Source organism: Sus scrofa, chromosome 4 (assembly GCF_000003025.6).
Source record: "Sus scrofa isolate TJ Tabasco breed Duroc chromosome 4, Sscrofa11.1, whole genome shotgun sequence".
Classification (NCBI taxonomy): Eukaryota; Metazoa; Chordata; class Mammalia; order Artiodactyla; family Suidae; genus Sus; species Sus scrofa.
The window spans coordinates 63678780-63967137 of record NC_010446.5 but is presented as its reverse complement, the minus strand read 5'-3'; the positions used below and the strand labels follow the sequence as shown (position 1 = coordinate 63967137).

Here is a 288358-nt window from a genome sequence, read left to right as displayed (position 1 = left end):
TCTAGAACTTTTATATTATAAAAAGTATGTGTGTTTTTTTTTAGTCTACTAGAATATCCTGCAATCGTAAATTTAATATTTATGCCTATTGCTCCCCTAAAAAACGTATGAGTAAACCAGGAAGCTGTCTACTCACTACACAGGAATTATTACATGAGCCATAAGTTTTTTATTTTTCCATCAAATTTCTTGTAACATTAGGACTGGTTTTCTAAACCATTTGTTATTGACTAAGGTTAGGAAATACATTTTTGCCTATCAAGACTCCTAAAGGAACAATCTCAAATTCTTTAAGCATGCCAGGGATTCTGGAGGTAAGAGGATGTGGGATGAAGGGAATTACTTTTAGCTTTATGCACTTAAAGCTTAGGAGATCAAGTAAGGAGTGTAACACTAGGATTCTGGACCAGATTTCTACCAAAGAAAAGACAGATAATTTTCAGGTCATGTTTTACCCCTATCCTGTGTCTCATAAATAGTTACTATGGTAAACTTAATTGTCTGTTTGATTAATTTTTTTAAAAAGACCTGCTCTGTTGATCTTTTCCTTTTAGGTGACTCTTCCAAAGTGATTCAGATGTATCCTGAATATTTACTTGAATTTGCTTGGGTTTTCTTTTCTTTTTTTATCATCTTTCTCTCTTGGCATATATACTCTTTTTGTGGTCAACTACCATTTTAGGAGGAGCTTTCCTGAGCTTCTGGTTTGCTTTGATCCAGATCATTCTACTTATTAACATATCCATTTATGAGCTGCCTTTACCTTAGAAAGAGAGGATGTGTCAAGAGCCCTTGGTTTGGCAGGAATATGATTCCTCAATGTGGAAGTCACTTGTTTCTCCATGCACCACCCCAAAGGCAATGGCTTGATTGCTCTTTTTAAGTTTCTATAATATCAAGTGACAAACAAGCGTCAGATTTATTCCTCTTTCTCAATAGGAAATTTTAAAACTAGGAATTTTTTTTTTTTAAAAAAAGCACTTTCCCTACAAGAATAAAATTCAGGTGCTTTTTAAAAAATATCCAACATACTTGCTCTTCCAGTACAGTTCCGAACAGAACTGCATGCTTCATAAGCAGTGATCGGTGGAATGGAAATATTTGGGACTTTGACTCATGAAGAGTGTGGCGTTGGACCTCACATTTGTGACTTCTAGATCATATTTCCCTAGACATGCTACATGTACTTATCTAGGTTAAATGTCATTTGCTGTTTCCTGACCATGTTCTTGGCAGATAGCTGATAGGACTTTTACTGACTTTAGGTTTATTGTTGTAAATTACTATTGAACTGATTTTAAATCTATTCCATCTTGTGAGTTCTGTCATCATGCAAAAATAAAACTAAACAGGTATACCCTGATTTCAGAAAGCCCAGGATAAGAAAGCTTTGAGTCATTGAAAAGATGTAACAGAAAGGATTATTCTATAAAAGCCTAGATTGTGGACTGAGGCCCATTTAGATGAAACAATCAGCTCTCTATTGGCCAACAACACACCTGAAGAATAGCATCAGAGATAGCTATAATTTTCAAACTGCCTTGCCTGGCATGCCAAACCACGCACCATCTAAGTGCCAAATTTAGTGCCAAAGGAGAAGTGACAGGGAGAAAGCAAACAATCCATTGTTTGTTTGATAAGCATAAAATATTTAGTGAGTCAAATTATGTCTAAAACATTGTAATTGTCTTTATTTCTTAACATGTAGCAAGAGGCATTGAAGAGATGTTCTTAGGAATGAAAACCTAATGTATCCTTGAATATTAGTCAGATATTCAGACAACTGAATGCTCGTTGAGGTGGTCTTCTTTTGTTCCTGTTTTTGTTTATGTCATATTTTTTCTTTGTTTTGTTTTATTCTCTGCCTCCATGTAGTTTCTCTCCTAACATCAGACATTTTGGTTGCTTACTTTGTTTTGGAAGGGTATTCTGTTTTATCAAACAAATGTTTGATAACTTAAGCTATCCTTTAGGGAACAACACTTTACATTGCTTTATGCATCATTTAAGCCACGGCTTTTACGTGATATTAAATCTATATATTAACTGAACTATTTATTGCCCAAACCCATTATGTTTATAGTGAGTATGAAAGGAGGGAATCCAACAGGTAAATTTTATCTTTCTTTCTTCAAAATGCACAGCAGGCTGACAGCTAATGGCCATTTTACTGGAAAATCTTTGTCCCAGGATTTCATGTTTTAATTTGCTGTGGATCCTGAAGTAAATATTGAGCCCAATGATGTGCCTAAATCTAACACGATACAGATATTTCCCTTCAATTCATAAAATGTATTTATATAGGCAAGAGGAAAAATCAAACCACTTCATAAACAGCTAAGGAAACCACTGGTGATCAGCTGGGGCAAAATGTTTGTTGGAGTGAAAAAGGAGTTATTCCTCTATACATAAGAAAACAAGATCCCTGTGGTCACTGCAGTATGACTATGACCGCTCATAGCAATTTTAAGTCTTTGTTCTTATGTAAAGACTTAAGCAGTCTTAAGCCACTCAATAAACTTGGATGTTGTTCCAGCAACGCAGGCAATCCTGAAGTGCAATCAGAAGCAATGATATCGAAAGAGGCAAAAGGCAAGCAGGGAGCGTTTACCTGTACCCTGTGAGGTTGAAAGAGGATTTCCAGCAAGGCCAGGCACGGGGGTGGGGGGGCGAGGGTGACTCTCGAAAACTAAAGATGAGCTGCAAAAACCGATTAGACCCTTTGCTTCCTACAGAGGTGTTTACTGTTCAAAACATACTGCGAACCAGGCTGCAAGGATCAAACGTGGATGACTCGCTTGATGTGAACACTGAACTAGGAAGCTTGAGAGAGACAGACCGAGAGTCTGGGGTGGCGCGCGGGGCTGTGGCGACGTGGGAGGAATTGTGTGACCAAAGACCATGAAACAAACGACTTGAGCGGTTCAGATAGTTAGGTGAAATTCACCTCAGGTAGGATTGTCTTTGTCGATTTCGCCTTTACACTATAGAAGTCTAGCTTCTTCCCTAAAACTGGTCTTTTTCCTCCAGCCTAGGACGCTGGCACGTTTGGATTTGATGCAGTCTCGGAAAAGCCCCGAGAGAGCCCGGGTTGCTGGTACTGTGTGCAGGCGTGTCTGGTCGCTCTGTCTGGTGGCTCTGCAATTCGATTTCAGCTACCCCCCGCCCCCCACGCCTTGGCATTATTTTCTGACTACTTGAGAGGAAAAAAAAACTATATAAGAAACTCGAGAAGAGACTGTGGGATGTAGAACCGCACACGTGGTCCTGCAAATTGGATAGGAGGATGGGGGAGGTGGGGAGGAGAGAAGTGAAACTAGAAATTATGGTACAGCTTTAGAATTCGAGAATCTCGCTTCTTCTTTTCCAATACATGTTGTTTTTGGTTCTTCACAGCTGCGCTTATCCAGTAAAAGTAGAAGAGAGACAGCGACGCGTCTACGGACAGAAACGTACCAGCGGCTCCGCGGTGGGGATTTTTCGGGGAAACCTCAGAGAGAGATGCTGTTCCCCAGGCTGTTTCCAAGTAGGAGGAGATTATTTGCCCAAAGACTCTGAACCGTTCCTTTGTCCAAATCCAAGATATAGCAATACCTAATCTCCCTCAAACAGAACTTTCGAATTTCATTTATTTAGAGAGATCTGAAACCCTCAACTATGAGAGAAGTAAAGCTGAAAAGACCGCTCTTTATGATACATTTTGAGTAGCTAAACAGGTAGGCAGATGCATGAAAGAAAGTGGTTTTCTTTTGGAAGCTGTTTTGCTTCAGAAGGTACCTTCTACTTGCTGAAAGCATATACAATTGTAAATAGAATCCGAAGACAAACGTTTGTCAGTGTAGATGCACCATTTGATAAATAAAATCGAAATATTCTTTGGAAAGGAAAAAGTCAGTCAAGATTTAAGAAAAATTATTCCCTCCATGAGAACGTTGTCTTGTTTTCTTTTTTTTTTAACATGTCTTGAATTAAACAAAACATGTTAACAAGATTGTAAGGAAAACCCTGCATGATGTAAACATCCAAAGAAAGAAATTCTAGATTGATTATATTCTGGGGCCGCAAAGATTTTATTACTAGATATCTCTGAAGTAGTGGAACCAGAGGCCATGAAAGCAGGACTCTAAGGGGGAGGGGGGAGGGAGGAGGACTTTGGAGAACTTTCCCCAAATTAAAAAAAAAAAACTCTATAAATGCAATAAATTGAGCTGAATTTTATTGTAAATGCAATAAATTGAGCTGAATTTTATTTTTCCAGGATTAAAATATGTATCTGGTAGGTTTGGAAGGCCAATTGCCAACTCATGAGTGTATCAGAATAAAAACTCAAAAGCAAATGCCAAATGCCTGTGGTTTATGTAAACTACATAAAATCACGGGGTTTTTATATTTAGTTGGATCATGGACGGATATAAAATGATAGATAAAAATCAGTTGTTATGGCTTGTCGTGGATTTTTCAAGTGCTTATTAATTTTCCCAAGTTTCCAAATGTTTTCATTTACAAACACTTGTCTAATATTTTAAGCTTCTGAAACTGCAACAGGCATCGTTTCCTTATTTCCCTTCTCTGAAGTACATGGGAAAAGATAGCCAAAGAAATACTTCTAAGTGAAGCGCGTCCTTGCTGCCTGACCTCAGAACAATGGGAAGTGTTTGGCCATCTCTGCAAGGACGGGGGTGGGGTGGGGAGGAGGCTAGAGGACATCAATTGTCAGTCACTGAACCCCCTCCTCACGAGGCTGTGAATAACGCCTATCTTGGGGTGCTTGGAGGGAAAAGGAGAGTGCTCATTCGGGTGGAAAAAGTGGGAACTAGGGTGCGAGGGGCTATTTTATCACGTCTTGATGAGGAGAGTGAATCAGGAGAGCCCTCTGGGACTGATGGGTCCGGCAGGTTAAGTGGATCTGCACTGAGGCCTGCCGGTGGAGCAGGCACCTCCGCTGCGGGTCGCTCCTGCGGGCGTTGGCCCTGGTCGCCCGCACGCCCGCTGCAGCCGCCAGAGACCGGGGCTGGGAAACCCGCTCCCTCCCCAGCAGCGCCTATTACCAACAGCTGCTTCTGCTTAGCCCTCCGAGGATCAGTTTGCCCCAACCCACGGCCTCTCCCCGGGCTCCATCTCCTCTGCCCCTCCCTTCCCTTCCCCGCCTCCTCCCCAGCTCCGCAACGGCCAGGCGTGTGGACGCTGCAGTGCAGTCACGCGCGCTGGTTGCGAGCCCCGGGATGCGGGACCTGGGGGAGGGAGCGCTAGGCTTGAGCCGGAAGGACCACAAGGCTTTAAGCCCGCCGAGGGAGATTAGAGGAAGGCGCAGCAGCCGTGACGTGAGGAGGCCCAAGGCAGGAAGGGTGACAGGCTAGGCTCGCGGCAGATCGCTGTCTCTCCACCGGCCGGGGTGCGCCCGCCACCTGTAGCTTCGAGGAGATCAACAGGCGGAGAGGATGCAGGGGCGCGGCTGCTCTGCCCTGGGATCTCGGGGGCTCGGGAACACCTTGCCCCTGCCGCCGCTGGGGTGGGGGGATGTGCGCGGTGATCCCCCCCAGGGGCACGGTTTGCCGGGACAGCCTCCCTCGTCCTCCACCTCCACTCTCAGCTTGGGACTGGAAACACACCCGCGAGGCGGGAGCAGGCGCTCACAGAAGTTCGACGGAAACTGGGACAGGAAAACAAACGCTGCTGCGTGGGCGCCGCAATTGGCGCGGGGACCCAGGGCCCCGCTCTGCAGCTCCCGGCGGCGGAAGCCGCGGGCCAGGCCACTGAGGTAGTCCTGCTCCCGCGGACTGGAGTCGGTTGTCCTCCGAGCGTCGAGCGGGAGAGGAACCGCCGGCCGCGGCAGGAGTCTCCCGGTGAGGACAGGCCAGGCCCCCGGCCCCGTGCTCTATAGGGGTCTAATGCCGGCCTGCTTGCTGCAACGGCCTGTTGTGACACAGAGGATGGTCAGCGTAAGAATACGCTTCTAGAGAGGTTTCATCGAAGTGTGCGATAGTATTTTGGGAAACAAGCCTGCAGTGGCTGCGATGGGTTAGATCCCCGGCCCCGCACCATCGCGCGGTTCTGTTTTCCCGGCTTAGCACAAGGAATGCCTAGAAGTGACCGAAGCAAAGGGCCTATCGGGTCCTTCTCCCCGCCCACCACCGAGAGTGGGGGGCTCATCCGTCAGAGGAGGGCACACCCATTCGCGCCTGTGTCAGATCTGACAGCTGGAAGAGATCTCAGAGGACTTGTCCAACACTGCAGCTATGCGGATGAAGAAATGACTTTCGGCGGGGTCAAGTGACCTGCACAAGATGACACGGCTGTATGCCCAACGCGTAGAATAATGTCTAGCGCAGGACGAGCCATTAGTCAATCTGTGTTCAGAAAATGAATACCCAGCCAGGTGGTCGTAAGGCTTGAGGTCGGAATCCCTGTGCACCCTTTTCAGCCTAAGGGTAACCACGTGCCAGGCTGTTTCCGCCCAAAGCTGCGCGCTTCAAGGCCAGGCCACAGCATCCGCGGACTCGGATGCCCCTTTGCACACAGATTCCCGCAAACCAACCCTTCGCCAGTCTTTACTGATCTCTAAGAATCTGCGATCTCCAGCCCCACCTTGGTTTTCATCCCGCAGTCGTGCGGACTGTCCTGTGGTCAGTATCGTTTCCTTAGCGTCAGAAATTGCCACAGCAGAAAATTACCAGGAGTAAAGCCTCTCCCCTTGGTCTCCGCTCCTTTAAAAACCCCACCCACCACCTCGGTTTCTCCGCGACCTTAACCGCGGCCAAGGTCTGCTCGGGTTGGAGTTTATAAAGGTCATTTGGGGCGGCTTTAACATCTCTCTCCCCAGCACACACACTCCTCCCCCGCCCCCAAGAACATATAATCCAAGTGGGGGAGGAAAAAAAAGCCTGCGAGCAGAGCCTCACAGCTTGAGGACCCTCCGCCCTCCACTCCCATCCACACTCCAACCCAATTGTTGCCCTGAGCTAAAGTCTCCTAGAATTTCTGGGGCCACCGCTACTAGGTGGAACCACGGGACAGAGTCCTGGGAGGCAACGAGGCCAGGCGGGAAAGTGCGCAGGAGCCCGGACTGTCCGCGGGGTGGGATCTCGGCTGCAAAGGCAGTGAGCTGGTGAAGCTGGCGGCAAACAAAGCCCGGTGACCGCTGACTGGCAAAATACCTTAGCTATTTGCGTCTGGGAGATTGTGAATCCTGGGCCAGGTGGCACCTGAAGATCAATAGGGCTTTCTCCAGGTAAAGATGCCCTTGCCGGAGGGCTGATTCACCAGTCTTCCGGAGGTGGAGAGGGATTTGGGGCATTTTCGAAATTTAGATCAGCAGCTTGAAAACTACTCTCTGGCAAAAAATAAAAATTAAAAAAAAATGTGTAAAACTCAACACTCTTTGTGGGGGCACCTGCAGGAAAGGCTAATCCTCACCCCTAACACAGGACTTACTTGGCACATAAAAGTAGAATGATCATTGAATGAATAAGTGTGACCATTACCAGTCATGGCCATGTTCTTTCCTCTAGTGAGTCCCCAGCAGTGACCATCTTCCCTGTTTCTAAGACTGCTGTGGAACCCAAGCAAATAATTTCAATTTCATGATTATCAACTTATTTAATACAAGTGAGATACACATAGATACACTGTTGTCAATATTTTCTGAGATTAACCCTATTCATTGTGATGAGAGAAATAGGAATCCGTTTTGTAATCACAATTAAATGAGATACAGTAAGGCACAGTTAGTTTTGATAATGGAAAGAAACAGGGTTCTTTGGAAGAAAAAAAAAATGGCTGGGAAAGATGCTCCCAGATCTCTTCATTGATAATGAATTTGGGCAGTACAAAATGTCTAGGGAATTCATCACTATAGCAGAGCAATTGTAGCAGTAAACCTATTTTCATGATGCAACTATCTTTAAAATAGATCTCCAATCTACTGGTGTATCTATGTGTGCCTACAGGAACACCACGTCTCTCCACTTTCTAATATTACCAAAAGTTTCAGAAAATATTACCATTCAAAAAAAATGACATTTTCAAAGTCTAGCTGTAGACAAGTGCAAAGTACTCCTTTTCCCGAGGCTAAACCTTTGTTTTCCCTTTCTGTTGCAATTTAAACTTGAAAGACTATCCACAGGTAATTTTAAATTCTTAGTCCCACATCTCTCAACAAAGAGATGTTGCTTTGCCTCTAGCCTATAAAACTAGAGGCAAGATGTTTTGCAAAATGGGGCTTTTTTTTTTTTTTACTTCTACATTTTAATACCACACACTTTGTCTTCCTAGTATATTTCCAAGTAGACTTCAAGCAAGCATTACCAATATGAGAGCTGATGCAATATAAAGGCAAATCTCCCCTTTGCCAGCCATTCTGTGGAGTCTGTAGGGATGCACAGCACTGTTAATTCCTCTGAGCTCCATCTGTGGGAATGATGAAAGTCAGCCATTATGGAAGCTTATGAGGCTAAATTAATTAGGTTCTTCCATTATACTGCAGTCTTTTGGAGATGGTTGCCATTTTCCCTTTCAATGTCATTATTTCTAGATCTAGTTAGCAGCTGATGCAATTAAAGAGGGGATAATGTAAATTTAACAATACAAATAACACTTTCTTTCATGTCTGTTGAAAAAAAAAAAAACGCATAAAGAGAGGGCTCGCTACATTGTACCTGCCTGCCACAAACAACTGATGTAACTTGCACTTTAAAAGAATAAAATAAAACCAAGCAGTCTGCACTTGGATTCTTCAGTGAATTCTTGAATCAATACTTTTGTTTCATGTTTTCATGTTCTCAGTAATGTTAACGTATCCAGTTACAAACTCTTGCCAGTAAGAAAGAAAATCCGCCCTGCTGTGCACCCTTCTAAACACTTTTAAAGAATCATGCTTTCTTTTCATTTGGAATGATGATTCTGATTGTCTGCTATATCTCTGCAATCTTCAATGGATAATAAGTAGACACACTTAATTCCCTACACTAATCACCTGAGTCGAAAACCAGGGTCACATGAGCAGTCCCAAAACAACCCTGATCTTGTGCAAAAAGGGCACATATAGACACAGAAATAGCATTAATTATGATATTTATTCTGCCACTGCAGAAACTGATCAGAAAGACCGGTAGGCTAATGATCTATACAGTAAGTATTAAAAACAGATGTATTCCTGTTGCATAACAGAGTAAGAATGTATTATTAATTGGTGATAAACTGCACGTTCCTAATAAAAATAAATGCAATCTAATATTTTTTTATTCTTTTCAGCCTTTCAAGAATTATTTTATTAGTTGGAGAGTTAATAAAAACATTGGTAATTCAATAGCCAATATTTCCAGGGCCAATATTTAAACAGATCACAGATAATAAAAGCCTTTTTTGTCTGCAAAAACCAGTTTTGTTTTCTTTGCTCGAGGAATTTTCAGCTTTTCTCTGTTTCCTACGAAGTGGCTAAACGTGAGGGGCACTCCGAGATACGACTCAGATTCCGATTATTGAAGTCACAGTCCGTTGACTTCAATAAGCCGTTGGCCTTCTAATGCATTTGTGGATTTTCCTTGCAGGGTTCCGGGTTATGCACCGCAGCGTCCTCAATTCAGAGATTTAAGCCAAAGATGTGACGTTGCCACCCCTTCCTCCTCCACCCTGGGGTGCCTGTTTGGGCGGGGATTAGGCTGGCGCATTTACTGTGGGTTGTGCAGCCTCGACGGATTCCAGGTGAGGACCGCCGGCGGTCAGGAATGCTGAGGTGCGCAGAGAACACGCGCGCCACGGTACCAATAGACTCAGGCTTCCGCCGACAGTGGCAGCGCTGAAAGCTGCCTCTCGATTGAAGATCTTTAAACCCTTGTTCCAAGTGCGCGTGCCAGCCTTTAGGGAATCTCAAAGTACACATGATATTTCGAACTGGGACCGTCTCTAGTTTATGGGAATGTACAGTTTAGGACTTGGTGACTGGGTTGAAAATAGGAAAGAGAACCACGATGTCTAAAGATTTGAGCTAACTAAACTATTTTATAAATACTGCACTAATAGCCTAAAGGATGCCTCCAGCAATCAGAAAGCCATGCCTTCCGCCCTAGACTTTTTTCCACCTTCTCTCTCTTGCCAATATTCCCAAATCAACAAAGTTCTTTACTTTCAAAAGGGAGGATCTAGATTTTTTGAAAACTATGTTTTCAGAACTACTAGATCTATAAACATTTACTAAGACTTGAGTAGTCAGATATGGGGTGGGGGTGGAAGGAAGAGAGAAAGGAGGGACAAACTCTTTTTAAATACAAGTCTCCTTCTCTCTCCCCCTCTCTCTCTCCTTCCCTATCCCTCTCTCTTCCAATTTTGGTCTCAGGAAGGGGGAACCATAAAAGTCTCCGCAGCACACACTATAAATTGCGTTTTGCTGAAAGTTTTAATATTTAATTTAAAGTCAAAGGATATTTTTTTTGACCATTTTAGCTCTTGCTGTTCATCTGGGAGAAAATCCAGGTGGCAAAATCCAATGTAATTCTGTAAAAATTTCCAGAGAAGCCTTGTGTAAGGCAAATGTCTTAAACAAGGGACAGGTACTATTAGATGCAAATCAAAATCTGTTTTTGTTGACAGAAGTGGCACTTAGCATTCATTAAAATATTCAGAACTTTGAAAGTGGGCTCAGTGGATATTTAGAGGAGGAACTGAAATGGATGGAGAAGAGCAGGATCACTGTTAGTAAAGTTCTTCAGAATACCTTTGGACAATCTGGTCTCTCAAGCAATAGTCAAAGTTTTCTGGGCCATCAGTTCTTCATACTCTTGTATTGTAAAATAGAGTTAAAGATCTAATACAGCTCTTCTGGAAAGGCAAGAGGCAAAAAAAAAAAAAAAAAAAAAAAAAAAATGGATTCTGACACCTAAAGGAATTAACCTACTTTGAATTAGCCTAAAAGGAAAAATATCAAGACTCATTCAAGGAACGTTCTTACTCTTTTCTTATTTGTAACGTGATAGGAAATACTTCTAATAATTGCATTAACTGCTTGCTGACATAGACCTATTTTTCAAGCATTATCACAATAATCTTTTATTATCTGAACATATTCTTTAAAAAATTCTACAGAATACCCAAGGAATTCACCTTGTTTTTAAAAACAGAAACAAAAATGATCCCAGTGTAGGTAGTACATTTTTTTTTTTTTCCGCAAGAGCTGTGATGAAACCAAGCCTCAGAACATTTTTTAATGTTGATAGAGCAGGCTTGAAAAAACTTGTTCTATAAATCAAACTGTTCTGGGGGCAAACTCATGTTGTTTTTAAACCACAGAGTGGGTCAGTGGGTGTGGTAATGCGCATGGTTGAACGGTGAATGTATAGATTAAAATACATTTTGCCACACTAGTTTCCAGAGGATTGTTTTGGCCTGGTGTTCCAAACCATGAGCCAAAACTTTGGTCAGTATTTTGACAACAGAGCCAGGAAAAACAAAAAAGGCTTAGCCTGTGAAAAAGAAATGAAGATGTAGTGAAGGAAAACAGTAGTCCCTCTGCCACTGCCTTACTCAATCCATATGTGGGCTTAAACACAGGAAATACCCACCATTCACCGCAATCAAGCCAGAGGCTTGTGCATCAGAAAGTGCCTTGTGGAACTAATTGGACTCTATTAAGATTGTCATTGACATGGGAAAGCATTTTGAAATTTTAAATCAGAACATGCAATGTACATAGAAAAAGATAACAGTCACATTGTTGATTCAGGGCTACAAATACAGGCATACTGCACAGAGGGACATGAAAGATGTGGATGCTTTTTTCAGTGATGCCCTGTATTCATTATCAGCCGGGAGCATGTTTGCCTTTCTTCACTTTGCATGTTTGCTTTTAATCTGCAATCTTTCCAGGATGGGAAGATTTCACTGACTGTGTTCTGGCACCAGCTCATAGCAGAGAAAATCTAAGCATTGCCAGTTTAAACTAATAATCAACAAAATCCACAGTACTTGCCACGACGGCAGTTTATAGAAAAACAAAAATAAAAACAAAAAAAAAAACCTTCAAAACATAGGAACAATGAAACTTCCAGGGAATTTTTTTCACTTGTAAGGTTGAGCAAAACCACATATACTATCAGTATTGATACATACACACACAAAACTAACTGCCAACAAGCCTTTGGGAAGGAGTGTACTTTAGCCTTTCCATTACAGATGTCTTTAAAAATTACCCAAATAAGGTACATACTGCAAGCTTATCCTCCTTTTATTCCTGATACAGTCCATTGTATTGTTACTTTGAGGGCGACCTACAGTGGCGTGTATATGCTTAGTTCTAACAACTATCAATGTTGTGGTTGTCACTCACATTTGTTTTATAGATAAGGCGCACTTGTTGCTAATATTCTTGGGCTTGAAATCTGTATTTGGTTTGCCTTTTTAAAAATATGATTTCCTCCTGTTATGGGGGGAAATGCTATAAATTTCATCTACCTAAAATTTCTGGAAGGCATTACATTGTGTAGTCACTTGAATCAAGATTTCTTGTCTATGAAGGGTGACCATAACCAAAGCCACCATCTATTTCAGAAGATTATTGATGATAAACATAGACAAGATGATCTCTTACCAAAATTTTCAGTCTGATGTTTAACTGCCATTTTTTAGTAGGATGCTTCTTTATGTCGTTAGTTTCAAAAGGTCTTCTTTGTCATGGGTCACTTCTAGTGTAGTTTAGCATTCCTCCAATTTCAAAAACAAAATGATTGCAACTAGGGAGGGCATGTAATTTGTGTTCACGAAACTTAGATTTACCATGAAGATATTGCCAAAGGAAAGAGAAAGCTGGGCAAACAGCAAATCATTGGAAGGCTTTGGGTGTGTGTGTGTGTGTGTGTGTGTGTGTGTGTGTGTGTGTGTGGTGTGTTTAAATACCTTCATAATCTTAGCATCATGAAAATTGAAATCTGATCATCCGATTGCCAGGTTTGTTATATGAATTCTGAGATCTAATCCAGATCTTTATATGAATTGGCTCAATCTATCCTCACAACAAGCCTCTGGAGTAGATGCACTTATTATTCTCATTTTTTGAGGAAACAGAGTCATAGAGAAGTAACTTGTCTGAAGTGACACAGCTAAAAAGCAGAACGTAAGGTAATTTCTTGGTAAATGATAAACACTGGTTCCACTCCTACACTAAGCTAGAAAGTGTGCAGGAAATATTAAAAACACCTTTTTAAAGTGATTAAAATGTCTACAAATCCCCATTCTCATTCAAAGATTTCCCAGCCTTGGAAGTGGTATGTGAAAATATCAGGTGAAAAGTAAGCAAATACAGATAAAAAGATGACTACTATGGAAATATATGATTATAGTAGCTGGAGATGGTGTCATGTCCTCTCATCATGACATTGTCTTTCATGCATACATGTCATTGATACACACATCATTCCAGTGGGCAACCATAAAAGGGTCTCACTGAGATAGGGGGAGGTAAGCCACCTATAACTGCATGAGTATAAACACTTTTGTTTTTCGGTCACGAGAAGAAATTCTCTTCCATGGGAGAGAAAAGTACCAGCCTAAACAAAGGGAGAATGGAAGGACATTGATTTTACACTTTTTTAGAGTAAAATAATTTTAAGTGGGGAGATGGGATTAAGGAAGCAGCCTGGTATACGAGAAAGAGCTTTGCTGTGATGTCCAGCAAGGCTGTGATCTTACACAGCGCCAGGACCTTGGTTTCTCCATCTGTAAAATAGAGGCAGTATAATCTCATTGGTTTTTGAACATTCTGGGTGACAGTGGCTCAGTAACCAATTTAGCAGCCTGGTTTAAGGCAGATGGGCTGGAATTAGAGAGCTGGGTCTGAATCCTGACTCTGAGATGAAGGAAAATAAATGAATCTTTTCAGCTTGCATTTCCTCTTCTGTAAAGTCGTTGTGAAGACAACCGCTTCACCACATGGTATTGAGAATCAAATCAGACACTGTAGACGAAGCACGTAGTAAAATTCTTGGCATACAGGAGGTGCTCAGTGACTGCCAATGTAATTATTGACATTACTTGAGAAAGAGTGAAACAAGATAAATAGGATTTGAATCTCCATGCCCTTTATAATAATCCATTTAAAAATCCAAATAATAAATTTGTTTTCCATATAGTGGAAGCCTAGATTTACAATTCTTTTGTTCTTTTGTGATTTTTACATTTGAACTTCAGTTTTTCTCCCCAGTGAAATGGGTCTATATCCCCTCCAACTCTATTCTGGTTAAGTTTTTAAGATATCATTAGGACCTCTTTACACAGAATTGAATTTCTCAAAATTGCATTTCAGTGGTCCTGAACATAAAAATTATTAATGAACTGACAGCGAGTGAGACAAGATCTATGATTTTGTTAGGCCAAATTCTTAACCTCAGAAACCTAGGGGGGTAATTTTGCTTCATTGCATTGAATAGGATGATAATTTATCCAAACAGCTAGAATTAAAAAAAAAAAAAAAAAGTAATGTCAGGCCAAATCTTTCTTTTCAAACCATTGTGTGCATACATAATTTTCAGGCAACAATTTACAAAGGCCAGCAGAAAAAAAATAAGTGAGCGAAAGTTATAAAATAATATTTCCAGACTTCAAGGAAAGACCGTCAGTTGAAAATGTCATGGGTGACTGTTACACTGTAAGTCACCAATAAAAGATCAAGGCCCTTTGGACAGAACCTCTGTGTTCTTTATATCCTGATCTTTGTTATAGCAGACTTGGAGTGATCTTGACTAAAAATCACCCCTGAGGGTACAATGAAATTTGCTCATTAAACTATTTTAGTGTTTTTTCTGGATATCATGCATAACATGCTGCTGTCTTTCTGTGGTAGAACCTGGGAGCTAATAGCTTTTACTGATTCTACAGATAAGTATCCTATGTCACCACTCTTTAAAAATCTGTTCTAAAACCCAAGTTTCCATTAATCAATGTTGTCTTTGTTTTCAAATAATTAAGGCACGAAATAACACACACACAAAAAAAACCTTATGGAGAATCTATACTTAGTTATGGATAGAAAGACTTAACTTGAATATTTTGAAGTAATTTGATGAATTTGGCCTCTACATCTTTTCTTTATTTCTTTTTAAATATAATCCTAAATGCGGTCCTATAGCTCATGTGTCTATGAGCTAAAGTTATAGATTTTATTTTTTGAGCTAGCATGTTTTAAGAGTATTACCCAGAACAACAGGGATGGTTCTGAGCAAAAAGGAGGGAAAGTCAGCTTGTTTATAAGCATAGATTTAATCAACTTAAAGACGTAATTCTGTAGATTATGGAATAAGCTGGCGGCTTCATGAAAAAAAATCTACCATTTTAATCAATTAATACCCATACTGATACCAGAGCATATTGAAAACAAATGTGCAAGGATCTTTGAAACCTAGTAATTTTTCAAATTAGGTAGTGAGTTGTCAGAAGTCCATGTTATTCTAGATTATTTGCTGCTCTTTGAATTGGATTACATAAACATTTTTGAAAATATCAAGCACTGAAAAATCTAACATTTTCTTTTACGTTTTATCTCTGGCTTTTAAAAAAGATGTTGCACTTACAAAGTAGTCAGTAAATATCTATTACTGAAAAAAGTGAACCATGATATTTCTGGTCAATCTGGGACTCTCTGGAAAACGCAGAGCTAATAAAAAAAAATGAAAAAATTTCCCCTTTCCAAATTTCAATGTAAAAAGAAAATTACATTCTACCTTTTTTCAGAAGGTACACATATGTGAATATGACAACATTATTTACTAAAAAATCAAGCCGTTATGAACACATTACTGAGAGAAATCACACAAATCATTTCATAGAAAAATGCCACTTTATCAACAAAATGAGCAACTCTGCTGTTTTGCCTTAAGGGAGCCATTTTTTTGGTTTGGTTTTGTTTTGTTTTTTGAGGGCCGCACCCGCAGCATATGGAGGTTCCCAGGCTAGGGGTCTAATCGGAGCTGTAGCCACCGGCCTACACCAGAGCCACAGCAACGCCGGATCCTCAACCCACTGAGCAAGGCCAGGGATGGAACAGGCAACCTCATGGTTCCTTGTCGAATTCGTTAACCACTGAGCCGTGACGGGAACTCCCAATGGAGACATTTTTTTGACTAGGGTGTTCCTTCAAATTCTTGAGAACTAAGTGTTAATATCCCCTTTCCCTTCACCATGAGACAATGTTTTCTTTGTTTTTTTTTTTTTTTAGGGCCACAACTGTGGCACATGGAGGTTCCCAGGCTAGGGGTCGAATCAGAGCTGTAGCTAATGGCCTACACCACAGCCACAGCAACACTAGATCTGAGCTGTGTCTGTGACCTACACCACAGCTCAGGGCAACACTGGATCCCCATCTCTTTAAGTGAGGAAGGGATCCAACCCACATCCTCGTGGATACTAGTCAGACTTGTTTCCACTGAGCCATGACGGGAACTCCACCATGAGACAATTATTTAGCAATAGTTCTTTTTTTCATATTTAGATACTACTTAATACCACAATCTAATTTCATCCTCCAGACAATAAGAATTTTTGGTATGTCTCATTTGAGAAGCATCATGTTCATACGGTACAAATACTTTATGACATCTTATTATCCTAGGTTCTCAAGGCTGGACAGCAACTTCAACTTGGAAGTTATGTGTTCTAAACACTTGACCTTCCATCTTCACTTTTCAGCCATTCCTGAAATGTCCTTTTTTTTTTTTTTTTTTTCCTTGTCCTTGACCTAGCTCTGAGATTTGCGAGGCAAAGAAAATCACTTACATGAACCACTAGCAAGTACTTGTCTAGTTTCTCACACCCCTCCAGATCTAGGAGTGGTCCTTCTCCCCACTGCTGCTTTCAGATTATTAGTCATCTCCTGTTTGAAGCTCATCCTATTTGAATATGCCATTCTTCTAACTTCCCAGCCAATGGAAAACACCTTGCGTTTGGCTATGGTTCTTTTCTTCAACTCAAGCCCTGCCATCATCTTGAGTTACCTCAGGGCCCACAGGTTCCACTGCCATCATCAACACCTCTTGACCTCGTTCCCCACCCCCCTTCAGTCACTCATGTCATAACCTCACCTAAGACATTGTCATCTTCTGCAATTCCTTTACATCCAATTTTGGAGTCCGTATCTGATAAAGACCCTCCTGTTTTTCACTTAGTCTGTTCAACTACATTCCCCCCCCCCACACTGTAATGCTTCTTTTACCTTATTTGGAACTTCTGGGTCACTGACCATTTAACTTTACACAAATATACTAGCCTTTGCTTTTTTTTATTTTTTTTTTGCTTTTCTTATTACTTAATGAATTTTATTACATTTATAGGTGTACAACAATCATCACAACCAAATTTTACAGCATTTCCATCCCAAACCCTCAGTTCATCCCCCTTACCCCCCCAACCTGTCTTATTTAGAAACCATAAGTTTTTCAAAGTCTGTGAGTCAGTATCTGTTCTGCAAAGAAGTTCATTGTGTACTAGCTTTTGCTTTTTGAAAATTTCGTTGCTATCCAAATTAGAGCTTGCAAGCCATCATTCTAGTAATAAAACAATCTTTTCAATAACCTAAAGTTCCTCCACTTCTTGTCTTTTGACTGTATTTGCTTACGAATCATTAAGTTTGGTGAATCCAACTATTTATTTCCTCTGTGACATCCAACATGGCAGCTTGGGTCTATAGCCTTCATGGCTAACCTAAATGATCCTCAGTGTGGCTGCACTATTTTGATCAAATCACTTTCTCACTCTCCTTAAACCTCTGCCCCTTCCCTAGCAGATGGCCTTACCTCCTGAGTTACAAAGAAAATAGAAGGAATCAGAGGGGAAACTGCTCGTGTTTTTTAGTTAACACCAGACTTACAAAAGTATCTTTATCCATATCCATTTTGTATTCCTTTTGTATTTCAAAATAATCTCTAACTTTTCATCTAAAACTAACTCTTCTGCCATTTAGGAGGTTACTATAGTTGACTAAGTGGGTTATGATGACAGCTTAGAATGGAAAAGTGATCATTGGTTACATTCAAGATATATTTGGAAAATAGAATCCATTGGATTTCTGATGGCTTAAACATGGATATGATATAGGAGAAATTTTTTTTTAAAGTGTCAAGATTGACTTCTATGAGTTCTTCTCTGGCTGTGGTGAATTAGAATTTATCAGACTATGCACTAAGAACTGGAGAAACTGGGTAAAAAGGCATCATGGAACCACCAAGATAGCCAAAATGTGAAGTTCCAAGAGCTACTCACCTCCCTAAAAAAGAGTAATTAAAATAAATTAATATTCAGTGCTGCTTTTCACCTTGAGACATTTACAGGTCCATATATGTTAGTACATGAGGCTGAAAAACTGAGCAGAACTCTTAACAGTCTCATGGGGCCAGGAAGACAAAAACTGGAGTTTAGGATTCATCAGGATAAAGGAGCCCTGGAAAAGACTTCAGTTACTCTATTGGGGCTACTGAAAGGCTGTAACCTATGAGTAAAAGTGAACTATAATGGACCAGTCTTCCTAAATACTGAAAATCAAATCAGAATCAGCTTAAACCCTGACCTCTTTCAGATTTTCTGCCTCTTCTTGTTGAATGCAAAAGTAAATTCTCTAGAGGAAAATATTATTCAGAACCTCCAAGGCCTGACAGTCAAGCCAAAATAAACAAACATATCAGGAAACATAACTAAATAACTGAAAACCAAGAGAATGATAGACTATAAACAATCAATTGGAGATTCAGTTATTTGAGAATCAGACATGAACTTAAAAGAAAACAATGGTATATTTTTAAAAAATAGACTTCAGGACAATGAAGCCCAGAAGATAACCAGATATAAAAAAGTATTAAATAGAAGATATAAGGATGAAAAATAAAATAATTAAAATTAAGTTCTTAATAGTCATGTTTAAAAGTACATTAGACACAGCCAAAAAGAGGATTAATGAAGTGGAAGATAAGTCAACATGAATGACGCACAAAGAGACTAAAGTATGGAGAATGTGTAAGAGACAGGTGAAACATGATGGAAAGATTTAGCAAATTGGTTTTTGAATTCCAGAAGGAAGGCAAGAAGAGCAGTGCCAAAGATTTATGGAAGTCAAAAAATTCCAAAATTGGTAAAAGCCATAGAGCTATAAGTTTTGTAATATCCTATAGGTTTTTGCTCAAAATATGGGTGAATAATAGTATTTACCAAAGACATGTAACATTGAGGAGGAGAGGCTTGAGCTAGGGTAGGATTAGAGGAATGAAGAATTCAGTTTTAGGTATCTTAATGTCAAGATGTTTATTAGATCCTGATGTTAATGTGAAAATGTTGCATAGGCAATTTTATATAGAACAGATGGGTGAATAAAATCAGAGCCCATAGGTTTTTATTCTATCAGTACCTACCAGGAAGCTTTGTGAGAGTAGGTACATTACTCTCAATTCCTTTCTCTAAGAATGACGTCTCATTTTTTACCAGAGATTAAAAACTTTATTAAAAGACAAGACTATTTGAATACTTAATATTATTTTGAATGTGTATTCAAAGAAAATTGTGGGAAGTGAAAATCTGGCTTTTGAAGAAATTTAGCTGCTGCTGATGAGCCATGAGGAATTCTGTTAGGACTGTTCATTTTCTCATTAGGGCTCTAGTGGACTGATTCATTCCTCTTGTCTTCCAGTCAATATTCTCTGCCCCACACTTTTCTTTTTGTGGAAACTTAAGGGACAAATTTGTTAGATCCTAAGTACTCTGTAGTTGGTTATGATTGAGTGGTTTCCATTGGTATACTGATGAACAATTGAGTTTTATAATCAATGACATGTATCAACCTTTTTTTTTTTTTTTGCCTGAAAATTAAATTTAGAGTAAATGCAGGAATAGAGGTGAGGAAGGGTGGCTGTATCACAAGGGGAAAAAGGCCTTGCGAAGGAACCCTGAATTCAAATATTAAATTTGAATTAAATTTAAAGCTTATTTTAAAATTATACTAGTCAAAATATTAAACCAGTCAAAATATAATGTATAGAGAACTGTAAAAAAAAAGAGATGAATGGTAAATGTCTCTGATACTTATATTTAATATTTGATTAATAATTTTTGATGGAGTTCCCGTCATGGTGCAGCAGAAATGAATCCAACTAGGAACCGTGAGGTTGTGGGTTCAATCCCTGGCCTTGTTCACTGGGTTAATGATCTGGCATTGCTGTGAGCTGTGGCATAGGTTGCAGACACGGCTTGAATCCTGCATTGCTGTGGCTGTGGCGTAGGTCAGCAGCTGTAGCTCTGATTCAACTCCTAGCCTGGGAACCTCCATATGTCACATGTGTGGCCCTAAAAAATGGGGAAAAAAAATAACAACCAATATTTGACAGTCAAGGTGGTTGTATAGGTTATTTAAAATAGATCACCTTATAGTAAGCAGATATAGAAAAGTGAAATTTTGCAAAGATTTAGCTCCAGCCACACTGATACTTAAAATCTAATTCAAGGAAGGGATTCCAGCAAAGGATATTGGAGAATCTTCAGCAAGTTGAGATGGGAGAAAATTCAGGAGAATTGGATGTCCCAGAAAGCAAGTGAATAAAGCAAAGTTTGATCATAATTCTAGAGGCTACTGAGATGTCAAGATGGAAAGTGAGAATCCACCATTTGGAATAGTAAATTTTGGAGTTACTGGTGACCTTGAGGGGAACTCTTTCAATGGAGTGATAGGGGTAAAATTATGATTTGAATGGGTTCACGAGAGAATGGGAGATTTATGCCCTCGTCTTGGTAGTCTGGGTCATTCACTGCTTTCCACTAAGACTCAAAAATATGGATGAAATATTTATAAAAACTTCCTAAAGCACTAAAGAATTAGCAAAATATCGAGTAACTACAAGGATACTACAAAGGAGGAGATACAAAGCCAGAGAATGGAAATCTGCAATATGGGGCTGTTTTTGTCTGTGACTACGAAAGATGTGCTTCAGAGTAAGCAGTACATCTAGTAGTTTCAAAGAATTAAGCAGCCAGAGTTTTAGTCTAGAGTCTTCTAAGGGAGAAAGTCTTGTTAAATTGTCACTAACTTTGGGTTAGTGCTCTGAAGGGATGCATGCTAACAAGGAAAAAGGAAAGAGAAGTAAAACAGCGTTTACATTGACTGCACCCTTTAACTCATTTTACTAGTCTAGAAAAATCTCAAGCCTGGAACTTAGATTGAAATGATCCATGGAGTTCCCGTTGTGGCGAAGTGGTTAATGAATCCGACTAAGAACCATGAGGTTGTGGGTTCGATCCCTGGCCTCACTCAATGGGTTAAGGATCCAGCGTTGCTGTGAGCTGTGGTGTAGGTTGCAGACGTGGCTCGGATCCCGTGTTACTTTGACTCTGGCGTAGGCCAGTGGCTACAGCTCCGATTAGACCCCTAGCCTGGGAATCTCCATATGCTGTGGGAGGGACCCTAGAAAAGACAAAAAGACAAAAAATTAAAAATAAATTTAAAAAAAATAATGAGAAAATAAAATAAAATAAAAGATGTTATGGTGTCCAGGAAAAAAAAAAAAAAAAAAAAAAAGGAAATGATCCTGGGTTGTTGTTTTTCTCCTAACAAACAGTGTGTTCGGCAGAGAGAAAAACAAAAAAAACAAAACTCTCTTATATGGATAGATACGTGATAGACTGTAGTAAAACATTAAAAAATGTTAACAGTAGAGTCTAGGTGGTGAATATACCACTGTTCACTGTAAAATTCTTTAAATTTTTCAAGATTTTTGTTTCTGGAGGAAAGCAATATCATCTTAGGTCTCAAACCATGTTCAAAATTTTCTTTGGCTACAATGCCCAACAATCAAATATAACTAGGCATATGAGTGGGCAAGAATAAGCACAAACAACAGACAGAGGATAGAGACCTACAGCTATTGTACATAGAGGAGGCACAAAACATAGACTAATAAACAATTACGATTGCTATATTTAGAGAAATAAAAGCTCACATTCAGTAAAAAGCTTTAACATATGAAATTGTATAGATGAAATGCACCAAATAAAAGTTTAGAACTAAAAATGATAATAACTAAAACTGAGAATGCAGTGGTTGAGTTTAAGAACAAAATAAACTCAGCAAAAGAGACAAACAGGAAACTTGATGGTAGTTAAGAATAAGCTCTCCAGGATAAAGCATGGGGTGACAAAAAGATAAGGAATACATGAAAGATGGTGAAAACTATCCATCCACTAACTCAGTGAGTTAGTTTAGCGTATGTTCAACTGGGGAACCTGGAAGTAGAGGAGGTGGAGTGTAGAAGATACAATATTTAAATTGATCGTGACTGAGTTCCCGTCATGGCGCAGGGGAAAGGAATCCCACTAGGAACCATGAGGTTGCAGCTTCGATCCCTGGCCTCGCTCAGTGGGTTAAAGATGAGCTGTGGTTTTAGGTGGCAGATGCGGCTTGGATCCAGCATTGCTGTGGCTCTGGCGTAGGCAACAACAGCTCCGATCGGACCCCTAACCTGGGAACCTTCATTTGCCACACCTCCGGCCCTAAAAAGACAAAAGACAAAACAAAACAAAACAAAAAACAATATTTAAAGTGACTGCAGATTAAAATTTTCTAAGGGTGATGAAAACTATCCATCCACAGATTTCTAAAAGTTTAATATATCTAATGCCACAGAAAATAAAAAGAAATCCATGCCTTGATACATCATAAAGAAACTGCCAAAAAACACAGACAGAGAGAAAATCATAAAATCAGTAAGGATGGTGGTAATAGGGAACAGATTACTTTCAAGAGCAACATTACATTGACAGCTGCTTCTTAATAACAACAAAGCTAGAAGACAGAGGAATGATAGCAATAATTTATGAAAAAATTCCCTGCCAACCTAGAATTCTCTATCCAGTGGAAAATCTTTCAGAAATAAAGGTGATACAGAATATATGCAAATAAAAATGAGAGCAATTGCCACTAGGAGACCTGAATTAAAATAAATATTTAAGGATTTTTTTTCCAGACAGAATAAAAATTATTCCAGTTGAAAAATAAGAGATGCAAGAAAAGATGGAGAGAGAAAAATAATAAAATTTAGGTAAATATAAATAAGTACTGACTGTATAAAATAAAAATAATAATTTACTGTGAGGATAAAACTACATAGAGAAAACAGAGAATTAAAACAGATAACAGTAACCTAAAATGGGGAGAGGGATAAAGTAGGCTCCTGCCTTTTCCAGGATAAAGAGAAATGTACCAATTAGCAGGATATATATATATATACTTATTTATTTTGGCCATGCCCATGGCATGTGGAAGTTCCTGGGCCAGGGATCAAACCAGCACCACAGCTGTAATCAGAGCCACAGTAAAGACAAAGCTGGACCCTTAACCTGCTGAGCCATGAGGGAACTCCCAGGATATGTATTTTAAATGTAAAGTTTTCTTTCTTTCTTTCTTATACACGTAATATCTTTGTGGACTCCTTTTAAAAAAACTGATTTATTGAAGTATAATTAACATGAAGTAAGCTGACAAATTTTATAATATTTGACATGAAAACACCCATGAAACAATCACCACAGTTAAGATAATGAACATAAATACCCCAACAGTTTCCTTGTGCCTCTCTGTAATCTCATCCCCTCCCGCAACACACCATGCCCAGCCAACTATTGAATGGCTTTCTAGCACTACAAATGAGTTTGCATTTTCTGGACATTTATTTACCTATTATTATTATTTTTTTTTGTCTTTTGTCTTTCGAGGTCCACGCCCATGACATATGGAGGTTCCCAGGCTAGGGTCCAGTCAGAGCTACAACTGCTGGCCTATATCACAGTGACAGCAACACCATATCCGAGTTGCTCTGCGACCTATGCCACAGCTCACATCAATGCTGGATCCTTAACCCACTGAGCGAGGCCAGGGATCGAACCCAAAACCTCATGGTTCCTAGTTGGATTCATTTCCACTGTGCCATGATGGGAACTCCGCATTTGCTGGACATTTAGATAAATGGAACTGTGCAATATATCCCTCCTTCTCTGGCTTTTTTCACTTAGCATAATTAAGATTATCCATGTTAAATCAACCATACTTCAATAAAACTTTAAAAAATGAAAAAAATTTTTATCCATGTTTGTTGTATATAACAGTGGTTCATTCTTTTGATTGATGAATTGTATTCCATTATATGGATATAGTATAAGTTGTTTATTTGGTTATCTGTTGATTATGGTTACTTTCCAGTTTTTGGCCATTTCATATAAAGCTATGAACATCTGTGTATTATTAGTCTTGGTGTTGATACATGCTTTAATTTATCTTCAGTAAATGCCTAGAGGTGGAATGGCTGGGTTTTTTGGTAGGTATATATCTAACTGAAAAACGAAAATCTACCAAGAGTGCTTCTAGTGTTGTTGTATCATTTTAAGTTCCCATTAGTAGGGTGTTAGAATTACAATTGTTCCACACACTCACTAACACATAGTATGGTTAGTCTCCAATTGTAGTCACTCTAACAAGTATGTAGTGATAGCTCATTGCTATTTTAATTTGCTTTTCCCTACTGACTAAACATGTTGATCATCTTTTCATGTGCTTATTTAATACCTGCCTATTTTCTTTGGTAAAGGGTCGGTTCAAATCTTTTGTTTCAATTTTGTATTTAATAGTTTCTTTTCTTTTCTTTTCTTTTTTTTTTCCGGCTGCACCCATGGCATGTGGAATTTCCCAGGCCAAGGATCAGAGGCAAGCTACTGCAGTGACAATGCCAGATCCTTAACCCGCTGCACCACAAGGGAACTCCTAGTTTGCTTTCTTATTGCGTTTGGGAGTTCTCTATATTTTCTGGAAGCAAGGCTTTTTAAAATTAGACAAATTTTGTAAATACTTTCTTTCAGTCTGTATCTTCCTTTCACTCTCTAAACAGTCTTTCAAATAGCATAGTTATTTAAGTCCAATTTATCAATTTATTCTCTTATGGATAATGCTTCAGCATCATATTTAAGAAATCTTATATAGAGTTTGTTTCTTATAGGAAGTATACACTTGAGTGTTGTTTTTCAATCCAATCTGATAATGTGCAACTTTAAATTGGAATATTTAGAACATTTACATTTAATGTGATTATTGATTTTGTTGGGTTTAAATCTACAATCTTCTTGTTTTCAATTTGTCTCATGCAGGACTGACTACATAATTTCAGGGGCCTAGAGCAACATGAAAATATGGGGTTCTTGTTCATAAATTATTAATCATTTCAAAATGACAACAGCAGAGCCCTAATCCAGACACAGGACTCTCGTTACATGCAAGGCCTCATATGACTACACGGGTCAGAAGACTATGAACCTGGGTTTGGTCGCATCTCTTCTCTTCTCTCTTTGTTCTCTTTTACTCATCTTTTGGATTGAGTGACTTTTAAATGATTAAATTTCAGTTCCTTTACTGACCTATTTGCTATAACTCTTTGTTCTGTTATTCTAGTGATTGCTTCAATGCATATATGCATTATGTATTATAATATTTAATATATATTTGTATTACAGCAATATATGCATTTAAGTGACATACTACATCTCATGTATTGTAAAAACCTTACAACAGTATACTTTCATTCTCCTGTTCCAGCCCTTCTGTTATTATTGCCACATATTTTACTTTTGTATATGTCATAAACCCATACTACATTGTTGTTGTTATGCTTTAAACACTTGAGTTTCTTTTGTATGTTTAACTATCAAGAAAAAGTGTTTATGTTTATCCACATTGTTACCATTTCTGATTCTTTTCATTCCTTTGTGTAGATACAGATTTTCATCTGGTACCATTTTCTTTCTGCTTTAAGGACTGTTGTTTAGAATTTCTGTGGTGTAGGTCTGCAGTCATGTTTAACTTTGTTCCTCTCTTTTTGCTCTCTCCCTGCTTTTAATATTTTCTCTTTATCACTCAAATCACATTTAAATTATAATGAGCTTTGATGTCCTTTTATTTGTGTTTCTTGTATTTGGTGTTATCGAGCTTCAAGATTCTGTAGATTAACAGTTTTCATCAAATTTGAAAAAAAATTGGTTATTATTTTGGCAGTATTTTTCCTCTCACCTTCTTTCTTTCCTTCCTTCAGAGATTCCAACATCATGTATATTTGGCTGCACAAAACTGTCCTAAAGTTTAATGATTAAGGATCTTCTGCATTTTTTTTTCCAGTCCTTTTTCTCTCTTTGTTTCATTTTGGAGTTTCTGTTATGTCTTCAGATTTAAATGTTTTCTTCTGCAATGTCCAATCTGCCATTCATCTGATCTAGTATAGTTTTAATCTCAATCATTGCGATTTTCACTTCAAGAAGTTTCATTTCTGTCTGTTTTAGACCCTTCCTGTCTTAAAATGTTCAACTGTTTCTCTAACATAATAACTGTTTTAAAATACTTTTCCATTTATTTTATCATTTGTGTCATATCAGAATCATGTTCAATTGGTTGATTTTTCTCCTCATTATGGGTTATATTTTTCTGTTTTTTATCATGCCTGGTGACTTTCTTTATCATTTATTTATATATATTTTTTTCTACTGTACAGCATGATGACCCAATTACACATACATGTATACATTCTTTTTTCTCACATTAAGTGTTCCATCATAAGTGACTAGACAGAGTTCCCAGTGCTACACAGCAGGATCCCATTGCTAATTCATCCTGAAGGCAACATTCTGCATCTATTTAGCCCAAGCTCCCAGTTCCTCCCACTCCTTCCCCTTCCCCCTTGGCAACCACAAGTCTATTCTCCAAGTCCGTGATTTTCTTTTCTGTGGAAAGGTTCCTTTGTGCCATATATTAGATTCCAGATATAAGTGATATCATATGGTATTTGTCTTTCTCTTTCTGACTTACTTCACTCAGGATGAGAGTCTCTAGTTCCATCCATGTTGCTGCAAATGGCATTATTTTGGGCTTTTTATGGCTGAGTAGTATTCCATTGTGTATATATACCACATCTTCCTGATCCAATCATCTATGAGTGGACATTTGGGTTGATTCCATGTCTTGGCTATTGTGAATAGGGCTACATGAACATGTGGGTGCATGAGTCTTTTTTTAAGGAGAGTTTTGTCCAGATACATGCCCAAGAGTGGGATTGCTGGGTCATATGGTAGTTCTATGTATAATTTTCTAAGGTATCTCCATACTGATCTCCACAGTGGTTGTACCAGCTTACATTCCCACCATTAGTGCAGGAGGGTTCCCCTTTCTCCACATCCCCTCCAGCATTTGTTATTTGTGGACTTATTCATGATGGCCATTCTGACTGGTGTGAGGTGATATCTCATGGTAGTTTTGATTTACATTTCTCTAATAATCAGGGATGTTGAGCATTGTTTCATGTGCTTGTTGGCAATTTGTATATCTTCCTTGGAGAAATGTCTATTCAGGTCCTTTGCCCATTTTTCCATTGGGTTGTTGGCTTTTTTGCTGTTGAGTTGTATAAGTTGTTTGTATATTTTAGAGATTAGGCCCTTATCAGTTGCATCATTTGAAATTATTTTCTCCCATTCTGTAAGTTGTTGTTTTCTTTTTGTTTTCTTTTTGGTTTCCTTTGCTGTGCAAAAGCTTTTCAGTTTGATTAGGTCCCATTGGTTTATTTTTGCTTTTATTTCTATTGCTTTGGGAGACTGACCTGAGAAAACATTTGTAAGGTTGATGTCAGAGAATGCTTTGTGTATGTTCTCTTCCAGGAGTTTGATGGTGTCTGGTCTTATATTTAAGTCTTTCAGCCATTTTGAGTTTATTTTGGTGCATGGTGTGAGGGTGTGTTCTAGTTTCATTGATTTGCATGCAGCTGTCCAGGTTTCCCAGCAATACTAGCTGAAAAGACTATCTTTTTCTCATTTTATATTCTTGCCTCCTTTGTCAAAGATTAATTGACCAAAGATGTCTGAGTTTATTTCTAGGTTTTCTATTCTGTTCCATTGGTCTGTCTGTTTTGGTACCAGTACCACACTGTCTCGATGACTGTGGCTTTGTAATATTGCCTGCAGTCTGGGAGAGAGGTGCTTCCTGCTTGGTTTTTGTTCTTCAGAATTGCTTTGGCAATTCTGGGTCTTTTGTGGTTCCATATAAATTTTTGGATTGTTCTAGTTCTGTGAAAAATGTCATGGGTAATTTGATAGGGATTGCATTGAATCTGTAGATTGCTTTGGGTAGTATGGCTATTTTTACAATGTTAATTTTTCCAACCCAGGAACATGGAATATCTTTCCATTTCTTTACATCTTCTTTAATTTCCTTGATTAATGTTTTATAGTTCTTGGCATATAAGTCCTTTACCTCCTTGATCTGGTGTATTCCCAGGTATTTGATTTTTTGGAGTGCAATTTTAAAAGGTATTGTATTTTTGTACTCCTTTTCTAATATTTCATTGTTCATATACAGAAATGTGATTGATTTCTGAATGCTAATCTTATATCCTGCTACTTTGCTGAATTTATTAATCAGTTCAAGTAGTTTTTGGGTTGAGTCCTTAGGGTTTTCTATATATAGTATCATGTCATCTCCATACAGTGACAGTTTTACCTCTTCTCTTCCAATTTGGATGCCTTTTATTTCTTTTGTCTGATTGCTGTGGCTAGGACTTCCAGTACTCTTTTGAATAAAAGTGGTGAGATTGGGCATCCTTGTCTTATTCCAGATTTTAGTGGAAAGGCTTTCAGCTTTTCTCCATTGATTATTATATTTGCGGTGGGTTTGTCATAAATAGCTTTGATTATGTTAAGGAATGTTCCCTCTATACCCCTTTGGTAAGAGTTTTTACCATGAAGGGATGTTGGGCTTTGTCAAATGTTTTTCTGCATCTATTGAGATGATCATTTAGTTTTTGACTTTTCTTTTGTTAATGTGGTGTATGATGTTGATTGATTTATGTATGTTGAACCATCCTTGTGAACCTGGGATTAATCCCACCTGGTCATGGGGTACAATCTTTTTCCTATGTTGTTGGATTCGGTTGGCTAAAATTTTGTTGAGAATTTTTGTGTCTAAATTCATCAATGATATTGGTCAATAGTTCTCTTTTTTGGTGGTATCTTTGTCTGGTTTTGGAATTAGGGTGATAGTGGCATCCTAGAATGTCTTTGGGAGTGTTCCTTCTTCTTCAACCTTTTGAAAAAGTTTAAGGAGGATGGGTATAAGTTCCTCTTTGTATGTTTGGTAAAATTCTCCTGTGAAGCCATCTGGTCCTGGACTTTTATTTGTAGGGAGTGTTTTTATGACATATTCAATTTCATTTCTAGTGATGGGTCTGTTCAGTTGATCTGTTTCTTCTTGATACAGTTTTGGCAGGCTGTAGGTCTCTATAAAGATGTCCATTTCTTCAAGGTTGTCAAATTTGTTGGCATATAATTGTTGATAGTATTCTCTTTGTTTGTTTGTTTTTTTTTTTGTATTTCTGTAGTATCCATTGTGACTTCTCCTTTTTCATTTCTGATTTTGTTTATTTGCGTTTTTTTCTCTCCTCTTCTTGGTGAGTCTAGCCAGAAGTTTGTCTATTTTGTTTACCTTTTCAAAGAACCAGCTCTTGGTTTGATTGATTTTGTCTAATTTTTTTAATCTTTATTTTATTGATTTCCTCTTTGATCTTTATGATTTCCTTCCTTCTGCCGACTTTAGGTTTTGTTTGTTCTTCTTTTTCTAATTCATTTAGGTGTTGGGTTAAGTTGTCAATTTGAGATTTTTCTTCTTTTTGTGGAAGGCCTGTATTGCTATGAACTTCCCTCAGAGCACTGCTTTTGCAGCATCCCATAGATTTTGAGTGGTTGTGTCTTCATTATCATTTGTCTCCAGGTATTTTTTAATTTCTTTCTTGATTTCCTCATTGACCCATTGATTTTTTTAGTAGCATGTTGTTTAGTCTCCATGTAGTAGGTTTTTTCTGACTTCTTTTCCTGTGGTTGATTTCTAGTTTCATGCCATTGTGATTAGAGAAGGTACTTGAAATAATTTCTATACTCTCAAATTTGTTGAGGTTAGCTTTGTGCCCCAATATATGATCAATTCTTGAGAATGTTCCATATGCACTTGAGAAGAAGGCATATTCTGATTTTTTTGGATGTAATGTCCTGAAAATATCAATTAAGTCTAATTTTCTATTGTTTCCTTTAAAATCTCTGTTGCTTTATTGATTTTCTGTCTAGAGGATCTGTCTGTTGATGTGGATGAAGTGTTAAAGTCTCCTACTATGACTGTATTCCCATCAATTTCTCCTTTTATGTCAGTTAATATTTGTTGTAGGTATCTGGGTGCTCCTATATTAGAGGCATATATATTGACAACTGTAATATCCTCTTCTTGTATGGATCCTTTAACCATTAAATACTGTCCTTCTTTGTCTTTCTTTATGGGCTTCATTTTAAAGTCTATTTTGTCTGATATGAGTATTACAACTCCTGCTTTCCTGTCTGGTCCATTGGCATGAAACATCTTTTCCCATCCCCTCACTTTCAATCTATAAGTGTCCTTTGCCCTAAGGTGAGTCTCTTATAGGCAGCAGATTGAACTTTTAATTGATTCTGATCATTTTTTCAGGTGTTAGATATTTTATATTGGGATAAATTTTCTTGACCTTTACTCTGGGATGTTGTTAAATTATTTGGAATCAGTTGTATCTTTTGGGTTCTTGTTTTGTCCTTTGTTACATGGGATAAGAGCATCATCTAACCTATGGTCAATTTCTTCCCACTCCTGAATTAAGATTCTTTTTTATTATCAGTGATTTCTGAATTGTACAGTTTTCCACTCTAACTGTTAGGATTCGTTTTAATCAGCTAGGGTAAGACATGCAGACATGAAAATGACTGTCACAAAGGAAGATGTTTTTCCTCATAGTTTCCTAGAAATAAGAAGCATGCCCTGTCATGTAGGGCTGCATTAGGGAAGCAACAGGCTCAGCCAGAAATCTGAAGGGGTATGAGGAAACCATGGGCCAAAGTCTTTATTGTGATTTCCATGGGAAGGAATAGGTGAAGCAAGGTAAGCAGTTGACCAAGTTTAGGACTGGATAGTTTGAATAATTGCAGTTGATTCTGGGATACAGAGGTAATCCCCAGTCGTCTGGGAGAGAAGGAAAGAGGCATATTGCCTCCCGGAATATGAGGATTCAGTAAAGAAGGTAGTTGTACTGTGGACTCTGGGTTAAGTCAGTTTACATATGAGAGCAGCAGAGTCATTTGCTTTTCTAGGAAATAGCTGGCCCTGGAAGGGGTGAAGCCCCAGAAGCCAGAGCATCAAGAATATAAAAAATAAGAAAATAGAATTAATATAAAAATGGGCACTAGTCCTGTCCCTGGTGATTTGGGGGCACCCCTTTAACATTTGGGGTGGTTCTTTCCCTGGCCTTGGGTAGCTTTCCTCATATGCATGTATTGATTGGTACACAACTAAATACTTGAGACAAACCTTTTACAGATTTCCAGAGCTCCTCCTCCATGCAGCTCTTTTGTCTTCAGTACCCTGCCTTATAGACCCTAGCAACTTTGCTCTCTTTGGCTTCTAGATCCATCTCCATAACTCACTGATACCACCAGATTTCCTTGGCATCTTCCTGTTCCTCCACAGCCTGCAAAGTCTTACTGACTTGCTCTAGGAAGTAAAGAGAGGTCACCGCCAGACCTTATTCTGATTTCTCACCTGTTAGGGAATACAGTCCTCAGTTTCCTTATGTTCAATGTCTTTACAGATATTTTGTCATATTTTTCATCTAGTTTTTCAGTTGATTCAGGTGGGAAGATAAATCTAGTCCCTGTTGCTGAAAGTAGAAACCTAACAACAGATTTTGATGAGTTAAGGCACATATAATAATTTATGGGTTAAGAACAATAAAATATCTGCCCCTAAATATAATTTCCAAGCCAATAAAGAAAGAAATGGAAAAGATAGTTAACCTAAAATAAGGCAAGAATGGAGTGAAAAAGTAATGGAGAAAAAGCAAACAAATAGAAAGTCATAGTAACATGATAGATTTGAGCCAAAATATGTACTACATTAAAAGTTGAAGGTACTAAATGAAGCAGAGTTCCTGTCATGGCTCTGTGGAAATGAGTGTGACTAGTATCCATGAGGTTGCAGGTTTGATCTCTGGCCTTGTTCAGTGGGTTAAGGATCCAGTGTTGCTGTGAGCTGTAGTATAGGTCACAGATGTGTTTCAGGTCCCGTGTTGCTGTGGCTGAGGTGTAGGTCAGCAGCTGCAGCTTCAATTTGACCCCTGGCCTGGGAACTTCCATGTGCTGTGGGTATAGCCCTAAAAAAAAAAAAACCCCAAAAAACTACTAAATCATGCCATCAAAGGGCAAAAATAATACTGCATTAAATAAAAACCACATACAGTTTTCATATATACAGCAAGAACAAAAGTTGAAAATAAATGAGCTAAGCATTTATCTCAGGTAGTTAGAAAAAGACCTACAGCTCAGTCCAAAAAGAAGAGGGAAATATTAAAATAAGACCAGACATTAATGAAACAGCTATCATGGAAAAAAATCCAAAAGGCCCAGGGCTATTGAAGAAGTTAATTCTGTAATTTTGAAACTTCAACAATAACCAAAACAAACAAAACAAAACAACCCTTTGGAACTAGCTAGATCATTGGCAAACTCTACCAAACATTTATGGGAGAATTAGCACACAAATTTTTCCAAAGAATTGAAAAAAAAGGGAACATTTCCTACCTCATCTTTATGAGGCAAGCCTAACCTTACTCTTCAAAACTGTTAAAAATTCTATATTTAGGCTGCTATTACTCAGGAAGATACGTATAAACATTCTAAACCAAACATATGCTGGTAGAATCCAGCAATACATATATTGGACAATATGTTATGACCAAATTGAACTGATTCTAGAAATACGATGTCAGTTCCGCATTTATAAAATGCATCTGCAAGGTTCGTCTCAGTCCTTTAATGGAATAAAGAAAAACATTATATGGCTATCTCAATAGATGCAAAAAATAAAATAAACTAAAATTCACATTCATTTATGATAAATAGCCTTTGCCAACTAGGCACAGAAGGAACCTCTTTATCTACAAAATGCCCCCAGTCAACATCACACTGTGAATCACATGATCCATATGAGCTGGCAGTGTGATGTAGCTGCAGAAGAACTTGACCCAGTCTTCTAAGGAAACACAGTGCTCTGCTCAAGGAGGCAATGTCCTGCTCTACTCTGCTTGGGTCAGACAATACCAGGACTATTGTGCTGGTTTCTTGGGGCCCCAGTCTAACAGGGATGTGGACAAACTGGAGGGACAGAGAAAAGATGGCGAAGAACACAAATCATGGTAAGCAAATCATGGTAAGCAACGATGAAAACAGCCTTGGAGAAGAGAGGGCTTACCAAGTGGCCAGTGTTTTCTGGGGGAGGAGGTTTCCACGTACTCTGAATGTCTTAGGGAAATGTAACCAGTACTAGAGACGGGTAGTTAAAGAAAGATGCACTTAGGGACTCTACAAAGAAGAACATTTTAACAAATAAAACTCTGAAAATAAGAACCATCTGCTAAGTTCTCTGATGCTCTTAGTGTTTATGAAGAAGCTGGATGAGGCTTCAGCAGGGATATTGCAGAAAGGGTTGGGATGAATTAGCAACATCTAAGATGATTTCTAACCCTAAGATTCTCTAATTCCATAACCAGAGATCGGAACTTTGGTGCTTTTTACAAAAAGGTCATTGCAAGTTTACTCCGCGATGCCTACTGGTTACAAATGCAAGAGCCATACCAGAGGAGTTCCAAGTATTCATCGCTCTGTAGCTCTTCTCTGAATTTTGTTAGAAACTGCTGCTAAAACTTACTCCCCAAGAGGGTATTTTGCATATATCATCATTGATAAACTCTGAGTCGGTCACCATAATGCTGCATCGGTGTTTAGAAGTTCATCGCTTAGCTGCTTCTTTTAGAATCAAGATATTTATTGAATTAAAAACTCAAGGAAGTGGAATTGGTTTCTCAACATCCCTAAATCTGCTCTTGACTTCTTGAACTTTTCTATTATACTCAGTTTACATATTATGTTTCTTTTCTGGAGACTGGCTTTATTTTCGAATTTTATATTTCTCCCCACCTTAACAGTTTTTAAATTAAATGATAGCAAAAAAAGCAGCATTTAAACATTTCTTATCTAAATTTCTTGAGGATCGTAACTTCTTAATATGCATGTCTAAGTTATTTGACTAAATATCTGCTACCTCTTACTTGACCTGTGTTCTTTTAAATTTGTATCTCATTTCTGTGGTTTCATGGGTATACAAAAGCATCATATTGCTATTAAATTGTTCTATATAAAGGTCCATAAGACCATCTAGGTGGCTTTACCGTCTTGATAGAAAATTAGGGAATTCCTCTACTTCCCGATAGGTAACAGTGGTTCTTTACAAGCAAAGGCTTTGCTAGCTCAGGAGGGAGAGAGGGCAAATCACAAAGGAAAGCCTCAAACCATCTCTAGTCAAAGACCTTCATGGCTCTGAGTCCAATATCTGAAAGCCACTCCTGGATTTATGGTTTATTTCTTCAGAAACATCTAAGCATTGAGATAACAGTTAATGTCAAGGCTAGCTCTCTAGCACCTAAATCCTAGTGATGTATCAAAAGGTTTTATACACATGGGTATCATTTTTTCCCATCTTTTGTGATTTATGGTTTGTTCAGATTGTCATGTTTAATATCATCTGTTTCCCTAGTTACAATTCTTACTGTATTTCAGCTATGGTTGAAGGAAGCTTAAGAAAATATTAGAGTTCCCTTGTGGCACAGCCAGTTAAGGATCTGGCATTGTCACAGCAGCGGCTCAGGTTGCTGCTGTAGCATGGGGTCAACCCCTGGCCTGAGAACTTCCACATGCCAAGGGCATGGCCAAAAATAAAAATGAAAATATTTCCCCTCTTCTTTTAAACACATAATTTTATTTTAGTAAATAAACATTAATCACTTTCTTATTTATTACTTTAGCAAACATGTTTTTTTAATAGGGCTAGCATAGTATAATTATATATTGTTAATACTGAGATTTTTTCAAATGCACTTAAAGATACTTTTAAGGATTACTCCTTTTCAGATCAGTATTTGTTTTTACCTATACATACATTTTAATATTACCACAGGTATGTGTGTAGTCTTAAGGAATCTTTCCAAATTTATTTTTAAATTTGTCTAAAAATTTTAATATTTACCTAAATATTTTTAAATTTACCTAAAGCTATCTATTAGAAAGTATGCTATTAAAGTGGTTAATACAAATCTTAAATGGTGTACAGTATTTTAAACAACACACTAGTAACCCATCAAATGATATTTATAGGGAATATTAACACTTAAAATATCATACTATAAATTTTTACATGATTGAGTCCTATATAATTTTCACAAATTGAAACATATGAATGACTAAAACAGGTATTTTGGTAAGACACATGCCTAATTATCTTCAAATTCATTTATTTATGATTTCATAAATTAGGTCATAAACACCTTTAATACAAGTTTGCTAAAGCTGTACTCTATATAATAAGTTACAATGTAGTCAGAAAAAAAATTACAGAATGCATGGGTACTTTATTGTAACCCAAGTTTGGGTAGAATTTGGTATGACACTAATACCTTTTGAATTTCTTCCAAGAGAGCTTAGTTAGAAATCTAGAAATACTGGAAGGAATTCAGCATTCATGGTCCTACTGCATGGACCATGAAGGCATTGTTGGAGCAACAAAGAACAATTAAAAATCAAAAAGTGATTAGCAAGCCAATACAAGTCAAATTTGACCTTATGCTAATTTTATGTTAAAAAGAACAAAACCATATTTAGAAGCAGGGTTTCCTAGACCATTGATCAAATTAGGCTTTTCCCAATCTTCTTAATAAACTGTGTTTTCTAAATAAATGAAAGGTGAATGAACTTTCAGCAATAGGCTAAGTTTTTAGGAAGGACGATAAGGAACATTTTCTCCAGGGCATATGTAAAAAGAAGGTAATTCAAATTTTTTGTGTTTTGTCACATTTGCAATCAGATTTGAAAATGACATGAGGAAATGTGCATATCTATTAGTCTAATGAGAACAATAAAAATTGACTAAAAAATTAAACAACTCAAGACTCACAAACTGGGAATTCCCATTGTGGTGCAATAAAAACGAATCCAACTAGTATCCATGAGGATGCAGGTTTGATCCATGGCCTCGCTCAGGGGGTTAAGGATCTGGTGTTGCCATGAGCTGTGGTGTAGGTCACAGCTGTAGCTCATATTCAACCCCTAGCCTGATAACTTCCCTATGCTGTGGGGGTAGCCCACAATGGCACTATCCAAAACAATATCAGGTAGGGCTACTGAAATTTAAATTTATTAATTAAAGTTAAAATTCACTTCCTCAGTTATATCAGCCACATTTCAAATGCTCAGTAACCAAATGTGGCTAGTGGATGATGTATTGGACAGTGCAGACGTAAAATATTTCCATCACCACGGAAAGTTCTATTGAGCAGTACTATTCTAGAATAAAAAAGAGGAAAGGCATGTGTATATTAAAGAGAAAAGAACCTAAATCCTACTCATAAACAGTATCCACAGCCCAGCTGGTCCTTCTTTCTTCCTTTTTCTTACCTTCAGTTTTTATTTAAGAAGAAAATCTATACTGTCCAAAAAGTCATTCTCTGGTCCTTTTGAAGAAATAATACTAATACACACACACACACACACACACACACACATTTTATTTTTAGGGCCACACCCAAGGCATATGGAAGTTTCCAGGCTGGAGGTCAAATCAGAGGTGCAGCTGCCAGCTTACACCACAGCAAGCCAGGATCCAAGCCATGTCTGTGATCTATACCACAGCTCACAGCAACACTGGATCCCTGACCCACTGAGCAAGGCCAGGGATCAAACCCACATCCTCATGGATACTTGTAGGATTCGTTTCCCACTTTACCACAAGGGGAACTCCCAGAAATAGTGTATTTTTGCTGAGAACCAGCATTGATGGCAAAAACTGATCAGTTCTTTAAAACCACAGCCCAAACTTCAGTCATTGACAAGGCACTGAAAAGGCATACCACTATTGGAGCAATAGAATTGATTGACACTGAACCTTTTATAGTTGCAAGAGGGACAAAAAATTCACTAGTGCAAAATTGATGTGGGCACTGAGATAGGTGGCTTTGTTACTGAGAATGGATTGGCTCTCCATCATCTGGATTGCCTTGGATCTCATGGCCGTCTTCAGGAAGAGTCCTACCTGGTCAACCAGGAAGAGATGCAGCCACAGAAACCCTGCAGGTCGTTCATGGAACGATGTTTCAGGCTCGTGACTCAGGAGAGCAAGTGAACCAGAGAATGGGTAGGAGTAGAGGGTCAAAAAGGCTCTTTTAGACAGAAAAAAAAAAAAAAAAAAGCTAAACCATATAAATTCCAACCTTCAGAAACCAGTTCCAGGAAAACCACAGTGACTCAGCAGGAAGAGTGCTTATTTGAAGAAGTATCTCTAAATTGGAGACTCCCAAACTCTGCATTTGATTAAACCCACTTAAGAAGAAAACACCCTCATTTTGTGTTGGTCTATTAGCTTGAAATGATTAAAATGATATCCTTACCACTTATAAATTTTATATCTCCCTTAAAGATTACATTTAAAAAAACACTTAAATGATACCATGCTGCCATGAAAGGCAGTTTCTCCTCACAATGAAATAATATTCCCTGAGGGTCAGATTTACATCTCATGCAACGCCATGGGAGAATTCGACTCTGAGAAAGCAAAAGAGAATCCTCATAGAGTTACATAGGATGAAAATTTGGCTTCGACATTATTTTTTTGATAGAAGCTGATAAACAGAATAAAAGTTAAAATATACAGAAATGGGAATCCTAGGTAACAATGCCAAAAGAAAGAGGCCTTTTGTTGTTTGTTGTTCCCAGGATTTATTTCCCCTCCTTCTCTGTGCTATTTTGACCAGATTCTCTCCTGGTCTCTTTTATGCTTGTTCTATCAGGACTTGCTAATATGAAAAACTAGGAATTCAAATGAAAAATAAATGGTTCCTTGTCCTATTTACCCTTCATAATGATAAGCTTTGAGCTGGATACTCTCATGTGTCTCAAACTGGGGACCTGAAAGTCCAGCCTCCAGGCTGAAATTATTCCACGGGCACACTAACCACAGGCTAGCAAGTATACAGAATGCCTCTTCTACTATCTTCAAGGGTGTACATCTTCACCCTGTACTGTGGCATCTTCCTGTTTAGAAAACCAATGAGGCCTCATACTTATTAAAATTGCAAATGTGAACCTCGAGATGTGTTATGTTGAAAGCATAGGAGTGATGTGTTTCATTTCTTTTTCTTACAAGTCACGTTCTTGCTGATATTTTCTTTGCATTATCTTTGCTTTATTGCTATCCTAAAATAATCCAGTGTATTTTCGAGGTGATTCTAAGAACAGATGAACTGTACTCTGTTTTACTTATTACTATTCAAACAGCCTCTAATGGTTCTTTCTAATTTAAAAAATCCAGAGTCTGGGGTTCTCTCTCCCTCTTGTGAAAAAAATCATTTACTTTTCTAGTTGCATGTAATATTTCTATGTTACATAGTTTGGGCTGCTCCTAAATTACTTTTCTGATCAGTGTTGTTTGGCTGAAATTCAATTCTACGACCATAAACCAACACAGAGAAGGTGGGAAATGCTGCTTTATACCTGCATTAGGGCATATTTCAGATATTCCTAAAATGCTAATTGCTGATTTGAGAGACATAAAGCTAAAGCTAATTAATCCCATGAAGTTTGTAAAAGAATTATATGTTGCTCAAATCCTTGCCTTCTTTCTGTGGCTGCGGTATCTCTCTGTGGTTGCTAGTCTGTGCATTGTGGTTGGTACATTTCAAACTTCCAGGTGTTTTTCTGATAAAGAAGCCAATTCTACTCTAGCTTGCAACTTGAAACACCAGACCTCTGTATTCAGAGAGTATCCACCATGTGCAGGACTTTGCCCTCAGCCCTTAAAATGTTTTAATGTCTTCTTTATCATAGCAACTCCTCTCATTGTTTCCACTTTGCAGACAAGGAAACTGAGCCCTGGAGATGTTAAATGATTTGACCAGGGACTTATGGCTGGAAAGTGGGGCCATCACTTGGCCCCCAGAAAATCTGAATTCAGAGAATTCATCACAATGGGGAGAAAGTACATCTGGATGTTTAAGGCATCATGAGGAATAGTAAGGAAGCGTTTGTCTTTAGTTGCTGATTACTATGTAATTCTCATTGACATCTACAACATGATAATGGCTTGCTTATTTGAGGGGGTTGAAAGGAACAATGCTGAACTTATTGGACACCTGTCAGGTGCTCACCCCTCTGCCAGGTACTTTGTCTTTTCATATGATTAGCAAGAAAGTGTTAAAATGCTGTTTGATTTTTGATTGCACCAAAATAAAGCCACTTCTCTTTTAATACTCAAGTTTCTTAAATTAAATTGTGTTGAAATATATCTGAAAGAAGAGATTACTGTAAAAGTGTCACTAAGATTAGAAACAAAGGAACAACTGAATTGAAAGAGTAATCGCCCATTTTCAATGTTTGTCACAATATGGAGACATTTGAGATATATAAGAATGTTATATTATGGTAATATATAATACATTAAAAATGATCCCCAATTTTTTTTGAAAGGAGGAAGATATAAATCTACTGATCTTCTATCTATCTACTCATATATCTGTTCATCCTTTCATCTATCCATTTTATTTTCTTACAAGAATCTTTGTAGAGAATTATGGGTTTTGTCACCTTGTGCCTTGATTGTGTGATAGTTACAAATTTCTTTTTGTTGATAGACTTAAATCCATTATAGTTATGTGGCTTCATTAAACTTTTCTTTCTCTGCTTGATGGATGCCCCAAGGAAAAGATGACAGAGAAAAAGTTCTCTGTTAGAAGTATATGGTTCAGTTTTTCTCTTTAACTTCCCAGAGTCCCTCTTACCATTGGTACTAACCCCTCAGGGTTCACATTTATTCATCCCAATGCAGTCTCTGGATAATTCTAGAACCACCACCATCTTGCTTCAGTTAGAGTTATTATTCCATGTAAGCAGCCTGGCTGACCAGCTAGTAAATATGCAAACCTATCCGGGGGATAGTATGGAGGAGTCTAAGGGTGAGGCTTCAACCAAAGATTTGTTTGGGTGAATGAAGGCCCTGAGGGAAATCCAACAGATGTTGGTGGCATGTTATTCACAAGTGTGTGTAGCAAGAAGAGAGGAGGAAACGGTTCTGTCGCCAAAGCAGTTAGCCGTCACTCCCACTCTCTCACTGTGGGGAACTCTCAGAGGCATTTTCAATCTTTGTTGGAAAGCTAGCCAGGACGAGAGTTGGTTATCCCCTCTAAAATGTAACTGCAAAAGCGCAGATGCTGAAATATCCATATTTGCAACTACAAGGCTCCCATACTGTCCAGCACATTGTTGTTGCTTTATGCATGATTTTTATTGAATGGCAGAGTGAATAGATGAACTTGTATGTTGCAGGGATGCTGGATCCCAGGTAACATGTGTTAAGAGAGTGCAGGAAGTGTATTGCAGGAGGGGCTGTGCATGCATACCCTGGGGAGAGCCTGAAGCAGAGGTGATGCTGATGCGGTGTGTAAACGACCTGGGGAACCTGCCTGCCTTCACTCTAAGCCCCATTCTCTTGCCCCGCTCAGTTTTAAAGGATGGCAGATGATCATCAAGGGATCACTTGGGTGTGGGTGGAACTATCATGGAAAGAGAGTAGAGATTTAGAGGTATCCTAATGTATTCACCCATTCTATACTTCGCTCATCCATTCATCAATCCATGAAACACTTGTTGAAGACCTACTGTGTGTTCCAATAACTGTTCTAGGGACTAGGGATTCAAAGATGAATAAGATATTGTCATTGTCCAAGAAATTTGCAGTCTAGAAGAAGAAATAATTACAACAGTCTATGGTAAGTGCCAGGACTAAGCAATGGACTTAACAAAGGGTATTAAGGGAAAACAAAGTGGAACCAACCTACCTTAGCCTTGAGTATCAGAGAAGACTGCCTGGAGAAAGCAATACTTAAGTGCTGAAGGTTGAGTCTGCCTTAGTCAACTATGTGTGTATATAAAAGGAATGGAGAGGTAGGAGGGGAAAAGAGACGAGTACCCCACCCAGAAATTAAACACATGCCAATCGTGACAGTGATTGAGTGGAAGTATAATCACTACATACTGAGAAAAGTGCATACATTTCAGTCTCGTGAGAACACTGTGTTTAAGGTAGGAAATGACAGAAGATGAGGCCAGAAAAAGGGGGAGGGGGGCAGAAGTCCTCTAGTCGGAGAAACTTGGCATTTATTTTCTAGGACATTAGGAATGCATTTGAAATAAGATAATCAAATTTCCACAGAGGGGGTTCTCTGGGTCTCTGGGAGGGTGGTTAGTGAGGCACACAGTGGCCCTGTGAGAGAGGATGAAGGCCTACCCTGGGCAGGGCCAGCAGGCATCAGGTAAAGGCCAGGAAGGCAGAGCAGTCAAGATGTCTCTGCTTTCTGGTTTGAATGACTCAGTGGATGATGGTGCCTCAATCTGGGCTAGAGGATCTAGAAGAAATAGGTTCTGGAGAAGGTGATGAACTCAGTTTGAGCTATACTGAGTCTGAGGAGCTTGAGACTAATCCAGGTGATATGTATGAGTTAGCTAGACAAAAGCATCTGGAGTAGGGAGGAGTCTAGGTTGTAAATAGCTAGAATGTTCTGCCAGATGGTGGTCACTGAAACTGACCGGATCATGCAATCCAGGGACAGTGGCTATGGTCAGAGACTTAAGGCACATTGGAGAAGGAAAGGGACCTCTCCAAAAGGAGAAAGAATAGTCTGAGAAGAAAAAGAAACAGAATGACAGTATGGTGACAGAAAAGTCTTCTCAACATCCCCCTTTTAGAAGATTTTTAAAAATTGAAAAATTTCTTTTATTAAAGTGTAGTTGATTTACAATGTTGTGCCAATTTCTGCTGTAGAGCAAAGTTGCGCAGTCATACATATATATGCATTCCCTTTATTATAGTATCTTCCATCATGGTCTGTCCCAAGAGACTGGATAGAGCTCCCTGTGCTGTACAGTAGGACCTCATTGTTTATCCATTCTAAATGTAATAATTTGCATCTACTAACTTCAAACTCCCAGTCCATCTCCCTCCCTCCCCCCACCCCTGCCTTGACAATAGATGCTTTTATTCTGTGTTCCAGTAACATCATAAGCATGTCTTTTGTTATAATATCTACTATATAGTCTTGATGATAATCTTTCTTTTGCATCTGGCTTTTCCCACCAGAGCAGAGGATCCTACTGAACTCACACTGTGGTAGGGGAGAAAAAATTCATTCATTTGGCCAAGATTTGTTGAGCAGCTACTATGTAGTAGACACAGTTCTAGACTCTGGAATAGAGCAATGAGACAAAAATCACTGCCTTCACACATTTTGCATTCTAGTATGAGAGGACACCACAATAAATAGGTTAGTAAAATACATAAATAATTTTACATAATGATTAATGTCCTAAAGGCAATAACATACATCAATGACACATAGCATGGGATGGTGTGGGGATGACCATTTTAGCTCACAAGGCCAGGGGGAAAAAAAAAACTTAGGGAGTGATGTTTGACCTGAGATAAAAGTGGTAAAGGGAGACAGCTTTGCAAAGACCTGAAGGAAGAATCATCCTGGTAGAAGAAATAGCATTGCCAAGGGCTAGGATGGGAATGCATGTGGGTTTGAGGCACATAAAGAAGGCCACTCCTGTGAGAGGCAGGTGGGGCTTAGGGGTGGAAAGTAAGAGGTGTTAAGTGATGATTAACTAAATTATTAGGAACTTGGGAGCATGGTGAACAGTTGGGAATTTTTCTTGTTATCAGGGACCATTTGGGGATTTTATGGAGGGTAGTGATAACATCTGATTTATACTTTGAGAAGATCACTGGCTGTTAACTGGAGAATGGAGGTCAGGCAGCAAGGAAACCAATAAGATGGTACAAAAGATGATGGTGGCTCAGACTTGGGTTTTGGGTGCCAAGAAGTGGTCAGATTAAGAATATATATATTGGAGGCAGTATTGATAAGAGTGGAATTCAGGGTGAGTTTTAAGAATGGACGTAAATAATTAGGGGAATGTTGGGATGAGGAAGTGAGGGAGAGTGCTTGCATAGAGGAAAAGGAGTTCTGTCTTAGGCATGTTAAATATAAGCCAATATGGAGCAGCTACCCGCTGTCTATCTCCTAAGGATATTATAGGGGGAGAATGAAGTGGTTTGCAAATGACGTAAGAATTTGAATTTAAATTGAGTTAAATTTAAAATGCAATTGGATTGGAATATAAAACTTGGCTTTCTTGGCCTATCGAATCTATTTTCTGCAAAAAAAAAAGCACAGGAGATTCTTATAAGATTTTATATTGAGCAGATTTAAGTTCGTAGAGCTCATAGGTAGCAAGGCATCAGGCAGCAAGTTGATCCACAAATCCTACAAATCCTAGTATCTGTAGCCCCATCTCCTCAATCTGAATTCACTGCAGCCTGACAGCTGGGACAATGTCAGGGAAGGCCTAGTTTGAAAACTGAGCCACCTGGGGCTCACCTTGCCAAGGCCACCATGACCAGGGGGCTCTCAATCCTTCCCCTCTTGGTCTTCAGTCTCTGGGACAAAGGGTGGATTTTTCCCAGAGTAAGTTTGTAAAGGGCCGGTGATTGGTGAGGTAGATTGGTGTCTTTTTGTACTTTCCTAAGGGTGGGAAGATCTGCCAGTTACTGCTTCTTAGTCTAATTTCATGACATGGGAAACTGGCCAGGCTGCTTTTGTAGGTGGTCCTCTCCCTGCTTCCACATCTCCCATTAGCAATTTCCATCTTGGAATCTTGCCTTCATGAAGGTGTAATGATCGCTTTGGTACCAAAGATACCAGGACAGGCTCGACCTGTAGAACCATCGGGAGAATCTGGCCCAGATCTTTCTTTTAAGTATCTAGGAATGACCATGGTGTGACTTTTGTCCAGGTACTCAATCTGAGAGTGACTTGGGTCAGTGGTTTTCTGTGAAATCTGAGCAAGAGCAGAAGCCAAGCATAAGCAACTTGGGGCCTCCCACCTCCATTTCAGCCAGAGCACCTCCCTAGATCTCTGTTTTATATTTTGGAGTTCTGAACAGGGTTACATGTGGAACTGACCACTGGAGGAAAAACAAAAATATTTGAAAAACACTGTTTGGACGAACAGGTCTAGGATTTTTACAAACCAAGCCAACAGATTAGATTTGTGCCTTTCCTCTAACCTCAGAAACATCATGCAGAGAAGTAAAAACAGATCTGGGAGCTGAGGTGCAGAAATATTGCATGCCCCCTCATCTAACATGCCGTTTATCTCCATAAGTAGGGAGGGAGGAATGACATATCTTTCTCCATGTGGCTCTGAGGGTTGGCCTGGATTTTAAAATGTCTCTCTCTTGGCTCTGATTTAGCCTAGAAGCCTTGTCAAGCTCCAATGCTGTCGCAGAATAAAGATTTAGTGATGGCTGCTGCTTCGTTTATAAGTTTTCTAACCACTGGTGTTGACCTCTCTGCACACAGTAAGACTAGGTGGAAGAGCTGAAGATTTTTCCTTTCTTTCTCTCTTCAAAGTACTGTTGAATTCTTGGGGTCATGGCTCAGACTCAGCAAAATTAAAAAAAAAAAATTCCCCTGGTTATCTATATTAGGTCAAGAAGATGTGAATCAGCTTGTGGGTTTACCAGGCTGATTTATGTTTTCCATGGAAAACTAGAGAGTTCTATTAGGCTTCCTTCAGCCTCTCCTCTCCTCACACACTTTAGCCCCAGCCATTGTGCATTTGGGTTTACAAAAAGAAAAAGGAAAAGAAAAAAAAAGAACATGGAAAAGTTTCTCAATTGCACTAACATACAGGGGACTTGTACTGCATCCAGAAATCCAGCAAGTCCTTTGGGAATGTGGCAGACAGATTCTGGCGTCAACGGGGCACCAAACTCCAGCTCCAGCTAAAGATCTACAAACAATGGATTGGTCCAGCGAGCTGGGCAGCTCTGATACCTGGGCCTGCTAACAGATACCACTTTCAACATCTGGGCTGGGTCCCATCAGTGATATCTATAAGCTGTGTTTCACGAGGCCACCGTTAATGAGCTTCTGCTGCATGCTCCAGGAAGCACCCCCACTTTATTTTTTCCCAGTTTAGTTTCACTGGGCTGTGCATCTCAAGATCATTATGCTCCTTCCAAGTTGCTAATGAACTGAACTAAAGTAACCCTGAAGAAACAATATAAGTATAGCTGGACCTGATGCTAATTGCTTGTACTTTAAGGAAAAAGGTTTCAAGTAAGTTTCCTTTGAATGCCTCTCCCTGCTGTGCCTCCACCCAAATAACCACTTGATGCTCCTTCCCAGGACTCCACCCCCACCCCAGTCCACGTGGTTACTACAGAGGTTTGCCATATCCTTACATGACCCCACATCACTGCTTAGATCGCGTGGGGTCCTTTGGGGTAGCCCCATCCACTAGCCATAGTTGACTGGTTAATTGGGGAAGTAATACCAGATCTAAGTCTATTCACTGGGCTAAGTGACTAAACCTGAGATAGAGATGCAGAGAGGTCCTGCCTCTGTAGCTGAAAGATAAAATACTGGGAAACCATGGGCAGCTGTGTTTTGTGTCATTTTAAGAAGCTATTTCATATCAAGGGCAAAAGAAATGGACATTCAGGGAGCAGCAGAGATTGGGGAAGAGTGAGGAGAATGGCTTCAGTTGTCCTGGGACCAGCTCCATCTCTAGCCTTCCCTGACCTCCAGTGTTCAATTTCTTGGGCTTTTTGTTATTGTTTGTGTGTGTGTGTGATTAAATACATTTCTTTCAGCTAATTGGAGTTCTGCTTCCATAACTTGCATCTGAAAAAGTCCTACTGAATAAGCTCTCTAGTACATCTTTGGGGGAACTTCTTTTAGAGGCTATATGACAGTTGTCTGTCAGGCAATTACAACTTTCCTACCAAAGAAGACAAATTTGATGTGAAGCGAGAAAAAGACAGCATTATGAGTTTGATGAAGTTTATCATTAAATTCCACAATCCTTGTCTTTAAGAAGTTCACTCTCTAAGCATTTGACCTGGGCTTACATTACCAGAATGGATTGAAATCTATTTTCCAGCATCTTTTTTTTCTCAGACTTTATGTTATCCAACATGTCTGATTCAATAAAAGAAACCTAAATCAAACAGACTTAAGTGAACAGTGGAATTTGTTGTTGCATATCACTAGAAGGTCTAGGGTGTACCTAGTCAGAAACAATTCAAGAAGGCTCAACCCAGGCCATCAGGATTTGTTCCTATTTCCTTTATTGGTTTAATTTTCAAGCAGCCTCTCTCATCTTGGTGCCAAGAGGGACACAGTATCTCTGGGCCAGAAGTTCTCAACTGATGGTGAATTTGTCCTCCATGGCTTTGACAATGTGCGGAGGCAGTTTCTGATGGTCACAACTGGGGATGGGGGTGGGGCACGCCATCGACATCCAGTAGGTGAAAGCCAGGGATACTGTGAAACATCCTACAATGCACGGCCTTTTGCCCCCACAAAGAATTATCTGGCCCCAAATGTCAACAATGTTAAAGTTAAGGAACCCTGCTTGGGGCATTAAATCACCAATGAAAGAGAGCTTCTTTTTCTGGAGAGATTTGGTGAAAGCTCAGGGCTTGTTGGGACTGGTTGTCTCGGCCTAAGTTATATGCACATTGCTGCAGAAATCCCTGGGGCCATAGGGTTGTTGTAGCCTCATAGGTAGGTTGGATCCAATATCACTCAAGTTACTAGGCAGGGGATTATTTCTACCCAAATCCCATAGTGGGGGGGAGATTTGATTCCCCAAATGAGAATAATGATATTCTTGCCAGAAGAAGGGTGATGGCAGTCAAGAATAATAGCATCTCTGAAAGTATCCTGGTTGGTAAGGAGTGAGTCTATTATATCAATGCACAGGAATGTGGGAGATGCTGAGGAGAGGGAAGATGCTGGCTGTTTTCTTCCTTTTCCTCTTGGTCAACATGGCCTCTAGAGGCAAAGTTTCTTTGTTTTTTGGTGAACCTAGAAGAGTAACATCAGTGGAAAAACTTCAGCGTTAGGAATGGTAGGTCAGTGGGGTAGAGTTTAGGAGGTAGGTGGTAGTTCAGAGGGGCTTTTTCATTGTTATTGTCTTCTTTCTCTAAGCTAAATCACAGCCATTTGTAGTGGCTCATCACGATGGGCAGGATTCTAAGATTCCCAAGATTTCCCACCCTGCTGTACATGCCCTATATCATCCCTATGAATAGGGTAGGTTTTATTCCCCTATTCAGGTTGTGTTTTATGCACAATAGATCTTAAAATGGGGAGATTATTTGGTTGGGCCTAACCTAATGGACCCTCTAAAAGCAGGAGAGAAGGGGTTTTTTGTTGTTGCTGTTCTTTTGTTTTTTGTTTTTTACCATACCTAGGGAATGTGGAAGTTCCCAGGCCAGGGATCAAGCCCCAGCAGCAGCAGTGACAACACTGGATCTTTAACCCACCGAACCACCAGGGAATTCTAAGCAGAGAGTATTTTCAATTGATAGAAAAGAAGTCAGAGATTCAAAGTGTGAGAAGGATTTGAAGCACTGTTGCTGGCTTGAAGATAGAGAGGGCCAGGAGGCAAGGGGTGTGTGTGTGTGTGTGTGTGTGTGTGTGTGTGTGTGTGTGTGTGTGTGTGTGTTTTCTCTACAAACTGAGAGTGCCTCCTGCCTAAGAGCCAGAAAAGAAATAGGGATGTCAGTTCTACTGATTTGAGGTGAGTTCTGCCAGTAATCATGAACTTGGAAGAGAACTCTGAGGCCCGAATGAGAACAGCAGCACTGGCTGACGCCATGATTTCATGCCAGTTGAGCCCCTGAACAGAGAATCCAGCCATGCCATGTCTGGACTTCTGACTTAGAGAAATGATGATATAATAAATTTTTGTTAGATTAAACAGCTAAGTTTTGGGTAATTTGTCATGTAGCAATATAAAACTAAAATAGTAATGGGTTAGCTCAAGATTATCCATTGCCATTGCCACATAATGGTGAAATATCGTGTGGCAGAATGGCGAAGTTATAAGTCTACAAGGAGCAATAAAGTTTTCAGGAGGACAGATTAGGTTTTGTAAAATGTTACTTGGTTTGAAAAGACCACATGGACTCAATGTAGGAAGGACCACAGCTATTTTTCCCATCCATGAATCCACTAATGGATAACTAGCTTCATTGTTCTATCTCCTTTCTTTGCCCTTTCCTCTCCTTGAACTTCAGCCATTGATAAATGAGCCTTGGCTCTCTGGATCTGCCTTGTAGTACCATATCTTCCTGCTCTGGGTCAAGCTCTTTCTTCTGCCTGAGATGCTCTTCATTCCTCGCTTCACCTGGGGAAACTACTTTTCCTTTAAGGTTTGGCTCAAGTGTAATTTGCTCTGTGAAGAATTTCTTCCATTCTCCTGTCCATGGTGCAATACATGTCTTTCATCTCTCCATGCTTCAGATCTCCTTGGTTGATGATAAGGATTTTGAGTTCAGGAAGTCTGGCTTCATCGCTGTTGGTAATTGTCATGGCTCCTGACACAGGGCCTGAATCATCATGGGATTGTTGAGTACAAGTCTTCACTGAGTCTTGATGGATTGTCACTACAGCAAGTCATTGGTTAGAATAGCTGGGAATAACATTTCTTGATTGGGCTTCACTTTATCATGTCTCTTGGCAGCTTTGGGTGAAGAATCTCAGGTCCTCCTGTGGTTTCAAGGTCTCACCGTCCCTGCTGGTGATGCTGCTTGGATGAGCTGTTGGAGTGAGGATTTCTTTCCCTTGTCCTCACTGAAATTGTCAATAAGATTAACTTTTTTTCCTGATAAAGTTCACGATTCCTGAACATCGGCTTCATCAAGAGGCACACAGTGTGCACAGGACCAATTTCTTGAATAAATCAAAGTAACAGAACATGATTTCATAAAGAATTTCCTATGCTTGTTCACCTGTTTACACAATTTGAGTGTTTACATACCTGCAAATTGTACTGTATATGCCCCCAGGGATCTGCAGGCTGGAAGCAATAGGATGCATCCCTGAGAAGGACTGAGAAATCTGCCTGACTCAAATATTATTGGTGGGAATACCAAGTTCTAGGCTGACATACAAGAGGGATATTTACTCTATTTTGCTTCACCATATCTGTTGACTATGCCTCAGATAGGACTATTTGTGAGAAAAGACTGATTCTCTTATTCATAGTCCTGAAAAAAGTTGTCAGCTCTGGTCATTTAGTGCACTTGGGACACTTCAAATACGTTAGCAAAATCTAGCATTGTATTTTTTATTTATAATTGATTTATAATGTTACTTTCAGCAGAGTGATTCAATATTTTATAGGTTATACTCCATTTAAAGTCACTGCAAAATAATGGCTACATTTCCCTGTGCTGTACAATATATCTTTGTTGCATATATATATATTTGCTTTTTAGGGCAACATCCATGGCAAATATATATATATTTGCTTTTTAGGGCCACATCCATGGCATATGGAGGTTCCTAGTCTAGGGGTCAAAACAGCTGTATCTGCTGGCTTATGCCACAGCTCATGGTAACACCAGATCCCCAACCCACCAAGTGAGGCCAAGGATTGAACCCACATCCTCATGGATCTGAGTCGGGTTCATTAACTGCTGAGCCACGAAGGGAACTCCCTATATTTTATATATAGTAGTGTGTATATCTTTTTTTTTTTTAGTAGTTTGTATCTCTTAATACAATACCCCATCTTAGCCCTCCCCTCTCCTGTTTCCCCACCGGTACTCACTAGTTTCTTTTTTTCTGTCTGTGAGTCTGTTTCTTTCTTTATTATATTCACTAGTTTGTTGTATTTTTTATATTTCACATATAAATGATAACATAGTTAATTGTCTTTCTCTGACAGTTCGTTAAGAATAATACTCTCTGGGTCCATCCATGTTGTAGCAAATGACAAAATTTCATTCTTTTTTATGATGAGTAGTATTTCCTTATGTTTATATATCATATCATACCGTATTGTATCTTCTTTATTCATTCATCTGTTAATGGATACGTGTGTTGCGTTCGTGTCTTGGCTATTGTAAAAAGTGCTGCAATGAACACTGGGGTGCATGTATCTTTTTGAATTAGTGTTTTCATTTTTTTTCATATATAGACCCAGGAGTGAGATGGTTGGATCATATAGTAGTTCTAGTCTTAGTTTTTGAAGAACCTCCATATTGTTTTCCATAGTGGCTGCACCAATTTACATTCTTACCAACAGTGTACATGAGTTCCTTTTTCTCCACATCCTCGCCAACATTTGTTATTTGTATTCTTTTTGATGATAACCATTCTGACAGGTGTGAGGGGATATCTTACTATGGTTTTGATTTGCATTTCCCTGATGATGAGCAATGTTAAGCACATTTTCATGTGTCTGTTGGCTATATGCATATCTTCTTTGGAAAAATTTTCTATTCAGGTCTTCTGTCCACTTTTTGACTGAGCCACTTGATTCTGAGTAGTTTAAGCTATTTATATATTCTGGATATTAACCCCTTGTCAGTCATACATTTGCCAATATTTTCTCTCATTCAGTAGGTTGTCTTTTTGTTTTTTCAATAGTTTCCTTTGCTGTGCAAAAGTTTTTAAGCTTAATAAGGTCCCATTTGTTTATTTTTGCATTTATTTATTTTGCCTTAGGAGACCTATCCAAAAATAACATTGCTACGATTTATGTCAAAGGGTGTTCTGCCTAAGTTCTCTTTGAGGATTTTCATGGTTTCAGGTCTTACATCTAATCCATTTTGAATTTATTCTTGTATATGCTGTGAGGAAATGTTTTACTCTCATTCTTTTACATGCACCTCTCCAGTTTTCCCAGCATCACTTGTTGAAGAGACAGTCTTTTCTCAGTTGTATATTCTTTTCTCCTTTGTCATCTATTAATTGACCACAGGTCATCTCTGGGCTCTCTGGTCAGTCCATTGGTCTATGTGTCTGTTCTTGAGCCAGTACCATAGCATTTCACCTTTTTTTTTTTGGCTGCACCCATGGCATGTGAAAGTCCCCAGGACGGGGACTGAACACAAGTCACAGCAGTGACCCAAGCTGCTGCAGTGAAAATGCTGGATTCTTAACCTGTTAAACCACCAGGGAACTCCACATTTAACTTTTTAATTCATTAGCTCATCACTCAACAAATATTTGGGAGTTCCTATTGTAGCTCAGCAAGTAGTGAGTTATGAATCCAACTAGTATTCATGAGGATATGGGTTCCATCCCTGGCCTCGATGAGTGTGTTAAGGATCTGGTGTTGCCATGAGCTGTGGTATAGGTCACAGTTGCTGCTCAGATCCCGTGTTGCTGTGGCATAGGCTGTCAGCTGTAGCTCTGATTCAACCCCTAGCCTGGGAACTTCCATATGCTGCAGGTGCTCCCTCTGCCCCCAAAAATACTCATTGAGTGCCCACTATATAAATAACAGAGAGGACATGGTTTCGTGATAGTATCTTGGAGTCTACCTCCAGTAGGGAAGAGGACACATAAATTAACATAAAGGTGCTACTGAAATAGATGCTACACAAGAGAGGTTTCCAGGGTTATGAGAGATCATAAGAAAATTTGACCAAGTCAGAGATGTGAAGGAAGCTTCCCTAGGAAAGTAATAAGAAGAAGGAAGAGCATTCCAGGGTGACAAGAGAATGTGTGCCAAATCTGTGCAGCAGAACCTAACACAGGGATCTCAAGGTGCTGAAAGAAGGCTGGGGTCCCTGGAGTGCAGGGAAGGAGCAGGAGGGTAGCAGGAGAAGGGGGGGAGGGGCTGTGCCATGTTATGGACGTTTGGCTTGATCCTGGGAGCAACTGGAAGCCTTCAAAGCTGTGAAACAAAGCCACAAGATCAGATTTGCACTTTTAGAACACTTCCTCTGGTTGCAAGGCAGAGAATGGACTGGGGAGGCCAGAGTAGATACACAAAGTAGGCAGGGGACTCCTGAGGCTCCGATGAAAAATGATGGTGGATTGAACAAGGGTAATAGTGAAAGAGATATATTCAAGAGGAGGGACTTGAGAATTATTTAGCATGTAGATGTGCATTTTCCCGGAAAAAACTGTAGCAAACGTTTGCTTCTGATCCTTAAGTTGAGAATTGAACGTATATTAATACTGAGGAGAGAAAGCATATATTTATGCAAAAAACAGAGTTTAAAAAAAAATAATTTTAGGGAGTTCCCATCATGGCACAGCAGAAACGAATCCAACTAGGAACCGTGAGGTTGTGGGTTCGATCCCTGGCCTTGCTCAGTGAGTTAAGGATCCAGCATTGCCGTGAGCTGTGGTGTAGTTCGCAGACTTGGCTCAGATCTGGCGTTGCTGTGGCTCTGGCGAAGGCCAGTGGCTACCGCTTCGATTAGACTCCTAGCCTGGGAACCTCCATATGCCGCAGGTGTCCCCCTAAAAAGACAAAAGACAAAAAAAATTGGTTATAAAACAACAATAATTAATAATAAAAAGACATTTCATGAGAGAGAACTACTGAAACTTTAAGGCACCCAAACAATCATATCTCATGTGCAGACTTTAATGGGATCAAAGCTTTCTATAAATGCACAGCCAGAATCATGTTCACGTTTGTTTGTTTGTTTGTTTTGTTTTGTTTTTTTTCATATGGGACTCTTCATGGCTAAGGTATTTTGGAGGGTCCATGATCATTTCTATTCCTGAAAAATAAAATTATTTACAGTCTCAAGTAAATAATTATAGTCAAGAAAAAATAACTTATTTGAAGTAGTCAGCTTCTAGTGAAAACATTCCAAATCCAACAAGCAATTTTGTCGCTGTGTTTATCCTGGGACTCCACTGCTATCCCACAGAGACGTGGGTCTGTATGTCTCTCTGCGGAGATTTAATTAACCATGAAGGTGCTTGCTGGTGAGGAATCCTGCTTATTCACGGTGTTTTCACATCTATGAAAAGGAAATACCAGGGTTTTCAGGTCTGGTCATGCAGCCATACGTTTCCATTCAGAAACAACTGAGAGGAGGCGTATTCTGTAAATAAATAAACTGATTGAAAATATGTACGGCTGTGCATGAGATAAAATGACCGACAGTTACTGTTCTTAGATTGACCAAAATGACCCAAATTAGAATTTTTCAAGTATATATATATATGTATATATAAGATTTCTCTTTTATATATACACACATATATTTTACATTTTTTATATATACATAACATATATGTATGTATATTTTACATTATATATAAAATGTGTGTATATATACATATATACATATATTTTACATTATATATACACATAAAATATATGTGTGTATATACATATACACACATATTTTACATTGCATATACATTAAACATGCATATATAAATATACATATAATTAGCATATACAATTATATATATATAATGAAAGCAAATACTGAATAAATGAGACTATATAATAATCCTACCCTGAAGCAAATATTTTAAACAGGAAACTTCTTAGACAACTTGAAACATTTGAAAGTACAGGCTCAAGTTAGACCACTTGACTGTAACTTCAAAATATGTGATATAGATTTATCTATCCCCCTCATGAAAGGTTATTTTTCAACAAAAAATAGCCCCATTTTGGATTAAGTACAGGACGGGAAAAGAAAGACAAAAAGCCACATGTGCCTCAACCAACCATAAAATATGAAACAAAAACTATAATGTAAAGACTAGATTTCCAGTGGTTCAACTCCTAAACTCTGTTTGCAGAAGGCACAATGCCATTTTCATATGGTGCCATGTGTTACCTCATGGTTATTTTTCCCCACTCCTGGATCCATTTTTTAGCTGCGTGAACCAGCCACTTTTGTTTGTAGCTGTCAGCTGGTCCAGACAATTCTTTTGAGATTCATTCTCCTTTGATAGGCTTATCAGATTCCCACCCCTCAATTTTCTTTTATAATTTTCTAGATCTTCCTGTCTCTCCTGCTTTTGCACGTGTGATGTAATGACACTGGCAAAGATGACTCAAGGGCCTTAAGTCTCTCAGGGCAGCAGAAAGCCCAGGAGAGAAGAGCAGGGTGTAGTTGATTCTGCCTGCCTCCCAAACTTTTCATTTCTTCCTCACCTACCGTGAGAATAACCATCCCCTGCCTGATTCTGTTTCCTTCCATATTGAATCCCAAAGGAAGGTCAGGTCACCTAAGGAGCCATGCAATGGAGGAATCAGGAGCACGCACTCAGCATAATCTAGGGCTCGGGTCCAAGTCCTAGTTTCGTCACTGCTAGATTTGCAACCCTAGGCGATTACTACCCTTCTCATATTTGTTTTCCCACCTGTAAAAGGGTGAGTAATTATTGCGAGGATTATGTGGGGGGAAAAAAGCCTAAAAAGGTCCTTGCACAATGCCTGGCATATTATAATCGGCCAATACCTATTAGCTCTTCTTACTAAAGGTCAGAGATGCAATCATTTGAACCCCGGCAGGGAGTCCCTGAGAGCATAGCATATAAAATTCTGTATTTCTCCTAAATTGTACAGATATTTATTTGCTCTGGCAAGCTTTATTTTGTATGAGCACACACACACACACACACACACACACACACACAAAAGAGTTCTGTTGATAGAGAGGATTACTTTAAAAAAAAAAATGTGGCGAGAGCTTTAATCGAGTTGTGCTCAGCCATGGGGATATTTTTTGTTTATTTTCAGAGCAAGACCACTGTGCTTTGGTAGTTCTGTCCGGCCGGATGTGTGAGATATTTAAAAATCAATTCCAGAGACCAAAGCGGTACTGTTCGAGATGCTGCAAGGGCCAGGTTGGAGCTATGCGGTCAATGTAAATAATGTAAAGGCCGAAGTCACACTTGATGGTAAGCTGAACAAAACAGAAGGAGCAAGACAAGCCAATGAAAGAATTAAAAGTTGTGGCAAAGAAGCAACGGACAGCAAGAAGTTCCTTTCTGTAGACAAACCACTTAGCTCAAAATACATAACACACACATTCATATATGATGGTTCCAAATGAGCTTGCGATTTTCCTCTGAAAGTATTTGAGCAGGAAATAAAACCTTTTCCCAGTGGATGAAATAACAGACGTTTCTGCCAATCTAAGCAAGGCAGATTTAAATTTTATATGTGTCCAACTGCTCGTTCCCCCTCAGCTAATAACCTGCACGGTGGAAACATTTCGAATGAAAGGAAGTTCACAGCCCCACAGCCCAGCTCTGAATATATCTGCCACGCATGTAAACAAGTAAACCATTATGTTTCTTATTGAGATAAAGAATACAATGATAAGTGGGGACTTTCCCAAAACAAAGAGCTTCCTATTGGGAGTGTGGATAATCTTCCAGAAAACCCTGTGTTTTGGCAAATCGCACCAGATTAATCTATGAGGCATCTCCTTTCATTATCAAATTTCCGCTGCCTATCACAGCGACTGCCTTATCGAGCACCCCTTTTTCAAAAGCAGCCCCATTCCTAAGATTTCAGATGCTGGCCTTCCCCTGCTCAGAAAACAGGTGTTCCTACTGTTTGCAGGCAGCAAAGGTCCCTGCACAGAAGCCTGGGAAAGGGCAGGGCTATCAGACTCTGTTCTACCTGAACGAACAGGTAACAGAAAACTGTTGATGCTATGAATAGAACTTAATTGGCACACATGAGCCAGAAGTGAGTGGGTTTCAGAATTAAAATTCCTTCCCCATTTCCCACTGACAAGAAAAGTTTGAAAAAGAAAAATACGGCAGGTTGTTTTGGGATAATCAAACGTATGGCTCCAAACAATGCAATTATTCTTTCCGGAATTCTTTTGCAAACATCACGTTCGCCCAAATTCATTCTTCACGTTAGGTATCGAGGTTTACGACCACTTCCCAGAGTTACCTGTGGGGCTTAAACTTTGGGGCACATTGTCTATATTCAGGAGGAAACGAATTCCATGGCTCTACAGAAGGCTAATATTGCAAGTCAATTAGTATGATGGATCAGGTTTTCTGGTTCTCAGTGTCTCCATTTGCCAATCTGTCTTCTTTTCTTACTTAATAAAACCGAGCATGTGATTTTCTGACCAGACAGTTTTTTGTGCTAGGCCAAGGGCACCCACCAACATGGGCCAATGAAATACCCTGCTAACCAAAAACTCAGCTTTCCCTGGGAAAGTGCCAGGAAATACGCATGGATAAACACCTGGTTGTTTCTATTAGAGATGATATTTGTAGTCTAGATGTATGTCATACTTAGTTATTTGCAGATGGTCATTCATTTTTTTTACCGAGTAAGCAATAGGTGTATTTATTATAAATATGTTGTATTGATCAATTTACTCAAAAAAAGAATTACGATTCTAAATGTTGTCATTCTAACCCAAATCATAAACCCAAATGAATGCCTAAAGTCTATTTCTTTTTTTTTAAATTTATTTTTATTATTATTATTTTTTTAGTTGTACAATGATCATAATAATCTGATTTCACAGGATTTCCATCCCACAGCCCAGGCCAAAGGAACTGAAAGCAAAGCCTTGGAATTTTTTTTTTTTTTCCCCTTGGTGAGAAGGGAGTTTCAAAATACATACAAGACACTTTATTGATGGAAATTTTCTACTTGTTCAAAAGGCTGATTTACAATCACTTATGTTGGTGAAGAACCCAATTATGAGGAAGACTATCATTCTGTTTTGGTTAGTCAATGCCAGGATCTCTTCAACTTCTTGTCACAGCAACTGTCCCCAGCAAGCTCTGGTCTTGCTGGTATTCTCTGGGCCCATCTGCATTCCCCAGCAAGTAGAAAGGCTGCATTCTCTGCTCTGAACTGAGCTCTTAAAAACTTGGCCCGTGTGTGTGCTCTACTGTAATAAAATAAAGGCATTCAGGAAGGCCACCGGACTGACAACCGGAAGATCCAGTCTGCCTGCAGCCCCACCCCCCTCCCCCCTGCCAGCAGGCCGGCTCAGAGATGGGTGCTGGCTCTCCAGGGTGGTAGGAAGCAATTGATAAGCGCCTGCCTCTGCTTCCGGCCTCTACAGCACCAGCTTTGTTTCATCTCCAGATGATTAAATGGTCTACAGGGCAATTATGAACTGGAGGAAGGAACGGCCAACTCTCTCCAGGTTTCCTCAATCAGCGTGATTGAATTTCTCAAAGGCAGAGAGAGCAGTAGCGGGAGCAGTTTCGGGGGACTTTTCCTGGAAAATGTTTCACCAGCTCAGAGCTGAGCCTTCTGCATTTAACTACTTGCTGTTTCATTTTATTATGTGCAAATTGTGGCTTAATAGATTTACAGTCCCTATAAACTCTCCACCCTCAGGGTAGCCCAAGTGGCTAGTGCTTAGTAAAATGACTGATGGCAACTCAAGAAAAGTGATAGTTGCAAATTCTAACCAGAGGTGGAATAAACTCCATTTTAATCAAGGGCATGCCAGCATCCTACATTATTCCATTTCAGGGGCAGTGTTTTCGTTGCCCCTTATAAGCAATCGAAGAATATAACATGTTCATTTTGGAAGAAGGGGCATAATGGACAAGTGCTTGAGAAAAGCTGAAATCATTATTTATCATGTCACAATTGATAGGTAAAGAGCTATTCCTTAAACTGGTTTGGAAGTTTATACAGGAGGTAAATGTGTGTATAAATATGAGGTTTAGTTTTTGAAAAAATCTGGTAGATGCTGGAATGAATTCCTTTCCTCTCTGCATATAAAATAGCAATAAAGCAAAAAGTCATCATCCTATCGTCCAATATGCTACTTACTATTTTCTGTGGCAGCATCTCCATCATGGGTGACTGTCAACAATGATCATAGATCAGCATCCCAATGGTTGAGTCTCTTACCTAATATGAATGATGTTTGTAGATATGGTGAGATAATCTGTTACCCAAATGGGGCTTTTGAAAATAGCTCCTTTAGAACTGTGCAACTCATTTGGGAATTAAAAAGGATCCCTGAACTGGTGTCATAATACCTGCCTGTGGCTCTTGAAGCACAGTAGCTTGCTGCTTGACCTTGAACTCAGTGACTTAGGCTTTGTTTTGCACCTTTGGGTCTCAAGCATCTTATGTGTTAAATAGGCTTTTATCTTCCCTGATTGGCCCATGTCATTTCCAAAATTAAAAAAAAAAAGAAAGAAATAGCTTTACAAAATGGTACATAAACAAAGGGCATGTTAATGTAACAAAAACACTGTCAAAAAGACATCATTGGATGGGTTGGAATGGTTGTTTAAATGGTTTGCCAACTGTCACAAGGATCTACAAGGATTTGGGTCATGGCACTGAAAATGTGGCCTACTAGAGAAAGAACGCAAATAATTTAGGGGGATAAAATCTCTCACAGTATAGCTTAAGTTTCTAAGAAAATCACATCAGCAATGGTACACACTGGGGATTCTGCAAAGGCATGTAGCCTTTTTAAAATGTGAGCAACCAGTGGTTTAAAGACTACTGTTTGCTCAAATCCAGGGCAGGTTAAGTCTGGACTATTTCATGACTAAACAGAACAAAGTGAATCCTAATTTTACATGACTTGTTGGAAACACACAAATATCAGTAAACACTGAACAATAAGAAGGTCATATGAAGCCTTATATATATAATTATAATTTCTTTTGATATCATTTAGACTAAAGGAATTTTTTTTTCACCCTAAATTGTGTAATAAAATCTATAGTCAAATGCTAATCTTAGGAATCTGAGTTCAAGCCACTTATTTAAATGAAATAATCTTTAGATATTTAAATAATATATTTTACTGCAGCATAATTTCATTGACTAATTTATTTTTCCTATGCTGTGTTTTCCAAAGGAAATCAACTTAATCTATTAGAGATTGGATTAAGTAATTAGGAAATTATTCAGGCTGCCAGTTATCTATTTCAACTTTTAGCAAAATTGGCACAAGGAGGAAAAGGATGTGAAATTCAAGTCAATCAGAGTCCTACCTTTTGGAAATTGGTACAAGATTTGAAGTAGTAAGGGGGGAGAAAAGGGAAAAGCTACTTTTTAAATTTTATGTCGGGCAGAGGGTGTGAAGCTGATTGTAACAAATTTAAATTCATCAGTAGGCTTATCTGAAGAAGACTGGCATTCCATAATTCACTTGGAAATTATCAGTAATATAGACACATGACATATTCCAAATGGGGCAATGAAATAATTTTAAATGTTTGAATAAAGATGTGTTAAAGCAAAACTGACTGAATGGAATGAGAAATCAAAAATGGTCACCGAGGAATTTATTGGATCCACAGCTCTTTGAACTGTACTCAAAATCCCCCAGATGTTTTGAAAAATGTATGCTTAAAACATTTAAATATTACAGTTAATGTTTACATCAATTCTTCTTTTGTTTACAAATTTCCCATCTTCCTAAAACCAAAGGGATATATAACTATTCACTGAGTAATGTGATTTGAGGGGAAAAAAAAATCTCTCTTTATGATACGCCCTTGAAATAACATCTGTTTAGTATAATGTAGATAAGAGAACAGTCTTTAATTCATCCATCCACACAGCCACTTAAAGTATAAGAATATGTGAAGTATAATGTGATTCGCTGCATTTTTGTTGTGAAACATAATATTAAAATGGTTCAGAAGCTCCCAAATGTAATTTTAAAAGTGCACAGACTTCTACACTTCATTAACAACCTGCAGATGTATAGATAATAAGGCTCTTGATTGGAGAACATGCTATTGCACAGCTGTTATCACAACGCAGCAAAGGAGGCCAGTTGCAAATCTCATCAATAGTTCTACCATTTTCCACCACTCGAATGAAAAGTGATAATGTATAGATCTCACAGTCATTAAGAACTTTCCGTTACTCCTTTAGGATTAATTTGCGTTGACCCAGAATTTTGTATTTGCTTAACACAAGCCGTGGGTTACTTTGATGTTATCTGCTTCTATAAACAGTAATATACAGTCCTCTCCTGGGCTAAAACAGCTCTTATTCCAGTGAGAATTGACGGTATTAATCATTCTGAAGTCCAAGAGCACTGATCATAAATTGTATGCAGGGCCCTGACTTAGTACCTCCCAGGACTCCCATTTATCAGTCATTCCTCTTTTCCACCTGGATATAAATATATAAAGGAGTAATTTATCTCCGAACGTGGGCTCTGGGATCTTCTTGATGTCTGGGTGACGGGAAAACCATTTTGTTAACAAGTCAATATTTATTCTCCTATCTTTTGAAATAAAAATCTAAATGATCTGCTATTTCTAAAGCCTGATTCCCTCAAGTGGCCAGAATTGAAAATGCATGTCTTGCCTTTAAGCTTCGCATATAGGAAACAAACAGGGAGGACGGCAGATAAAAGGAGCCACTTTTCCACAGTTAAAAATAAAAGATATAGCTTTAAATCATGTCCAAGATATCAGCACAGACTTATTTTTACCATACATTAAGGCTAAAAATGCTAGCCTACAATTTATGAACTCTCGGGTCTGGAAAAATGTCTGGAGAGCATTATTTTTTAAAAATGCAAACCTACAAAGATCTGAAGAAATATTTATCTTAAACAAAAGTTGAACAAATAACTCAGCTCAGGATCGATACAAATCAAAAGCACAGAAGTCAACTCTGTTACACAGATATTATCTACAAAATCTCCCTTCTATACCATCCAAATTAGCTGCCAAATCTGAGAGGGGGTTGAATCTGGTGTATATATTTTTAAGGGAAAATATCCTCATAAAGGCAACGGGAACAATAATTAGAAAGGATATTTAGAGACTAGATGGAAACCGTTCATTTCAGGGGGTCTGCATTTCCTCCTATGACCTCATTTTGTAGATTTGGGGATTTTCCATCACCTAAAGTGAAAGGAAGAAAACCAATAAATACACATAGACTCAAATTCTTGCCCAGAGAGAAATTTCTGCAACATTTCTGGTTTCATCCCAAGCTTAGTTTAGATTTGTGAATTTCAATGCTCTCCCTGTTTCAATGTGGCCATGTGGTTTAGCATTTTTGCGGGGCTCCAGACTTATCAGTGTGTGAGTTTATGTTAAGCGCCTTAAAAACCCAATCTTTAAAATGGCAACGGGAACAACAGAAAGAGAAATAAATCCTTGCGGCGAGCCCAAAAGATCCGATTTAAGAAGGCACACCTAAAAAAGTTTGACAGAATGTAAATGGAAAGTATTAAAACCTTTGCAGGAGTTCCCAACATGGCTCAGTGGAAATGAATCTGACTAGCTAGCATCCATGAGGACGCAGGTTCGATCCCTGGCCTTGCTCAGTGGGTTAAGGACCTGGCGTTGCCGTGAGCTGTGGTGTAGGTCACGGACACGGCTCAGATCTGGCGTTGCTGTGGATGTGGTGTAGGCCAGTGGCTACAGCTCCAGTTTGACCCTTAGCCTGGGAATTCTGTATGCTGTGAGTGCGGCCCTAAAAAGACAAAAACAAACAAAACTTTACAAACTTTAATCTTTTAACTAAAACTATAAACTCCACAACCTTTAAAAAAATGTGGTTAAAAAAAGCAGAGAGGGGAAATGTGTGATTACTAAAATTATTCCACAAACTGCCATTTGACAGGCTCTTTGGGGAGATTAATTTAGTTGGTGCAGAGTTCTGCTCTCGGAACCCAACTTTCTGGGTATCACTGTAGTTTCTCATCAGAAGGGCTGTTATAATGTGTCTGAGTTTACCATTTGTAAATTTCATTGTCTGCAGAGCTGAATTTGTAGAGTCAAGAATAAGATGAGTATTCTTGCTCCTATCCAGGGATGCAACCTGTCCCCTACAGGTTGTAATCTGAATGATACCAGAACCTTACTAACCCGACTCTCTCCCCTCCACAGGGGTGATGGCGTCTGACATTCCATCAACAGCTGCCTTTTGGATTCTTCTCTTTGACACCGCTTTTATAAAGCATAACTTCTGGGAGGTATGGCACATTCCATTAGTGTACCCAAGATGCTGGGGTGAGGGAGAGACGTGAGGAGCTCTAGAATATTGCATAACCTCATGGATCTCTGTGTATCTGGTAAACCTCTGTGTATATACAGGCTCCTCCCACTCCAGCCGCATCTCCCCTGCTTCCCAGACTAGGGCCAGTCACATGCATCAAAACATCTCATTCCATCTGTTATTTTCCGCCATTCCCAGCCCAGATGCTTAGGGCTTCACTCTCTCTCTCTCTCACATACACATACACACAGACACACGTGTGTGCGTGCGAATGTGTGTTATGTCTTAATGAAACTCTCACCCTGCCAAGCCCTTTCATCATTCTCTCCCATTTCCTCACTCCTTTGTCCATGCTTATTTTTTCTGCCTGCAGTTCCCTGTCCTGCCTTCTCTGCTTGGTAAACACCTTCCTCATCCTTCAGGATCCAGATCAAAGGAAACTTTCCCAGTGCAGCCTTTCTAAGACATTTTTATTATTTGCTCATTTATTCAACAAAGATGTATTGAACCCCTCCTATGTGCCAAGAAGAGTGTTAGGTGCAGGTGATATCATGGTGAGCAAAAATAGACCGATCAAGTTTTTGAGAAGCTGAAAGTCCAGTGGGAGAGACAATGTTCATCCAATAACCATCCAAACAAAGGAAAACCTGTACCTGTGTCAGCACCGCAGAAGAGAGTTTCTCGTTGCCACGATCATGGTGATGTGCTCTGACCTATTAAAGAGGTCAGGAAAAACTCTTCTGAAGAGGTAATGTTTGGCCCAAGAGTTGAAGGGTGGATTCAAGTTAACAGGTATGGAGGAGGAGGAAAAAAAGAGTGTTCTAGGCTGAGGGAATGGCATGTGCAAAGGTTGGGGTGGGAGAGGTTGATGAGCAAAAACAAGACCGTTAAAATAAGCCTAGGTGGGGTTAGGCAATGATTCCTTGGATAAAACATTAAAAGTGCACAGAATAAAAGAAAAAAATAGAGAAACTGAACTTAGAATAGTTAAAGCTTTTGCGCTTTAAAAGGAGCTGTCAAGAAAGTGAAAAGATGACCCATAGAATGGGAGAAAAGATTTGCAAATTATCTCTCTGATAAATGACTTATATTCAGAGTGTATAAGGAGCTTTCATAGCTCGATAACGGAAAGACAACACAGTAAAAATGGCCAAACGACTTGAGTAGATATTTCTCCAAAGAAGATATGCAAATATTCAACCAACACATGAAAAGATGTTAAACCTCACTAGTTATTAGGGAAATGCAAATTGAAACCAGGATGAGATGCCAATTTACACTTACAAAGATGGCTATGATAGGTAGACAGCAACGAGGGTGGACAAGAATATGGAAAAATCGCAACATTTATACATTGCTGGTGAGAACGTATGAAATTATGGAAACTGTGGCGTTACTTTGGAAAACAGTTTTTCCTAAAAAGTTAGACATAGTCATCATCTTCCCCAGCCATTCCACCCAAGTATCTACTCCGGAGCAGGGGAAATACACGTCCACACAACGACGTGTGCATGAATGTTCAGAGTAGCATTATTCATAATACCTGTGAAGCAGAAACATCCCAAATGGCCATCAACTGAGGAGTGGAGAAACAAAATGTGGCTTATCCATACACTAGAATACTATTCTATGATAAAAAGAAATGAAGTACTGGTAGATGCTCGCAACATGGATAACCTTCAAAAACGTAATGCTAGGGCAGGGTCCCCACTGAGGTTCAGTGGGTTAAGAACCTGCCATAGTGTCCGTGAGGATGGGGTTTTGATCCCTGGCCTTGCTCAGTGGGTTAAGGATCTGGTATTGCCGTGAGCTGTGGTGTAGGTCATAGATGCGGCTTCGATCCAGCGTTGCCATGGCTGTGGTGTAGGCTGTCAGCTGCAGCTCTGATTCAACTCCTAGCCCAGGAACTTCCATATGCCGCGGGTACAGCCGTCAAAAATAGAAAACAAACCATAATGTTAGGGAAAGATGCCATTTACATAAAATATCCAGTAAAGGCAAATGTGTAAGAATAGAACGTGTATAAGTGGTTTCCTGGCGTTGGTGTTTGGGGACCGAGGAAATATCTGTAAGTGAAGGTACGATTTCCTTATAGGATGATGGAAATGTTCCAAACTTAGATTGTGATGGTGTTTGGATAACTCTGTAAATACACTAACATTTTTTGAATTGCACACTTAAAACAGGTGACAAGTGACTTTTATGGTATGTTGATTTTATCTCAATCAAGTCCTTCAGAAAAATCATAAGTGTGCATGGATAGAACCCAGATTGTTAAGATCATGTACAGGGACACCAGAGCAGGGTAATGTGGGGTCTTGCAGGCTGCTCTATTAAGGAGCTTTGCTTTTATTCTCAAAGGAGTAGAAAACCATAGAAGGATTTTAACTAGGGGTGAGTGATGATGATGTGATCAGATTTGCATTTTGAAGAACACTGTGGCTAAAGCGTCCAAAAACTTAGAATTAGGGTTAAATTAGGTAGATTGTGTGTATGTGAGAGAGAGAGAGAGAGAGAGAGAGAGAGAGAGTGTGAGTGTGTGAGTGTGTGTGTGTGTGTGTGTGTGTGTGCTGATTACATCATCACCACTCACCCCTAGTTCAAATCCTTTTATGGTTTTATACTTCTCTGAGAATAAAAACAAAGCTCCTTCTAGGGAAGCCTGCAAGAACCCACATTACCTTGCTCTGGTGTCCCCGTGTATGCTCTTAACTCTCTGGGTTCTACCCATGCAGGCCTATGATTTTTCTGAAGGACTTTATTGAGATAAAATCAACATACCATAAAAGTCACTTGTGCATGCATGTGTGCTCACCAAGTCAATGTCCCTAACTTCTGAGCTGGCATATTCAGTAGTGACTTATCCATTTATCTGCCTCTATTTACCCATTTACCCTTTCTTCCTGCAACTCTGGAAAGTGGGAATGATGTATTCCCAGTACCTAGCACATGTCCAACATTCAGCAGGCTCTCAATGATTACACGATGAATGATGTTGAAAGGAGCACAGATATGCAGGGAAATTCAACCTCAGCTCTCCCACTCTGCTAACCTGATAGGCTGTTTGTCTTCTGCCCCATTCAGCAGTTTTGCAAATGGAATAGTAGCTTATCTCTAATCAGAAGACTCTGCATCATTACCATACTTCCCCCTCTGCCTGAACTTTTTGGGAATCAATATTTTACGCACAAAGAAGTAAATAAATTGTGAAAACAACATATTCTCTGTGTGCCTGCTGCAGCTGTTCAAATATTGGCAACAAAATTCTAATTTAGGTATTTTCCAAATTTTGTGTGCTCTCAGCTTGAAATCATGATAGCCTGCTTCCATAGGTTGAATATGATTTGTTAAGCTGGATAAAATTTTGGTAAAATTGAATATCTACCTATAAAATTGATGTGTGTGTGTATACTAATAATAGTACAGGACAGGAAAGCATTTTTTTTGAGAGGCTCATATAATTAAAGGTACACTCTAATTCATTTTTAAAGGAAAGAAGGGAATGTGATGGGAAGAAATGTACCGTGGAATATGTAAAAACAAAACAACTCCCACCCTATACCCTGGAGACAGTCCATGCTCAGCCCTACCACCTACATTTCACACATACATACAGTGTTTTGAAAGAGAACTCAAGTCCAGGATTAGGAGCATGAGAACTTAATGATCTAACACAAGAAAGAAAGATCCCATTCTGTTATATAAAGAGTTATGAACAAAGGCAAAAACAAAAACAACAAAATCTTTCTGAAAATTAGTTGGCCGGAACCATCTCCTATCATTTTATTTATTTAAAAGTCAATTAGCACAGGGAACCATATCTAAGCTCTTGGAATAGAACATGATGGAAGATAATATGAGAAAAAGAAAGCAAGTATGTATGATGGGGTCACTTTGCTGCACAGCAGAAATTGGCACATTATAAATCAACTATACTAATTTTTTAAAAAAAAGTCAATTTCATATGAATTTGACAAAATTAGAGTAAGTTATACAAAAGAAAATAACTGGCATCGAATGAGTCCCATAGCACATTTCTCTGTATTCTCTTCACTACTCTTCTGGTAACTTTACTGAGTCTATACCCCTGAAACTGAAGACTTGGGGTTCAGTGCGGCATGTATTACCTAGGTAAGTGACTGATTGCCATGCAGTTTTTCTCTATACAAGATTCATGACCTTTTGGGCACAGGGAGCCATGTAGACATTGAAAAGAATTTGTCCAACAACCATGTTAATCAAATGTTCTTTTTAATTTTTTTTTTATCTCCAAATTGACCAGTTATCTAAATTGACTGTTTCTGCATTTGTGTCCAGGGAGTAACCACTGGCGAACTTTTTGATTTGCTGTAATGAACTGGGCCAAACTCTTTACCCTTTTAACCAATACAGTCTTCTATTTCATATAAGTAGTCTGGCATTTTCAAATCACTTCATTAAATTTTGGAGAACTTTTTTTCCAATTTGCTTTTCTTATTGAGCTCAATCTACTAAGGACTGCCTGGTATTCTAAGGTTTAGATGTTATTGAAAAATTTGAAATATAACAACAGGCAAAGGAAGTAAAAATATCTTTCTTTCATGTTGATATCACTCAAAAATAAGAGCAGATTTCTCTCAGACTAGACCCTTAGCCACAAATCAACTTTGGGGAGCATTAAACAGTAATGTAGTTTCAAAAGAAAATTTCTTAGAAAATAACATAAACCATTAGGATTGTATTGCTAAACAATTTGGGATCTATCTACAGCATAGAGTTTTTATAAAGTCCAGGTGCTGTTTTAAACATTTTAACTTTAATAATTTAGATTATAGGAATGATATAAACCATCTGAATCTTTCTGGTTGTGAGTGGTAAATTTCCTTCTCACAGCTGGCCTGCACTTAAATTCTATAAGCCAAGGGGACCAGCCTACTTCCCCATGGATGTTAGCCATCTTTTGTAATAGAATCTGAAATGAGAATATGTTATGCAAAGTTATGGAACGTGGTCCTAAACTTAAATAAATCTGTTTTGAATGCTGTTTAAACATAACTGTGTATTTGTTGGTTTTAAAAATTAGGAAGATTTTACGAGGACCCTATATTTTGGACTACAAAAACTCAATTTTTCAATGGTCATAAAAGTTCACATTTTAGCCATCCAGAGTAAAAAATGTATATATACCCATTAACAGGTATTGAGAGTAGTCCACCGACAGTTGGCACTGTCTCAGGCTATTGGGTAAGGCACAGTTAAATACATCCTTAATGAATGTTTAAAGGTGCCGTTAGAATTCATTGTTGGGCAGAGGTGACAAAATGGGTCATGAAACCTCCTGGCTTGTGTATTAAAGCTGGCAACTGACAGAGCTAGTGCATTTAGACAGCGCATGAGTATCCAAGGAGAGAGTTGGTTAAAGGCAAGCCAAAATGGTACTCACCTCTGCAGCTCGAGACCACCATCAGCAAGTAGGAGTCAAGTCGTATGGAGCAGGATAAATGCTTATCAGGATGATGCAGTCAAGTATCGTGGAGAGTAGTTTAAAAGAGAAATAACCAGTGTCAGCAAAGAGAGCCAGGGTGCTGATTTCGCATGCGGAATCCGTAGTGAGGCAAGAGTTACCAAGAATGAGGAGATATCACAGGAGAGGTGGGGAGAGCACTCAACGCCATGCTCTGAGGTCTCAGCAACATCCAACCCACCAATCTCCTTGGAGTGCTTGGCCAGCAGGTTCTATTCCTAGGAGCTGCTTAGGGACTCGTCCTTGGGGTCAGATGGGAGCATGGGCCAAGCAGTCATTCTGCAATGCTGAGATTTGCATGCTTCTGTCGCTCTGCAGTCATGTGGCTTGCACTTCTAGATGCCAGACACTGCAATTTCAAGCAGGTAAAACAAGACTGTTAAGTCTAAGGAAATGTCTATTCGAAAGAACAATTCAGCAACTTTATGCAATGATGTGTTCTAGGTTAATTTTAACATGTCAGGGGAAAAAATGAGCTAGCCATGCATGATAAAATAAGCTCGACAGCTCAATGGAAGTTTAGTGTGTAGTAGCTGGCGGCAACTCGAACATGGTCAGCTGCATGGAAAGGGAGCCAGTCGCTCATCTACTTCACGAGAGGCATGGATCCCAGATACCCCAGCAGAATGGAAGACCATGACCATGACCAAGACCTGTAGTGAAGGCACATTGGTCAATACAAAAACTATCAAGCCATTTAAGAGCCATGTCTTATCATCATTATATATGTATGTGCACATACATATATGTATACATACTCATATCTATACATGTATAGGTATATACACACACTTCCACTCTAATGATTTTGCAATTAGAAAATACATGATAAGCATAGGGAGCTATATTTAATATAATAATCTATAATGGAAAAGAATCTTAAAAAGAATATGTATATATAACAGAACCACTTTGTTGTACACCTGAAATGAACACAGCATTGAACATCAACTGTACTTCAACAAGAAATAAAGAAAATACCTGATAGAAATAAAATTAAATATCATTAATATCTGTTATATCTGAGATTACTGCAGAGTACTTTTCAAAGGAAATATATTTATCCTTTGAAAGAGAAATACTTAAACTTTAATATAGGGGGAAAAACTCAATTCAATAAACATTTATTGAGCATCTACTACGTACAGGGTAGGTGTTACAAAGAAGATGCATAAAACACCTTGCCAGAATCTTATGAGAGAAATACTTGTATAAATAACTAAGTATAATATATGAAAGAGGGTGAGAGTGCTTTCAGAAGAGGTGCTTGCAAAATGTGAATAAGGCACTGTGGAGGGTGCATTTATTCTATAGTATCTTTTTTTGTAAAATATCAATGATTACCATCTGTGTGTGCTGCTACTGTGTCTAATGCCTAATGCCATAGGGGAAATAATTGATAAAGGGATTAAGGTTCAAAGAAACTAATCAAGGTGCTCTAAGTTAGACAAGTAGTAACTGATAGAAGCAAAATTTGGGGAGTTCCCATTGTGGCTCAAGCAGTAACGAACACAACTAATATCCATGAGGATGTGGGTTCAATCCCTGCCTTCTCTCAGTGGGTTAAGAATATGGTGTTGCCTCAAACTGTAGTGTAGGTCACAGATAGGGCTTGGATCTGGTGGCATTGCTATGGCTGTGGCGTAGGCCAGCAGCGGCAGCTTGATTTTACCCTAGCCTGAGAACTTCCATATGCCATAGGTGCGGCCCGCAAGAAAAAAAAAAAGAAGCAAAATTTGAACTTATATATTTGACCCCAAATCCAAGCTTCTAAATGTTTTACTGCTCCATGATCAACACATAAAGAAATCTGGGAAATATCTTAAAGGTTCCCAGCCAGGTATTCTAGAAATAATAATTTCAAAACTTCACACAATTAATTTTATTATATTTGTCAACACCAGTTTTGTGCCTCTATTGTGAGAGAATCTAAGTCTTTTGTATCACAATTTTAAGGCAAAAATCTGTGACACTCACTGTCAGATGTATAATTTTTTATATAGCATCCCCATTCCCCAGATTAAATGACTGTCAGGAAAACAAAAAAACAAACAACAACAACAAAACCATGGCATTTCTGGAGATACACTATGGAGTTTCTTTTGTCTTTTTAGGGACACACCCTTGGCATAGAGAGGTTCTCAGGCTAGGGGTCTAATTGGAATGGCAGCTGCTGGCCACAGCCACAGCCACAGCCACACTGGATCTGAGCCTCTTCCTCAACCTACGTTACAGCCCACGGCAACACTGGACCATTAACCCACTGAGTGAGGCCAGGGATCGAACCCACATCCTCATGGACACTAGTCAGGTTCAGTACCACTAAGCCACAATGGGAACTTCCGGAAAGTACATTTTGATGTACGAAGTACTAGGCTTTGTGGGGAAAAAAATAACTAACTACTGAGTCATACCTAGGAAGACTCACCACCAATTTTTATGCCATATAATTAAATGTTCTATAAGGAGATGTAGGAAAATAAAATGTAACATGAAGATAACTTAAAAGTTGTCTCTGAAGAGAATTTGGTTAATATCATCTCTAATTTTCTTTTGAGTAAAAATTCCTAAACATCCTAAAAACCTCCCTAAAAACATCATCGAGGTCCAAATATAGAACAAATACTCCTTTGAGAAATATTTCAGCTATGTCATTTGTCAGCGTTTCACAGTGCAACAAATGTCCCGTTTATTCAACCATTTTTCAGACAGATCCCCTTTTCTTAAAAAAATGCACAGCATATGTTTCAAAAAATGTGAACTTTGCTAAACAAGCCTAACCACATGTGTCAATTTATATTTTTTAATGAATTTTTAGAAATTCAAAAGAAAGATAACTGAATACCTCCCCCCTGCCCGCCCCCCCCCCCAATAAGATCAGTCAGTCCCAGAGAAGTTTTCCTGCAAGGAATTCTGGAATATTTATTTCAGGGATTCTTTGGGGGAAAAAAGTTCGAGTCAATACTCCTGATTTTGGATAAAGGATTGAGCAACTTTAGAAGCATCAGCTGTGTCCTATTCCACCTTTTTTCCCCCCAGTCTATGAGAGAGGGAGGATGTATTGTGGCAGATAATGATGATTGTGGTTGCTTGATTAATCATTTTTCCTACCTAAAGGGACTCCAGATTTTATTCAGGTAATGAGTGGAGTGCCTTGATCTCAGTGAAAGTACACCCCTCCTTAGTCCCAGGAAATAAAAGTCACAACTCATTAATCCAAAACTGTAGAATGAGTTGTGTCCATCTATGCCCTTAGCCAGTCTTGGTGCAAACATGACCTTCAGTTTCATCAAGAGATATAAAGGAGATTCTGTTGGGACTAAAATGTCAGACCTTGGTAAGAATAACATGTTGCTCTTGTCCCTTTTTTTTTTTTTCCTCCCCTTGCTTGGGATGCTAGAACAAGGTCATGATGACTGGAGCAACAGCAGCCATTTTATGACCATAAAACAAAAAGCCAACATGCTGAGGATGGTAAGGTGGAAAGGACAGAAGGAGAGTAGTACCCTGATGATAATTACAAAGCTTCTACATCAGACCTGGAATTACCCACTCACCTCCAGACCTTTTATGTGAGCAGATTCAATGTTTTTATTGCTTAAGTTACTCTTAGTCAGGTTTTCTATTACTGCTGTTGAAAGCATTCCTAAGTTCTAGTTTTAATTTCCTAATGCAGGTCTGCTTTTAATTTTCATGGAAAATTTTTCAATAGAACAAGTATATTGGATCTTTGGTATCACTGTTCATATCCTGATGAGAAACCATTCTGTCCTGTGAATAGAAATAGAAACACTAAGGGAATGGTACCAAACATTGCCACTTGCTTGCTATTCAAGGCCAGGACCAAGGTGAACTTTACACCTAATGATCTGTAGGCCCTCTTTTTCCCATCTGGCTGCTCTCCTAGGTAGGTTTCAGTGCTGCCATATTTTTAGGGTTCCCATCGAAGCTGCCCACTCTTAACAAGGTCACATAGCATATTTTTTATTTTCCTACTATTTATTTTCAAAAATTGATTAATACTATCCTATCTTTTCTTTTCAAAAAAGTGATCAATACAGTCTAGTTTATAGACCTAAACATCCAATGAGCAATAAACACTATTTCCTTTCTTTCAAACATTTTCCCCTTCTTGTCAAATGTGCAGAAGCAGATTTATCTTTATAATTTGAGTTTATGACCATTCTTTTGTTCTCTGACATTCTTACTTAATGTAGTTTATAATGCTATATCAAGTAGTTTATCTTTTTTTATTTTTATTTTTACTGCAGCATATGGAAATTCCCAGGCTAAGAGCTGAACTGGAGCTACACCTGCTGGCCTATGCCACAGCCACAGAAACTCGGGTTCCAAGTTGCATCTGTGACCTACACTGTAGCCCACAGCAATGCAGGATCCTTAACCCACTGAGCGAGGACAGGTATTGAGTCTGCATACTCATGGATACTGGTTGGGTTCTTAACCCATTGAGCCACAATGGAAACTCCCTTAAGGTGGTTATCTTTGATGCTTGAAAACACCTCAGCTTATCGTTGTGATACTTCTATTTACTTTTAGTGACATAACCATTTTCCACATTAGGGACATTTATTTCTGTGTCAGTTTTCACTCTTCTCACCATTAATATGTTTCTAAACACTAACTTTTACTAGAACTTGATCTCTTAAAATAAAAAAGCCAAACAAATGAATTTTCTAGAATGGTGGTTGGAGCCCAGGACAGCCAATGAATAAATGAATGAGGTATGTTCTTAGGGCTGAAGTGGAGGTGTGTGCCATGTTAGACACAAACAACATTTAGAGTGGGTTTCTCTTTTCTGATTATAGTAAAATATACATTATAGAAAATTTGTTAAATAGGATGAAAATGCATATTACCCATGGTACCTCTATATATTTTAATATTTAATGTGGATTTATAGGCACAATGCCTGTATATTCAAGGGAAGAAGCCCACTGGTAGGAAGCTCTGGACCATGGGGGCTGTAGGGACATTTATGTTCAGTCAGGTCTGGGAGTGTCCTTGGGATTGCATTTAATGCTGTCTGTGTTTGGGCTGCTCTTCCAAGGGCAGATCGTTTGTTAACTGTGATTACTTGAAGCTAAGCATGCATTCCCAGAATGTCTTGTTAAATGGCTGTGTTTCCTAGCCACCTTCCCTTTGAAGGCTGAAGGGAGAATAGAGAGCAGAAGAGGAAAATCCAACTTAATTTTGGTAGTTTGGTCCCCTCTGTTTTATGAGCACGGTAAGACTATGTCAAGATGGCAGCCTACGTTAAAGAGATTTGACCACTGGTCCTCTTTTTAAGTACAATGGTTTAGGTAAAGAAAAGAATGGAGTGAAGGAAAAGTCATCAAGGCACAGAAAGGAACAGAAAGTCTCTTCTGGCTGGTCAGAGGAAGTCTCAGCACCTGGGACCACAATCACTTCCACAGCTGGTATTTTGGTTTCACTGGGGAGGGAGGGGTTTGTGTTGTTTCCAGTCCCAACAAGGCCACACTGCTTAGCAGAGGTGAAGACTTCATGCCAGAAACACCAACAGAGGAAGGAGAGCTTTCGTACAGCAATCCACTCAGAACACATTTTTAGTTTTTCCCTTTCTGTTTTGGACGAAAGAGCCAAATTTGTGACCACCAGAATCAACCCAAATCCTCAAAACTGTTCAACTGCTGAGTCGCCCCTTGGTTCAACTACCTCTCAATAATGGATTAATTCACTTTGCCTGAATTTGCATGATCACAACATAACTTTTGGAAGTGCTAAGTTGAAGGTTGAGCCCCTTTCCACTGGAGGCAAACATGGAAAATAAGAATCCATTGTGTATCTATGTCTCGACTTTCCCATCACATATTGAGGAATTCCACATGACTTGAGTAGGGATATGACATATTGCTTTCTTCACTCTCCTGCTCAGGTATTTTTTTCTATTGTGAAACAATACTGTAATTTTATGAAGCTCCTCAGGAGAAAAGCAAAGTCATTTTAAGAAATAGGGAAAAACAATCTCCAGGGAAGAGAAAGCAGTGGAAGATGATGAGGAAATGTGATATTTCCAGGAATTTGGAAACGTAACTTTTGCATGTGATGTATCGCTGAGATTAGAGGCCCATCTTCAGTTTCAAACCTGCTGGGTAACTCTTTCTATCATTAGCCAATAAAAGTCTCCTTAGTTACATTTTTGTGGTCCATTCCCAGGGTTATAGAGTTTCTCTTTGAGCTTTTTCCCAAGGCTCTACTGCCTAAGGAAGGAAGGAGTTAATGCCCCTGGCCATCAGCAAAAAAGTTACAAGCAGAGGAGGAATACATGATTGAAGAACTGAACGGTTAATTACATATGGAGGTATTAAGAGAAAGATCCATTGAGCTAGCAGACCTTAGGACAATGGATCAGCAGTTTTAGCATCTATTTCTGACTGTCACTGACTCAGGAGACTGGGCAAGTCCTATATATCTGTTTTTCAAAACTGTATTGCACCGCCATGGCAATCTTCATTTATTTGGTATAAAATGATGCTTACTGAGCACCCAGAATCTAGAGACTTGTCATCAGAGCAGAAAGTAAAATTATTTGCATCTTCAAACAAATGGGAAGCATATAATATGAATTCAATAGTCATCAGAAAAACACCAGCAAAGATGTATACAGGAATGAAGGAATGGGCTACGTGGTTGGAAATCTTCATTGCAGGGCTTCTGTAATGGCTTTATTTTGCCTGTGAGTTTGTGCATATAAAAGGGGACTAAGGTTTATGGGACATCATTTCCATGTGCCCAGAACTTAACACATTTTCTTTGCTTTAAAGCCCATGGTAGATAATGTCTTCATTTTACAAACGGGAAAGCTGAGCATGGGTTTGCTTCGAAAGCTTGCTAAAGCTCTCAGTGTGGGTAGCTCTCAAGCCTATACTTAATGTGTTTTACTTCGGGAACCTAAAAGTTATTTCCCATTGGCAAATGTTAATGCCAACCAGTTAACGTTGCTTTCCGGTTCTCCCCTCCCTAATTCAACTTTCTCTCTTAAATTCCAGAATTAGATCTGGAAATGTGGGGATTCCAAGAACTCCCTAAGATTTAACAATGCATGGCTTACATGATCAGTTAGTTTAAAGAATATGAAAAGCCTCCTAAGGGGAGGGAGGTCCTCTGGCAGAGGTTGATTCAGACTGGGGACAGCTCAGGGACCAGGGTTTTCTTGCCCTTTCAGCTGTCTCTGCCAGAATGCTTTTTTGAAGCACATGGTCTCTGAGTGAGATGCCTTTCTTCTTCTGTCTCTGCTCCCTTTTCATATTCCCAAATTTCATTTGGGATCAGTAGGACCTTCTAGGAAAGCATTGTAAAATCATTTGCTCTTCATCACCATACTCTCTCTTGATTATGAGGCTTCCCTGTAACTTTCAGACACAAATCCTAGCTCTGCTCCAGAAACAAATACAATCCAGGGCAAAATTTGGAACACTCTACCAGTTAGTGGCCAAACAGAGAAGCAGAACCAGTAGGAGACAATATATAAGACATTTATCACAAGGCACTGGTTTAGATGATGGTGAAGGCTGGCTCAATGGATCTGGAATCCACAGGCCAGGCTGTTGGGAAGGGCAGGCTGGAACTCTCCACACAGGCTGAAGCTGCTGTCCAAAGGTGGAATTTCTTCTTCATCAGATCTGCTCTTAAGGCCTTTCAGCTGCTGAATCTGGCCCACCTGGATTATTTCAGATAATCTCCCTTAAAGTCAACTGACTGTGGGCTTGACTGTGGGCTTTAGTCATGTCTACACAAAACCCCACTTCAACCCCAGACTACTCTGGGGCCCAGCTGAGTTGCCCCATCAAAAGGCCAATGGTAAACATGGAGTATTGGGTTGTATCAAGCTTTTGAAAGCCAAAGATGGCAGGAAAGTCCTGCACGCATGAAAGGGCTGCAGCAATAGAGGGAAGGGGGAGAGGAGGGGCAAAGTAAGGGAAATAAGTACCATGTCAGAACTGTCCAAAGTAGGTCCATACTCCACCCACCTCCCAGAGCCAAGTGGGTGGTGGGACTCTTATTTAGCCCCCAACACTGCATTTACATATCACATTGACATTTGATGTTAGTAAGAGATTTATAGTTATAAACAAATCTGGTTCTGTGGTGACATGAGAATAAATTAGGAGAGTCTGCTTGAAGCTAAATATGAGGCAACAAGGAGGCCCCATTGTGGCTCAGCAGATTAAGGATCTGCTGCTGATGTCTCTGTGAGGATGCGGGTTCGATCCCTGGCTTTGCTCAGTGGGTTAAGGATCCAGGTCACAGATGCACTCTGATCCATGTTTCCATGGCTGTGGCTTAGGCCAGCAGGTGCAGCTCTGATTCATCCCCTAGCCTGGGAACTTCCATATATTGCAGGTGTGGCCATAAAAAGAAAAAAAATGAGGCAAAGAGCAGCAGAGAATGTATTTGTTCCACAAAGTAGACACTGAATCTAAAAATGATGACTATGGACAAAACAAATATACAAAAATACTAATGGAGAAATCCAGGAGAAAAATATTAGATCTAATTGACCCTAAAATATATTTTTAAATTTTTATTTTATTTTTATTAGTGTATAGGTGATTTACAGTGTTGAGTCAATTTATGCTATATAGCATAGTGACTCAGTCATACATATATGTATATATACATTATTTTTCTCATACTATCTTCCATCATGTTCTATCCCTAGAGACTGGATCTAGTTCCCTGTGCTGTGCAGTAGGACTCATTGCTTATTTATTCTAAATGTAATAGCTTGCATCTACCAAGCTCAAATTCCCCATCCATCCCACTTCTTCTCTCCTCCCCCTTGGCAACCACAAGTCTGTGTCCATGAATCTATTTCTGTTTTGTAGACAGGTTCATTTGTGCCATATTTTAGATTCCACATATGAGTTATATCCCATAGTATTTGTCTTCCTCTTTCTGACTTACTTCACCTAGTATGAGAATCTCTAGTTCCATCCATGTTGCTGCAAATGGCATTATTTTGTTCTTTTTTGTGGCTGGGTAGTATTCCATTGTATTTATGTACCACATCTTCTTAATCAATTCATCTGTCGATGGACATTTAGGTTGTTTCCATGTCTTGGCTACTATGAATAGTGCTGCAATGAACATAGGGGTGCATGTATCTTTTTGAATGACAGTTTTGTCCAGATATATGCCCAGGAGTGGGATTGCTGGATCATATGGTAGTTCTATATTTAGTTTTCTGAGGAACCTCCATATTGTTTTCCTTAGTGGTTGTACCAGTTTACATTCCCATCAATAGTGAAGGCAGGTTCCCTTTTCTCCACACATTTTCTAGCATTTGTTATGTGTAGACTTCTTAATGATGACCCTTCTAACTGATGTGAGGTGGTATCTCATTGGAGCTTTGATTTGCATTTCTCTAATAATACTTTGCACATATTTGAAATTTTTCAAAGTAAAAAGTTACAGTAATTTGGAAAATGAACAGATTGGAAGGATGGACAGATTGGAAGGTAGAGTTGGAAAGAAGTTCAGCTTCTACAATGGGGGTTCAAAGAATGCTATTGAAGATTCATGTATCAAGAGCTTTAACTTTAGGTCTACTACTTAAAATGGAATGATAAACAGGTGCCAAGTTAAGGTCAAAATATAAGTAACAAAATTTGTGGAAGGATGGGGAAGGGAAAGTGATTACTCTAAACTAAATTCCTCACCTGACATAGGGAAGATTTACTAGTTTCTATTAAAACTTGATAAATTGAAATCCAGATGTACTCATGAATTGTTTAGAGTTAGAGAGACAATGACCTTGCTCTAAATACATTATAGGATATAGTCTTAGAGATATGGGTAGAATTGTCTTTATGTTGAAGCATCTATGAACTCTTCTCAGAATATCTCTACCTTTTCCTGGATGCCCAGTCACACCATCTGTACTGGGGCCAAATGCCTTATTTTCTTCCCTCTTGAGCCATTCGGGAATTCTGTTGATGCTAAAAAAACTTTTTGCATGCTTAACCTAAATGAGCCGTTGTTAAGGACTTTGTCCTGCCTTCATTCTATTTATTAATTTTCTAGCAATCCATTCAAACTGAAATTGAATTCACAAGCCTAAGGGTTGGGACTTTGTCACCTCTTGGTTCCCATGAGTTTTCTTGCTGAATGACAGAGAAGTTGTGGCAGGGGTTATATAAGCACTGGGGGGAGGGATTTTTCCCTCTCTCTCTCTCCATCTCTCTTGTATCCAAAGATAAGACTTAATGAATTAATTCATGCAGAATTAAATCACAAATGGTGAAATGCTAGGCCACCCTAAGCAAGGGAAGGAAGGAAAGAAACATAGAGGTCTTTGGAAGACCGAGGCCCCTTTTCATATCCATCTTGGAAGCTGCCAACTTTCTTTTTGGATAAAATCTACTAGTATACCTCCTCCTATTTACTCAGATCCCTCAAAGCTCAGCTGAAGATATCACCTGTTTAGACGCTTGCTTGACCACCGAGAGGGATCTTTCTCTTTTGGGAATTATAACTGTGGTCTGAAAACAGTGCAGCTCTTGATTTTATGTCAGCTTGTACAGCTCACTAGCAATTCTCTATGCTCTTTGAGATCATGTCTCTTCATTATTTTGCTCCTCTGGACACAGCTGGCCTTGAAGACAGTATAAAGTTGACCAAGTCTGCCCACCTTTTATCCCATTCCTTTTTAATACCCCACCTGTATCCACTATTCTGGCAACCTTCCATCCTGTACCTTTTGTTTCTAACTCCTCTTTCTGTCAATATATAACTTTTCTGGGTCTCTTTCCTGTAGAGTCCTATCATCAGCTCCCTAAGAAGGTGGTTAATATCTAATTAGTTAATTCTGTGACGTACAGTTTCACCCACGTAAAATCACCCTTTTTTGACCTACCAAAGCAACAATTTTACATGGCTTAACCTAGTAAATGAAGTATTATTACCTTTCACACATGACGTCTGGTGACACAAAATTATATTTTGGAGGAATAAATTCCTAACAATGTAAAGACTAAAGTCTTAGCAGTCTAGCAGGGGAAATATTTGGGGCATTAAATCCCTCAACAGTGTTTCTCAATAATATCTGCTAGACAATTAGCTAATCTGCAGTACAGAAAGTCAGGCCCTTGTCCTAGAAATATATAACCAGAATAGTTAGTATCTGTTATCTTTATTCTTTTTCCAATGCACTTCATGTTAACAGCATAGACTAGAAATTGCCTACTTGGTGCCAAGCTGAATGGAAAGGGCCACGAATAGATGAAAACTTACTTTTCATTGTAGTAGCTTACTTGGTACTAAGTCTCTCTCATATTCATAAAGTTCAAATTAATAGACTAAACACGATTATAGGAAATGCAGAGAATATTGGAGAACAAGGCACTTTTAAGAAATTTCCAAGTTCATCAAATAAGCATTTACATAATTTTCTGCGTCATTTAAAATGACTCCTCTCTTTGCAGCCTTGAATAACCAATTTTACGAGTTTTCCCATCTGTTCACTGAGAAGGTTGGACCAGACATAGATGGGGCTTTCAAGTTTTATATTTTACAAAAGCCATCTTGTCAAGATTTCTAGGCACTCTTTCTGTATACACCTGAAAGTAAAACTAGAAGTCATTAAAATCACAAAATGCCCATATCCTAAGTAGACTTTGCATTAAATCTCAATTCTTACTTTCCTTCGTCTGAATACATGAGGATTTATTCAGTTTTATTTGAGTGAATTCCTTTAGTGTTTGCAACAAAGCAGACTCCTATATTTACTAACTTGTTGCAGTTTGGGTTTTTTGAAAAGGATTTTTTCATATTTTAGAGAGCTAGATGGCCAAAAAATTGAAAATGACCAAAGGAGACAGTCCAGGAGATCCACTTGAGAACTCTTGTTGAAGCGATCCTAACTCTGTCCAACTTTTAGGGCAACCTATTTATTCTGCACTTTTATTTTGTCTTAATTATCTCTATGTCTGGATCTCCTATCAAACCACCAGCTTCCTGATTAGAGAGACTGCATATTACTTTGTATCTACTGAAGAATCTAGCATAACACTAGCTGCTCCATTAATACTCATTGAATTCCCTTACATTATAACACCATAGACTTTCAAAGCCAGAGAAGAACCTCTGAGATCATCACAAACATTTTGAGACCGGGAAAGCTGAGGCCCAAAGCAGTTAAATCATTGGCTCAGGGTCATGCAGATGTTATTAACACAAAGAACTATAGCTTTGTCAGAACCACGGGGACTGAGCTCTGTTGCTGGTTTTTAGAAATAAGGAAAACCCAACCATTTCCCTGTTCTTGGTGGCCCAAACCATGATGTGGTCACATTTGCAAGTAAAAGAAAACAATTTTGTATGTGTGTATTTGCTTTGGTGGCTTGATTCATGATGTAGCATTAACCCGCTTTCCTGTTGTTATAGTTACTCTTTCCTTCCCCCAGTAAAGACCCTGTATTGTGTTGCATCCACATGTGCCTCAGAGAAAATTGTGTTTCCATAAGAGATGGATGGTCCCTGAAAATAAAGTTTGTTGATAAGCATAGGATGTTGCAATAGACCAAATCCAACAGAACTTTAAGTGAGTGTTGGTATAACCTCTCCAGACCCCAGCCCCACATTTCATGCCACGTCCATGCATCACCAAGCTCTACCACCCTAGCAGGTCGAAGCAGAAGTGACTCTTTAAAACTAGCCCCCTATGGTTTTAAAATTATATTGCTTGCAGTTTCCTGCTATAAAATACTGTGAGAGCCAAAATATGTTCAGCTGTGAGTTTTCATAATAACTTCCCTTCATCTTATTGCAAGAGTTAAGTGTGTTTATTACGGAAAAAAAGAAAATACAGATAAGGGGAAAAAACAAAATAAAAATCAACTGGAATCCTACCACACTGAGACAATGAGATTTTGGTATATATGTGAATACACAGAGTTATATATATTACATATTTTTACAGAACATTAAATATCTTTCCTTGATAATACATGTAATTATAAATCTTTGTTAATGTCCACATTATAGTCTAGTAAACTGATGTTCATTAGTTTATCAAAAATTTTCCTGTTGCATGTATAGAAAATTTCTGATCTTTCCATATTTAATGATAATGTACACATGTTTAGTAAGCATTATATTCATTGGTTTTTTTCTGCCTTTAGTTGTTCTCATTTTAGTGTCTTAAAACACAAGATCATTTTTTAAATTTGTGCTGTAGCATCATTTTTATAAGGTAGTCTACAGCCAGAGATTCTGCTGAAATGATCTTTTCAGGAACTCTCACATATAAATAGGTACAATCTGTTTTACTGTCACGTGTCTTTCAGGAATCCAAGCTAGCCTATGCTGACTGGGAAATAAAAGAATACTGTAGATAGACTGAGAATTTTCATATGAAATTTTCCTATGGGCTTATGAATAATATATGAAATGTTCCAATCCTTAGCATGATAATGTTTTACGACATCACATGATAGCAGTTAAGCACAAACTACATTGAGTGCCACTGATGGCAAGTTTCAGAGATATTCAGTATGATGCGGGTGCCCTTGTTCCCCAAACCTCCCTCTAAGCTCTGTTTTAGCTACATGCTCTGCCCTTGAAGTTCTGGCTATGATATCTTCCCAACGGGTAGCCTCCATAACTTTGTAGCCTCAACCTTTCCTCATTTCTTTTCGCATCAAGCTATAGTCACCATTAGAAAAAAAATTCAATGTCTTTTAGCTGTGCCAGTAATTTTATTAGACTATTATTTTCTTCATTGATGCTCTGATTACAAAGTGCATGGGCTTTGAGAAATCTACACCTAATTTTCTTTTTGTCTATTGGCCTTGTAATTTTTAGCATGATTTTGCAGAATGTGGAGTTATGATGCAGAAATGCATATATATATCATAGCCAAAACCTTGATCTCGTGCTCAGGCTTCTGAGTAAAGGTAGCAGAATAAAACCAGACCACTAATAATTCCTCCTCAATACCTCACAAAGTGAACCTCCTTTATACCCCACTGAAAGGAGAAACACTCAAAATAAAAATACCAATGGCAAGCGGATACAGAAACTGATAAAATTCTATGACATAAAATTAGAAACAGACAGGAGATTTTTGTGTGCTTCCAAGTATATCATCCCTGTGCTTCCAACAACACAGTGTTGGAGGAAGAAGTTAAGACGAGGAAATTCAAAGGATTCTTCTTTACATGCCCCGTGTAAAAGGAAGTCTTCTAAAAGAATGAGTATGCAGTTCCAGAAAATTAGAGGAAAAATTCTTAAAGAGTAGGAGCCCCTAGCTACAACCATCAGCAACTTATTAGAGATATGAAAAAATTCTATTATTCAGTCACGTTTTAGGAACTCATGCTCTAAACTTAAATATCCAAAGTAGGAGTATGCCCCAGGGGATAAAATATGCCTCAGCTGGGGCTGAGGTTGGGTGGTGCTGAACTTGGTCCAGGACAGTTTACAAAATCTGGGGGGAGAACAGAGCTTAAGTTGGCTGACAAAAGTTGCTCAGTCTAAAAAAAAAAAAAAAAAAAAAAAAAAAAAGAGGTAACACCATAATTTTCCAGTTCACATATGATCACTTGCAGTGTGAGATAAACAGAGATCAGGTGAAAGAGAGGGGTGTGCATAAGAATTTTTCACCTGTATAAATCTTGTTGGAAGTCCTGAATTGAGGTGTCAACTTTAAATACGAAGATAATTAGAAATGATATGGTAATCATGCAAATATTTTGTCTCTCTTCCCCCAAACAGAAGAAAAATATGTCACAAGATCTCTAACCTACTTATATACAACTGAGCTGTGTAGGGAAACTTTATTTATTTTCTCTACAACTGCTCTGATGTATATATATATATATATATACACACACACACACACACATATATATATATATATATTTTAATGGCCGCACTTGCTGCCTATGGAAATTCCAGTGCCAGGGACTGAATTTGAGCCACAGCTGCAACATACACCATAGCTGCAGCAATGCCAGGTCCTTTAACCCACTGAGCTGAGCCAGGGATTGAACCTGTGCCTCCACAGTGACTCAACCCTCTACAGTTGGATTCTTAATTCACTGTGCTACAGCAGGAACTCCCTGATCTTCTATCCACCCCAGTGGGTAAAAGGAAAAAAGTCCTGATATAGTAATTGACTTAGAGCCTTAGGTAAATAGTCTTTTTGTGTTGTAGTTGCCCCATGTCTTACATGCACTGAAAACTCCAACTGGGCAATGTTATGATTTTTATTTCTAAAATAATAAATATTTTAAAAATATTTTAGGGATAAACTAGTCTGTCATTTTTTGCTCAGATATTTACCATTTCTTCTTTTCTGAGGTGCCATGTTTCCTTCTTTTGCCCCCAGAATTTCCTTTAGCATTTATTTAAGGTCAGATCTGCTGATAATACATTCACTTTTCAATCATCCTAGAATGTTTACCTTGTCTTCATTCCTGAAAGATATTTTTGGTAGAATATAGAAGGACACTTTTACCACTTTAAATACATTGTCCCACTGTCTTCTGGGTTCCATGGCCTCTGTTACAAAGTCAATAGTCATTCAATACTTGTTCTGCTCCATGTAATATATGTCTCTGTTTTCAAGATATGTCTTTATCATTGGTTTTAGCAGTTTGATTATGATATGACTGGGTGTAGTTTTCTCTGAGTTTGTTTTGGGAGGAATGGGGTTTCTGAGCATCTTTAATCTGTAAATTTTCCTCATAAAATTTAGGGACTTTTTGGCTGATGTTTCTTCAATATATTTTCCATCCCCACCTTTATCATCTGCTCTTGAGAGTCCAATGACATAAATGTTAGACTTTTTGTTATTGTAGCACAAGTCCTCAGGGTCTGTTCATAGTTTTCAATATTTCCCTTCCGTTTTTTTGACAGACTAGATTATTTCTCTTCACCCAGCTTCAAGTTTGTGCTTTCCTCTGTTATCTCTATTTTGTTATTGAGCCATCAAGTGAGTTTTCATATTCCAACTATTGTATTTTTCAATTCTAAAAGTTTCATTTAATTCTTTTTCATAGTTTCTATTTCTTTACTGAGAACTTCTATCTTTCCAGTCCTTTCAAGAGTGTTTAACTCTATCTCACTTTTAAATACTTTTTCTAATACAACATCTAGGTCTTCTTGGCACTGGAAGTTGTTCATTGTCTTTTTTTCTTGGGCATTTGTCATCTCTTTGAGGGATTTTGGATTGTATGCTGGGATATAATCTCGTAAGATTTAGGGATCTATTCAAATCCTCTGGAGGATGTTGATTAGCTTATTTGTTTCAGGAGACCAGCTGTATTCAGCTCACATATTCTGCCTTGCTTTCTCTCAGCAGTGGTTCCAGTTAGGTTTTCAAGCCCTTGCTATGCTGTTTGCATCTGCTCTGCATATGTGTTATGTAGTGATTAGTCTGAGATTTGGGTGATAGTTTTTTTCCTAGCACAGACCCTAAAGACTTTGCTGTACTTTATTGCCAAAGCCACTCAGGGATGCACCTGTAACTTGGGTTGGTTGATACATAGATAGAGGAACACTATCTCTGCTCTCTTCTCTCTGAAATTTCTCCCATTCTCTCTGGTTTTCAGAAATCTCTTTTCCTTCTTCTCAACCAGAAAGCAGGAATGTTTCTCAGATACTTAGCCCCCAGCACTGGTTTCACTCTAAGCACTAATAGTAAGATAAAAGAAAAACAAATAGCAAAGATAAGATTCTCCCACACTCTTCAGACTGCAGTGTTCCCCTTATGCCAGTTCTAGCCAGAGAGATGTATTTTCTTTTAGAGATGACAGGTGCCTTTACTGCCACCATCACTTGGCAGTGCAATTCCATGACTGGTGCTGCCTTTAGAAAAGAACCAGAGGAGATGGGAGATCTCTGCTCCTACACACACTCCCTAGCTCACAGGGACCCCATTTCCCTGTCCTCTTCTGGGAAACAGGGAGGTTTCTCTTAGAGGTCTTTCTGTCCACGCCTGCTACTCTGTTCCGGGATATCACTTGCCCTCAGGTCAAAGTCAAAAGACAAAGGAGGGAAAAGAGACCAGTAAACCCAGTAACATCCTGGTCATCCTTCAGCTTTTGACTTCCTTTCCTAATCTGCGCTACTGTTTACTTTTCAGACTGCTCACTTAGTTTCTTTTTCATTCTGTCTGGAGCTGCTAGCTGGAATCGGTAGAAGACATGGGCTATAGTGGGCTTACTCCATCTTGGCTGGCACAAGAAGTTCCTCATCCTCTTTACGAAGTATGCCCAGCCTCAGGATTTTTCATCTCTGTCTCCTGCCCCCAGTTCTGAGATTAATCTGGGTGACTGGAGAAATGTGTATTTGTGCAGATGTGTATGTACCTGTGGTGTGTGCTTATCTGTGCATGTGTGTGCATGCATGTGCATGTGTGTATGTGTGTATTCTGCATAATCTAATGTTAGCAGTGCAGGTCCTTATATTCCCTTCTGTGTCCTCTGGATACCTGTAGATTGGTTGATCTAATTCTATGAACCAGTGGCTTTGGGGGCTACTGGTCCCATCTAGCATCTGGCAATGTTTTGGTTTATCTCCTGGAGTTCATAATTCCAGTTATTTTCCACCAGTGTCAAAGTCCACTGATATTTCATCCTCTACTTTGTGATCATGAGCCTTCCCTGTAGTCTCTCTGGGCTCTGGGAGAACCATGAACTTGCTTTAGGCTCACACATTTACCTGTTTGCCTTCTGACGTCTCCTCATCTTGGCTCCCGTGTCATGTCAGAAATGGCCATATGGGGCATCTTCTAGGGGCCTATGACCTCCACTGTGTGTCCAAGGAACCAAGTCACTGGCCCAGCTTTCTCAAGGGATTCTTAGAAGAGCATATTGTAAAGGAGATTCATGCCTCACAGGCTGCCTCTAACTTCAGACCTGTCCCCACTCTGAGATCCCGTGATTCTGTAAACTTGAGAAGGCAGGTGAGCATCCACATTTCAAGCCTTTTCATACTGAATTGGTAATTTTGCTCTTGCTCACTGCTTTACTTCCCAATCAAAAAAAAATGAGAAGACTTGGGTAATTGCTATTATATTTTCAGTTCTAAGATCCTCTGAGCCTATAATCTGCTGTAGGTGATAATTTTTATATAATTGAATTTCAAATCAGTTGCATGAATATCCACTCCTTGCCAATGGCAGACCAGGCCCCATGCAAGGTAGTGAGACTGCGGTTTCACTCAATCTCCTCAGCTTTCCTCAGCCTGGTTTCAACACCGTGTAAAACCCAAGCTGGTACATTCCAAAATGCACAGTTTCTATGACTGCAAGAGTTCTGATCTTCTCTTCATGCTGATTGATGTCACCAAATAGTTACTTGTTAGCCTGATGTGCATTTCCTCCTATAGAAGGCATTGCTAGTGGAGCCTGAAAACTTCAAACCCAACTGCATGATGGCGTGGACATGAAGCCATGTTACTGAATCTAAATAACCATTCCCAGGTAGCCTCAAAAACAAAACCTTGAGGAATAAATGGAAAGATGTTTCTATTTTTTAGGGCCACACCTGCAGCATATGGAAGTTCCCAGGGTAGGGGTCAAATTGGAGTTATAGCTTCGGCCTACAACTCAGCCACAGCAACGCAGGATCCAAGCTGAGTCTGACCTACAGCACATCTCATGGCAATACTGGATCCTTAACCCACTGAGCAGGTCCAGAGATCAAACCCATATCCTCATGGACACTGGTCGGATTCATTTCTGCTGCACCACAATGGGAACTCCCAGAAAGATATCTCTTTTTAAATTTTTGGTCTTTTTAGGGCCGCATCCATAGCACATGGAGGTTCCCAGGCTATGGGTTGACTCGGAGCTGTAGCCACCAGCCTACACCACAACCACAGCAGCGCTAGATCTGAGCCGTGTCTGCGACCTACACCACAGCTCATGGCAACACTGGATCCTTAACCCACTGAGCAAGGCCAGGGATTGAACCTGCAACCTCATGGTTCCTAGTTAGATTCGTTTCCACTGTACCATGACAGGAACTCCAAGGTGTCTTTTTAAGAGGTTCTGGAGAAATGACACGATGACAGATTTCAGCCTCCTACTGAAATGAGTAAAGCATGGTATTCTTTTATTTTTAAAAAAATAAAACTAGTAGTGATTATATGCAAAAAGTATCACAGAGAAGCAATCTTTCAGATGCATTTATTTTGTTTTGAAGTGATCTAAAAAAGAACTTTGTTATAAAGTCACATGTTGTAAAGTTTATATGCAAAACATGAGATTTTAACTAACTACCCTAAAATCAAGATAATGAAAATTTGTATTTAGTCGGATTAAGTTTTAAGAATAAAGTATGGATTTTCTATCACTGGTTTTCTCCACCATCCCATCTCTGTTGCTATTCACTCTGAGTACTGTTTATTGACTGCAGTCATGGGGTGGAAAGTAAACAAACCGAGAAGATGCAGGTGTGTGATGTGATGAAATCTGATAGAGCCCACAGTCCCAAAGGAAAATAAACAGGAGCCATTGATTTAAATGAACTTAAATGTTGTCTGTAACCCGAAGGTCGTTATCCTTCCTTTACCCCTTTCTTTATCTTCCACATACATGCATTCAAGTGACATATAAACATTTGGGCTTGTTGGTGAATTGGGAGTGATTCCTCAGAAACTTAATAGACCCTGCTCATCACAGAAAATTCCCAATTAATAATGCCAAGGGTACCGGTACATTAAACAATATCACCGAGCAACATTTGTCAAAACTTGCCACCCTGAGATAGAATGTTGAGCCACTGGAGCTGTTTTGTGTTACTACTAATTTTTAAAAGGTGCCCGAGAGAAAGCATTGCCCCTGTATGAAATGAAACAAACCCAATCACTGCATATACAATTACTCTGAGAATCACAAATAATTTAATATATTTTTCTTTCAGTTGAAAGCAAACTTGCCTCAATGTATAGTAATTCTGTACTGTTTCCTACTTTTCAATGCAATAATTATGTTGAAATTTCTCAAAGTCATTTTTACTTGGTTGGCCGTGACAACTTTCATTTGAGTCAACAACCTCTGGCCATAGTGTTTTGAAAAAATTTATTACCCCTACATTAAAAAAAAAAAAAACTCTCTCCCAATTTTATTTTTTTATTTTTTTCATTATAGTTTGTTTGCAGTGTTCTGTCAATTTTCTACTATACAGCAAAGTGACCCAGTCACACACACACACACACACACACATATATATATCCATTCTTTTTTTCACATTATCCTCTATCATGTTCCATCACAAGTGACTAGATATAGTTCCCAGTGCTATACAGCAGAATCTCATTGCTTATCCACTCCAACTGCAATAGTTTGCATCTATTAACCCCAGACTCCCAGTCCATCTCACTCCCTCCCCCTCTCCCTCCCCTTCCCCCTTGGCAACCACAAGTCTCTTCTCCAAGTCCATGCATTTCTTTTCTGTGGCAAGTTTCATCTGTGCTATATATTAGATTCCAGATGTAAGTGATGTCATATGGTATTTGTCTTTCTCTTTCTGACTGACTTCACTTAGTATGAGAGTCTCTAGTTCCATCCATGTTGCTACAAATGGCATTATTTTGTTTTTTTTATGGCTGAGTAGTACTGTCTCCTAATTTTAGATGGTGTCAGACAGTAGCCCCTAATGGAAGCACTTTTAATTTCTATTAATATGTCTATTACATTTCCCAAATCAGTATCCTATGCAATGCTGTGGGATGGTAACAAGCGTTATAAGAGTTTTCTCTTGGACACCCTTGTACATTTACTATGCTAAAGGAAATAGGGGAATTTATAGGGTGATATTTCTATACTTATTTAACTACAACTTTTCTTTGTGGTCATCTACTTATGCTTCTAGAAACAAGTCTTTTAAGTAACAATATTTAGAAAAGATAGAACAGCAACGACACAGGACAAGCTAATATCCCACCAAAAACTAACATATAAATGTTTCTTGGTCTTCTTTCTCCTCCCTTAAGACTTATCTCAGCATGGTGTAACATTCGTAAGAAATAAGCCTAATTCTCAAATGCCTTTCAAAGTAATGCATATTTTTTTTCTGAAGGTCTTTAAGGAAACTGATGAGAGGCTTGCATAGCAAAAATACAGTAAAAGTTCCTAAAAATCCAATTTATATCCCCCACATTTTTCCCAATTTCTGTGCCTCATTGCATCACCAAAAATCTCTCTCTAAGCTGCTCCCATTGTCCCTCTCAGATATTTTTCCCCTCTTAAGTATTTGCAAGTATTTGCAAGTAGTGCTGAGTGATCTTCCTCATTTACATCCTCATCTATTTCACCCTTCAACCAAGCAAAGGGAAATTTCTTTGGACTCATCCTATTTTAAAGACCAAAAGGAGGGGAACTGCAAATATTAACTCAACAAGAGGATTTCTTGGGGGAGGGGGAATGAACTGGGTCCTATTCTTTTTTTCTTGTTCTATACTGACCAAGGAAAAATGAAAAACGAAGTACGTGTTTGCTCTACAAGTTATTCCTATCCCTTTCTCCCCTGGAAGAAGGAGCCAGATTTTCACATAAAAGGGATAGTTGTATTTCAAGGCCAGGTGGATGTAGAGTTTCTTGGAGGATAATACCATCTCTTGAGGACTAGGCTAGTTCGAGGCTAGAAAATTAGTGTGCTTAGTCTAAATAGGGTGGTTATATCTGGACCAGAACTGTGGGATGCTTTGGAATGCTCAGAGGAAGCCTGAGAAGCCTGAATACTGTTGACATTTGCTAGGGCAATCAGTAGCCCACATAATGCCCTCTTAAAAATGAGGAAGGGTCACTCTCTCTTTCCTCAAGACATCATCTCTACCTGTTAGAAAAATTTAATAGTATAAATTTTGTTAGAACAATAGACTTCACTGCCATCTGATGAAAACTGTGTTGTAATAAACATACGGTGCCCCTTGGGTCACACAGTACCCAACCTGCACAACTCTACACGGCAGCCTTGGAAGCTGTAGTGGTGGGGTCTCTGTGCTGTGTCTTTATCATTGGATGGCAACTTGATGGCAGAATTGGGAGCCTAATTTGTGTTTGGGAGGACATTGTTCAGCCGAAAAAGTGATGTTGAAAATGGTGTCTACCAAAAACCAAAGAAGAAGCCCTTCCAGAACATCTAAGTAGACATTTTTCCAAAGAAGACAGATGGCTAAAAGGCACAAGGAAAAAAACAAACAAACAAAAAAAACCCTCAACATCGCTAATTACTAGAAAAATGCAAATCAAAACTACAATGAGGCGTCACCTCACATAGGTCAAAACGGCCATCATCAGAAAGTCTATAAACAATAAATCCTGGAGAGGGTGTGGAGAAAAGAGAATCCTGCTATGGTGCCCATGGGAATGTAAATTGGTACAACCACTATGGGGAATAGTATGCAATTTCCTTAAAAAACTGAAATTAGAGTTTCCAGATGATCCTGCAATCCCATTCTCGGGCACATATTTGTAGAAAATCACAATTCAAAAAGATACATGCATCCCCAGTGTTCATTACAGCACTATTTACAATAGTCAAGGCATGGAAGCAACATAAATGGCCATCAACAGATGAATGGGTAAAGAAGATGTGGTATATTTATACAATGGAATATTATTCATCCATAGAAAAGAATGAAATAATGCCATTTGCAGCAACATGGTGGACTTAGAGATTATCCGACTAAGTGAAATAAACCCACAGATATGGAAAACATATTTATAATAACCAAAGGGGGAAAGGGGGGCTAAATTAGGGGTTTGAGATTAACATGTATACACTACTACATATAAAATAGATAACCAACAAGAACCTACCCTATAGCACAGGGAAATTTACTCAATATTTTGTAATAACCAATGAGGGAGAAAGTCACAGAATCCAAACCAAAAAAAAAGTGTGCAGGAAGCCTAGGAGAAATTTCTTCTGATAGTGAGACAGAAAGGGTTCCACTAAGAAAAGTAATAAAAGAGGTCTGCCTATGCTTTGCCTCTTCTAAAAGCATAGGGGAGGTGCCACCTGCCCCCTGACTCTGTATAGGGTCTGCACCCTGTAGCCCAGGGACATACAGTACAACTGGCCACCATTGTTCTGCCACCCAGGTACTGGAACACTCTCTGTAGATAGTGTAGGGTTGAGAGAGTGGCCCTTAGAACCAGACTTCCCAGGTTCAAGTACTGGTTCCTCTACTCACCCCAAAGTGCCTGACTCTCAGTGCCTGAGTTTCTTCATCTATAAAACGAGGATAATAGATTTACCTTATAGGGTTGCTATGAGGATTAAATGAGGTTTTCAGGGAGTATATAAAATATATAGAACATGACATGGTACATAGTATTACTGGTTCTTACTCTTGTTATCCCTGGCCAACTTAATCCCATATTCACTGGAAAACTGAAACTCTCAGAAAATGGAATAAAGGAGTAAAGGAATAAAGGTAAGTGTATGGTCTGGTGAGATGGGAAAAAGGGAGATGGGGGCCACTGTCTCCCAAGGGCAGTCCCCACGGTACAGTACAGAAGGTGAAGGCAGAGAGAGAAAGATAGTATTGCACATGCTATGGATTGAAATATTTCAAACACTTCATTCAGTGCTTTAGGAACTGGGAATGATGGAGTCAAAGATCCCCCCTAGAAGGGCATGACATCCTTGGTAAATGCCCAACAGCCAATAAGCACTGGTCTGGAAGCTAGACATTTTATCCTGCCCTCTGCTATAAAGCTGGAAGGTTATTTGCCCAGGACCTAAATTAACAATGGGAAAAAACAAGGAAAAGTCTGTATCTAGTCTTTTAACAAAGATGAGATCTCACTGTAGCATCAAAGATTGGAATAGCAATGGCTTATCCAAGAGCTTATGCAATGGCAGACACTATGCAAGCCCTTCAGTAGATCCGCTCACTAGATCTTCACAACAGCTTTTGAGGTTGATACTCTTATTGCACAAGGTTGTGTATAGGTGGAGAAGCTAGTTTTATATTTACCAGCAGAACGTGAAAAGGCATATTCTTTTTTATTTCCATTATCAGTCAAATCTTTTTAGTTTTTACCTATTTCTTATGAATGAGGCTTACACTTTTCATTACCAGTATAGTTCTTACAAAATACATCTAAAAACATTTATATTTAACCAAACTTTATCTACTGAAAAACTTCCCAATCCCTGACTTATTTTTGCTTTTGCCAGATTTTTTTCTACTTCTTATGAAGCTTGAAGTACAATTCTGGGGGCTATGGGCCAAAGAAAATATGTGCAACCTCTTTCTTTTCCTTCTTTAAACATCTCTGGAAACTGGTGAAGTTTAGTGTAAGAATTTGCTTAACTGATTATGTTCAAATTTTTGTATTTTTGCTCTTTTTCCTACAGCCTCATTAGCAAAGGGGAATTGAAAATGCATATAGTCTAAATCAGTTTTTTTTCTTACATAACTAAGTTATCCCCACATATTAAGGATAAAAAAGAAAAAATTATTATGCACTTATCATTATGATATGTTGTTTTATTAATAAATCTTTCCATTCCATAGGTTGGGCTTTAAATTCCAAAGCATTCATTTCCTATAAACATATTTTTTAAAAATGAGCTTTCTGACATCTACCCAATTGCTCCCATACAGCATCTCCTGTTCAAATATCAATTTTAGCACAGAAGAACCAGAATTGTTTGGATCCCTAAACTTGCCATCCTATTTTATTTCTTCTCTTACTACATTCATTAATTATAAAATCTTGCTATTTCTTCATCCATATCTCTCTGTTTTATATTTGATGGGCATTGCTGTAGCTATTACTGTTGCCTAAGCTTCCATCACTGCTGGATCCCTCACCTCTGTTACACTGACAATCTCTTAGCCCATCCTCTTTCTATTCTCCTGATCCATCTCAGTGTATTGTTGATACAGCTCCAGGCTTGGTCACCCAAAAACATCAAGAGTAGGCATTTTGTAAATGAGTTAAAATTCAGGAGTTCCCTTTGTGGCACAGTGGTTAACGAATCCAACTAGGAACCATGAGGTTGCGGGTTCGGTCCCTGCCCTTGCTCAGTGGGTTGACCATCCGGCATTGCCATGAGCTGTGGTGTAGGTTGCAGACTCGGCTCGGATCCTGCGTTGCCATGGCTCTGGCGTAGGCCAAAGGCTATAGCTCCAATTTGACCCCTAGCCTGGGAACCTCCATATGCTAAGGGAGCGGCCCAAGAAATAGCAAAAAGACAAAAAAATAAAATAATATTAAAATAAAATAAAATTCATCTGGAGGTGGGAACTATTCTTTTTTTTTTTCCTTTTTGTCTTCTTAGGGCCACACCCATGGCATATGGAGGTTCCCAGCCTTGGGGTCCAGTTGGAGCCGTAACCGCTGGCCTATGTCACAGCCACAGCAACGCCAGATCTAAGCCATGTCTGTGACCTACACCACAGTTCACAGCAACGCCGGATCCTTAACCCCTGAGCAAGGCCAGGGATTGAACCTGCATCTTCATGGATGCTAGTCAGATTCATTTCCATCGAGCCACAATGGGAATTCCAATTTTTTTTTAAAGTTGAAGTAGACAACTTAAGTAAATGTGAATATATTAGTAATCAGTGGAGCTGAAGCTCTGGGTGGCCTAAATGAGTTTTATACATAGTTCAAGTTTCATACATGATTAATAGTAGAGGAATCACTGAAAGGGGGTGAGAGGCTCTGGGTGATCAGGCTGGGATGGCCAGGGAGGAAGGAGCAGTCAGGCCAGGATCATGTGCCTCTGTTGACCTTTCCAGCTCTCCCTTTCTTCTCTAGCTTTTCCTTCCTCCTCCTCCTCCTCTTCACTCAATTTCTGCTCCCCTCTTAAGTCTCTTTTTCTGCTTCTTTCATCATTGTATTCCTTGTTCCCTCTTCCTTTTCACCTTTCGTCCTTCTCTTTTCCTCCCCTCTGCAAGGACATGAATTCACTCCTCCAAGGGATGTGCGCAAGTTGTGAGACTTCCAGCTCCAGAGGGTGAATCTCCATGGTGAATGTGACCCACTGAAGCTGAGCAGTGACCAACCTGAACATCCATATGTGGAGGTCTAGGGATACAGTTGATTTTAACTGGTTTGATGGCACATAACTCTGACACATCACAGATAATGCCCACATAGATGGAACTGAAGACTGGGAAAATGAACAAATTTTTCACTCTGCACACTGCTATCTATTTGTCTGTATTTAGTGAATACCAACAGGGTACAAGGCATAATTTTGTGGGGCTGGGAATACCATAGTGAAACAAACAACATTCCTGAAATGTAACAAAGAATGAATAAATGAATGAATACATATATAGCATATTGGATTGTAACAAGTGTCATGAAAAAAATACGGTATAGAAGGGCAGTAGGGAGTGTGTGCATTCCTATGTGGGTATTGAGGGATTGCAGTTTCAATGGATGGTCAGAGAAGTGATACTGTCCTTGAGAAAGGGACACCTGAGTATTATCTGAGGGAACTGAAAAATGGACAGGTATCTGGGAAAAAAGCACCCCAGGCAGAGTGAACAAGTTCAAGGTCCCAGGTAAGAGAAGCCAGACACCATGTTTGGTGGTGAGCTGTTCCCTACCTGTGACTACAAAAGTGGCTGCAAGTGATGTGTGACCTGATCATTTTAAAAATATTTATCCATAAATACATATTTATCAATAATGATCTTAAATGTCAATGGACTGAATGCTCAATCAAAAGACACACTGGCAGACTGGATAAAAAATAATAATAAAAACAAGAGCCTACAATATGCTGCCTATAAGAGACTCCCCTTAGGGCAAAGGACACATACAAACTGCAAGTGAGGGAATGAAAAAAGATATTTCATGCAAACAGAAAAGACAAGAAAGCAGGATTTGCAATATTCAGATCAGACAAAACAGACTTTAAAACAAAGGCCATAAAAACAGACAAAGAAGGACACTATTTAATGATAAAAGGATCAATGCAAGAAGAGGATATCACACTCCTCAATACATATGATCCTAATACAGGAGCACCCAAATACATACGACAAGAACTGTCAGACATAAAAGGAGAAATTGATGGGTATACAACAATAGTAGGAGATTTTAACACCCCACTCACATCAATGGACAGATCCTCTAGACAGAAAATCAATAAGGCAACAGAGACCCTAAATAACACAATAAAACCCTTAGACTTAACTAATATTTTCAGGACATTACATTAAAAAAATATACACATTCTTTTCAACTGCACATGGAACATTTTCAGGGATTGACCACTTCCTAGTGCACAAATCTAACCTCAACAAATATGAGTATATAAATTATTTCAAGCATTACTCTGGCCACAATGGAATGAAACTAGAAATCAACCATAGGAAAAGAAATGAGTAAAAACTGACTACATGAAGACGAAATAACATGCTAATAAAAAACCAATGTGTCATTGAGGAAATAAAAAGGGAAATTAAAAAATACCTTGAGACAAATGATAATGAAAATATAACCATCCAAAACCTATGGGATGCCACAAAAGCAGCCAAAAAAGCAGTTCTTAGAGGGAGGTTCATGGCAATACAGGCCTTTCTCATATCAACAACTTAACCTACCACCTAAAAGAATTATAAAAAGAAGAACAAACAAAAAAATCAGCAGAGGGAAAAAAAATCATAAAGATCAGAGAGGAAATCAATAAAATAGATATTCAAAAAACATTTTTAAAAATATCAACAAAATCAAGAGCTGGTTCTTTGAAAGGGTAAGAAAAATTGACAAACCTCTGGCCAGACTCACCAAGAAGAAGAAAGAACCCAAATAAACAAAGTAAGAAATGAAATACAAAAATCCATAAGAGAATACTATGAACAATTGTATGCCAACGAATTTGACAACGTAGAAGAAATGGACAACTTTCTAGAAACATACAGCCCACCAAAACGGGATCAAAAAGAAATAGACCAATTGAACAGATGGATCACTAGAAATAAAATTGAAGATGTAATAAAAAACACTGCCTACAAACAAAAGTCCAGGACCAGATGGCTTCACAGGCAAATTCTACCAAACACACCAACAAAAACTTGTACCAATCTTTCTTAAACTTTTCCAGGAGTTCCCGTTGTGGCGCAGTGGTTAACAAGTCCGACTAGGAACCATGAGGTTTCAGGTTCGGTCCCTGCCCTTGCTCAGTGGGTTAACGATCCGGCGTTGCCGTGAGCTGTGGTGTTGGTTGCAGACTTGGCTCGGATCCCACATTGTTGTGGCTCTGGTGTAGGCCAGTGGCTACAGCTCCGATTTGACCCCTAGCCTGGGAACCTCCATATGCTAAGGGAGCAGCCCAAGAAACAGCAAAAAAAAAGACAAAAAAAAAAAAAAAAAAACTTTTCCAAAAGATTGAAGAAGGACTTATCCCAAAGACATTCTATGAAGCCATTATCACGCTAATATCAAAACCAGACAAAGATATTACCAAAAAAGAAAATCATAGGCCAATATCTTTGATGAATATAGACGCAAAAATTCTCAAAAAAATTTTAGCCAACCAAATCCAACAACACATAAAAAAGATCATACACCATGACCAAGTAGGATTCATCACAAGTTCACAAGAATGGTTCAACATACACAAATCGACCAACGTCATACACATCAACAAAAGAAAAGTAAAAAACCACATGATCATCTCAACAGATGCAGAAAAAGCATTTGACAAAATCCAACATCCATTCATGATTAAAAAAAAAAAAAAAAAACTTTTACCAAAGTGGGTATAGAGGGAATATACCTTAACATAATAAAAGCCATTTATGACAAACCCACAGCCAATATAATAGTGGAGAAAAGCTGAAAGCCTTCCCACTAAAATCTGGAACAAGACAAGGCTGCCCACTCCCACCACTTTTATTCAACATAGTATTTGTCCGTCGCACCTGCCTCCCAGGCCCAGGCTGCCAGAAAGAGGGGGCTGCACCAGAGAGCACAGGAAAGAAGTGGGACCAGGACCAGGCATGCAAAAGTGTGAGGGCAGGAATGGAGAGATGCTTTCTGTTTTTGTTTTTGTTTTTGTTTTTCTTCTTTTTATGGCTGCACCCACAGCACATAGAAATTCCCAAGCCAGGGAATGAATCCGAGATGCAGCTGCTACCTACACCTCAGGTCAGGCAATGCTTGTTCCTTTAATCCACTGCACTGGGCAGGGATCAGACTTATGCCTCCACAGTGACCTGAGCTGCTGCAGTTGGATTCTTGACCCACTGTACCACAGCAGGAACTCCTGCTTTCTAGCAGTGGAAAATGGAGCAGCCAAATAGGCTTGAATGTAGTTGCATTTTTCAGTCACGGAAATAACAGCAGTAGATGGGCTAGTGAAACTGCAAAATGCTTCTAAATTCAAGGGGCAGTTGTCCACCATGGCAGGCAGCCTCCACCCCCCTCCCCCCAGGGGAGTGACCATGGAAGTGATTTGGATCCACTTTGTCTGGAATAGGACTTGGCACCTAGTAATTTCTCATCAGGAGAGTGTGGAAGCAAAGAGAGACATTTATGAAAAGGATGCAGGAAATCAAAAGGAAAGAAGAGTAAGACAAAACATGAATCTAACATGCTGGGCTAAGAAACTAAAACAAATAAACCAGCAGCAGAGGTTAGGGGCTGTGCTTAAATTCAGAGGCTCTATCAGAATGCTTTGGGCTGCCTGTTTCAGAAATTCCAACTCAAAAAGACTTGAAGATCAACACAAGGGAAATAGTAATCTCACTTCTCATAAAGGGAGTCCTGAACAGGCAGCCTTGTGAGCCAGTAAATTCTGGGCCTGAGTCATGAGGACCTGTCCTTTCTCCCTTGCAGCTCTGCTATCCTCAGGCTGGGAGGGAGCCCACTGTCATTCCATGTCCTAGGAATCACAAACAGGAAACAATATCTGGAGAAATAAGAGGAAATAGCCCTCCTTATGGCCTATTTCCTAGTATAGAAATTTGCCCTGGAAATTACACCCAAGCCAACTTTCCTTTGCATCTCATTGTCCTCCCCTGGGTCAAGCACCACGGAGATGCAAAAACCCTTAGCCTTACCAGCCACCTCAGATGGGCACAATGCCATCTTCCTGGGAAGCAGCAACTCACAGAAGAGGATTAGGCACCAAAATGGAATCCAGCCCTTTTAGGAAGGAAGGATAGGAAGATGGGGACCACGTGGAAATGCTATGGACTCCAGCATAGAGATACAGCACCCCCTAGGGATGTTTATAAACAGAGATACCAAAGCTAAGTGTGCATAAAATTATTATTGAATAATTAAACACCCAATTTAATAAGTATGGGAGAGGAATCCTTGTCTTACTTTGCTTCTGTCCATAGTTCCCCCAAATTGGATACTTTTCCAGTTGCGAATGGGTTTCTGAAATTTACAAATAAATGATTTTCATAGAGAGGAACATGTCTTGGCCCAAATGGACTGACATTTTCCAGGCAGGAAACAGTGATGGGGGAGATGGAGAGGGTGGCCATTCCTCTGCTCTGAGCAGACCCTGGATGACCAGACCTGAGTCTCCTCATGAATGACTTTGAAGGATAAATGATGGGAAACACAGCTGCATTGACACAACTGGTATGAAGAGACCAATAAAAAATGGAACCAACAGATTCCACTTGATATGAATATCTTATAATTCTCATCTTTACAGGCACCAGGAAATGAAAACATTATTAAATACTGAAATTTGGGAGAAGCATTCATCAATAGAAATAAACCCAATTTTCCCGAGCAAAGGCATAGCTAAGTGTGAAAAGATAGAAAAAGGGAATTTCTGCTCTTTACACTTCTCTGTCATCCATGGAATTTATCTTGTTCTTCTCCCGTTGTTTCCCATTTTTATTTCTAGGAATCACGGACAATCACCTGAATGTAATGCAGCTGTCCCACAAACCAGCCCTATGACTGAAACTGTGTGGTTTTGGAGATGATGCTTGAATTGAGATGTAATACCACAGTATGAAACTTACTGCTAAAATGAAGAGGGTACCGTGGAGGGCAATATATCACACACAACAGAAAACACTGGGTTTATAAGCAAAAATTTAGATGTGTTTTTAAAAGCAGAATTGTATGTAATTTATTTTGTCTTTGCTTCCTACATTATTGCCTCAAGAATTTCAATGGTATTGAGATGTTTGATCTCAGGAGAATTTTCTGATAAAATAATAAAAAGGCCCAAATGATTCATACACACACACACACACACACACACACACAATGAATAAGTATACATATTCAAGTATGTATATATACACACACATACACACACACATACACACGTGTATATATCCATATGCATAGACTATAAATAATATAAATACATAAATACATCAGTCAGGGATTAAGTAGATAGATCCTTAAAAAGCTGAGGGGGAAAGCTGATTAAGTTGGGATCTCACAGATGTGAAAAGAGACCAGACTTGCAAACTCCCTGTGTAGGCAAAACCATTTAAGCTACATAAGCAAAGCTAAATCTAGCTTTTTCATCAACATAAGCAAAACTTAACAGGTTATTTCAAGAACATAAGCAAAACTTATGTAAATGCCTCAGATAATCATAAAAGAAATGTAAGTTCTCTTCCTAATTTTAAGTTCTAAACTTGATAGAAGATAATCCTTTTAACCAAACCCCTACTTTCTGAAAACCCCCATTCTAATAACCAATCATTATGCAGATTAAACAACTTTCTCATTTTCACTTCGTAAGCCACTCTGTAATTTCTTGTCCCAGAGTCTCATATTAGGTTTAAATTTGAAAGCTCCCAGTTGAGAACTGTTCTTATATGCACAATAAACTATTACTAAACAGTATTTACTGATACAGTGGTTTTAACTTTGTGATTTCTGTATTTTTGAAAAGAGGATACATACAGATTGCTGGAAGAATGAGAAAGGGACTAATTGAATCTCATAAACTGTTTGATGAAGCACTTAATTTAAAGACCAGAGACTTGTGACTGAAGAAAGGAAAGGAAATGGAGCCAAACACTGATGCCACCAAAGGAAAATGAATTGTAGTTTCAGGATTCCCAGGAAGAGAGGTACAACTTTGTGATAATATTAATGGCTTTTGACTGTTTAAGTACCTTCAAATGATTGCTTGGAGCCGGCAGTCCATTTGTTTTGGGGCAGTGATGTTTTCCTTTATCTTTAAGAGTGCAATAGAGGCTTTGATGTAACAAGGTCAAATTCAACCACTTTTGCCCAGACTCTGAGCAAAAATACCAGCTTTCAGTATCCAGAGAAATGAAGAAGTCATTTCAGCCAAGCTTTTACCACCCAGAAGTCCTTTTAAAAGACTTTCAGAAGCATCCCGAATTTGCACATTACCTCCTTGACCTTTTGAGCGTGAGGTCGGAGCTGAAGCACATGGTTTCAATTGTCTGATAAGATACATTGCTTCAGTCTTGGCCTGGTTGAAGGTTAAACCAGCTGGTTTCTATCTCTTCTTCTCTAATCATTAGGCATTAGGCAAGCCATGAAAATGTTATCACAGCATTTTATTAAAGTCGCTACCAGGTCGCATGATGAATGGGAAAAAAATAGAAACAAAGCAGACAAAATGAGACTTCAACAAAAGCCCACATTCCCAAATTCATTAAAAAAAAAAAAAATCCATGATTCTTGGTTTTCTGAGAAAAGCCTAACAAAATTTTTTGCTGAGAAGTTTGCCTCTTCTAAATAACTGACAAGCTTCCTTTTAACAAAACAGTGGAAATTATGAAACCCCTTCTAGTTTTCTTTCACTCTTGGTTGCTAGAAAGCTTACACTGGAATGTATTGTTTAATGACAGTGTCATAATTTTGTACTCCATTTTCTATACAATGATCTCTTCTTTCTCTATGTGATTTCTTATTTAAATTTTTGAATTCACTATTACCTAGTCATTTTTATTGAAGTGTTATCCATTAAGGTCATTGGGCTGAGTGTAACTTAATTATAGCAACAAAAAACAGAAAAATAAGAGCATCAGTTGTACTGTAACCCCAAAATATATAATTATTGACATTGAAATATAACTCACCTTAGTAGGCCCATTGTATATACATAACTTTTTTATTTTTTATTTTTTTGCTTTTATTGATTTATTTAAGGCCACATTTGTGGCATATGGAGGCTCCCAGGCTAGGGGTCAAAAGGAAGCTGCAGCCATCGGCCTACACCACAGCCACAGCAATGTGGGATGTGAGCGGCGTCTGGGACCTACACCACAGCTCACGGTAATGCCAGATCCTTAACTCACTGAGTGAGGCCATGGATCGAACCCACATCCTCATAAATACTAGTCAGGTTTATAACTTGCTGAGCCACAATGGGAACTCCAAATATTTTATCACTTTTAAATCAGCCTTTGGGGCTATGTGGAAAATAACCTTAAATACTTGGAAAATATATTTGCTGCTAACAAAGACTCAAATACTTGGGAACAAAATGGAACCTGATGCTTACATAAGGTAGTAAGGTATTAGGACTCTTACAATTATATGTGGTAGAGAATTCGACTCAAACCAACTTAAAGTAAAAAGAAAATACTTTGTCTCATGTTATTGAAAACATTCCAAGGTGAACTTGAAATACAGCTGGATCCAAGGGCTATACAATGTTATCAAGTCTGCCTCCCTCCTTACCTGCCTCTCTCCCCACGTCTCTCTCTCCCTCCTGGTTCGTGCTCCCCTCCCATGTTGGTACCATAGTCCCCGAAGTCAGTTTCCTTATGATGGCTGTCTTCTAGTCTGTCTACTCATCAACCCCCTCAGAGAGAGAGATTCTATATTTTTAACAGGCCAACAAAAGCCCTGCCCTTGAGTCCAGTTGGTTCCAACCGGTTCAGTGTTTTATTTGAACTTGTCTAAGTCACATGCACACTCACAGCCACAGTTCCACTCAGATGGGTATTTTTAAGGGGAAATCAGGGAGCTACTATCAGAAGTCATAAGCAAAACATCATGGATGTCTGCTACGATATTTCACTCAACCAGACCATTTTTTTGGACCTTGTTTTTCCAGGATATCTGATTGCTACTAAACAGTTAAGATTGATCAGTGAACTAGCCAGGAAAGAAAATCCTCATCTTGATTATTCACATGAGACTCCCATTAACCCTTGATGAATTTATTAATGAAAACTGTGTGGGAATGTTAATGAGTGACATAGGCCAAATTTTGTTCCCTATCCCTGAAGTTGTGTTAGCTTATTCAAATATTTAACTGCACATTGGGCTGCAACCTTGCTAAACTAGTTCATATTTCATGTGCTGTTTTTAAAAATCTCCAGTTTGCTTTTAGCACACCTAATGTTTTCACCTTATTTTCAGCCATGATTTTTTGGGAGATGTGAATTAATACCTACCTGATGAACCCCTTCAATCTCTTATCTTAATTATTACAAATAAAGTATATTAAAAATAAATAATAGATTTTTTCTAATAACACTTGCTGATTAAAAACAAAAAAAAAGAGTTGAAATATTTAAAAAAAAAGCATATCAATTTAGTTATTTTATGTACTTGAAATTCTTCAGGGAGACAGAAAACAATGTTCCAGAAATGTTTGCACCTCACTTAACTTTACTTAGTGGTTTTATTGGGGGGGGGGATATGATGTCAGTGAAAAATGTGCAGCCTTTGAACAATTAAAACAAAAAGAAAAAAAAATCAGATCATGAGTAGAATATGGCAAGGCAGAAACAAGCTAGGTCTCTATAAGCAAAGGAAGCCACTAGCTCTTCGTTCTTCTAGGCAGCAAACATTTATTGAGTGCCTATTCCATGCTGACGATTGTGCTGGGTCTTAGTTATAAAAAGAGCTCAAAACACATACGGTCTACATAGTTAATTCAGGGGCAACAGATGAATAATGCTAACAACCACAAAAACTGATTTATATCATACAGGTGACTTTTGGGTGCAAACAGAGCCAGGTTTGGATTCTGATCCTACCATGTCCTATCTGGGTGATCGGAGGCAATTATTTGATCTTTTAAAGAATCCATTTTCTGATTTGCAGAATGGAGACAAGAACACCTTCTTTTAGAGTTAATAAAATGTAGCAATGAGAACGATAATAACGAATACCTATAGCCCTTAACATTGGGCCAGGCAGGGTTCTGAGTGCTTTACCTAACTTAATCTTCTCCTAACCACATGAAACAGATACAATTGTTACCCACTCCATCATATACTTGGGGAAAACAAAACAGAGATGTGAAGACCTTGCTGGAAGTGGCAGAGTCAGGACTAGAAGCTGAGTAGTCTGGCTCCAAAGCCCACACTCTTTGTGTTAGACCTAGAGGTATGTTCCAGATCCCTCTCTACGGAATGGGTTGTTGACCAGCCACATTGGGTGCAGGGAGAAGCCTCCTCTAGCTCTAGGCTTGATGAAGGGCTTCCTTGGTTAGAGAGAGATCCCTTAGCCATGATCATACCCTTCCTGGGGCATCCTGGATCCAGTGAGTGAGCACTGCGAGGTTAACTCAGCACACTCTAAAGGGCCTATTCATCCCAGTACTTCCTGCTAGGCTGACCAAGGCTTTGTCAGCTCTGCAACCATTAGACCTCTAATCTGTTTCTTCTTGCTTCTGTTGCCTTTCTCTCACAGGTGAGAATCCCTAATGCAACTACATGGCTGTTTGAAATTATCCCACACCTGACTGATGCTCTGTTCATATTAAAAATTCTTTTCTTCTCAATGTGTTTCATTTCAGACAGTTTCAGTTATGATGTCTTCAAGATTGCGAATGGTTTCATCTGAAATGTCTGATCTGCCCTTACTCCCAATCAATGCCTTTCTCATCTCACACATTATAGTTTTCATCTCTAGTAGTTAGATTTGCATCTTTATAAGTTATCTCCCATGTCCTTATTTAACTTTTCAAATTTATTGAACACAGTTATTATAACCCTTTTCTGTCCTTGTTTACCAGTTCTAACATATGTGTCTATTCTGGCTTGGTTTAGATTGATTTTTTTTTTTTTCCCCATTGTGGGTCTTATTTTCCTGCCTGGCAGTTTGCATGCCTTGTCATTTTTGATTAGATAACATACATTGTGGGTTTTACCTTGTTGAGTCCTGGGTATTTTGTCTGCCTATAAACATTGTTGAGTTTGTTCAGAGATACAATTAAATTACTTAGAAACAGTGTGATCCTTTCAGTTTTTGCATTTAAGATTCATTATCCAGAAGTTCCCATAATGGCTCAGTGGTTAACGAATCTGACTAGGAACCATGAGGTGGTGGGTTTGATCCCTGGCCTTGCTCAGTGGGTTAAGGATCTAGTGTTGCCGTGAACTGTGGTGTAGGTTGAAGACACAGCTCGGATCTGGCATTGCTGTGACTGTGGTAGGCCAGCAGCTACAGCTCTGGGAATTAGACCCCAGCCTGGGAATCTCCATGTGCTGTGGGAGTGGCCCTAGAAAAGGCAAAAAGACAAAAAAAAAAAAAAAAAAAAAAAGATTCATTATCCAGGACCAGAGAAATGTTTCTTCTAGAACTAATTTTCCACTACTGAGAGAAATCCTTTTGAGTACTTTGTGGGACTCATGGATCATGAGGTTCCCCTGTCTGACTGTTGGAAGCAGGCTCTCCCCCAGCCTTTTGTGAATGGTGGGCACTATCCCCGCTAATGCTTCCAGGTGGTTCTTTCCTTAGCCCCAGGTCCTTCCCTCACACAAATGTGTTTATCAGTACTTAGTGTTTGAAAAGGACTCCCTGCAGATGATTGTTGCCTCAGGTCCTGTGTTTTGAAAACAATTGTTTTTGTTGGATTGTGTTGGTTGTTTTAGACAGGAAAATGTTTCTGGTTCTTGTCACTCCACCTTGGTCGGAAGTAGAAATCTTACTCATTATACATTCTTTAAACATATAAGAGAGTGTTAGGAAAATATGAAGTAACAAGACTTTTTGGAATTCATGAAAAGCCCTGAAAGTTCTGATTTTTTTTTTTCCCAGCAGATACTATGGTATTACATCTAGATCCTTACCCCAGGGTCAGTTAATGAATTTCCTAGTCCTTGCGAGTACCTAGTAATGTGCTCCTACTAAGAATTGCCTTCAGACACTGGGAACAGAGATATTTGGCACTCTGCAGAGTATATCTCTTGCCATTCTTGTGCCTAGTTTTAGTGTTACAGTCACTACAGCCTGTTAAGCACTTGGGAACTAGGGGCTGAGACCCTTCAAAGAAGAAAGTCTGGATTATCCTCTCGGCCAACTGTTCAGTCTAACAGAGGTGCTTGCCAAGGGAGAGAGGAATCCAGAGCTGGTGGTGAGGGTAGGAAGAATGAGCTTTGATTAGAACTGCTGAAGGGCCTGGAGTTCCTGTTGTGGCGCAGTGGTTAACGAATCCGACTAGGAACCATGAGGTTGTGGGTTCCATCCCTGGCCTCACTCAGTGGGTTAACGATCCAGCATTGCCATGAGCTGTGGTATGGGTTGCAGACGCCGCTCGGATCCCATGTTGCTGTGGCTCTGGCGTAGGCCCGTGGATACAGCTCCGATTCGACTCCTAGCCTGGGAACCTCCATATGCCATGGGAGCGGCCCTAGAAAAGGCAAAAAGACAAAAAAGAAAAAAAGAAAAAAAAAAAAAAAAAGAACTGCTGATGGGCCTATAATCCTCTTAAACCCAAGTTTCCCAGGAAGTAAGCCCAACTAAAGTTTTAGAGACCCTGCTCCCAGGTGGAATAAACTTATTATAAGAGGAAAGTGTATCCAGGCAGTAGAAAAATATAGACTATAGCTGATGCCATGATGTTCCACAAAGGTTCTTTTTAGCGCCCCAGATGCTGTGAAATGGGCTGCTGATGCCTCACAGCTGTACCTCTCGCGGGCATTGTCTTTGGCTATAGGAATCTGCCCCACCCAAAGGTATGTACCTTCCCAATAACTAGCTGCTGTGAAAGTACATCCTGAGTCCCCTTCCCTCCCTGTGAAACAACTCTGGAAAGCCATTCTGTCAAGAGAGAGCAAGGGACAATGTCAGGAGTCAGAGCGGCCAATTAAAACTGCAAGCCAAAAATGAAAAAGTAGAGGTTTCAATCACTTCTGTGATAATCTATGCAAGAGGCTAAAATGAGAGAAGACTGCCTCTGGTCCATCTCCCCAGGGAAGGGCACACTGGTTGAAGGTCAGCTGGATCCATGCCCATATGGGCATCATCTCACTCTTGAGAGAGCCCCAAACAAAGGGTTCTGGCAGTTTTACAGACTGTGGAGTCAGAGGGGGGAAGGATAGAGATGGCAAAGTACTGGGGTCTGAACAGGAGTCAGGAAAAATAAATTCAAAGTTTCTCCCATCATAAAGAAGATGTGCTGTATGTGTGTGTGTGTGTGTGTGTGTGTGTGTGTGTGTAATGTGGTAGATCTAACTAATAGGATGTTATATAAAAAATGATACAAAAGAACTATTTATTTTATTTTGTCTTTTTGCCTTTTCTAGGGCCGTACCCACGGCATATGGAGGTTCCTAGGCTAGGGGTCCAATCGGAGCTGCGACCTACACCACAGCTCACGGCAATGCCAGATCCTTAACCCACTGATCAAGGCCAGGGATTGAATCCAAAACCTCATAGTTCCTAGTCAGATTCATTAACCACTGCGCCACGATGGGAATTCCAAGAACTATTTAAAAAAACAGAAACAAATTCACAGATTTCAAAACCAATCTTATGGTTACTATAGGTGAAACTGGTGGAGGAGGGAAGAATTGGGAGGGTGGGAATAACATATATACACTACTGTATAAAATAATTAATGAGAACCTAATATAGCATAGGAAAGTCTACCTAATAGTTCATAACTTATATGGTAAAAAGCACATATATATATATACATATATATATATATAATTCACTTTGCTGTACACCTGAAACTAATACAACATTGTAAAGCAACTATACTCCAATAAAATTAAATTTAAATTTTTTAAATGGAATATTACTCAGCTATGAAAAAGAATGAAATCTTGCCATTTGTGACAACATAGATGGACCTAGAGTGTATTATGCTAAAAGACAAATCCTCTATGATTTCACTTATTTGTGGAGTCTAAAAAACAAAAGAGAAACAGACTAATAGATACGGAGAACAGATCAGAGGGGATGGAGGGTGAGAAGATGAGCAAAATGGGTGAAGGAGACTAAGAGGTACAAAATTCCAGCTATAAAGTCAGTCAGTCACAGGGATTTAATGTACAGCACAGAGAATATAGTCAATAGTATTGTAGTAACTTTGTATTATGACAGATGTTAACTAAACATCATGGTGATCATTTTATAGTGCATAAAAATATTGAATCACTATGTTTTACACTTAAAACTAATATAATATTGTATGTCAATTACAATTCAATTTGAAAAAAAGGAAAATTATTTTCATTTGAAAAAATTTTCCCCATGAACAGTTCTGGGCAGAGGCACCTACAGATGACCTTAGTAGAAGGAGACCTGGAAATGAAGGTACCAGAGCTAGGAATTTATTGAGCATTTATGTGACTCACTGTTAATGAAATTTGAGTAACTGGCTTTATTCCTCTCGTCCCAAGTAACTGATCTGTAATTAATCTGCTAAGGCATTAATTTATTCATGTGCTGTGAGAAAATCCTGAGGAACATCTGTGCAGACGTTTCATGATTACAAATTCATGTGTGTTAGAGAAGAGGCAGGCTTTGTAGTCAGAGATCCTGCCTCTGCTATCACTTACCTAGTATTATCTTGACATTGTAATACTCACTAGCAGTTATGCAGATTAAACAGGTAAGGATAGGGCTAACCTACTACCTACAGTGCTTGACACATAGCAAATATATACTAAATAAATAGTAGTCATTCCTATTATAAAATGAAAGGATTGCTTTTGATTGTTTCAATATAAAATTAGTCATTTTGGAGTTCCCATAGTGGTGCAGTAGAAACGAATCTGACTAGGAGCCATGAGGTTTCAGGTTCAATCCCTGGCCTTGCTCAGTGGGTTAAGGATCTGGTGCTGCCATGAGCTGTAGTGTAGGTCAAAGATGCAGCTCAGATCTGGCATTCCTGTGGCTCTGGCGTAGGCAGGCAGCAACAGCTCTGATTAGACCCCTAGCCTGAATCTCCATATGCCACAGGTGTGGCCCAAAAAGACCAAAAAAAAAAAATTGATCATTTTGACTAACCAACCACTTAAAGCAGTACACGCCCAAGTTATTCAAAGTTGAGTCAAAGAGTTTTTCCAAGATTAGTACACATCCCCTAATGTGCTGGCTTGGTCCAAGCACAAGTCACCCATTGAACAGAATCCCAGTACTAATTAAAGTCAGATACTCAGTGTAATTACAGTTCTTTTGCATTCTTTTTTTTTTTTTTGCTTTTTAGGGCCAAATCCTAGGCATATGGAAGTTCCCAGGCCAAGGGTCGAATCAGAGCTGCAAGTTGCTGGCCTGAGCCACAGCCACAGCAAGGGAGGATCTAAGCCATGTCTGCAACCTACATCACAGCTCACGGCAACGCTGGATCCTTAACCCCCTGAGCGAGGCCAGGGATCAAACCTTCATCCTCATGGATACTAATCAGATTCTTAACCCACTGAGCCACAACAGAAACTCTTGACATGTGCCTTCCTTAAAGAAGCAGTCTCTGGCCCCTTCTCTCATTCCCCCATCAACCCTGAGTATGAGTCTCCCTGGGAACGTGAACTTCAAGCACCCTCTACCTATGTTGTCTTTGAAACAGTTATTATCCTTGTAATCATTTGTTCTATTTCTGACATTTCTGCTAGATTGTAAGCTCCAGGAAGGCAAGGACACTATTATTTACGACTAAGAACAGGGCTTATGATAATGATTATAATTGACTATAGGAGGGAATGAACAAATGACCATCAGAGGGTAGCCCCTGCACATCCCTGGAATTCTAAAAGGGATTTTCTTTTGTTGCCATTAAAGAAATAGCTAGCTGGCAGTGGTGAGTAGCTTCAAGAAGTTCAAGTAGAGGATCTCTCAGAGCATTTCTGGGAGGAAATACATATCTATCAGTTTTGTGATATGAGATAGTAAACTTGAACAACTTGAAAATAATGATCTAAATAGACACTTCACCAAATAAGAGTATGAATGCCAGGGATTCCCTTTGTGGCTCAGTGGTTAATGAACCCAACAAGGATCCTTGAGGATAAGGGTTCAGTCCCCGGCCTCACTTAGTGGGTGAAAGCTCTGGCATTGCCATGAGCTGTGGTAGAGGTCACAGATGAAGCTTGGATTCCTCGTTGCTGTGGCTGTGGCATAGGCCGGATGCTGTAGCTCTGATGCAGCCCCTAGCCTGGGAACTTCCATATGCTGTGGGTGCAGCCCTTAAAAGCAAAAAAAAAAAAAGACAGAAAGGCAAAATAAAAGAATATGAATGCCAATAAGCACATGCAATCATTATTTATGAGAGGAATTCAAATTAATAAGATAACACTACCCATCCACTAGAATGGCTGAAATTTAAAAAGACTGACAGAGCTGCCCGGCTAGCTCAGTCGGTAGATCATGAGACTCTTAAAAAGACTGACGGTACCAAGTATTGCCAAGAAAAAGGAGTACTCAGAACTCTCAAACTTTGCTAGTGGAGGGGAGTTCCCTAGTGGTCTAGTGGCTAGAAGGTTCAATCCCTAGTCTGAGAACTGAGATCCATGCTGCAGCCCAAAATACATACATACATACCTAAAAGCACTCCTCAAAGTTTCAGATTCTTTTATTTTGCAGGGGGGCCTGACCTGTGGCATATGGAAGTTCCCAGGCTAGGGGTCAAATCAGAGCTGTAGCTGAGCCACAATGGAAACTCCCAGAATTTCAGATTCTTAATGTGTTTGTATTTTTTTTTTTAATTTGCTAGTGAAAGTTAAAAAAAGACACAACCACTTTGGAAAACAGCTTGGCAGTTTCTAATAAAGGAAGCCATATAATTATCATAGGACTTAACAGTTCCACTCATAGGTCCAAGAGAAATGAAAACACGTGTCTACAAAAGGCCTTATCCATGACTGTCTATAGCTTCGCTTATAATAGCAAAATTGGAAACAGCCCGCACATCCATCAACAGTTGAACTGATATAGAAATTATGGTATATGAACACGATGGAGTATGAAGCTCTAATAAAAAAAAAAAAAAACTACCAATACATACAAACATGGATGAATCTCAAAAACATTATATTGAACCCAACAAAAGAAAACCAAATGAGTATATTCTGGATGACTCCATTTTAAAAAAGGAACAAATGTTGCCTTTCATTGAGGGTATGGACTGGAAAGTGGCAAAAGGGAACTTTATAGGATGATTGAAATGTTCTATATCTTGATTTGGATGATGATTACAAGAGTGTATGGTTTATCAATATTCATCAAAATAGACTTTTTTTTTTTTTTTTGGTCTTTTTAGGGTCACACCTGTAGCATATGGAAGCTCCCAGGCTACGGGTCAAATCAGAGCTGTAGCTGCTGGACTATGTCACAACCACAGCAATGCCAGATCTGAGTCCTGTCTTCAACCCACACCACAGCTCACGGCAACACTGGATCCTTAACCGAGTGAGGCCAGGGATCGAACCCGCATACTCATAGATATTAGTTGGATTTATTACCACTGATCCATGATGGGAACTCTCTAAAGGACAGATTTTTAACAACACATATAGAAACACATATAGTTGCCATTAAAAGGTTGAATGTTTAACTCATTTGTAAAAACATCCCTTGGCTCTCATCATCTCTTAAAAATAAATCACCACAGAGCAGAAATGTTAGAAGTTAAATTGCATAAAGAACATATTGGGTATTTTTTAAACTTTTAAAATATGGCTTATGAACAATTAAATACAACAGGTTACTTATTAGTAAGTAACTTATTACTAATACATGGTATTAGTAAGTAACTTATTAGTTACTTATTAGTACATGGTACCATTTTGGACAGATTTCCTTGATACTAAAAATGAAATCTGCATTTTTGTCAAGAAGGTATTTTAAACCTGTCAGTGGGGTTTTCATAGTGTAAACTTAAGATCTGAGGTATATAAACCCTACCTTATAAAATTTTTTTAAAAAAATTGCAAGTAAACATGTAAGCAAGTTCTACCCCCAGCCTGGGTACTGACTGGGTTCCCAGGTCTGTTTTAGCTTAACAGTGCTCAAAGCATACCACTCATGGATTATGGGATTCTTCAAACTGATAACGTAGATTTTGGAGCAAACAATTCCCATTTCCCATTGGGCTAGTTGACTTCTGTTGGGACTAGCCTACCAGAGAGAGTAGATAGTCATGAGTAGCTGCACTGAGTTGGCGACAAAGTCTTAACCAGGCCAACTTGTGGTTAGCTCAACTAGAATGAAGCTACTGAAATACCAAGTGGACTCTTTCACTTTTTTTTTTTTTTGTCTTTTTATTGCTGCACCTGCAGCATATGGAGGTTCCCAGGATAGGGGTTGAATCAAAGTTACAACTGCTAGCCTACACCACAGCCACAGCAATGCCAGAGCCAAGCCACATCTGTGACCTACAACACAGCTCACGGCAATGCCAGATCCTTAACCCACTGAGCAAGGCCAGGGTTTGAACCAGAAACCTCATGGTTCCTAGTTGGATTCATTTCAGCTGCATCACAAAGGGAACTCCCTCTTTCACTTCTTATAGGGAAAATGCTTTCAGGCTACAATGGCTGACAAATGGATAATAAATACCAGTAATACAGCAAACATCCTCAGTAAAAGGTAGAGAATAAGAAAGGATTTAAAGTGAAAGGTGAGTGGCAGGGAGTTGGAAAAAATTGCAATTAAATGTTTGGGAACAAGAGAAAAACATTGAGGGGTGCTTTAAAAGTCCCCTTGCATATAGTATTTGTCTTTCTCATCTACTTCATTTAGTATGAGAATCTCTACTATACAGGGAACTAGATCCAATCTCTTGGAATAGAACATGATGGAAGATAATATGAGAAAAAGAATGTGTGTGTGTATGAGTATATATATATATATACATATATATATATGTGAATGACTAGGTCTCTATGCTGTACAGCAGAAATTAGCACAACAAATCTAAATCAAATATAATTTTAAAAAAGATCTATCCAGACAAAACTGTCCTTGAAAAGACACATGCACCCGTATGTTCAGAGTCGTGCTATTCACAATAGCCAAGACATGGAAACAACCAAAATGTCTATTGACAGATGAATGGATTAAGAAGATGTTGTACATATACACAATGGAATTCTACTCAGCCATGAAAAAGAACAAAATAATGCAATTTGCAGCAGCATGGATGGAACTAGAGCCTCTCATACTAAGTGAAGTAAGTCAGAAAGAGAAAGGCAAATACAATATGATATCACTTATATCTTAAATCTAATATATGGCACAAATCAAACTTTCCACAGAAAAGAAAACCATGGACATGGAGAATAGAATTGTTATTGCCAAGGTGTAGGGGGAGGTGTGGAATGGACTTGGAATTTGGGGTTAATAGATGCAAACTCTTACCTTTGTAACGGATAAGCAATGAGATCCTGCTGTATAGCACTGAGAACTATATCTAGTCATTTATGGTAGAGCATGATAATGTGAGAAAAAGGAATGTATATGTGTATGTGTGACTGGGTCACCTTGCTGTACAGTAGAAAATTGACAGAACACTCTAAACCAGGTATAATGGAAAAAAAATAAAAATCAATAAGAGAAAAAAATTTAAAAAAATAAAAAAAGATTTAAAAAAAAAAAAAAAAAAACCCAGCAGATGAGCTTGTGATGAACAACAGTGCTGAGTGCTGTTTGGAATGCTTTGGGTTCCCTTGGACAGTAGCAGGAAGTCATTTCGACAGGAAGTCCTCTTTTTAAACCTGTGATGGCGTCATGAAGCTGTAGCCACCACCTGTGTTTTGTGCACACTTCAAAGCCCTATTTTAAAGGGAAAGAATTGTAAACACTAGAAACCAGGAATCTCCCTTTGAAAACTAAGCTAAAAGCAATTTAAATTAAAATATACAGATTAAAATAACCCTGTTGCATATTTTGAGGCATACTGTTTCTTTCTGATTATTATCTCTCAGTTATTTAATATAAACCACCCCTCAATCAAGAGAATCAGGCAGAAGTTTTGTGATAAAACTCAGGAACTACTCCCAAACAGCCAAGTACAGCTTCACAGATCGCCTCCTGAAGACATTTAATAAGTCTGTCATGATCAGCACGTGATCCTCAAGGAAGGAGAATAAGAAACAGCTGCTTTGTAGCAAATCCTAACTACAGTAGGGATTAATTCTAAACTCATGTCAAATTTAGTCAGTTTTCATTTGGGACAACAGGGAAAAATCTTTGCCAGGCTAAGGGCAGTTATGTATTTGTCAAAACAGATGAAACATAAAATGTTAATTTTGTTTTTCTCTGGGATAAATATTTCTGCGGAACATGGAATATTTTAATGTTGGAATAATCAGTGAAGAAAGACATCCAGCAGTTCTTGTGCTCTGCCTTTTCTGCTCTGCTTCACCGTTTGAAATCTGGTCTTAAACTCACTTTGAAAATTCTTTAGTGATGATGATAAACCCGTCTCCCTCCTTTCCTCCTTTGTCTCTGTAATATATCCATTCTTCATAATCCAACATAATGGTACAAGTGGGGTTTCTACTCATGGGCCTGACCATTGCTGAGGATAAGAAAATTGTAATGAAGACTCATACTTTGGGGTTCTAAGAACATGAGTTTGAATCCTAGATCCACCAATTGCAAGCCACATTTAAAATTCAAGTTTAAAAATGCTTTTGGATGTCAGTTATCTTGTCTCTAAAGTGGGGGAATAACAGCAATTTCTTCACTAGTATTGAGTTGCACTGAGATAACTCATGAGAAGGAAGAGTATTAGCACATGATAAATACCAAATAAATGGTAGCTATGATGGTGGTAGTAACAATGCTGAATGCTCTAGAGGTGCTTTTATAGTATACTTTCACGTGAACTACCTGGGGGAGGGGTAGTTAGAATGACTTCTGCTTCTGGTGATGGGTTTGAGAGTCTGCCCGTCCAATATATTCCCAGGTGATGCCCATGCTGCTGGTCTATGGACCACACTTTGCATAGCCAAGACCTCTTTCTTTTACTATATGGGCAATCTGGTCTGTTTTCTGATTCATTGTCAAGTCATATATTACCTTGCCTTCCAATTCTTAACTCTGTGATGCAATATAGTGAGGTTTTTATCCTCCAAGAGACCAAAACAACCAGGAGAAAAGTCTTTTTTTTGCTTTTTTCTTTTTTTTTTTTTTTTTTTTTTGCTTTTCAGGGCTGCACCTGTGGTATATGGAGGTTCCCAGGCTAGGGGCCTAATCAGAACTACAGCTGCCAGCCTGTGCCATAGCCACAGCAATGCCAGATCCGAGCTGCATCTGCGACCTACACCACAGCTCAGGGCAACGCCGGATCCCTAACCCACTGAGCAAGGCCAGGGATCAAACCTGCAACCTCATTGTTCCTAGTCGGATTCATTTCCACTGCGCCACCACAGGAACTCCCCAAATTTTCAATTACCCAGATGTTTGTTCTACATCATGCCAAACCTGGATGTCACAGATAGCCAGTATATGAATTATTGGCTATTAAATCTTTGAATCAGATATTTTTTTCTTACAGAAGGACAAGCTAAGTCCTCAGACATTTTCTTCCTGTTGATCTAGTCTATGTATGCTTATTTCACCTGCTCACAGGTCCAGGGTTATCATGGGCACCTTGTACCCTCTGTACCTTCACCAATAAGCCAGGATTTCAAGAAGGCTCTGAGGCAAGTCTGTCTCCTTTGCCTCTGCTTCAGTCAGAAATGTGTCAATCCTGTTGTCTTCTGACTGTCCTCTGGGCCTTTGGGCTGGAACCCAACGATCCCTAACAAGTAGACTAAGGATTTCTGAGGGGAAATACCTCCTGCCTGTGGATCAGGCTCATCTGTCTCCTCCTCACTTCTCTCTAATGGTGCCCTGTCTCCAGCTCCCTGTCTTGGGCTCTTACCCACCTGGACCAAAACATCTCTGATTCCATAACCTAGTTTTGTATAAACCACTGTATATCATGGTGGGCTCTAAACCCTCCCCAGCCTCCCCTGTGACCTTTGGTTCCTCAAATATTCAGTGGAGCTTTGGGCCCTGATACCAGCTGCAGACACCTATACTGCTATGTCTTGATCCTCACACTTGTCTAACTAGAGTTTCTAGAAGACCTGGGCCATAGGAGATCAACTCTTGGGGATCCATGGGAGTCTAGAACTATTTTCTTTGTGGAGACATCACCCAATTTTTAGCAGTTGTGAACAGTCAGGCACAGAGCCACAAACCCTACCCGGCTTCCTCAGTAATTTAGTATTGTAAATTACATCAGGGGAGGCATCCTTTCCGGTTTGGAGTCTATAGCAGATGGGTTGGTGAGGTCAAATCAATTGAAAGACACTGAGGGAACATTTTTTCATCTAATATTGAGAGGCAGTACAGTGTAGTCAATGAAAATAGTAGGGAATCCAGCATCGGATCAGGATTTGCATTCAGCCTAATACCTTACCAGCTATGAGAACTTGTGTGTGTTGTGCTACATGTGCGTGTATACACATATACATATATGTATTTTTTTAAAGAATGTATTCTTATAATACATTATTACAATAGAAATGTTTAGAAATGTGTATTAAGTAACAGAAATTTGAAATATCTGTGCACTCAAAACTGTGCTTCAAGAATGATCAATTTGGAGTTCCTGCTGTGGTGCAATGGGATTGGTGGCCTCTTGGGAGCTCCAGGAGGCAGGTTCAAACCCCAGCTTGGCACAATAGGATCCAGCATTGCTGCATCTGTGGTAAAGGTCACAACTATGGCTTGGATATGATGTCTGGCTTGGGAATTCCATGTAACACAAGGTGCCCCCCCCGAAAAAAAAATCAGTTCATGGCCAATCTCATTTCATCTCTAACCTCATCCTTTCTTCTTCTTCCTGTACTATTTAGAAGAACATCATATGAGTTTATCAGTAATATATATATATAAGAGACGAGACAAAGCCATCAACAGCCATTGATGCCCAGTGGTAGATCCATTAATTCATTAGGGGTTGCAAAATGGTGATATTTGAAATCAGTCATTCCTCCTTTACTTACAAGCTAGAATATCTCTATAAAGAGAACTTTTCCCTCCTCTGCTATTGGGTTATCCAAACGTATAGTTTGCATAGTAAATGCTAGTCTGTATTCAAAATAGAGTTGATACTTGAGCATCATTTAACAATGACCGAAAAGTTATCCTTAAGAATTAATTAATTTATGTCTTTTTAGGGCCATACCCATGACATATGGAAGCTTCCAGGCTAGGGGTCAAATCGGAGCTTTAGTCGCCGGCTTACGCCACAGCCACAACAAACAGCGGGATCTGAGCTGCATCTGCGACCTACACCACAGCTCATGGCAAGGCCAGCTCCTTAACCTACTGAGCGAGGCCAGGGATGGAACCTGCATCCTCATGGATACTAATCAGATTTGTTTCCACTGAGCCATGACGGGAACTCCCAAGAACTCATATATTTCAATGTACTCAATGCTTCAGTCCAATTGCAATTATTATCCTAACCCAATTTTGACCAGTGGGTGACTCTGAGTTGATACCTGTGTTCTTTGACATGACTTTAGTCTTCTTTTATGTCTTCATTGCAGTGTAGCATCATAAATTAATCTAGTTTCATCACGTACATTCCTTTCCAAGACCTGGAGACCATTGAAATCTGCATGCAATCTTCCTATTAGTAGGAAACTGTATTCGGAGGTTATAATTTGGGCACTAAGAGTACATTGCTAGGGGATTGGTCATTATTTCTAGGTCTTATCACTAATAAAGCTAGGAAAAGTTTCATTTTAAGTAGAATTCATCATAAGTTTAGATGATACTTCCAATTCAAATTGAGGACTGGCAGGATTTTTATTTAACATTTTTGGTCTTAAGTCTGAATCTCTTTTTTTCCCCCATGCCCAGAATCTGAGTTCTTATGACACAGAATGAGAGACAAATACTTCTCATCTGCTTCCTCCCATAATAAACCCACAATAATTTCAAAATAACAAGAAATGTATTACCAACCACATGGTTAATGAATGGTTTTTTCCCTTTCGTTTCAAAAATTTTCTTCCAAGATATATCATATTAAAGATTATAATGAAATAATTGTTTTTTAGCCTCTTTGAACTTCTGGGTGGTTGTGCTACCAACTAATTCATGCAATTTTATTTTTATTTTATGTATTTTTTAAACTAAAAATTTTAGGATTATGTAAAATATTTACATGGTCCAAGTCAAACTTATAAAGTAAGTCTAGTTTCTATCCTAGACTGTCTCACCCTGTCTTCCCTTCCCCTAAATGCAATGACTCTTTTCATTTTAAGTTTTCTTTCCTGCATTAATTTTTTTTTCTACCATAACATATTACCACAAACTTAATGGCTTTAAAACAACACAAATTTGGTTTCTATGGTTATCTAGGCTAGAAGTCTGATACAGCTTTCACTTGGCAAAAATCAATATGTCAGCCTGGCTGTGTGCTTTTCTTAAGGCTCCATGGGAAAATCCACCTCCTTGCTTTTTGTAGCAAAGATAGCTTTTAGGGGTCATCCACATGCCTTGCCCAGTAGCCTCCTTTCTCTGTCTTCAAAGTCATCAATCTTGCATCTCTCTGATTGTTCTTCTTTGTCTCATCTCCCTCTAATTCCCCTCTTCTGCCTCCAACTTGATCCTTGGGATTACACTGGGCCTACCAATTGTCCACCTAAAAGTCTGTAATTTTAACCATATCTGCAAAGTCCCTTTTGCCATGTAAGCTATGGTATTTCAGGTTGAGTGCATTAGAACCTTGACATAGTTGGAGAGAACTTTATTTGGCCTTTCCTACTTTCTTAGATGAGTAGATGCCTACTGTGCACATTTTCTCCACCTTGCTCCTTGCAACTCACAGTACATCCACCCCATAGTAAGCTATAGATGTATCTCCCAGCTCCTCACTCTTTATAAAACTGCACAGCATTCTGTTATGAAGATATACCTTGATGTAGCTAACCAGTCCCCCCAATTAATATTCATTTGATTTTGTTTCTAGTTTGTGCTACTATAAATGGCCCTATGCAACTATCTTTTTGGATTATTCCACTGTGCCTGTGGAACCTTCTTAAAAGTGGGTTTGCTGGGAGTTCCCATTGTGGCTTAGAGGAAATGCATCTGACTAGTATACATGAGGATGTGGGCTTGATCCCTGACCTTGCAGAGTGGGTCGGGGACCTAGTATTGCTGTGAGCTGTGGTGTAGGTTGTAGACGTGGTTCGGGTCCCACATTGCTGTGGCTGTGGTATAGGCCAGCAGCTGCAGCTCAGATTTGACCCTTAGCCTGGGAACTTCCATGTGCCACAGATATGGCCCTAAAAAGCAAAAAAAGAGTGGGTTTGCTGAATCAAGTTGTAAAATAAGTATGTACTTCTTCTGGAGATGAGTTTCTTTCCAAATGGTTATGTCATCTAAATTCACATTACAAATGTATGAAAGTATTATTATATTTGAATATATTGCCAAACTTTTGGATTTTTGCCAGTCTCAATATACTTTTATTTTTTTCTAGTTCCATTTTATTTTTTCAATTATAGTTGATTTAAAATGTTTTGTCAGTTTCTGCAATAAAGTGACCCAGTTTTACATATGTACATATACATTCTTTTTTCAGATTATCAATATAACTTTAATTTCCATTTCTCTTATTATGAGTTATTCATGTCTATTTTCATATGGCTAAGAAATAATTTGAATTTCATTCTCTATGTATTTTATGTTGGTGTTTCTAATCTATTTTTCTATAAGATTTTCCATCTTCTTTTTCTTCCTTTTTGAAAGCTCTTTATAAAAGCTTTTTTAAGATATTCCCTGTTCTGTGTTATAAGTTTCAAATATTTTTCCAAGTTTGATTCTGCCTTTTTACTTTGCTTACTATATCTTTTGCTAGTCAAGAATTTATTTATTTAATTTATTATTTTTTTTTCGGGCCACACCTGCAGCATGTGGAAATTCCGGGGCTAGGGGTCAAATCAGAGCTGCAGCTGCCAGCCTATACCACAGCCACTGCAACTCTGGATCTGAGCCTCATCTGCGACCAGTGCTGCAGCTGCAGAAATGCCAGATCCTTGACCCACTGAGCGAGGATCCTACCTACATCCTCACAGGAGACTATGTTGGGTTCTTAACCTGCTGAGCCACAATGGGTACTCCCTATTACTCAGAATTGTTAATTTATATTTACTGAAAGAATGTTTTCAGAATTACTTGCTTCTCTAATATCAAATGTAAGCCCTACTACTCTGTTTCTGTATCTTTCTACATAAACCATGATCCTTTTTGCTTCGAAACTGAATTATGTATAAGCTTTTAAAGAAATTTCAATGACACTAACACAATATGTTGCACATTAACTCAGACTTAAACCTGGAACAGCCATGACCAAGTTTGTATGGATGCTGGCGCTAACAACAACATCCCGAGTGACAGTGGCTATAACACACCACCATGTGAAAAGGTACCCCAACCTCAGGGGTATTAAAATGTGAAAGCACATGCATCTAAGAATTGTTGGAATACAGTCTATCTCTCTATATATCTTCATATCCATGTGTCTCCCTCTACAGTGTGTGTCTGTCACCATCCACTCCCTCTCTTCTGCATTCCAGCCACACCAACCCTCTAGCAGCCCTCTGTATATTACAAGCTATTTTATGCCTTTGTGCTTTTCCGCCCCCAGTGCCCACTTTGTGGAAGTCCCTCAGCCTTCCTCCCCTTGGATATAAGCTCAACTCCTACTCATCTCTCAAGCCAGAACTCATGTATGTTTCTTCATTTTAGAAAACTTCTCTTTCCACAAGCACAGGTTCCTCCCTCATGCCTTCCTTGAACTTTGTACCCATTTCTATTTCCGCACAAAAACAGGTTAGGAACTTCCTCTACTCCACCGGGACTCCTGAGGAGCAGGAGTTGTGTTGTTTTCATTTTTGTTCCCTGATACTTTCCATGGTATCAGCATATGATCGGCACTAAAAAGAACTTCAGTAAACGATTACAAAGTTTCTCAGCCCCTCCTTCAACAAGAGGGGTGGTTTTTCACTCCAGAATGGACTGTCAAAGACACTAAGATGTGACTATGCCAAAGGCAGAGGAAGATTCTGTGTAACAAGAGTGGGAAGAGCCATAAGAAACTAAACATAGATCTACAGATGAATATTTCAACTTGTACAAGATATACATGAGCCAAGAGCCCCTTCTTAGGTCTGATTTCAGCAAAACTGCTTTTAATAGCTAAGTGATTACCATTCTGGGCACACGTAGTGGCCGGGGTGAGGAAAGGAAAGGGGTTCCAGTGTCTGGTGAAATCTTATCAGTTCAGATCGTTTGTTAAGCACAGCGTGTTTATAATTGTGATTTTCATGCATAGTTTAATATCAGCTTCACTAATCTTATCAGGCTATTTTTCTTGACCTCCCACTCTTTGTAAAAGAATTCTAAATGAACAATATAGGTTTACATCCAAAAAAATGATGTTCTTTCAGATGTAAGGAATATGTTTCAATGTTACTTTGCTGTTTAAACACGTAATATGAAAATGACTTAATATAAATGTGAAAGATCCCCAGTTTATAATAAATATCCACATGCTGTTATGAAGATCAACTGACAGACCAGTATTTATTTAAAATGTCAATGGAGTGTGTTTTATCCTCTTTTGAAGGATCCAAGGTACTCATAACATCTGCTGTTAAGTGTGGATGTCTCTTTTAAATAGAAATTGCATAGTACAGACCTCATCCAAAGTGGCTGTTTGGTTGAGATAAAATGAGTAAAGAAGAGTTTACATTTCTAAGCTGTTCTGATCTGTTGTGTGTACAAAATATGATAAGCTTAAGTAGAGCCCAAGTGGATATGTTTAATCATCTGGCTATTTTAATAATAACTTTATAGTCTGTGTTTTAGTTTCAAGCAGAAAATTATATACCATATAGATGTAATTTATATTTCTCACCAATAAAATCACACACGCTATACCACTCATTATATACAGTATATAGGAAAAAAATTAAGGAAACAATTTTTTGAGGATATTTGGAAAACCTAGGATGACTTAATGTGTATAATACAACCATTTTCTTTTTATAGTTTCTTAATTTTAGGGGTGGCTGATTATACAGACAATTAAGTTGTCTATAAAATTATTCATAAGTAAGCATAAACATTTGATTTGTCTCCTACTCTGGGATAGGTAGAGTTGAATTGAATTTAAGGGAAGTCAATTTAATATATATGTTACACTTAGGAATGGGGGAAATCTGCTAGGATTTTGCTGCTGTTGTTGTTGTATTTTGAGGGCCGTACCCACAGTATATGGAGATTCCCAGGCTAGGGGTCTAATTGGTGCTGTTGCTTCCGGCCCATGCCAGAGCCACAGCAATGCCAGATCTGAGCCACATCTGCAACCTCACCACAGCTCACGGCAACGCCAGATCTTTAACCCACTGAGCAAGGCTAGGGATTGAACCCACAACCTCATTGTTCCTAGTCAGATTCATTTCCGCTGCTGTGCCATGACAGGAACTCCTGCTATGATTTTTTAACTTTTAAATATTAGGTACCAATTAAACTAAAAAAAGTCAGTTAATACAGGGTTGATGATATTGAGAGTCTGTCTATGGCCCCATGTAGAAATGTCACTTACAATGAAAATATGAACATAAATCTTTGAGATTTTGTAATTAAAAATGCAATTAATAAATAGCAAGTATGCGAAAAAATTTATATTAGGACCTAACAAGTGTTTTGAAAAATTAGGTATAAAAGCAAAAGAGGATAAAGTGAATAACAGTTCAAGGAAAAATAACTAAGTAGGATATATAAAATAGATAACAAGAATATACTGTATAGCACAGGGAAATCTACTCAATATTCTGTAATAAACCTAAATGAAAAAAAAGAATGGATATATATATATAAACTATATATGTATACACATACACGTTTCACTTTGCTGTAGATCTGAAACTAATAAAACATTGTAAGTCAACTATACTCCAATAAAATTTAAAAAAAATAGAAGTAAGGCTGCAGGTTTAGAAAAGTCATAGAGAGAACCATTTCATTATATCACTATTATCATCACCATATATACATATATAAAACAAGTATATACAAAAGTATGGAAAAAAGAGGTAATGACAATAAATATAATACATTACATATTCTATCATTTAATACTATATGCTAAAACATAATGACACTTTATGCTGCTGTAAAAAACACCACATGTTGGATAGGCTATAAGTAACAGAAATTTATTCATCACAGTTCTGGAGGCTAGTATGTCCAAGACAAGGCACTGGTAGGGTCAGTGTCTAAAGCAGACACTTCTTGGTCCATAAATGGCTGCTTTTTGTTCCAACTTCACATGGTAGAAAGGACAAGGGGTTTACCTGGCTCCTCTTTTATAAGGACTCTAATCCCATTCATGAAGGCTCTGCCTAATCAGCTCCTAATGGCCCATCTCTGAGTGCTATCACACTGGAGGTTAGAACTCTAATAAATGAATTGGAGGAGGGATAAACATTCAGTCCATAGGAAACACAAAGGGTTAAAATGTGCTCTGGGCCATGTACCAGGTGACAGAAGGCTCCCATTTTTGACGGCTCACAGAACATATAAGAGCACTGTGGCAGGTTCAGGCTGTGGTACAATCAACCTTGCTACTTGGGCCATATAGTTTTGGAGACCTTATGGTGTTGGAGTTGCCAGTGGTTGGAAAAGATGCAGTATGGCACCTTGGGCAAGCTCCAATGAGAGAATCACAATCCAAGCCTGAGTTTCAGAGCAAGACTATGCCATTGGCAGCAAAGCGTTATACAGTTCTCCGCATGTTACTGGGCCCCATTGGGATATAATTCTTGACTATGAGACATAAAGTGGTGCCATTATGAGCCAAGTACAATTAAAATGACCAAGTGGTAAAGTCAGCCAGGTCCAGTGGCAGGATATCATGAGATGGAAATGGTATATCTGGGATCACTTGAAGCAAGATTAGAAAGTGTGAGTAAGCTGGGTAAGTAGGTGGCCCAGGGCTCTGTGTAACCCATTACAATTGCATTGAGCATCTTCTTCAATTTGCACCTATGACCAATTGAGTAAGTTCTGTATGAGCAGCTGAAAGAAGAGGAAAAAGGCCAAGTTTTGTTTATGGATGGGGTAGCTAGGTACTTGGGGGCAAGCCAAAAACAGATGGCAGCTCTATTACATCTGCATTCAGGGCTGGTCATGAAAGACAGTGGAGAAGGACAAATCTTTCCCATGGGTAGAGCTAGGAGAGCAGTGTACCTGGTCTTATGTTTTGGGGGGTTTTTTGGTTGTTGTTTTGTGGGCTTTTTTTTTTTTTTTTGAAGGAAGAGTGACCAAAGTGAAAATATATTCAGATTCATGAGAAGTGGCTAAGAGGTTGGTGAATTTTGGGGATCTGGAAGGGAAAGGACCAGAAGATTGGAGACAAGGAAGTCTAAGGTGGAGGGAGGTAGATGAATGTATGGGAAATGGCACAAAGCACGAGGATGTTACACTGCATATTAATGTAACACAGGGAAGAGGCACTGAAGCTGTGACTCACTAGCCATCCTAAATCTGAACCAAGCAGCACGTGAACTTAGTGGTCAGAGTGGAGTTTCTACGTGGGTTAACCAGCAAGGACTCCCAATTACAGGGCTAATCCAGCTACGGCTGCCTCTTACTGTCCAGCAACTGAGAGCAACACTGAGTCCCTGGTAGGGCACCATATGCCTCTAGGAGACCAAAGGGCCATTTGGTGGTAAGTTGATTAAATCAGGCTAGTAGTTTGTCCTGACAGAAATAAACAGCTACTGTGGGCATGGGTTTGCCTGTTATTTGCAAAGCCTCGGCAAGCACCACTATCTGGGGCCCATGGGGTACTTGATCTATAAGCATGGAATCTCACACAACAGAGCATATAACCACAATGCCTCTTTTTCAGTGAAGTGGCTCATGATCATGGTATCTTTTGGTTGTATCACATACTGCGCTGCCCAAAGGTACATAGCCTGACAGAGTAGAAGAACGGTCTAAACATGGAGCTGAGTGCCAGCCAAGAGGCAACACTCTAGAAGGATAACATGCCTTCAGGATGCCATGTAGCATTAAATCAGAGACTTTTATGTGGTCCTGTGTTTCAAGGAATCCAGGGGTGGAAACACTTACATTCAGTCTCAGTGACATACTGGGGGATTTTATGCTTCTCATTTCTACAAGTCTGAGCTGTGAAGTGTTTGAGATCCTGATGTCCCAAAGGACCCTGTGCTTCCCAGGGTGCTTCTGAGAGAGAGAGAGAGAGAGAGAGAGAGAGAATTTATTATAAAATAATAAATATATATAATATGTATTATATAAAAAACACATTTACCTATATATTATATAAAATATTTATTATAAATAAAAACATATTTATATTTATTTATGTATTTATTATATGTGTTTGCATTATATTTATAATATATAATATATATTTATTATATATTCTTTATTATATTTATTATATATAATAATATATAAAATAATATTTCCATGAATAGAACTGTCAGCATAAAATTTTATAGTTAATAAAATTATCTTTCAATAGCAAGTATAAAATCAAATAATTATCAGAGAAACAAAAGCTGGGAGTATTTGCCAGTTGAGACCATCCTAAAAGATCTTCTAAATGATCTCTTTCAGGCCAAAGGACAATCATCCCAAAGCAAGGTCAGAGACTTAAGAAAAAAATGTACACAAAGAAAATGGCAAAGACGTGTATAAATCTTAATTAAAAAAAAAAACCTTGACTATATAACAAAATAAGAATAATGTTTAGCTTGGAAAGTTTTGTGTTTTTGTTGTTTGTTTGTTTGTTTTTAGGGCTGCACCCACAGCATATGGAGGTTCCCAGGCTAGAGGTCTAATCAGAGCTGTAGCTGTCGGCCTACACCACAGCCACAGCAAGGCATGATCCGAGCTGCCTCTGCAACCTACACCACAGCTCACGGCAACACTGGATCCTTAATCCACTGAGCAAGGCCAGGGATTGAACCCGAAACCTCATGGTGGCTCCTAGTTTCATTCATTTCTGCTGCACCACGATGGGAACTCCATCAGCTTGGAGAGTTTTTTAAAAATGAGAGACAACCAAAAGAACTAATACCAGCAACATTTGTGCCAAGATGTGGGTGGGCATCAAGCTGACCTGTTTTTAAATCCTATATTACCTGATTGGAAGATTATTAGTGTTTTTTGTTTTTTGCTTTTTCTTTTTTCGCTTTTTAGGGGTGCATCTGGCTAAGGATAGAATCAGAGCTACAGCTGCCGCCCTACACCACAGCCACAGCAATGAGGGATCTGAGCCTCATCTGCAACCTATACCACAGCTCACTGCAAAGGTGGATACTTAATCCCCTGAGCAAGCCCAGGGATCAAACTGGCATCCTCATGGATACTAGTCAGGCTTGTTACCATTGAGCCACTGTGGGAATTTCCTCATTAGGTTTTGATTAACTTTATATTTCAGTAAGTATTCATGTTAAAATTTTTACAGTAACCACTAGAAAAAAATTATAACTGACTGTGAAACTTCAATACTATTATAAAGAAAATATGGAATAAAATAATTTAAAACTTAATCTACATCAGAGATAATTTTTAAGAAGAAAAAAAGTAGGATAGATATCAAAAAATAAGACTTTAGTAGTAACAGATTCAAATATATCAGTAATCACAATATATTACTCTGAGATGTATGCATGCTATAAAACTATGACCAAAAAAAACCAAAAAACAAGGGAATGATAGACCAAAATTTCATGATAATGTTTCCTTGGGAGTGACTTCCTTGGGAGTGCTCTCATAAAAGGGTACACAAAGAGCTTCAAAGGTCATAGGCAAAGTTCTTTTTCTTAAGTAGGGTAGTGGATACACAGATGTTTCTGTCTCTCATACATATATAGATATATGTATGTATATATATAACATTTATTTTCATGTTTTAAAATATTTCATAAATTTTAGAAAAGAAAAAAACAACAAATTGTAGAAGATTCAGAGACAATCATGGCAGAATTACTAGAGCATAGAAAGCTTATCTTATGAGGAAAGCATTCAGAATTACAGTTCTAAGTGAAGTTATTAAACTTGACAAGGATTGTTTGTTTTTAGAGTTGCTCTTTGAGATCTTTCTCCACTTCTCTTCGAGCATTTCTTTCTACTTACTGCTGAGAATTTATTCTGCAAATCTAATTGAATCATCACCTTCAGGCACCTTATAACATTTTATTCCCTGTAAGAAAAGCAACTGAACTAGTGTTCAATATTATTTCAAATCGGATCAGTGGCATTTATTCCATCTCTGGGTTGGAGCTCTCCTGGCCTCTGTTGCTAGGGAACACAGTGATTGCAGTTATGCAGAACTGTGACCTACCTACACCAGGTAACTCTTGAGGGAGAGGCAGAAGTGTCCACTCAAACATGCTTTTGTTTCCACTGTATCTACTGCCTGCTTGATCTCACCCTCCCTCAAGACAAGCACCATTCAAGGTCATTGTTGTAGCTGGAAGTTCTCATGGAAGTTTGACAGGATACCTCTTCCTGGACTGCTGTGGCCACCAAAAGCACAGCTAGTGTCTGAAGAAACAAGACAGCACTCAACAAAAACGGCTCGGAATGCAGCTTACCACGATAGTGAAAGTAACAATTCTCTAAGGTTAAACCCAGGAGGAAGGTTGGGAACAGGAGCAGGTGAGTTACAGAAACAGAACCCAAAACTACACAGCTGAGGTCCAGGCTAATTGACTCACAAATGTAAGTCAATGCCCATGAAATCACGTGAGATTTGGTGAGGTTCTTTGAACAATGACTGCTTTGAAATAGTCTGAAAAAGCTGACGCTGTCTACACTTTTAGGCAAATTAGCTTCTCTTGGTGATGCATTCTAAAGCTTCACAGCGTATAGGGTGCAGTTAGGATTAGGACTGGGAATCTCAGGGCAGCCATTTGTGAGTTGTGGACACAACTTGTCTATAAGGTCAGTTTCCTAACCAGTAATATGGGCCAGAGATAACACCTATTATATAGTAGTAATCTAGCATCTAGGGTAATAGTACATGATGGCACTCCATTATACAATAGGGTGCGTGGGAGGGTTAAAAAATGTAATCCAAGCAGAGTTCTCAACAAATATTAGCTATTCTCGTTACTGATCTCCTAGAGCAGTGTTTTCAAGCTTAAAAAGTCTAAAGATCCATCTTAAAGGAAAACAATCTGACATCCCAAGCTTTTATTTATATGATTTGAATAGTTCTCAATATGTATGCAAATAAAACAAAATCTGTATTTCTGTAACTATTACACATCTATAAACAAGAATGTATAAATTAAGCTCAAACCCAGAGATAGGGCTTTAAATAAAATTCAATTAAATCAAATTCAAAATCAAATTAATGTTAATAAAATTCAAATGAATAATATCTGTTTAATGTTGTTTTGTTAATGGCACTAGCACAAATTCTTTTGCCATCTTTTGGGTTTGGCCCACCTTCACTACCATGTGTTGCGTGATACTTCGATTCTTCCATTATTTAAAGTCTATCTGAATTATTTTAAAACTGCAATGAACGCCTCACTTACATACAGAGTTCTCTTTTTTCGTTAGCCTGAAGTTCAGAATTAGTACGGTGGTAGCCGACACTACTGAACAAGTGAAGGCAAACATAAGCATTAAAGCTGAGACTCAAAGGCTCAGTGAGAGATGCTTATCTAGGTGAACTGGGGAGGATTGCCTTAACTTTTTAAGATAATTATCTAAATAAATGAAAATACAGAATTAAAATATTCTCGTGGAAAACTTGCAAACCTCCCAGATGATCCACATGGGCCTCAGCTGAGAAACTTTAAATTAATATATCTTTGTTGAAATCGAATAATCATTTTTAAAGTGCTGGGGGGGACAGTGTTACATAATAGTGAGGCAATTTTCTTGATAAATTCCATGAGATTACCAAGTGCAAAGCATCACTTTCCATTCTATCCTTTTTTACTGAAGGCAAAAGATATTTCCTTCCCGGGGCAATAACAGCTCTTCATGGCATACACATTAATCTGAGAACTCAGAAACTTTGACTTGGAGTTCTGAATGCTAATGGTTGTGGGTGTAAAATGAAGTAATTTATGTGTCATAGCTAATTAAGATTACAGTGTTTCAGGGTACTTAAAATTCAAGTTCAAAGAAATTTTAGTGCTTTGGTCTGATAGCTGGTGTCAAGGAGTTTTTGAGAGTGTTTCCTGTCTACAGCAATTGGCATGAAGTAGCTCATTCACCATATCCTATAATTAAACTGGAGTCAAACTTCCCCCTTACTTCTTGGGGGTACTAAACTTTTTTCAGAGATAATTTAGTCGTGATTTGCTACAATTCCATGAAAAAAAAAATGGAATGCTTTGGTGGGACCTATTTTGCTGTGATCTTTTCACTAGGAAATGGCTTTGATTGAATTGAACTCTATTTCAGATGTAGAAGAAGAGCGCAGCCATGAGCAGAAAGGAAGAGAGGACAACCACACAGGGAAACGGTACAGTTTTATCCACTACAGCTAAAGACATTCTACTCTGAAGCGGTGCATATGCTCTAACAATGTGGTTATGTGTGCGCTATGTATATTTACAGTTATGATATCCCTTAGATGTGAAATCTAATTTAAAAAATAGGAGTTCCCGTTGTGGTGCAGTGGTTAACAAATCCGACTAGGAACCATGAGGTTGAGGGTTCGGTCCCTGCCCTTGCTCAGTGGGTTAACGATCCGGCGTTGCCGTGAGCTGTGGTGTAGGTTGCAGATGCGGCTCGGATCCTGCGTTGCTGTGGCTCTGGCACAGGCCAGTGGCTGCAGCTCCAATTTGACCCCTAGCCTGGGAACCTCCGTATGCCATGGGAGCGGCCCAAGAAATAGCAAAAAAAAAAAAAAAAAAAAGATGCCACTGTAAGGATTACATAGCAATGTATGTAAAGTGATATATAATAAATGCTCAAAGAGCTGTAATTGTTATTGATATTATTATCAGTGTTAGGCTCTGCATACAGTACTTTTTGAAAATTTACATAGTTAACCATGCTCTTAGAAGTGCTTTCTGGTCTCTCCATTTGGTGTTACATGATTCTCAAACACTGTGGTACATCCCTGAAAAGAGTCCTATGAAGCCAGCCATAAGGGCATTGAGGGCATTGTTTATGATGGCACAACGTGTTTTCTTGATAAGGACCTAACAGAAGAAATTTCTTTCTGATCTCAGTAGAAAAATAGTGTTGTTCTCCTGAGCAATGGATTTTGGCTACTGTCCAAGCTTAATCTTACACATCTTGTGAATCTTGTAAATAGACTCATCTTTCACCTCAGCTTTCTATCAAATCTGTGCTCCGACCTTATCAAATGTATAAAGACAGGGTCCATTTTCTGGGTAAATTCCATTTTCTTTAATCACTTGTTTTTATTTTGTTTTTCTCTCATATTTATACCAGCTACCTTCAGTTCTTTTTGGAGTAAGAGGAAGGTAGGAGTAAATGAAGAACAAACAAATGACCTTAGGTTGCATTCAGTTTTGGACACCCCCTTAAAAATATGCTGAACAGATGACTAAAAGGAAGACTGGCATTTGAGGAGGCTCCATAAGGTAGTAGAGGCTGAGCAAGGTTTTGGGAAAAGAAAAGCCAGTGGTCTATGAACAATGGATGGGAATGGATTGAAATGAGAGACAGAAGTAAGACTGCAGTTACAGCCAGGATGACAACGTGGTCAACAGAACCTTATGTACAGAGTGCTGTCAGTGTTGAGCAATAGATGTTTGTTGATGACAATGACGGAGGGCCAAGAAAACAGCAGTAAAAATGGAGAATAAGGGAAAACCCAAGTGGAAGAATTATGTCTTAGCGACAAATGATACAGAAAGTCCAAAAAATAAGAACTCAGAGTGACTTCGAGATTGTTTTGAGCTTAGGATAAGCATGAGAGTTTTGAAGAACAGCCCTAAGATCCATGCTGAAATCTAAAAAGTTCGTTCCTTTCTCTAATATACATCAGTTACAATTTTAGAATTTGTGAATTCTGACAGTCTTGGATTTGCATTCCATACCTTCAATCATTGGAATGCAAGATTGCTCTTTTTGGGTTGGGAGGAAGCAAAGACCAGTTAGGAGTGACCCATGGATAGGAAAGAGGGGAAAAAAACTCCGTTGTGATTTTAGTATTTTAAAAATAGGACAAAATGTAAAAGCACGATTTGTATTATAAGTTGATAAAACCGTTGTTGCAATGATCTGCAGTCATTATTCTTAATTGGTTTATTTATTCAAAACTATGTATTAGAATAAAGTATATGAAAGATGTAATGGTGGACAAATGTACATAGTCTTTGGGAACTTATATTTGGGGAATAAAACCTAAATAAATATCTCTACCTGAAAAATAAGTCATAATTTCTATTAAAGGATTTGAATTCATTGTTAAAATAGCTTCCAATTCTCTTTTATGCCATAAGAAAATATTTCTCACAAACATATAGGCTGCTGTCTCTTCATGACTTTTTTTGGTAGGGTTAAAATCATATTAATATTCACCAAACAGCATTACTAAAATAATGAAGCCTTCTTCCTTATTGATTTTTCTGAAAACGGCCTTCCATTTTTCATCCACACTTCATCTATAATTGGGAAAGGGAAACTGCTAAATTGATAGATTCTACAAGGGGAGAATATATCTTGAATGTGAAGTGTTATTACTGTTGACAGTCCAATAAGAGAGACACAATGGAAGAATTTATGGGAGTTCCTGAAATTGGCTGAAGCAATTTCAACACACTGTATTTCATTTTTGGACAAAACTAAAGCTATATTTCTTACGCACTTTTTAAAGAAGTCAACATAAAACAGGCAGTAGATAGTTCTCCAAAAGTTACTTGGCATTATCCAATTCCATTTATTTTTAAGACTCAAGTATTTGACTTTCAGGACTTCTAATTGAGACAGCTGGCCATTTCATAATTCTAATAGGTTTACTGTACAGAGTGTACATTTTACAGAGTACAGCAAGAAACATCCCAGTGCTTTAGGTTTTCAAAACTGCCCATGGATGGCACCTGGCAGTTGTACCTTACGAGGGTATAACCCTTTGCTGTGCAGATAGTTAATTCATTAAGCTTTAATTAACTAAATGACCTTGATAATTAACCTGCTTTATTTTTCAGTTTTCCCAAGTTTCGTTTAATGTTTGCATCTTTTTTTCCCCCTCTGTAATACCAGTTTCTCAGAAAAAGTTCATGTCACTTTCTTCAGTGTCTGCTTAGTGGTAACATAAAAAGTAAATCTTATTTTCCCTTTGCTTGAAATACATGTATCAATGAGTTCTGCTCAGCAGAGATTTTTGAGGCTGTATTTTTCAGTACATATCTTCATTTTGAAGGTGAGCGAGCCAAGTTTAAGTGAATTACTCAGAGCAGAGCTAGATTTAGAACTCAGAAGTTATCCACAAATAGCTCACCAACAATGAATGCTTGCCTCTTACTTCCTATTTTTCTAAATTCTCCATTTTTTCTACTTATAGACTTTATCCTTATTTTTCTCTATGTAACGTCATTGTAACCAACAACTATTTGAGGTCAGATTAGGTCAGGAGTACCCAGGAAATTGAGAAAATAACTCTAATGTTCTGAACACAAATTATGGTGTTCTTTGTAGCTTAAAAAAAAAATTATCTGGTATGACCTATTGTGGCTCAGCAGTTATGAACCCACTAGTATCCATGAGGATACAAGTTTGATCCCTGGCCTCCCTCAGAGGGTTGAGGATCTGATATTTCTGTGAGCTGTGAGCTGTAGTGTAGGTCTCAGACACAGATCAGATCTGTGACTGTGGCATAGGCTGGCAGCTGCAGCTCCAATTCGACCCCTAGCCTGGGAACTTCCATATGCCATGGGTGTGGCCCTAAAAAGAAAAAAAAAAAATCTGGCTCGTAATGTTAAATTTTAAGTTATTGCAGTATATACAGTTTTATGTTTTACATTGTTTTTGAAAGCACTAAAATATTTGTTTCTCAAAGATATTTTGAGGGACCAATTTACCTTCCAGTACTGAAATTATAACAAGAACTGGATTATTTGGGGAAATTACAGTGTTTTTCTTGTTTCTTTCTTTTATTCCATTTATTATTCCTGTTAGTTTTTTCTTTTTATTCCTGAAAATACCTCCCAGACACAACCCAAAACCATGTGCATTGTCCAATCCATTGTTCACACTTAGTGTGTGTTAAGCAAGTGTTTGCTCAGTCGTGAAGAGGTAGCAGAAATAGCCAACTGGCCAGTTTGTAAAACGGTTGCCCTTCAGGTATTGGAGTCAATTTCTGTCCATGTCATTTCCACATTTGGACACAGACTGCACAATAAAGTTCAAATCTGGCTCTTACCTACTCTTCCAAAGCAATTTCCCATCCCATCTACCTCTGCCCTCACCCTCAACCCCAGATGACAGAGTCACCTGCCAGTAGCTCATTAGGGGACACACCTGGATGAAGCAATCCCAGGAAATGAACGCGTGCACACTGCTTGAATGGTGGCCGAGAGCAACTTGGGGAAGGGTCACGTGTCTAAAGGGGTGGGGGAGGGGCTGCTGGTCAGCTCCAGCAGCCTGCAGGAAAGAGGATCCACAGTTGCTAATTCCTCTGCTTTTAAGAAAAGGCAGAGAGCTGGCTTTTCTAATTTTGTGACATCCTGATCTCTTTCTGACCTTTGGCAGGGTATTTTGTATTCACTCTGCCACCATGTTGGTGAACCATTTCCCATCCACGGATGGGCAGCTGGCAACCTGCAGAGCTGCGCCCTAGTGATCCTGACTACTTGGACTTTTCTCAGAAAGCAGAGTTATGATCACACCTCTGAGCTTTGGTTCCTGCTGCCCCCTCTGCCTGCAATGCCCTCCTCCACTTATCGGCTTGACAGGGCCCCACCCACACATTTTTTCTTTTTTTAATTAATAATTTGTTTTAATGTATATAAAATTTCTTTATTTTTTCATCTTAGGGATGCACCGATAGCATATGGAAGTTCCCGGGCTAGGGGTCTAATCAGAGCTGCAGCTGTCGGCCTATACCACAGCCACAGCCACTCAGGACCCGAGTCACGTGTGCAACCAATGCCACAGATTGTGGCAACACCAGATCCTTAACCCACTGAGTGAGGCCAGGGATCGAACCTACATCCCCATGGATCCTGGTCTCATTTTTAACTCCCTGAGCCACAACAGGAACTCCCCACCCACCCATTCTTTTTCTTTTCTTTCTTTCTTTGTGTGTGTGTGTGTGTGTGTGTGTTTAGGGCCACACCCACCCCCATATGGAGGTTCCTAGACTAGGGGTTCAATCAGAGCAACAGCTGCTGGCCTACACCACAGCCACAGCAATGCCTGATCCTTAACCCACTGAGTGAGGCCAGGGATCAAACCTGTGTCCTCATGGATACTAGTCAGATTCGTTAACCACTGAGCCATGATGGGAACTCACCCACCTCCCCACTCTTAAACCCTGGCTCAAAGTGTTCATATCACCCTGCTCACACCCTAGGGGGGAGAAGGTGCTCCATTGGAACAGACTTAGCTCTGACCAGTATCCGTCTCCCTCGCCAGCATGTAAAAGAGATCCTATTCCTCTTACCATCCTATCCTATTGGTCCTTTATACAGTGAACAGCCCTAGGACTGGCTGGTGCTTATTGAAACAGCATAGAGAATAAAGGGTTCACACAAACTTCCCCTGCCTGCCTCACCATCAGGCATCATTTTCTACGCACATCAGAGCAACACAGCCCCAACAGTCTCAGGGAGAATAGTCTACAGTTCAGATTGCAGAATGACTCCTGCTCTGAGACCGTATTTTCAGAACCCGTGAGGCTGTTTTCTGCCATCATGTGCACTGGGAACACACACATGAGCCTGCTCTCGGGGGGAGGGGGGGGCCCTTACATTCTGGTGGCAAGGTCAGAGCATTTGATCTAAAACTGACCATCATTTAGGCTCCTAATCTAAAAGCAGATCAGCTAACACTCCCCTTTCCCATCATTCGATTTGTTTTTAAGGTGCAAAACTTAAGACCTGCAAAATGAAGCAATTTATCCAAAGACACACAGCCAGTTTGTCTTCCAAGTAGCTGTGGAAATCATGTCCAAGCATCAGATGCAGTAAAAATAAATGTTCCAAAAAGCTGTTTCCTCTCTTTTAAATGTAGCTAAACTTTTTATCCATACACACCCTACCTACACAATATGCACACACCACACACTCTCACAAGTGTGCACCCACTTTTTTTTTAGGGCCACACCCTTGCCATATGGAAGTTCCCAGGATCGGGGTTAAATCAGAGCTGTAGCTGCCAGCCTACACCACAGCCACAGCAACGCCAGATCTAAGCAGCATCTTCGAACTACACCGCAGCTCGCAGCAATGCCGGATCCTTAACCCGCGGAGCAAATTCAGGAATTGAACCTGCATCCTCACGGATACTGGTCCGATTCATTACTACTGCACCACAACAGGAACTCCCCCCACGCAGGAGGAATTCCCCTTGTGGCTCAGTGGAAATGAATCTGACTAGTATCCATGAAGATGCAGATTCGATTCCTGGCCTCACTCAATTGGTTGGGGATTCAGAGTTACCATGAGCTGTGGCGTAGGCTGGCAGCTGCAGCTCCGATTCGACCCCTAGCCTGGGAACTTCCATATGTCGCAGATGTGACCTTAGAAAAGAAACAACAAACACCACCCCCGCCCCCCCAAAAAAACTAAATTAGGAATCAGCCACTCTTAGCAGATTTTCATCTGTTCTATCTTTTTATCATTTTATTTGGCACTTCAGCTGAAGTTTTGAGGTGAAGTTGGCTCTCAGGGACCCAGAGCCTGAAATCCTGCTAAGGAGCCTCCTTAAGTGGGGCATCCATCCTTGATGTGCTCCTTGTGGCTCTCTGGTCCCTCAGGACAACCTCCACAGGACCTCTCTCCCTTTCCAGCTTCCACAGTCCAGCATTTTCCTGCCCTGCTCTGCTTCACTGGCCACATCATCATACCTTTCACCTGTGTCCCCACCCTTTCCTCGGCTCCAGAGACCGTGGGAGTGGCTGGTACGGGAGGATGCCACTCCTTCACCCATATTCGTACCTCAACAGGGCCTTCTGCAGGCCACACCCAAGGTAAAGAATGACACACACATCCTGAGGAATTTTGCCACACAGGCAAAGAGGCATTTGAAGCCTCCAACACTGGTCGTACCCTAGCTATTTTCCATTTTGTGTCATGTTTTCAAGTAAAGTTGGATGATGGATGTTTTGGCCAGGGCTGCCATGACAAAGTACCACAGATTGGGTACCTTCGAGAATAGGAAATGTATTCCCTCAGAGGCTGGAAGATTGAGATCAAGGTGTTAGTAGAGCTGGTTTCTTTGGACTCTCCTCTTTGGCTTCTAGATGGCTGCCTTTTACCTGTGTCTTCACGTGGTCTTATAGTTGTAACTGTGGGTGTCCTAGTCCTTCTTACCAGGATATCAATCGTGTTGGGTTCGGGTCCACTCTAATGACCTCGTGTTAACATAACTACTTCTTTAAAGACTCTTATCTCCAAGAAAAGGGAACCCTCCTGCACTGTTGGTGGGAATGTAAACTGGTACAGCCACTATGGAGAACAGTTTGGAGATACCTTAGAAATCTATACATAGAACTTCCATATGATCCTGCAATCCCACTCTTGGGCATATATCCGGACAAAACTCAACTTAAAAGAGACACATGCAGCCGCATGTTCATTGCAGCACTATTCACAATAGCCAGGACGTGGAAACAACCCAAATGTCCATCGACAGAGGATTGGATTCGGAAGATGTGGTATATATACACAATGGAATACTACTCAGCCATAAAAAAGAATGACATAATGCCATTTGCAGCAACATGGATGGAACTAGAGAATCTCATCCTGAGTGAAATGAGCCAGAAAGACAAAGACAAATACCATATGATATCACTTATAACTGGAATCTAATATCCAGCACGAATGAACATCTCAGAAAAGAAAATCATGGACTTGGAGAAAAGACTTGTGGCTGCCTGATGGGAGGGGGAGGGAGTGGGAGGGATCGGGAGCTTGGGCTTGTCAGACACAACTTAGAATAGATTTACAAGGAGATCCTGCTGAATAGCATTGAGAACTTTGTCTAGATACTCATGTTGCAACAGAACAAAGGGTGGGGAAAAAAATGTAATTGTAATGTATACATGTAAGGATAACTTGATCCCCTTGCTGTACAATGGGGAAATAAAAAACAATAATAAAAAATAATAAAAAAAAAGACTCATCTCCAAATACAGTCACATTCTGAGGTACTAGGGGTTAAGGCTTCGAAATATGAACTTGATGAAGGAGACACAATTCAGAACGTAACAGACGTGAAGGTCAAATTTCCGATTCATCTACTTTTCTCGTATTCTACTATCAGAGAATTTGGCAATGAACATGACTTAGAATTGTTTACATCAAGGAACTTCTCTAAAACATTTTTTTTTTCTTGGAAAGTGATATAATTCCATCACTGATTTTTTGTTTTTGTTACCACAGATATGGTGCCGTAGGCATCTGTGTTCTAGAATCTGCGCTAGATCCAGCTCTACAGGATAATTCTTCAACTGAGAAATGCTGTAATTTTTTTCTTTCAAAAATAAATTTAAGGGTGTTTCGTTGTGGCACAGCAGAAATGCATCCGACTAGTAACCATAAGGATACAGGTTCGATCCCTGGCCTCGCCCAGTGGGTTAAGGATCTGGTGTTGCTGTGAGCTGCAGTGTAGTTCACAGATGCAACTCAGATCCTGCGTTGCTATGGCTGTGGTGTAGGCCGGCAGCTACAGCTCTGATTCAACCCCTAGCCTGGGAACTGCCACATGCTGTGAGTATGGGCCTAAAAAGTAAAGTTAATTAAATAAATAAATAAATAAATAAATAAAGTATTGCTATTATCTATCTAACACTATTTTCCTTTATGTTTAAAAAACCTTTTTTTTTTTTTTTTTTTTTTGTCTTTTTGTCTTTTTAGGGCCACACCTGTGGCATATGGAAGTTCCCAAGCTAGTCTAATCGGGGTCTAATCAGAGCTGCAGCCACCGGCCTACGCCACAGCCACCGGCCTATGCCACAGCCACAGCAACGCCAGATCCGGGCTGTGTCTGTGATCTACACCACAGCTCATGGTAACTCCAGATCCTCAACCCACTGAGAGAGACCAGGTATCAAACCTGAAACCTCATGTTCCTAGTCAGAGTCGTTGCTGCTGAGCCATGACAGGAACTCCCAAAAACTTTTTTTATATTTACCAAATTACATATTTAACATGAATAATAAAACCTTATTTAACCCATTTGTATTTCTCCCTTAAGCACACTCATAACCATTTATGAGAATGTTAATTTCTATACTCAATAATTTTTCAACTGAAGAAAAATTTAAGTGATGTAATTATCTTTTCTGCAATGGTTTGATAAAATATTGATGCAGTTTGTCTCCATGGGCCTCTAAGTCATGACTATTTATGATTCAATAACCAAAGAGGTATTGCATTGATGAGCAACCCATTCCTCCATTAAGATAAATGCAAACATGATCTCCTCCTCCAGGTAAAATATATACACTCACCTGCCTGAGAAAAAAATGGAAGCACATGAAAACGTTAAGAGTGCTTAACTTTGGATGGCAAGAATTGCAGTAATTTTAACTTTCTTCTTTGCTTTTCTATATTTTCAATACAATGGTATATTTTAATTTTATATTTAGGAAAAAAACAGGATAATTTGTTTCAAAAAAGAATAAAAATATACAAATTGGCAGTCTCACTCATAATAGCTATGTCAAATTAAACATTTAGCATATTATGCTATGGTCTACTTATTTTTTAAAGTGGCCAAACTTTATATGACCTGAAAATGGTTGAACTAAATTCTATTATGCTCAAGACTAAAGGATATTTAAACATGATCATATATATGAGGCGATCATGGGAAAATAAAATGTACCCATAAGAGCCTCACAGATGCTCATGGTCTGCACACAGGCAACTCTGCTCTGGTTCAGCGAGAGCTGCTTCAGGGCATGCCTTAGGATTTCTTGTCAACAAATTAGACTTACTAACAGGCCAAAGCCCCGGTTTTCTCATTTATAAAGCACTGATAAAAAGATCTACCTCTTCCTTTCCCAGCACATCTGTTGGAGACATCAGCTCTTAGAAAATAAAAACTCGTGATAGACACAGAAGGTTCTAGAATAATAATAGAGTTAGAAACTATTTATTTGTGTAGAGTTTGTATGAGGGTAAGAAAGCGTTTTCACTCGGTGGAAGAGTCCTGAGAATATAGCAATATTCATTCATTAATTCAATAAATATTGTTGAGGCCTAAGTGCCAGACACAGTAATAGGCCCTGGGATTATGATCAAGAATGAGACAAAGGTTTTTCTTGTTTGTTTGCTTTTGGCTGCCCCGTGACATATGGCGCTCCCAGGCCAGAGATCAGATACCAGCCACAGCCTCAAACCAAGCCACAACATTGACAATGCCAGATCCTTAACCCACTGTGCCTGGCCGGGGAATTGAACCCGCGTCTCAGTGCTCCCAAGACCCTGCCAATCACATTGTGCCACAGAGGGAGCTCCAGAGAATGAAACAAGGTTCTTGCCCTTGTGGGATTTACAATCTAACAGACAAGACAATGAATAAGGAAATAAACAACAGGTAAGATAATTACATAGTAATAGCCCAGTTAATACAAATGACAGCATAATCACATAATTATTTTATAATTAACTACAAAAAGTAATAGTGCTTAGTTCTACGAAGGAAACTGGGTGCTGTGGAATAGAAAAACAGAAGGAACTGACTGAAGGTAACGATTATGCTGAACATAAAGATAATTCTTTGTAGGTCTTATATAGGTTGGAGTAGTTGTGTGTTTTGCCCTTTAAATATGAGGATGGAACATGCAATCAGAAATTCTAATGATACAAAATTAGCTGCACTGAGAAGATAATGACTAATTCCCTTACGAGGGGCACTTTTGAGTACTAGGGACATTTTGTTTCTCGAGCTGTATCTCACCTTTAATCACTTACCTACACACAAGTAAGCATTTTACTTTCAAAGTGTTTGCAGTGTCCTCGACTTTGCTGGAAATCTCAGAAAATTGCTGACCCTTTACACAGCCCCTACCGAGCCATCATAAACCCATTTTGTGAAAGTAACAAGTAGAAGGATGGGTGGAAAAAAGAAAAACAAATTTTGTCACTTGTGAAATATGCCCAGATCCAACCTTCACTAACCCCATTGTGTAAAACGTTCAGAATAGTATTGAGAGAAAGCTTACAAGTGTAAATATACTTATTCTCAATGAAATCAACACCATCCGACTGATTTGTAACTATTCCCTTAATGCTGCTATAAACTTTATTGCAGTGAAAACACTGGTTCTACAGATTGCTTTCCTCTTCCTCAGGATGTGTTTGACCTTTGTGGCATTGCCACTATAAATCTCATGGCCCAACAACCCCTTGTCTGCAAGTGATTTCAAGCACTATCATAAAAATGAAACAGACAGACTTAATTTGAGTTCCAGACTTGAGGAAACTCAACTAAAATATTAGCATAATTTTGCTGAGGACAGAGGAAATTGTTAAAATATGTGTATTTGAGTGTCTGCAATCCGATCGATCTTTTTTCTGGCTCTTGGGTGCCACCCAGTGATTAATTAGCGGCAGGTTTCCAAAGGGGCATGTGGTGCACAGAGGGCTCTGGTCACAGGAGAGCAGGACCAGGGCTGCTAGGGTGGTGAGGGCTAAGTCCTAAGTTACATTTAGGAATTTAAAAAAAAAAAAAAAAATCTCTGTTTAGAGATTTTTGTCCCATCCAGAAAAACCTGGCTATTGTGTTCCTTTCCAGACAGCCAGACAATGTAGATGATCTGGGCTGTGAATAAGGAAAATCAGATCTTTAAAACACAGACTGGTTGGACAGACGCAAGAAGCAACTGGCTCCCCTTTCCTAATCATCTTCCCCATCGCTGTCTCAAGCTGTCCAGTCCCTCTCCCTGATTTTTTTTTCTTTTTATAGCTGCACCTGTGGCAAATGGAAATTTCTGGGCTAGGGGTCGAATCAGAGCTGCAGCTGCAGGCCTATACCACAAGTTTGCAGCAAAGCTAGATTCTTCACCCACTGAGTGAGGCCAGGGATCGAACCCACATCCTCATGGAGACTATGTTGGGTTTTTAACCAGCTGAGCCACAAGGGGAATTCCCCTCTCCCAGGTTCTATCCTAAGACAGGGTTTGAAAAACTCTGCTTTGTAATCACAAAGACAGGAGGGTGATTCAGTGATTATTTTCAGCTCATACTGAAACTCTCATCCTTATAATTCATGGGGTGGAGATAAGAACAAACCCTCCTGTTAGCTTCACACCCCACAAGAATCAACAGCCTGCCAGTGTTGTGCTTGTTGTCTTTAAACAGAGTTCTCTATGATATTTCTGACATATATAATACATTTTACCAAGGATTAGTGATGCTTTTTTTTAAGAGGTAAAGCAATCTGCACTCAACTTAATGAGCCTTATGTTTTCCTCCAGAAAAATATAAAGAGCTTATAAAGAAAAACTTCTCGGAGTTCCCGTCGTGACGCAGTGGTTAACGAATCTGACTAGGAACCATGAGGTTGTGGGTTCAGTCCCTGCCCTTGCTCAGTGGGTTAACGATCCGGCGTTGCCATGAGCTGTGGTGTAGGTTGCAGACGCGGCTCGGATTCTGCGTTGCTGTGGCTCTGGTGTAGGCCGGTGGCTACAGCTCTGATTCGACCCCTAGCCTGGGAACCTCCATATGCCGTGGGAGCGGCCCAAAGAAATAGCAAAAAAAAGACAAAAAATAATAATAAAACAAAAAAAGAAAAACTTCTTCCTCTATAATACATATTTTCATTTTTTACTATTATGTATTGTTACCTATTTTATTATGTCACATAAAATGTTACATATACTTTTATTTTGATTTATTGTATGTCTTTATATATACAACGTGTACTATTATCTACTTATTTTATCATTTGTCTAGTCTCTCCTCTACTAAAAGTTCCACCCAGGCCATGATGAGGTCACAAAAGTAGGAACGTGAGATGGATTCCTCAAACCATTGCGTTTTCTCCCCGCTCAGATGCTATCATCATGGTTTCTGAGGGAGGCAGGATCAGGGGACAGACAGTTGAGAAAGAAGAAAAACATACATACTTCAGAGAACTAACAAGGTCCCTAACAATGAAGTGGGAAGGGCAGAGACTCCGGGATGGGAAATGAGTATGCGTGCTGGTCCCCTGGTCTCCACCGTCTCCACCGCGTACCTGCTCCATCACCCCTTCCGCAGAATTTGCTCCCACACCACCCTCTCAGCCCTCCGTCCCTCTCTCTGTCCTGTATCTACAACTTGGCTGAATTAAATCAGAGGGTGGTGGTGATGCTAACAGCAGGTCCAGATGTTGGTCCGAGGCCAGTGGGGACAGCAAGAGCTCATCTCCAGGAACTAGAAACCACCCCGACACCTGTGAAGTGAAGAACAGATGGATGCCAGGCGAACGGGGACAGATGCAAAGAAGTTCACCCTGGGAGAAACCTTTAGAGGAAGCCGTGGACTTGGCGGCCTTTCATTCAACGCGGCGTGACTTGAAGGAGCTAGGTTCCTCTCAGCCGTGTCTCTGTCCCAGCCACCTTTCCTCCTGGTGGTTTTCCTGACGCCTTCAGGAAGAAGGGTGGCGGGGGGGAGCCATGTTCCCAGACCCTCTTAGTGACACGCTCCCTTCTCACAGGAGGCCGCTTTGCCAAAACCAAAGCGATGACTAGGCCCTTAGGCTGACCCTTAAAGACACACAGGAGACCCTTCCTGATTCTAATTTCTCATGGCAGTATCACAATAGCAAGAAGATGAAATGTTTTAGTTTATGATGAGATCATGCTTTTTGGCCAGTTTTAATCATTTATGCACTGCTGACATATACCAGGCACTGAGCCTATGCCATTTAAAACTTCAAATCTTTAAATACATATTATTATTATTGCTGCTGTTATTATTATTACTCTGCTTTGTATAGTTGTAGGAACTGAGGCAAACAAGGTCAGGACTTACCCAGACTTTGCTGGTAACTAGCAGCTAGGATTCATCTTCTGGCAATTTAAACCCAGAGCCTTTTAGTAACTCATTATTTGATATAATACCCGAAACAACATATATTAGTAACTTAAAAAGTTGCAAATTAAAATGATTTGTCTCCAAATGGATTAAACAAACTGAGTCTTAATATGGATTAAATAAATATTAGACAAGCACACTTTCATTTTTTAACACTATTATGATACCACTGTTTTTGGAAATGTACTCTCACTTTGTATCAGCTTACAAATAGAATTTTGAAACACAACCAGTTGGTAAGTTGGGTACAAACTACATACATAATTTACCAGGAAAACTTACCAAAATTGTTACTTACCACAAAATCTGATATTTTAAATCTGCAATTTCTGAGATCCATTCCAGCCCTGTTTATTTATATAAATATTCGTGAAGGTTAATTCTTTTACCTCATAACTGCTGGAAGTCACGACTTAAAAAAAGCTTTGGATTCATCCAATGTTTAAATTAGTATCTCATTGAAGTTCCAGGTTTCTGTAGTTTAAATCATGAAAGAAATAACCTTACTCAGAAAGACTTTTCACCTAAGCATTAGCAAATCTCTAATTCTGAAATGAGATATTCAGTGCACATGTCATTTTTCACAGGCTTCATCCTCGTGCATCCACTAGAAGAAATTGGCCCCTAAATCCATTCTCAAATAACTAACACATTAACATGTTGAGTGAAACTGTTGCATATTATCTAACTGGATGTCAAACATATGGGGTTTGATTGGAGCATATTACTTGTCCTTAAAAGTTATTGACCAATACATGCACCCCTATGTCCATAGCAGCACTATTCACAATAGCCAAGACATGGAAACAACCTAAACATCCATCAACAGATGAATGGATTAAGAAGGTGTGGTACATATATATAATGGAATACTACTCAACCATAAAAAGGAATGAAATAATGCCATTTGCAGCAATATGGATCCAACCAGAGAGTCTTATACTAAATTAAGTCAGAATGACAAATACCATGTGATATCACTTATATTGGAATCTAAAATATGTCACAAATGAACTTAACTACAAAACAGAAACAGATTCACAGACATAGAGAACAGACTTGTGGTTTCCAAGGGGAAGTGGGGAGGGAGTGGCATGGACTAGGAGTTTGAGGTTAGAAGATGCAAAGTATTACATTCATTCATTCATTCATTCATTCATTATTCTTTAAAAAATTTTAGCCGCCCTGCAGCATGTGGAGTTCCTGGACCAGGAATCAGATCTAAGCCACAATTGTGACCTATGACACAAGCACAGCAATGCCAGATTCTTTAACCCACTGTGCTGGGCCAGGATCGAAGCTGTGTCCTGGAGACATCACTGATCCTGTTGCACTACAGTGGGAACTCCTCAAACTATTGCATTTAGAATGGATAAGCAATGACATCCTACTGTATAGCACAGGGAACTATACCCAGTCTCTTGGAATAGACCATAATGGAAGATACTATAAGAAAGGGAATGTATATATAGGTATGAATGGGTCATTAGGCTGTATAGCAGAAATTGGCACATTATAAATCAACTATATTTTAATATAAAAAAATTTTTAAGTTGTTGACCAAAACATCCATTTACTGGTTAATCACTGACAACAGTGGCTCTCCTGGAGTGAGAAGATTCAACTGCCTTCATGTTAATGCAAGAGTGTTTTTCTTGTGTGTTATAGGAAGAAAGAAAGATTCCAGGGAGTTCCCATCATGGCGCAGTGGTGAACAAATCCGACTAGGAACCATGAGGTTGCGGGTTCGGTCCCTGCCCTTGCTCAGTGGGTTAAGGATCCAGCGTTGCTGTGAGCTGCAGTGTAGGTTGCAGACATGGCTCGGATCCCACATTGCTGTGGCTCTGGCATAGGCCAGTGGCTACAGCTCCGATTTGACCCCTGGCCTGGAAACCTCCATATGCCACTGGAACGGCCCAAGAAATAGCAAAAAGACAAAAAAAAAAAAAAAAAAAAAAAAAAAAAAAGATTCCAGTCCACCTAGAAGCTTCAGCAGATTGATATATAAACTTTACAAAAGCCTCTTTTAGTATCATTTAAATAAATGTTGTGTCAAAAGGCCATCACTGCTATTCTAATGCTCTGTGTTGTGTGGCAATGGCAACTCTCAAGGAGAAATGGTATATACCAGATCAATGTTGAATTCCACAACTGGGCCTGAAATCACAGGCCAATATGGTGGTGCCTGAATGCTCATCTGTGCTGTGGAAACTGACCTAATCCTGGAACCCAGGAAGATGAGAAATTGGCTCCCTTTGAGATGATCAGATCTTAAGGGCCCTAAAGGATGATGGCCAGACAGTCAAGGATGTCCAGAAAACAGACATTCAATGATCAGCAACCAACCACAAGGTTTACAGCCTTGGAGCTGGACAAATGGACACATCAGCCAACAACACAAATACCCTAGGTCAGCCCCTTTTGTGTTGCTTTGGAGAAGCTGTTGGTCTTCTTCATGTCTGCTCAATATCATCATGTCGAAGCTTTCCTTGACGACTGTCCTCCTTCCCTCAACTCTGCTCCCTTCTCCTGCTTTACTTGTCTCCAGAGCCCTTATCACTACCAAATACATTATTTGTATATTTGTATACTGACAGTTTCTATCCGTTAAAATGTAAGCTCTGTGAGGGCAGGGCCTTTGCTGTGGTCACATGAGAAGCCTTCAGTAACTAACTGGTGGATGAATGAACCTTCCTCAGTTCATCTGTCTATAAAGTCCTGTTTGGGGAGACTAAACAAGCCTTTTCCTTATACATGGTGGGTACTTTTCTGCATATTTCTCAAGTGGCTTGGAGGGAGAAGCGCTTTGCTTCTAGAAACATCTGAATCTTATATTCTCTAATCTAAACCACAAACATCAAAATCAGTCATATTCTTTTATGTTTCATGGATAGATAGGCTGGCCTATTCACTTAAGTCATTTATTCATTCAACAAACATTTATGCAGCATATAGAGGGGCTACTCTGATGCTTTGAAGATTCCTAGAAGCCTGGTTTCTCGAACCTTCATTATTCCTGGGCCTGGGATGCACCTGAGATCAAACTCCTGCCTCTTGAGTGCAGCCTGAAAAACTAAAGCTGGCTTCTTCTACAAGAGAGCATCCTTCTTATTTTCCACAGCTTCTTGTTGGCATGAAAGTTATGCTGTTTTATCTTTCTCTTAGAGTGAACCTCACTTCTTTCTTAAGCCACTTCATCTAGAACATCTTATTTTCCAAAGGGAAAATCACAGCAAAGAATTTGATTTCAATTGTAGTAGCAGCAACTCTTGTTTGAGCCCCACAATTCTGACCTCTTGTTTGTAACAGAAACAGGCAAAATTAGTGAAGAAAGCAACCCCTAAAATATGTTCTTGTCTTAAACCCTCATGCAGCCATAAATCTGGATGGCGTTAGCCAAGGTGCCTACTGATGTGTATCTCAGTGAACCAGATCTTTTTTTCATGTATGTGGAGAGAGCTGTAGCATCATCCTCTTCCATCAATTGCCTCACAGTATCCTCAAGTCAACAGCACTCTCATCTGGCTAATCATTTGCTTCGGAAAGATGAGCCATGATGGTGACAACCGGAACAAAGGTCTACCCACAAATTCCCCCAATTCAATTGATGGTTGTCAGAAACAATGGCACCTGAAAATCTGTAGGTTGTGAGTAACTGGCCCTGATTTCATTTTAGCATCTGAGCCTTTCATTTAAGTCTGAGATGGTAGGAGAAGCACCGTGAACCTCCTTAACTGATTTATCAGAACACAAACTCATTCCGCAAAATTCCTAGGGAGTCTGGGCCAAGACCTCCTAATTCCCTCTGCTGGAAAAGAACATGCCTTTGACAAAGTCATGATGCTTTCCAACCTTTGCTTTTAAGCTGAGAAATTCCAGATACTGAGATAATGCAATGGACACCTTCAGCCAATGCAGTTTACCCACAAATGGAATGTTTTATGGCCAAAGTAACACATGCATATCACTTGGGGATAGGTTGAACTTCTCTGGCAGTTTCTTTACTATGTCTCCATAGAAAATATAAGATGCAGAATCTTGAAATCTTGAATAATTTTGAATTTGGTGTATCATCAGAGATGAGCCAGAATTTATTATTAAAATGTCCAATGAGAGTGGCACAGCGTGACTCAGATATTCAGTGGCAGGTTGAGGACATTTGAATTTGCTATTGTTCTCTAGAGTTGTGGGTGTGTTTTTTTTTGTTTGTTTGTTTGTTTTGTCAGAAGTCCTTTGCCAAAGATACAGCAGAGAGGCTGCAACAGTCCAGATATAATTTTTGATCACTATGAATTTTAAGACAAGACCTTGGAAGCGACTGTAGTACTTCCTGATCCCGACCAAAATCGTTCTGTCAACTTGTATTTGGGTCTGTGATTCCAGTCTGCCTTCTATTTTTCTTGAGTAATGAGCAATCCACATTTTCCAGCATCGTGTGGCAAAAGAGATTTCCAACGTGCTTGTGCTAGGGCCATCTCGAGACTTCCTGGGAATGCTAAAATATACTGGAGCTGTAAGTTTCATGTGTGGATTCTACTTTGGACATCTGTTTGCAAAGAAATACTGTTTTATATTAAAACTAAATTATTGCAGAATAGAATCCCAAGTTTAAATGTATTTTAAAGATGAAACATGAGATTTCGAAAAATTTCTGACTTTGCTGTGCACCTTTTTCTGGCCAGGCCCTCAGCCCGGGGTTTACGTGATCTTCTTTCTGCTGTTGGGGGTATTTAGTAGGGAAGACTCAGAAGCACTGTTTGATGCTGAAATGCTAAGGATATGAAATCTCAATGTGTTCCCAGACTTTGAAGTAAACGATCACTTCACCATTTAGAAAACACTCCTTAGACTACAATCCAACATCATGGAATGCCTTTTTCCCACAGGCAATAATGAAGCTCTGCAATGGTTGCCTTTTATGGAAGAAAAATGTGGTAGAAACTCAATAGTACCAGAATGACCTGAAAAGCTTTGTTTGCTTTTGGAGGTGTATTGTGATTTTTTCCCTCCCTCCTTGTCTTGAATAAAGTAAATATCAATCGTTCTGGGGCAGAGATGCAAAGTCACTATCACAGTTCTCATTTTACAGTTTTCTTTTCCCATTGATGGTCAGATCACTATAGGACTCCCTAATTTTTTTTTTTTTTTTAATGGCCACATCTGCAGCATATGGAAGTTCCCCAGCTAGGGGTGGAATTGGAGCTGCAGCTGAGGCCTATGCCACAGCCACAGCAATGCCGGATCTGAGCTATATCTGCAACATATGCTGCAGCTTGCAGCAGGACTGGGTCCTTAACCCACTGAGTGAAGCCAGGGTTCAAACCCTCATCCTCACGGAGACAATGTCAGATCCTTAACCTACTGGGCCACAATGGGAACTCCCTTAAATATTTCTGTGAATGTATTTTCAGTTGATGCCATAACACATTCACCCAGTTGTCCTGTAGAGCCTTTGAATTCATCAGAGCCCTAAAACTTCACTTCTTCCTGCATGCAAAGGGTTGGCAAATTTTTCTGCAAAAGTGCAAATCGCAAATATTTTAGGATTTGCAAGCCATGCAGTCTCTGCTACATTACTCAATTCTGCAGTTGTAGCAGGAAAACAGCTACAGATAATATGTAACAAATGGGCATGGCAGTGTTCCGATAAAGCTTTAACAACAATATGGAGGCAGGTGGGGAAGACAGTAGACTTTACAAGTGGTTTGTTGATCCCTGCTGTCTTCTTGCTTAGTGGTTTCCGCCACTGTCTATTCACTCTCCCATGACCAAAATTCTCCCTCTCCGTTCATATCCAAAAGGATTATCTTGGATGTTTTACCTCTTTGATCAGTTTTCTAGGGCTGTTATAATAAATTATGATGAACTTGGTGGCGTAAGTCAATAGCAGTTTATTCTCTCACAGTTCTGGAGACCAGAAGTTCGAAATCAAGGTTGGCAGGGCCATGTGGTCTCTGAAGACTTGAGGGATGGCATCTTCTTGGCTTCTTCCCAGGCCTCTCTGGGGTGCAGGAAATCCTTGGCATTCCTTGGCTTGCAACTGCATCACTCCAGTCTCTTCTTGCCTTATCACGTGTCCTCCTGTCCCTGCCTCTGGATCCAAACTTCCCTCTTTTCATGAGGACACCACTCAGATTATATTAAGGCCAATTCAATCTAGTATGGCCTCATCTTAACTTTATTATATCTGTAAAGAGCTTATTTCTAAATAGTGAATTATTTACAGATTCTGAATGAACATGGATTTGGGGGAAGGGGACATTTCCTATTTTCTAATCTGTCCTCTACTTTCTACCTCAGCTGCCACAGCCCTAATTTAGGCTTTTGTCACCCCTCACCTCTCATCTGACTATCCCAACAGCCTCCTCAGAGTCTCACCTCCCATAATCTAGAGTGACCTTTCTAAAATGCAAATTTCACCGTGTCTTTCTCCTTTTAAAAAAATCCTTCTTGTCCCTGTCATCTTAGCAGTGATTCCCCATATTTTTCCCAGTGCACATGATGGATGAGTTCCCTGTGTGACAACAAACTAGTGGGTGCCCAGGGGACATGCAGACTAACTGCACCTCCACTCAATTGAGTCTGCATTAATTTATGGAGAAAAGTCAGTCATTTACATTACTACTCCTGATGACATTACTTTCAACTCACCACTAACTGCACCAACTCAACAGCTGAAAAATCATTGGTCTTCTGGATACAAACTCCTCCTTGATGGGACCTTAGCAGCATCTTTTTATTCTTTGTCCTTGAGCAACTGGTCAACTGTGCTGTTTCTCCTTATTGTTTTATTCATATCCATTGTTCTTGTCTTTTTTTCTGGAATAATACTCTGCTTTCTGGTAACATAAAGATAAGATGTAACTTAATGATCTCATCTTACCCTCGGGAATTTGAAGTTCATTGGTGAGGCTGAACAACTCTGACAAGTACAAGTGTACTTTGGGGAAGAATTTGACTGTGTGTATGAATCAGGTCTATCCTGGAAAACCCAGGACACATGGTAGTCTTATGGAAATATAGCAATATACTAGCATTTTAAAATGTATTTTCCATATTTTCTGCAATGAGGAGATGCTATCATAAAGGGACATGTTAGACAGAGGTCTGCCTCCTGTACTCAATCACTCTCACCATTAGATCAGTTCTTTTTATGCCAGGACAGTTTCCCTCAAAGCATATCTCATCACTTACCCCTTACTGACTTCTGGGTTAGACCTTTATTTTTAATATGTTAAACAAGACCCTTCATGGCTTGATCCTGCCAATTTGTCAATCACCTAGGAGCTGAGCCCAGAGTCTGGCCCTCAGTAGTTCTTCAGAAACATCTGTTGAATGAGTGAATCAATAAATGAATGACTGCATGGAATTTTCACACCTCCCAAAAAAACACTTTAAAATAAGCTATAGCTTACTTGATCACAAATAAGTCTCTTTGTTGGAGGAACTAATCAAGAGGATGTGACCACTGGTTGACCCTGCAGCTGGACCCAGGCAATTAGAAATTCCTCATGCCATCCTGGTCCTTGGAATCTGCGCCCTACCTACTGTTCTCACAATGGGAGCCATTCCAAGGACACAGCCTGGGGAGAGTAAGGTGTTGTTGAAGCTGTCTGGATTGAATACATGACTCTATCCTGTTAAGGCCTCTATATACAGATTTGGTGGGTGGGTAGAGAAAACTACTCCTTTTGCAGCTACTCAAGACCAGCCTCGTTAGTTCCCTTGCTTATGAAACCTGCCGCTCACCAATCTAGACTGGTCTGCTTCTTTCCTGGGTCTCTCCCTGCCCTCTGTGACTGGGGCACCAGTTTCCAATTATACCTAGGAAGAGCCAGAGGTTGTGACCCAACACCCCTTTGCACAGAGGAAGAAAGTATAATACAAAGAAATGAAATAACTTGCCAAAAGTCACACGTGGGAACTGTTGAGTATTCTGACTTCAAATCCTGCTCCGTAAAAGAATAATACATCTACTTTCATTTTATCATTTTAAATGTTCTAATCAAGCTATGCTGCTATAGTCAACTTCATGTTTTCAAAAGCCATTGGCCTGTTAGTTATGTAAGTTTGATGTAAGAAATTCACATAAACTAATCTAATGGACATTATGAAATACATTCTGCACTTTTAACCACTGACCACATGGAAAGTCATCTTTTATGTTCAATTCATTCATTCTTTCATTCACTCGTTCATTGTAATACTGTCAATCAAATGCCCATCTCCCCATCTGGCCTTTATAATGTATGAACATCATGGCTAAGTTACATGCTGTTCGAAGGTTAGAAGACATGATGTACAAAAGCACATTTTCTCCTTCAGCTTCTACATTAGCACCTGCTTAACCGTTCTTTATCATTTAATGTTATTGAGGTTAAACAAGTTTACATTTTAAAATATTTGCATGCATGCCTCCAGGTGTGACTCATACTATAACAATGCTTCTAGGAAAGACAGGATTTGTCTGAAGATGATTAAGACAAATGAGAGATAAACATCTAATAACTTGTCAAATTAAAGGAAAACAGTTGCAGACCATCAACTAAACTATATTGTACAAGCTGTCAAAAGAAACTGAACCCCAAGTGACACGATCTCTGATTACAACTGAAGGCAAAGACAACACGGTAAGAGAAAACTATACATGTAAACATTTTATCCAAATGTTGGAGAAAAATACAAGAAACGGGTTTGGAAAAAAAATTTTTTTTTTTTAAATTTTGCTAGGGTAGCAGCCCACACAAATCAGCATTATTTTTCTTCTGTCTTGATATAGAAATCAAGCTGCTTTAGGCTGCAGATGTAAGCTTAATGTCAGTTTGCCAAGAGCATTGTAGAGCACTGTAGGGAATACTGGAGTGAGCCTTGTTCTTGCGGGTGGTTGAAAAAAAAAAAAAAAAAAAAAGGAATGTTAGAGACCAAACTCCCTCAGCTTCCCTCCTTACTTCCTGGCTTTCCTGTTCTCAAAATTTCCCTGCATCTACATCCAACTTCTCCCCCACCTCACCTCTTTCCTCTTACTCCGTTCTAATCTTTCTACCTAATCCCTTGTTCCCTTGTTGAAACACTGCTGAAGCAATTCACTGGCCCCCACACCGTCCCCACTAACATTGGTTAATATTTCCCCTCTTCAAGAGTTCCCTCCATTCAGCCTGCCAGCATGCTATTGTTTTCCCATCCAAGCCCAGGGGCTTTCTCTTGATCCTGCCAGTCCCTCCACCTCTCCCATGCTTTCCTTACTCCTCCTTCAGACTGAGGCCAAATTTCTGGAAAGAAGATTGTCCACCGTAGTCCTCCAGCGCCTACTCAGACCCCCGATCTGGTTCTCCCAGTTTCTTGAAGCATCTCACTCCAAAACTCACTCTCTTTGGCTTATGACTCTCACCTCTCCCGGGTCTCTTACTTCTCTGACCCCTGCCATCTCTGTCTCTTCTTCCACCTGATAGTCTCTACATGAATGTCATCTGCATGGATCTGTCTGGTCTCCTCTACTTCTTTCTCTGGAATTTCCTTCCTTCCTTCTCTTCCTTTCTTTCTCATCCAGTTTCAACTAGTAATCCATGTAGGTAAATACCCAAACTTTTGCTTTTACTTTAAACACTTTTCTTCCCTCTGGATGTGCATTTCCCTCTGCATCCTGAATATGTTTATTTTATGTTCTATCTTGGTCTTAAGTCCAGGCATTGCTGTGTTTATTTGATCACTCACTCAATATATTTTTAGGAAGCACTTTCTATAAGATAAGAATTAACCTGCTATGCAAATATGATGTCTTTCATAAGGCAGATGTTTATTTTTCTCTTATTTGACAAGATGGCAGAGCACCTACGCTCTGCAAATTCATTAAGAAACCCACGGCCCTTGCAAGTGATGGTTCTGCCCCTCTACATAGGTATGGCCCAAGCTGGATTACTTGCCTGTCAGCGTGTGAAAATGAGAGAAAGAAAATGGAAGGTAGCATGCCCAAGGTTTGCAGACCAAGGCCCAGGGTGGTCTGTATCATCCAGCTCCCATGTCATTACCCTGACTTAGTCATGTTACCGCAGGCTGACAGGTGTCAGGAAGGCTAAGTCTCTAGCTGGATGTCCTTGTCCTCTGCTAAACTCTGTTGCTATGGAAGAAGGGAGAATATACTTTGGAGGGAGGGGCACCAGGTGGTCTGTCACTCCTACTAGGACCAGGCATTGCGCCAAGCATTAAAATTCATTGTTTGGAATAATTCTGGTTATATTTCCTTCCAAATCTGGATTTTGTTCAGTATTTTACACTTCTGTGAATGGCACTAAATATCCCAGTATATTTTTATTGAGGTATAGTTGATTTACAATATTATATTAGTTTCAGGTGTACAACATAGTGATTCAATAGTCCCAAGATATCATTAATGCTTAATCAACCTTTCCTAACTAACTCCCTTCTTACAACAGCCACAGGTTTCCAAAGGATTATATCGTCTTCCTCTACTTCTGGCTTAACCCCAGCCTTTTCCATTTCCCTTAATACTTTTGAAGAGTTGGTGTACATCACCATTTTTTTCTTAAAAAAAAAAAAAAAAAAAAGGCTCCTAACTTATCTCCTGCATCCAATCTTGCTCTGCTCTTATTGATTTTGTACATCCAGCCATAGTCTTTCTGCAGCAAGTATGATTCCTATATATAAAAGAATGGTATGGACTCCTCAGAATGGCATTCAAGGTTTATAAGAAGGGTGTGTGTCTTATCCAGGATTGAAGACTGGTGACAATCATCCTCCCCACTCATTTAGCTGGCCCTAAGAGGTCCTACTTTGGGTCCATCTTATTCTCCTCTGCACATCTGTTCATCTTTTTCTCCTGGTTGCAATGCCCTTCTAAATCCACAGATCCAAACACTATCAATATTTCAAGATGCAGTTTAAATTCCACCTTTTCCAAAAAGCTTTCTTTGTTTCTTTTAGGGAAAAAAAAAATCTCTCTCTCTTCACATCTTTTATAAAACTTTATCTGTACCTCCCTTTTGGTACTTAACTCTTTATTGTATTATAGCTTATAGGTACATGACTTATCTTCCATAGTAAGCTCCTCAATTTGGGGACTAAGGCTAATTCTCCTGAGTAATCCACTTAGATTCTAGTACAATGTAGGACCCATTGTGGGTATTGAATAGATATCAGTTTAATGAATGAATGTTTGAGGAATCAGCTACCAGAGTATGGTAAATACAAAGCAGAGTCTACTAAGAAAATAAGGCATTTTGACAAAAGGATTGATGCACTATTACTTCTGGAACTGACTTCCACTCTTAAAATATTGGTAAGACATTTAGGAGGACAGATTTGTAGTGATAGCAATTAGTACCTTGGTCTTTTAAGTTAGTAACATGGATACAGGTTTAAAAGAATCATCATGAAAGCATTTTCCCCAAGAAGACATATTTTCCCTGTGATTATCTAAGATGATTGTGAGGTCCTAAGTTTTTGAACTATTGTGGGTTTGTTTTTTTTTTCTTTGCACCATGTTTTCCAGTTAAGCCTAGAAATATTGAAATAATTTTCACTCTAATTATTATGTGGTATTTCCAGTCACAGTCAGAAGTAGGGCTATGAAAACTCTTACTAGAAAGAGCCTTTTCATAGTATTTTCCAATTGCATTTTATAGCCTGGAAATATTGCAATTCTTAAGATAATTTTCCCCCAAAGTCCAACATTTTTCCAAATAAGAACTCCAACTTTTTTTGACATTTATGTATCTGAAGCCTTGGTAAAAATCAAACTAACATTTACTTGTAACAATTCTACATCTGCCGTCTGGAGTTAGGCCAACATTTAAAAGTGGCAGGATCTCATAAATGTTTCATGGAAAATAAGAGAAACATGCTATAAAAATCACCAAACCATGAGATAAGAAGGAAGAGGAAAGAGAGGGTGATCAAGGAAGCCCTCTGGGATGATCTGGAATAAGTTCTAAATATTGGCTTCTCCACAACTGATAAGCAATTTTCTGGCCATTCATTAGATAATTCTGGAAATTGCTTTAACTCTTTTAAGAACTATACCTCTATTTCCTACACAGCTAAATTCGGTCCTTTCTATGGAGTCTACAATTCATTCTGGAGTCCTACACTTCATTTAGAAGTAACCCCATATTCACTGTGTAATCTTGGCAAGTTACTTTACCCTCGCTAAGCCTTAGTATCAATATCTATGAAAACATCCTAATAGAGGTTTCTATTACATTGATGATAGACTTGTATTATTTTTAATATATAGACTTGTATTATTTTTGAATGTTTGAAATATCATTATAAATTTAATTCATCTAAAACATATGCAAAGTTTATAAGGCTATAAGGAAATTATGAAGGCAAATTATCCAGGTCAGTACATGGCTTAATAATTGATCATTATTATTGCTAACAATGATGCTATTGCAGATGATGATAACTTGTATTTTTTTTTTTTTTTTTTTTGTCTTTTTGCCTTTTCTAGGGCCGCTCTTGCGGCATATGGAAGTTCCCAGGCTAGGGGTCTAATCGGAGCTGTAGCCACCGGCCTACGCCAGAGCCACAGCAACGCGGGATCTGAGCTGCATCTGCAACCTACACCACAACTTACGGCAACGCCAGATCCTTAACCAAAGGAGCAACACCAGGGATCGAACCCACAACCTCATGGTTCCTAGTTGGATTCATTAACCACTGTGCAACGACAGGAACTCCTATGATAACTGTATTTTTTTAGCAATACTATGTACAAAGGAATGTCTTAGGCATTGGCAGGAGTGGGGAATGGGATAGGAAGATAATGATTAAAAAAAGAATAAGATCTAATTATTAGATAAATTGAAATCAAAACTACAATGAAGTAGTTATAATACAGTGAGGTACTACCATGAGGTACCATCTCACATCAACCAGAATGGCCATCATGAAAAGTGTATAAATAATAAATTCTGAAGAGGGCGTTGATAAAAAGGAAAGACCCTACACTTTCAGTGGAAATGTAAATTGGTGCAGTCCTATAGAGAACAGTATGGAGGTTCCTTAAAAAACTAAAGATGGAGTTACTAGATGATGCAGCAATCCTACTCCTGAGCATATATTCAGAGAAAATTCTAATTTAAAAAGATGCACGCACCTCAATGTTCATAGCAACACTATTTACAAAAACCAAGACATGGAAGCAGCCTAAATGTCCATCAATAAATGGATGGATAAAGAAGATGTGATGTATGGAATATTACTTAGCCATAAGAAGAAGGAAATGATGCTATTTGCAGCAGGATAGATGGGCCTAGAGATTATCATCCTAAATGGAAGCTTACATGTGGAATCTTAAAAAATGATACAAATGAACTTCTTTATAAAACAGAAATAGACTCACAGACATAGAAAACAAATTTATGGTTGCCAAAGAGGAAACAGGTGGCAGGATAAACTAAGAGTTTGGGATTAAAAGATACATACTGCTATATATAAAATAGATAACCAACAAGGACCTACTGTCCCACAAGGAAATATATTCAATCTCTCTCTGTATGTATCTATATATAGATATATAGTTGAATCACTTTACTGTATATCTAAAACTAGTAATACAACATTGTAAATCAACTCTAATAATTTTTTAAAAAACACTATTAAGTAACAATGAAAGGCAGTATATGATTAAGGTCAAAATGAAGTATGCAGATATATGTTCCAAAGGAGTTCAGAGAACCATGTGCTCAAATCATTTGTGTGTGTGTGTGTTTGTGTAACACACATTAAATAGGACCATGCAGGACTTTTTTTTTTTTTTAAATCTTTCTAAGGCCACACCTGCTTGCATATGGAGGTTCCCAGGCTAGGGGTTGAATCGGAGCTACCACTGCTGGCCTGCACCACAGCCACAGCAACTCGGGATCTAAGCTGTGACTGTGACCTACACCACAGCTCAGGGCAATGACGGATCCTTAACCCACTGCTCGAGGCCAGAGATCGAACCCGAAACCTCACGGCTCCTAGTTGGATATGTTTCCACTGAGCCATGACGGGAACTCCACAACCATGCAGGACTTTAAGAAAGCAGAAACCTTCCCATTTCAGTCCATATAATGACAGAGTACTGCCAGAGTTTGTTATTTAAGAACTCATTCAGGGTCCATTTTTTGAAACCCAGTGACCTATTCGTGACAAGTCTTCCCCCTCCTGCCTACGAATGCCACTCGTGTACTATTATGCTGACATATATGGTAGAGCGTAAAATATGCAGAAACCACTGAATTGATGAGTTAACAAAATACACATGAGCACCAGGAAATTAACAAGATGATGGTCCCAAGTTAGCGGGAGGCATATAGCGTTCTGCTCCATGTGGTTTTCTGGCATGCTTATTAGACTCCTGGGCAAGGAAATGCCTCTACCTGGAGATTTAGACACTAGAATTGATACTCCCAAGTGAGAGCATACTGTTCGTAATAAAAGCAGTCTTTGTGTGGAGAAAATAAAACTGCAATCTTTGTGCACTTGTAAACCACCACTGGCTCACAAGTTACTACTCCTGCTTTACTCTCAGATTGAAAAGGGCTTTTAAATCTGATATATTTTAGCCTAGGAGGAAAAAAAAAAAAAAAAAAAAAGCCGAGTAGGATTCTGTCAGCCTAATCTCATTACACATGTAGCCATTACCGTCAAAATGAGTTTCCTCTGAATAAGGTTGGGTGAGTTTCAAAACCAGTTCTCAGAGGAAAAGAGTCATTATGTTAAAGTAGCGAGATTTGGAGATGGGGCTTCCTATTGTACCAGGGCTTCTCATTTATGTTTGCTTAAACCAGAAGGTGATGAGATGAATAACCCAGCTTTTGTTCAGTGAAAGGAGGGAAGACAAAACATTTAAAATGAGTAATGTTAATACTTTGTTAAAAGGTTTCTTTAACAAGGAAAAAATAATAGTGTTGGAAAAATACGCTCATAATACTCTCTTGCTTCTATTTTACATCCTATCATTTTATATCTATTTTATGTCTATTTTATACTCTCTACTTAGAATCATTTGCCAATTGGCCCATTCATTCCTTTCAACTAATTCACTTTCATCTCCTTCCTTATTCTTCTATGTAAAACTCTGTCCTCTCAAAATACAAGCTTTTTGATGACAAGGATTTGGCTTGATGTTCACTATGTCTTCAGGGACAAGAAAGGTGTTTTCTCCCTAATAAGTCTTCAATTAGTGTTTGTCTGTATACTGACTGTATTCTAGAAGCTCTCTCTCTAGTGACTCTGTGTGAACCCTGTATAAAAGCTAAAGTCCTCATTATGCATATATTGGTAAGGGCAGTAATGGCTCCAAATACAATTTTCCATTGAAAGGAATCTGGCTCAGAGAAATATACTGAGAAAATATCTGGAATAGGAAATGTATACCATCAGCCTGGAAAGTCTTCTTGAATCAGAAAGAAAGGAAATAATAGTGATTATTGGTGTGGTACCCAAGGAATTCAGAAGAGTCCCACTGACCAAAGATGAGATAATTTGACCATTAAGTAATAACAACTTCGATTGTTGTTTCACATATGTGTAAATCCATGAGTTCGCAATTATATGTGGGTGGGTGGAAGAACTTCATTGGTTCTCTTTAGAGGATGCGAGGGAAAAAAACTCACTATTCTATAAACTGATAAATGGGGGAAATGAGCATTTAATGTCTTTTCTGTTTAAATTGTATCTCAGGGCAACCAAAGGGTTTATGAGGAGAATTTCCTATTTTTTATAGAAATTTTCTACCAAGTAAATGAAGATGGAATGACAGAGTATCATCTTTTTCCCAAATGCTAATTAATGGTTCTTAACAATAGTCATCAAAGTCTGCAACATGATGAAATGAGAGGCAAGTGGAAACTATGCCTCTATTGATAGAAGTACATAGAACCATGTGTAATCACTCTTGCCAAAAACAACACAGAACATATCAACCTTTAAATCTAACTGCCTTTTGATTTCACTGGCCCAAGATCATTGGCAGAGAAGGCAGATAATACTGCTGTGTGCAGATATTGCTAATCCTGGTGAACCGTTGCTTATCCAAATTTTTATGTCAGATAAGCTGGGTGTGTGTGTGTGTCTGCACCCGTGCATGCTCACATACTGAAGGTGGGGGTGGGTTGTCATCTTGTTGATAGGGAGAGGATATTGAAATTTCACTTCTAGAATTCTTTACACTTTGTTGAGATAACATCAATTGTCATTATCAAAGAAGGGGGACCCTAGGGGAATTCTTTAGGAGAGTCAAAGCTCCCTTGTGCCCTAGAGCTACTTTAATGTACTATAGCCCCAGACAATGGAGTAATTAATGTATCTTTAGGCTCCTATTGTCAGTCTCAGGAGGGGAGGAAAAAGATGCTACATTTCAACAAAGGGAGTTTCACAGAGGAACTATGTACAAAATGTGGTAAGCCAATACGCACAGCAGGCAGCTGGTAGTTCGCAATATTAGGAAGCCATTATCACCTCTATGCTGAAGGTGGAAAGTGGGGGAAGGTAAATGGGAATCCAGAGAGAGCTATGGCAGAAGCTGTAGAAGAAAGCTCCCAAATGGGAGATGTGGTCTTTAACAGAGAAATTCAGTCAGGGGCAACCTGTGGTCCAGCAGAGAGGGAACTGGCTTCTGTCCCTTCCTATCCTCTGACCTCCTGGTTTCCTCCTATCACCTCCCATTGGATGAACTGGACTTGAAGCCAAGTGGAAGCTACAAAGCAGGAGAGCCCGCTGACTCAGGTCCACAAAGGTCAGGCTTCTGAGGTGATGTCAGCAGGTCAGCAGGGTGGGAAAGTGTGGAATGCACACACCTGCCACAGCCTCCATCTGCCCTGGTCCCCTCTTGTCTAGGGAAAGCTGTCTGATAATGGATGATCCCATCACCATTTTTGATACTATATTGAATCTCAGACTTTGACACCATCACATAAACCCTTTATGATTTTTTCTTCTAGGCAGTAGTGTAGGTTCTTTGCCATCCTGCACATCTCCAGTGATTCCTCACATGCCCATCTATATCCCACAAAAGAAAACAGGGAATAGGCCACTTACCATCTGGTTGAGCCCAATCCTGCCCTTGGTTCACCCTTATTCCATCCCCCTTATTCAAGTCTGAACTCCCATCCCCTTTCCCCTTTCTTCGCCCAAGGCAGGCATCATCAATTGATCTTGGCTCTCCTTCCTAATGAGCTAAGATAAAGCCTCAGAATCTTTCTTAACCTAGAGCTTTAGCAATCAAATCAGTCAGAGTTGGAGTACAAGATGAAAGCCATTTATCTTTGATCCCTGGTCTGTGAGTAGCCTTAAATGAGATGTTTTTGGTGTTTTCTTTAACAGGTCATTTTCCATTAACCCTGGAAAACTTTGCTACACTGTTTGCCTTTACCAACGGAAATAAAATTAGTAGTAGTAGTAGTAATACAGTAGTATCATTAATTAATAACCCTTTCTTGAGATTTCTAAATAACAAGGTCTCAACTTATAGAATGGGAGAAAATAGTTGCAAACAATGCAGTGGACAAAGGCGTGATCTCCAAAATACACAAACAACTCATACAACTCAACAACAAAAAAACAAACAACCAAATTGAAAAATGGGCGGAAGACCTTAATAGACATTCCTTCAGAGAAGACATACAAATGGCCAGTAGGCACATGAAAAGATGCTCAACAACACTAATTATTAGAGAAATGCAAATCAAAACTGAAATGAGGTAACATCTCACACCCATCAGAAGGGCCATCATTGATAAATCTAAATAATGAGGTCTCATAACTTCACATTTATCTTAAGTTTCTTTTCCTTTGTCTAGCTTAGGTCTAGCATTTCATCTTTTGTTTACCACTCCTCACTATCTCTGTGCTTTCAAGGCCAGATTCTGATTGGAGATTTGATTCTCTTACTTAGGAGATGCTGTTCCCTCACCAGGATCCATAATAATAGCCATACCTCACATATATAGAATGATTTACAATACATGAAATATCCATATGTTTATAAAAGTCTTTCTGATCAAAGGCAACCTTCTGTGATGTAATTAAAGGATTTCGGATTTTCGGTTTATGGGACTAAATTGCTCTTCAGATGCTTATTATCTTCCTATGGCTTTTAGTCACCTTCTTTAAAAAAATAACTTTTTACCCACAAATTTCCAAGGTTCTTTTTCCTCACATATTTTCCCTCAATTACATAGGTAATTTTGGCTTTACAGAGTTGGTCAAAGGAAATAAGCCTTTAGAAAAATAACTTCTGATTTAGGAAATGAACTACAAATACTTTCTTCTTCCAAGATGATATTCAACAATTGTACAGAATGTAAACTACGTTCACATGTGCAAATTACTTGTGATTTCAGAAACATGTAGACATTACTTTTTAGATGTTTTTTCTTAAGTGATCTTTTTAAGGATATTAATGTTCTAAACTCTTCCTTTTAAAAAAAATGTGGGGGGAATAGTTTGACATTATTTTAGCTGGTCCTTAGAGAAAGTTACAGATGAAATTTACTACATTTCCTGTGGTCTTTTTTATAGGGGGCCTTTTAAGAAAATTTTTTTACCTTTTTAAAGGCTGCTGCACCAATGTCCTTCCTCTTAGACATAATTTGTCCAGGTGCTCTGGCTGAGCTTGTAAAGCTTTCTACCATGATGAGTCTTTAAACTGGAAGCCTTCCTAAACTTTTTAAAATAATGAGACCTCACCAGCAAATTTATGATAAGGTGCCTGTCTTCCCAGGCTAACGCATTGAGCCTCACATCAATTCATAGCTGGCCAGTGGCGTGTAAGACAATGGCAATAAACAATCAAAAGAGTTTCCAAAGTACCACAATCTCTTTATGAGAAGGAAGAAATGACCAAGTGATTTCACATTAGCCTATCAAGTCAATGGCTATATTGTGACGCTGTTATTAATCTTGAGTTCTGATTCTGGCTCCTCTCTTTTTCTCCCTCACATTCCTTGCTTCCCTTATTCAATAAAGCCAATGCCTATGATACACTGGAAGATAGAAAAAGAAAAATAAGAGCTAAAATGACAGCATCTTTTATCCTCTCTTAATGTTCCTTCTATTTCCCAAGGAATTTCCAGGTCATGGTTAATCCAGAGTCTATAGTTCTAACATTCTTAGGGTATTTTCTCTCTTCCACAATTCAGGGCCACCAACACCCCAGGGAGGGTTTTTAAAACAGGAAGTTACTCAAGCAAATTATTATCTTTAGGAGGACAGATCTATGGCCAAAACACTGCAAAGGCCAACTGCATTTTCTTCAGGGAGGCGAGCAGATGGAGGCATACTTCGAGAGCAGAACTAAACACCCAAGGTTGCAGCTATGTCATAGCTCTGTTACTCCTTAGAGAAGCTACTGAACTAAAAAGAAGAGTCACTTAAGGCATGTTGTTAGGAAGGACTTGTCATCTTCAATTGAGTTCACGCAACTTTTTCAGTAAAGCAGTAAGTGGTTATAAACACACTCATTTTCCTTCCATGTCCCCACCTTGCCTGTGGTTCAGTGGCGAGCTTCATGGTGGCTTTTCATTCGAATTCCACTTCTTTTTCCACTTCATTTGTCACCGGGGGCTCCAACGCATGTGTGCCCATGCAGCTGGCTCCTGATCTTCGGGGGCGTCGGGGAGGCAGCAGGGAGCCCAAGTGAGGAGTCTGATGATTGTGATGAAATCCAGCCAGTCCCTCTCATACTGCTTTGATTGTAGGGCTTGAAGATCCCTAAATCTCATTTCCTATAGCCCATGACAGAAATGGGATGTAAGGGACATCCACTGAAGGTCACGTTCAAAGGCTCGGTGCTAAAGATGGGAGTGATGGAAATGGATTTCAGATTCAGTGTTAAAAGCTCTACATGTATGTGGAACTGGGTGACCATGCTGTACAGTAGGAAAAAAAAAAAAGTACTGGGGAAATAACTTTAAAAATAATTTTAAAAAAGATTAAAAAAGCTCTTCTAGAGTAGAACTAAAATTTTTTATTGCACAGAACTTTTAAAACATGAATAAAATGATTTTGTAATAGGAGTTCCCATCATGACTCAGTGGTTAACGAATCCGAGTAGTATCCATGAGGACGCAGGTTCCATCCCTGGCCCTGCTCGGTGGGTTAAGGATCCGGCGTTGCCCTGAGCTGTGGTGTAGGTCACAGACGCGGCTTGAATCTTGCGTTGCTGTGGCTGTGGTGCAGGCTGGCAGTTGTAGCTCCAATTCAACCCCCAGCCTGAGAACCTCAATGTACCATAGGTGTGGCCCTAAAAAGCCAAAAAAAAAAAAAAAAAAAGATTTTGTAATAAATGTGTATGTTGGCCATCTGATAAGGAAAAAAGCAGTTTAAATAGCCTGCTCAGACTATAAAAGACCTTGCACAGTGCATGCAGTGTGGGGTATGAATGCCTGTCATGTCCTTTGCCTTTTGGGGCCACCGCCATAGGTCTGGAACCCAGTAGGCCTTCAAGAATTGCTTTTTAGATACATAGGGGTCCTTAAAAGTGAGTTGTGTTGAACCACAAGTAAGTTTAGGCAGATGGTAATAGAAAAGAGAGGTAGAAAGTATGAAGCGAAAAACAGCCCTCCATTCAATTAAGTTTTTCCAAGATGATTGGGCATGTGATGCCTAGTAAAAGATGAACCTGAGTTCATAGATGCTTCCGAGTCCCTTCTACTTGCAATTTTTAAGGTTTTTTGTTTTTTGTTTTTTTTAAAAAAAGCTTCTTTTCAAAATAAAGTATAACACCATGAAAACACTGAATGTTTGATGTGGAAGCTTTTTTAACATCAGTAAAAAGAAAAAAAAATCTTTTATTATTTCAAAAACAGGGAAATGGTTTTGGATTTCCTTGAACATTTTAGAATTTAAAAGAATTTCCCAAGCATGAATAAAATCAGATTTTCATCAAAAGGTTTTTAAGCAAAACTCCACACTTTCCTCCATAAAACCAAACAAATATTTTTCAGAGCAATATTCTCTTACACAAAAGATTTTTTACAAATCATTAGAGTGTTCTGTGTGAGGAAAATAAAATTCAAAATTATTCAGTAAAATATTTTTCTTTCATTTTTTTATTGCTACTATGAATAAGAAAGCATTAAAGAGGATGTACGTCTATAGATGAAAGTTACCCTGCCAAATGTTAAAAAAAAAAAATTCTTTTAATGTTTTGGTCACGAACTCTGACAATGATAAATCACTTTTCAACAGCTGCAGACAGCTGTTAAAGTCTGGAGCCTAAAACGCTTAATTGGGGAAGTGTGTTAAAAGTTAAAGGGCCAGTGTCTTTTTTTTTTTTGGCTGCGTGGAGACTTCCTTCCACACACTCCAAACAGTGCATTCCAAAGTTAGGGAAAGAACACACTACACTCTAGATTCATTAAACACAAACAGTAGGTGGACAAATGCAAAGCACTCCCATTTACATACATGAGCAAGGAACAAGAGGCAATGTTTAATAAAAGAAGGCACCTGAGCTCCTTGATGAACAGTTTTTATATATTACTTGATATGACTGAGCTTAGTGGTGCTCTTTTACTTCAAATGTTTGAACTGGCAGCTCCTAATCACTTCACTGTGGATCTCACTGCAATAAACTCATTTACCCAGGGTTAATTTATTGATGATTTCCAACCCTACTCAAGTCAGTAGTACAAGAAATTTGTTTTTTAAAGTTTATGTGTTGCTTGAATGTTATTCTGACAGTCTTTGGGAAGGGAGATATTCCAGTTGGTTTAGGGACTCCTTCAACTCAAATGTTTTCTTCATTAAGCTATTTCAAACCAATACGCAGTTATCATATTAATTCAGGACACACAACTGCTGAGATAATGTAATTTTTCAGAGTATGATATCTAATATACATTAGCTGCCTATATTCACTGCAGAACCGTTATATATATATATATATATATATATATATACACATTTATAGTGTGTGTGTGCGCTCAGTACTAAGATCTGCGAGAACTACACTGATGGTTTTATTTTACTTTTTCCATGGGTACCAAGTGTGTAAAGTTAAACATCATATATCTGCTTGAAAGGGGACGGTTCCTGTTGAGTAACTGTCGGTAGGTCATTTCTCCTCTGTAAAACTCCTGACATTCAGGAAAGGGAGTAGTTCTGTTTCACACTCCGTAGCAAAGGTGATCTCTGGGAATTGTTTGCCGAGTAATTCGCTGTTACATAATACATCATTTTTATTGGTAATAAGGCAGATGTCACCAACAGTAGAGTTTGTCCAAGGCCGGCTCTGAAATTTCCTTTAAGGCATTACAGTCCCAATCAGGCAGAAAATTGTCGTCAGCTATTGCAGATTGAAAGATCACATTGCAGTGTCCAAGGACTGTTTGTGGCTTTTCCAGCTATACACGGAGTGGGTGGTGGAGAGTGGCCTTGGGTAAGCATGTTTGTTCCAGTTGTGATGTGTCTACTGTATAAAATTGGGGAAGAAATGTGCCATAAAAACATGCTCTGTGAAGTTTGTATTGTGTGAAACAGATGAGTTTATATCAATTGAAGATAGAGGGAAAAAGATCCATTTGCAAAGTCTCATAAACGTGTCTATTTGAAGTAGCATTACCTATTGTTTAATAAAAAAAAAAAAGATGAATGGCTTTAAGTGAAAGCTCTGTATTGTCATTTTAACTAGAGACAGGTTTACACTTTCCTTTCATAGGAAACCTGTGGACCAGTCTTAACACACTGAACAATGACCATTGTGTCACGATCTATACTTTAAGTTCTGTGCTGCAGAGCTTTAAAAAGTTTCAAAATCAATGACAACTCAAATTTGAGACAATACTGTACTAACCCTCGAAGCTAGATTTGTGACTTCAATCTCCGTGGAATGTGGAAAAGTCTTATCCCACTACCCAGCAGAGCTGGAATATCAATTTCCATGAGTTTCAAAAGGTGGCTTATGTCCAGCACTGTGCCCAGACATACTCTCTCCTGTAGCTTTGTGGCTTATCCTAAGGGCTGCATGTTTTTAAAAGTAACCCTGACCTTGATAGAGCCCCCCCTCCCAATGCCTCGATGGCTTTAATAAAATCAAGGTTTATTCCTCTCACATCAGAGGCCAGTATAGATGTTCTTGATCAGGTGATTCTATCTCAAGTGGTAACTCAGGGACCCAGGCTTCTTTAGTCCTGTGGTTCTATCATCCTCAACTGGTGCCTCCAAAGCAGCCCTAGGGGATGATACCCATTAAGGACTGGCATGAATGGAAGCATTTGGAGGGCTCATCCCACTCGCCCAAATGCCATTGGTCAGAACTCAGTCACACAGCCTGACCTGGGTGCAAAGAATGCTGGGAAATGTAGTCCCTGACTGGGCAGCTACCTCCTAGCAACTTCTTCCGAGAAACTCCATATACGAAAGCAAACAGGAAATTTTAGTGGGCATCCACCTCCACCAGAATATAGAGAGATGAAGATCTCATATTTGTTATTTCCTCAACACTTGGTTACTTGTTTGAGGGATTACAAAGTGGGTAAAACATACAGTAAAAATAAATGAAAATGATACATAAGAAAAATCTTATTTTGTGGGATTTGGAAGTCTTTGCAAGGCGGTTCTTGACTGCTTTTGTTTTTACAATAGTCAACTGATTCATGACATAAGACTTGGTATCAGGATTTAATTAAATGAAGAAAATGTCTATATCTGCCTCCATTCTTCCTCCACCCTCCCCACCCACCAACCAGGCTGACAGCTCATAGAGTTAGGTACACAATTCTTCTTAGGGTCCAAAATGTATTTGGTACACACTATGTGCCAGACATCTTTGAATGTTTACCTATATCCATCCATAGATGATGGAGTCTTTGTGGAACTGGGTGAGTACACAAATTTAGCCTTGTTTCCTGCTGGAGTCTGTTTTCAAGACTAGATAATAAATGAATTAAAATATTTCTTGGGACCTCCCTTCATGGCTCAGCAGTAATGAACCCCAAATAGTATCCATGAGGACAAGGGTTCAATCCCTGGCCTCGCTCAGTGCGTTAAGGATCTGGCATTGCAGTGAGCTGTGATATAGGTCACAGACATAGCTCGAATCCTGTGTTGCCATGGCTGTGATGTAGACTGGCAGCTGTAGCTCCACTACAACCCCTAGCCTGGGAATTTCCATATGCCACTAGTGCCCCCCCCAAAAAAAAAAGACACGCAAAAAAGAATTTCTTAATCCAGTTTTATAAAAAGAAAAGGGAGGGGAATGTAAAAATCTAAATTTAAAAGCTAACCCTGAAAAGAGACAAGTGCTAAAACTGGAGCTTCTAAGGTATTTCCTAAAGTGAGGAAATTTTACTTCAATTATACAAATGATTAACGCTCATCAAATTAAAAAACAATGTGTGGCAAAAATATTGCGGAAGTATTTTTAAGTGCTGAACACTAAAATAACAATAGCGCAACACTTAGGACAGATGAAAAGATATTAAATACGTAAAAAAACAATTTCCACAATGACAATAACAAAACCCAAACAATTTAAGAAACTGAATGCAAATATCTATGTCCAAAGGGAAAGAGTTGGCATCCATTCCTCAAGGATGAATCCAGGGAGACAGGTAAGCTAAGACACATAAAAGTTAAGGAAATGGAAAGCCATGCTTGTGTAGACAAAAAAAAATATGACGAAGACTAGTGTTTCCATTTAGTTACATAGACAAATACATCTTTTATTTTTTAATAAAATATTTACTTTAAAAATACTGAGGCCAAGCCAAGCTTTGTAAATGGGCAGGAAACCACTTTGTGTAGGAAATCATTTGATAAAATCTGGGTTAAAAATAACTGGCCAATGTCTTTGAAAAGATGGAGACAGGAAAGAACCAGCATTGCTCATGATTTAGAAGAAAAGAAAAAAGCCTTTGCCATTCATTACTAGGTAAGTAGGAAAAGGAATCCAAATAAAATCCATTTGCCCTCATAGACATTAAGGGTCTATGATCCCCAGGAACAAATTCCATTAGGTTGTGCAAATATCTGCCTCCAACAAAAGAGAAGCCAGCATATGGCTGAGGAGGATTCCACACTCCTCTGCTCAGCATATTCACTAGTAAACTCAGCAAAGTACCTGAGACCACTTAACTCAAGTATCTTCACACCTACAAAGCACTTCATTCTTGGAAAACTGGTAGTAGCAAATCTGAATCTTAGAAACGTCACAAGAGGTAGAAAGCAGCAACTGATCATCCTTTGGTTTTTGTTTGTTTGTATTTAAAGAGCCAAACCTGTAGCATGTATAAGTTCCCAGGCTAGAAGTCAAATCTGAGCTACAACAAGGGATCCAAGACACATCTGCGCCCTACAGCGTGCAGCAATGCCAGATCCTTAACCCACTGAGTGAGGCCAGGGATCCAACCAGCATCCTCATGGATACTAGAAGTGTCTGTAACCCGCTGAGCCACAGTGGGAACTCCCTAAACTGGCACCATTTACAGGAACTTTGCAAGCTGCTTTCTCAAGGAAGCCCCTAGACATATCTTAACTGATTTCATAGCTGCTCTGATACCACTCCTTCCCAGGCTTTATCTTGATTGTAATTTAAATCATTGTTGGGAATGATGATGTGTTTAATATTTATTCCCCTCCACCCCCCGCGCCCCACCCCAGACTGAATTCCCAGGGAGGGCAGCCCTCCAGACTGGTCTCGGGCTGCATCTCTAGTATCAGACACTGGCAAATAACAGACTGCCAATCAGTGTTTCTTAGTGAAGGAATGATCTTAGGTTTGAAGAATGTTCTCGCCTCCACTCTTTGCTTGGTTAACCCCTCACCATTCCTCGTATCGTGACTTAAGTGTGGCTTTCTCAGGAAAACCTTCCTTGACCCCTTAGATGAAGCCAAATCTACCTGTTCTGTCACCATTTGGCGTCAAAGTTGCAATTTTATTATTTATTTGCTCTTTAGGGCCACACTTGCAGCATATGGAGGTTCTCAGGCTAGGGATCTAATCAGAGCTACAGCTGCCAGCCTACACCACAACAGTGCCAGATCCAAGCTGCATCTGCAGTCTATACCACAGCTCATGGCAACGCTGGATCCTTAACCCACTGAGCAAGGCCAGGGATCAAACCCACAACCTCATGGTTCCTAGTCGGATTCATTTCCACTGTGTCACAACAGGAACTCCAAAAGTCGCAATTTTACACTTACATTTGAGAACAACTGATTAATGTCTCTTCTCTCAATAGTCTGAAAGCTTTATGAGTAGATAATTTTATTCCTAATACCTAGCATAGTAATCAGCATATAGTTGGCTCTTAATTTAATTAATCAGTTGATAATTATCTCAGAGAGTTGGATGAAGGAACAAGCAAATGAATACATGAATGAATGAAGAGAAAGCTATAAAGTTTGCCATTAAACTTATCTTGTAGTTGCTGAAGGGGAGGGAGTGGGATGAACTGGGAATCTTGGGTTAATAGATGGAAACTATTGCATTCAGAATTGGATAAGCAATGAGATCTTTCTGTATAGCACTGGGAACTATATCTAGTCACTTGTGATGGAGGATAATATGAGAAAAAGAATGTATATATGTATGTGTGTGTGTGTGAGTGTGTGACTAGGTCACTTTGCTGTATAGTGGAAAACTGACAGAACACTGTAAACCCACTATAAAAGAAAAAAATAAAATTAAAAAAAAATCCTGAACTTGGGGATAGTCCATGTATATAAGGTTTGAGAATTAAAATATAAAGCGACTACTCAAATTAGTATGGTCATGAAAAACAAGATGTATAATAACATAATAAGGCTAAAATATAAAATGTACAATGCAATGATGGGAATAGTAGACATTAGACACATCTTTGCTAGGTGTGAGTAAAGTCAGAGTTATCTGAAGAGTGACACTTTAAAACCCAAAATTGAGATTCCAAAATTATGTGGGTGGGGAATACACAAGGACAGTGCTGAATGCCCACCAAAGAGAAGAAATGTGTCCATATCTGGCTACACTACTGCAAACAGGATAAAAAAAAAATGGATTCAGGGGAATATCCATCTGAAGAATGAGTCAGGGAGTGAAAATTAATTCTTAAGAAAAATGCTAAAAGGATTTGTGCAATTGAGCTTCAAGAACAGGGAAAGAAGCCACGTTCTTCATGTAAGACCTTTTACACTGAGGCTTTAGGGAGCTATTTTCCAACGCTTCTGTTGCCAGAGCAATAAAAATCAACAAAATGCCACAAGTGGGATCTATGTTAGAAGTAAAATTGTTTGAAATTGAGCTTTCCAAACTTTGGGCTCCCTTATTAAGGGCAGTATGTTCCTCTCAAAAGTCCATAAGGACAGACATCCTCTCGGTGGGGTGAAATGATTTAGGGGAACATGAGAGGAGGTCCAGGACAAAGGCCTCCGTGACCTCTGCAATGCCCTTAACCTTCACACAAAATAATGAGAGTGGGTTGGATAATGAAAGAGTGTTTTTCAATGGAAATCTTTTGTCTTCGTTGCAAATTTGCTCGGTGCTCAACCACAGGATCTGCTTACTTTGTCAGTGAAACACCTTCAGAGGTTTACAGTTAAAGGAAACAATCATAGCAGATTTATCCAGAATATGCATAATAATGCAGAATTATTGGCTCTTATGGAATCCAATGGGCATTTTTAAAAATTTGGGCTCAGGGACTATAAATTGAGCTTATGAAGGAAATTTTATACTATTAAACCAGAAACAGACTGAAATTTGGGCTAAGTTTATGAAACAAGGTTCTCAAAACATATCAGTTGACCAAGGATCAAGTATCTGTGTATTGAGGGAGCTATAGTTTTTTTGTCCCAAAACGTTCAAATTATCATTAGTTCATGATGGAACGTGGACTTGCCCAGTGACCAGCTAATTCATTTATTTGTTCATTAAGTGTCAAGCAAGTATTAATTGAGCACCTATCATTGTGTGGGCAAAGTCAGGTGTTAAGGTCTATGGAACTCAGGAAATTTAAAATAAGAAATCCTCCTTTATGAGATTTTCACGCTAGTTTTCTTTTGATTCAATTTATCCAAAACTGGACCTAGCAAACTAGAAAGCATCTACTTTTATTCTGCTTTAATGTAATTAAACTCATTTATTGATTCAATCAACATGTATTTATTGTGAGAGAAAAGCCATATTTTATCTCAAGGAATTTTGGTTTGGTAGGAAAAAAATCATTTTACACCAATATCTAAAATATTAGGCAACTTACTTTCAGTTCCTGAGGTTGGCTCTCTCAACACCACCATTCCCAAACCACCTTGTTTTTCTAATCTATCATTAAAAACCAGAAAGCCAAATGCTTGATTTCACAGCCTTTCTTACAGTGAGGAGTGGCTTCGTGACATAGCCTTTTCCAAACGGATGCAGGCCAAAGTCTGCTGAGGGAAAGACTGCAAAAGCTTTTGCTTTCCAGATAAAAACAGACACAATTTTTCATTGTCCTTCCTTCTCTTCCTATCTGGAATGAGATATGCTACATGGAGAAGCAGCAGCCATCTTGTGTCAAGAGGTGACAAGTATAAAAATGAAAAGCCAACATAACAAGGATAGTGTAACCCTGGTGCCAATGACACCAGTGATCAACCAAATAAACCGGCAAAGCCTACCTCCCGACCTAGGGCAGGGAAAAAGTTGTAAGGACAACTTAAGTTAATGTTAGTTCATGTTTAGACATAGAATGTTCTCATAAATGTAAGTTAAATAAATGAATGTTTATATTCTTTCATTCATATTAAACATAATGAGAAATACCAAAAAATTGTGTCAACTGATACAATTCCCTAAACTAGTTTGACTATACATTTTGTTTATGCAATTCCATTAGTACATCACAAATATATATGTAAATACTTATATTAACATATTATGCAATTGCAAAACACACCAAATAAGATGTTAAGAGAATGAGATAAATATAATAAACTTTATGATTCCCCCACTCCTGACCTCAAGAGATCAAGGTTAACATAACCATTTGGCAACATATTTTTTGTAGCTTCCTTTGGGAAACACTACTCTTACAATAGGACTATTTTAAGGCCAAGAAGAAATTGATGAGTCACATAAATTATATCAATATCTCCATTCACACTATCCATCATTATATATCAATTATTTCTAAGTTTTCCAAACTTTATAGCTGTAAGAATCAGTGCCCAATGGCTAAAAATAAATTGATTACTATGAATCCAATCAGCTGATCTTACCTCCATTTGCTCTGATGTGAAATAAAAATGCACCTAGGAAACATTTACTTATTTATTAAGTCCCTCCTGTGCTGTAGACACTGTGTTAAGTGCTGAGATATAAACATGAACTGTCCCAACTCTTCAGGAGCATTGGGAAAAGAGGTGAGTGAATGGATGAAGCACCATAGTTTCTACAATAGATGCTTGTCTCCATACAATGGAGCCACGCAGGAGAGATTCCAGCAAAAGTTTCTTAAAAGTCAGTGACATACACTGTCAAGGTCGTTAAAATGGGCTCTGCATTTTCATTCGCTAGTTCTGGCCAAGTGAAACATCCTTTATACTTTATTAACTAATAATCGATGTCTTACCTTTTACTATGAATAAAATTTTAGAATGAACTGTTCTAATAATAGAGTAGTCATGGCCTACATGTGCCATTAAAAATTGTCTTGGAAGCACACAGCAGATTTTTGGGCCTAATGCTTGTACAGCACAGGTCATTCTTGAAGTCAGCAAGGATTTATTTTTAGAAGTAGAAAAATGGCCCTTATTACAAGGTGGCCTTATAAAACATCTGGCTCTAGAGCCCACAGCATGGTTCCTAAGGATATTATTGAAATATAAATCTAGGCTAATAGTTTTAAGAAATAGTTTATTCAAATGATTTAGAAATGAAATGAAATTATTTGCGTAAATTTTCAGGAAAAGGAAAATAAGTGTAATAAAACAACAAAGTTCTTTTATACTCTACTGAGGAAAAACAGTGAAGAGAAAAACTTAAATGAAAATTCTTTCTTCCTTTAATTTTAGCCACCCTGCCACCCCCAATCATTTCTAAGGTGGTTTCCATACAGAGCACATTTCAAGTGTGTAGCTCCTGGGAGGCACAAGGCTCTTTGCTTCAAGTCCTTTGACTTCCATCCCCTCCCCCAACCCTCAACCCACCCCCAGTGACTCTTCATTCAACACCTCTGAGAGCAAATGAGTTTCTTTTGTCTAAAATTGTCTAGACAGATACAAAGGGGCAGCGCGCACCAGACCCCCATTTGTTTTTAGCATGATAATTGAGGCTGTATTAACTCACTCCATACCAGTTCCTACTAAAGAGTTTAAAACCTGCTAATGTAAATCCACTTACTTTGATAAAACCATACTGCTTAAATGTCCATTATCTGGTGGTGCCTGAGTATTATGAATGTCGTATTAGCAGGAATAATTTCGCATCTGGCCCCAAAGATCTTGGTGCTCAAATCTGTTCTTTCATAAAGCCCTAAAGGGTAGGCACCCTTCTGCCACTGGGGGCTTACGTGAAAGCAGAAAGCCTATTTATTACATTCCCACGTTTCAGCTGAAATGTCGCCTTTGTTTCCACCTTCCCGGCAGGTTTTCAACTTCAGCAAGATTTTCACAGTAATTTTTATTCACAAAGAGAGTGATAAGAATTCCTCTCGGCTCAATAATCAGTGGACAAATAGATGCCCTTGGAAACCGATGATCTGCATCTACTCCTGAAGATGTCAGACGGATAATGAAGGATTAGTTTCCAGGGTTCTAAGGGACTGTTTTCTGCATGTGTGCGTGTATGAGATGCTGTGTGTAATGGTGTGTTGCTGTGTGTTATGTATGTATTAGTGTATATTGGTGTATGTTAGTGTGTGTGTGTGTTAGGGTGGTTGGCATTTCAGTGTGTATATTGGTGTGTATGCTAGTATGTGCACGTGTTAAGGTGGGTCGGCGTGACAGTGTATGTCTTGGTGTGCATGTTAATGTGTTCTGATATGTATATTAGTGTATGTGCATATAATGTGTATTGTGTGTGTATGTCAAGGTATGTGTGTGTGTTGCAAAAATAGGAGGAAGGATAAATCCACAAGTAGGAAAAGGAAAACTGATGAATGTATTTGTTGTTGTTGTTTTGCTTTTTATGGCCCCACCTGTAGCATATGGAAGTTCCTGGGCTAGCGGTCATCAAATTGAACCTGCAGCTGAGGTCTATGCCACAGCAATGCCAGATCCAAGCCACTCTGCAACCTAAGCCACAGACTGCAATGCTAGATTCTCAGCCCATGAGCAAGGCCCTGGATCAAACCTGCATCCTCAAAGACACTATGTCAGGTTCTTAACCACTGAGCCATAACGGGAACTCTGATGAAGGTATTAATTAAGGAAGGCTGAGCTCTGTTTGTTGTTTTCCATGACCCATTCAACAAAGTCCTGGGGCAAAGAAAACACTGGGAAGAGAAGAAACTGAGAGGGAGCAAGAGTGAGGAGAGAGAGTGCGAGGTAGACAGGAAGGGAGAGAGAAAGAAATCAGACAAGCTGGAAAGGCAGCACCACCACCTGGCCTGTGGATGCCCTTGGCTTCCGCATGGACTTATGATCAGAGATCTAGTCTCAGAGCACGAGGAAAAATGATCAGAAGATCAAGTTCAACCACGTGGGCTGAATCCATCTCACCTCCGTTATGTTTTGTTCTCTTTGTACAGAATGTTAATAACCAAGCTGATGAAGACAGCATGGAGGATGAGAGACCTGAACGCTTCTAAGCTGCTGGTGACTTCCGGGGGTTGGACAACAGTGTCCTCTTGTCACCGCAGCATTGGGCCAAGATAGAACAGGAAAGCTGCCCAGGGAATTAATCATTTGTGTCGGGAGGAGGAATGGGGTGGGGGTGGAGGGCAAGAGAGAAAAAGGGAAGCATAATTTCCCCATAGGACAAAGCTTTGGAAGCTGCCAAATAGCCCTACCCATTCTTTTTTTTTTTTTTTGGTCTTTTTGTCCTTTTAGGGCCTCACCTGAGGCATATGGAGGTTCCCAGGCTAAGGGTCCAATCAGAGCTGCAGCTGTTGGCCTACACCACAGCTCACAGCAATGCTGGATCCTTAACCCACTGAGCAAGGCCAGGGACCGAACCCGCAACCTCATGGTTCCTAGTCAGATTTGTTTCTGCTGCACCACGACAGGAACTCCCCCTACCCGTTTTCATGTGAAGATTTTACTAAAGGCATTTTATTATGATTACTGGTAAAGATTTAGTCATTATTTATCCACACACACATACAGTATCCAAGAGCCTTGCCTTGCAAAACAAAAATTTTAATTGATTACTGGTACAGATTCAGTCATATTATTTACACACACACACACACACACACACACACACACACACAGTATCCAAGAGCCTTGGCTTGCAAAACAAAAATTTTAATTGCATTTTAAAATACGGGAGGTTAAAAAAAATTTTTAAAAAGGAACATGTTTGCAGAGATAAACAGTCATTGCAAACATGCAAATGTGATTTGGACTAAAGTCATGAGTAACGTAATTAAGAACAATGACAACAAAACCACTGGAGGATTTGTGAGAACTCAAAACAAAACGCAAAAGGCGTCAGAGTGGTGACGGGCTTTCCGAGGCCCCCACTCCTCCGGCTCAGGCCCCACGTCAATCACTGCCCTCCCAGCGGTCACTAACCTGGCTATTTGTCCGTTCCCACACTGCCGCATCACAAAACATCATGCCCACTTGACTGGAAAAGATAATATCTCACACATATGGGGCCCGCCTTTGATCTCTGTGGTCGAGCTAGGGGTCAGAGGCCTGCCCTCTCCAGGCCCCTACTTCAAATGATTCCTTTCATTTATGGAGCAACCAAACGTTAGAAGGGCGAAGGCAGGAAAAATAAAAGCCGTGATTTAATAGCAATTTATGTGTTTGGCCTATTTCAGCTTGGGTTTTATTCTCTTTGGGTCACATCTAATTCGTCACTCCTCCCTGTCCCCTGGCCTCCCACCCCCACCATTTGTTTGTTTTTCAGCCTTCAGACAAATTGGCTAAGAGATGCTCTTCCAGCCTCTCAACGCCCCGTGCCTCATTTTTTGTCTTTCTAAATGTAGCATTCAGAGTCTTCATTCACTGTCTTTTGTCCATAGAAGAAAATGTTGTACGTTAAGCTGTAAATCACAGTTACGGGGTGGACGCTGGTAAATTTAATGCTTGAAATTGTGGCTATAAACCGCTTCTGAAACACACCTGATCCACCAGGGGAATGTTCTCTTTGTCCACAGAGGCGAGGAAAGGAGGTAGATGATGAAGCAAGTTGGACCGCAATTTGAATTTGCACTTAGACGTGGAAAGTATTTTACAATTTTTTTTTTTTTTTTTTGTCTTTGCTTTCTAGGGCTGCACCCACTGCATGTGGAAGTTCCCAGGCTAGGGGCAGAATCAGAGCTACAGCTGCTGGCCACAGCCGCAACCCAGCAACTTGGAATCCGAGTTGCATCGGCAACCTACACCACAGCTCGGGGCAACATCAGATCCTTAATCCACTGAGTGAGGCAAGGGATCAAAACCGAGTCCTCATGGATACTAGTCAGGTTCGTAACCTGCAGAGCCACAATGGGAACTCCCTACAATATCTTCTCTTTCAGGAATAAAATAAACATTGTAATATCTGAGGGTGCTTCAGATTTTAAAAGTATGAATTTTTATGTAAGATACAACCAATTATTTTGCAAGGTCATTAATGTTAATCAAAATGCTATACTTCACTTTGTAACTACACAGACAAATAAAGGTTCACATTTATTACAGGCAGCCCATATGGACCAAGCACTGAGTAGGGTCCTTCATCAGCTTTATTTCCAATCATCCTCACAGTAAGTCTACAAGATAGGTACTATTATTCTCCCTTTAAAAATGGCAGGCAGTTATCAGTGTGTGGCAAAGAAAAATCCAAACCACTTTGATTTCTCTGGAACTGACCATTCCCCTGGTGAGACTGACTGGAATGGAAGTGTTTTACTAAAAAAAAAAAAAAAAAAAAAAAAATTGAAAACACTATGTTCTTAAGAAGGGAGAACTGGAGAGCTCAACTCAGTATTGCCACGCTTGCATCATGGCAGCTCACTGTGTTCCCTGCTGCGAATACAGGCAGGCTGGCTGAGGCTCTGGAGTCAGAGGATAGTGGGATCTCAAAGCCGAAGTTAGCCATGGGCCATGGGCAAGATATGGAACCTCCCGGACCCCGGTTTCTCTATAATGTGGGTATAAAGAGTACCTACTCCATGGGATTGTCATGAGGATTAAATGAGATGACATATGTGAAACCTTAGTTTAGTGCTTTGTGTAGTCCCATGCACACATGGCATGAGTGTGTCCCATAAGGCTATATTCTAATATATATACATATACATGGGAGGCAGGGGGAGCGAAAGAGAAACTTGGAGACTGACCACTGTCCTGCCGTGGATGGCACTGTTGAGTGCAAAATGGGACTTGGGTGCAAGCAGACACAGCACCCATGTGATATAAATGTCAAGACTTTTACAGCTCAAAAGGGTATAGCAGGAAAAATTCCTCAAATAATTCAAACTAGAACAACCATATGGTCCAACAATTAAACTCCTGGGTATTTATCCAAAGAAACAAAAACACTAGTTAGAAAAGGTATATACACACACACACAAACACGCAATTTACAATAGCAAAGATATGGAAGAAACCCAAGTGTTCATCAACAGATGAATGTATAATAAAAAAAAAAATGCTCAGCATCACTAATTATCAGAGAAATGCAAATCCAAACTACAATAAGGTACCACCTCACACTGGTCAGAAGGGCCATCATTAAACAGTTTACAAATAACACTTCTGAAGAGGGTGTGGAGAAAAGGGAACCCTCTTACACTGTTGATGGGAACATAAGTTGATACAATCCCTATGGAAAGCAGTATGGCCGTTCCTCAGAAAACAAAGTATAGAGCTACCATATGACCCAGCAATCCCACTCCTGGGCATATATCCAGGCAAAACTATAATTCGAAAAGATAATGCACCCCACTATTCATTAGTAGCACTATTCACGATAGCCAAGACATGGAAACAACCTAAATGTCCATTGACAGCTGAATGGATACAGAAGATGTGGTACATATACACAATGAAGAATTATTTAGCCATGAAAAGAACAAAATAGTGCCATCTGCAGCAACATGGATGCAACTTGAGTGAAGTACTAAGTGAGGTAAGTTTGAAAGAGAAAAGACAAATACCATATATAACTTACATGTGGAATCTAAAATGAACCTATCTATAAAACAGAAACAGACTCGGAGACATAGAGAACAGACTTGTGGCTGCCAAGGGGGAGGGAGTCAGAAGAGGGACTGAGTGGGAGTTGGGGTTATCGGACGTAAGCTATTATACACTGAGGGGATGAACAACAAGGTCCTACTGTGTAGCACAGAGAACTATGTTCAATGTCCCATAATAAACCATAATGGAAAAGAATATTTAAAAAAAGAGTACGTGCGCATATATATGTATAACTGAATCGCTTTGCTGTACAGCAGAAATTAACACAGCATTGTAAACCAACTTCAGTTAAAAACACAGATGAATGGATAAAGAAGATGTGGAACATACATATAATGGAATATTATTCAGCCGTAGAAAAGAATAACATCTTGCCATTTATGATGATGTGGATGGATTTGGAATTATGCTAAGTGAAATGAGTCAGACAAAGACAAATACTGTATGATTTCACTCATATGTGGACTCTAAAAAAATGAAAACCAAAACAATGAACAAACCTAACAACGCAGAAGCAGAATTATAGATGCAGAGAACAAAACAGGTGATTACCAGATGAGAGGGGGTGGTGGGGAAGAAAGAATAAGTGAGGGAGATGAGGAGGTACAAACTTCCAGGTGCAAAATAAATCAGTCACAGGCATGAAATGTACAGTGTGGGGAATATAGTCAATAGGTAACATCTTTGTGGTGACAGATCATAGCTAGACTTAGGTGGTGATCATCTTGATATGTATAGAAAAAATATTGTTGTGTAACAGGAACTAATACTGTAGGTCAATTATACTACAAAAGGAAACAAATTCAGAAAAAGAGATCAGATGTGTGGGGGGTGAGGGGAAGGGGAAATTAGGTTCAGATGATGAATTCTAATAGTGGGCAACTGTAGAAAATAATGTTTTTCCTGAGAGTCCAGTGATAGTGAACTATAATGGAACACCTATAGAATTAAACATGGCATCCAATGCATTACTAAATTAATATATTTGTGTGGTATATCACTGTGAGGTTTCACTGAATTCTAAATGGGTTCAGAATGATGACACACCTGGACTGGAGGTTTGGGAGTGGCATATGCACACTGAGGTATATGGAATGACTGGCCAAAGGAGATCTGCCATATAGCACAGGGAACTCTGACCAACATTCTGTGATAACCTATATAGGAAAAGAATCTGAAAAAGAATGGATGTGTGTCCATGTGTAACTGAATCACTGTTGTACAGCAGAAATTATAACACTGTAAGTCAACTATTCTTCAATAAGACTTTAAAAATGAAAAAAGTATGGGGGAATATTGGATGGTTGAACATTACAGAGCGGTTAGCTTATGGAAAAGAACAATGCAAGACCTTTACACATATTATTGTCTGACATGGAATTCAGTTAATTTGGTATGAGCAGCTTTCTACACATAGTAGGAGGGCAAAGGTACCATCTTGGAGATGCTGCCTGGGGCTTGGAAGTCTGCTGAAGACAAGGTCTTGCAACTGCAGCAGCCTGCTCAATTTTCTGTCAATAAAAGGGCAGGTGGCGTGGCAGTTAAGAGCCTGGACTTTGGAGCCAGGCAGCCTTGGTTCAAATACCAGCTCTACCAACCATGATCTCTGGGGCCATGAGCAGAAGCAGCATCTCCACTTCCCCATAAGTCCAGCACATAATGATGTGAGGGGATACATGAGATCACATATGTCAAGCACTTGGAATGCTGCTCGGCACTGTGTCAAGGTTCAAAGGATGATCTCTTTATAGAGACCAGGTATCAGGCTGGGTGGATTCAACTCAGAGCCAGAGGCTGCCTAGAATGTTTGTCAAAGATTTCTTTCATGGTGCTCAGAATCTAATGGAATATTATTAACAAGAAAACTGATGACATGAGTTTTTAAGAGGCTTCTCGTGTCTGATTCATTCACTGCTGGATTGAGAGAGAACACCACGCCTTACACCAACCAGGGTACCATTCGCTTCCCCTGCTCCTGAGTAAAAACATTCAAGATCCAGGAATAACCCAAATGCTGAGAAGATTCCAGTGAGAGAACAGCAAGATTACACATGCTCAAGACATAGGAACTTGCTGCGAACGGATGTTTATTTTTACTGGATATTTCCATGAAATATGAAATTCCGGAAGAATTTTGGAAGGATGGATTGGAACTTGAAGCTAATCTAAGAACCTTCAATCCCAAGATGACCACAGAGCATGGGAAAAAAAGAACACCATTGCTTAGCCTTGTAGAGCTTTGACATGCTCATCCGGCAGTAACTACACTCATGGGACAGATTTGTGCTGGGAAAACCTACATGATAATAAGATTTTAAAGGGTAACGTCTCCCTTCACCCTGAAACAGGTGAATCCCGTATTTTAGAAGGCTCATAGCAGATACCTTAGAGGCAATTACATAATTAGCCTCAGGTTTTCCTGGAGTTAGAGGGAAAAAAAACCTGCAACGGACATGTAGATATTAGGCAAAGAAGTTCATTATTCATTGGAATCCAAGAAGCAGGGTCTGGGGCAGCGGACACAGGGAAAGCTGGTCCCACCCCAGGTCCCCGCCACACCAGCGGAATCCTTTTCCCAGGTGTGCATTCCGCAGCTGGAAAGCCTACAGAAAAGGGATTAGCCCCACAGCACCTGTGATCGTCTAAGCTCGGGCTTAGACTTGGGACACATGAAGACAAGCTTTGCCAGGAAGGAATTCTTACTTTCCACTTGTTTGAACTGAATGCAATGCTCTTTTCCCACACTTGTCACTTACCATGGAGCCATCTTTCTCTTTTGTTTAAAAAAAAATTTCTTGGGGTCTCAAGCTGAACCCAGTCCTGGTTCACTCAAACCCACTAATCTCCTCACTTACAATAGTCTGAGGTCCTGAAGGCCTGGATCTTTTTACCCACCTGCTAGTCGTTAAAACAATTACATGGTCAGGAGCTCCCAAACAAAGCGCTTCATAATGGACCCGGGTCCTGTTTCTTCCTGGTCCCTTATGAAGGCGAATGAATTATGTCCTTGTCCCATCCAGGACCTGTGTCTCTGGAACAATGGCACACACACAAGAGTGCGGGGATGGGGGGCCGAAGGAGAGGGGTGCTTTTACAGTTCCTGTCCGGACATCCATCTCCCCAAACCCTCACGTCCATTGGCTGACATAATTTACTTTTTAAATCCTGCACTTATGTTCTGCTCCCTTGCGTGTAAACGGATTTTAGTTCATTAAGTCGACATTTAGCACGTGTTCATGAGTACTGACTGTTCTCGGTGTCGGGGTACGGCTGTAAATGGCAAAAGCCCTGACCTTCTGGAGCTGACTTTCTCTGGACTGTGTAGTCTGGCTGCAGCAGGGCTTTGCAAGTTAGATGGAAAGTTTTCCAAGGGTACACAGGATGCTTTCTCATCTTTTTAGTAACAGTATCAGTTTTCACACTGACCATCATTTGTGCTCACTTCATAATGTGCAGAGAATTCTGGTCCTCGCATTCCCATTTTGTCCATCCCAGTAAAAGGCACCATCTCTGCTGGGCTTGTCATTTTGTGACAAGAGGTACTCTGCCTTCTATTTCTTAGAAATCCTCAGATGTCCCATCACACTGCAGGTAGGGTGGCTCCTTCAAATTCACGCTTTTTAAAAAACGATTTCTTATAATGAAAGTCATGCTGAAATAAAACATTACAGTGTGCACGACAGGGTACCAGCACTAAATTCAGAAAACAGGGAAAGGTAACATTCCGGCTGGGGAAGGCGCAGGGTGGGGTTAGACCCTTGGCATAAGAGATTTGAGGAGCTACCTTTTCACTGGCATTTCAACTAGGAAGCTGATCTTTTTACTCCCCCTCCCCAGCCCAGGCAGGCCCCCTGTGGCTGGAGTGGAACCTTCTAGAAGAAAGGGCTGTGGACCCAAGAAAATAACGAGAGCTCTGGGCATTTTTGGAGCTCGGGGTAGGGCAACCCTTTTTAAATACAGCTGAATTCATTCCATTTAACAGACGTGGGCCATCCACCGTCTCTATGATAGGCTTTATGCCAGGTGTCTTGTGAGGGCTAAGTTGGGGAGCGAAGATTCTAAGTAGGGATAGAGCTGGGTTTTTTGTTTGTGTTTTTTGCTGTGTATGATTATCTTTTTCATTGAAGTATAGTTAACTTACAATATTAGTTTCAGGTATACAACACAGTGATTTGATGTTTTATAGCTTATTTTCCATATTGAGTTAATTACAAGTATTGGCTGTATTCCCTTGCTGTACATTACATCCTTGTATCTGATTTTCTTCCAGTAGCTTGTACCTTTTAATCCCCTCGCCCACCTTGCCCTGACCTCCCCTCTCCCCATTGGGTCCTGTTCTGTTTCATTATATTGTTTTCCTAGGTTCCATGTATAAGTGAAAACATACAATTGACTTTTCATTTCAAGGAGGAACTTAGTATGGTTTGCAGATACAAAATTGAGAATTATCAGTGTAGTTGTTACAGGGGTCCTGATATAAAGACGCAAGAATCCCAGCGTGTCCCCGAGTGACCAAATGTTAGTAACACAAATAAGAGGAAATGAAAAGTGAGGGGAGGGTGTTAAGAAAATTTTGGTGTTGAGCAGAAGAGAGACAATGGCTGGCACAGAGAGTCAACCAATTCCTATTGCAGAGGAATAGAAATCAATATAAAAACACCATCACACCAAGGTCCTACACCACAGCTCAGGGCAATGCCAGATGGCAAAGGTTTTTAAGCAGAGATATGAGATACTTCCATTAGTTTTTTAGAAGGTCAGGCAATACCCACATTGGATGAGGCAGATGCAGTGGAAATGAAGAAAAATACCTCCTATCGACTAGTAATTACATGTGATTATATAAGTAGCAGAGACCCAGATCAACAATTATTTAATACAGAGATTCGGTTTTCTCTTACGGAATGAGCATTCCAAGGCTACAATAGTGGCTTTTTCTTACCTCTACCTTCCCCGAGGTGTATCTCCAGCCTAAAAATAATCCCATGATTGTACCGTGGCTGACGCAGTCCTAGCCACCACACAGTCACTCCAGGGGAAGAGAAGCAGAGCGCAAAGTCTTTCCCCTTTTTAAAGATCCTTACGGGAAGCCCCACCCAATTCTTCCACCTGCATCCCATTTACAGGGATTCTGGCTACCCCTTCCGCTGAGAAGCTAAACATGGAGCTTTTCAGCTGAGCACATCACTGCCTCCAACAAAATCAGAATTTGCTGAAAGGAAGAAGGGAAAAATCAATACTGATGGGTTTGAGACATATTTAGAATGAGAATCCCTAGACCTGGCTGAATTGGGACAGAGAATTGAGAGAAAGGGAGCAATCAAGATAGAGGCCACAGGGGACTGGGGAAGACACGGAGAAATTGATTAGGGAATCAGAAATCCACCTGGGAACTATCACATTTAAAATACCTGTGAGAGAAGTTCCCGTCGTGGTACAGCAGAAACGAATCCGACTAGGAACCATGAGGTTGCAGATTTGATCCTTGGCCTTGCTCAGTGGGTTAAGGATCTGGCATTGCCGTGAGCTGTGGTGTAGGTTGCAGACACTGCTCGGATCCTGTGCTGCTGTGGCTCTGGCATAGGCCGACAGTTGTAGCTCCGATTTGACCCCTAGCCTGGGAACCTCCACATGCCAGGGGTACAGCCCTAATAATTAATTAATTTAATTAAATACCTGTGAGATATCTACCTGACCTTGCTAAGCAAGCTTGGCTTTGAAAAAAAAAAAAAAAAAACTGATGGAGTTCCCTGTCTCAGCTCAGCGGTAATAAACACGACTAACATCCATAAGAACTTGAGTTCCATCCCTGGCCTCGTTCAGGGGGTTAAAGATCTGGCAGTGCCGTGAGCAGGATGTAGGTTGAAGACTCGGCTCAGATCTGGTGTTGCTGTGGCTCTGGTACAGATCAGCAGGTACAGGTCCGATTTGACCCCTAGCCTGGGAACTTGCATATGCCACAGGTGTAGCCCTAAAAAGACAGAGGAAAAGAAAAAGAAAAAAATCCTGAATCCAGAGAAAAGGTATGGTCTAAAGGTGCAAACTTGAGAGTGATCATCTAGTTGGAAATTGAAGCTTTGGCTGGAATGAAGCTGCCCCGAGAGAAGGCAGATAAGAATAATAGAAACTGGTTGAGGTCTGTCCTGAAAAGTTCCAAATGGTAAGGTTCGGTCTGATGAGAGGGAGCTGGCAAAGGAAACAGAGAAGAAGCCAGTGATTTGGGCAGGAAACCAGAGGGTAGGTCAGGGCAGCGCCAAGTGGAGAGAATTTCATGAAGATTGGAGTCACCTTGTTTAAAGCTTTTGAGAGGTTGAGTAGTATCTGGGAGATTTTGCAAATGAAGTCACCAGTGACCTTGAAATGAGCAGTTTCAGCAGCCTGTTAGTGTAGAAGCTGACTGAAGTGAGTTGAAGAGAGAAGGGAAGAAAGAGGGGGTGCAGAGAGCATGTGAAAGACCCCCCTGAAAAGCTATATGACTTGGAGAGGAGCAGAGTGATGGTGATTGTTGGGGAACGGACTGAGAATCAAAGGGATTGTGTTTGTAAACTGGGAGACACTAGAGAATCTTTGCATACTGAGGGGGATTATCCAACAGAGAAAGAAAGAATGAAGATATAGGAAAGATGAGGGAAACCAGGGGAGCTGCATCTCCAGGAAGCCAGAAAGAATGGAATCTGGGGCAGAATGGAGGGCCTGGCTTGTGAGCAGAGCCTCCCTCATCCTCTGCGAGGCCATAATGCACTGCGTGAATGTGGGTCCATTGTGTAGATCAGACATTTCGGGGTGATCTCTTTGCTTTGTGATAAAGGGCTCTTCCAAATCGTATGAATTTCCTTTGAGACAAGGATTGGACCCATCATGGGCTGACAGGGTAAGCAACCCCTCCTATAAAATTTGAGGATTGTTCCATTCTGCAAGCACAAGACAAACTTCATAGGTATGTTTTTTCCCCTTTCTTCACAGCACCCATTGAATATCACATTATTCCTCTCCTTCCTCTCTCTCCTCTCTCTCTCAAGATTTTTGTTCCAGAACATATTTACATGGATACTTAGCTGGAATCATGGACACGGTATTTGAGTCTCAAACATTCACGTCGAAAAATGGCACATGGCTGGGTCACCAACTTTCCCAGTTTGCCCAGGATGAAGGGTTAGCACTTTCAGGACTGAACAGGGAACGTTCAAGCAAACCTGAAATGGTTGGTGACACTAAGGGTGGGTTATAATGTAAAGGTTGTTTAAAGTATCTTCTGCCTTATGGTAAACCTATCAAAACATTATTTTTTTTTTCTCATTGCTCAGTCAGGCTTACAACACAAGACTATTTCTGACAAAGATCATGCAAGTATAGTTCAATTACACCAAAGTGTCTGGGACAAGTTAGCCTTGCATAACGCTTAAAGCCAGGTTTTAGAGTCAGAAAAACCTAGGCTTGCGTTCCCAATATTATTGCTTTATGAGCTTGGGCAATGTAATGAGTCTCTCAAGGCTTTGGTTTCCATATACACACTACTGTACATAAAACAGATAAACAACGAGGACCTACTGTATAGCACAGGGAATGCTACTCAATGTCTTATCATAACCTATGATGGAAAAGAATCTGAAAAAAATATATATGGATAAATGAATCACTTTGTTGTACACATAAAACTAACACAACATTGTAAATTAGCTATACTTCAATTTTAAAAGACAGCAAAAATAAATAATAAAATGGCAAGATAACATTAGGACTTGTCTCTAATTATTCTGAGGATTGCCCACCATAACACATGCAAAGCACAGGCTGGGTCACCAACAGGCTGGGCATGGAAGAATGGCTCAGTAATTGGTAGGCGTGATGTGAGTGTTGATAATCATAAGTAGATATAAGGTAATAACTCTGAATTATGCCCAGTTCCATACACTGAAACACTTGAATTACATTTCCTTTATTCGCGAAAGCAGGGTAACTGATATTCTCATGAAACCTAGAGACTGAAATGTCCTACGTCCTGCCTGCATAACTGAAGAAAGGATAAATCATATTAGCATTTGAACATAAAGTATGTCAGTGTTCAAAACAATTTCTTAATTAGAAGTAAGACCCATTATGGCTCAAAGCACAGGCTGCCTGGGTTCAAAGCCCAGCCTCACTACTTTCCCGATGACAAATCTCAGACAAGTTCTTGAACTATCTGTATCTCTATTTCCCATAACTAAAATGGGAATAACATCAATTTTTATCTCACTAGATGATCTGAATATGAATTGGGATTAAGACAAATATAGTTTGGCACCAAAACCAATACCTATGTTTATCCCCTTGATAATGATCCCCTTAGTTAATAAGGATATTTAATTAATTGACTAACATGAAAAAATTTGTTAGTTTAAATTAAATTAAAAATAATGAAAAATGTTAATTAGAAACAAAAATTAAACTAAAAATAGTTTAAATTAAAATTCACAAAAAATATTAATTAGAAACAATTGACAAGAAAAATGCTAATTGATGTGATAAACCAAAAAAATGAAGCTTTGAACATAAAAAAACTTATTCTCTTTCCTATCCCAGATATGTCAATTAAATATTTTAAAACATAGAATATTCCAAGCCTTCAAAATAAGAAAAACAACCTTTTATTTATGTTAGAAGTGAATATATATTTTTTTCAGTTCAGAATTTTTAATAACATATTTCTCAAACCGAAAGAAATATATGAAGTTATACCCCAAATATTTCTAATATAGAAAAACACAAGGATAAACTCCATCTCAAATCCCGTTATCCAGAAATTAACATTTTGGTATTTACACTTTCAGGGCTTTTTTCCACACACACACTCCATGTTTTGTATTTTTATGTTAATAAGTTAAATTCATATACATTCGGTAAACTATTTTCTCATTAACAATATACAATGCATTTTTTCCGAGTCATTAAATATCCTTCTACAATATCGTAGTATAAGTGTATGTACCGCAATAGACTTAACTGATCACATCTTTTTGAACATTTAAGTTTTATCCAATTTATAGCTTTATAATAAACCTACAATATCTACTCAATAACCTTTGAAGAATAATAATTCAAAATTTTTGGTTTTATTCAAAAGAACATGTTTTAATAATTAAAACTGATAATGAGATCATCGAAAGTTAATAGCTATAAAGATAATACAAGTTAAAGTTCAATGAACTTATAATTGTAGCAACGTGATGAAATAAATTCTAAAACTGCCTCTCTGAAATTCTTAACACAGTAAACTTAAAAAAAAAAAAAGAGCTCCTTTTATGTTCTCAACTGAGCTGGATTTGAGATGGTTGGATTCTTAACTTTCCTACTGATTCAGTTTTCTACCAATAGTTACCTCTGGATGGGTCTTAACTTTCCTACTTGCCTGGAAAGTTCCAAACTCTGGAGATCACATGTTCCCCCCGTGGTATCACCTAACCCAGTAACCAGCACTACATGCCTGAAAACTAAATAGTACCAACTACACGTGCTAATTTAAATCACTGAAAATGTTTGTGATGTTTACTTTCTTTAAAACAAAGATGAGAGTTCAGGATACAGTACAAAGAAAATGATTAAAGATTTTTCTAGCAAAAAATTCTCTAAATGGTGATGAGAAAACTGAAGCAAAGTTAAAACACAGTAATGAGGGAAAGGGAGTTACAGTAGGAAAGTGCTTTAAGCATTCATTTCAAAAGCTATCTATAGGAAACTAAAAAACCAGGCTAAATAAATGCAATGTGAGATTCTGCATTGGATCCTGGAGCCAAAAAGAGGACATTACTGGAAAATCTAGTGAAATCTGAATTAGTCTGTAGGTTAACAGCATTGTTCCAAAGTTTTTGTTGTTGTTGTTATTGTTGTTTTGGTTTGGTTTGAAGTTTTTGTTTTTTAGTTTTGGTAACTGTATCATGGTTATGCAAGGTGTTAACATTAGGGAAAGCTACAAAAAGCTGAATAAAGGGTACATGGAACTCTGAATTATTTTTGCAACTTTTCTCTAAATCTAAAATTATCTTGAAATAAAAAAGTTTAAAAATCTATAATGATAACCATAAAACTATAAAGCAACAACCAAGGCCATTTTGGTCTCCTAAAATATTGGAAAATCCAAGTCACATTTCATACCGAAGCTTATTGAAACAAGAGAGGAATGCAAACACTGAAACAGGAAAGTACATGATGAAAATCATCATCAGATGTTTAAATGTGTCCATCTCTATTCAATTCCAGGTCAAAGTTACAATTTAAAAAATTAAATTTGTGCTATTGAGGGTATCTAAAAATGGATGGTGAAGAGTTCCTTAATAATATTTTTCTCTGTCTAAGCTAACTTCTGACAGTGTGGCTTAGTTTCAGAGAGTGTAATAAATAGAGATCAATTTCTTCTTTTCTTCCAAATGCCTGAAAATAAAATGCACAAACCTCAGTGAGTTTTGTCACTGGACTTAAATCTAGAAGACACACATACTTAAGAAAATGAAGTTTCCACATATAAATTCATATTACAAAATGATAAAGCAATGAGAACCATCTAAATGACAGTTTATATGAAATACCCAAATTAACCATATGAAGTATTTCAATTAATTTTGAGCTTGTTACCCTTCTATCACTTTTCTAAAATCAGTGTATTAAATTTTTATTAGAAATTTTAAAAGTGCAGAGGTTCACAGTTTACTTTGTCTTGTATTTCTTGATATGAATCAGCCCAAGTATACAAGTTTTATAACCTATTCTCAGCTCCCACAGTGACCTACTTTTTATATCTGGGAAGAGGCATCATCTGACAAATGAACATTAAAAAAAAAAAGTTAAACAAATACTTATGAAAGCTTTGCAAAGAAAAAAAAATGTAGCTAACATGTATTTACAATTTTTTTCCTTTCAAAAGGTATCTTTGGAAGTCAATGATTACTTTCCACTAGTATAAATATTAGTATCAAAGTATTTCCAGAAACTGATAAAAACAGATTATGTCCTTACTTATAATATTCCTAAAATTCTGCAACCGTACACACAGATATTTACTTTTTTTGGACAAGCAAATACATCTATCTGAACAATAAAGGGAACGGGAATTGTCTTGGTGATACTCTCCCCGTAACTAGCTGCGATTGAAAAAGTAAAACGCTCAAGGGTCATTAGCCTCATCTGAAGGAGAGGAAGTGTATTCTTCATTTCCCAGCAGATCCTCTTTAATTTGGAAGCTACAGTGACAGGTGGCCTCAACACTCAGGGCCTTGCAGACCACCTTGCAGGTCTCAGCGCCAGTAGCCTTTGAAGTCAGAATAATCAACAAGCCATCTGATACCTGATCAGACGAGACCCCATGGACTCAGGTAGACTGATGGTCTATCTAATAGGAATAACTCGATACAGTTTGCTGAGCCAATTTATAGGCTTAACGAAATGCTAAAGCACAGATAAATGGGCACTGCAAACTAATTTTCAGTCCTCTTACTTTCTAGATGTGTTAATACACTTTCTTTCAAGAGTACATAAACATCCACAGAAAAATGATCCTTTACTAATAATGAAGGGAAGAAAAAATCATTCGTATTTATGGGGCAGATAAAGCTCCCCCTTTTTTTTGGTAAATGGTAAATTGTTTAATCAAATATTTTTAATAAGAGGTCATCCAAAGTCATGCATGGTACAAGAGGAAAAAAGGGTTGTTGTTTTTTTTTTCTTTTACCATGATGTGTAAATAGACGGAGAAAAGAATTTCCATATTTGGGAAGGAACGGATGTTTTCTATCAGGACATAATAAAATTTTCTGGGCACTAAATAATTTCTACTCTGTGATGATGGTTATTAAGATTTCTATTTATCAAACTTGATTCCAGTTGCATTTGTTGAGTTCTTAGTTGGGTTTTTCCCTTCATTGAACAGGTAAATAAATTCATGTTTTTGCCTTGTGTAACCAACACTTCCTGTTCAATTGAGGGTAATTTACAATTGTATTGTGAGCTCAGGAAAGGACCTAACACTATTTATATATACATTTGTGACCCTCATATTGTCAATGTTCATATCAATTAACTTAATAAAATAGTTAATATAATGCTCACATCAAGTCAACTTAATACAATTATTTTTGAGCCTCAACTATATTTCACTGTTAGACCAGGTGCTATGAAGTGTATTCCATGAATTGCAATGGTTTTCTCAAAAATATTGAAAAATATAGACAATCTCCCCAAAACAAATGATGTGTTTGACATCCTCTTCGTATCTGCAGTTCCCAGAAAATCAGTTTCCTAGTTCACAGGAATGCTTGACCTTGTGGAAAACAAAGAGGGTCCCATTAACAAGGACAATTCCCATGATTCATTACATGAACTGGAAGAAAACGTACTGCTGTTGTTAATCTGTACCTACCATAACCTTCCTGCTTCCTGAGAAGTTCAACTACAATGAAGGAAGAGATGAAAATTAAAGCGTTAAATAGAATAATTTTTTGGATACGAATCAGTAGCATTGAGAATATTCCAAAATAGTTAAAGACTCGTCTCTCTACGATGCTGGAATCAATGACCATTTGCCTTATCATTGGTGAATGTCTGTCACCTGATAGTTGCCACATGGTACTTTGGCAGAGTCAAATATAGGCTCCAGAGTCAGACCATGAATCAAGTTCCGACTCTGCCACTTAAGAGTTGAGTGAACTTAAGCTGATTACTTGAGTTTTCAAAGTTTCATTTTCCTTGTAACATATGGGTAATAATATACCTACCACATTCTCAGAGGCTCTCATGAAGATGGAGGAGAGATTGCATGTAAAGCGTTAGCACATAGCTTGGAACAGAATCAATGTTCAATGTCATGTAGCTTCTATTTTTATTTGGAAGTACTCAAGTCTTCCTTAGAGCTACTTGGCAAAGTATATGGCATTTTTCAAGGCCCTCGGTTTCTGTACTTGTTATTGCTCTTGTTTAGCTATTAAACCACTATTGTTCTTTCCCTCCTCCCCTTATATCTGAAATTCCAGAACTCAAAAAAGATACTTAATGCCTAGATGAACTCAAATCACTTTTGTGAAATAGCAGAAAAGTCGTAAAGACTGTCTTGAATACTATTCTGCAGAGGTTGTATGCAAAGAGTTTTAATGTGAATAACAGGAGGAAAGCTGTGGTTGAAGAACACTGGCTGAGAATAAAATGTTGACAACACTGACTACAGACACAGAAGGCAATGACAGAGACTGTTAAAATAATCCAGGTGTTAACTGGAGGGAAAGAATAGTAAAAGCATAATGAAAATGGATATGTGGTTTGAAGAAATGAACCCACAAAATGGAACACAGAAAGCAATACCATTTACATTAGCAACAGGATCAAGTATTTAGGAAAAAATAATCTAACAAAATATATGCAGCAAAATATTCTGACAGCTACAAAACTCTGATGAAAGAAATCAAAGACCAGAATAAATGGAGATATATACCATATTCATTTACTGGAATGCTCAGCATTGTTATGGCCAATTTCCCCCAACCTGATTTATGGATTTGATGCATTCTCAATCACTATCCCACCAGGATCTTTTTAAAAGATATTGACAAGCCTGATTCAAAAACATTTTTTGAATCACACACACACACAAACAGAATAGCCAGAATAATTTTGGAAAATAAAAAGTCGAAGGACTACATGATTTCAAGAATTACTATAGAGTTCTCAGAGCTCCTTCAATGGCTTCTACCCCTTGGTGGATTCTTATCTTTTCTCACAGGATGGCCCCCAAACACCAGTCTGCACTACCACCTCAAGCAAAGAAACCAAGACCAACTCCTGCACCCAACCCAGAGGAAACTTGGAACTTGCCAAAGGAAGAAAAAGAACAGCAAGAAGCAATTGAACATATTGATGAAGTACAAAATGAAACAGATGGACTTAACAACAAGCCAGGGAGATTTTGAAAGCAGAACAGAAATATAACAAACTCTGCCAACCATTTTTTCAGAAGAGGACAGAAATTATTGCCAAAATCCCAAATTTGATGGTATCATTTGTCAACCACCCACAAGTGTCTGCACTGTTTGGGGAGGAGGATGAAGAAGCATTGCATTATTTGACAAGAGTTGAAATGACAGAATTTGAAGATAAATTTGAAGATAAATCAGGTTACAGAATAGATTTGTATTTTGATGCAAACCCTTACTTCAAAAATAAAGTTCCCTCCCCAAAATTTCATTGGAATGAGAGTAGTGACCCACCCTCAAAGTTCACTGAAATCAAATGGAAATCCAGAAAGGATGTGATGAAACATTCAAGTCAAGGCAGAATAAAGCCAGCAGGAAGAGACAGCATGAGAAACCAGAGAGTTTCTTCACCTGGTTTCCTGATCATTCTGATGCAGGTGCAGATGAGTTAGGAGAGGTCATCAAAGATGATATTTGGCCAAATCCATTGCAGCACTACTCGGTTCCTGACATGGATGATGAGGAGGGGGAAGGAGAAGAAGAAGATGTGATGATGAAGAGGAAGAAGGGTTGGAAGATATGGATGAAGCAGCGGATGAAGATGAAGATGATGATGGAAAAGAAGGGAGGAGGATGAAGGAGAAGATGACGAATGGAACACTGATGGATTCCAACCTTTTTCAATCTTTTCCAGTGTCTGGGAGTAAGTTGCAGTCATTTGTTTGTTTGTTTGTTTGTTTTTCCCTCTTGTGCTCAGCTGCCCTGTTTTCTCTTTTCTCTTTTTACCACGATTCTCAATTTATTTTGGAGGGAAATAAAGCAGAATTCAGTGAGAAAAGAATATTTACCTGTTTCTGTTCCAAATTCGTTTTTATCCCAACAAAAACTTTATGGACTCAACACCAATGCTCTTTGGGAGAAAAGAAAAAGCTTCTGCTCCCTTTGCTCTGCTGGAAGCTGGAGGGTGCTAGACCCCTGCATAGTGGTGCACAGAATTCTAGCTTTTTTACTCCTGTCTCTGTATATTGAGCTCAGAGATTACACTGTAACTCTATGTGAATATGGACAGTTAGCATTTACCAACATGTGTCTGTCTAAAATGCGGTTATTAAAGGTCAACAAAGGGTGAGTTTGAGATGTTTAGGTGGGTTAAGTGGGCATTTTGACAACATGGCTTCTCCTTTGTCATGTTTAATTGTGAGGTTTAACAGACATCCTTGCAGTTTAAGATGACACTGAAAAAAAAAATTCTCTACTAATGGTGACTTGAGCCCTGCTGCTTGATGGGAGAAGCAGCAGAACCTGTAAGATCCTATTTGCAATTGACATTTTCTATTGTAATTTTGTTCCTGTTTATTTTTAAATTTTTCCTCCTGTTTCACTGCAAAGGAAAGATGATGCCCAATTTTAAATATTAAAAGTGTACAAGTTACTTTGTTACAATAAAACTAAATGTGTACACAAAAGAAAAAAAAGAATTACTATAAAGCTGCAGTAATCAAGGCAAGTGGTATTGGCAAAAAAGATAGACACAAAGATCGATGCCACAGAAAGAAAGAGGCCAGAAATAGATGTACATACAAATGGTCAACTTGGGCAAGAGATTTTGCCAAAGTGCAAAGACAATTCAGTGGAGACAAAGAATAGCCTTTTCTGACAAATTGTCCCGGACAACTGATCTTCATATCTGAAATATATGAATTTCAACTTATACCTTGCATATATACAAAAATTAATTTCAAATGGATTATGGACTAATATATTAAGCCCAAAACTAGAAACTAAAATTTCTAGATGAAAACATGTGAGAAAATGTGTGTTGCCTTGATTAGAGATTTTTTTAGATGTGTCACCAAAAGCACAATCTGCAAAAGAAAAAATTGGTAAATCAGATTTCACTGAAATTTAAAACATCTGTAAAAGATACCCTTAAGAGATTAAAAAGAAAAGCCAAAAACTGGAAGAAAATGTTTGCAAATTACATAGTCAACAAAAGACTGTATGAAGCTTATATAAAGAACCCTCAAAATGAAATAATAAGAAAATAAATTAGATTATTTTTGAAAGTGAGACAAAGATTGGAACTGACATTTCATACATGAAGATAATAGTTTGGCACATAAGGGCATGAAAAGATGCCCGACATCATTAGTCATTAGAGAAATGCAGATTTAAGCCACTATGGGATACCATTACAATCCTATGGGAATGACTAAAATTATAAAGACTGAGGGAATTCCCATTGTATCTCAGTGGGTTACAAAACCGATTAGAATCCATGAGGATGCCGGTTTGATCCCTGGCCTTGCTCAGTGGGCTAAGGATCTGTCCTTCCCATGAGCTATGGTGTTGGTCACAGATGTGGCTCGGATCCTGAGTCGCTGTGACTGTGGCTGTGGTCGGCAGCTGCAGCAGCTCATATTGAACCCCTAGCCTGGGAACTTATGGGAGTTCTCACTGTGGTGCAGTGGGTTAGGAAACAAATCTGACTAGTATCCATGAGGACATAGGTTCGATCCCTAGCCTCGCTCAGTGAGTTAAGGATCCAGCGTTGCCATGAGCTGTGGTGTGTGTCTCAGACTCAACTCAGATCCCGCATTGCTGTGGCTGTGGTGTAGGCCAACAGCTGAAGCTCTGATTCGACCCCTAGCCTGGGAATCTCTATATGCCACTGGTACAGCCCTAAAAAAAAGAAAAAGAAAAAGAAAAAAGAAAGAAAAGGAATCTGATTGCAGTGGCTCTGGTTGCTGCAGAGGCACAGGTTCAATCCCCTGCCCAGTGCAGTGGGTTAAAGGATCTGGTGTTGCTGCAGCTGCAGCATTGGTTGCAACTGTGGCTCGGATTCAGTCCCTGGCCCAGGAACTCCATGTGTCGTGGACATACAATGGAAAACAACTCAACAAGAGAAAGGAAAAATTTTTATAGATGAGACAACAGGGATGACATGAACGTAGTATGCTAAGTGAAAGTCAGACTCAAAACTACATATTGTATGATTCCATTTAATAACACTCTAGAGAAGGCCAAATTTTAGGAACCAAAAATAGATCAGTGACTGCCAGGGGATTAGGGTGTGAGCAATGATTAATTACAAAGAGGCAGGAACTCCCACTGTGGTTCAGCAGGTTAAGAGCCCCACATAGTCTCCATGAGGATGCAGGTTTGATCCCTGGCCTTGCTCGGTGGGTTAAGGCTCCAGTGTTACCGCAAGCTTTGGAGTAAGTCACAGATGCACCGAGGCTCCAGTGTTGCTGTGGCTATGATGTATGCCTTCAGCTGCAGCTCCAATTAGACCCCTAGCCTGGGAATTTCCATATGCCACCGATGTGGCCCTAAAAAGAAAACAAACAAAAAAAAAACGATTAAAAAAGGGGGACAACATGAGAAAATCTAGGGAGGTGATGGAATATTTGTGTATCTGGATTGTAGTTATTATCACACAATTGTCTGTCCAAACCATATGTCTAAACCTATAGACCTGTAAGCCAAAAAGAGTTCATTTTACTGCATGTACATTTTTTGAGTAGGATAAAAATAAAATAAAATAAAAATCAAGGTTTTTGAGCTGGTATGGTGAAAAAGAAACAGATTAAAGGGGTAAAAACTAGAGAAGACCTCAGAGAAGCAGAAAGAAAACCAAAACTATGTAGAGTCATGGAGGGGAAGGAAAAGTACTTTCTAGAAGCAGATGATGGCAAACATAGTCAACGTTAAAGAAAGTCAGTGTTGATTTTAGAAAGAGCTGTTGGAGCAAAAGAGTTACCCCATTCAGCAACTACTTCATTTTTTCTTAGGTCAGCAACACATTAATTTGCCATTGAACTAACCACTTTTATAGGAGGCAGGCCTGGTAAGGATAAGAGTAGGGTAGTGACTAGATGAGGCTTCAGGTTCAAGAGATAGAGCTTTAAAGATGGGGATAGACTTGGGAATGTAAGATACAAGGGGCGACAAAGGATTCACAGAGGAAGAGGAGACTGAAGATGTTCGTGGGAGTGAAAACACAGCCCCTCTGAAGATGGGAAGAGAAGTTAGCCTTTAAGAATGGGGATTGACCTCTCTTGCCTTGAGTCAGAGGGAAAGTCCACAGATAAGACAGTGAAACTGAGACTCAGGGTTCAAGGGCTGGGCTCCCTGGAGTGATTATCCCAGATGGCTGTGAACGCCATCCTTTCTCTCTCATGGTCATGGGTCTTCATACTGCTTATTCCTTCCTGTGGCAATTTCAGAATGGCTGGTGGGAGTGTTTTTGTTATGCGGCTTTGAATACTGTCTTGGGCAAGCTTTCCCCACTCTGTGGTATATCCAGGAAAGTGTTAAACTAGTGCCCCCTTGTGGCTTCAGGATAGAACACAGCCCATTGTACATCTGCAAACACAACCCCCAACTTAGACTGGTGATGCTAAGAGGCCTATGGAGGTTCTATTGCATCCATCAACTTTTTTCCTCCCTCCTGTTACCAAGGTTTAGTCAAGTGTCGCCCTGAATAAATATTCAGGGATAATGTGCAAGTAGAAATGTTAATAGTAAGTAAAAATAATGTTTGAATGAATTCTACTTCCAGATGTGTTCAAGTACATTTATAGCTTTCATTCAGATAAGACTTGGGTATATAACTTTTGGCATCACCCAAAAAAAGGAGAGGAAGAAATGGTTCTAAAATCGTTCTGCCTATGTCTAAGCCATTACCTAATGGGTGTCATTCATAAATCTATTTGCAAAGCTATGGACCAATGACTGAAGCAATGGAAACCAATTTGCAATGGCATGTGGAATGGAACCTTAGGATATGGATGTTAAACATCGGCAAACTCAAGGCGATTTTTCATGAAAAGGCCTAAGAATTGATCAAATTTGACATATGTCATACCATGTTTTCCAATTAAATAAAAACCCTACAGAGACACACATAGTGCTTTAATTGCAAAAATAACACCTCCACTCAGGAGGAGTACAGCAAGAATTCTCCTGACTCCCATTACCTCTAATTGGAATCAAACAGCAAAATCCCTGACCTCCATAAGGCATATTCATTTCACAGCTGACATGTGTTTTTTTTCTCAACTGATATTTTAAAATTATCACATAGGCAGAAAAGTGTTTTAGGACTCTGCTTGGTTCCCTGTTCTAGCCTTGCTTTGCAGGATTACATTCAGAAGCCAGACTGAGCCCTTTCCCCACACTCCTTTGGAGCCATATGGCAAAACAAAAATAGAATCAGGTAATTGTGGCTTTTCCTTCTAAGCCATCTTGTAAATGGGAAAGTGCTGGGGCAAAGCAGAGCAAGGTGTGAATTTCGACACTCAGAACCAGTAAATAAAGAAATAAATTACTTTATGGTTTCCATCCCTAAATGGAAACAAAATGGCTTCACCTTTGACTCATGACAGTTCTGTCCATTCCAGCCGAGTCGTTCCCAGAGGCCAAGCATTTCCAGATCTGGAAATGATTCAACGTGGCCAAAGTGAGAGGCAGGCCAAATGTTTATCCTCAGTTTGACTATACAAGGCTGATAAACTGACAGCTGAAATTTATAACAGTTTCAGTGCTACTGTGGTATTTATTTCTCGAATTGGCCTGGTTGGGGATTAATAAATCTGTTGAGAAGTACCATGGGAATTCCTTCCCAGGTTGCTTGAATGGTGAAGAAGAATTAAAGTAACAGGTCTAAGAGCTGAAGTAGTACTTGGTGACAGCCCCAAGTCTCTACAAAAGCAAACACCTGAATAAAAAAACTTTCAAAAATGCAGTAAATTACCCTAGATATTGTGCCTGTCCAATACCCAAGTACACAAAAGTCCATAAAAGTTCAGAAACAGTAACTATAAAATAAGGTCTTTTTTTTTTTTTTTTTTTTCCAGGGCTTTAGCCATGGCATATGGAGGTTCCCAGGCTAGGGGTCAAATCCGAGCTGTAGCTACCAGCCTATGCCACAGCCACAGCCACACAGGATCCGAGCCGCATCTGCGACCTACACCACAGTTCACAGGAATGCCAGATCCTTAACCCACTGAGCGAGGCCAGGGATCGAACCCAGAACCTCATGGATCCTAGTCGGATTCATTTCCATTGAGCCACGACGGGAACTCCATTAGGTCTATTTTAGATAAAATCAGCCAGGAGAATAAAACCGCCCCTGAGAGTAATGGTAAATCAGAAACAGAAAAGAGTAGCTATAGAAATAAATTTAGAAATCAGCTTTAAGGAGGGACTGTGTGAGCAAATGAATTTCCTGAGTTTGGGAACAGAGAGAAGGACAAATAGAAGATCAAGCAGAGATGACCAGCAGAAACATCCACCATTATGTTCATCTTTGTCACCACCTGGCATTATACACTCCTTTAGTGTCTTTCCTCCTGACCCCGTCCCTATATGGAAGCTTTGGAAGAGCAGGTGTCTCATGGTATTTTGACGTTCCAGAGCCTAGCTCGTTGCTTGTAATGCAGTGGGTGCTCCGGGGAAAGTACATGGAGCTGGTAAATGAGGCAGAGAAAAACACAAAGAGATGGGAACCCAGGAGAAAAAGTGGGAAGAATCATTAAGAAGTAGATTGCTTATTTCTGTCAGATGAAGCTGAAAAGTACGGATGCAAAAAAAAAAAAATTAGGAAAGGAGACTGTATATTAGGATAATACATTAGAGAGAGGTTAGTGGAGTTGGGAGCAAACAGGCCACGTCATGAGTGTGTACAAGCCTCCAACTGAAAAATGTGAGTCTCTTTTCAGTTAAGGCAAAGCATTTGTTAATTTGCAGTGAAAAAAAAAAAGAAGGCATAATGGAACACTAGAAGCTATTAATGCATGGATATGTTTCTCAGGCGGTCATTTTCCCCTTCCTTGTATGCTTTTTAAGATGGCAATAGAAAAATGTGTGATAGAATACAGGACAAAATGTCTCACCAATTATTTGGAAAAGTTTCAAAAATTAAGATTGCTTTGGAGATTAGGACTGAAATGTATTTGGAGTAAAGGATGTGATGTCTCTTTACAGCACATGGAATTTCCTATTTTGATCAGGTTAATGTTAACTTAAGCTTTGTTGTTTGCAAGTGTTCATGTCAAGGGCAGAAAAAGTGACCCCAGCGGCTAATACGGTACAGAGGAAGCAACTTAAGATATAAATGTGCTCTGAATATGTACAACAAGCCACCTAATATTTCTGAGTTATCATTACTGGTCGATGGCAACCAGCCAGAGGAAATGGATTTCTATGGAGGGCTGGTTTGAGCTTGAGACAATTTAACTTTTTAAGCAATGACACATAAAATCTCATAGAAAAAGTTGCCATTAAATATATGGATGACTAAACTAGGCCACTATGGTGCTATAAAGAACGAAATTAAAAATAGCAAAGCAACCCTGGTAAAGCGGCAAATAGAAGATGAGGACATACGTGAACGACTCAGTATGGAAAGTTAGGTTACATTTTGACAGGAGTCAATAAAGAAGGAGGAAAGGGAAGAGAGGGGCAAAGGAGGATCCATGCTGTGCAAACTGGACTGAAAAAAGATCTGATGGTCACAGGGACCTGCAAAATACATACTAATTAGTCATGTAGAAAGTCTCGTGCACTTTTTTTTTTTTATGAAGGCAGCTATTACCTTTAATACATGAGCAGGGACATGGGGGTGGAGGGAGTACATATATGAGTTGTTTTCTCTGTGTTTTAAAAACTCAGACTACCAGAAATTGAAGTCAATCTGCCATAGCTTCCTTTGCCACTCAAGCCCCCCACATTAGGCTGCAGAGATCTGCTGGAGCGAAGCCATTGTTTCCCAGATAGGTTTTCCCATAGTTCCTACTTCCTCCAGGCAATGGTGGCCACTGGTCTTGAGCATTCTTTCCCTAATCTCCAACCTCACAATTATGTGAGCAAAAAGAGGCTGTGAGAAGGAGCCTCCCCAGGAGAAGAGCAGCCCTCAGCCATCTGGGGAATTCACTCTTTGGTCCAATTGCTTTGCTAACCACACCTGGAAATTAATGACCACCCGCTGCAGCTGGAACAATTTTCCTCCTTCTTACCGAAGCACACTAACACACTAACCGTATCTCCACTCCAACAGGATGCTCAACAACCCCCACCTAGTCACTGTGGCCTCCCGCCTGTCACCACTAGTGAGAGATGGGAGCTGACTGGTCGTGTAGGGAATGAGCTGGGACACAGGTGCCTGGAACACACACGCAGGCCACTGGAGTTCTGATTCCAACTTCAGTGTGTAGTGGAACAACCTGGAAAATGCTCAAAAACAGTGGTGTTGTTAAATAGTATGATTATGGGTTCGGGAACCTGATCTGGAGAGGAAAAGAAAAATGAACTGTATATATTTAATAAGCAGAAGAGAATCCCCACTAGGGACTTAAGGGGATTCTGTGTGTGATGCTTAGTGACTGTTTTATGCACACTTGAGAATGGTTCAGGAGCCTTGCTCTGCCAGCGTGAGAGATTTAAGTTGGACATTAAGACTTGCCTAAATGAATTCCTTAATGAAGATAATGAACTTTGCTATGAACTTTTCAGAGGAAACCCAGCATTTTGGAATGTTTGAAATCAGTATATGAAGATATGTGAATTTTGGACTGTCTCCAACTGGAACTTCTGGGGAAGCATTGCTCTATTTTAAGGGAAAAAATTGTCCTCAAAGAAGCTCAAAATCTCCAGAGCCATTGAGTCATCTGGCTTTGAGTATTGTCTTGTTTGCTCCATTCTCCAGAATTTTTCTTTTGAACCCTGGAGCCATATTTAAAATAGGACCATAATTAAAGTTAAAGGAAACTTTTAGAGTCAAAGAAGAGGGACTTGGAGATGGTTGAGTAGGGGTGGAGGTGAACTCTTCTAGAAAGGGAGAGAGACATGAGACGGTTGGGGTCAGGAAACCAGATTAATGACTTTTGACCCCAGGTTAGTGACTTTGCTAGCTCTGTGACCCTGAATTAACCTTCCTGAGACTGAGATTTTTATCACTTGTAAAATAGGAATGATATCTACTGTGCAGTGATGTTAATAGGATTCATGTTGATTTAAATAAACACTTGACATACAATTGGTACCCAAATTGTAGTCATGGTTACATCTCTTCCTACACATGCCCCACCCAGAGCTAGGTTATACCATATTGCATTGTATATATTGTGATGTTTTCCTTTATAAACATGGTAGGCACCCAACTAAATTTGAATTTCAGATAAATAACATTTTTTTTAGTATAAGTGTGTCCTCTGCAATTTGGAGGACATACTTTCACTAAAAATTATTTGTTACTAAAAAAAATTATTTGTTACTTATCTGAAATTCAAATGTAGCAGAGTACATGGCATTTTCATTTTCTACATCTGGCAAGCCTGTTTACTCAGCATTTATTCCCTGTTTATCCCTTTCTAACAGCATGTAGATTTTCATTCTGGTAATGAACCCTCCCCTACAATGGTCAACTCCACCTAACACCGAGATAGGCTCTACGTGGTTTAGCCAGTCAGCACGTTTCATCCTCCTGGACCAAATAACTGGTTATTGGGTAGGCACATGATCTAAGTCATAGCGAGTTTAGGGACTCTGGAACACAAAATTAGAAATACCTGTTCTCTCTTAGGTATAAACAAGAAGTGAGAACTCTCCAAATTTTTGGTGACCATTTGGTTCCCATGTGAGAAGCTGACCCACAGAAGACGCAAAGCCAAGGTTACAGCTGAAGAATTGCCATCCTTGGCGCTAGGAGTGGGATCAATTTCCCTTGAGGCACATGACTTTGTGGGGAAGAGATGGACACCTAAACAAAAGCTTTTTTCTTCTTTCTGTTTTTGTTTGTTTTTTAAGGAAGGAAGAAGGAATGACTGATGCATCATAGGGAATAGAATCCACTTCACTTCGTGGAACTAAAATAAAGTGTGTTCTTCCCTGAGTTAGAATGCTTTAGTTGCAAGTAATAGAAAAACCTAACTCAGACAGGTATAAACAATAAAGGGAATTTATAGGTTCTTATAACATAAAGTCCCAAGGGTAGGTGAGCTGCTGGTTTGTCTTCAGGGTCCTCTCTGGGGAAGCTGTTTATTTAATAGTGAAATATGGCAACAAAGAGAAAGCAGGGAGGAGTCTTATTCTTTTTATTAAGTTAGCCACTGCTTCTATTTTTATGATTCCATAATTTTAGGATGATTTGGCAAACGCAAAATGCAGCTGTACTCATCAGTTTTCCAAATTAATATTTATATAACTCGATGCAGCATCCAGGGCCAAATTTTTAGTAGAACTTTACAAACATTTCATTGCAGTTCAGTCTTATCTGCTTAAAAATGCAAGCATCACATTTTCCTACACACATCCCAGAATTACTTCTGCCAATTCAAGATTTCATGATAAGTTTACATGATAAGTTTGCATTTGTAAGCTTCTTTTCCTGATTCCTTGATTGGTGCCCCTGCAAATTATGATTCTGTGCATGTTCAGTAAAATTAAGAAGACAATCAAAAAGTCTGGCCTGCAATGGCCCTTACTACCCGAATTTAGATCTCAGATTTTTTATAAGATTTTTCCCACAGCTGATTTTAATAAAATCTGTAACAATAATTGCTATGAAAATAAAGAGCACATGATAAAGAATCTTCTTTTCAACCCAGCAATCATGTTAAACACATTTGTGTCTAGAATATTCTTGGAATATTCGTGGAATATTCTTATATACACGAACTACTGATATGCATATAATAGAAGGTCTTTGATCCAGGAGTCTGAATAATGGAAACATCCAAAGAGTGGAATTGTCCTGAAATATTTTTAAACAGCCATCCCTTTTTAAAATTATATATTGAAATACTTGAAAATAATAGCTAAGTATCTTCCAGCTGCAATGATAGCTCAGTGTTGCTTTGTGGCCTAATAGATGCCAGGGTGGCAGAGCAAGATTCTCACCTGGTGGGCATATGGGTACCACACTAACTGCCTTAGGCTTCAGCTGGGACAGAGTTCAGAAGGCAATGACTATTTTAAAGTGTTATTTTCCAATCATGCAAATATGTCTCATACAAACCATTCCTAAATTAGTAGAATGGAAAGAAATACCACAAGAATGCATCTCATAGAACAGAGTCTTTTCCTAATTGCCAGGCTCCACTGGAGTGAAGACATTTCAGCTCCAGAAATACTGTCAATTTGGACTAAGATTTCAGACCATCCCAGTGAATTCTGCCCTACTAGAAATACCATTTTATTAATAATGAAAATAAGACGGGCTCATAGTTATTATGGCTATTATCATGTCAGGAACAGAGCTAAGAGTTTGACATTTACAGCCCTGTTCCCATTTTGTGGATGGGCATTTTGCAAAGTCCGGTGTAATGATGGGCCCCTTGGCCCAAGACCCTATGACAGCAGAGCTAACAAGAACACAGATTATTCTAGGTACTTCCAGGGATCAAAGGCAGTAGGCTACACCCTTAATATTAGAGCTTTGTGAGACAGGCGCTAGTGTTCCCAATCCGTAAAAGAGAGGAGCTAGTAATTTGCCCAAGTCACGTAGCTTATAAATGGAAAGCCTGGATTTAAATGCAGAACTTCTGAACTCAACTTCATTGTTCTTTCTACTAAAATCCTGCTGTAGTCCCATTCAATTTTTTTATTTTTATTTTTCTAAGGGCTGCACCTGCAGCATATGGAAGTTCCCCGGCTAGGGGTCGAATCATAGCTGCAGCTGCCAGACTACACCACAGCCACAGCAATGCCAGATCTGAGCCACATCTGCAACCTACACCACAGGTCAGGGCAACACCGGATGCTTAACCCACTGAGCAAGGCCAGGGATCGAACCCACGTCCTCATGGATACTAGTCAGGTTCGTTACTGCTGAGCCACAAGAGGAGCTGCCCCCATTCAGATATTTTATCTGTTTTTTATTAATTTAGTATAAAAATTTTAGGGCATGCTGATGATATCTCCCTAGACAAGAAGAAATGTTCAATGGCAGAGCTGAGACAAGTTAGGGAAATTGAGTGGTATAATTGACTTGGAAGTGTTGATTTTTCAAGAGAATCTTCAGCCTCAAAAACAACTTCTTTTTAGACAGCATGATTAAAGGTAGCTTAATCCAAGCAATAATGTTCTAAACCCATACATTTCTTCTACCCATAAGACAAAGAAATAAAACCTTGCAAATAACATTAACTTTAAGAGAAAAGTTTTCCTCACCACACATTCAAATAACATGTACAAGCTCTATTGCTGGCATTGCTGGGAAATTGGTTTTTTTATGTCATTCAAATGGCACTAATGGTCTTTCCTTCAGGGTCTGGCCTAAATTCAAAACCCAACAAACTACAAACAAAGACCGCCCTTTTCAAATTATCTTTTTGTTCTGCAGAGCTGGGGCCAGCTAGCCCTCCAAGTCAGAGAAATTGGTATTCTAGCAGAAAGCTGCTGTTTTAAGCAGAGCGGCCTTTAATATGGCAAGATTTTTCCTTAGAGTGCTAAAAGTTTTGCAATTCTTCTTGTAGTCATCTGTATTATTATGATCTACCATTAAAAACTATCTCTTTCAAGCAAGGTCGTGAGAAGTAAATTGAATATTCTCAAGGTCAGATTGGAGTTCCTGTTGTGGCTCAGTGGGTTTAAGAACCTACTAGTCTCAGTAAGGATGTGGGTTTGATCCCTGGCCTTGCTTGTGGGGTTAAGGATCCAGGGTTGCCACAAGCTGCAGCATAGTTTGAGGATGCAGCTTGGATCTGGCACTGGGGCTGTGGTACAGGCTGGCAGCTGCAGTTCCAATTAAACCCCTGGCCTGGGAACTCCATATACCACAGGTGCAGCCAAAAAAGAAAAGAAAGAGGGAGGAAGGCAGGAAGGAAGGGAGGGAGAAAAAGAGGAAGGAAGGAAGGAAGGAAGGAAGGAAGGTCAGAGTGTCCTTTTCACTATCTACTTTCTCCCCCATGAGAACTGGACCAGATATGGCAGAGTTCGTCACCCAGCCTGTGAAGGTTCCAGAGCCTAACCACATGGGATTCGAAGTTTATGTGCATACTTTCGTGTGCACGCGTGACCTTTTCCCACCTGTCACCTTGGAAAAGATCACTGGCCTTTTTACGCCTCAGTCTCCTCATCAATAAAGTGAAGGCCCTGGACTGGGTTGGCCACTCTCAAAGAATGGCCCGGGGGTTCCCAAGACCCTTTCCAGCAGTTCTCATGGCCAAAACTATTTCCACTATGACACTAAACCTATTACTTTCCTTTTTCACTCTCATTCTCTCACCGGTGGACAGTGGCATTTCCTGGAGGCTCCCTGACACATGATGATGTCATCAATCTGAACATGTGCTTATGTAATCTTGGTTTAAAATCAGGTTTTGTCTTATATATCTAATACTATAAATATCAATAAATATAACTCATAAATTCTAATAGGGTTCTCAGTGATTTTGAGGAGTGAAAAGAAGACTTGAGATCAAAAAGTTTGAAAACGGCTGGACTAGGTCATCTCTGCCTCAGCGGTTTCTAACTGCTGGTGCTAGGGTTAAAATGCCTTTTTTTTTTTTTCTTTAAGGTGGTAATGGTAGATCTTAAATATTTTTTAAAAATTTCCTACTTGGTAAGACAAAAAAAGTGTTCCCCTTTATAAGAGCCTCCATTACAAAAATTACTATACTAGTTTACACACAGGCAGCGCTATGAACCAACCCTTCTTGTGACCAGCTATGATTGAGAAAAACATTAGTTTCTGTGTAGACTATTATCACCCAGATGGGTACTAGATGATGTTCTATGAAACTGTCCTCAGGCCCCAGGAGTGTTTATATTAAGTTTGTACTTGGTTGAAAACCTATAATAAGGACCCACTTATCCATCACTAATTCTCTAATGTCAAGTTCTACTCTGTTTTGTCTTTACCTGGACTTTCCTAGGTTTCCTACAATGGATTTCAAGTCAGATCCTGAGACTGGAGCCAAGAATTCTCTCCTCACACTTGATATTAAAATGTCAGAAGCAAGACTTGGCCAATGTAGACTCTTCTACTAGGTACTCAAAAAATGCCCGCTGGCAAACTCCAAGGGAAGAGCTCCCAATTCAATCAATAGCTCTCTTTGCAACACTCTATGTCTTTGACAGATTACTTCTGGCTAAGATACAAAACTGAAAGTTCAATTTTCAATTTTAAACAAATAGAAATATTTATGCTTAATTTAAAGACTTGCAGCTCAGGATAATATCAATGAATGTTTTCTTTCCCAAACCAATTATATGGTAAAGTAGGATTATCATGTCCATTCAATCTGTATAAAGCCCATAGCATTAAATGATAGGTCAGATAATTAATTGCTTTCACAGCACTTTGGTAGTGCTGAAGATTGCTTTTCTTACTCTCAGACTCCCTCTCTAACTGGCTTTCCATGACCTGGTGCTTTTCTCTTGATTTTTAAGTACTTCTTTTTATTCTCCATTATCTCATCTTTTTCCCCTCCTTGTTGGACTAAAGTGACAAGGGACTTGTATGAAAAAAAAAAAAAAAAAAAGTAATTGAGCCTAGTGAACTAACCACAGGAAAATCTGAGTTCAAGCTCTGGCACCGTCTCCCCTTCATTATCAAACCCTGGAGTGTCATAATGGGGACAATGCATATTGTTACAATAATTCATGGAAATGTTGTAAAGATTACTGAGTAGATTTCCTTTGGCATCACTAGTCTAAAGAACGATGCAGAGATAAATGCTTTTCCAAATGTACTACACTGAATGATGGTACAAGATCTGGGAAGCAGTTCTCTCCCCAAATGTCGATCGAGTCAATAGCAATAGAAACAAAGTGATTAGAAGTATGCTTTTTTTCACTTGTAGGAAGTTGTAATTAGCTTAATTTCTTTCGGAGGGAATCTGAGGGCCCTGTCTATCACCTGGGAAGTAGGACCTGTTCTTGCTGTGAAATTGACTTCATTCTGGTATGGGTTTCAAAGGCAGGTGAAAGGATCAGGGAGCAGGTCTCAGGCCTGAATGCTCACACCGCTTTATTACACTGACCCCTTCCTTGTCTTTTCATTTGCTCTCTGGGAAATTACGAGCTAAAGATTTTCAGCTCAGAAGGCCTTTGATCACGGCAGAGTTCAACTATGCTCCCATGGAAGAACCTTCACAATGCTAACAGCTCTGTCTGTAGCAGAGCTGCTCAAACTTGACACTGTTGAAAATTGGGAGGTGGCTAATTCTTTGGGCACGGGAAGCTGTCCTGGTCATTGTAGGATGTTTAACAGCAACCCCGGCCTCTACCCGCTAGATGCCAGTAGCATTCCCTCTCCTCAGTGGAGACAATCAAAAACGTCTCCAGACATTGCCAAGTATTCCCTGGAAGACAAAATCACCCTCAGCTGAGAACTGCTCAGCTATAGGCTCATAGAGTGACAGAATTAGGAAAAAACTGTTCACATCATGCATTTTTTTTTACCCCCAAATTGTAGCTCATTGACCATTTGTGGTGTACGCGGTGATTTTATGTAGGAAGCAGCACTGAATGGCACTGACTCTCGTGGTGGAGAATAATCACCTTCGCAACTGTCACTCAGATGTTCGATTTAATCAAGAGGAACGTCTCTGTTCAGTGCTAGATCCTCTTTAACACCTCCTAATATTTGTAAGTGGGAGCTGCCAAAGCAAGTGGGGCCTCAGGTGCACAGGCTTCAGCAGACATTATCACGCTACTACTTCATAATTTTGCTCTCTTTTTATGGTTATTTATTTATTTATTTACTCATTTATTTATTAGGGCTGTTATCTGCAGCATATGGAAGTTCCCAGGCTAGGGGCTGAATCAGAGCTGCAGCTGCTAGCCTACACCACAGCTTACCACAACACCGGATCCTAAACCCACAGGGTGAGGCCAGGGATTGAACACACGTCCTCATGGATGCTAGTCAGGTTCATTCCCGCTGAACCACAGTGGGAACTCCTATGGCATTCATTTTCTATGGTTGTCTTCTATTTATGATGTGACACTGGTTCTCCACTTGCCCTATTGATGGAAAAGTTTCTTTTAAAATAAATGTATTAATGCATTTGATAATCACATGGGAAAATATTTAGCTATCATTCAGCAATTCTGTTCCTACACAAATGTGGATTTATATTCACCAAAAGACTTGTGGAGGAGGTTCTAACAACCTTGTTTGTAAGAGTCTCAAACTGGGTATTATCCAAGTGCCCATATGCCAATACACTGCGTTGCCCACACAGTGGAATTCACCCAGCACTACAGCAGCGAAGATGAATCTCACAAACAAAATATTGAGTGAAGGAGGTCAGACCAGGCAGAAGCAATCTATTTGGTTAGAAGTCAGGATCATTGTTTCCCTTATGGAATAGCGACCGCATGGGGGCATGAAAGAGCTTCCGGAGACTGTTAATACTCTGCTTTTTCATTTGGTGCCATGGGTGTGTCCCATTTGTAAAAGTTCGTCACAAATCATAATTATGATTTGTGTGTGCGTATACTAAACTTCAATAGCATTTCAAAATGAAAATTAAAAGACAGCTAAAATAGCAGATTGAGAGACAAATATTAGGCAATATTAAATAAAAAAATGTACCCATCTTACCTGAAATAAAGGAACACAATTGTATATACATAATTTGGAGACAACTGAAGTTGTGGAAATCTTGATTTTGTAAAGCCCTGGGGTGTTAAAGATGAGGGCACAGAGGGCCAGGAAAAGGAGGAGCGACCATCCCAGAGTCCTTGGGCGACGAGTAGCTGGGGCCTCTGCAACTGTAATCAAAATGTTAACTCCCAGTTCAGTGCCTTCTGGGATGAAATGCGTGCCCAGTTCCCTACCACCCGGCCTTAACTCTCAGCTTCTAGCCTCTCCTTATCCTGCCTCTCATCTCGGCCACCTGCCATACCAGCTTTTTGGAGCTGACAAATCAGAAACTTCTTGATATGACGCCCTTCACCATTTTGGCCCAGGTTCTCCAGAACATCCGGGTCCCCACGGGTCTGAGACAGGCACTGGACCAGGTCCAGAAACAGGCCTCTGCCTGGGGAAGTCTCCATGAGGGTCTTTCCCTGTTGGTTGAAATGAAGGAACAAAGCAAACTGGGAGGCCTCTCAACCATGCTAATTCTCATTATCTTAGTAGAAACACACGGCTGAGTTCTACAGCTTGACATTATTTTCAAATCATGTTAAGGCATTTCCAGGCATCACTGTTTGACATGAAAGCAAAATGCATGACACTGACTGCAAGAAGGGAGGAAGAAAGAGTAAAGGCACCGTCTTTTTGGGGGGGTGGGAGGGCACACCTGCGGCACATGGAAGTTCCCAGGCTAGGGGTCGAATCCGAGCTGCAGCTGCCAGCCTACATCACAGCCACAGCAACACCGGATCCTTAACCCACCGAGGGAGGCTAGGTGTCGAACCCGCATCTTCATGGATACTAGACAGGTTCGTTGCTGCTGAGCCACAAAGGGAACTCCCCATTTTTTAGCCACACCCACAGCATGTGGAAGTTCCCAAGCCAGGGATCGAGCTCTCACCACAGCTGCCACCTGAGCCACAGCAGTGATAATGCTAGATCCTTAACCTGCTATGCCACCAAGGGAACTAAGGCACCCTCTGCTTTCTTGGAGAAAACATAGCGGGAAAAGATCCTCCATAGGCCCCCCTGATTTAGCAGTTATCTCCATCATCCTGTAAGTCTTTTGAGAACTCTGCTCCCGAGTTCAGAACTGCTGTGGTGAAGCAGACAGGCTTTGGGTGGCATGCTTTCATGGGAGCCGTTCATCTCACAGAACTTCAGATTCACCATCTGTGAGAAGGGGACAAGAAAAACATGCCCAATTTATCCTACAGGGCCGTCACAGGAACCCTGCAAAATAAAGCATGTGACAACATGTATAAAATGCGAAGTGGGGTTGTTTCCTTTGTAAGCAGTACAAACACTATGCCTCTCCTAACGGACGTTGTATTTGGCATATCTTCACATGAACATGAAAATGGCAAGGCTAGTTTGCCTCCGTGACATATTTTAAAGTGGCCAGAGACAGCATGTGACAGTTGCTTCATTTATAACAGTGCGACCCCAGGCTTACAGTTCTGCAAGAAAGTTTCCATTTCGTTGCGATGAGATATTCGACTTCAACAGATTTACAACTCCTGTGTCCCTAGGATGATTATTCTTCTGGATGGAAACACTTTCCTGCAGTTTTCCTCATGATAAGCCAGGCTGCATTCTGGGAACCCAGCCAGCTCCATGGAGAACTGGGTATTACAGAAATTTCAACGTGAATTGTGTACAGGGTAATTCTGTATCAGTATTAGACATTATGCCCATGACGCAATAAATGATCAAGCTGTTATTCTTAAAAGCTACTAAATCTCTTTGCATGTTAAATCAGAGTGAGAATAACATTGATCCATGGCTTGCGTGACGCTGAGATTTGATTTCCAAAAGTGAGTTTTGAGCCTAACTGGGAAGACGTTTTTATTTCCTAGGCCAAAATGATGTCAACATCGAAGACTTAATTGCCGTCTTGTCAGTGTGTTTGGATACAGTGGAAGGCCCTTGTTTTTACTTGTACATGACAGTCTCATCTGTCCGAAGGAACAGAAAAAGCTACTATGATTAAAAAACTCTGCCATGAAGAGACTCAACCTTTGCAAGTTTACAAGTTGTTGGATTTGAAATGGCATGAGAGGAAGCCTTTTGGGCCGGAAGTTGACATGTCATTTTTGTAGCCCTCAGCCTGACCTTCTCCAAACATCAGCTCAGACACAAAAGACACTGGGATCCAAATGACTTTTTTACCTCCAGGCTGGTAACCCTATCATCTTCCTGAAAGACACCTCTGCCACCTCCACTCTTGTCAGGAAGGAAACCTTTGAATTCTCTGAAGCTCGAAGCCAGCAGTGTTCTTCACAGTGACCTTGAGGGGCTATTCAGCCCTTAGTACTTGCCAACTGCAGATTAATTTCTATTGTTTGACCCAGAGAAACCTGTCAGGGAGCTATGGATTCATGTAAGCCTCCCTGATGGGCTAAGTCCGTTTGAATTTACTTGCAGGTGAATTTGTGATTGATATTTTTGATGGGAATTACCAGACACACCAGGCTATTTAAAAGTAATTGCTATTAGAAAAATAGTGTGAAATATCAGTGATGGTGAACATATTTGCCTCCAAGTAAGGACTACAAAATTGTTAGAAGAAAAAAATAGGGGCTAAACTGTTCTATTTTGTTAACTAACCCAAGAGAAACACAGCCAAAGACTCAGTTTGAGGGTTGGCCTCAAATAGTTGCCTGCAGTGAAAATTGGGAGACGAGCAACACTCCAAAGGCAATGAGAACCAACTTTGATTTAAATAAAGCTGTTGGAAGAGTACTTTTCCTTACCTTGTTTTCCATTTAAAAAACCCTCTTTCTCACTTAGACTGTGTGAGAAATTGCCTAGATATTATTGAAAAAAAAAAACTTGTAATAATGGGCCATCCAACACATTTTGCTTCTGAGGAACAAAAGGAAAAAAGCCCAGGGATCCATCCAAAGATATCACTCAAGAACAGAGTTACTGAGAGTTGAATTTGAAGATGCTTTTTACAGTTTTGTGTCTTGGCATTGACTTGAAACAGAAGTCCTTTGGGAATGCTGGAGCATCATGCACTTGTGTGGGTCCTCTGTGACTGTTAGGAGCTGATGGGTCTGTGTGTGTATACTTGTGTGTTTTAATTGAGGTATTATTCCCATCTCATAAAATTAACCCTTTTAAAGTGTGCAACTCAGTGCTTTTTGATATATTCACAATGCTGTACATCCACCACCTCCATCTAGTTTCAAAACATTATCATCCATAAAAGAAATCCCATAGCAGAGTTCCCATTGTGGCTCAGTGGTAATGAGCCTGGCTAGTATCCATGAGGACGTGGGTTTGATTCCTGGCCTCGCTCAGTGGGTTAAGGATCTCAGGTTGCCGCAAGCTGCAGATGTGGCTTGGATCTGGCGTTGCTGTGGCTGTGGTGTAGGCCAGCAGCTCCAGCTCCAATTCGACCCCTAGCCTAGGAACTTCCATATCCACGAGTATGGCCCTAAGAAGACCAAAAAAAAAAAATCCCATGGCCATCAAGTAGTCACTCTCCATCCCCCATTCCCATTAGTCCCTTAAGCAACTACTAATCCACTTATTTCTGTGGATTTGCCTGTTTGCAAAATCTCATAGAAATGGAGTTGTGCAATGTGTAATTTTTTATGCCTGGCTTCTATCACCTCACATAATGTTTTCAAGGTTCACCCATGCTGCATCATATATTAGTACTTCGTGCATTTTAATGGATGAATAATTTTCTATGGAGTTCGCACTGTGGTTCAGTGAATTAAGGACAGTGTTGTTACTGAGAATACAAGTTCAATCTCTGCCTTCGCTCAATGGGTTAAGGATCTGGCATTGCCACAAGCTGTAGTGTATTTTTCAGATGCAGCCAGGATCTGGCATTGCTGTGGCTGTTGTATAGACCACAGCTGCAGCTCCATTTCCACCCCTGGCCCAGGAATCTCCACATGCTGCAGGTAAATAATAATTATAATAATACTCCTCTGTTGTATGGATAGATCACATTTGTTGATTCATTCATTTATGGACATCTGTGGTGTTTCCAACTTTAAGCCATTGTGGATAGGGCTGCTATGAACAGGTGCATGCGTTTGAACACCTGTTTTCAATTCTTGTTGGCATGTACCTAGGAGTGAACATGCTGAGTCACATGGCGATTCTAAGTTTAAACTTTTGAGGAACCACCAAACTTGTTTCCACAGCACGTGCTCATTTACTTGTGTGCATGTAATCCATCCCTTTTCTTTTAACATCTTTTTGAACAGGGCTCAAGCAAAATAGATAAACCTTTAGGTGACCTGGTTTTCTTGAATCTTCTCGGTGTAGAACAGAAGTAGCAGCAGTTATCCATCCCATGTGGAAAATCTTTCCCGGGGGTGGGGGGGTGGGCTGAGAATGAGAATTTATTCAGCCTGCTTGATGAATCACCCCAAACTCCAAACCTGTCTCCATAGGGGAGGACAGCTGTCATATTTGAGAAGAACGAAGGACGGTAAACACTTACCCTGGTGTGGCTGCTTAAGACCTGGGTCTGCAGTTGGAAATCTGCCTCTTTCCCTCACATTTGTGTAGAGCAGCAAAGGAACATTTAAGTCAAAAGAGCCAAGTTCCTGAAGCTGCAGAGGACTCTGAGATTACTGGGTTCCTGTGAGGTCTTCCAGGTCACACTGCATCCTCTTCATGTATCCAGGGACTGCATCCCTGAGTCTTGAGAAGTGGGAAGAAATCTAGCAGGTGGGCCTACAGGAGAAGGGAATTCCAGGCAGAGAAAATGGCCCGTGGAAATAAACACTGCAGAGGGTGAGTAAAAGGAAGGACCCTTGGGAGGGGTATGGAGTATTTCCAACCTTCTTGGTGGGAAATGGAACAGGCAAATCCAACACTGTTGAGAAGAAGTAAAAAATCCCACATGAAGTGGGGGGTCACCTCTAAAAAAAAAATTTTTTTTTGTCTTTTTTTTTTTTTTGCTATTTCTTGGTCCGCTCTCACGGCATATGGAGGTTCCCAGGCTAGGGGTCGAATTGGAGCTGTAGCCACTGGCCTACGCCAGAGCCACAGCAACACCGGATCGTTAACCCACTGAGCTAGGGCAGGGAACGAACCCGCAACCTCATGGTTCCTAGTCGGATTCGTTAACCACTGTGCCACGACGGGAACTCCCTACCTCTAAAAATTTTTAAATCAGTTTTTTTGAATTTTCATCCAAAGTTAGAAAGCTCCTTTACTCTATTAAAAAAAAAAGAAAAAAGAAAAAAGAAAGAAAGAAAGGAAAGAAAAAAAAACTACATAGATATCTTTGAACTTTATGCTTTGTCTGGTTCATACATGGATACTGCATAGAAATTTGAGGTTTTGACATTCTGGAAAATCATCCAAACCATTGTTTAAATTTTGAGACAATACTTGTTTTTCCTCGGTCTTTGCTGGAGGCTTCCAAGTTCTCCAAGATTAATAAATAAATAAGAGTTGTTTAGCCATTTCTGTGAATTGCTTATGTTACAAGGACATTTCGAACCTTTAGTCTCCAAGCATTCCGTTCCTGTTTGCAGACAACTATTAATACACGGATTCTCTGATTCCCTGAGTGTTCGGTTGGGCTCGAGTTTCTAGTTAAATGTGGATTTAAGGAGTTTATTCTTTCTGACTTCAAGTCACAATGACTTCTCCATCTCTTCTCATTTACTGGGAAGACAATGTCCCCTGGGAACCGCTTTCTTGGTTCTTGAAATATCTCTGAGTTCAACTCTTACTGGCTCCCAAGGGCCTGGTTTGATACCTTGTGGCCCCAGTGGCTGAAGAGGTTTTAGTTGACATTCCAAGTAATTAATTTATGACCCCAGGCTAACTTGGACACAGTGAAGTGGCAAATCAGAATCCAATTTTTCTTGACGGATACACACACACACACACACACACACACACACACACACATAACTTTTTTCTCTTGGCCAATAGACCACATTTGTTTGTACAGAGATAGTCTATGTTGTCTATTCTTCCATTTCACCCTTACATAATAAAGTCTTAGAAACTCCTACTTTTACATTTTCTTGTTTCATAGGACAATACTACTCATGAGACCAGGGACATTTATGTACCTGGATGTCACTTCTTTTCCCTGTCATCTGACGATGGGAGAGCTCATATTTAAGAATTGTGTTTCCAGGAGTTCCCATCGTGGTGTGGTGGTTAACGAATCCAACTAGGAACCATGAGGTTGCGGGTTCAGTCCCTGCCCTTACTCAGTGGGTTAACGATCCAGCGTTGCCATGAGCTGTGGTGTAGGTTGCAGACGCGGCTCGGATCCCGCATTGCTGTGGCTCTGGCGTAGGCCGGCGGCTATAGCTCCGATTCAACCCCTAGCCTGAGAACCTCCATATGCCGCAGGAGCAGCCCAAGAAATAGCAACAACAACAACAACAACAACAACAAAAGACAAAAAGACAAAAAAAATTAAAAAAATAAAATAAAAAAAAATAATAAGAATTGTGTTTCCAGTGGCTTAAATGGGCAGTGATGTTATGAGGAAGCTGGGAAAGGAACACGTCTTCTCCCAGGTCTTCTGGAAAAGGCAATGTGATGGCTTGTGTGTTGTTCTCAGAGACACAGGTTGAGCTGGGGCAGGACCATCACTGGAGACAAGCTGGGTCGCAAAAGAGCCCCTGGAGGTTATTTAGTGGAGCCAGCTGTGGGACAAACGACATTCTTTTCTCAACTGTTTTCAAGATGCAGTGAGTGCAAGATGATCTAAGTGAAGTGCTGAGAACACCTGTGAAGGGTCATGTCCTGTATTTAAAAACATAGTTAAGAGGTTGTTGGTGGAGAAACCTCCACTCAGAGGAGAGTGTGGATGCCCAGACACACCATCCTTGAGCTCCTTTCACATCCTGCCAAACCAGGCCCTCAGCTTTAGCCTGGTTTGGATGTGAGACAGTCTCCTTTTCTTCTAAGGGGGTCATGGATTCTGTTTTGCTTTCCATGCTTTTTCCTGAAAGTATGCCATCGTGTTACTATACCTTTCCCCAAAGTGAGTCAGACGTGCTGACCAGTAGAACACCAAAGTGGTCGTTCCCATGGCAGCCAGAACTACATGGAAGCAAACAATAAAACACCACCACTGTTCTCAAATCAGTGGAGAGCTCCAATCACTGGAGCGAATCAGGGACATAGTCAAGAGGCTGAAGACTTTCCCAAGTTGACATTGCTTTTCCAAACTGGAAGAGTTGTTCCTCCTTCTCTGAAGGCATCTTTGCAAAGTGAATATTAGAGCTGCTCCGACTTTCCGAGGAGGGAGGCTCTTAAGTTTCCTCTTGTGTGCACGGTCCTGGCTAGGATGACGTTATAGGGTGGACTCACAAACAAGACCCTTTTGTGGTCTTTCAAAGTAAAGCCAGATGTTAGCTGCTGCTTCCACAAAGACTAAATGAGGTTTCAGGTAAATCAGATCTATGCATGATTATAAAATTGCATGGTCCATTTCATTGAAATCTGCACTGGTGCAGAACCTGATCTCTGTGGTACAACCTTCAAGTGTGGAGTTGAACATTTCCCTGGAAATATTTTCAACTTACATAGAGTCATATTTGGGTGAAAGAATTAAAGGGGACTTGCCAGTTTCAGAATATTTAATTTTGGGACAAGGAGACAGAAGAAACAAATGCTCTTAGAAATGTGACCAGAAAAGATTTTCTCGATTCTGGGTAAATAAGACCCAGAAAACATTAAATTGGAGTCAAAAACAGGAAAAATTCTGAACCAACCCATTGGCATGCACAACAGGGAGACAATATAACTTAGTGTTAAGAGCATATCCTCTGAAATTAGGCTGATCTGAGTCTGGCCATGTACTTAACACATCCAAGCCTCAATTGCCTTCCCTTATGAGGGAAATTAGAGTGAAAGCAGTAGTGCCCATTTGATGAACATTTCTTGTGTGGCAGGTACCATGTCAAGGTTTTATCCTCATTGAATCCTCAAAACCACTTTACAAGGTAGCTGCTATTACTGTCCAACTACAAATTGGGAAACTGACATAGAGGATAGTTTAAGTAAGTTGCCCAAGTACCTCACAGAAATGACCTGTGGATTAAGCAGTTACTATGGTGTCTGATACACATTAGCACTAATAGGTGATAATGGTGCCTGATACATATTAGCTCTAACAGGTGATATATGACTGATTGGATCATTGCTATAATGTATACCATTATTTTCTGTTTCATTTTGAAATGCAATTTTAGAACGTTCTTTCTCATTTTCTTTTTCCAACTGGAATACCAAAAACCACACATAATTAACATACATAATTTTGTGAGCTTGGCTAGATGCAAACACTTGTGTTACCACCACCAGAATCCAGGTAATAAACATATTCATCACCTCCAAAAATTTCCCTGTTGCTGTACAGTGGGAAAATAAAAAAAATTTTTTAAAAATTTCCCTGTGTCCCTTTGTTGAGTTTTTTGTTGTGAGTGATAAGAACACTTAATATGATAGACCCCTCTTAATAACATAAGTACAGAATACCTTATTGTAATTATTATAATACCTTATTATTAACTAGCATCACCATGTTGTACAGCAGATCTTCGGAAGTTGCTCCTCTTGTATGACTGTAAATTTATAACCATTTTCAAAGGTCAAATTTTATTTTTTTTAATGCTAAACATGCTTTGAGTGATCATCTTTGCTATTTATAAAAATAATACATTTATCGGCTTAGTAAATATTCCTCGTCTTTCTTTTTTTTTGGCTGTGCCCATGGCATGTGCAGGTTCCCTGGCCAGGGAATGAACACAGAGGTCAAATTTTAAATCCCAGAAACTATTCTCCCCCCTACAAGAAATAAGCAACAGGTCCTCAACAACAACTACAAGTTTATGCTACTGGTTTTTTATCTAGAATCACCGATAAATGTCAAGGGGTAGTTTTATTTTAAAAGGCTGTTCTTATGCTACTCTAAAATTGGTGCTCTCACCTCCAAACTTATTAAACTTTTTTTTTTTATGTTTTGGGGAGAGCATTTCACCACTTTTTCACCTCTCATGGAGAAAGTATAGAGAAAACTTTCTTTAGGGAGAATTTCTCCCAGTGGAAAGGAAAAGCCTAAAAATAAATCTGAACAATCCAAACATCCATAAGTTGCTTTAAAAGCAAATATTAGGACCCCCGTATTTATACACAGCCAGAGATATACATATTTTCCTGAACACTGGACACGAGCCCAATCCTGGCAGTGTCTGCAGTGATGAGAAAAAGAAATAAATGTATATGGAGCTATGATATAGTGAAACCCTTATAAGCCTTATTGTTTCATGCCAGATAAAATAAAAATGAGTTGATTGGGAAAGAATTCCCAATAATGCCAGCATCATCAAGAAATAAGCTAAAAGATCTTGGAGTGAAATGAGGGCCAAAATAGATAATCATGGGCTTATTACATAAGTAATAATCTATCCTCATACTGTGGTTGTGGCCCATAAATCTTGATCCACTTTTCTGGCAATGGGGGTGAGTGTGTGCTGACCCCCTTCATGGTCTTGTCTGGACCACCTTGTGATGAGGGTTGGGAATTTATGGATAATGGGTGGGAGCTGAGCGCTGTCCAGAACATGAATCAGGGACACGGCTTTCTGGTCCAAAGCCTGTCCTGGCTATGCTATCGTGGCGCTCTAACCAAATGAGTTACCACAGGAAGCTGACAGCGTCTAAGCAGTATTTCCTGAGTTTCAGAGGATGTTTCATTGATGCTTCTTGAACTCACACTTCTAAAAAGACAGCCTTTGTTAGAGCTGACAGGTCTGGATGGAACTCTAGCATTTCTGCTGAAGATGGTATGCCCGAGTTACAGATTAGTAAATATTTTGAACGTCACCCTGAGTGATGGCAGGGTCCAATGTAACTTGTTTACAACATACCTATCAAAAATATGAAAGCATATTCACTTTGTAAAGGATCGATGCAAAATTGAACAGTAGAGATCAGAGGTCTGAAATTTGACTTGCTGGATTTCTTGCTGTGGTGCAATGGGATGGGCGGCATCTTGGGAGCACGAAGATGCAGGTTCGATCCCCAGCCCCAGAACAGTGGGTTAAGGATCCAGTGTTGCTGCAGCTGTGACTTCAGTCACAACTGAGGCTCGGATCTGATCCCTGGCCCGGAAACTCCATATGCCATGGGGAGGCCAAAAAGTAAAATAAAATAAGCCTTGCTCTGACCACTTAGATACAAGATTTTTAATTTTTTGCTTTGTGAATGTATCTCTTTCCAGAATTGCCAGGTGAGTGTTGATAAACTGATTCTTACGTCAAGGTGTAGGCTCCCACCATTGAAGAAATGATTTAAACCAACCTTCTATGACGATAGGATCGACCTGCTGAAGCCAATCTCTGAGTCTAAGGACCATCCAGACTGCATAGCTGTTTCAAAGTATACATTTAGACATCACAGTTTTGAAAAACTTCCAACACATCTGCCAAGTGCCTTTCCCCTCCACCTTTTAATATTTGAACAGATTTAAGAGAAATCTAATCCATATGTTTCTGACTCATTTACACGTGAATCGTAAATATATTACTATCTAAGAGACATTTACTATCCAACAGTTTTGTCACTTGCAAAATATATATTTTAGACCTCCCTCCCTTAAAAACAAATAAGCAAACAAAAAAACCAACCCAAATTTGAGCAAACTAACATAGAAAATATGTACAATTCTGGTTCAAAGTTCCTGTTTGGGGTTCATCTTAAACTTGGCAAAGTGTGCTCCTTACGTGTTCCCTATTTGTTATGTTAACTTCAGAAGCATGCCAATTTTTCATTCTTTTACTATATAATTATTAACTTTAGTGCCATTGTGGTCCCTGTTAATTCATTCCACACGTTGAATATCCTCTGGAGGCTTCTATTTTTCAAGTATCTTTAAGCTTAGGTCATTTGGGGCTTGAAGAGTAAAAGTAATGGTTTGGGGGCAATTTTGCTTTTTTTGGAAGGTGAATCATTTTTCAGCAAATAATTTCTTAAAAGGCATATACACTATGTGATCCATAGCCAGCTCTGAATTATTTTTTTTCTTCACTTGGAAAACAAATAAATAAAATTCCAGACGGCATAATCATTCTAGGAAAATCCTCCAAGGAGGCCAATAGCCATTAATGCAGTCCTTGAATTTAAGGTGATTTGAATCGGAATCTGCTGTTTCCAACATACTCATGAATAAAGAGGATTGAAGGGCTGGGAACCTCAGAAACACTAGTATTACACTTTACTGTATGACAGCCAAAAGCTTTTATTTTTTTAGCAAATATTATTTTTTCACTTTCTCCAAAAAGTTCATCTTGTTTAATGCATTTCAGTAATGGCCATAGATATGTTTCTATTTCTCACTGAAAATATTTCTATTAATTGCTTCCATGTGTCGGTATCCATGCTGATGTAAAGTTGTCTTTGCTGAGAAGCACCCAGTTACTTACTTTGACATGGCATTTTAAATATCCTGTCTTTTCCTTACTTTTTCTTTTTTTTTTTTTTTAACACTCCAGACACTTGATATAGTTCAGGTGCTATCAGATTGATAGATCTACCTTGAGAAGTTAAGTGGAGCCCAAGAATCTTCCAAAGAATACTGTTGGCCCTGTGAGATTTTTCATGCATCTCTATGTGATCTGGCAAGCCATCTACCAGTGCATATTTATTATAAAGTATAATTAATGTGTGACAAGAATATCCAGATTCTGTTAAGCTATTTAGCTCAAGATTTTTTTTTTGTCTTTTTTTTTTTTTTGCCTTTTCTAGGGCTGCTCCCGCAGCATATGGAGGTTCCCAGGCTAGGGGTCTAATCGGAGCTGTAGCTGCCGGCTTACGCCACAGCCACAGCAATGCAGGATCTGAGCCGCATCTGCAACCTACACCACAGCTCACGGCAACGCCAGATCCTTAACCCACTGAGCAAGGCCAGGGATCGAACCTGCAACCTCCTGATTCCTAGTCAGGTTCGTTAACCACTGTGCCAGGACGGGAACTCCTATTTAGCTCAAGATTTTAAAATTCACTTTTCATTGAAAAGGCATCTATACGCATTCAAAGAGATCCATGAAAGTTGATTCTGATTAGAAGGTATATCAGAAGTTATTAAGTGAAAACAGTTCAGACTGTATCTACATGATAAACTCATAGTGGTTTCACAATGTGTGTGTCTACAGCAATTCATGGCAGATGCAAACTCAATGGCATGGTCGAAAGAATGGTTGGTATGGGTGGCCTTGCCTTTGCAGCTAAATGCTTTGTTGTCCCCATGCCCTACCCCAAGAGCCATTTCATCTGCTTATTCACTTGACTGACAGCATCTCAGGACTTTCTTTCTATTCTCCCACCTCCTTGATACTTGATCCAGTGTCACTTCTCACCCTCTCTGTCCTCTTTATGACATCCCTCCTACCTTCCACAGCTCCCACCAACATATACAGAGACATTAGCTTGAGACATATATTTGCACTCCTATAGAGGAAAGAGAGCTAGTATTATGGAAGAATTCACAGCAATTGAGAGACTTTCAGGGACAGATGAATTCCTAGAATGATAACGTTTTGCATACCGAAGCCTGCTTTGGGGAATCACCCTCTCATTGATAAGCCACACGGCATAATTTACCTCTAGGGGATGAGTGCTTCAGGGAGCCATGCACCAAAGGTTTTGTCAACTCCTTTAGTAACCACAGTGTATAAACATAAATGGCATGTGCCAAAGAAACAAACACATACACCATCAGGGCCAGTAATAGTCAATGCTATGATTGAATTCATGTTTTAGACCCCTGATCTTGTCTTAGAAAGGAAAATTGCTGTTTTGAATAGAGAACCCAGAAATAAACCCAGACTCCTTTGGTCAATTGATCTTTGACAAAGGAGGCAAGAATATAAAATGAGAAAAAGATAATCTTTTCAGCAAGTCTTGCTGGAAAACCTGGACAGCTGCATGCAAATCAATGAAACTAGAACACACCCTCACACCATGCACCAAAATAAACTCAAAATGGCTTAAAGACTTAAATATAAGGCAAGATACCATAAAACTCCTGGAAGAGAACATAGGCAAAACATTCTCTGACATCAACCTTACAAATGTTTTCTCAGGTCAGTGTCCCAAAGCAACAGATATAAAAGCAAAAATAAATCAATGGGACCTAATCAAACTGACAACAAACAAAAAGACAACAACTTACAGAATGGGAGAAAATACTTTCAAATGATGCAACTGACAAGGGCTTAATCTCTAGAATATACAAGCAACTCATACAACTCAACAGCAAAAAAGCCAGCAACCCAATGGAAAAATGGGTAAAGGACCTGAATAGACATTTCTCCATGGAAGACATACAGATGGCCAACAAGCACTTGAAACAATGCTCAACATCCCTGATTATTAGAGAAATGCAAATCAAAACTACCCAGAGATAATACCTCACACCAGTCAGAATGGCCATCATTCATAAGTCCACAAATAACAAATGCTGGAGGGGATGTGGAGAAAAGGGAACCCTCCTGCACTGTTGGTGGGAATGTAAGGTGGTACAACCACTATGGAGAACAGTATGAAGGCATCTTAGAAAACTATGCATAGAACTACCATATGACCCAGCAATCCCACTCTTAGGCATATATCCGGACAAAACTCTCCTTAAAAAAGACTCATGCACCTACATGTTCATTGTAGCCCTATTCACAATAGCCAAGACATGAAATCAACCTAAATGTCCACTCATAGATGATTGGATCAGGAAGATGTGGTATATACACACAATGGAATACTACTCGGCCATAAAAAAGAACAAAATAATGCCATTTGCAGCAACATGGATGGAACTTGAGACTCTCATCCTGAGTGAAGTAAGAAAGAGAAAGGAAAATACCATATGATATCACTTATATCTGGAATCTAATATACGGCACAAAGGAACCTTTCCAAAGAAAATATAACCATGGACTTGGAGAATAGACTTGTGGTTGCCAAGGGAGGAGGGAATGGGAGGGACTGGGAGCTTGGGGTAAATATATGAGAATGTTGCCTCCGGAATGGATTAGCAATGGGATTCTGCTGTGTAGCAGTGGGAACTCTTGTCTAGTCACTTATGATGGAACATGTAATGTGAGAAAAAAGAATGTGTACATGTAACTGGGTCATCATGCTGTATAGTAGAAAAATGTAAAAAAAAGAACATTGCTGTTTTGATTCTTACTTCAAGCCGAGGAAACAGAACACATGTTCTGAAAGTATTGGACAATATTAAGAAAATCTCCAAACAGAAGCCAACTCCCTTAGCGTTGACATTCCAAAGGCTTGTTTCTTAAGGACCCAGGTCAGATGTTCAGAGAATGTATGTTCTGAAATCCTGACTCTGCCATTGGCTTGGCACATAGCCTAGGGTACGTGACTTGGACACCAATGTATCATGAAAATATAATGTGGGGTATGAACTATAGGGTCCTGGTGGAAGGGCTAGCCTGTCCTCAGGCCTAGGGATAATCACAAAAACAGAAATAGGGGAACCCATGGTGGGTCACAGTATGGATGGGAGCAGAGAGAGAAAGAAAGTAGCAGGAAAGATGACCTGAGGCCAGACTGGGATGAACCCTTTAAGCCATGCTCTTGAGTTTGCACTTTATGCTCATGGCCATAGGGAGCCACTAATATAATTAAGCAGAGGGTTGACAGACATTTAGAAAGTTCCCCCTGGCTAGAAAAAGGGTATTATTAAAATTTGGGGTCAACAGAAGCACTATGGACCTTTGGGGGAAACTCAGCATTATTCTGCCAGGCTCAAGAGAGAGGCCGCCACTTAACCAACACCTATACTTTTCAAGATCCTCTTAATTCTGATCAGTATAAAATAGAATAAGGCAGATGGTATTATGAGTTGTTTTACTGGCAAAAACAAAAATTGAAAACTAAATGTTTCTTCTCTGCATTACCTTCAAGGGTTAAAAGAATAGCCTAGTAACAGTTTTCACCACTAGGTTAATCTTTAATACTACTATTTCTTTTTCTTTTTCTTTTTTTTTTTTTTTTTTTTTTTTTTTGCTTTTTAGGGCTACACTCACGGCATGTGGAAGTTCCTGGGGCTAGGAGTTGAATCAGAGCTGCGGCTGCCAGCCATAGCCACAGCCACAGCCACACCAGAACCAAGCCTCATCTGTTACTTATACCACAGCTCACGGCAATGCCAGACCCTTAACCCACTGACCAAGGCCAGGGATCAAACCTGCATCCTCATAGATACTATTCGGATTAGTTTCCACTGAGCCACAAGGGGAACTCCCTAATCCTACTATTTCTATGTGTCAGATCATCAAGTTTATAAGAGGTGATAATACACGTAAATGATTCCATATTCTCATTCCTTAGGAGTGAGATAAATTAATCAAATTCTCCACATGATCCTCAGATGTCCTCATGTGACAGTGACTCTGAATAAATCGCTGATGTCACTAAGGGCCACATTTCCTCCTATCCCAAATAAAATACTGTATTGAAACAGCCATTCCTTTGAATCAGTTCAAAATCCATTCCTGGACCACTGGGCTGCTTTCCAACCTATCAGCTTCACTAATATTTCTTTACTGTGGCTTCTGGAGGGGCTACTGGAAAACTTGTTACGGTGGCCAGAAAGGGAAGGAACAGGAGAGAGACAACTTGAGGTGCAGGCTGAAAAAAAGATCAAGTGGAGAAAGAGTCATGAATCTGCAGCGTGGCTTTTGCTCAGGGTAGAGAGAATTCAGCTTGGCCCAAGCTGGGGAGAATAGTTGTTCTGTGATTGTTATTACTTCTGATGGTCATACATTCATTTTCCACTGGAAAAAAAAATATTTATTCCACGAGCCGCTCCATGGGACATGACTAATAAATAATAAATGGAAACAATAACTCCATTTGGTACCATTTATTTCAGTGGGTCAAGGCACATTTTTATTGCTTGCTGTCGAGGACCCGGTGTTTGGAGTGTGTTCACGTGTCTATTTATCAAGAGACAGGTACTGATATTGGCGGAAGAGGGGGACCAACAGGAACTAATCAATTCCAACCCCGTGGTTTCTCTCGAGTTCTTCGGCTGCCAACGCACAGGCTGCATTCAACATTCTAAGAGCCTCGGAAACCACAAGTCAGGAAAACCTGCTTTCCTCTTGCAGTTCTGCATCCTGCAGAAGGACAGATTTCCCTGGCTCGGGGGGCACCATGACATTTGCTGGTGGGAAGGAGGTGGGGGCCGACGTGGGCCTCCGGAGAGGCCCTGGCACTGTTGACTGTTGAGCCAGCTGTCTGGCCTCACATTACTTGGAAAACAACCCTTCATTTTTCACTCCCCTGAAGCTGGAGGGCGGTAATTCTTGGGCTCATTACCCTTGTCTGTAAAATATTGGAATGTGAGAATGTGCCGGAGTAGGTTTCAAAGCCGTCGGATTTTGCGGTCTTGCTATCTACTTGGGTGCCCAGCTCTGCATTTTATGGAACCATTGTCTTGTGTGCTTTGGGGGCGTCAGGCTGGAGAAACACTTTACTGCAGCCAAAGCCCAGAGGACTTGGAGGGACCAGACTATATACTGCTGTCTGTCATGAAAACTCTGATTGCATGGAGATATTTCTAGGCTATTCACTGTGAAATGAAAAAAAAAAAAAAGATTATGAAAGATGGATAGATATCTGTGTGTATGTACAATAATATATAAACTTTATATGTGATATTCATAGGGGAAAATCTGCAAAGCTACACAATAGTGATGTTACAAATAGTTTCTCCTGAGTAGTGGGGTTTGGGTTCATTTTTCATGTGTTTATTGCTTGTACTATTTTAAGAGAGCCAATTCCGTGTCTGCGATCTGCCTCCACACACACTAATAGCTGGTGATTTGGGATATTATTTAACTTCTCTAAATTTCAGCTTCTCCACTTGTACAAATGGAAATAATAATAGTATCCACTACAGAATGAAATGAGGTTAGATATATTAAAAAAACTTAGTTCAGAGTTCCCTTTGTGGCTCAGGGTTAAGAACCTGACATAGTGTCCATGAGGATGTAGATTCTATCCCTGGCCCCACTCAGTGGGTTAAGGATCTGGTGTTACCATAACCTGTGGCGTAGGCCTCAGCTGCAGCTCCAATTTGACACCTAGCCTGGGAACTTCCATATGCCGTACGTGCAGCCATAAAAAGAACAAGATTATAAAAAAATAACAAAAACTTTTTAAAAGTAAAAAGCTTAGTTCACAATAGGCACTCGATATATATTTGTTTTTGCTCATATAGTACTATTCTGTTGGTGGTGGTGGTGTTATTCGTGATATATACATACATATACATTTGGTGAAATTAATAGAGGTATTTCCCTAGACCTGTGATTACCTGTTCACATATGCATCACTCATCGTCCCTATGGGCCAGGTTGTCCCAGTAGCACTTCCCAAAAAGGGTAGGTTTGGGGGATTCCAAGCCCAGCCACACCACTCACCAAACTGGCTTGGTCCATCCTTTATCTAAGAAAATCTTACATTCATCTTTTTTGCCTTAACAAAAAAGAAAATAATCTTCATGTGGTATATATACACGATGGAATACTACTCAGCCATGAAAAAGAACGACATAATGCTATTTATAGCAACATGGATGGAACTAGAGATTCTCGTACTGAGTGAAATGAGTCAGAAAGACAAAGACAAATACCATATAATATCACTTATAACTGGAATCTAATACACAGCACAAATGAACATTTCCACAGAAAAGAAAATCATGGACTTGGAGAATAGACTTGTGGCTGCCTGGGGGAGAGGGAGGGAGTGGGAGGGATCAGGAGCTTGGGGTTGTTGGATACAACTTGGAATGGATTTACAATGAGACCCTGCTGAGTAGCATTGAGAAGTATGTCTAGATACTTATATTGAAACAGAACAAAGAGTGGGGAAAAAAAAATGTATACATTTAAGTGTAACTTGGCCCCCATGCTGCACAGTGGAAAAATAAATAAATAGATTAAAAAAAAGAAAAAGAAAATAATCTTCAGACCATGGTTACTCACCAGAATACTCTGAGTTCTCATAAATCACTAGGGTTGTACTGAATGTCACAGCAACTTAATTGAAGAGTCCCGTGAGAGAATTCCAGAGTGAACATCTCACTCTTATGAGGTTGAGAAGTCCCTCAACGTTATGAAGCAAAGAGAAATAGCCCCTAGTGCGTGGTTCTTGCAATCTCAAAGACTGAAAAAAAAAAAAACAGGCAACAGGTGAGAATTGCATACTTTCCCACTATGTCTCATTAGGATGCTGGAAATCCTTACAATTTCACATGCATTAAAATCAAGATATTTGGGAAAAGTTGTTGAAATTTCAAGTGGCCTCTAAGTATTTTGAGTTTCTCCACTCAAATAAAGGTTGAAGCTTTTTTTATACCTAAATCATCTGTATCCTCTGTCTATAAAGTCATGTAGGTGAAGCTATATGAATTTTTTTTTTCTTTTTAAGGCCACACCTGTGGCATATGGAAGTTCCCAGGCTACCACAGCTTGTGGTAACGCTGGATCCTTAACATATTGAGTGAGGCCAGGGATCAAACCCACATCCTCATGGACACTATGTCAGCTTCTTAACCTGCTGAGCCACAATGGGAACTCTGATGTGCATTTTTACAAGGAGAATTGATCTTACGTGAGAGTATCTTCCCATGGATACAATTTAAATAGTCCAGTCTTACAAAAATCAGTTACTACATGGACTATAGACTGTGTTTACAGATGCTCCAGCTTCAACCCCATACATTTAATGCTACCTAAAGAGAAGGCCCAGATCCGTAATGTGGCTCAGTCTCACAGACCCAATCCAGAACCAGGTAAAGGTAAGGTAATTCTTCAGCTGCACAACCATGAGAGCAAATGTCTACAGAAACCCTTTCTTTGCATCTTTTTCTCCTACCACGGAGGTGGCCAGAGAATCTTGGTCCACTGGAACGGGCCATGACAAGATCAGGCTGCACAGCCATCCATCATCCAGTTAGAAAACCTCATCTTAGCTTCTCTCTAGGAGAGATGTTTCAGTGAGATGACTCCACAATCTTCTACTTAAAACCAAATTACGGTGGAAATGGAAATTCTGTCTTCTTTAGACAAGGCTATCTAGACCTTATTTAGATGATCTCAAATATTTTGCCACTTTTCCGAAGCCTTCCAGTCACGAGTGACTTCCCTCCAGGTTGGCTGGTGCAGTGACCCTGACTCCAGTGGTGCTTCACAGTGACTTCACAGTCTGAGCTCTTTGGTGAGAAGAACCTCAAATTCACAGTGAAAGCAGAACATGATGCTTAAAGACTGATGGTGGAGGGCTCAGCTTTGTTCTTTGATGGAGAGAGGGTTTCTGAGGGTACAGGTGGGCAACCTGTAGAGTTCTGGGATCTTAGTTCCCCAAGGTGCATGATAGCCTGTGTCTGCGAACATTATTCAACTTAATGCTTTTATCCTCAAATCCTTAGATTTGACTCAGACGAGATCAAGGTGACAGGACATGATTGGAAGCTCTGTTCTTCACCTCTAGGGCTCTCTTGAGGGAAAACCCACATCGATGTTATAAAAATCAGAGTGGCAAAATAAAACTAAAGGGATTTTTAAATTACCTCATAGAGGGAAGCTTGCTGTAACAATAAATCAAGCAGTTAAATAACATAGTAGAGATTTGAAGTCACTCTCAACACACATGCAAATACACAGAGAATTGGTATAACATCAGAAAAAAATTCTTAAAAGCCAAAAAAACACTGGGAAAAGCAATAAGTGCAGAGTAACTCAACTGTGAAGTCAATGCCAAAAAAAATTGGAAGATGTTAAAAACATAGAGTTGATGTTTCTGTTTGCAAATTTTGACAATTTGGCTGCCAATCCTATCATTCTGAACTTTACCACATAGGTCTGCAGAATTGAAAATGAAGCTCCTAGTTTTGCTTTTCTTCATTATTTGTCTTTCATTATAAATGTATTAGATCGAGGAGTTCCTGCTGTGGCACAATGGGATCCGTGGTGTCTTGGGAGTGTTGGGACGTGGGTTCCATCCCCAGCCTGGCACAGAGGGTTAAGGATCTAGCACTGTTGCAGCTGCGGCTTGGTTCTCAGCTGTGGCTCAGATCTGATCCCTGGCCCAGGAGCTTCATATGCTGTGGGGAAACCAAAAGGAAAAAAAGAATGTTATATTAAGAGACTGTCTTGCTCAGAGAGATTTAATCCTAATGTTTAGGTAGCTGATTCATTCAGGGTGGCAACAGTCCCATTTCTTCATCCATTCCTTCATGCACTCGTGCATCCTTGCATTCTTATGCGTGTATTCATTCACCTACCAAGTGAGATTTAGAAGCTAAACAGAATGATCTCATCCTCCTCCCTTCAACTATCCTCTTCAGCCTTGACTATCTCTGTAATGGCATTCTTGGTTTTCCAATACCCATTTCACATCTCCTTCATTTATCACTTTCATTTGAAATTTACTAGTAAATATGACAAGTTTGAAGTGCTTAGGAAAATCAAATATAATTTGCTTCATACCTCTGAGCAGTGGTGAGTACTCTTCTTTATCTGTTCTAATGTCTTCTGTGCTTTTCTATATGTTTTCTATATGTCTAAACTTTTAAAAGACTATATAGTTAATATTTCATAATAATTATAGACGGAGTATCACTTTTAAAAATTGTGAATCACTATACTGGATATGTGGAACTTATATAATATTATACATCAACTATACTTAATTTTAAAAAGAAAGAAATTTTTAAATAAAAAGGACTATATGCAAAAAATAAAACAGGATCTATTCTTTAACGCTAGAGAATCATTCTCTAGGGAAGGGCCGTGTCAAAAGCTCCTTGGAAGGCTTTATTTTATCAAAAATAATCCTTTTCAAGATGATTTTTCTACTGAGACTCATCTATGAGCACAATTTTTAAGTTAGGTAATGAGTTTGCAGAAAAAATGTATTAGAGGTCAAGGGAAAAGCAGCATATATTGAGATGGAAGGCAATCTTGCTCCTTTCACAGGCAGAGGCTGCCCTCTGCTGTAAGAAATAAGCTTTTACAGCCCCTTTTCAGATTCAACAGCAGAACTTTTGTATCAGAAATGCTGCATTAAAAACAAGACTGTATATGAGGTATTAAGCGCAACCTTTACATTCATTATGTGAAAATCTTATTGCCTTGGATCTGAAGGGTAGAATCTGGAGCTTCAGATTGGTGGATCCAGTTAATAAGGTGATCTTCATACACGCCTTAAAAATCACTTTTTTACCGCATAAGGATTCCCCCAAATGACCGAATCTTGTTTAATGGGAGGTCAGAGCCACTAGCCAGATCACTTCTTTTACTCCCCTGTCAGATGGAAGTACCAAGCTCCTGGCACAGGTCAGGGGTGCAGATTAAATGACATATGCCAAGCAGCTAAGCTCAAAGCCAGATACCTAGCAATTGCTCAGCAAAAAGTTTTCCTTATTTTATCATCATCATAACCATATCAAAAGCAGTGTGTTAGTTTGCTAGGGCTGCCATAACAAAATATACAAACTGGGTGACTTAACAGAAATTTATTTTCTCACAGTTCTGGAGGCTACAAGTCCAAGATCAAGGTGCCTTTGGGGTGGGTTTCTGGAGAGACATCTCTTCCTGGATTCTAGATGGGCATTTTCTCCAAGCATGTGTGGGGAGAGAGCTCTGCTGCCTCTTGCTCTTCTAGTAAAGACATTGGTCCTATTGGATTAGGTCCTGCCCCTGTGACCTCACTTAGACTTAATTACATCTGTAAGGTACCCATCTCCAAATACGGTCACATTGGGGGTTAGGCCTTCAACACATGAACTTTGGGGGAACACAGTTCAGTCCACAACAAGGAGGATAATAAAAATATCTCTTAGGCACATCTTGGAATGCATAGACAGGCTGGTTGCCTTCCTTTCCACCTTTTAGGTCTGCAACTGGGTCAAATGTGCATTCGGGTGTGACAAAATAACCCCAAAGCATTGTCCAATTCCCTTGCACCTTCTAGCATGGATTCACATGCTGGCTTCCCACATTTCAGGAATATTTGCAATAAGGGCTAAGACAAATGGCCCAGGAACCTGCTGTATAGCACAAGGAACTCTACCCAATATTCGGTGATAACCCATGTGGGAAAAGAATCTGAAAGAGAATGGATGTGTGTCCACGCATAATTGAATGCAAAACTTTGTTGTACAGCAGAAATTATCACAACAGTGTAAATCAACTCTACTTCGATGAAACTTTTTTTAAAATGGGGAAAAAAATTGGATAAACCTTAATTTAAGCTGAAGATTCAACAAGAAAAACTCAGCCCTCAAAGCCATCTGATTAATAGATGTTTCACTCTTTTTTGTTTTTCAGTGGTTCCATCACACATCTCAAAGCCAGAATGGATTCTTGCTGACCAACCACAGGGGCAGTCAGCCTGTCCCTGTCCATGCCAACACTCCATCCGACAGAACTGAAACAGCTCTTGGTCCTTAGAAGGAGGTTGCTTTGTGCTGGGAATAAATGTCATGTTGTGCCCACAGGACAAGTTTTTGGCCTCCCAAATTGTTATTTCATCCACAAGTCATTTAAGATCCAAGGCGTTCTTTGGCATAAGGTGGTGACTACAGCAGAAACACTCAATGTGCTAAGATCTTTGTGGATTTAGTTTAAAAAAAATAAAAGGAAAGAAATTATTAATGCTTTAGCCAGAACATCCACTTTCATTGGCCCACCATCACGTTTCTTTTTAAAGAATAACTCAGGAAAAGAGGACGAAGCACCAATATCATTCCTATATTGCACGCTGAGATTTAAATTGTTTCTTGTGTTTTTGGAGTAAGAAATCAAGTAGAGAAAGAGAACAAATTAATGCAGAGGAGAAGACAATGAATCTATATGCTAAAGATGATGGGCATCTGGCCTTCCGCCTCCTCCTTCCCCTACTGTGGAAACTATTTCATCCTTTGACAAGTAGTCAAAACTTGTTGCCATGGAGTGCTTTCCTTTTGGAAAATAACAATCTTTGTGGTTTTAAAAACCTTCTTTTTCAACCCCAAATTATTCCCATCAGTTTTTTTGAGGGGTAACGGATACTTTTGTAACTTCATTCTTTCAAGGATCTCGAGGGACTTGCTCGAACAAGACTTCTCAACCAGGGCAGCCAGACTGGTGCGGATCTAGCCTCCTCCTCCCTCTCCAGACACACCTTTTCCTCACCTTCTCCTTCCTCCAACCATCCAACTCTCTGGTCCCTAAATAGGCTGCAGTTGCTCTCTTCAATCGCCATGCCTTTGCATAAGCTATTGCTTTTGTCTAGAATGCCTCTCCAACCCCATGCAGTCTGTCAAACTTATAATCATGTACATTTTAGATTCAATCTTGTGACCCTCTGAAACATCTTCATGATCACTACAGAATTTGTTTTCATAGGACATACTTCTGTTTCATCACTTCTTATAATGAAAGGCACTGTTTCTTCACATTATAATAACAGCTAACATGTTTTGAGTACATAATATGGTAAGAACACTGTTGTATATTCTACATGCATTATTTCCACTCCCTTTAAGTTGTATTTATGTGGAAACAGAGGCTTAGAGGAATTAAGTGCTTTGCCTGTGGTTACACAGCTTGGGTGTGTGAAGCTCAGAGGCAAACCTATTTCCTTTCAGGCCACAAGCTCTGCAATTTGTCACCACCTTACACTGGCATTCTTCACTGTCTCCATGATGAGCTCTTTTATGTCAGGCTCATGTTGGATTCCTTTTGGTACATTCCCAATGTAAATCACAGTACCCTATACCTAACCGCTGTGTTGAAAAGCATGCTGGCTGAATATATGGATATCAGTGAATCACTGCAAGAAATCGGAGTTCCCGTCATGGCTCAGTGGTTAACAAATCCGACTAGGAACCACGAGATTGCGGGTTCAATCCCTGGCCTTGCTCAGTGGGTTAAGGATCTGGCGTTGCCATGAGCTGTGGTGTAGGTTGCAGGCGCAGCTCGGATCCTGCGTTGCTGTAGCTCTGGCATAGGCCGGCAGCTACAGCTCCGATTAGACCCCTAGCCTGGGAACTTCCATGTGCCGCGGGAGCAGCCCAAGAAATGGCAAAAAGACAAAAAAAAAAAAAAAAAAAAAAAAAGGAGTTTTTTGAAATGAAGACAAAATAGTAAGAACTCTACTTCCTAAGGTGGAGGAAGGAGGTCCACGGAGGGAGGCAGTATGAACTGCTCCTGATCGAGCCCCCATCCTCACCTCCATCTACTTCCCTGCTTGTCCCCTGTCCCCTGCACTTTAGTCTAGCAGGACTGTTTAATGTCCGTCTCCTCTGGAGTTCCCACTGTGGCACAGCAGATATGAACCCAACTAGTATCTATGAGGACATGAGTTCGATCCCTGGCCTCGCTCAGTGGGTCAGGGATCCAGCATTGCCATGAACTGCAGTGTAGGTCACAGACAAGGCTCGGATCCCACATTGCTGTTGCTATGGCCAGGGTGTAGGCCAGCAGCTATTGCTCCGACTCAACCCCTAGCCTGGTAACTTCCATATGCCATGTGTGCAGCCCTAAAAAGCAAAGAATAATGATAATAATGTCCACCTCCTCAGAATCCCCAGTGCACCTGCCCAGGTTGCTGTGGATGTTCCCACTCCTCTCTCACCTTCCTAGCCAAGCCCATTTCTTTTCCATCCATGTAGCTTATGAAATCAAAAGTCCTCATCCAACACTATGATCTCACTTATACATGGAATCTAATTTTTTAAATGATACAAAAGAGCATATTTTTTAAAAAAAGAAACGGACTCACAGATTTCAAAATCAAGGGTATGGTTACCAGAGGGGAAACATGGTGGGGGAGGGATAAATCAGGAGTTTAGGGTTAATGTATACACACTGCTATATACAAAAGAGATAACTAATAAGGACTTTCTGTATAGCACAGGGAAATCTACTCAATACTCTGTAACAATCCTTATGGAAAAAGCATCTGAGGGACAATGGATATGTGTCTACATATAACTGAATCATTTTTCTGTACACCTGAAACTAACACAACATTGTAAGTCAACTACACTCCAGCAAAATTAAAAACAAGGAGTTCCTGTTGCAGCACAGTGGAAACGAATCTGACTAATATCCATGAGGATGTGGGTTCAATCCCAGGCCTCGCTCAGTGGGTTAAGGTTCCAGCATTGCCATGAGCTGTGGTGTAGGTTGCAAAAGTGGCTCAGATCCTGCATTGCTGTGGCTGTGGTGTAGGCCAGCAGCTGTAGCTCTGATTAGACCTCCGGCCTGGGAAGGTCCACATGCTGCAGGGGAAGGCCTAAAAAGAAGAACCAACCAACCAAACCCCAACACTTTTCTGGATTAATGAGATGAGGAGGAGTAAATTACAAATACAGAAAAGCTGTAAAGAGCCAACCTGCAGGGCAGCAGTGTGGAGGGGTCTATTGTGAAGACGCTGGGGTCAGACACACCTGACACACATTCATTGGTGCTGCCACTTACTTGCTGCATCATCTTGGAAAAGAAGCCAGCAGTCTCCACGTGTTAGGGAACCGTGGACCAAAACCTCCCACCTTGGCCAGGGGTGATAAGAACCAGACCACAAGCAGAAGTCCTGATAAGGAACATGGTGCTGCCGCTGAAAACTAACCACAAGAATTCAGGAGAAGCCAAAGGAGAGAGGAGAGGACAGCCCACAACCGTCCTGCCGACGTCACTGAAACTCTCACACCTGAATCCACCTTGGCTGAGAGATGCGCGCAGCCAGGAAGGGCCCTGAGTCAGGACCAACATGGGCCGAGCAAGATGATTGGCCAAGGACAACCTGAAAACTAACCTCATTACCATAAACCCTGAGTCTGGGAGCTGCATGGCAGAGCAGTTCTCCTGGGTTCCTTACCCTCCCACTCTCTGCTCCAGAGCCCCTTTTCTTTTCTTTTTCTTTTTTCTTTTTTCTTTTCTTCTTAGGGCCACACATGCAGCATATGGAGGTTCCTGGGCAAAGGGTCGAATCAGAGCTACAGCTGCCAACCTACGCCCTGGCCACAACAACATGGGATCTGCGACCTGCACCACAGCTCAGAGTAACGCAGGATCTTTAACCCACTGAGTGAGGCCAGGAATCGAACCCACATCCTCATGGATACTAGTTGGGTTCATAACATGCTGAGCCACAAGGGGAACTTGCCAGAGCCCCTTTTCAATAAAATCTTTGGCTTTGTCAGTACGTGTGTTTCCTCAGACAGTTTGTGTCTGAGTGTTAGACAAGAACCCACTCTCAGCCCCTGGAAGGGGTTCCCCGCCCAGCAATACACAGGACAATCTTTCCAAGTGTGCCCATCACCTAGGGTAGTTCTGAAAATTCATGCCTCTGAAGCTTAGGATTTGGTACAATATAAACACTCAAAAATTATTGGCTAAGCGTTCCCATTGTGGTTTAGGGGAAACAAATCTGACCATACCCATGAGGATACAGGTTCAATCCCTGGCCTTATTCAGTCAGTTAAAGATCTGGCATTGCCATGAGCTGTGGTGTAGGTGGCAGAAAAAGCTTGGATCTGGCGTTGCTGTGGCTGTGGCGTAGGCCAGCAGCTACAGCTCTAATTCGACCCCTAGCCTGGAAACATCCACATGCTGCCAGTGCAGCCCTAAAAAGACCAAAAAAAAAAAAAATTGGGTAATATATTATTAATAAAACAGAAAAGGAAACTGTAACCTTTTGTAGACGAATGGTCAGGCAGAATGGGAGGGGAGGAGTGGTTGTTAACCTCTCTGAATTTCAAGGCCCAGCTTTCAGTGATTTGAAGAAAAAACATGACTCCTGAGCTATGTACACAGATGCAGCCATTGTCTATGAGTCTTTGAACGCACATTGAAATTTGGGATCAATAAGCAGAAACCATAGTCTTCCACCTAGTAAACCAGGTAACAACTCCACACCCTGTGATTTTTGGCAAGGAGATTGATTTAAGGCCAACTGTTCAGGAAAAACAAGCCATTTCCTATTTTATGGAAAAGGCTCATAAACACATGGGCTCTAGTCTTTGAACTCAAGCACGTCAGGTCTCCAGTGACTAGTGTTCACAGAAATTATTAATTGCAAGGCAGGGACACTTAACAAGTGTTGAGTCTCAGAGAAAATGAATGATGATTTCTTCAGAGGTACAAAGAGGGAGCATGATGGGGTTGGGGGAGGAAATAGGCTCCTAGAAGGAGCAGGGGCCCATGGAGAGACAAGTGGGAGGTAAGAGTGCCTGACTGAATTTTTAACTCTTCTTCCCCTAATGCATGATGTACTTCCTTTACCTTTTTACCTATAGATTTCCCAACAGCTTCTTTGACAAGTAAAGCGGAATATTTCCTCTTCCTCAGTGTCCCTCTGAACTAAAGGCTCTGCCCCAAACAGCACTTCCTGGGGGCAAAGCCTTTGGAGGAAGCAGCTGAGTGTGGAGGTCAAAGCAAGAGGTTGAAGTAAAGTAGCCTTGGCTTTGATCCCAACTCTGTCACACGGTAGTAGGTGACCACAGGCACTTAATCTTCCTGAGGAGTTCCCGTTGTGGCGCAGTGGTTAACAAATCCGACTCCGACTAGGAACCATGAGGTTTCGGGTTCGATCCCTGCCCTTTCTCAGTGGGTTAAGGATCTGGTGTTGCCGTGAGCTGTGGTGTAGGTAGTGGACGCGTCTCAGATCCCGCGTTGCTGTGTTTCTGGCATAGGCTGGCAGCTACAGCTCCGATTAGACCCCTAGCCTGGGAACCTCCATATGCCGCGGGAGCGGCCCAAGAAATGGCAAAAAGACCAAAAAAAAAAAAACCTTCCTGAATCTTGGATTTCTTTCATTGTAGTAATCTGGATAAATAATTCCCACTCCAGTTAACGATCCGGCGTTGCCGTGAGCTGTGGTGTAGGTTGCAGACGCGGCTCGGATCCTGCGTTGCTGTGGCTCTGGCGTAGGCCGGTGGCTACAGCTCCGATTCGACCCCTAGCCTGGGAACCTCCATGTGCCGCGGGAGCGGCCCAAGAAATAGCAACAACAACAACAGACAAAAAAAAAAAAAGACAAAAAAAAAAAAAATTCCCACTCCAGAAAATTATTGTAAGGACTCAATCTAAATACTTATGAAACATCCCTTAGCACGTGTTGGCACTCAACATTTGCTAGCTACTATATACATGTATGTATAATGTACGTATTATATGTGTGTATTTTATATATATATACTTGTAATTAATCAAAATTATATTTGTGGTAGATTCTCAATGCCTTATAATAATACATCTATTTTATTTTATATTTAATTGAAGTATAGTTGATTTACAATATTGTGTTCCCAGTTTATAGCAAAGTGATGTATATTTTTTCAGATTCTTTTCCATTATAGATTATTATAAGATATTGAATACAGTTCCCTGTGCTACACAGTAAGTCTTTGTTGTTTATCTTTTTTTTTTTTTTTTTTTTTTTGTCTTTTTGCCATTTCTTGGGCCGCTCCCTCGGCATATGGAGGTTCCCAGGCCAGGGGTCCAATCGGAGCTGTAGCAGCCGGCCTACGCAAGAGCCACAACAATTAATTAATATATGCAGCAACTGAGAGCCTGCAATAGGCAAGATATATGATGATACACACAAAAAATTCTCTCAAACTTTTATTAAATGAATGTAAAATCTTTTGGTTAGGTGGGAACCAATTCCAAAGGACTCTCTAGAATATTCTTTTTTTTTTTTTTTTTTGTCTTTTTTTGCCATTTCTTGGGCGGCTCCCGCGGCATATGGAGGTTCCCAGGCTAGGGGTTGAATCGGAGCTGTAGCCACCGGCCTACGCCAGAGCCGCAGCAACGCGGGATCCGAGCCGCGTCTGCGACCTACACCACAGCTCACGCAACGCCGGATCGTTAACCCAGTGAGAAAGGGCAGGGACTGAACCCACAACCTCATGGTTCCTCATCAGATTCGTTAACCACTGCGCCATGACGGGAACTCCTGTTTATCTATTTTAAATACAGTGCTGTGTATCTGTTAATTCCATACTCCTAATTTACCCCTTCACTCCCGCTTCCCCTTTGGTAACCATAAGTTGGTTTTCTATGTCTATTTAAAATACGAAAGAGAATCCATTCCCAAAAGTCATCTTGCTACTCTAGGGATCATCACAGCTGCACAGAGGTGTTAGGTCATGACACAGTTTTCATCTTAGGGGATCTTGCAGTTTTGTTATATGACCAATGGGAAAATCCACCTCATTATTCCCAGGGAGCAAGCAACTTACCAAGTTAAGCTGAGTCAAATTTGCTTTGTGAGAATTTCAAGTCCCATCTAAAGAGATAAAGCTACTGTGTAGGACTGTTAGAGCCAGATTCTTTGGCTTCCCACCCTAGAAGAGAAATACTGCAGGTCGCTCAGTGGCAACCATCTGACTGTGCTTGGGAATGAGCCAACTGACCTACTGGAAGACCCAGCATTGGCTTCTCAGTAATCATCCTTGGGTTTGGAGGAAAAGTATTGAGAAAACCAGAATAAAATGGAATAAGCCCAAATTCAGCTTCTCTGCCTTATAGGAATTGCTATACATATTATCCCTCTCACCTTCAAATAGAGTGAAAGGTCCTGAGGACAGAGCAGATCTCCTGATGAATACCCCACGTGGCAGGTGCCCAATAAATGTCTATGTAATTGTTGAGCTGAAATTTATGGTGACATTGAAACACTACCTTTAGTGAGTATAGGGATTCCTGTTCCTACATGGTCTTCAGAAGGGGTTGTATTTGTCAAGCTCTATTTCCCCTGATTATAGTTAGGAAAAAGGCACGTGAGGATGGCATTGGCTAAGAACCCATCCTAAGGAGAATGTTTGAACTATAAATAGTGTGTTTATTGGAAATGAATAGAACACAGCTTAAGTTTTAAAAAGACGAATATTGGTACATATTTATAAAATTATCCAGCCACTAATCACTCCAACTTGTCTTCTAGATATATGGTATATTTATAAATGGAAAATTCTTAAAAAAATGTATATTGAAAGAGCAAAGCTTTCTAATATACCCCACAGCCCCCCTAGTAACATAAAAGAGGTGAATGATGATTTCATCTCTGCAGTTCTAATAATACCCAATCAGAATTTACAGAGAGCACTTGCTGAGTGTTTAATGACAGAACTGATGTTACACCTGAAAGTGACATCATCATTTATTATTATTATTATTATTTTGCTTTTTAGTGCCGCACCTGTGGCATATGGAAGTTTCCAGGCTAGGGGTAGAATTGGAGCTGCAGCTGCCGGCCTACGCCACATCCACAGCAGCGCCAGATCTGAGCCACATCTGCAAACTATACCACAGTTCATGGCAATGCCAGATCCTTAACCCACTGAGCGAGGCCAGGGATGGAAACTGCATCCTCACGGATAATAGTCAGGTTCATTAACCACTGAGCCACGACGGGAACTCCCATGAAAGTTATATTAAAGATTCTGTAGGTTAAAGCAATCTTCCCAGGTAGGAAAAGTCTGCCAGGAGGCGAAAGGGTGGGTTCCAGACTACTGTGGCTTTGTCCCTGCCATTCAGCTTAAAATGATAATCCCACCCCATTTTTCCTCCTTGGGATAAGCTTGGTATTTATTAGTTCCATGCATTTCTTTTAATTTTGCCACCTGAATGTTTATCTCCAAGCAACACATAGCATTGCTTTGCCTGTATTTCAACTTTACATATGTAGAATTCTGCTATGTTCTGCCATTTTTTGCTATATATCAAGAAAAAGATTTCTGTCTACTTATATTGAAATTCAAAACTTCTGATCATCAAAAGACCAGAGGCAGAAGGAACAATCCTCAGATGGAGAGATGATATTTATAAAACTTCTAACTAATGATCACCTCTCAGAATCTAAGCTCACAATATTTGTCAGGTTGAAACTTGAATCTCTAGCAATCACTTTTTGGGCCTCTGGATAAATGCAGCCTATGATGCTCAAAATGATAATGTCATTAGCACTAGACCCACAAAGCCTTTCTGTCATATTACAGCTGCTCAGTAATGAGCACAGATCAGAAACTGAGGTCAAGTTCAGACAGCTTGTTTGGAGACCACCCAGAAAATGTGTTGCCTGTGCCAAGAAATCCAACTTCTCCAAACCCAGCTACATTAGGCAAGTCAGAGGATACCAAAGAAGAGAAAAGAAAAAGAATCTGGAGTTCCCGTCGTGGCGCAGTGGTTAACGTATCCGACGAGGAACCATGAGGTTGCGGGTTCCATCCCTGCCCTTGCTCAGTGGGTTAACGATCCGGCGTTGCCGTGAGCTGTGGTGTAGGTTGCAGACGCGGCTCGGATCCCGCGTTGCTGTGGCTCTGGTGTAGGCTGGTGGCTGCAGCTCCGATTCGACCCCTAGCCTGGGAACCTCCATATGCCGAGAGAGCGGCCCAAGAAATGGCAAAAAGACAAAAAAAAAAAAGTCAAGGGGAGTTCCCACTGTGGTTCAGCAGGTACGAAGCTGACTCGTATCCATGAGGATGCAGGTTTGATCCCTGACCTCACTCTGTGGGTTGAGGATCCAGCGTTGCCCGCGAGCTGTGGTGTAGGTCACAGACACGGCTCGGATCCCAGGTTACTGTGGCTATGGCATAGGCCAGCGGCTACAGCTCCGATTCGACCCCCCAGCCTGGGAACGTCTATGTGCTGCAAGAACGGCCCTAAAAAGCAGAAAATTTAAAAAAAATAAAAATAATAAAAAGCCAAGAGAAGTAACAACCAGAGCCCTTGGAATCATAGAACCCAAGGCCATAGGATGACACACTGTAGGGAGCTGAACATATCCCCCCAAAGATATGTCCACGTTCGACCCCCTGGAACCTGTAAATGTGACATTCTTTGGGAAAATGATCTTTGCAGGTCTAACTGAAGATCTCAAGATGAGATCACCCTGATAATCCTGGTGGGATTAAGTCCAATGGCAAGTGTCTTATGAGACAAAGGGGGAGGAGACATAGAACAGGAGAAGGTGAGGAGAATGCAGGCACAGATTGGAGGCATGTGACCACAGGCCAAGGGATGCCTGGAGACCCCAGAGACTGGAGGAGGCGAGGAAAGATTCCTTCTCAGAGCCTTTGCAGGATGTGCAGCCCTGTTGACACACCCGAAATCTCTCAGAAAGCCAACTGTATTCTCATTGTCTAGGATTTTCCTTTTTATTAGGCCATTTCCAATATTTAAAGAGAGCTGGCCTCCTCTGTTCTCTGTCAACTCTTGGACCTGCTGAGCTACCTGAATCTTCCATAGGCATGTTCTTTTCGAGTCTCCTGAATAGGGAAACAAATTTGAGAAATGGATCAAACCTATACTCAATGGTTAGAGACTTCAATGTCACTTGAATGGGGGCCCACAATTGAAAAAAAATTCACAGGCTAAATTCAGTTTTCCAGTTTGATGTTAAATGGACATACACACAACGTTATAAATTGGAGATAAAATGATACAGCTGTGCAAGTAGAAATTAAATAGGTTAGTGATAGAACATGTGACAAACAGTTAAGCTAAGCCAAAAAAATGAAAGTAACATGCTTGTCAATAGAAATAATACTGGGGCATTCCCTCCATGGCGAGGTGGGTTAAGAATCCAACTTCAGTGGCTTGGGTAGATGGGACTCTGGGTACTGCTGAGCAGAAACATGTAGGGGTGGGTGGGCCTTCAAGAAACGAACAAGAAATAGCCTGAGAACGGGGAACTCTGAGTGTGATGTCTCATGAAGTCAAGGGACAGCTCCTGGCCCGGGGTGTTTGTGTGGAAAGAGATTCATGGCACTGTGGGGACTGCCAGTCACCATGGCTGTGCAAACTGAAAGACCGGGAGGGGGAAGTAGGACTTTTCCAGAGAGGGAGACATCTTTGAAGACTCTCACATTTACATTCTGTTGCCTTGTCTCATATCTATATGTCTTTGAATTGAGATAATCTGAGGAAAAAAAAAATAATTCACCTGTCCTCTACCTTCACTTAGGGTCTAAGTGGTTGTCCACTGCTGCCAACCACCTATGAGGAAAGGTCCTGAAGGCTATCAGAATCAGGAAAAAGAAAAACAAGGTAGTAAGTTTTCCAGCTGAAAGACCCATCCTTCATTTTGGCATAACATCCTTCCTCCTTTTTTTTCTGAGTGTTAAATATTCGGTCATTTTTGAGATCATGACGACCTCTGGAACTTGACTTTTTTACATGTCTGATTTGGGCAAAATAAAAACTGAGGCTCCTTGTGTGATTTTTTTTTGGGGGGGCGGAATTTCTTCTTCTGGCAAACCCCAAAATCTGAGATCCAGGCTTCCATGATATAAGGGAAGATAAGATTGAATTTTTTTTTTTTTTTTTTGGTCTTTTTGCCATTTCTTGGGCCGCTCCCTCGGCATATGGAGGTTCCCAGGCTAGGGGTCAAATCACAGCTATAGCCGCCGGCCTACGCCAGAGCCACAGCAGCGCAGGATCCGAGTCGTGTCTGCCACCTACACCACAGCTCACGGCAACGCCGGATCGTTAACCCACTGAGCAAGGGCGGGGACCGAACCGCAGTCTCATGGTTCCTAGTAGGATTCGTTAACCACTGCGCCACCACGGGAACTCCAAGATTGAATTTTTAAAATTCAAAGACAGGAACTTCAAAATTATGATTGAAGAGCTCTTTTTTCCCAAAGACATTGGTAGGGAAGGAAAGGATGTTTAGATATGTTCCTTATACATAGGAAAGTTTTCATTTATTTATTTATTTTGGCAAAGCCCATGGCATATGGACGTTCCAGGGCCAGGGATCAAACCCAAACCACAGCATCAACCAGAGCCACAGCAGTGACAATGTCAGATACTTAACCCACTGACTCACTAGGGAACTCCTGAGAAAGATTTTAAAATGCATAGGACGGGTGCATTCTTAATATAGAATCAAATTAATGAGAATGACTTTTGGACTAATTATTATGAGCTTTAACATTTAACATACAATTCAGTTGAGGTTATTCTAGTTTAACCCGGAGAGTAATCATCTCCTTTGTGCTTACCTGGGCCAGGTACAGAGCAAAGTCTTTCCATGCTGCATCCACTCCCAGCCAATCCCTCTCACATTCACTGCATTTTAAAGAAGAGGAACCTGAGAGTTTGGAGAAAGAATTCCATTCTGTGCCATAGAAATAACCACCACAGGACCAGCTGTTTTCCAAAATAAACTTCCTCTCCTCTCCCTGGAACGCCCTCATTCCTGTGATACCACTATTGACCACAAGGGGAAGTAGAGACTCATATTTGAATGTATTCATTTTAAATGACCAATTTTATCTATTCTTAGATTAATTAAAAGTTCAAAGTGCCCAAATGCATGCTAACAATGTTTTCCATGCTTCTGCTTTTACCCACAACATTATTTGGCTGGATCAAAGAGCCAAAATGGAAAAAGTGAACAGAACTCAGTGCTTCATTGGAATGCGTGTTTTCATCCTAGGACACAGATACTGAATTTATGCATGAGGGATGTAGGTTTTCCACGTGGAGGAGCAGAGGGATTCTGGTATTTTCATAAAGACACAGCAAGTGAATCTACCACTTTGCATTTATTCTTGAAGACAAGTCTTAGATCTAACATGTATAAAGTGGCAATAATGACAATAAACTTCCCACTTACTTCACAAAGGACCCTTGAAAGTCCAAATGAAGCAATCATCTCTGGCCTTCCCCTGAAATAACTACTCCACTTCCCCTCCAAAAAAATCCTCTAAGAACTGTTGCAAATATGATCAAATGACAAGGCAATCAAGCTAGCTAAATATTTGTATCACCTGAATGAAGTAATTGTGAGGAACATCCTGAAGCTATTTTCAAGAAGGGCTCTGGTGGGTGTAGGGTCCTTGTAGAATTACTGCAGGGGATCTGAGAATCCCCAGGTGAGCCACAGACAAAAGAAATAGCGGCTGTCTTGTGGAGGCCCCTAATATTTTGACACAGGTGCAGAACTTAGTATAATAAGCCTCTTATTTTGTTATTGTTTTTCTTTTCTTTCTTGCTTTCTTATTCTTTTTCTTTTTAGGGCCACATGTCTGGTATATGGAAGTTCCCAGGCTAGGGGTCAAATCAGAGCAGCAGCAGACAGCCTACACCATAGCCACAGCAACACCAGAGGCAAAGCCACATCTGCCACCTATACCACAGTTCATGGCAACACTGGATCCTTAACCCACTGAGCAGGGCCAGGGATAGAACCCAAGTCCTCATGGATACTAGTCAGGTTTGTTAACACTGAGCCACAATGGGAACTCCACAAGCCTCTTTGGATTCCCTCCAGTGGGGTTAGGTCTCCCGAAAGACCCCTTCCACTAGCTGCTTTCTGGATGGTTGCCGAAAAAGAAGTCCCAACCCCAGGGAAGTAAATTTTATTGAGCTCCTTGGCTGCCTTTAGGAACCCAGCCACTTAATGTGAAGGAATTATGATGCCATCATGTCTAGGGAAGAGGGCGGGGTCCCAGCCCCACATGGTTCCCAGAACAAGAGTACAAGAGAAGACCCTGGGTCAGTAGACTTCCAGGAAAGGGAGAGGGAGGGCAAGAAATCCTCTGCCATCCCTCCACAAGACCCCCACGCCCCCTCCCACTAGTACCACCACCATTTGGGGACCTGGTAGTTTCCTGTGTCCTCTCTGAGGACGTCCAGCTCGTCCCCAAACTGTAATCAGCTTAGCTCTGCACCACCTGATGTTTGCTCGCTCTCCTTCTCTGCCTCGCCCTCTTTTCCTTCCTTTTTCTCTCCTGTGATTGCAGTTCCCCGGTGAGGTGTTGGCCTGCAGGCTTTTGCTTCAAACTGTGTCCCCTGGGGAATACAGGATTAGACGGAATGTTTTGTTGCTTTAGAATTTGAAGTCTTCACAGAGGCTTGTTACCCCATCTTGTATTCATGATCGGGTTTGCTGCACCTTCTAAACTGGTCACTAGATGGCCAAACTTGTAGTCATTCAACAACCCTGATCTGGTATTCATAAGGCTTGCTGCAACGTCTAAATTGGTCAGTAGATGGCGCGCTAACCACACCCTTTCATGACTGGGGACCGTTGTATGGTGCTCAAAAATTTGACCTCCTTCAAAAAAAATTACTTTTCTGACCTGTGGTAAGTGTTGGAGCTGCAGAGAGTTCCAAAATAACAGAAACAATAGTTATGTAAACAATATAGTGCGGCAACGTCTATTAGATGTATTTACTGACCTTGAAGGTGGGTTTCAAACAATTCATTTTCTTATACTTGATAAAACGTATTACTTTTAAAAAAGAAATCCCTTTTTGAGGTTAAATTCAGATAACATAAAGTGAACTATTTTGAAGTGAATAATTTAGCGGCATTTAATACATTGACAATGTTGTGCAACTATCATGTCCATCTGTTTCCAAAACATTTCCATCATTACAAACTAACACCCCTTTTAAGCAGTTTCTCCCCATTCCCCCCTCACCCCAGCCCCTGGCAACCAACCAGTCTGCATTTGATCTTGATGGATTCATTTATCTATTCTGGGTATTTCGTAGAAATTGAATCATACAATATATGATCTTTTGCGCCTGGTTTCTTTCACTTAGCATAATGTTTTCAAGGTTCATCCATCTTGAAAAAGTATATTGGATCATGTCATCTGAGAGTGGAGATCATTTTAATTCTTCCTTTTTCATTAGATGCCTTTCATTTTTCTTATCTAATTTCTCTGGATAGAAATTTCAATACAAAATTGAAGAGCAGAGGTGAAAGTGGGCCTCTATGTCTTGATCCTGATATGAGAGGGAAAGCTTTGGGTCTTTCACCACTGAGTTTGATGATAGCTGTGGGTTCTTCATAAATGCCCTTTGTGATACTGATGAAGTTCCCTTCTTTTTCTAGTTTTCTGAAATTCTTTTTTATCATAAAGGGTGATGAATTTTGTCAGTGGCTTTTTCTGTGTCAACTGAGATGGTCATGTGGGTTTTTTCCTTCATTCCATAATCTGATAACATTGCATTGACTGATTTGCTTATGTTTAAAACCACCCTTGCATTCCTGGGCATTTATATTTTAAACAGCTTTTTAAGAAAATGAAGACATAAAATGGGGTAAGACTATAGATGAGGTAGAATTAAGTATGCAGACCAGGGAAAGTGGTGTAGAGAAAAGGATGGGTGGAAAGAAGGAAGAAGAAGACAAACCAGCCAGTGAAAAAGATAAGAATGGCCTTAAATGCTAAGAAAATGAAAGCCAACTCTTCTAAGAGAGTCTTTCTCTGATCCCATATAGCTGAGAAGCCATATCCAATTTCCAAAGATCCAGGTTCATTTTCCTTATCTGTAAAGTGAATAGATTATTTGGGGTATGATTATTATTATTTTAATTATAATTCCACATCATGCTCAGAACATAAGCCTTTCCTAGGTAACTATACACATGGTTGCATAATAGCCCATGGTGAGTAATCACCTTAGGCATTAAGATTCGTCTTTATTTTTCATTAATGTTAGCATATTCTGACAAACACAAAGTACATTATCTATGAGGCACCTTCTAGCTCTAAAAGGTTGTGGCTTCCTGATTCTATGAAGTGGATATATTGCAGGTCCTACCTAATTCCACAATTCCTAATCCCATATGGTTAGAAAACCTGTCCAGCAGGCAACTTCCTCCGATCTACCCTAATTCTCACGTGTCTCAATTCAGTCCTATTATCTCTTGTCCTGCTCTTGTGGAAATGGATAACAGTGAATCACCTGTTGCTAGTGCAGAGCCGTCTCTTCCTCAACTCACTTAAACAGTTGTCTCCGAGGCACATCTAATCTGATTGTCTCTTCTAGGCAGAGTGAGAAGACAATGAGAGAACACGTGTGGTCCTTGCCAAGGTGTTTCCTGCTCTCTCCTGGCTCTCTCCATCCCTTTTTCCCCCTCCAACAGTTCCTCTCTGATCTTCAGGTTAACTCCTTCTTGCCTGCACTGCTGGGACCTCCGAGAGTATATCATTCTGTAAGCTAAAACTCCCAAGTGAGGATAGAGCTACTGCTTTTAGCCCAGCACCGAAACATCAGGCAGTTTTCAACTCATCTTCATTAGAAGATAAAGAGGAACACATTACCAAGATGAAACAGATATTTTTATAGATGACAAGTGCTTTTCCCTGGCTTGCTTTATTGGTGCTGCCAGCTATGCAGACAGACCCTGGCTCCTTTCCTCCCATCCTGAGTGCTGTTCTAAGCACTCAGACCCAAGTGTACCTCCGTGACTCATCATCCACTGCCCCAAGTTCACATCCAATGCTAAGGTGGCCTGAGTGGGCCCCGGTTTTCCTATCTGTAAATGAAGAGAATCAGAGAGTCACTAATGGTCTAACGAGAGACTTAAACGAGATACTCCCTATAAAGTACATGGTAGGAGACCTTGCACGTATATAATGTTAACATGTCTCTTCCAATTTTAAAGCTTTGTCCTTTATCACTCAGTGAATTTCCTTTCTGCCTGAGGGATCCCAAAAACCATCAGCTTCTGTGAAGAGCAGATGTGCTGTGTGTGTGACAAGTTAGTGTCATTTGTCAAAACTTGTCCTGGTTGTCTGTGATTAAACCAGTGTCCTGGTTGCCTGTGATGACTCAGGTGGCTCTAGAGAATGGGCTTTCCCAAATCATCATCATTTCACAACAGAAAAATCATTTAAATCAAAGAGCAGCAATAACTATTCTCTATTAGAATGAATTCATTAAATATGTCTTGAGTGCTTGCTTTGGGCCAGGAAGATGGGGGTTATGATTTTTGTAAAAATGCAAAATGGAAAAACCACGGTCCCTGTTCTGAAGACCTTTACAAACCAAGGACAGGAGAAGGTCATGTTCATGCAGAACTGGGGAAGCGACGTTGGTTTCAAGATTTGCATCTCTGAACCGAGGGGTCCTTGTCTCTCTTTCAGCTTTTAGTTGTTACTGTACCTCCTTCAAATCTGAACCCCCAGAACAAGACCAGATGCAATCAGGATCTTGTTAGGCCAATGGACGGTGTAGTTCCTAAATGAATGGTTGAGTTTCAAAATTCTGTACTCTTTTAAACTCACCCATTTACACTTTAGTGATAAATGATGACTCATGATGTACTATTGTTCACTGTCTGGCCCAAGTTAGAAACCTCATAGTCATCATTAATTCCTTCCTGTCTTTCGTCACCCCCATCCAGTCCACAACCCAGTCAGTTTGATTCTACCCGTAAAATGCCTCTTGAATCCACCCCTTGTGTTCCCACTGCCACCCTCAGCCCAAGCGCTCAGTTTCTCCTGCCTGGCTGGTCCAGTCCACACCTCCTTCAACCCATCCTGCACATCACAAGCCAGTCAGCATCCCAAAAGCCCGGGCTCAGGTGCATCACATCATCTGAAATCATAAAACATCCTTACAGGTGTAATACTAAAACACCAACCAAGATTTTGCGAAATTGGGAAGGCAAAACTACTAAAGGAAAGCGATAGGAAATATCCTACCTAAAGAGGGAAAACACTCACTAGATTCCAGAATTCTCAGAATAGACCAAACGTCAACATTTCCTAGGCTTCTAGGAGTTTAAAGAAAACCATCTCTCTCTCTCTCTCTCAATCTCTCTCTCTCTCTGTCTCTGTCTCTCTCTGAATTGCCTTCTATTTAGAATTGATGTTTTTTCACTCTAATTATTAATCCAGGGGAAATCAAATGTGATCAGAGAATTCTTGTTCAAAGATCTGACATATCTCCTGTCTTACCACTATTTAATACCTATGAAAATCTGCCTTTAGATGGAAATAGCTTTAAATGCCCAAAATACTGTGCTTATGTGATTTCATTATCTTACTCAAGAAGCCTCTAGTAACTTGGTAAGTTTAAATATTGACAATAGAAATGAAAAGTCTATGATGAAGTTTATAACTGAAAATAAAATCATGTGGCAAGAGCTCTGTTCTACAGAACAAGTCAAAACACACCTGAGGGGTTTGAGCTCATCTGAAACATTTAAGGTGGACTTTGTCCTCCTGCTCAGGGGCTTAGTCTCCCTGTTTGCAACCTACCAACCACCTGCAGGAAACATCACTACTGCCATTCAGAAGACCCATAAGACATGGAATCATGTAGAACTGAAAGGAATTGGAGACCTCCTCCAGCCCAGGCCCGTCTTTTTCGATGAGAAACCCAAGTTGGAAAAGCAAGGGACTGCCCAGGGCCACCCAACTAGTCAGTTTCTCTGATCACCCCACTTGTCACCCTAGGCAGGCTCCTCAGTGCTTGGCCAGTGCTCATGGAAAGGCAGCTGCAGAAAATAACTGTCATGGTGCCAAATTCTTATCTGCTGGTGTCCTTTCAGACCGGGTGGGCTGAGTGCCAACGGGAAACTCAGAGTCTGTGAATTCTAATCCTGGACAGCTCTGCTCATCGTCTTAAGTTTCCCTCCAGAGCCGAGGTCCTGGGACAAATCAGAGGGGACTTGAAACGCATGAGTGGGACCCATGGGTGCATGTGAATCAGGGCATGTTGTTGGTGCTGTTTATAACACTGTAACAACCATATGTTCTGATGGCCTTATAACCAGTCTACACATTTTTCTATCCAGCTGTCCTGATTAAACACATATATTTTAGCAATCTCTTCTCACACCCCAAAATGGGTAGATGTGTGGCTCATCGTGCAAATCAATACCTAGAAGATTTCAAAATGCTGAGGAGGCCAATCCCTTTAGAGGAGGGCTGGAAGAGAATTGCAGTTAAAGGCTTAGAATTTTCAGATTTAAGGAAAAATAAAGGGGCTCTGAATGCTCAGGGACTGTGAGCTTTTACTCAATGACGTTTCTCAAATGGTCATCTCCATGCGATGATGACCGTGATGCTGACACTGATAGCAATGACTAACATTTGCTGACTTCCTCCTAGGCAGGGCACTGGGCTTAGTGTTTGACCTTCACTATTGCTTTGACCTTCACAAACAACCCCAGCCAATAGATCCTATTATATCTTTGTTCTACAGGTGAGGAAACTGAGCCTCAGTAATTTTAAGTCACTGGTAAGAGTCCACACTGTTCACCGCCATACTAGATGATCACTGCAGTCACCAGATTAAATGTTGAAAGCCTGCCATTACTTTCCGTTCTTTCTGAGAAGCCCTTGTCCAGACTGGCCTCACCTGTCAGCTCTCTGGGAAGATTTCCACGTCGACTCAAGGCTGGGTGTTGTGCCCTTCCTCCTGCCCTGGGGGGGGCACCCCTCATAATACTTGGCACCCCATACTTAAAACACCAGTCCATCCATCCATTTCTCTTTGTTCCTTAACAGCTCTTCGAGGCGAAGCAACTGTGTCATTCATTTCCTTCCACCCAATGCTGTCCTGGCTCATAGCTGATGATCAATAAGTGTTTTGTGAATAAATGGCTGATGTGCAAATTGACCATATGTTCTGGTTATCCATTTAGCTGAGTCATAAACTACCCCCAGTTTAGTAGCTTCAAATAATAACTATATGATGATTGTGTCTCAAACTCCATAGGTCTGGAATTAGGACAGGGCCCAGCAGGGATGTCTCACCTCTGCTGTCTGTCCTCCATGGTTTCTTCAGTTTCCATAAGACACCCCAACAGTGGGCTCTGTTGAGCTCCTCCATTCTCCTGTGTAATCTCAGGATTTCTCTCTCCCTCTCTCTCTCTCTCTCTCTCTCTCTCTCTCTCTCTCTCGGCCTCTTCATGTGGTCCCTTCAGGAACATGGTTGGAATTCTCACTTGGAAGCTCAGGAATCCCAATTAAGTACAAGCAGAAGTGGCTAGTCTGCAAGGCTCAGGAACTGTCAGAGTCACTTCTGTCCCCTTCTATTTGTTAAAGCAGGTCCCTGTGCCAACCCTACACAGGGGCCTGGGCAGTGGGGTCCTGGTTCATTGGGGACCATCTTTGGAGTTTAGATAGGAGAGCCAACCCCAGTCCAGCCCAAGCCTCCAAAGAAATGATGTTAGTCAGAGGAGGACCAAGGCAGAGAAGATGAAGAGTTCAGCTTAGTCTGTGAGAACGCTTTGAGGGAAAACCTATCATTAAAACACATAAAAGGAGTTCCCATAGTGGCACAGCAGAAACGAATCTGACTAGGAACCATGAGGTTGCGCATTCGATCCCAGGCCTCCCTCAGTGGGTTAAGGATCCGTCAGTGTCATGAGCTGTGGTGTAGTTTACATACGAGGTTCAGATTCTGCATTGCTGTGGCTGTGGTGTAGGCTGGCAGCTATAGCTCAGATTTGACTCCTAGCCTGGGAACCTCCATATCCCACGGGTGCAGCCCTAAAAAGCAAAAAAGAAACAAAACAAAAAAACACATAAAATTTAGGGATTCTCAGAGAGTTCTGTGCACCTGAGCCAGTATAGTGCTTGGTCAAAAACACCTGAGATGTTCTATCTAGAACACAGCTCTCAGGAACTCCCATAGGGCTCGGTGGTAACAAATCCGACCAGTATCCATGAGGATGTGGGGTCAGTCCTTGGCCTCACTCAGTGGGTTAAAGATCCATAGGCGTAGGTCACAGATACAGCTCGGATCTTGCATTGCTGTGGCTGTGGTGTAGGCCAGCAGCTTCAGCTCTGATTTGACCCCTAGCCTGGGACCCTCCATGTGCCACAGGTGTGGCCCTAAAAAAGAAAAAAAGAAAGAAAAAAAATGTGAATTTTTAAAAATTCCAAAAATAAGAGCTTCCTGGTACCTCAGTGGGTTAAGGATCCAGTGTTGTCACTGCTCTGGCTCTGGTTACTGCTGTGACGAGAGTTCAATCCCTGGCCAGGGAACTTCCACATGTCTGGGCGTGGCCAAAAAGCAATTCCAAAAATAATACATAAACTTTTTTAACAAAGATAAAAGCTTCTTGCTCTTTGCTCCTCACTGTTTCTACTGATGATAGAATATCATCAATATATTTTCACCAAATTGAAAGCCCCTGACTGAAAGCCCCTGCTCTTAACAGCTCCGTAAGGCTGTTTACCACAGCAGCAAAGGATCCCAAAGTTGATCTGTAGCCTATCTTGGTGACAGTAGAACCACAAGGGCTGAGATAATTCAAGGCACCAGTACTTCAGTGCTAATTGTATTTACACAATTACATGTAGATTTCAGGTTCTGGCTACTTTCTAGACATTCTTAGAGTCATGGATTCCAAGGATTTTTCTGGACCATTTTTCACCATTGTGGGAGAGAGAAGAAAAAAATAATACAAAAAGCAAAACAGCATAGAGAAGAGGATAAATGTTGATTCGGGGGGTGAGTGCAAAGATGCAAGTACGCTGACTATCCTCAGGTGGATAAGAAATGCCCAGTGAGGGTTATTTTGCTATATAGTAAAATGGCACATTATGAATCAAGATACTTTAATTAAAAAAAGTGAAAAGAAGTAGCTAGGTGCCCTGTTACAAAAGGGGCTTTTTAGGGCCACAGCTATGGCATATGGCAGTTCCCTGGCAAGGGGTTGAATCAGAGCTGCAGCTGCCAGCTTACACCACAGCAATGGTCATGCCAGATCCAAGCCACATCTGCAACCTACACCACAGCTCACAGCAACGCCAGATCCTTAACCCACTGAGTGAGACCAGGGATCAAACCCATGTCCTCATGGATACTAGTCGGGTTTGCTACCACTGCGCCAAGATGAGAACTCCCAAAGGGGGCCAATTTTTACCTCCTGCTATTAGATGCTTGGCAGTAAGAAGCCAGTGAAGAACTTACCTGATATCTTTGTAATATCTTTGCCCTTCCAGATATTATTAATATGAATTTTTATCATTTTAATTTGTTTCAAAATATTAGCCAACCTATCTATTACCTATTACAATAGGATGTGTTCCACTTAGTTCTTTTTACGAAGGGGGGGTGTCTTTCTAATTTTTTTGACTTATGAGGTTTTATTACTGAGGGAAAAACTATGCCTGTAAAAATAAAACTAAAAAGAAAAACAACAAAAAAACTCCTTTGTCAATTGTAATGGTCACTGTCACTGTTTGTAAAAGAGCCATCAGAGTAAAATGAAGTTGTAACTTGAAGCTCAGTGCAAACGAATATGCCCCAAATCAATTCTACATCCATGACCAAGAGAGACGCCTAAATGTTTCAAAATTACAGTGTTGAAAGCATTTCTTTTAAAATATTCATCTTAGGAAGAGCCTGTGAAAGGGGGTTTTTTTGTTCTCTTTGATTGAGTCAGTCTCACTAATAATAATAATAATGCTTTGGTCCCTCAAAAAGCCCCCAAAGAGCATTTTTCAATTTACTCACTTGATTTGTTATTCAGTACTTTTTACATTATATTTCTTAAACATCTTTCCCTCCCCCCCTTTCTTTTTCTCCCACATCAGTGTAATCACATTGAAATAACTAAGGACAAACTTATTTCTCCTTCTTAAAAAAAAAAAAAAAAAAAAAAATTCCTCATTTCCCCTGTTTCAACACCTATTCTCCAACCCAAATCCCTAAAGGAAAATGATGGGGAAAAAAAATTAATAAAAGTTTTGGGATGCCTTTCTACTATGGAGCGCACACGAGAGTTAAGGTGGACCAAGGAAGAACTGGTTCGGGGTTCTTCAGGCCTCTCCCAACAGCAAACTTTGCCCAGAAGCTTGAGAAATTTATACTGATTCATTGGGACTTTCTAGAAATTGGTCTCTTTCTTTCTTTTTCATTTTTTAAAAATTTATTAAAGTATAGTTGATGTACAATGCTGTGATAATCTTTTTTTACAATAACATAATTCTTGACACTGAACTTTTTTACAGAAACCCTGGAGCAAAAAAAGCTCAAGAAAGTTTTTTTTCTTCTTCTTCTTTACAAATGATCAGATTATCCAGTGCCAAAAAATGAGTTTGCCCGTTATTTTGTAATAACCTATAAGGGAAAAGAATCTGAAAAAGAATATATATATATATATATATATTACTGTTTGTAGGAAGATATATATATATATATATGAGAATTACTGTGCTGCTGTGCTGTACACCTGAAACTAACAGGACATTGTAAATCAACTATACATCAATAAAATTTAATTTAAAAATGAGTTTGCAGAGGACAACACTCTGGATAAGTGAGTCAGTGAATAGCACCCACTTAATGGAGCTGGGGGCAGAGTACAGACAGAAAATCTGTCTGTTTGCCCCTGAAGTGTACTGGAAGAATACAATTATAGTAACAAATATTAAAAATATTTCCTTTTACTTATGAAAATGTGCCCTAATATTTCCTTGTTTATTCAAATGCTTTTTTTCTAATCTGTATTCGCCTCCAACACAGGACGTTTTCTTCTTTTCTTTTCTATTTCTGTTTCGCCTCTGGTGGGGCACTTCTCCCTCATTGCCTTAATCCAGGCATCTCAATACACGACTCCGTCTTCAAGACTGGATTCCTGAAATGTCCCACCTGTTTAAAGTGTCCCCCTTTGCCAAAGCTTCCCCCTCTCTTTTCCTTTAGGGTCAGGCAGCCTACTGGGCACTGCTCACTGCCTTAGAAAGGTTGCTTAAATGTTATCACATTTATTCCTGATGATCCTCTTCCAAGATGGGCACAATTATTATCCCAATTTGTAGATGAGAAAACTGAGGCTGAAAGGGGTTGCACAAGATCACCAGTCTGTGGGGTGGCAGAGCTTTGGATTTCAAGGTGTGCTCTGAAGACATTCAGTTTCACCTTAACAAGAGACTACATAGTCTCCTTTCCTGAAAAAAGAGCCTCATTTGCTGGAAGCTCTGAAAAAGACTTTAAGGCTAGCTTGCAGCAGACATCCCACCCCCAAGAAGCCAGCCACCAGAACTGGTGACCAGGCTAAGAATCTCTAAACACCATGATAAGGTCACTAGTTACTAGTCCGAGTCACGCGTTACTCCCAAGTTCTCCTTTAACCAGTAATATCACCCCGCTGCTGACTTCTGTCCCACAAGACTGGATCCTGAGGGCTGGATCCCCCCTAGGTAAGATCAAAAACCCAAGAAAGACAGAAAGCCATTTTGCAGCATTTGGGTTCAGTGTGGTTCAAACCATGCTCCCTCACTTCCCTCTCACTTCCTAAACTCTGGCCGTATTTTCTCTCCCTGGTCAAGAAACCTACCTTTCCATTCCATAAAATAACAGACACACCCCAAATCAGGCAGTTGTTTGGGAAGTTTTATCCTTCACACTTTTTAAATTTTTCTAAGGTTTCTATAAAGAGGATGCTCCTTAAAAAAAAGACCTGTGTTTAAAAAACCATGTGATGGGAGTCCCAAATTATTATTTCCCTTGACAAGTGCAGGTGATGACGTCAAAAAATTCTATGTAAACCTTATTTGAAAAAAAGAAAAGCTTTACTGAAATACAAATTGGTGCCTTATATTGTGGTTTTATTCTGCCAGTTAGACCTGAGGGCCAATCCCCCACCATGGGTGTGTGGGCTCTAGGGGATTCTTGAACTACTTGCAGTTGTTAGCACTGGAGTGTTTGGGGCTGGAGAAAGCTGTGTGTGTGTGTAAGAAAGAAATGCACTATATTGCTTTGAAAAGTGTATGCCTTTTACCATGGCCCTGGCTCCCAAAGACTCTTTAGGTCCAACAAGCCTCCAGTTGTTGCCCTCCTGTAACCTTCGCCTTGAGAAGAAGAATCAGAATCACAGAAATGAAGGCGAGTCATATTTGGAAAGGCAGTAATCCAAAGGTGATCATCTCTTTTTCCGCTGACAATGGTCCAGTTCTCATCCACAGCCGAGAGGGCGCCTTTAAATTAATTCCCAGGCAAATTCAGTCCGGGGCAACAAAGACCACATTTTGACGCCCCGAGGGCACTTGGTTTTCACAATGCGTTTTATTATTCATAAAAAAATAAATTTATTTACATTTGCTAGTTACTGTGATGGTGCAGTCTGGACAGCGGCGCGTTCCCCGGAGCTGGGTCACTAGGTACCGAACAGCCCCAGCGGCCCGCTCCGCGATCCTCACGCGGGAGGAAGAAGGGGGGCGCAGGGAGGCGGGGTTGGAGGCGGGAGCCACACTAGCTTGGAGAGGGGAGACTGGATGAGGAAGGTTAGGACGAGGGCGCAGCAAGTAGGCGCAGGAAGAGGGAGCAGAGTGAGGCTCCAAGGCAGATCCGAGCCAAGTTAGTGCGGCGGAGGGGGAGGGAGGGGAAGGGAGGAAGAGGAGACACAAGGGGTGCTCAAGCCAAGAACCAGAGAGCTGCCACTGCAGCCAGGTTAGGAAGAGAGGGTAGTAAGGGGCGTGACCGCACCTGGAGGCCAAACCGCCCGGAGCGCTCGGGGCAAAACCCACCCGGGAGGTCTCTGAAAGCACGCCTCCAACTCTTCCCGCCCAGAAAGGGCGTCGTCCGCCCGCCAGGGGGTGGGGGTGGGGTGGGGATGGCGCAGACTCGTGGAATGCAAACCCAGCCCAGGTATCCCACACGTCACTATTTGCAACTTAAAAACACGCCCAGATGTAGGTCTCCTGTGAAGACCTCTGTCTTTGAAGCGGAACACTGAGTGCGCGTGCTAACCGTTGCCAACCCTGAGACGCCAGGGCTGTGCAAAGTCAGGCCATCACACGTGTGTACCGGGCTCTGCTTGGAAACTAACCCCTAGGTGGCTAGGCGCTGGGCTCAGTCTGCGGCGGCGGGGCTAGTCTACACTGCTGAAGCTCGAGGTTGGATCTGAATCCGCGCGTGAACTTTGCCCAGACCTGCGGCAGCCTAGCCGTCCCCGCCCTGAGATGACAGCCGCGCCGCCGACCCTCAGGCTCGGCCCCCCCAGGCCCGCCACCACTAGGTTTCACAGTTCCGGGGTGGGGGAGGCTAGGAGAATCCAATAGGTCTTTCTTCCTGTTCTCCGCGGATTCTTGCGCAGTTTCCCTTCTCTCCCTGACCCCCAAACACAGGCGCTTAATCAATAGACCCGTCAAGTGAGTTCGAGTTCGATCTAAGCGGTGGTCCCACATAACCTGCTGGCTGCGGAAACTTCTTTGGTGTCAGAGTCGGGTCGTCCAGAAACCACAAAGGGCCACGTCTGTAAAATCAAAAAGGTCGTCAGACACTGGAGGAGAAACCATTTCAAGCTGAAACCGCTCTCTAAAGTGAACCCTAGCATATCCCTGGCTTTGAGTAGCTCAGATTTTATCAGTATTCTGGTAATCTATGCATCTTTCCTCTCAGTTAAGAGTTTAATTTTACTGGATTTTGATTACATGAGACATCAGATGTCCGTCCATGCTGCCCTCTCGACGATTCCGCGAAACTTGCATAAACTGGGGATTTTGTTGCTTAATTCCCTTCCCTACAACACACACACACACACACACACACACACCCACCACCATGAGCAGCCACTCGTCCCAAGTAGAAATTGGGATATGATCTTTCTCAAGCCCGGAGAGTTGGCAGGTCGGAGAGGGACTTTCCAGACAAATCCCTTGTGGGGAAACCTCTGCTATTCTTCAATAATTGAAAAATCCAATGACTTTTAAAAAGAGCTCGCCCTTCCCTCTTTCCTTTCAGAAAGCAGGGCTGGTTGATTCAAACCTGTCAGACTCTTAACTGGAAGTTTGGAAAGCGAGATTTGCCTTTCAATCTGCAACGGGATAGCGGACTCAGATGGAATTGGTTCACCCCGGAAGCAGGATATTAGCCAACAGCTGTCACTGGGCAAAGCACCACTTAACAATCATCAGAATGATGCAAGCACAGGAGGGTGGATGGTTCTCCTCCAGGAAAATGGCTGGTCCCTCCTGCGATTTGGGAGAAACTAAACTGGCCTCCCCACCACCCATACCAGATCTCCCCCACGACCGCCTTCGGATTTTTCCCAGAGGCCAGACACTGCCCGAGCCTGGGAGCTCACTGGGCATCTCTCGGCTGCTAGCCACGGGCCTCACGCGAGGCTCCCCTACCAGGTTCACCGGGTGGACGTAGCCGTTCTCGTAGCGGTCCTCCTGCAACAGCTGCCGCAGGTGCGCGATGTAACTGGAAGCCAGCCGGAGCGTGTCCAGCTTGGAAAGCTTGGTGTCGGGGGGCACCCAGGGCAGGCTGGTCTTGAGCCTGGAAAAGGCTTTGCTTAGAACGCGCATCCGGGCGCGCTCGCGGGCGTTGGCCGCGTTCCTCTGCGACTGCTTGCACTCGGCGGCCGAGCCCTTGGGCGGGAGGGGCTTCTTGCCGCCGCCGCCGCCGCCTCCCCCCGCCACACGGGGCCGCTTCCTCTTGCAGCCTCCGGCGCCGCCCGCCGCGCCCAGCGCACAGCGCTCCTCTTCGCCGTCGGGGTCTTCCTCCTCTGCCGATGAGTTGTCACTGGGCGAGATGTAGCTGCGCTCCGCGCCCCGGAGGGGCAGCCTCTTGGAGGCGGGGACCGGGTACCCCCGCTGCAGCCCCCGCAGCTCCATCTCCTCGGGGTCGCTCACCGAGCCGGTGGACATCGCTGAGTCCCGAACGCCCCCGCCTTCCTCCCCCAGGCCAGTCTCGCGGTGTCCGCCTTCCGCTCCCTCGCGGAGGCGGGGGTCAGGCTGAACTCTGGAGAGAACTAGAAACCGGGTCGGGAAGCGCGTAGCCGCGAGAGCGAGCCCCGCCGCTGACCCCAGAGAGGGCGGCGGCGAAGTCGGCGCCCTGGCCCCTGCTCGGCGCGCACCACCGCGCTGCGCCTTTTGACAGGACTATTTATCTGTACTCCTCGGAACAAACCACCCCCGGCAAAAAAAGAGGGGGTTGGAGAGGGGGGACAAGAGGTGGGGCGGGGGCGTGGAAGGGGTGGGGACCGCTTTTCCGAGTGTGGAGGATCTGCTGGTGGGGGAGGGGAAGGGGAAGTCTTCGCTGAGCCTTTTGGGCCCCTGGGCCCCACCGACCAGGATCCGTCAGTTCGAGTTGAGTGTGCGCAGGATGAGCAAAGGAGGGGACCTTGTTCATATCCACCCCACTTCCACCCCCAACTGATCTTTGCGCTGGCGAAGATTGTCAGACACTTGGAAACCCCAGGATCGCGACCTCTCTGCTTCTTTCCCAAGTCTTTTCAGCAGAACTGTGTTTTCCAAGTTCATCATTCGTAATGTACGACTGCTTATCCAAGCCTGGCCCCGACAAAAGAGCAGAAGCCAAACAGGCGACACCCGAACAATCCTCGAACTACCTCTCATTGTCCTCGCCTCTTTTTCTTTAGCGTCCCTTCATGGTTTACGAAGCACTTTCGTCTACGTTGCTTCGTTTCATTTTCAAACATCTGTGACTTAAATGTTATTGTCCCCACTTTGCAGAACCTGAAGCTCAGCAGCCCGGATAGATATTAAGTAAAGGACCCCAAATCAACAGGCTGGTAAGTAGCCTATGGGCCCAGAAGCATCCTGGCCCCTCGATATTGCAGTCGCTACTTGCCTCCCATCCACACAGCACAGATCTGCTGTTTTCTGCTGTCTTGAGAGTTCTGTGCATTAATTTTGTTTTAATACCACAGTGTGTAAGATAGAGGATCCTGTCCCAGCTCTTTTGAGTTATTAGCTAGGGAATCGATTGCTATTTTAGATAGTGTGTTGAAGAGAGCTTCCCGGATGCAGAATGCTAAGTCAGCAAATCATCCAAAGTTTTAAAAAATGACAAAACAGCACCCAGAAGTATGCCCCTTCCCTCAAATGAGACAAAACATAACTGAGGTCTCATTTTCTAACTACAAGGGCCTCTGTAATACGTGGCCTGGAGAGGTGTGCTTCGTTTTGGAAGTGGACACCAGTGCCAGCTGTTGCCTGACACTGGACTAGATGTCCTGTGACTGCCCACTGAGTAAAACGAACAAACCTAAAACAACACAACATGATTAAATAATTCTAGGAGCTTGGGATCTGGTTAGTTGCTCCGTCCTACACTGAGGAAACAGTCTTCATACCTGAATTAGGTGTTTACCTGTGCTTTCCCTAAAAGCCCAAGCTGAGCCTCCCAAGCTGAGCAAAGCTTAGGGAGACAGAAGGGCAGTCAGCCCAGGACCGAGCGGGCAGAAGCCGCCGGGCCAGCCTTACTCCGCCGGCTCTTCCAGCAGAACAAATGCGCTGGGCTCTGAGCCTGAAGTGCTGCAACAGGTGGCTGGTCCCGGCTGACTTCATCACTCAGGCATCATTGTTCCACCTTCGTCTCCCAGGCCCTGCCTCCTCCGTGGGGATGTTTCGTGAAACCCCTCCCGCTCATCCCCTCTTGCAGAGGTTTTCTCCCTGGATATTTTGTCATTTTGTTGGGGGTGGAGGTGGAGTTGGGGGAGGGACACCCCTGGGATCAGTACGGTAAAAAGATCCGCTACTCTCAGTTCTCTCTGCGCTGGGAAAATGCAGAGAGTACTTGACAGAGCGTAGAAATCTGTCCTGGAACGCTTGAACTTGAACTTGACTCAAGATGCGCCTGGCTAAGGAGAAAAGCAAAAGGGGCGGGGAGGGGGAGAAAAAGATGTAAAAGGGAGATCTCAGGCAGCTTTCTGCATCGCCTATTGATGACTTGAAGCTATCAGTATAAATACAGTCTCACACATTAGAGACAGGCGTATAGGTTTTTAAAATCGGGATTGTTTATACAGGTGCAGAACAAAGTCTTTCTTTAGAAAAGATTAATGGCAGAGAGCGCGCTAGATTTTTCTCTAAACAGCCGCAAAAACAGTACCCAGCCTCAACGCTAAGCGGGTCATGGCCAGATTCCTTTTTTTGAAGGAACTGCCTGCCCCCGACAATTTGTGGGTTTTTTCTTTCTTTCTTTTCAAAGCTCTTTCCTTTTTTTCCATCTTCTTCTCTTCCTTCCTTCTTTTCTTCCCTTCTCCCCTCCCTTGTCTCTCTTATTCCATTCCTCCCTCCTGATCTTTTACAAGAAAGATAGCTATTTTCTCCATTTTCTTTCTTCTTGTGGTTTTTTATTTCCCCTTTTCCTCCATTTCTTTCTAGTTATGTTTTCATTCTTTCACCCTTTTTTCCCCCCAAGTTGCGGGCTCCTAATGAAGATAAAGAAATGTGTCTTTGGAGTTCTCTTGTGGCTCACTGGATTAAGGATCTGGCATTGCCATTGCAATGGCGAAGGTTGCTGCTGTGCTGAAGGTTCCATCCATGGCCCAGGAACTTTGACATGCCACTGGTGTGGAAAAAAGAAAGAAAGAAATGCATCTTCATATACATTTCATGTTAGTATATAATTGCAGTTTGCTTTAACAGGCTTGTAATTATATCTGACATTTTTCACTTATTTACACTCTCAACATGCATTTACTTTTCCTTCTTTTTCAATGATTACAAAACCTCCATGAGCTGAGCAGTGAAGTACAATTATGTCTTTTGTAAACTCAGTTGTTTTAATTGTTTTGGTAAGTTACCCCACATTGTAAATAAATAATAAAAGCTTCATTTTTGAATTAAGAAAAAAGCACATTGAAAGCAATGTCTATTTGCCCATGCTTTACAACCTTTTAGATCTGTGACATACATCTTGATGACTCTGAAATTCTTTAAGATGCCCTTTTTAAGTATTTAATGGGAGATGGGGTTAAAGTTACATTAGCGAACATTAATACATTTAATAATCGTTGATACATTAATAATCCTGGCTCTCCTGCTTATCAGCTGTGTGACCTTTAGCAATTTGCTTCTTCTGAGGCCCAGATAACTAATCTATAACATGAAATATCTATCTAATAGTTGGGAAGGGAAAGTATATGAGAAATTGCCTGAGCCACAGCCTGATGCATGGGAGAAAAATCAATAAATGCTAGTTATTTTCATTACTGTGAACTGCACTCCCCAACATCACCCACCTAATAAGGGTCTGGGCCCAGAAGTGACCAAAGTTTTGGACACCAGGGCTTGTTCTGGATTTCAGACAGCACCTGACATTTCATTTGCTTTAAACTGCAGACTTCTATGGTCTGACGTGCACCGTTCCATTGGTAGACATTTTCCACAGGCCTCATAAAAGACTTCACTGAGGGAAAAATGGATGGGACTGCATTTGAAATTTTCTTTCTTTTCTTTTTTTTGGGGGGGGGGCCGCACCCGCAGCATATGGAGGTTCCCAGGCTAGGGGTCCAATCAGAGCTGTAGCTGCCAGCCTATGCCAGAGCCACAGCAACACAGGATCTGAACTCCCTTCATGACCTACACTGCAGCTCATGGCAACACCAGATCCTTAACCCACTTAGCGAGGCCAGGGACCAAACCTGCAACCTCGTGGTTCCTAGTCGGATTCGTTTCCCCTGCATTGCGACAGGAACTCCGATATTTTCTTTCTCCAAGCTCTCTCACCATAAAGTCACAGCACTTCTCCAAGTCTCACTTCCCCTATTTGAAAACTGGGATAAAACTTCTACAGCAGTTACTGAAAGGACTCAACGAGATGGTTGGTGGAGAACCACTATACTAAGTGTAACACCAAAAAGGTGCTTAATTTACTAAAATATTTAAAATGCAGATTTCTGTTTTCAAAAATGGAAGAGTTGAGTGGTTGAAAATCACAGGCCATAGACAAGAAGGTCATTTAACGCCATTCCCCTTTCCAACTCTGAAGTAAGTACTGGGTAAAGAAGTGTGAAGTGGACCAGGCCAAGTTGTTTGGAGTATAGGTCGGAGAAGGGCTGTGTCTATACCCTGTGGACACCAAGTCAAAGGATGTAGTAAGTAGATGCTTGGAGTTCCCGTCGTGGCTCAGTGGAAATGAATCTGACTAGGAATCATGAGGATGCAGGTTTGATCCCTGGCATCGCTCAGCGGGGTTAAGGATCTGGCGTTGCCATGAGCTGTGGTGTAGGTTGCAGAAGTGGCTCAGATCCCATGTTGCTACGGCTGTGACGTAGGCTGGCGGCTACAGCTCCAATTAGACCCCTAGCCTGGGAACCTCCATATGCCGTGGGTGTGGACCTAAAAATAATAAATAAAAGACAAAAAAAATAAAATAAAAAAATAGGTGCTTAAGAAATAGTCGTTATGGAAATGCATTTCCCATATGACTTTCCTAGAGGTATCGCCTCAGGGCCTCCTGAAGTTCTGGGTTGCCTAGCTGGCTGAAGAAATTCCCATACCTTTGATCTAGAAAAACAGAGTTAAATCAGCACTGGCCAATCTGGAAGCCACCAGTCCTATGAGGCTATTGAGCACTTGGAATGTGGCTATTTATATACAGTGTTGTAAAATACACACTGGATATTAAAGACAATATGAAGAAAAGAAAAATATCCCGTGAATATTTAAAATTATGTCAAACATTGATAATTCTCTGGATATGCTGAGGTAAAGAAAGTCTATTATTAAAAATAAATCATACTTTTTATTTTTAGAATTGGCTACTAGAAATTTGGAATTGCAGATGTGGCTCACGTTCTATTTCTATTTCCATTGGGTGATTCAGGGATTAATGCTGCAATTGTGTATTGAGGTCTAGTGTTTGCTGTGGCAGGTGTTGGTGAGACCGACTCCCGCCCACTCAGAAAGTACATTCTCGTGGGAAAAAGCGCCCTAATGTAGGAAGCATAGATGACAGCATGTCTCATCTCACTAATCCTTGCCATCTAGCCTGCACCTCTCCACGTGTACCGCACCCCACCTAGTCACCCAACCCGAGAAGGCATTGAGAAGGGCTGCCAGTGGGTTTGGATTTCCGCGGCCCTTTGTACCCAAAACACTTACAAAGAGGCATTGGGCTCCATTCCCCAGGCAGGATGGGCCGCCTCACCGACACCAGAGAGGGTTTCAGTGACCAGTTCCTTGGCCTTTTCCAAGTGGCCCTGAGTACAAACTCTGAGGCCCAGGCCAGGGAGCTGAAGGTTCCGGGTCTGTCCGTGCGCAAGTCACGTGGTAGGCAGATCACGCGGTGTGCGGTCCCACGGAGGTGGTCGGTCACGTGGGAGCGCGGAGTTAGGCTGACAGGTTTCTTCATCTCCCTGAAGCTTCTGCCCTGGGGTCATCCAGAGTATCCGCGAGCTCCCTGACCAGGAAGGAAAGGACCTCCCGGCACTTGGACCCAGCCAGCCACGTGGTCAGACGCCCTTGGGAACAGTGGGACGCGCGGGAGGAGCCCTCATTCACCCTAGACACAACCAGTCCTCCCCTCGCTCATTTATCCAACAATTGCGGCCAGACTTCTGCTTTCTTGGACCCCTGTGAGGCCTTATTGTTTAGAGAGGCCAGGATCTAGGCACATTTGGTTGGCGGAGGCTGGAGGTAGAAAAGCCGGAGTTAAGAATAAAAAAGGCGAGAGGGAAGGTGGTGAGCCTGAGAGACCTGACTTTTCTCTGCCATTTAGGACAGAAGAAAAAAATCTTCATTGAGTGTCTTGACAGCTAAAAATGCAGGTGACTTTGGAAAAGATTTTTGTTTAAGCAGTAGGTGTTAGGTAAATGTAACTATTCTGCAAATCCCAGATTCCAACTGGAAAGCTGCGAGTCTTCTGCAAATGACTTTTGAATACTCCATTAGCCAGGTACAGCAGCCCAGCTCTCAGGAAGAAAAGCCTTGTGGTAAGGCCTCTGGAGGCCTATTTGCAGAGTCCCTAGGCTTCACTGATTTGGAGAATCCTGAAGGACAAATTAATCTGGACTGTGGCTCACGGGCCTGATAGCAGTCATATTTCATTCTCAAGCAAAAGCTAAGAAACTCTGTCTTGGGAGGTTTTTTCTTTTACCGTTAATTTTTATTGGCAATAATTTGAAAGCGTGAAAACACTCTATTACGCGACATCCCTTGAAAAGGAGCACATAGCCCTGGTCTCCAGTGTGTGGTCCCAAGACTTTGGGTTTATGCGTGGAATTAACCTGAGAGAGGATGACATCCCACCATGTGACACGTTCTGCTGTGGACATTAGGATATTTCTGCCTATTGGGTCTGTGGCTCAGGGCCCCTGCAGCTGCACGAACTCCCCTGGAAATTGTTCAACATTGTACAAGGTTAGTTATTACATTATCATTGTCATTCCTTCTCCTGGGGGCTCATTCTTGTCCTAGGCCCTCTCCGAAGGGTGGGCCCTGCTCAGAGTCACTCTCATTTTAGCAACCCTCCCCACCCCCGCTTCACCCTTCATTCTCTCTAGAACATCACGTGAAAACTAAATGCCGCCTGGCGCCAGGAGGAAGTTCTCATGTAATAGATACTTCATGGTGGCAGAGAGCAGGGATTCTGTACACTCTGTCAACCAGTCCCTTCTGTAAAAGAGGGTCCTGGCTTACTGACATACAAATGTGTTTCCTGAGCCCCAGGCCTCTCTGACCTCCAATTCTAAAATGAGCTCTCATAATGATCAGAGAACAGGGAGGTGCTTTGGGAAACGTGCCCACTTTTTCTTGATGTTTTTCTTTCCCTTTGGATTATTTGTGCCGCTCTGCCCAATTAGCAAGGATAATGAGCCAATTAGCTTGCCGAGGGGGAAAAGCGCTGCTACATTTCTCTGTAGGTTTCAGTCTCCAAGGAGCACTCCCAGAGGATGCTGGAAACAGAATTGGATAAGGTATCCTCACGCCTGTGTCATCACCCTGCCCTTATTCCTTCTTAGGTTGCCACATGCAGGCAACTTCCTTTAGGGAAGACAGGAACAGAATTAAAATAATTAATGAGAAAATAAAAAGACTAAACTGTCAATTCAGCGAAGGCAGAGGCTGTGCCTTTTCCATCTGGATACTCCCAGTATCTCACGCTCACTACCTGTGAAAGGCACTGCCTAAATATTTGGTGATTGAAAACATTCACAAACATAATCCAGTCTTTACCCATAATTAATGGATGGCATGCACATAACCCCTTATTTGCCCTTCATTTTAACAATTCAGTTTTTCCCTGAATCAACACTTACAGAGATCCAGTTACATTTCTAATGAACTGATTAGACTTCTAGAAAGTATTTCATGTTTTCAAATGTAGGTTATATATCTATTTCCTTACACTATGCTTGTCCCAACCCAGAGTTAACTCTAAATAACTGAAGAATTACATTGGCTATAAACATCCCAGTAATGAGATTTCTCCTTATAAAAATACAATCTGGCTTTAAATACCATTTATAACTTTTTTCCTGACTGAAAAAAAAATCAGAATTTTTGTAAAATTTCAGGGGATCATAAACCTACAAAGCCTCAGATTAAGCCTTCATCCTAGAGTAAGGGGGGAATGGAACCCTTAAAGGCCCACACATTTAATGGGTGGACAGAGAAGGGAGATTCAGAGAGAAAAAGACAGTCATCAGATAGGCGAGAAAAAAACCAAAAGAGAGTAATGTTTTTGAAAGCGGAGGAGGAGTTTCAGGAAATAAGGGGTGGGGACTTCCAGTTAAGGTGGTATGGTAAGGTCACATTTTGAAGCTTCCCTTGTGCTCTACACACATGGCAAGAAGAGTTAAACGGCAAAAGTAGGAAACTAAAAAGATAGCCATGTTCAAAAGCAAGAAAAAAATACCTCTGTAGACCAAGAGAAGAAGAGAAACTGAATGTTGAATGAGATCACAGCTCCTGGCATGTCCTTGGGGGCATCGAGAAGTCGAATTCCTTTGCAGAAAGTGGGGGAGCATCGCTGTCCCATGGGAGGAGGAAGACTGACCTGGGTCACTGCCTACATTAGGATGCCAAAGCAGGGCTCCACCTTGGTGAAGGCAACAACAGGAAACTAAAGCAAGCCCAGCCAGCGTTTGGCTCTGAGACCAGATCAATTTCAACTATGTTTCTCTTAATTATAGGTCACATTTTCCTGCTGCTTTGCATGCCTGGTGACTTTTGTTTGGATGCTAGACATTGTGAATTTTGCCTCTTAGGTGCTGGGTATCTTTTTATTCTTATAAATATTATCAAGCTTTGTTTTGGGATGCAGTTAAGTTACTTGGAAATAGAGTAATCCTTTTCCGTCTTGTTTTTAAGACTGGTGGAAGGAATCAGAACCGTGCTCATTCTAAAGCTAATTATTCCCCTTCTGAGGCAAGACTTTTCTGAGCTCTCAACCTAGTGCCCTGTGAATCATGAGATTTTCCAGTCTGGCTGGAGCACGTATTATTCCTGGCCCTGTGTGAGTACCTGGCACTGTTCCCTTTAATCTCTTTTGGTAGGAGTCCCTTCAGTCTCTGGCAGTTTCCTTGTAGGCTTGTACTGATCAGTTGAAAATGCCAGGGAAGCCTCTGCAGATCTCTGGCGTTCTCTTTCTGTGCAGTTCCCGTCTCTCTGGTCCTCTGTTCTGTGAATTTTAGCTGCCTTGTTCTTTCTACCTTCTCAGCTCTGTCTTTTCCACTCGGAGGGTTTGCCTGGGTTCTCTGTTTCTGCCCTTCAGCCTGGAAACCTCTGTGGTAGCAGTAGCTGGGGCAACCATAGCAATTTTAGAGTTTTCCTTATGTGCTTCCTGTCTCTTAGGGTTCACTGTCTTTTACCACCTCCTGCCCAGTGTTCAGTGAACCATTGTTTCATATGTTTTGCCAGTTTTGTGGTTGTTGCAGACAGAGGAATGAGTCTTATCCCTGGAACTCAATTTGGCCCACAAGTGGAAGTCCTTGGAATCCCACCTTGGGAAACCAGTTTCTTTTTGTTTTGTTTTTAAGGGTTAGAGTTGTTTTAAGTGTGCTTATGTTTTAAGGAAGAGATTAAAGACGTTAAAAATAGGAGAAACAGAAGGGAGTAATGATAGGCTAAGTTCCCAGAGGAGGTGGAAGGAGATGGGGGGGTTAGCTTTGAAGAGCAGAAGATGCACCTCTTTGCCTAAAATGAGCTGAAAATAATGTTGGATTCCACTGTAGATCGGTAAAGGTTTCTCATGTTAAAAGTTAAAGAGGTTAGCGTCTGATAAGTTTTATTTGCTCAGTAGAGTGTTAGGTAAGGTTGTCAACTTAAAATGAGTAGACCTGAGGTATCCAGATTAACAGATATGGAAAATGTGGGAAGTAACCATTTTGGAGAATATAAGAAAGAATATTAGGTGTAAAGAAAAATATTTCAGAGCATTGTTAAGTTCCCTGATGAGGTTGACTGAGTAGCCCTTATACCTGTTATCAAATGTGGACTTTTCTAGCTAGTGGTTGATATGTAGTGGCTTTCAGGTAGAAAGAGTTCAATCTTGATATTAAGATTCCCTGTTTACATCTTTGATAATAAGAACTTGCAAGAATAAACCATTAATGAAGTAGAGAGTCAATTTAGGAATACAGAGATACTATTATAGATTTAGCTCTAGCTTCTATAATTGGAGACCCATGGTATGTCAAAGGGAGGCCAAATGAAGCCATATTTTATGGGGTTTTTGGGGGGGAGGGGGTGGTTAGTAGAGAGGAAGGGATTTTCAAAGACACAGTGCCATTATGTGCCAAGTCTCAAGCATTCCATTAACATAGAATTCAATGTGGAAGAATTCATCATTTACATATTCTTTCTTATTGATTTTCTTTTTATATTTTTCAGTTGCACCTTGGCCATACAATCAAAATACATAAACACATGCATACCTGCATATGTACACACAAACTACTCTTTAAAATTGAGGCTACCTGGAGGTATTAGATTTCTTTCATTATATCCCAAAGCCACTTAGAACACAGCAAATATCGGGTACTTTAAATCAATGCTAAGCCCCTGGTTTCTTAATGTATGCCATAGGGCACTCACTGGCATGTGATATATGGTTTACCAGGGGGCAAAAATGTAGAGAAGGTCAGATTAGTCCCGGCTGCCCTTATTTTCTCACTCTGCACATTGTTTCAGTCTCCCCCCACAGTTTGCAGTGAAAGTATCAAGGAGGTGAAGTCCCTTGCTGAGAGATAGTTAAGGGGAACTCAAAATTCCAAACTAGGAGTCTAGCATCTCTGTTACCATATGGTGCCCATGATGGTTCATTTTATGTGTCAGTTTGGTGAGGAAGGAACTCAAATATTTAGTCAAACATTATTCTAGATGTTTTTGTGGAGGGTTTTTTTTTTGTTGTTTTTTTTTGTTTTTGTTTTTGTTTTTGTTTTTTTAAGGTGAGCTTTGCATTTAAATCAGGACACAGATTATCCTCCTTACTCTGAGTGGGCTTTATCTGATCAGTTGACTGTCTTACTGGAAAAAGACTGACCTCTGTAGAAGTGGAAGAGAAGGTTCTGCCAGGAGACTGCCTTCAGACTTGAACTCCTCCTCTTCCCTCTGTCTCCATTCTGCTGGCCTACCCTGCAGATAATGTTCTTAAATAAAGACTATTAAATTCTGGGGGATTTGATAAGCAGGATAATGTGTAATACTAGGTACTCTGTGCTTAAATTGGGAGTATTAGAATTATAGAAGGATAGTGAATTTCATAGTCCTTGAAATTTAGTCCTTATTTTATTTTAATTTTATTTTTTAGTCCTTATTTTAGAAGTCATGGAAAAATTAGTCCAGACATGGAGGAAAATGCCCTAAGTAACTGTAAAGTATCAACACATTGACTTTTCATATTTTCTTCTGATATTATTTTGCTACTTGATTGAAAAATACTGATTGTAATTTTTCTTCACATTGCTTGGATGGATATAAGCACTGAATCTTTTAATGCAAATATAATTCTCATGCCATAAAATTCACCTGTTAAAAATATGCATTTCAGTGGTTTTAGTGTATTCACAAGCCGTTGTATATTTCCCAAACATTTTCATCATCTCAAAATGAGACTGCATAACAATTAAAAGTCATTCCTCACCTCCTGAAAACTTCTCCTCTGCAGCTCCTGGAAACCATTAATCTTTCTGTCCCTGTGTTATTGTCTATTCTGGACATTATTATATAAATGGAATCATTTAATTCCATTTATAAGCCATCGATATAGTAAGCTACAGATCTTTGTGCCTTAGTTTATCTCACTAAGTATAATGTTTTTCAAAGTTTGTCCATATTTTAGCATATATTATCAGTGCTTCATTTTTATTTGGTTGGATAATACTCCAGTGTGTATATATACCAAACTTTGTTTATCTGTTCATCAATTGATGGGCATTTGGATTGTTTTCACTTTGGGGCTATTGTGAATAATGATGCTATGAACATTTATGTAGAAGATTTTGTGTGAACATATGTTTTCAAGCCTTTAAGTTATACATCTATGAGTGGAAATGCTAAGTCATATGATAACTTTAACTTTTTGAGAATCTATCAGATTGTTTTCCAAGGTGGCCGTACCACTTTATATTTCCAGAATCAATGTAGACAGATTTCGATTTCTCTACATCCTTACCGACACTCTTTATTGTACTTTGTTCTGATTACAGTCATCCCAGTGGGTGTGAAATGATGTCTCATTGTGGTTTTGATTTACATTTCCCTAGTGACTGATGATATTCAGCATCTTTTCCTGTCTTTATTGGCCATTTATGTATCTTTGAAAAAATGTCTGTTCAAGTCCTTTGTCCATTTTTAAAATTGCACTGTTTGTCTTTTTGTTGTTGAATTGTAAGTACTTTTTAATTTATTCTGGATACTAGTCCATCATCAAATATATGATTTGTAAGTATGTTCTACCATTCTGCAGGTTGTCTTTTCACTCAGTAGTGTCCTTTAAGCACAAACTTGGAGTTCCTGTCCTGGCTCAGTGGTTAACGAACCCAACTAGCATCCATGAGGATACAGGTTCAATCCCTGGCCTCGCTCAGTGGGTTAAGGATCCAGCGTTGCCCTGAGCTGTGGTGTAGGTCACAGATGCGGTTCGGATCCCATGTTGCTGTGGCTGTAGTGTAGGTTGGCAGCTACAGCTCTGATTCAACCCCTAGGCTGGGAACCTCCATGTGCCACGGGTGCAGCCCTAAAAAGACCAAAAAAAAAAAAAAAAAGCAGAAACTTTAATTTTGACAAAGTCTAACTTTTTTTTTCCTTTTTTTGCTGAAGCTTTATGGGTCATGTCTAAGAAACCATTGTCTAATGGTCACAAAGATTTACCCTTGTTTTCTTATAAGAGTTTTATAGTGGTAGCATTTATGTCTAGTTTAATGGTTGATTTTTAGTTAATTTTTATGTATGGTGTGAGGTAGAGATCCAAATTCCTTTTTTTTTTTTTTTTTTTTTGTCTTTTTGCCTTTTCTAGGGCCGCTCCCATGGCGTATGGAGGTTCCCAGGCTAGAGGTCTAATTGGAGCTGTAGCTGCCAGCCTACGCCACAGCCACAGCAACACAGGATCCTTAACCCACTGAGCAAGGCCAGGGATCGAACTTGCAACCTCATGGTTCCTAGTCGGATTTGTTAACCACTGAGCCACAAAGGGAACTCCGAGATCCAAATTCTTTTTTCTTTTCTTTTCTCTCTCTCTCTTTTTTTTTTTTTGTTCTTTTTTTTTTTGTTTTTCCTTTTTTTTTTTTTTTTTTTTTTTTTTTGCATGTGGATATCCACTGGTCCCCATACCAACTGTTGAAAAGAATGTGTCCATTCCCACACTGCATTGTCTTGCTATCCTTGTCCAAAATGAATTGACTATAAAGGTAAAGGTATATCTATGGACTCTCAATTCTGTTCCACTAATCTGTATGTCTGTTCTTATACCAGTACCATAAAGTCTTGACTATTGTGGTTTCTAATAAGTTTTGAAATTGGGGATCTTTTTCAAGATTATTCTGACTATTCTGCATCTTGAATTTCTGTATGAATTTTATGGTCAGTTTGTCAATTTCTCAAACCTACCAGCTAGAATTTTTTTTTTTTTTTTTTTTTTTTTTTTTGTCTTTTGCCATTTCTTGGGCCACTGCTGCGGCATATGGAGATTCCCAGGCTAGGGGTGGAACTGGAGCTATAGCTGCCAGCCTACACCACAGCCACAGCAACGAGAGATCCAAGCCACGTCTGCAACCTACACCACAGCTCATAGCAATGCTGGATCCTTAACCCACTGAGCAAAGCCAGGGATTGAACCCGCAACCTCATGGTTCCTAGTCAGATTCGTTAACCACTGAGCCATGACGGGAACTCCCCAGCTAGAATTTTGATAGGAGTTGCATTGAATCTGTAGATTTATTGAAGAGAGTATTATCATTTTAATATTAAATCTTCTGATTCATTAACATGGGATATTCAGTCATTTAGATATTTGTGGCTCTTTCAACAATGCTTTGTAGTTTTCAGGATATAACTTTTACACTCCATTTGTTGTTATTATTTTTTTTGGTTGCACCTACAGCATACGGAAGTTCCCAAGCCAGGGTTTGAATCTGAGCTGCAGCTGCAACCTACAGTGCAGCTGTGGCAATGCTGGGCCCTTTAACCCATTGCACCTGACTAGGTATCAAACCTTAGCCTCTGCAGTGTCCCAAGCTGCTGTGGTCAGATTCTCTACCCATTGTGTGGGTATTCCCATTTGTTGTTTAATCCTACATATTTTATTTTTTGATATGATAGTAAATGGAATAATTTTTTAAATTTCTGTTTTGGATTGTTCATTGTTAGTGTCTAGAAATACAATTGATTTTTTGTATGTTATTCTTGTATCTTGCAACCTTTCTGAAGGTTTCTTAATTAGTTCCAAAGGGTTTTTTTTAGTAGATTCTTTAGGGTTTTCTGTATATAAACCTATGTCATCTTCAAATAGAGATAGTTTTACTTCTCTCCAATTTGGATGCCTCTTTTCTTTCTTCCTTTCTTTCTCCCTCTTTTCTCTTTCTTTCCCCTTCCCTCCCTGCTCCCTTCTATCTGCTTTCTTGCTTTTTCTTTTTGGTCTAATTGTCCTAGCTAGAAAGGTGAAAAGAAGAGGTGATCGTATTCCTGCTCTTAGAGGGGAAGCATTCATCCTCTTACCATAAGTTTAATATTAGCTGTGGATTTTTTAGTGGATAGATGTCCCTTGTCATATTGAGGAAGTGTTATTCTAATTCTAGTTTGTTTAATGTTTTATCATCAAGAGGTGTTGGATTTTGCAAAATGTCTTTTATATAGCTATTGAGACAATCATGTGATTTTTGCACTTTATTCAGTTGATAATGGTGAATTACATTAATTGGCTTTTGGAAGTTAAACCAACTTTGTATTCCTGGAATAAATCCTACTTGGTCATGTTGCCTAATCCTCTCCATATGTTGCTAGGTTTGATTTGCTAATATTTTATTGAGTATATTTATATCTATTTTCATAAGAGATATTGGTTTTATCTTGTTTTGTCTTTATTTTTGGTATCAGGGTAATACTGGCATCATAGAATGAAGTAGGAAATATTCCCTCTACTTTTGCTTTTTGAAAGAGTTTGTGTTGTGTTTGAAAAACTGGTGTTAATTGTTCTTCAAATGTTTAGAAGAATTCACTAGTGTATATATGGGTTTTCCTCTGAGGAATTTTGTGATTACTAATTTAATCTCTGTCACAGGTCTATTGAGAGATTTTATCTCTTCTTGAATCAGTTTCAATAGTTTGTGTCTTTATCTGAAATTTTTCCATTTAATCTAGATTATCTAATTTGTTGGCATACAATTGTTCATAGTATCTCCTTATAATCCTTCTCTTTTTTGTAAAGTTGGTAGTAATATTCCCTCTTTAATACCTGATTTTAGTAGCTTGAGTCCAGTCTTTTCCTTTTGATCAGTCTAGCTAAAGGTTTGATTTTGTTGATCTTTTCAAAGAGGCAACTTTTGATTTTGTTGATCGTTTTTGTATTCTCTATTTTATTTCCACAATAATCTTGTTTTCTTCCTTCTGCTTACATTTGGTTTACATTGCTCTTTTAGTTTCTTAAGATAGAAGATTAGGTTATTCAGTTGAAGTCTTTTTTCTGTTTTAATAGATGCATCTACAGGTGTGATAAATAATTTTGTTCCAACCTGGGCTAAGGAATGCCCAGATATCTGGGAAAACATTGTTTCTAGAAATGTCGGGAGAATGTATCCAGAAAAGCTTAATATTTGAATCTGTAGACTACATAAAAATGATTGCCTAATGCATGGACATTATCCAATCCCTTGAAGGGTCTGCATAGAACTAAATGGTAGAAAAAGGGCAAGTTTACTTTCTCTGCTTGAGTTGAGATATCCATCTTCTGCCCTTGGACCTCTGCTGTCCTGGTTCTTGGGCCTTCAGACTCAAGACTGAATTACACTACCAACATTCATGGTTCTTCAGCTTTCATATGGCAGCTCAGACTCCATAATTCTATGAGCTAATTCCTATTTTAAGTCTCCTCTTAATATATATTCTACTGGTTTTGTTTCTCTGGAGAACCCACACTAATACAGAAGCTATCAATTTCCTTCAAGCACTGTTTTGGTTGTATTCCTTAAGTTTGGGTTTGTTGTGTCTTCATTTTCTTTCATCAAAGTATTTTCTAATTTCCTTCGTGACTTCTTCAATTCATTGGATATTTTAGAAATATGTTGTTTAATTGGAGAAATACTTGATATTATTTCAGCCTCTTGTTGTTGGGGGTGTTGTTTTTTTTTTTACCCCCTGTGGCATATGGAATTCGTAGGCCAGGGGTCAGATTCAAGCCATGGTTATGACCTAACCTGCAGCTGTGGCAATGCCAGATCCTTAACCTGCTGTGCCAGGCTGGGGATCGAACCTGCATCCCAGTGCTCCAGATATGTTGCAGGTCCCATTGCACTACAGCAGGAACTCCTATTTCAGGTGTTTAATTTACTGAGACTTGTTTATGATGTAGCATATGGCCTGTCCTGGAGAATGTTCCATGTGCCCTTGAGAATGTGTGTTCTACTGTTGTTGTGTGGAGAGTTGTTATAGATGTCTGTGAGGTCTACATGTTGTATAGTATTGCTCAAGTATTCTTTGTTAATCTTCTTTTTAGTTTTATATGTTATTGAAAATGGGATATGGGAGATGCAACTATTGTTGATTTTTTCTTTTTTCTTTTTTTTTTTTTTTTTTGTCTTTTTGTCTTTTTGTTGTTGTTGCTATTTCTTGGGCCGCTCCCGCGGCACATGGAGGTTCCCAGGCTAGGGGTTGAATCGGAACTGTAGCCACCGGCCTACACCAGAGCCACAGCAATGCGTGATCCGAGCCGCGTCTGCAACCTACACCACAGCTCACGGCAACGCCGGATCGTTAACCCACTGAGCAAGGGCAGGGATCGAACCCGCAACCTCATGGTTCCTAGTCGGATTCGTTAACCACTGCGCCACGACGGGAACTCCTTGTTGATTTTTTCTAATTATTCTCTTAATTCTGACAGTTTTTGCTTTATGTATTTTTGGGCTCTGCGAATAAGTTTATAATTGTTATATTTTCTTGGTGAATTGACCCTTTTTATTTTATCATCATTAATGTCTTTGTTTAATCTAATAAAAATGTATTAAAGTCTCTCTGATATTAGTATAGCCACTCTAGCTCTTCTAGTGACTATTTTTAAGGTATATCTTTTCCATCCTTTTACTTTCAACGTATTTATGTCTTAGAATCTAGAGAATACCTTTTGAAAATAGCAGGTAGTTGAATTATGTTTTTTTTATCCATTCTGCCAATATCTGCCTTTTAATTGGGGAGTTTAATTCATTTACATATAATGCGGTTACCAATGAGGCAGGATTTATGCCTACCATTTTGCTATTAGTTTTTTGTATATCTTATGTCTTTTTTATTCCTCTTTTTTCCAATTACTTCCTTCTTTTGTGTTAAATAGATATATTATAGTGTATGATTTTAATTCTCTTATCATTTATTTTACTGTATATTCTTTGGAGTTATTTTATTTTTGGTTGTTCTGGGGATTACAATTAACATTTTTATAGCAGTCTATTTTACACTAATAACAACTTAATTTCAATAGTATCCAAGCTCTGTTCTCTTCCCTTTCATTTTTCTGTTACTGTCATACAAGTAATATCTTTATACATTGAAAGCCCATCAACACAGATTAATTTTTGCTGTATGCATCTCTCTTTTAAATCAAATAGAAGAGTTACCAACAACAGAAAACATTTATTCTGTCTTTTATGTTTACCTACAAAGTTATCTTTACCAGTGTTCCTATTTTCTTCATATGTTTTCAAGGATTTAAATTACTGTCTAGTGTTCTTTCTTTTCAGACTGCAAGATTCTCTTTTATATATCTTACAGGGCAAGTTAACTAGTGACAAATTTTCTCAGTTTTTTTTTTTTTTAATCTAAAATGTCTTATTTTGCTTTTTATTTTTGAAAAATATCTTTGCTAGATATTGAATATCTTCTTTTAGCAATTTGAACATGTCATTCTACTGCCTTTCGGTAGAACATGTCGTTCTATTTCCATGGTTTCTGGAAAGAAATCAGTTATTAATTTTTATCGGGGATCCTTTTTATGTGATGGTCACTTCTCTCTTGTTGTGTTCAAGACTCCCTCTTTGTCTTTCTTTTTGTGACAGTTTGATTTTTATTGTCTCAGTGTAAATATCCGAATTTATCCTGTCATAATTGGTTTAGTTTGCGGTATGTGTAGATAATCTTTCTTCTTCCCAGGATTTGCTCTTGTTTTTGGTTTGTTTGGTGACTTTTCTGCACTAAGCCCATGAAGTCTATATTCTTTGTTTTGTGTCACCACCCAGATTTCTGCTTGGTTAGCTTAATGGCCCTCTGATGACTGGACAGAGATTTCCTTAAATGCCTGAAACCAATAAAGCTCCCAGGCTTTGCTCAGGGGCTCTTTCTGTGTGTTGGGGTGCACAGCTTCAAAACTTAGCCAGGTAGTTTGCAATTCTGCTTTAGCTTTCACTTCCTCCTTCCTCAGAGCCTCAATGTCAGCTGGAGGTGAGAGTTTAGGGCCTTTCAGGTCTTTTCTAAGCATGTGGACAGCTCTGGGAATGTGCACAGACCTACTTGTGTTTGTGGTTTTCTTAATTCCCAGGAGCATGTCACAGCTTTTCAGAGCCCCCTATAGAATTCTCATTCCTAAGCTTTACTCTTCAGCATTTTCACATAGCCTACTATTTTCCCAAAATGTTATTTACCACCTTAGGCAGCTTCAAAGTTAAACAGTTGCCTATAATTTTTGACAAATGCACGTAGTGAAAAGACTTTTTTGCATCGTGTGAGCTCTGAGTCAGGTTAAATAAAGACATCACTTCATGTGGGGTCTTTCAGGGAACTAGCAGGTTAGATCGTATCAGTTCTCTTGGAATGTAGCTTTAACAGTGCTCCACCTCATTTGGCTCCCTCCAGTGGCTGCCAGTCTGCTGATTTTCACTTTGATTGTGAGCTGTCATTTTTCAAGGCTATCAGAGCTGGAGAGGAGGAATGGGCATAGGGCAAGTTAAAATCCCTCAAAGCACACTGTTCTTATCAAGATTCAGCTCTTTTTCTTGAAAAGCTACTTCCCAGATTTTTGGGAGTCTTTGGTTCATTTCTAGGATCCTGGAAATATTGAGCCTGACGATTTTTTGTGTTTTCTCATTGCTTTAATGGAGGAGAGAATTTTTGGACATTCTTAACCTGCCATTTTTGCTGACATCATCCCATTTCCCACTGAATTGCGATGTACATTATATATATCATGGGATCCAATTAGAGAGCCAGTAAATGAAGTGCCAGTTATCCTGTTCATGTGTAGGAAGGAGAATGTTAAGAGGTGTCATACATGTTAAGGAATTTGCTTTCAAACTTCCCTTGGTATAAGAATCAGGGGACTCAAGGAGCAGCTGGCCATTGAGATTGAGCAAAACTGTATTCACATTGCTTGTCTACCACATCTTCCTATGTCAACCACACTCCTGTGCATTTGTGCACTTGTGTTTTTGCCTCTCCGTCTTCCTTAATAGCTTCTCTGTGGTTAGACTTTCCATGGCAGGGACTGAATCATTCCCTTGAGAGTCTGGTGTAGGAACAGCTGTGTCTGAAAAGCTTTCCCTCCACATTCAGGAGGGAAAACTACTTAGAAGAAGAGGTGCCATTAACTGTTTACATCTATGATGATGACAAGTTAATATTCTCTAATATTTTTGTAAAACAGTTCCTAGGTGAATAAAAATCAACAAAATGTATTTAGTTTCTTTTATTCTTATCTCCCAATGCTTTCAGATACAAGCCCAAGTCTTCTGTTACTACCAAGAAACAACAGTCATTTTGGGATATTTCTGTAATGAACTCAGTTCATTTAAGTTCAGTTTTTCAGCAAGGATATGACAAGTACCTACAATAGACTAGGAATGTGATTAAATTTTTTGCTCTTAATCTCCCAGAATTCCAGAATTCTCCTGCTCCTTCCATATCCTGGTTGTGAACCATGTGCTGTGAAATTGACTTCTTTACTTCCCATTGCTTTATCCATAAACACAGAACAGGGTAGTCTAGATGTCACACAAAATATCCCATATTGTTCCTCCCACACAAACACACAACACAAAGTGAAATAGAAAAATTACCCAAAAAACCAAAAAATGAGAGGTGAAAATAATTTTCTTAAGCTTACAGCACTTCCTAGTTTGAGCCAAGGTGTACTAGGGAATGGTCAGCAGTTAGTTTTTTTCTACTAGTCTTGCTCAACATTCAGAGATATGTTCAAATACTAATCTGAGAATTGGAGATAGGGCGGAGGGAACTCTTCTCTTGAAAGATTCTGCTTCTGCATCCAATATGTGCAAGGTTTCATTTTCAAACATATTTGTATCAATTTACGGTATAGAGTTCAGAATACTCTGGTTTGGTACTAGAAGTAGTGAGACTGCCAGGGTTTTCCTGTTTCTTGTGTGTCACCTTGCTTTCTCTTTGTACATAAGCAGACATAATCTGCACCGGGCTTGGTACCCCCAGTCATGTGGGGGAGGGTGGGAACACTGACAGCTGCCAGAACGGCTGTGGTGGTGGACGGCTGGATGCAGGTGCACAGACTGCCTCGATTTGATAGGCTTTAGGGCTTGCATTATCTCCAGCAATATCCAATATCCTAGCCAATAAGGTCCTTGAAAACAACAGAAGCAACATAGTTACACATATTCATCAGGGCATTCGGTTCCACCAGGTTCACTCAGCGCCACATGGATAAGACATCTGCAATGTGTTATTTTTGTGATCTCCCTGGTCCCCATGTCACAGCAGCTTAGAAATTAAATCATGCACCTGACATCCTGATGCTTTGTTATCTGCATGATTTTCATTTTGCCCACACCCTGTATGCCACATGAGGCTTAGGATTCTTAAGTTTGTCTAATGGTTTCTTGACAGAGCAGAAGCAAGAGCTAGGTGGTAACTAGTGGGTGAGTTATTCTTCTGGTAGAATGTTTGTGTAGACTTTTGAGGTGGTGGAATGTTAGTGTGCCTCTGATTTTGAGATTCTGGCTTCACTGTCTGATGACCTGGACTTTGTCCCACTCCACTGCTAACTAACTAGACCATAGATGAGTCACTTAGCTTTTCTAACTCTCCATTTTCTTGGCTGTAAATTGAAATGAATAATCCCTGCCTGGCAGTCTCACAAGGTGGTTTCGAGAATGAAATGATAAGAATGCGTGTGAAAGTAGTTTGGAAATGGCTGTTAGAGGCAGATAAACTGATTACCTCTCCTCCCTGCCATCTTCTCACCTATAGAGAGAAGAATCACCAGCCAAACGGGGGTTCACATTATCTTTTTAGGCAGAGAAGCAGCAGATAAAATTCAGGGCTCTGGGAAATCTAGGTTGGAGAACATGGTTTAGACCTTAAAATTCTGGGCTCTGGGAAGTCTGCCTTGGAGACCATGGCTGAGACCTGAGGCTAAAATTGCATCCCCTTCCTCCCAGTCCAAATAAAAACCTATGTACTTGCAAAGAGAGCTGCCAAATCTGCCATGCAGCCTTCTTGTCTGCTTACTGGTGGTTCAGACTTCTGCAGAGCAGGAAGAGCTGGGACACGGGGAAAATGGCAAGCATCCCCGTGGGTGGAGTGGACCGCCCCAGACAGTCAGTGCTCAGAGCCGTAAGTGCCATGGCTCACACCATGGGAGAGGGCTCTCAAGCCTGAGCCCCGGTTCCTCCAAGAGAACTCGACGTCCTGTCATAGGTGAGCAGTGACCATCATCTCATCCAGCAGGAAAATGGGCTCTAGTGGAAGCCAGGCTCCCACCCAACAGATGAGCGCCCTTCTCTCCTAAGGGGAGGAAGAAGTCAAGGGGGAGGGAGACTGGGAGTGTTGACCTCATCACTCTCCAGAGGCGGGAGGGGATTGGAAGTTTGCCCCTCTGTGGGTCTGTGAAGGAGAGCAGGAATCCTCTCCTGTTACAGCCATGGCCGTGAGGCTTTCAAAGTCATCAGGGTTTACCTTATAGGGTTTGCCTCATTGAAAAGTCTGAGGAAGTTGTTTATTAAGGTATATTTGAGGTTACATAAATAGCCCCCTCATTATACAGGGAGAAGGGGCCAAGGATGGGTAAGTGACTGGCTCAACTAGAGTAGAGTGCAGCCATGCAATGTCATTGAAAGGCAATAAGAAACACAATTGAGAGCGCAACAGTTCATCTGTGTAGAAATTTCATCCGTGATACCTGGGATCCCCTGTCAGCCTCAGAATGCCCTTGGTATTAATGTCGGTGCAAAAAGGTTGTTCTACATTTTTAAGTCCTTTCTTCTTGAGCTATAGCCCCCCCCACCCCTTCCTTTATGTCATGATAATCATAAGTTGGCTCTACCTGCTGGCTGCCTGAGATGGAAATAAATTTGATGATTCTAGCTGTGGAATGAAGGAAGGAAGGGAGGAAGGGAGGGAAGGAAGAAGGAAAAAGAAAGACAAGACACACATAATACTCATGCTTGGAATTACCAAACTCAGAGCCATTATTGTTGTATCCATAGCTGAGTCTGTGAGTTTGCATTTGGTGTAGGAATTCCCAAGGCTACTGCTGAAAGTTAAGCGGGGGGAGGTTACTGAATTATGAGTATTCTATACTAGGTTTAATATTTTGTTCAGTGCTTTGCATAGAATTGCTCAAGTGTCATGAGTAATATAGGGGGTTTTGCCATCATTTTTCAGTTGTTTGAGGAAAATGTTACCTTTTAAAGGCTTCTTATTTAAAGTTTTATAAAAAAAAGTCATCATTTTATTTCCACTGATTGTCTCTTAAGCTGTGTGTGTTTTTACTTCTTTAAGGCATCTCAAATTGCAATATTGAGAAAATCTGGAATGTAGGTTTGCAAATTCTGTTCTGAGCAGCAGGCCAGCTGGGAGCCCTGCACAGATACCATGAGCCACTGCTGTGGGAAAATAGAAACCTCTCTCACCACTAATGACCCCTATGAAGTCAATCAATTAATATATATATATATATATATATATATATATATATATATATTCATATGCACATTTAGCTGTTAAATGGCTACTAAAATGGCTATTAAAAATCTCAATTTTTAAAATGAAGCTGTTTCTACTCAAATATTTGGAAGAAAGGAAAGAAAGAAAGAAAAAGAAAGATGACAAATTAGCATAACTTTTAAATTAATGGTAATCAGGTCAATGATAGATTATTAACCAAGGTATTATACAGCTCATCTATCTTATTTCATATTTTAAGATCAATTTAGGTAAGGAACTAGCTTTAAGAAAATATATATTCAGTTGAAATTTACAGTCACTCCTTGGCATAGCATCACATTGTTTTTCTGATAATTTAGGCAACTCAACTCAACTTCTAGGAGGGGAAGAAAATTCCAGGCTTTGCTCTATTCACTCTTCTACCTCATTAAGTGCTTCACTGTCCCTGTCAAGCCATTTGAGCTGTGTTTACTACAGTAAACTCTGATCACCGTTAAGACCTCCTCTCTTCACTTATGTGGAAATGTTCATTGGATAATATTTGTACAGTGTTTTGAAAGCCTCCAAAGTATGCACGTTGTTCCCCAAATTCAATATGTGCCCAATAAGTCTCATAAAATACCCCAAATAATTTCCCATCCGTATTTACTTTAACTCAGTTTTTGAATATATGAGTCCTATTGACTAAAATACCCACCCTCCCATCAGCATTCCCACTGACTACCTATTTTCTCTGTTTGGTTAACGTTTTATCACACAGACAAAATAAGTATTTGTATGCTAGCAGAAAACCACACTGAACCAATTAAAGCAAGCAAAGGAAAGAAATAGCTGAGAAAAATCTGTGGTGTTTTATGGATGAGATTTCATGTACAATATCTTACCTCACAGGGCCATAACTCATAACTTCTTACTTTCTTAATGAGTGACAATAGCAAATCTGGAAAACATCTGCCTTGAAAAAGAACACTAACTGCTCTCTGCTTAAAAAATGTTGCTCGGCTATTACTGTATGGCAGCCATGCGTATCATATTGTGGTATGAGATGTCTTGGTTGCAAGAAATTAACATTTTCATGTTTGATTTCAAATTGTCTAGAACAGAATCCGGGCATAATTCAAATCATTGTAAAGCCACAGTTGCAATAAAGAATATGATTTACTAGTAGCAAGCCTTCAACACCGCTACTCAATTCCCAGCAATCATTGCAACTTGGATGAAGAAAATTTAACAAACTACTGCTAGTGTGTGACATCTAAAAGAAAATCTGCAATATAAAAAGAAAATCTAAAAATAATCTCTCATTTACATAACTAACTATTTCAACTGGTGAGCATCTTTTGGCTGGTCAAGTGAAGTATGTTCTTTCAGTCTCATTACCATCTCAAGAGAAGCTGCCATCAGAATAAGTTCATTAACATTCCCACCTCTGTTTCTGTCTTAGGCACGCATATGCTTCCTTTCTTCTCATTACCAATCGATAGATGTTTGGAAGATGAAAGAATGACACTTCTAGAAGAAGGAACCAAAAACAATGCCATTATCATTTGTGCATCCCATGACCTAATTTTTCAAGCTAATGTCAAATAGATCCAAAAGTTAAAAGTAGCTGCTCAGTCATTTTTATTTCTCCTGAAAGTAAGAAGATCACAGTGAACTGCTTTTTCACTTTGAATGTGTGTTCTCATTGTACTAATACTGTATTATTAATTTCTAAACCACTGCAAAAGTGTAATGTTTGGCAAAATGCTAATTATTTCTTTCTTGGCTTAGAAAATAAATTTGGTCATGGAAAAGAATTCATCTCTGGACTATCTCAGATAGTTGTCATCTTTTTTTTTTTTTTTCATTTCAGTAGTGATGTCTTATTATTACAAAGTGTGAAAAATTTCATTCAAGGGTGACTTTATCCAAGACATTATCTAATGGAACAGCTGGTACCCTTGTTCACATTGACCCTGAACCATGGAAGAGGTCACAGTTCTCACAGACTTCTAACTTGCCTTTGTTATGAACAGAACAGGGTCTAAATTATTTACATTAACTGTTTATCTTATTATCCATTATTACATTTGATGAAATAATTCACATAAACTGAAAATAGAGGTTTCCACATACCAACCAAGTTGTTGTTTTTTGTTTTTTGTTTTTTTTTTTTTGGCTTTTTAGGGCTGCACCTGTGACATATGGAAGTTCCCAGGCTAGGAGTCTAATCGGAGCTACAGCTGCTGGCCTACGCCATAGTCACAGCACAGCAATACTGGATCTGAGCTGTGTCTGTGACCTATGCTATAGCTCATAGCAACACAGGATTGTTAACCCACAGAGCGAGGCCAGGGATCGAACCCGCGTCTTTATGGATACTAGTCGGGTTCATAACTGCTGAGCCACAAGAGAAGTCCCACCAATTGAGTTTTAAATTACACAGTTGATTTAATTTCAAACGTTTCCCCCCTTTTTTTTTTTTTTTTTTTTTTTTTGGTCTTTTTAGTGTCCCACCATGCCATATGGAGGTTCCCAGGCTAGGGGTCAAACGAGCTGTAGCCTCTGGCCTACACCACAGCCACAGCAACTTAGAATCTGAGTCACATCTGTGATCTACACCACAGCTTATGGCAATGACTGAGCCTTAACCCGCTGAGAGAGGCCAGGGATTGAACCTGCGTCCTCATGGATACAAGTCAGATTCATCTCCACTGAGCCATGATGGGAACTCCCATTCAAACATTTTTGACTACCAAAAATGCTCTCAAATTATGCCCTCAAATTCAAAATTTCTATATATCTATATAGATGTATATCTGTTTTTAGGTAATTCTATTGTTTAGCCCAGAGCATAAGCAGATTTGAATCGTTAATCTTGTTAGTTCCAGAAGACAAATCTAGCAGTGTGTCAGAAGGACTGAGCCAAGTTTGATGGTAGCTTGTGAATATTTCTGACACCAAATAGAATCATATACTGTTTACAGTTGTCTTTTGCATGCAGGTGCATTGTGGGAAAGTAACCCACCTCTGAAATCACAGGAATCCTTTGCTTCAAGTCTTTTAGTCACATTGTAAAAATTAACAATGCTGTATTTGTTTTCTCTTTAATATTTCTCATATTTCTTATTCTCATTCTGAAGGAATGCATTCTAATCCAAGGACACATTCTCATACATTCAATAATCCTTGTGCTCCAAAACGATTCACATGAAAACTCAAAATCAGATGGTTTCATGTGTTCCAACATAGCTTTTGCTAAAACAGGGTCATCCTTGAACTTGTCATCTGCTGAGGTATTGAATTCCCTATTTCACTCAATTACATGATCTTAAGAATGTGGCCATTTGCCATTTCTGCCTTAACTTTGAACACATGTTTTTGCATCTAGCTGTTCAGCCTTACGAATCCCTGAATTATAAATGACCTACTGGAAAAAAAGAGTAAAATACTTAAGGAACTACCCAAGTAATACATAAAAATGTTATTTCTGTTTAAAAATAAGGGATTTTTAGTATAATTTTCCTGGTGATGACAAGTTTAACTCTTTGAAGCATGCTACTGCAATATCTGAGATATGAATTGATTGTTTAAAGAGTAAAATATTCCTTTAGTTTTGAGAGGAAATCTCATATATTTATTGATGTTTTAATCAGAGTGATATTTTAATCAGTCATCATTTTATTCTAATTGAAGACAGTATTCTGATGTGGAACTATTTAATCGTAAAGAAATTATTTTCATATATGTATATTGTGTTGCTCAGTTTTTTTCTGAAAATGAGTGGATAAATCTTAGTTTCAGATATTTATAATCAAATAGTTGAGTCAAATTAAACACAGTTTGACCACTCTGCTGGACTAAAAACTCCTTAAGGGCATAGATTGTGTCCTGTTCATTCCTCAGATGGAGAAATGATTAGGACAGTTTGGCGTATAGTTGGTTCTCATTCAGTGTTGCTGAACTGATCTGAATCTTTATGTGGCCAGATATAAAACACCATATTTTATTTTTTTATCAGACAGCCTTCAATTAATAAAATATAAGCTCATAGTTTGCATTCATCCCATATCTTTTTTTTTTTAATTTTCAGATACCTTTCACATAAATGTACCATTTGATCTTTTTGGAGTGATAGGTCTAATAAGTCATATCAGTCCATCTTTCTTGTTAGAAGTCACACTGCAGGTTAATTAATTAATTGCATGGCAGGAACTGGAAATTAGATTTTTTTTCTTTTAAAAACTTGTAAGTCCTTTACCCCATACATATTCACTGTTTTATGAGAGATGTATGGGATGGGCCAAATTGCTTCTTTGTAGAATAAGACCTCTTATTTCAATTTGGAAATGAAGAGTGATGAAAAGACTATCGCTCCCACATAAACAAGAAGAAGAAAAGCTGACAAGCTGGAAATTAAGGACTTTCGAACCCATGCGTGAACTGAGATTACAGGGCAAACAACCACCTTGAAATATGGGAAGGGACATATTGCCAAACTCCATATAAGCCAAAGAGAAGATATGGCTAGAAATTTATAACAAATTGCTGTAGATTGTGTGGGAGTGTGAAGTCTCTGGGGTTGCAGACATATTTGTATTTGTATATAGGAAGGATTTTCCTCCAGAAACTAATGGGGAAGATTGAGGAGAGGCCTAAGAAAACTTCCCCTGTGGTTCTGGCTGGATCAGGAGGCCACTGCTGAAACATTGCCAGATTCATTTTCTGTATCATCTCTGAGGAACAAAAGCCTTAATATGCAGGAAAAAGTGAACAAAAGTGTAGACTAAGGTCTCTGGGTTACAGCTGGGACCCTGAGGACCCAGTACTACCCCCTGGAGAAGGAATAAGAATACTTGAGATTGTCACAAACTCAAGACCCAGGTTCACAAAGCCTGCTTAAATCTGGAGCTTAATAAGAACATCAGACAACACCTCCTTCCCCCCCTCACTCACCTTCATTACCCTATCAATGTCAAATAAAATTAAGAGTGGAATACAGCTGGGAGAGCTGCAAGAGACAGTCTCTGTTTCACAAGGAAAAAGAAAAAACCTAAGCCAAGTGGGAGACCCAAAGCCAAGCAGGAAACAAGCTTCAGACTCAGCCCAGCTTCTGACAAGATTGACATGAACGCGAACACTTATAGCCCAACAGAAGGAAAAGTGTGTCCATCTCCAAGTATAACAGTTATTTATCTCAAAATATGTTGTTGTATGCAATTCGTCCAACTTTAATCAAAAACTTTAGGCATACAAAGGGCAGGGTGTGTGGGGGGGGTGACAACACAGTTTAAAGAGCCAGATTCAGACGTGACCTAGATGTTGGAACTATCCAATGGGGAATTTAAAATAGCTGTGATTAATATGTTTCAGGCTCTAATGGAAAAGGTAGACAACATCCATGGTCAAGTAGATATTTTGAGCAGAGACATGGAAACTATAAAAATGAAAATCCAAAAAAAGAATAATAGAGATGAAGAATGCCTTCAACAGTTTTACCAGTAGGTTTTATGCAGCTGAAGAAAGAGCCAGTGAGCTTAAAAATAGAGATCAACAGAAATTACCCAAAGTGAAACACAAAGAGAAAAAAAAAAAAAAAAAAAAGAATGTTAAAAAAACATAGCAGAGCATCCAAGAGCTATAGGACAATACCAAATGACCTAACATAGGCAAAAATGGAATTCTAAGAGAACAAAAAAGAGAAGAGGGCAGAAAAAATATTTGAAGAAACAATGAGCAAGAATTTTTCAACATTCCAGTACCTATGAATATTGTATTCAACCTTCTGAAAGCCAAAGACAGAAAACCTTAGAGGCAGCCAGAGGGGAAAAATGATGTTATGTAAATAAACAATGATGAGAATTACAACAGATTTCTCATCAGAAACCATGTAAATAAAAATACAATGGAATGGTGTCTATAAAAGGAAAAAAAAACTGACTTATATTCAGTGAAAATATCTTTCAAGGTGGAGCAGAAGCAAAGCCTTTTTCAGACAAACTGCAATTGAGGTAACCCGTTACCACAGACCTACTCTGCAAGAAATGTTAAGGAAGTTTTTCAGTTTGAAGAAACATGACATCAGAAATGTTGATTTATACAAAGAATGAATAATGAAAGTAAAATGGAATTTTTTTTAATTTTAGTTTTTCTTTCTTTTTTTTTTTTTTTTACTTTTAGGGCCCCACCCGCAGCATGTGGAGCCCAGACTAGGGGTCTAATCGGAGCTACAGCTGCCAGCCTACGCCACAGCCACAGCAACACAGGATCCAAGCCGTGTCTTTGACCTACACCATAGCTCACGGCAATGCCTGATCCTTAACCCACTGAGCGAGGCCAAGGATCAAACCTGCTACCTCATGGTTCCTAGTTGGATTCGTTTCCGCTGCACCATGAGGGGAACTCCTAGTTTTAGTTTTTCTAAAAGCTAACTATTCAAAGCAAAATCATAACAATGTCTTTATTCCATTAATAAAAGTGAAATGTGTGACAACAATGGCACAAGGAATGGGAGGATTTGGGAATGTACTGTTACATTGTATACAAAGTGGTATACATGGTATATAATTAGTGGTAAATAATTTTATTTGAAGGAAAATTCATTAATGATTAAAAAGTTAAATGTTATTAAAAAAAAAAAAGTATCAAGCCTCCATAAGGAAGACACTGTGGCCACTGTTCCTGGCTCACCACTGTTTCTTTTTGGTGAGGAGGAAGGTGGTAAGGAAGTTATGCTGCAGCCACACAGCAGCCATAGCTTTTAAATATTCTGGAACAACACCAGTGGAACCAAAGTGGAGATTCACTGAATAATTACCCTAACTGTCTGCCATGTAAAATTCCTGGGAGAGGTGTGCGCTGATTTAATCTAGATGAAGATTCACAAGCACCTCATTAACTTGGAGAATCCTTCCAAGAGGGTTAAGCAGATTACTTCTATCATTATTGAGCCAGGAGTAGAGATTGAAGTCTTCACTGTAGTTGCTTAAGTCAACTATTTTAATAAATCGATTATTATTATTGATTAAAGTATAAATATTAAGTAATTGTAGGAACTAAAATAGAATCATAGGTGTTCCCATTGCAGCTCAGTGGGTCTTTAAGAACCTGATGTTATCTCTGTGAGGAAGTGGGTTCTAACCCTGGCCCTGCCCCGTGGGTTAAGGATCTGGCATTGCTGCAAGTTGCAGTGTAGGTTGCAGATGTGGCTTAGACCAAGTGTTGCTGTGGCTGTGGCATAGGCCAGCAGCTGCAGCTCTGATTTGACTCCTAGCCCAGGAACTTCCATATGCTGCACGTGTGGCCATAAAAAGTGGAAATAAATAAATAAATAAATAAAATAGGATCATAAAATTGCTTAGTCATACAGAGAAGGCAGAAAGTGAACAACAACAAAAAAGCAAGAAAGGCCATTTGGAACAAATAGAAAACTTCTAGCAAGATAATAGATTTTGATCCAGCCGTAACAGTATTCACATCAAACGTCTAAGTGTATCAGTTAAAAGGCAAATTTGTTAGAGAGATTTAGAAAGAAGACTCAAGTTGGTTTTAAGAGACTCACTTCAAATATAAAGGCATAGGTCAGTCAAAAGTAAAACAATATACAGGTTCCCCTGCTATCGAAAAGTAGAGTGTTCCCATGAAACTTTTCATAAGCTAAAATAACCTTAGAACACATCTTGCTAACAGATGCACAAAATAAATTGAGATAAAACACAGATGCTCACAGATGCAGTTCAGAGCTATGGTGACTGGATACTAAGATGTTGAGAGTAGCTCCTAGGGAAGGAGCTTGGTGATGCCAGTCTCTCTGCTGGGGGTGTGCTGCCTCTATGCTGAAAAAACAAAATTAAACAAAGCAAATGCTGAATGCTATTTTTTATTGAAGTATAATTGATTCACAATATTACATTAGTTTCAGGTGTATAACATAGTGATGCAATACTTTCATAGACTATACTCCATTTAAAGTTATTGCAAAATAATGGCTGGATCTCCCTGTGCTCTATAATATGTTCTTCTTGCCTATTTATTTTATACATAGTAGTTTGTGTCTCTTAGTCTCATATCTTGCCCCTCACCCCTGCCCTCCCCATTTGCTTTTTGCCTTATTTTCATTACAGCAAAAATCTGCTTCAGACTTCTGTCAGTTCGCAAAAACAGGTACTAGTGTAGGTTTTCCATAAAAGGAAGTGGTGTAAAGTGAACTTTAAAATGATGGAAGATAATTGTACCAAACACTATCACCTCTCTCTCCCTCGCCCTGTCTCTCTCTCTCTCTAACACACACACACACACACACACACACACACACACACACACCCAAAGCTAGTCTTGCTGCCTTAAATTCAAAGTAGACTTCAGAAAGAGATATTATCAGAAATACGGTAGAACATTACCTAATGATAAAGTGGTAAGTTCTGCAGATGAACGGAACAGTCTAAAAGTTACACACCTAATAGCAGATTTTCAAAATACATGAGGAAAAAACTAATGAATCTGAGAGAACAAATAGACAAATCTATAATTATCATTAGTGACTCCAACATGCCTTGTAGTTACTGACAGAATGAGTAGGCAAAAAAAAAAAAAAAAAAAAAAATCATCAGTAGGGATACAAATGA

At 40.0% G+C, this 288358-nt stretch overlaps 2 protein-coding genes, 2 long non-coding RNA genes and 2 pseudogenes across 5 annotated transcripts; 3 read left to right on the top strand and 3 right to left on the bottom strand.

Moving 5' to 3' along the window:
- LOC110260276 lies at positions 2646–6678 on the top strand. The gene is made up of 2 exons (XM_021089239.1): positions 2646–2952; positions 3397–6678. The coding sequence occupies exon 2, from the start codon at positions 4645–4647 to the stop codon at positions 5248–5250; it is 606 nt and encodes a 201-aa protein (XP_020944898.1). The 5' UTR covers positions 2646–2952; positions 3397–4644; the 3' UTR covers positions 5251–6678.
- LOC110260275 lies at positions 59065–182214 on the bottom strand. Of its 2 annotated transcripts, XR_002343264.1 has the most exons (5): positions 182100–182214; positions 126037–126239; positions 123792–123905; positions 67418–67847; positions 59065–60893 (listed from the first exon to the last, which is right to left on the bottom strand). It is a non-coding gene; the product is annotated as an uncharacterized LOC110260275 (long non-coding RNA). The 2 variants fall into 2 exon arrangements; XR_002343263.1 differs by lacking the exon at positions 126037–126239.
- Positions 190900–191795, top strand: LOC100157395 (annotated as a pseudogene).
- On the bottom strand, positions 223594–233527 carry LOC110260458. The gene is made up of 3 exons (XR_002343769.1): positions 233200–233527; positions 225715–225895; positions 223594–224294 (listed from the first exon to the last, which is right to left on the bottom strand). It is a non-coding gene; the product is annotated as an uncharacterized LOC110260458 (long non-coding RNA).
- Positions 254487–257338, bottom strand: MSC (musculin). Its single transcript, XM_003125595.4, has 2 exons — positions 256575–257338; positions 254487–255694 (listed from the first exon to the last, which is right to left on the bottom strand). Exons 1-2 carry the CDS (start codon positions 257091–257093, stop codon positions 255608–255610), a joined length of 606 nt encoding a protein of 201 aa, XP_003125643.1. The 5' UTR covers positions 257094–257338; the 3' UTR covers positions 254487–255607.
- Positions 286093–286723, top strand: LOC110260480 (annotated as a pseudogene).

Excerpts from the sequence above, each read along its gene's own strand:
- LOC110260276 (XM_021089239.1), top strand. The coding sequence starts at position 4,645 with ATGGGAAGTGTTTGGCCATCTCTGCAAGGACGGGGGTGGGGTGGGGAG.
- MSC (XM_003125595.4), bottom strand. The coding sequence starts at position 257,093 with ATGTCCACCGGCTCGGTGAGCGACCCCGAGGAGATGGAGCTGCGGGGG. Across the intron at positions 255,695-256,574 it reads ACGTCCACCCGGTGAACCTG|ACGTGGCCCTTTGTGGTTTC; the intron begins GTAGGGGAGCCT and ends TTGATTTTACAG.